General features: G+C 41.1%; 1 protein-coding gene across 1 annotated transcript; it reads left to right on the top strand.

Annotated features, from left to right (window-relative positions):
• Window positions 1-30,116: 30,116 nt before the first annotated feature.
• On the top strand, window positions 30,117-199,064 carry LOC126260243 (chymotrypsin-2-like). The gene is made up of 7 exons (XM_049957556.1): window positions 30,117-30,223; window positions 74,472-74,545; window positions 83,182-83,270; window positions 98,147-98,288; window positions 133,676-133,789; window positions 181,071-181,223; window positions 198,745-199,064. Exons 1-7 carry the CDS (start codon window positions 30,169-30,171, stop codon window positions 198,916-198,918), a joined length of 801 nt encoding a protein of 266 aa, XP_049813513.1. The 5' UTR covers window positions 30,117-30,168; the 3' UTR covers window positions 198,919-199,064.
• Window positions 199,065-258,389: the final 59,325 nt, after the last annotated feature.

Below are 258,389 nucleotides of genomic sequence, written 5' to 3' on the forward strand. Positions count from 1 at the left end.
CGAGACGGCTAGAGCACACACACGAGAGAGAGCCTGTACAATGCGATTACAGACGAAACAGCTTGGAAGGGATAGACAGTGTGCCAGACTCGATCTCAAAGCTCGTGCACATTAAAGAATGGCCTCATATAAGACCCAGGACACGATAAACGATCAATATGACAGACACCTCAGAAGAAGATGGCGAAACTGACTCAAGCAACAGTACAGACGGTACAACTGCGTTAAGTTCTCGCGGCCAGAGTGAGTTGAGATAAGGGTTTTCCGAGTATCTCGCCGTATCCTAATGTAAAAAATTACACTGGAGAAGCCAATGTTTCGGCCACAGTTACAGTGTCCTTATGGGTCTATTACACTGAGATGAAGGCCACTCTAACAGAGGCCGAAACATTGGTTTCTCCAGAATAGTTCTTTACATTATGATGAGAAATCTTTTATGTCAGTACAGGTGATTATGATAAGTTCCTTGACAAAATCACCTACTATGGGTTACTACTGTGCGTAGAGTCAGTAACACGTTCATAGTAGAGGAAGGATATAGTAACTGCGTTAATCAGCGGCAGGAACGTGACTCAATGTCTTCCCAATGTATCTCTACCGTCTACCCACTGGACTTTGGTCGTAGTACTCTACGACTCATATCTAAACTTCCCTATAATCTTTAAACTTCCTCCAATTCCAATAAATTACTAACATTTATATTTAATACCCTCAGATTACGTTCATTAGTTTGGTATGTCTGTCGTAATTTATTATTATTACTTCGATTTTTTATCATTAAAAGCAAAATTTGGTTGTTATAAGGAACAATTTATGTACCCACATGAAAAATTGTAGAATTTGCGATCTGTTTTTAAAATACTAGACTACAGAGCTCTAAATATGCAGTAAATGAAATGAAAATAAAAAAAACAATGAAGATCATAAAAAGAAAAGCCCAGGGAGATTACCAGAGGCAAGCGAAAAAGAAGTGTTCAGGTACCAGTATCTGGCATTTTTCATCCATTCTTGAAAGTCGCAACAAATATCACTACCTCAAAATACCAATCAATAAATTTTAGCATCATTTTTGTGTTCTGTAACCACTAAACCTAATAAGTCACGTTCTGTTCACCATAACAGTCAACTTTCGAATTTACTGAATGACATTACGATACTTACGCGAGCAATGATGACTCACACACACACACACACACACACACACACACAAACACACACACACACACACAGGGTGAACGATAATAAAACTGACAAACTGCAGGGACTGATTCCTGGATTCCTCACTGGAAGTGGAGGAAAAATGGTCCTGCACTTTTTACTTTTTCAAAGTCCTATGTCATATGGACTTATTCTCTGTGGAAATTCAAGCCATGTTCAAACCATATTACTTCTGCAGAAGAAAGTAATCAGAATCATTACATGTTCTCAGCATAAAGCGCATTGTAAGCCCTTGTTCTCTGAATGTAAAATAATGACTGTTATAAATCTGTATACATACCCAGTGTTAACCTATACAAAAAAAGAATGTACATGAAGTGAAACGTACAAATAATATTCATCGTCACAAAACAAAAAATAATAATTCCATACATATGTCATACCAGCATCAAAGCCAATCAATAGCTATGAGCTAGTGGGCCACAAACTATTTAATAAGCCTCTGCAGAGGGTACAAGACCTTCCAGAGTGTGAATTTAAGAAAACATTAAATAAATGGCTTGCTGCCAACCCTTTCTATGAATTAAAAGAATTTTTTCACTGAAACATGGAATTTTATGTTAACAACTGACTTGGCCAAAGAGTTCTATTTGCTAATGTAATGATTGTGTTATATGTATAAAAAATTGTCTACTTCTGTAAAGGCCTAATGACAATAAAATTATCTTATGATATATTTTAGTTTTCTTTGGACAGGTTAGCTGATTCTACGAAATGGACATATAATATGACTGTCTGGCTTCAAATATCATGAACGTTTCTGTACTTCAACATGTATGTGCTCTGACAAATGCTAACTAGCTCTCTGAAACGACCATAGCACATTGTTTTATCAGTAATCCATGTTACATGCTGAATGTTGCATAGCTTCAGACAGTTATGGTGGGGAGTAAGTAATTCAAAGTTGATAAATTTGTATATGTACACAGAAGTGCATACTTCATTACACATAATTTTATTGTTTCTAAATTCGTTTTTTCTTTTATTCACTCATTTTCGAATAATGTTAAGTTTTCAGTATAAGGTGCAATTTCTTACCTCAGGAAAGCTGCTCAAACAAACTCTCACTAACACAGTGTCAAAAATTAAATTTAAGGGTCAGATCTCAGAGCCGTTTACAATCAGAACGAGTATAAGACAAAGAGATGGACTATCCCCACTCCTTTTCAACTGTGTCTTGGAAAAGGTCTTTTGAGAGTGGAGAAAGTTGTTATCCCAAGAAGAAACAAATGAAGAGCAGTTCAGACTTGGTCCTAAGAACAGCCCGCATCTCGTGGTCGTGCGGTAGCGTTCTCGCTTCCCACGCCCGGGTTCCCGGGTTCGATTCCCGGCGGGGTCAGGGATTTTCTCTGCCTCGTGATGGCTGGGTGTTGTGTGCTGTCCTTAGGTTAGTTAGGTTTAAGTAGTTCTAAGTTCTAGGGGACTTATGACCACAGCAGTTGAGTCCCATAGTGCTCAGAGCCATTTGAACCATCCTAAGAACAAAGGGGTGTACACTGACTGCTTGGCCTTTGCGAATGACCTGGCCATTTTTGCTAACAACATAGAGTCAGCAGTCAACAAGGCTGTCAGAAATTGCTGTAAAAGTTGGACTCCAGATCTCTATTCAAAAGAAAAAAATATATGATGAACATCTGTAATGGACCTCAATGGATGATCAACAATCTGGGAAAAATCGGACAAGTTAAGAATTTCAAGTATCTTGCTGAAGTCATCCAGGAGAATGGATTAGAAGAAGAAGCAATTAATGTCAGGATGAAAAGTTAGACCAGGCATAGCAACTGACAAAGAATACTTATAACAAAAAGTCTATGAGTATATGGACCAAGTTCCGACATTATAATACAGTTGGGAAACTTGAGGGCTTATATGCGTCCGAAACTTTGAGCAGGAATAGAATCAAGCTGAGTGGCTGGAAAAGCGAGAGCTAGGTAGTAGATAGGTGGATGGACAATGGCGAATGAGAGCAAATGAGGACTTGTACAGCAAGACAGAACGAAATTCCAAACTTTCTCCTCGGAATGCGGAAATATTTTGTTGACACCGACCTACAGAGGGAGGAACGATCACCACGATAAAATAAGGGAAATCAGAGCTCGTACGGAACGATATACGTGTTCATTCTTTCCATGCGCTATACGAGATTGGAATAATAGAGAATTGTGCAGGTGGTTCGATGAACCCTCTGCCAGGCACTTGAATGTGATTTGCAGAGTATCGATGTAGATGTAGAACCTATCACAGCAGCCATTAAAAAGAGACAATTGTTATTTTATGGTCATCTCATGAGGATGGACAGTGACCGACTAACAAAAAGAATATGGAGTTTCATCCAATCTAAGAAAACAAGGCCAAGATGGTTCGAAGAATGTGGAAAAGATCTTAGTCGGAATTGATATCTCAGAGAGAGAAATTCCTAACAGGAACAAATTTAGAAGGTTGGTGAACAGCTACCAAGGTTTTAAAATGGCATCAACGTCCAAAAGACAGAGAGGACCATTATCCGAAGAGCATAAACAGGCACTTCTTGGTGGGCTCAGAATATACTGGGAGGAAGTCAAGGCTGGAACAAGAACAAGACCTAGACACTTAACAAATGTTCCTTCATCAGGGAGGAGAGAGGGGAAAGAAAGGGAAGAAGGGAAAGTGGATTCAGTTACTCATAACCCAGGTCATGAAGCAACAGGGAAAGGAAAACAGGGAGGGTAGCAAGGATGGAGGCATGGTTGCTTCCCTCTGACAACCATGCCTCCATCCTTGCTACCCTCCCTGTTTTCCTTTCCCTGTTGCTTCATGACCTGGGTTATGAGTAACTGAATCCACTTTCCCTTCTTCCCTTTCTTTCCCCTCTCTCCTCCCTGATGAAGGAACATTTGTTCCGAAAGCTAGGAACGTAAATTTTCGGTTCTGTTTTTTGTGTATCTATCGGCTGTACTGAGCTGAGGTAAGTACTGGCCAGCCCCTCTATCTCTTTGTTAGTATTTGTTTCACATCTTTATATGAGATTTTCCATTAATCATATATATATATATATATATATATATATATATATATATATATATATATATATATATATATAGTTATCTTTCTTTTGCACACAACTGCACTGATAAAACCATGTAATAATTGTAAAACTTTCTTCCAGGAAGAGTAATATGTTCTATAAATCTAATCCTGGTAATACGATTTTGTCTGTTTCACGCATAATATATTGCTGACCAATTGCTCGGAAGATGGCCCACAATCTCGCTACCCACGAATCAGCTGACATGACTTGATGCTTTCTGTTTACGATCGATGATTTCGTCTGATTCCTCCCTCTGCAAGCAAATGCAACAATAATGAAGAAATAGCTAGGGTGCAGATCAGTGTGGCCTGTCAAAATTTTTGCTGGTTCCCTGAGGAACACAGGACGTGACAGGACGTGAGCCAACGTAGCACAAATACCAATTAGGCAACAAATCTGATGCATATGACATGAGAATATTTGAAATTAATTTCCAAGTAGCGTAATCAAAAATCAAAGAATTGTAAAGACAAAATCTGACACTCTTCTCTGAATGATGTAATGGTACCTCACCATACACTTAACAGAAATGAATAAGATTCTTGTGTCAAAGCACAATATTAATCAACTGTAATTATTATACTCGTATGTTTGTGTATGTTGCAAATATGTTTACCCACTTAACAGCTGTACATATTAGCACACTACCTCTGGGATTTAGGCAGGTTTTCTGGTACTCGATAGAATCTGCTCGGCAGATTAACGATGAGGGCTAGTGAGTTGGCTAGCCTGGAAGTGGTTTTTAGGCACTTTTACACATACAGCTAGGTGAAGACAAGGTGAGCACCCAAGTCCCACCTCAGTTAAACAATTCCCAAACATATGGAAAACATTCGCACACCTTCACATGGGTAACACTACACGTACATAGTTGGGATACACATATTGCCTCCTAGAGGAGTAATGAGGTGATGGCAGGCGGGACATCCTGCCGCACTACTATGCCAAATCCGTTCCTAATCATGCTGACCCTACATAGTTCCAGGACGCAGGCAAAAGAAAAGAAAAAAGAAGTACATTGCAAGCAAGTTATGTTAGTGTGAATGTGAATGAATATACACTCATTTAGTAGCTCAGGTACACTCTAAGTACACAAACTTGCCACATCATCGTGTAGAGCCATAGATTCGTCTGTAGGACAAATGATGTAAAATCAACAGGAATATTGAGTGTGAATGTGATTAGCTTTTAGTTAGTTATATTTTAATCCTCTTTAGAAATACTTTGACATCTGAAAAACAGTAAAGAACTCATAAACATTGTCCATAATTCTTGTCAACGTTGCCACTACAGTACTTTGTATGATTCATGCCATCATTAGGGACAGTGTAGTATCACTTACTATTTTTTAATATAGGTGTATCTAATTTTTGCTCAGTAAGTATTGCTGTCGATCCAAAACAAATACTGTAAATACTATCACTGATTCAATTCCATCGCCTACCATTTGTCTTTTATCAGTTTCTGGTCTGAATCTTCATATGAACAGGACGAAAAACTTGGCTGTTCCCCTAACAGGAACTGTAAGTTGCAAATAGAAATCTTTTGTGCTGACGTATTGACTCAGGAATGAGTCTTTCATGTATCATCGTGACTCTTGGGAATATTAATTAAACAAGGTAAATTATCAATGCATAGCACATTGGTATTAATACTTTGCTATACATCATTGAGTTGCTGAAGGTCAAACTACAAACCAGAATTACTACCTTGAAGTTCTTTCTCAACTCCGTGAGAAAATAAAAAGATAAGGCTCAAATTATGGCAGAACATGGTTTCTCCACTTGCGGCGGTAAACGGTCGTACGGCTCCTTCAACGTGCGTAACACTTGAGCGACCATTTCGAAATTTTCCAGTCCATTCGTAGACACTCCGTTGTGGCAAAACACTGTTCCCGTACTGTATGGAGTCTTCGATGAATTTCGGCCCCTGATACGCCTTCCGACCACAAAAAATGGATCACTGAACTATGCTCTTCTTTGGTGCAAATAGACGGCGGAGCCACCATGATTAGTAGCACGGCAGCGATAACGAAATTAACCTAGTAGCTTGAAAATTGGAAAGATATAACAACAAATAAAGCATGCGTCATCAACGTAAAACGACAGTACTACCAAAATAAACTAAAATATAACTACACTCCTGGAAATTGAAATAAGAACACCGTGAATTCATTGTCCCAGGAAGGGGAAACTTTATTGACACATTCCTGGGGTCAGATACATCACATGATCACACTGACAGAACCACAGGCACATAGACACAGGCAACAGAGCACGCACAATATCGGCACTAGTACAGTGTATATCCACCTTTCGCAGCAATGGAGGCTGCTATTCTCCCATGGAGACGATCGTAGAGATGCTGGATGTAGTCCTGTGGAACGGCTTGCCATGCCATTTCCACCTGGCGCCTCAGTTGCACCAGCGTTCGTGCTGGACGTGCAGACCGCGTGAGACGACGCTTCATCCAGTCCCAAACATGCTCAATGGGGGACAGATCCGGAGATCTTGCTGGCCAGGGTAGTTGACTTACACCTTCTAGAGCACGTTGGGTGGCACGGGATACATGCGGACGTGCATTGTCCTGTTGGAACAGCAAGTTCCCTTGCCGGTCTAGGAATGGTAGAACGATGGGTTCGATGACGGTTTGGATGTACCGTGCACTATTCAGTGTCCCCTCGACGATCACCAGTGGTGTACGGCCAGTGTAGGACATCGCTCCCCACACCACGATGCCGGGTGTTGGCCCTGTGTGCCTCGGTCGTATGCAGTCCTGATTGTGGCGCTCACCTGCACGGCGCGAAACACGCATACGACCATCATTGGCACCAAGGCAGAAGCGACTCTCATCGCTGAAGACGACACGTCTCCATTCGTCCCTCCATTCACGCCTGTCGCGACACCACTGGAGGTGGGCTGCACGATGTTGGGGCGTGAGCGGAAGACGGCCTAACGGTGTGCGGGACCGTAGCCCAGCTTCATGGAGACGGTTGCGAATGGTCCTCGCCGATACCCCAGGAGCAACCGTGTCCCTAATTTGCTGGGAAGTGGCGGTGCGGTCCCCTACGGCACTGCGTAGGATCCTACGGTCTTGGCGTGCATCCGTGCGTCGCTGCGGTCCGGTCCCAGGTCGACGGGCACGTGCACCTTCCGCCGACCACTGGCGACAACATCGATGTACTGTGGAGACCTCACGCCCGACGTGTTGAGCAATTCGGCGGTACGTCCACCCGGCCTCCCGCATGCCCACTATACGCCCTCGCTCAAAGTCCGTCAACTGCACATACGGTTCACGTCCACGCTGTCGCGGCATGGTACCAGTGTTAAAGACTGCGATGGAGCTCCGTATGCCACGGCAAACTGGCTGACACTGACGGCGGCGGTGCACAAATGCTGCGCAGCTAGCGCCATTCGACGGCCAACACCGCGGTTCCTGGTGTGTCCGCTGTGCCGTGCGTGTGATCATTGCTTGCACAGCCCTCTCGCAGTGTCCGGAGCAAGTATGGTGGATCTGACACACCGGTGTCAATGTGTTCTTTTTTCCATTTCCAGGAGTGTAGTTTGCGGATGATAATTGACTTACCCTCGTATTTACATACATATGCAAAATTAAGGAACTGGGATGACGAATGGTTGTTAAATATGACTCTACTGAAATTAGCAGGTGATGCTGGGACTTACGTGATGCGTCATGAAAAGTTGTAAATGCTGGCCTCGCAGGAAAAACTGATGGAGCATTATAGAAGGAAGAACGTATTAAGTTACTATCGGGAACAAATTAACTGAATCACTCAAAGACAGGGAGAATCAGTGTAAACGTTTGTGTACCATATTAGGAAGATACACTGTCCAGTCACATTAATGTGACCACCTGTCAAAGGCCAGAATAACTACCTTCTGCTGCATTTGCAGAGTCGGAGCCACACCGATTCCACTGCCATCAGCAGCTGCACTACGTTTCTCTGTTGAGGATTCGTGGCATGAACAACCCTATCGAGGTGGTCCCAAAGTTTTCGATTTGTTGAAAATCTGGTGTGTTTGGTGGCCAGTGGCCAATTAGGTAAACTCATCCTGGTGCTCTTTGAACCAGATACATTCACTGCGAGCTGTGTTACATGTCGCATTGTCATGCTGGTAGATGTTATTGCACTGAGGAAAAAAAACTGCATTTAGGGGTGAACATGTTCAGCAAGGATAGATGCATGTTTGCGTTGATTTAATGTGCCTCTCAGAATGGCTAGCTCATCCAGGGAACGCAAAAAAAAAAAAAAAAAAAAAAAAAAAAATCAGGGCCATAAAGCTCCCTACTCCAGCTGGACCCTCCCAACGATTATTGTACACTGTTTGCTTTCAGACGTTTCGAGCCGTACACGTCAACGCCCATCTGTCCGATGAAGCATCTGAAAAGTCCATCTGTCACCACTAAACGAATGTCCAGTTTCAGTACTGGTGTCCAAATTTCGGCCTTCGTCGCCCACGAACAGCAGTCAGCATTGGTAAATGAAACTGGCGCCTGCTGCGGAGGTCCATACGCAGCAACATTCGCTGGACAGTCGTTATGGAGACACTGTCGGTAGCCCCTTGGTTTAACTGGGTGGTCAGTTGCTGAGCAATTTCACGTCTATTAACCCAAACACATGTCAACAGTCATCGTTCACTCGTGTCACCTATGGAGTATGATGTACCACAATTGCCTTGGTGTCGGTTTTGGATGGCGTCATTTTGCCATGCATGAAATACTTTAACCATGGGGCACACGACCAATTTACAAACTTACCTGTTTCGGAAGTGCTTCCAAAACTGGCCGAAAAGCCACTGATCGTAGCCCTTTTGGTCGTCAGATAAATCGCTCCATTTATGCATTACTACAATTACTACAGGCGTTGACAGATGTGAAAATTACCGAATAATCAGTTTAATTAGTCACGGGTGCAAAATACTAACGCGAATTCTTTACAGACGAATGGAAAAACTGGTAGAAACAGACCTCTGGGAAGATCAGTTTGGATTCCGTAGAAATATGGGAACAAGTGAGGCAATACTGACCCTACGACTTATTTTAGAAGCTACATTAAGAAAAGGCAAACCTACGTTTCTAGCGTTTGTAGACGTAGAGAAATCTTTTGACAATGTTGACTGGAATACTCTCTTTCAAATTATGAAGGTGGCAGGGGTAAAATACAGGGAGCGAAAGGCTATTTACAATTTCTACAGAAACCAGATGGCAGTTATAAGAGTCGAGGGACATGAAAGGGAAGCAGTGGTTGGGAAGGGGGTGAGACAGGGTTGTAGCCTCTCCCCGATGTTGTTCAATCTGTATATTGAGCAAGCAGTAAAGGAAACAAAAGAAAAATTCGGAGTTGGTATTAAAATTCATGGAGAAGAAATAAAAACTTTAAGGTTCGCCGATGACATTGTAATTCTGTCAGAGACAGCAAAGGACTTGGAAGAGCAGTTGAACGGAATGGACAGTGTCTTGAAAGGAGGATATAAGATGAACATCACAAAAGCAAAACGAGGATAATGGAATGTAGTCAAATTAAGTCGGGTGATGCTGAGAGAATTAGATTGGGAAATGAGATACTTAAAGTAGTAAAGGAGTTTTGCTATTTGGGGAGCAAAATAACTGATGATGGTCGAAGTACAGAGGATATAAAATGTAGACTGGCAATGGCAAGGAAAGCGTTTCTGAAGAAGAAAAATTTGTTAACATCGAGTATAGATTTAAGTGTCAGGAAGTCGTTTCTGAAAGTATTTGTATGGAGTGTAGCCATGTATGGAAGTGAAACATGGACGATAACTAGTTTGGACAATAAGAGAATAGAAACTTTCGAAATGTGGTGCTACAGAAGAATGCTGAAGATTAGATGGATAGATCACATAACTAATGAGGAGGTACTGAATAGAATTGGGGAGAAGAGGAGTTTGTGGCACAAGTTGACTAGAAGAAGGGAGCGGTTGGTAGGACATGTTCTGAGGCATCAGGGGATCACCAATTTAATATTGGACGGCACAGTGGAGGGTAAAAATCGTAGAGGGAGACCAAGAGATGAATACACTAAGCAGATTCAGAAGGATGTAGGCTGCAGTACGTACTGGGAGATGAAGAAGCGTACAGGATAGAGTAGCATGGAGAGCTGCATCAAACCAGTCTCGGGACTGAAGACCACAACAACAACAACAATGACAATACTGTTTTCCACGTCCGTCCAACACGCTTTATGTGCTCTCCACTGCTAGTGCTGCCAGCCTTAGTTTGCGAGTTGTTATTGCACGTTGATCTCTAGCATAGGTGGTGGTCTCATTATTGTGACTGGATCGTGTATACCGTATATTAATACACATGAATCATTGTATGACGACAGCACCATTAGAGCCATTTTGAAGGGGCAGAAAAACTGTGTTATATGCGTTTCTGCGGTGTTTGCCTGTTGAAATGTTGCGTGAAGTGCATGTGGACTTCCCTGAAATTTTATGCGAGGCAGTAGCAAGCATAACAGCTTTGGCTGAGTTTGATGAAGTGACCATGGTTTCTGAGTGTTGGAGGAGAGTGGAGACTTCTGGGTTTATATGAAAGTACTCCCTCAGACTGGTGTTAACTACATCACACTTGGATTAGATTTCCTGATTAAATACAATAAGAAAGTCGATGTGGAACGACTTGTACTGGCTATGGATGGGACATCATCGAATCTCGATTTTACCGCTGAAAGAACCAGACTATCGCAGGGCATGCTCCAGACAACGGGAAAGCCAACTAAACTGCGTACAGGGCCCTTAGACTCGGCTCACAAGATATGAGACCGAACGATAAAGGGAAGCTAATATGGATTGATGTAGGAATTGACCTGCCAGTTACTACTTTATGTGTGATTTAGCTCGTGACAGAAAACAAAGAAGTGATAACATATAGCGTTTTATACGCTGCAGTTCATCGTATGGACGAGTGGTTCACAGAAGCTGGATAGTACTTGTCAGTGTGGACAGTTTCTGTCCAGTAGAAGTGGAACAATCATAAGACGAACTGATAGCTTAATTTGAAGTAGTAGAAAAAGAACAACTGGACAGGAATTTCATGAAAGAATAGTCGTAGCTGAGACCATTTGTCGATCTAGCCGCAGTCTGGGGGAAAGAGTCGCATGTGGAAGGACGTGATATGGAGGAGAGGGAAAGAACAATACATAGAAATGGTTATCCATCCTGGCCACTGCTAGGGGGGGGGGGGGGGGGGACGGGACATGATTCTATCTCGTTTTTACTGCTATCGCAGAGCATGCCTATGGCACAGTGGAAGTCAACTAAACTGTGTACAAGGCCCTTAAACTAGATTTGTGGAACGTAATACCAAAAGGAAATTGGAAGTACTGGATTTAGATAGGGATTTCACGGAAGAATGTTCGAAGCCGGGACAGTATCTAAATTTAGCCGCGATGTGGTGGAAGGAATCGCATTTGGAAGGACGTGATAAGAATAAGATGGAAAGAACACTACGAGGAATTGTTTAACTCTCCAGATCACTGCAAGCTACGCTGCTAATCTAACAAGGCTTCCATGTGGGAATGAAACAGCAGTGTATTAAATATCGACCGGATTCTGCATCTTTTCCAATTGGTAATGGAGGAATTTATTAATCACCAGCTCCATGACACGATTACAGATCAGAGTACCAGCCCTTGGGAGACACCAGTAGTCATTGTAGCAAAGAGCTCAGGAAAAAGTACTGACTAAAGATTTTGTAGAAAATATAGCTTCTTAAATCAGTTTTGTCATGGACACATCCTCAAAACCGAACATCACGTAGGTCTTGGATAACCTGGTGCAATGCCGTTATTTTACGACCATGGATTTTCGAAGTAAGTACCACTAGTTGGAGCTAGCACTGGAGATACGATACAAGACGGCGTCTGTGGTTCCATCCAGTCATTATCAGTACCATTGTGGCCTTTGGATTAAACAGTGTGCCAGTAACATTCCAAATGGGGTGCTATTATGTTTGAAACTAACATAAAGCATGGTACGCCTGGATGGCAGTATGAAAAGGAAGGAAGATTAGGGTTTAACGTCCTGTTTACATTGAGGTGACACCCCAGAGTGTTTCAGGCGTGGAGAAGGAAATCGAACGTGATCATCCAAAGCACCCAGCCCGGAATCTGCCTGGAGTGATTTAGATAAATCGTGGAAAACTAAATCTCGATAGCCACAGATTTGAGTCGTTGTCCTTTGAATATGACTCCAGTGTGCTGACCAGTATGCCACCTTGCTCGGTGGAACGACGCTGCAGTCTTTTTGAATAACAACTAAGACCATGTGGTGCAATTCCATGACAACTTTAGTCAGTTACAAGCGGCAAAAATAACACTTAGTTTCGAAATGTCACGTTGTATTAAATGAAGTTCGCTATTTATGTCTTATTATCGGCCAGGATGCTGTGTAAACCGATCCCTGGATCGTTCAAGTCATGTACAAATACCCAAATCAGCAACCAGAAACAGAAAGAGTGTATTGGCTTAAAAACTGTCTGATTGGTCCACTTGCAAGGTAAGGGATGTGGCATATGACCTCACAGAAATGAGGATGTGACTTGTAATAATATAATGACGTTATAGAAAAAGGGTTTTGCTTGTGACATCACGATTATGATGTAATGGAAAGAGGGTGTGGATTGTGACGTCATAGATAGGTTACTGACTGGTGCACATGACGTCACAAAAGTAAACAAAGTGCACTGGAGTCACTATAGCCATTCTAGTCATAGCGAACATTTTTGTGTCTTCCTTTAATATGGTAGTAGAAAGAGGAATGCCAACAATGGTGCACCCTGTGACTACAGCGGGCATTGTATTTTCAGGCGCTTCAGTCCGGAACCGCGGAACTGTTATGATCGCAGGTTCGAATCCTACCTCGGGCATAGATGTGTGTGATCTCCTTAGGTTAGTTAGGTTTAATTAGTTCTAAGTTCTAGGTGACTGATGACCTCAGATGTTAAGTCCCATAGCGCTCAGAGCCATTTGAACGATTTTTGGTATTTTCAGATGGATCTTGGTTTTGTGTACAGCCTTACCATGGACATACCCTTGTGTAGAGGCTCCAAACTGAATGAACATTTCCAGATTCCATTTGCTATCTTTGGGCCCAGTATTAGGTGTGACTTTTTTCCTTTATTGTCATTTCCATTCCCCATCAGGGGCGTGCTGGCAGCTCTTCAGCCAAGAGACAGAAATAGACAGGAAGACATTTAAAAACAATATAAAGGAGATAACATGGCTGAATATAGAAAAAAAGGCAGAACAGAAGCAAATAAGACATACGAAGCAGTGACTGTACATCGGAGATAAAAATCTAAGAAAGTATGTTACACAGAAAAAACCACACACTACATTAAAAGGCACCAGGCAAAGTACGGCCGGAGCATAAAGATCCATAGAACGAGTAAAACAGCCACATGACGGACGGCGTAGCAAGGAACTGTCATGGGCAATAAACAGGTCGAGCACACAATTAAAACCCACGTCACTAGATGACACTGTAGAATGGCTCCGAAACACAACACTAATGTAGCACACTGATACCGAATAAAAACCTGGGAGGATCTGCATGGGAGGGGGGGACAAGGGAAATGGGAAGATGGGGAAGGAGGCGAGGAGGAGGGGAGAGAAAGGGGGATGAGGTGAAAGGAGCGACAAAGGAGGGCTGGGAAGGGAAGGGACGGGAGAGGAAAACAGCCGAGGAGGGGGTGCAGGGACTCAGGTAGGGAAGGAGGAAAATGCACTCTGAGAGAAGGAGGGTTGAGAAAAATGGGGGATCTGTGTAGGGGGGGGGGGACAAGGCCAGGTTATAGTTGGAAGGAAGGGTAGATGTCACAGCGAAGTTCATCATCTGGGAGGGGCAGGCGCTGGAAATTGCCCTGATGAAGGAGATTTTGGTGAGATTGTATGGGCTGCCACTAACAATCCAACACAAACGCTCCTTGTTTGAGTAGGTGACAATTTTCAGAGCAGACACTTTTCTGACGTGTCAGGGCTAATGACTGTGTCCTACGACTCAGGTGCCCTTGACATTACCTTTCAACAAGTTAATGCAAGACCACACACTGCTCTTGCTTTCCTCACATACCTTGATACCAGGGTATTGGACTGTTGCCTTAGCTGGCATGTGTTATGGCGTACAGTCAAGTGCCGGCACACCAGTCGGGAGCAGAGGTGGCTGTGAGACGATATCAGCCAATTGCACGGTGACCGACCCCTCTCCACGACGACAACAGCAGTCACTATAGGAAGAGGACTGGTCGCGCCCCAGTCGAACAGCAGCCTCAAGACTAGCGACGTGCATAGAATAATGTATATGATTGCTTCACTTGTATTAGAATTGTTATACTGAAGAAGCTTGTTTACTTCGGATGTCGCCCTTTGCTTGCGACACAATTATGTAATTCTCAAAGTTAAGTATTGGCATTTACTTCTCGTAATAAAACTTATTAATACGATTTGCTTGAATTGTTGTCTAGCGATCCGAGAAAGCAGGTTTCCTTGTCACCCCATGTTTGACGACTAGGCAGGATTTAACAGCACGTTCTTCAGATCTCTCAACAATTGACAACATCTTGTCGCATGCTGCTGAGAGACTGTAACGTCATGACTCCCCAGCCGCTACGATTAATGAACTCTGATACTGAGTTGAAGCAGCATGGAAATACATAACCATATGTGCCATCTGAGTCGGGTATGTCTCGATGTTCAGTTGGATTAGAACCATTGTTGCTGCGAGAGATAGCAGCTCTGTGTCGTAAATTTCGTACCCCCAGATTAGGCACGAATTTAATAATGCATTCTTCCAATTATACTGCATATGCACAATATGTATAATTTCGTTATTTGGTATCATTCCTAGTGCTGCAATTTCAATGGCCAGCAGTGTTGTTCCGTATTTACGAGTATTTCCTCCTCGCCTAACGCCACCTGTGTACATCGTGTTTGCACATTGCTGGGGGTCCCAGCTTACTTTCAACATCTTTCTCGAGAACACATGCGTCGGACATTACCCAAATAGATGATATGACAAATAGGTCGTTCGGCTCACGCTTTATTTCTTTTTACGGATACACGCGAAAAATACTGTGCACGAGGCACTAGTTGAGATTGACGATGGTCTCCTGCATAGAAATTCCACGATCGGTAACGTTGTTCGACAAAGTGGGGCTGTTCCGCGGATTTGATAGATATTACACATCTGTACTGAAGCGTTTCCAGCTACTTTTGTAAATATAGGATCTGTAGTGTTGTATATTATCGTTAGCAGACCAACTGCAAATCTGTTAATTTCTCATCCATAAAATTTCGGGCGTGCAGCCGCATAAATTCGACTTATTCCTCTAATATTTCGGCTGAATACCGTCCATCCATTTTCAGTGTGAGCCGAGTTGACTGACGCTCCAGCACTAGCTCCGTCCTTAAAAACCGTGGACCGCACCTCTGCACATGCGGTCACAGATACACAAGGCGAGAGAGACGTTAATTGGCGGCAAACAGGCATGGCATGTAAAAAAACTTAAAGAGCTCAATATCCCCGCTCTCAAGTGTCTTAACTTATGCAATCGGCGAACACTTAAAACCATCTCCTGCCCGAAGAGGTACTGTTAATTTCTCATTTTCGATTATAGCTTCCGACACAGTCATTTCTGGAACAGGATTTTCTACTTCTATTAATCTTCGCCGGTTTAGCATGAGGTGAGTCACCTATGTATACGTTTCTTGGGGAACGATCGTAAATTGGCCTGTTAAGCTGAAGCCTATTTGTATTTTATAAATTTATAATCTTTGCATTGCCGTAATATTCGACTATTTGAACTGTTCCTTTTATGAATGTAATTGAACAGATCCTTCAATAGAATTCTTCCGTCGGGCATGTGACGTGGTATCTTATCTACCTCTGTACGAGCTGTGGACTATTATCTTCTGAGTCTCTGTAGGTCTGATAAGTGGGGCTCTGAAAATTAATCATACAAGTCCCTTTTTATTTAAGGCACCAAAGAATTTTTTAGGAAATGTTCGAAGTCTTTCTTACAGTGTGTACCACTTGAGATTTATTTTTTTGTATTTTAGAATTTGCCACACTTTCGAGCATTCAGGCAGCTCTTCCCCTTGTATGTTTGATATACTCTGACGACACGAACTGACACAATACGAACTGACACGGATGCCACGCAACTGAACATTAATCCAATGTGAGGCCAACGGTACAGGTGTAGACAAACTACACGACTGGCCATTAAAATTGCTACTGACGCGAAATTTGACCGACAGGGAGAAAATGCTGTGATATGCAAATGATTACCTTTTCAGAGCATTCACACAAGGTTGCCGCCGGTGGCGACACCTAAAACGTGCTAACACAAGGAAAGTTTCCAACCGATTTCTCATACACAAACAGCAGTTGACCGGCGTTGCCTGGTGAAACGTTGTTGTAATGCCTCGTGTAAGGAGACGAAATGCGTACCATCACGTTTCCGACTTTGATAAAGGTCGGGTTGTAGCCTATCGCGATTGCGGTTTATCGTATCGCAACATTGCTGCTCGCGTTGGTCGAGATCCAATGACTGTTAGCAGAATATGGAATCGGTGGGTTCAGGAGGGTAATACGGAACGCCGTGCTGGATCCCAACGGCCTCATATCACTATCAGTCGAGATGACAGGCATCTTATCCACATGGCTATAACGGATCGTGCAGCTATGTCTCGATCTCTGAGTCAACAGACGGGGACGTTTGCAAGACAACAACCATCTGCACGAACAGTTCGACGACGTTTGCAGCAGCATGGACTATCAGCTCGGAGACCATGGCTGCGGTTACCCTTGACGCTGCATCACATACAGGAGCGCCTTCGATGGTGTACTCGACGACGAACCTGGGTGCACGAATGGCAAAACGTCATTTTTTCGGATGAATCCAGGTTCTGTTTACAGCATCATGATGGTCGCATCCGTGTTTGGCGACATCACGGTGAACGCACATTGGAAGCGTGTATTCGTCATCGCCATACTGGCGTATCACCCGGCGTGATGGTATGGGGTGCCACTGGTTACACGTCTCGGTCACCTCTTGTTCGCATTGATGGCACTTTGAACAGTGGACGTTACATTTCAGATGTGTTACGATCCGTGGATCTATCCTTCATCCCTGCGAAACCCTACATTTCAACAGGATAATGCACGACCGCACGTTGCAGGTCCTGTACGGACCTTTCTGGATACAGAAAATGTTCGACTGCTGCCCTGGCGAGCACATTCTCCAGATCTCTCACCAATTGAAAACGTGTGGTCAATGGTGGCCGAGCAACTGGCTCGTCATAGTACGCCAGTGCCTACTCTTGATGAACTGTAGTATCGTGTTGAAGCTGCATGGGCAGCTGTACCTGTACACGCCATCCAAGCTCTGTTTGACTCAATGCCCAAGGGTATCAAGACCGTTATTAAGGCCATAGGTGGTTGTACTGGGTACTGATTTCTCAGGATCTATGCACCCAAATTGCGTGAAAATGTAATCACATGTCAGTTCTAGTATAATATTTTTGTGCAATGAATACCCGTTTATCATCTGCATTTCTTCTTGGTGTAGCAATTTTAATGGCCAGTAGTGTACAACTTGTTAGTATCCTACTAAGAAGTCGAAATTAATCATCCACTACTGGGGCTACGAGTTTATTCCTCTTCATATCCTCACGTATACTGCTCATCTGAGATAATTTTAGGTTACGGCTAATTTAATAAATTAATTTTTCAGCAAACGTTGGTACATTTTAACGTTTCATGATATGTATAACTGTAATTTTCACGACATAGATTTGTAGTTGTTATCTCTGGTTGATACTTGATTATGGGGTAAAACTTCCTAATAGATGACTACACCATGTGCAAAAAGTCTAAGATTGCAAGCAATTTTGCAACTAATATACAAAAATATAATAATAACAGTGAATATCGTATTACACATCCTGGACAGCGTTCAGCATTCTAACTGTCTAGAAGCAGTCACTCCAACACCTAAAGTGGCTAGGTATCTAGTACAAACGTATTTTCTGTTTTATAGGTGTGCGGGCGACTCTCATGTCTAATCACTGGGAACAGTCGAGCTCTCTGCATGAGGATTTTCTGTAAATTATGGTTACGAGTGGGACTAAGTGGCATGAAAATTCTGGACAGACCCTGACTAGACTCTGTCTGAACTTCTGACTCTGTGCCGTAGTGATTTCAAATAGTTTTTGAGTACCACTAGGAGTGAATGCTATGGAATAATATCGTTTGCACTGTTACAGCATTTGAACGGTTGCTACATTTCTTGTTTCCCTTTTGTGAAAAAATGTGAAAATAAGCCTCAGCATTTTCATTTGCAGTTTTGTTTTGTGTATTTTTCTTCCTATATTTACACTGTTAGCTACCGCAAGCATGAAACGTGCTTTGTTGGTGCTCCACTAACGCTGCAGGGGTCACCTTCGGCCTGCCATCGCAAAAGTTATCACTCATCCAGCTAAGTAAAAAAATCAGTTGAAATTACTTACTTTTGTAAGCCAGCTTGCGAATTTTCCTTTGTGTGAGCCCGTATGTGCCAAATTGTTCGATTCAAAATTCTAGATTCTGACGTTCTATAATACTGTTTGTGTCATTTTTATATAGTCATTCACAGACTGTGTCAATACTCGTTCATATCATAATACACTGAAGTGAAAGAAGCCATCGGATAGCGATATGCACATAACAATATCGCGTACAAAAGGCATAAAAGGGTAGCCATTGGTGGAGCTGTCATTTCCACTCAGGTGATTTATGTGACAAGGTTTCGACGTGATTATAGTCGCCGACGGGAATTAACAGATTTTGAACACAGAATAGTAGTTGGAGTTAGACGCATAGGTCGCTCCATTTCGGAGACTGTTAGGGAATTCAGTATTCCCAGATTCAAAGTGTCAAGAGTGTGCCGAGAACACAGAACTTCAGCCATTACTTCTCACCACGGACAACAGAGTGGCCGACGATGTCCACTTAACGGTTGAGAGCAGTGGCGTTTGTGTAGAGCTCTCGGTGCTACCAGACAAGCAACACTGCAGAAATCAATATTGGACGCACGACGAACGTATCCGTCAGGACAGTGCGGGGAAATTTGGCGTTAATGGTCTATGACAGCAGACGACCGAGACAGATGCCTTTGGTAACAGCGCGACATCGCCTGCAGTGCCTCTCCTGACTATTTCGGTTGGACCCTAGGATGACCGGCCTGGTCAAATGAGTCCCGATTTCAGTTGGTAAGAGCCGATGGTAGAGCCCGGGTGTGGCGCAAACCACACGAAGTCGTGGACCCAAGGTGTCAACAAGGCACTCTGCAAGCTGGTGGTGGCTCCATAATAGTAGGGCTGTGTTTACATGGAATGGACTGAGTCCTCTAGGCCAACTGAACAGATCATTGACTGGAAATTGTTGTGTTCGGCTTCTTGAAGATCATATGTGTCATGTCACTGGGCCACAATTGTTCGTTACTGATCTGAAGAACATTGTGGACATTTCCAACGAATGATTTGACCACCCCGGTTGCCCGATATTAAACCGATCGAACGCTGATGGGATATAATCGAGAGGTCAGTTCGTGCACAACATTCTGCACCGGCAACTTTCGCGATTATGGACGGCTGCAGAGGCAGCATGGCTCAATATTTTTGCGGGCGACATCCAGCGACTTGTTGAGCCCATGCCATGTCGAGTTGCTGCACTACGCTGGGCAAAAAGAGGTCCCACACGATATTCGGAGGTACCCCATGACTTTTGTCAGCTCGGTGTACTCCATGTGTGTTATCGAACAACTGCATACGTCGCGAAAAACTCCTACTCTTTCGCCGATTGTAAACTTAACTTCTGCATTTTAGAAATTTTTGGCTACAGTATACTCGTTCAAGACCACTCGTTTCCCAATTTCGTTAAATATTTACGTCAAAAAGTTACAGTTTCGAGAATTTTCGAACCCCTGCAGACATGTGTTTTCGAGAATTTTCGAGAGTTGTGCATAATCTATTTCATAGTAGGTCGGCGTTTACTGCATACAACTAACATGTAAAATCTTATTAAGTGGTTCAAATGGCAATGAGCACTATGGGACTTAACATCTGTGGTCATCAGTCCCCTAGAACTTAGAACTACTTAAACCTAACTAACCTAAGGACATCACACACATCCATGCCCGAGGCAGGATTCGAACCTGCGACCGTAGCGGTCGCGCGGCTCCAGACTGTAGCGCCTAGAACCGCTCGGCCACTCCGGCCGGCCAAATCTTATTAGTTTTATCTTGTAACAAGAGTATATATTGGCGTGTTTAATTTGTTAGTGACAATAGCCTGAAAAACGTTTTGGAGGATCAATAAATTTTGTACCAAGTTTTTCCGATATCGTAAGATATGACTCGTTTTGACTGTTAATCGCTGCAGTGCTAATAGGCTACTGGTAATACTAGTATCAGATCAGACCAATAATTTACAAGAAAATCAGCAAGCCTAGCTTAAAGTTATTTGATTACTGTACAGTAAAATATTGCACCACTGTATATGCTGCTGTTGGGCACAGTATGAGTTGTTTTTAAGCAGATGGAAATTGCCCTTACTATTGTTAAGCGATTGGAAGCTGCTGGGAATGGGTGTGATGGGAAAATTACCCAGAGTCATGTACTAAGGAGACGAAAACTACCTCAAAAATTACCAGAAAAGGATCGCAGAGAGAAGATTAGACCAAGTACAGCACGCCCCGACGCTTAAGCAATCACATTTCCTGCACTCTATATACGAAGGGTACGGGAAAAAGCCCTGATAAGTGGTACAAGGGGACATACCCTCTGTCACGCACTTCACAGAGGTTTGCAGAGTCTAGATGTAAATGTAATACCATCCACAGGTCACTGGGCCCCGACCTGGCAAAAATTTGACTTAAACTTACCTGTGTTTTGGGGTAGATCTTTCAATAAAGTTCTGATGCGACTTTAAGAATTACCCTCTGGTAAACAAGCATGTTTCAGTTTTCCAGTTTTGCTTTAAAGTTACTGCACAGCAGACATTGTTTCTGTGGTGGACTGTTAAGGCAGCCAGTCCACAGTGAAGTAGCCGAAAGGGCACGCGTCAACTCACGCCGTCTGGCGTCAAGTCTGGAACAGGATTCGTAATGAATGTGATAAAGAAAAGAACGTAGCTACTAGAACACTTAACTTTTATATTGTCATTTGGTATACAGCATTCTGGATGATACAAGTGAGACTCTATCTTGAGGTACATGCAATGGTACAAATGGCGCCTTGCTAGGTCGTAGCCATTAACTTAGCTGAAGGCTATTCTAACTGTCTCTCGGCAAATGAGAGAAAGGCTTCGTCAGTGTAGTCGCTAGCAACGTCGTCGTACAACTGGGGCGAGTGCTAGTACGTCTCTCGAGACCTGCCTTGTGGTGGCGCTCGGTCTGCGATCACACAGTGGCGACACGCGGGTCCGACATGTACTAATGGACCGCGGCCGATTTAAGCTACCACCTAGCAAGTGTGGTGTCTAGCGGTGACACCACAGTTTCTTAAAATATTCACCATACCGTTTGTATTCAAGGGGGATATCTGTCAGAATTAATTATTCTGCTAAATACTTCAGCGCAGTTAAGAAGCAGCTCTTGGCCGCTAGTTCTTAATTCCACTACAGCTGACGTCACATCCAGTGTCGCTATAGACCTTCTTCCCCTCCATCCCCCCTCACTCCGAATAAAACTCCACTGATTGTTCCATGATCAAGTAGCGTAGACTCGCACGACCCACAGAACGTAACCCATAATTGACACTGGCGATAGATGTGGCGCGATGGTGGACGCTGCACTAACAGCTGTGGCAAGTAAGTGGATAGATATGGAATACATTTCGATTCTGATATGGAAAGAAAAAAGAAAGGCCATCTAATGTGAAGAACAACCTCACACTAGAATAGGTTGGAGACGGAAATTGGCCATGTTATTTTAAAAGAAATAACATTGTCATTTGCCTCCAGTACTTCAGGGAAGCTATGGAGAACTTACATTTCAATGAGCAATGGGGATTTGAACCAGCACCTTCCCAAATGCGTGGCGAGCGTCCTACCATTGCGCAACCTTTATTTGTTGTGCGACAAGTGTATGTGGTGTGCATTTTCATTTGCATATGCATTTAGCGGTGTATACGATTTTGTTGTTCTCTTGAAGTATAATGGCTTGATGTGCTTCTCTTCAGGAAGAGGAGCGTAAGAAGTGTCGAACTGGATAATGATGGCATTGATGTGGGGTAGATAACACAGATCGAGAAGTAGTGACAGACGTGTATAGTACACTACTGGCCATTAAAATTGCTACACCACGAAGATGACGTGCTACAGACGCGAAATTTAACCGACAGGAAGAAGAGGCTGTGATATGCAAATGGTTAGCTTTTCAGAGCATTCACACAAGGTTGGCGCCGGTGGCGACACGTAAAACGTACTGACATGAGGAAAGTTTCCAACCGATTTCTCATACACAAACAGCTGTTGACCGGCGTTGCCTGGTGAAACGTTGTTGTGATGCCTCGTGTAAGGAGGAGAAACGCGTACCATCACATTTCCGACTTTGATAAAGGTCGGATTGTAGCCTATCGCGATTGCGGTACATCGTATAGCGACATTGCTGCCCGCGTTGGTCTAGATCCAATGACTGTTAGCAGAATATGGAATTGGAGGGTTCAGGAGGGTAATACGAAACGTCGTGCTGGATCCCAACGGCCTCGTATTGCTAGCAGTCGAGATGACAGGCATCTTATCCGCATGGCTGTAACGGATCGTGCAGCCACGTCTCGATCCCTGAGTCGACAGATGGGGATAATTGCAAGACAACAACCATCTGCACGAACAGTTCGACGACGTTTGCAGCAGCATGGTCTATCAGCTCGGAGACCATGGGTGCGGTTACCCTTGACGCTGCATCACAGACAGGAGCGCCTGCGATGGTGTACTCGAACGTGGGTGCACGAATGGCAAAACGTCATTTTTTCGGATGAATCCAGGTTCTGTTTACAGCATCATGATGGTCGCATCCGTGTTTGGCGACGTCCCGGTGAACGCACAATGGAAGCGTATATTCGTCGTCGCCATACTGGCGTATCACCCGGCGTGACGGTATGGGGTGCCATTGGCTACACGTCTCGGTCACCTCTTGTTCGCATTGACGGCACTTTGAACAGTGGACGTTACATTTCAGATGTGTTACGACCGTGGCTCTACCCTTCATTCGATCCCTGTGAAACCCTGCATTTCAGCAGGATAATGCACGACTGGAACGGTGAACGCACAATGGAAGCGTGTATTCGTCATCGCCATACTGGCGTATCACCCGGCGTGACAGTATGGGGTGCCATTGGCTACACGTCTCGGTCACATTGTTCGCATTGACGGCACTTTGAGCAGTGGACGTTACATTTCGGATGTGTTACGACTCGTGGCTCTACCCTTCATTCGATCCCTGTGAAACCCTACATTTCAGCAATAATAATGCACGACTGGATGTTGTAGGTCCCGCACGGGGGTTTCTGGATACAGAAAATGTTCGACCGCCGCCCTGGCCAGCACATTCTCCAGATCTCTCACCAATTGAAAACGTCTGGTCAATGGTGGCCGAGCAACTGGCTCGTCACAATATGCCTGTCACTACTCTTGATGAACTGTGGTATCGCGTTGAAGCTGCATGGGCAGCTGTACCTGTACATGCCACCCAAGCTCTGTTTGACTCAATGCCCAGGCGTATCAAGGCCGTTATTACGGCCAGAGGTGGCTGTTCTGGGTACTTATTTCTCAGGATCTATGCACCCAAATAGCGTGAAAATGTAATCACATGTCAGTTCTAGTATAATATATTTTTCCAATGAATACCCGTGTATCATCTGCCTTTGTTCTTGGTGTAGCAATTTTAATGGCAAGTAGTGTACTTGCAAAGTGTGGGATGTGAGGCGAAGATGGGGTGACAGTGGAGATGGCCAGAATGTACACAAATATAGTAGGGGGAAATAAAGACCCAGTAAATGATATAATACAATGTGATATGTGATCTGGACACGGACGGAGTCATTGGGACTGAACACATTGGTAATTAAGTTTAAGGGTCTGGATGAGAGCCCTAAGGTGATGGGTCAAACAGCTGATATTAACTGAGGATGGTGCGCCGTCTTCCGCCTTCCTGTCGGGAAGTGGACTGCGGGTGCGCTGGTGGCTCGAATCGTAAGGCGAACAGTGAGTAAAACATTCCTAGTAATAGTAATGCTTCATTCATGTGATTTACGCGGATGATGTCACAGACAGAGAGCAAGTGATTGGCCTCGGTGGCGGTGGAGACCTGGATCGCACGGCTTGGCGTCAGCGTTTCGCGTGCCAGGTGCAGTATCGGCCGTTAGGCGCTCGGCCGCACTTTCAAACACGCGCTCCGCCAGTTACGCCACCGCGCTTCCTGCAGACGCCACCGCAGCGCGAGGGCGCTGCCACGAACTGTTACGGCGCTGCCAGTGACACGGAAGCTTCCCTTTTCTGAAGCTTCTGCGGCGGGTGTACGTACATTCATGTGCGACCCCATTTAGTGTTTTTGCCAGTTGAATAACATTTACGAACTTTCACAGGGGCCAAGGCTCGACGTTATCTGAATAGAGATTATTTTCTGACACGTTCCACATCATTACGAAGTGTCGTATTCATGATCTATGGAGCAAGTACTAATCTATGTATCTTTTGAATCTGTACATACCGGGTGATCAAAAAGTCAGTATAAATTTGAAAACTGAATAAATCACGGAATAATGTAGATAGAGAGGTACAAATTGACACACATGCTTGGAATGACATGGGGTTTTCTTAGAACCAAAAAAATACAATGTCCGACAGATGGCGCTTCATCTGTTCAGAATAGAAATAATTAGCATAACAAAATAATTCGAAGCAAAGATGATGTTCTTTGCAGGAATTGCTCAATATGTCCACCATCATTCCTGAACAATAGCTATAGTCGAGGAATAATGTTGTGAACAGCACTGTAAAGCACGTCCGGAGTTATGGTGAGGCATTGGCGTCGGATGTTGTCTTTCAGCATCCCTAGAGATGTCGGTCGATCACGATACACTTGCGACTTCAGGTAATCCCAAAGCCAATAATCGCACGGACTGAGGTCTGGGGACCTGGGAGGCCAAGCATGACGAAAGTGGCGGCTGAGCACACGATCATCACCAAACGACGCGCGCAAGAGAACTTTCACGCGTCTAGCAATATGGGGTGGAGCGCCATCCTGCATAAACATCGTACGTTCCAGCAGGTGTTTATCAGCTAGGCTAGGGATGATGCGATTCTGTAACATATCGGCGTACCTCTCACCCGTCACGGTAGTAGTTACAAAACCAGAATCACGCATTTCCTCGAAGAAAAAAGGCTTGATAACGGCAGATGTGGTAAATCCAACCCATACCGTGACTTTCTCGTCTTGCAGTGGAGTTTCCACGACAGTTCTAGGACTTTCGGTAGCCTAAATTCTGCAGTTGTGGGCGTTGACAGACCCTCGGAGCGTGAAATGAGCTTCGTCGGTCCACAACACGTTACTCAACCAATCGTCATCTCCCGCCATCTTTTGAAACGCACACACCGCAAATGCCCTTCGCTTCAATAAATCGCCAGGTAACAGTTCATGACGGCGAAGGATTTTGTACGGATAGCATCGGAAGGTACGCCTAAGTGTATGGAATGCCGGTGTGACGTGCGACTGCACGAGCGCTGACTTTCCCGTGCATAGACGAACCCGCAACAGTCTCCATTTCTACCTGAACTGTCTCAGCAGCATTACGCTGTGTGCTCGGTCGGCAACTACGGGGTCTATCGTCTAAACAACCCGTGGCTTCGAAGTTCGAAATCATTCTCGCCACAGCTGCATTTGTCAACGGACCTTTACCCGTTCGAATCCCTTTCCTATGGCGATAGGATCGTAACGTTGAACTAGCACAATCCCCATTTTGATAATAAATCAAAAGCGCCTTTTCAGGTAACGTCAACACGCTGCGTCTGCTGGCGCATCTGATTCTCTCTCTCTCTTTTTTTTTTTTAACACGTGAATAATCAGGTAGGCTGGCAGCGGCATGCTACGCCGCTCTTCAGCCATAGTGTGGACAATAACAGTACAATAATGGAGAATTAAAATGAACATAGTGACAGGCAAAAAATAGTGGTCACAGATACACAAAACACACGGAGCCGTTCACACTCGACGATAACGACACTGAAAACACGTTGACACGGCGCACATAACACTGATGAATCCGACGGCACAAGGGAACGTAGAAGCGTGACGGCGGACACTAAAAACACAAAACGACGTCACACACACGAGATACTGATGGCGATGATCTCCGGCGCACGAAAGTCCACCGTAGCGTGTGCGAGTCCAGGGACCTGCCAAGAGGGGAAGAAAGGTGAGGGGGGGTGTGTGGAGAGGGTGGAGAGGGGAGAACAAAGATGCCAATGGCTGAGGAGATGGGAGGAGGAGTAGAGGGACAGGGGAGGGGCGGCCCAGGGGCGGAGTGGGGAGAAGGGGAGGAGGGACGGAGGGTGCCCAAAGGAACAGACACATGAAGAGGGAGGGAGGATCAAAGTTGGTAGGAGGGGTAGATGGAGGGGAGGAGGACATCATCAGGGAGGGGGAGCTGGCGGAAGGAGGGTGGAGGGATGGAGACCGGGTGGGACGTGGGAATACAGGCGCGGCAGCAGGCGGGGGTGGGAGAGGACGGGTGAGACAAGCGGATGAGGAGGATCGAGTTTGCGGGAGGTGTACAGGATCCGTATCCTTTCAAGGAAAAGGAGGAGGTGGGGGAAGGGGATGAGATCATACAGGATCCGCATGGGGGAGGGGAGACGGATGCGATAGGCGAGGCGGAGAGCATGGCGTTCAAGGATTTGTAGGAATTTATAAAAGGTAGGGGGATGCGGAGATCCAGGCCGGATGGGCATAACAAAGGATAGGGCGGATGAGGGATTTGATTCTCTCTCTCATTACAGCTCCTTTTATACACGATTGTCATGCGCAGTCACTGACGTTTTGCTGTCCAGCGCCATCTGTCGGACGTTTTGTGCTTTCTTTTGGTTCTAATAAAACCCCATGTCATTCAAAGCATGTGTGTCAATTTTTACCTCTCTATCTACATTATTTTGTGGTTTATTAAGTGTTCAAATTTATATTGACTTTTTGATCACACGGTATTTCTGCATTCAATTCTACTGTTAATCTGATATTGCAAATACAGCAACAAGGTTATGCATTATTTTTACTGTTTAATATCACATGTATAATAAATTAATATCTGAATTCTCTGTTCATGAACAGCATATGTTCCTCTCTCCTGTATCCACTAAAGAACCACATAGCGTGCAAAGGAAGACATAACACCAGGCAGGCAAAATTTGTAACAAATCCTCACCATATACCTTGTTTGGTGACGTCGGGGCAGCTGTAGAGTTCTGATGCAAGAGCCGTGCCGTTGATGAGGGGAGGTGGTGGCCAAGTGACAACACACTGGACTAGCTGGTGCTAAACTGTATACCCGGCATGTCCGAAGTCGATGGCGTACACTTGCAATTGGTGGTGATTAGCAACAAGGAGGGCTCGCAAGGAGCAATGAACAGCAACAACGAAGCCAGAGATCCCCTAGACCAGGGTCGAACACACCACCCACCGAGGAGGTGGTCACCAGCACAAGGAAGTCAACCAGCAGTGTGAACAAAAAAATGGTTCAAAGGGCTCTGAGCACTATGGGACTTATCTGCTGAGGTTATCAGTCCCCTAGAACTACTTAAACCTAACTAACCTAAGGACATCACACACATCCATGCCGGAGCAGGATTCGAACCTGCGACCGTAGCGGTCGCGCGGTTCCAGACTGTAGCGCCTAGAACCGCTCGGCCACCCCAGCCGGCGCAGTGTGAACACACCAAGTTGTCTGTATACGAACTTCACATCATGTAGACGCCTGTAGCTACTGGAGGGGAATCCATGGAATTTGGCTGCTGCTTCATCTGGTACTACGATGGTGTTCGGCATCAGTTGCACACGTGGATACTACCTGAGAATATCTGGTGGGAGGGAGGGTCTGATATGGGGAGGGGGAGGGGCGGCGTTAATGGATTTGGGGGGGGGGGTATATATGTGAGCCGGTTACTAAAGTATTTATCCAACGTTTGCACTCTCACCGCGGAATCCGCAGCAGGCTGGAGCGGAGGGACATAATCATTGGGCGATGATGACTTCGTTTGCTCTGGCTGTCTTGTTTGGTCACATGCTCCAGAGTCCTGTAACATTTACCAACTTCACCTTCCAGAGGTGCTGGTCAGCGCTTTCCATGTCCTGAAAGAGCACAACTTCTTGTGAAATAGCGTCTGAAATTCGGGCAGACGGCTGTTTCCTGCCGGGGCCAGCGAGATATACACTTGGCGAACGCTCGTCTCCGTGCAGGGCCCACGGGAAATCGACATTTATTTGGATAGGTACCCTCCAAAGGTCTTAATTTTGTCGTGTGCTATGGAGGACTTGCATGGATTTAAACACGCAGTCAATAATTATTAAACTCGTCTGAAATAGTTACTCGCTCTCCGCCGCACTCGTAAGGCCCTGTGCTATCACGTGCTGCGACGTACGCGCCACGGCCTGTCTTTCTCGTTCCTCCTGTATGACGTAGTTCTGCTGAACGTCGCAAGAACGGTACACTGCCTCTGGCGAAGCCATGGTGGATCACAAGCAATGAAACACTTGCACCATACCTCCATAGAGTGAGAAGCAAAATTTGTTAGAAATCCTCACCATATGACTTCTCTGAGACTCAAACATACATTATACTACAAAATTTGCGAATTTAGTGAACATTGTGAAAAAAAAATCATCACTGGGTTTCAAACCCGCGCACTGCGGCGATATTAGTGGTCGGGAACTGAGTAAACAGCTGCCTGCGTGCTTTTATAGGGCTTGATCAACCACTTGCTTGAATCTGATCCACTATTTTTCGACGCCTTCAGTGTCTAGATCAAATTATTCTAGCTCTCGTCTGAGCAACTGACGCGAGTTACTCCTTATCAATATATTATCTTTTACCCTTCCTACTAAGTGGTAGCTCTTTGCACCTTGGTAACCGTACTTGATACAACTACCTCATCATCACTTATTCCAATCTCTTTGTGGGCACCATCGATTACTCCCTTGTATACGTTTAGCTCTTGAAGAAATCACTAGTGCCACATCTTATACGGCCCATCGCTGTTCAATAAATCTACATCTACATGGATACCCTGCAAATCACATTTAAGTGCCTGGCAGAGGATGTGTACGAGATATTCTGGAAAAATAGCGGGGAAAGGGTTACAAAATATATACCGACTAACTCTGAAAGAAAGAGCAGTTACCCAGAAAAAAAAGGTCTTGTGAATTTTCGGAACAACGTTTCCAGTAATTATTCTATAACGAAATAAAGCTACCGTAGGGACCGGGAAACTGAAACAGTTTGTTGTACTTAATTCCATTCTCTCCGCGCGCTTTCGCTTGCACGGCGCGGCAAGAAAGTTAGACAGCGCGGTAAGCAGGTAAGTTGCGTGCAGTAGATGAGGCTGATCATTATGACACTTCGACCATGTCCTTTGTTTACGGAAAGAACTCATCGCGTTCGCAGAAAAAATGCGCGTCGCCAGCTTTAAGAACGTGCATTACGGACGAGCCGATAAACTACTTATCGTACCGAAGATAAAAGAGCTTTTACTGTCCTACGGCTAGAACATATAAAAGCAAATACTCAGAATACGAGCTCAGTCAGACGGCGCAATGACATGTTTAGTAGCAACGTTGTTGTGTGTGCTTTTCGCCGGTATTTGCTGCGGTAAGTACCACAAAGTAAATATCTTACTTGCTTCACGCTGTATTTACACGACAGTAATTAAGGGAAAGTAGTAGTATACTTCGCCCTGCACGAGTTTGCGATTTATAATAATTACGTCTTTAAAAATTCTCATATGGTTATTGTTGTCCCTTTAAAAAGAAAAAGACCGGAAAATGCAGAATCTTTAAGACAGCAATTTTAATGTGTGGGTGAAAATTATTAAAGTATTTCAGCCAAGAAATCTGCAAAAAGGGTAGCAGAAGTTATTCACAAAAACTAGCGTCGAACATTCTTGAGATATAAGTGTTGCAGAATCTTAGAACATATTCTGACTTCAAATATAACGACGTACATCGAACAGAGTAACATCCTCCAGGGCAACCAACATGGATTTCGAAAACATCAAAACATCGATCATATGAAACCAAACTCGCGCTTTCCTCACTTGACATCCTGAAAGTCATGGACCAAAGCAGTTAGAGAATGCCGAAGAGCATTTGACTTAGTACCACAGTCAGACTTATCATCGAAAGTACGATCGCATGGTGCATCGAGCAAAATTTCTGACTAGATGGAGGACTAGTTTGTAAGGGTACGCTGCATGTTACCTCTGATGCAGAGTGATCATCAGATGTAGGAGTAACAAGTTTGCTTGCGGGCCATCGTCTGCTGCAAGTACAGAAATATTTGTTTTGTAAATAAAACCGCCTTTTCTTGCTGCTCGCATGGCTCTGAGCACTATGGGACTTAACTTCTGAGGTCATCAGTCCCCTAGAACTTAGAACTACTTAAACCTAACTAACCTAAGGACATCACACACATCAATGCCCGAGGCAGGATTCGAGCCTGCGACCGTAGCGGTCGCGTGGTTCTAAACTGTAGCGCCTAGAACCGCACGGTCACACCGGCCGGCTTTCTTGCTGCACTGTAATTTATTTCTCCCAGATACATTACGCCTTTTTTTTTTTAACAATAAGGTATCTTCAGTGAGTCCTAGAACGATACAGTTTTGTTTTGATATGTGTTTTTTTTAGATTGTGAAACAGTTCCTGTCGTGTTTTTTTATGGAAATAAGCAATTCCTTATAGTTTGTGTTGGCACCTGTGTTTCCTTTCATCTGGTCTGAAGGTCGCACTACTACTTCATCTCCGAAACATGAGCACATTTTTATATTACGAACTTTTTTCCTTCGCACTGTTCACCATGATTGTCCTCATTTTTGTGGTGCACTATTGCTGTTTTGCCACTAGTCCATGAACTACGCCACAGAGCCTTTAAACCAAAACTCGAATCAGCTGATCACCAAACCTTTCAACTACTCTCTAATAGCTATTACATTCATATTCAGCTCCCTAAAACTCAAACCATTACCCCCCCCCACCCCACACACACACACATGAAGCAAAAACATATACACACTCTTCAGCTCTCTCTCTCTCTCTCTCTCTCACACACACACACACATTATATCATGCAGAGACTTTAGTTTTCAATATATACTTCGTTAGGTTGCCAACATGTAGGTAAACAAACCAAACCGGAGGAAACACGCAATGAACTCAAAATATTTTCGTTTTTTCAAGCACAGTTTTCGAACAAACGGATATAAATAGTGGCAAAAATAAGGATAAACATGGTGAACAGAGTGGAAGATAAAGTTCGACATATAAAAATGTGCTCATATTTCGGAAATGAAGTGGTAGTGCGACGTCCAGACCAGATGAGAGGAAACTCAGATGCCAACAAACTGAAAGTAATTACTTATTTGCATAGAAAGCGATGTGAACTGTTTTATAATCTAAAAGTAACACATATCAAAAGAAAACTGTATTGTTCTAGATCCCACTGAAGACGCCTTACAGAAAAAAGGCGAAACGCGCTTGGGAGGAATAAATTACAGTGCAGCAAGGAAAAGGTGGTTTCTATTTACAAAACAAAGATGCGGACGTTCCTTTAGGTGTGCCCCCCTGCTGTTCATGTTGTATATTAATGACCCCAGAAATTTCATTCATGGTGCTCTTATCTACAACGAAGTACTATCTGAAAAAAGCTGAACAAACAGTCTTTTGATAAGATTCCGAAGTGGTGCAAAGACTGGCGACTTGCTTTAAATGTTCAGAAATGTAAAACTGTGCACTTCACCAAACGAAAAAAAAGTATCAGTTGCTGCAAAATAAATGAATCACAGTTGTAATAGGTTCTCCCATAAAAGCACTTGGGTATAATAATTTGTAGGGATATGAAACAGAACGGTTACATAAGATGAGTCTAGGTAACGGAAGTGGTACACTTCGGTTCAGTAGTAGAATTCTAGGAAAGTGTGATCAGTCTTCAAAAGCGTCTATGTACAAAACACTCGTATGACCTATTGCAGAATATTGCTCAAGTGTGTGGGACTCGTACGAAGTAAGGCTGTCAAGAGATATTGAATGTATACAAAGAAACGGCAGTATGAATGGTCACAAGTTTGTTTGACCGATGGAACAGCGTCACAGAGATGTGGAAAGAAATGAACTGGAAGACTCTTTGAAGATTATGACCACTGCCCACCGAGAGGTTGAATGCTACCTGGTGACGCCACCGGCACGTGACCCGGATCGGGAAGTACACTATGTGACCACAAGTATCCGGACACCTGGCTGAAAATGACTTACAAGTTCGTGGTGCCCTCCATCGGTAATGCTGGAATCCAGTATGGGGTTGGCCCACCCTTAGCCTTGATGACCCTTCCTCTCTCGCAGACATACGTTCAATCATGTGCTGGAAGGTTTCTTAGAGAATGGCAGCCAATTCTTCACGGAGTGCTGCACTGAGAAGAGGTATCGTTGTCGGTCAGTGAGGCCTGGTACGAAAACGGTATTCCAAAACATCCCAAAGATGTTCTATAGGATTCAGGTCAGAACTGTGTGCAGGCCAGTCCATTACAAGGATGTTTTTGTCGTGTAACCACTCCGCCACAGGCCGTGCATTACGAAAAGGTGCTCGATCATGTTAAAAGATGCAATCACCATCCCTGAATTGCTCTTCAACAGTGGGAAGCAAGAAGGTGCTTAAAAATCAGTGTAGGCCTGTGCTGTGTTACTACCACGAAAACAACAAAGGGTGCAAGCCCCCTCCATGAAAAACACGACCACACCATAACACCACGACCTCCGAATTTTACTGTTGGTACTACACAAACTGGCTCGCCATACTCATACCCTGCCATCGGATCGCCACATTTCGTACCGTGATTCGTCACCCCACACAATTTTCCACTGTTCAATCACACCAAGCGAGGCGTCGTTTGGCATTTAGCGGCGTGATGTGTGGCTTATGAGCAGCCGCTCGACCACGAAATCCAAGTTTTCTTACCTCCCGCCTAACTGTCATAGTACTTGCAGTGGATCCTGATGCAGTTTGGAATTCCTGTGTGACAGTCTTGATATATGTCTGCCTGTTACACATTACGACCCTCTTCAACTGTCGGCAGTCTCTGCCAGTCAACAGACGAGGTCGGTCTGTACGCTTTTGTGCAGTACGTGTCCCTTCACGATTCCACTTCACTATCACATCGGAAACAGTGGACCTAGGGATGTTTATGAGTGTGGCGTATGACACAAGTGACACCAAATCACCTGACCACGTGTGAAGTCCGTGAGTTCTGCGGAGCATCCCATTCTGCTTTCTCATGATATCTAATGACTACTGAGATCGCCGATATGAAGTAACTGACAGTAGGTGGTAACACAATACACCTAATATGAAAAACGTGTTTTGGGAGTGTCCGGATACTTTTGATCACATAGTGTATATGCGGAGCAGAGGCTAATGGGGAATCATTCCAGTGATAATGCGGGCTTGAAACGGAGGAATCCACTAGCATAAGCTACTCCGACGACAGACAAATTGTTATCGCCCCGCGTCTGGAAACCAGCATCTCGGACACGGCGAACCTGGTCGGCTGTATCGTGCTGCTTTCGCGAATATCTCTGCCAAGTGGCTGATGGACTGCAAAACTGCGAGTGGACGACAAGGTAATGGACATCCGAGCCCCATCACAGAATGTGGAGACCAGAGGATTGCCCACTCTGTAAAACGGGACAGGACAGACTCCCATATGGACGAGATAGCCCGCCCAGCTAGCCGCGCGGTCTGACGCGCTGCTTCCCGAACGGGAAGGCGTGCCGGTCCCCGGCACGAATCCGCCCGGCGGATTAGTGTTGAGGTCCGGTGTGCCGGCCGGCCAGCCTGTCGATGGTTATTAAGGTGGCTTTCCATCTGCCTCGACGAATGCGGGCTGGTTCCACTGATTCCGCCTCAGTTACACTATGTCGGCGATTGTTGAGCACTGTCTCCACGTACGCGTAATCAATACTTACTCTACCACGCAAACATTTGGGGTTACCTTCGTCTGGTATGAGACGTTCCCAGAGAGGGGGGGGGGGGGGTGTCCACGGAAGAGCCGAACCGCACAAATAACACTGGGTTCGGTGAGGGGCAGCCTGTTGTGCGGTTGTGAACCACTGAGGTTATGGCGGGAACGAAGCCTCTCCGTCGTTTCTATGCCCCCGGTTCAATACACACATACACACACAATGGACGACATAGTAATAACAATCCCTGGCTTAGAGAAACAACTAAAAGATTTGAAAGTAAATAAATCACCAGGTACAGATGGAATGCCAGTTCCATTTTACAAAGAGTACTCCTACGGTTCAAATGGTTCAAATGGCTCTGAGCACTATGGGACTCAACTGCTGAGGTCATTAGTCCCCTAGAACTTAGAACTAGTTAAACCTAACTAACCTAAGGACATCACAAACATCCATGCCCGAGGCAGGATTCGAACCTGCGACCGTAGCAGTCTTGCGGTTCCAGACTGCAGTGCCTTTAACCGCACGGCCACTTCGGCCGGCTAGTACTCCTACGGCATTGGCCCCTCACCTAGCTTGCGTTTATTGTGAATCTCTCGCCCAGCACAAAGTCCCAAGCGACTGAAACAAGGCGCAGATGACTTCAGTATACACTCCTGGAAATGGAAAAAAGAACACATTGACACCGGTGTGTCAGACCCACCATACTTGCTCCGGACACTGCGAGAGGGCTGTACAGGCAATGATCACACGCACGGCACAGCGGACACACCAGGAACCGCGGTGTTGGCCGTCGAATGGCGCTAGCTGCGCAGCATTTGCGCACCGCCGCCGTCAGTGTCAGCCAGTTTGCCGTGGCATACGGAGCTCCATCGCAGTCTTTAACACTGGTAGCATGCTGCGACAGCGTGGACGTGAACCGTATGTGCAGTTGACGGACTTTGAGCGAGGGCGTATAGTGGGCATGCGGGAGGCCGGGTGGACGTACCGCCGAATTGCTCAACACGTGGGGCGTGAGGCCTCCACAGTACATCGATGTTGTCGCAAGTGGTCGGCGGAAGGTGCACGTGCCCGTCGACCTGGGACCGGACCGCAGCGACGCACGGATGCACGCCAAGACCGTAGGATCCTACGCAGTGCCGTAGGGGACCGCACCGCCACTTCCCAGCAAATTAGGGACACTGTTGCTCCTGGGGTATCGGCGAGGACCATTCGCAACCGTCTCCATGAAGCTGGGCTACGGTCCCGCACACCGTTAGGCCGTCTTCCGCTCACGCCCCAACATCGTGCACCCCGCCTCCAGTGGTGTCACGACAGGCGTGAATGGAGGGACGAATGGAGACGTGTCGTCTTCAGCGATGAGAGTCGCTTCTGCCTTGGTGCCAATGATGGTCGTATGCGTGTTTGGCGTCGTGCAGGTGAGCGCCACAATCAGGACTGCATACGACCGAGGCACACAGGGCCAACACCCGGCATCATGGTGTGGGGAGCGATCTCCTACACTGGCCGTACACCACTGGTGATCGTCGAGGGGACACTGAATAGTGCACGGTACATCCAAACCGTCATCGAACCCATCGTTCTACCATTCCTAGACCGGCAAGGGAACTTGCTGTTCCAACAGGACAATGCACGTCCGCATCCTGCACAGTGCCGTAGGGGACCGCACCGCCACTTCCCAGCAAATTAGGGACACTGTTGCTCCTGGAGTATCGGCGAGGACCATTCGCAACCGTCTCCATGAAGCTGGGTTACGGTCCCGCACACCGTTAGGCCGTCTTCCGCTCACGCCCCAACATCGTGCACCCCGCCTCCAGTGGTGTCACGACAGGCGTGAATGGAGGGACGAATGGAGACGTGTCGTCTTCAGCGATGAGAGTCGCTTCTGCCTTGGTGCCAATGATGGTCGTATGCGTGTTTGGCGCCGTGCAGGTGAGCGCCACAATCAGGACTGCATACGACCGAGGCACACAGGGCCAACACCCGGCATCATGGTGTGGGGAGCGATCTCCTACACTGGCCGTACACCACTGGTGATCGTCGAGGGGACACTGAATAGTGCACGGTACATCCAAACCGTCATCGAACCCATCGTTCTACCATTCCCAGACCGGCAAGGGAACTTGCTGTTCCAACAGGACAATGCACGTCCGCATCCTACGCAGTGCCGTAGGGGACTGCACCGCCACTTCCCAGCAAATTAGGGACACTGTTGCTCCTGGGGTATCGGCGAGGACCATTCGCAACCGTCTCCATGAAGCTGGGCTACGGTCCCGCACACCGTTAGGCCGTCTTCCGCTCACGCCCCAACATCGTGCACCCCGCCTCCAGTGGTGTCACGACAGGCGTGAATGGGGGGACGAATGGAGACGTGTCGTCTTCAGCGATGAGAGTCGCTTCTGCCTTGGTGCCAATGATGGTCGTATGCGTGTTTGGCGCCGTGCAGGTGAGCGCCACAATCAGGACTGCATACGACCGAGGCACACAGGGCCAACACCCGGCATCATGGTGTGGGGAGCGATCTCCTACACTGGCCGTACACCACTGGTGATCGTCGAGGGGACACTGAATAGTGCACGGTACATCCAAACCGTCATCGAACCCATCGTTCTACCATTCCTAGACCGGCAAGGGAACTTGCTGTTCCAACAGGACAATGCACGTCCGCATGTATCCCGTGCCACCCAACGTGCTCTAGAAGGTGTACGTCAACTACCCTGGCCAGCAAGATCTCCGGATCTGTCCCCCATTGAGCATGTTTGGGACTGGATGAAGCGTCGTCTCACGCGGTCTGCACGTCCAGCACGAACGCTGGTCCAACTGAGGCGCCAGGTGGAAATGGCATGGCAAGCCGTACCACAGGACTACATCCAGCATCTCTACGATCGTCTCCATGGGAGAATAGCAGCCTGCATTGCTGCGAAAGGTGGATATACACTGTACTAGTGCCGACATTGTGCATGCTCTGTTGCCTGTGTCTATGTGCCTGTGGTTCTGTCAGTGTGATCATGTGATGTATCTGACCCCAGGAATGTGTCAATAAATTTTCCCCTTCCTGGGACAATGAATTCACGGTGTTCTTATTTCAATTTCCAGGAGTGTATAAGAAGGGTAAAAGAACGAATCCGCAAAATTACAAGCCAAAGACGCACGGACGGTTTACGACGATAGAGGAGAGAGCTATGTGGTTAGATGTTCAACACCATAGGCGACACCATTTTAGAGTTTTTTATATTTTGACGACTATGTGGAGATGCACCTTGGAAGACACGGCTGCAACAAGGGAAGTAGCCACGACGTTTTAATTTTATTATCAATTTTATTGTGCCTGGTGCATATTCCATTTTAGCGAGTTTTAACAGGTTCTTTTACTTTTTATTATTCTGATGATGGAAGGTTGCTTGCCGGCCGGAGTGGCCGCGCGGTTCTAGGCGCTACAGTCTGGAACCGCGAGACCGCTACGGTCGCCGGTTCGAATCCTGCCTCGGGCATGGATGTGTGTGTTGTCCTTAGGTTAGTTAAGTAGTTTTAAGTTCTAGGGGACTGATGACCTCAGAAGTTGAGTCCCATAGTGCTCAGAGCTATTTGAACCATTTTTTTTGAGGTTGACTTCCGAAACGCGTCAATCTTAGTGTTTTACACTATAAATAAGTGGTTGAGCCTATATATTTTTTAACACTGACAGACCGATGTCCCTAACTGCTGTTTGCTGCACAGTCCTTCGACATATTCTCAGTTCGAAAATAATAAACTTTCTTGAGACTGAGAAGTTTATGTCCACGAATGAGCATGGTTTTAGAAGACATCGCTTGTGTGAAACTCAATTTGTTCTTTTCTCACATGATACACTGAGAACTTAGGATGAAGGACAACAGGCAGATTGCGAATTTATAGATTTCCTGAAAGCATTTGACACAGTGACCCATTGTAGGCTGTTAACTAAGGTACCAGCATATGGAATAAGTTCACAGCTATGTGAGTGACTCGAGGACTTCTTAAGTAATAGAACCCAGTACGTCGTCCTCAAGGGCTAGTGTTCATCAGAGACAAGGGTATCATCGAGAGTGCCCCAGGGCAATGTGACAGGACCGCCGTTGTTCTTTATCTACATAATCTGATTTGGGGGGCAGGGTGGGCAGCAATCTGCGATTGTTTGCTGATGATGCAGTGAATTTCCAGTTGATGTGGTGGCAGCTAGCCCTAAATGTGGAAAAAAATTTAAATTAATGTGGATGAGTAGGACGATCAAACCTGTAATGTTCGGATGCAGTATTACAAGTGTCCTACTTGACACAGTCAAGTCGCTTAAATATCTGGGCGTAACGTTGTCAAGCGATACGAGATGGAAAGAGCATGTGAGAACTGTAGTAGGGAAGATGATTGGTACACTTCGCTTTACTGGGAGAAGTTCAAATGGCTCTGAGCACTATGGGACTTAACATCTATGGTCATCAGTCCCCTAGAACTTAGAACTACTTAAACCTAACTAACCTAAGGACAGCACACAACACCCAGCCATCACGAGGATTACTGGGAGAAGTTTAGGAAAGAGTGGTTCATCTGCAAAAGCAGAGCGCATATAGGACACTGGTGCGACCGACTCTTGAATACTGCCCGAGTGTTTAGGATCCTTACCAAATCGGACTGGAGAAAGACATCAAACCAATTCAGAAGCGGGCTGCTAGGTTTGTTACCGGTAGGTTCGAACAATCTGTGTTACGGAGATGCTTTGGGAACTCAAATGGGGATCCCTGCAGGGAAGGCGACGTTCTTTCCGAGAAACACTAATGAGAAAATTTGCAAAACCGGCATTTGAAGCTGACTGCCGAACGATTCTACTACCGCCAACATAAACTGCGCGTAAGTACCACGAAGATAACATACGGGAAATAAGGGCTCATATGGAGGCATATAGACAGTCGTTTTTCCCTCGCTCTGCCTGCGAGAGGAACAGCAAATGAAATTACTACTACTAGTACAGGATGCCTTCCGCCACGCACCATACGGTGGCTAGCGAAGTATCTATGTAGATGTAGATCTGTGGCAAATTTGACAACGGAGTACAATGCTGGTGTAGGCCCAAGTGTTTCTGTGCACACTGTTTAACACATATTGTTGGCCAACTGAGCATGCAGGAAACGACCTGTACGGGTTCGCATGTTGACACAATGGCATCATCCATTCCAGTTGTGGTGGATGAAGAATCACTGATATAGGGCAGTAGGATGAACCAGGTGAACAGCCATTCAAAACAAGCATCGCGCCATGGTGCACGCTGCAGTATTACGCTATGGGGAACATTCACCTGGGCTGCTGTGGAATCTGTGGTAGTAACTGATGGCACCATGACAGCTATGAAGTATGTAAACATTATTGGGAACCACCTGAATTACTGTAAGCTTGATATCTACCCCAGTAGCAATGGAATCTTCCAGCAGGATAAGTGCCCATGTCATAGGGCCAGAATCGTGCTACAGTGGTCTGAGACGCATGGTACTGAACTTGAGTCAGCAAATTCACCTGATGTGAAACCGACGGAGCATATCTGTGATGCAATCAGGCGTCATTTCTGTGCCCGCAAACCACCGGCTGGTAATTTACGGCAACAGCGTGACTTGTGACCAGACGTCTGGTGCCACGTACCTCCGGAAACGTACCAAGGACTTGTCGAATCTATGCTACTAAGAATCGCTGCTGTACTGAGTTACAAAGCTGAACCAACACGCTGTTAAACATGTGAGTGTAATGTCCTTGTATCTTCATTTGGCAGATGTCCACATGTAGTTCAAATGCTTTCCTGATACGCCTACCCTCATCTCTCGCGGCAAACACCACAGGAACCTGCTATTCGGTCGAATGTATGCATCTATCGTCCTGGAGTGCCTTGCAGGTGGCCTGTACATTCAGTATGACAATGCATGACTCCCTCACTCTACAACACAGTCAGAATCGTTCTTGGAACACTCAGCGGGTATGAGGGTGTTTATCTGGTCCTGTGGTCACTTGACCTGAACCTGGCCTCTGCGAGTTGTGGGTTGCAGTTGAGAGCACCGGGACAGGATGGCTCCACAAAACTTTCTAGCCCATGCCCCGATATGTCCTCTATGTCAGTTGCGTAAAATGTGCTGCTATCTGCTACCAGTTAGATTTCTTTAACACTGTTGCTTCTTGTAGGACGTTAGTACCCTACTCCCAAAAAGAGATAAACAGAAGAAGAAAAGACGACAAATTACAGATAATCGCCATAAACCAGAATTGTGCTTTCTGTATGTGAATGTAACACTTCCTGCTTCAAATAGGTGCACAAATGAAGGGCATTTGCACTTTCGTTGTGAACTCTTGGAGAAGGGTACAGTGTCAAGATAAAACCCTGTTTGGATCCTATTTCCCTAAAAACAGTCCCCCGATGCCTTGAATATCAGATAACATACAGATCCCACTCTTGACAGAGATGAATGTACGAATAGGGTTTTTTACAAAAATTTGGCATTCCTGCTGAGAAAAATTTACTTTTATTAATTCTTGGAAACCACAACAAGCACAGTGCCAAAGCTGTGAGCTACAGTAAGCAACCAAACAATTAACCATGATGTTGTAGTAATGTTCCACTTGAGATCCTATGATAGTACATATCGCCATCCGCCGGCCGCTGTGGCCGAGTGGTTCTAGGCGCTTCAGTCCGGAACCGCGCTGCTGCTACGGTCGCAGGCTCGAATCACGGCTCGGGCATGGATGTGTGTGATGTCCTTAGGTTAGTTAGGTTTAAGTAGTTCTAAGTCTAGGGGACTGATGACATCAGATGTTAAGTCCCTTCGTGCTTACAGCCATCTGAACCATATCGCCATCCAGTAAACCTGTCCAGCTAGTTCTCAATGTTCACTGTATGAGCGGACAGAAACAAATTACCAATAGTTTTTTGTTCTCGTATAATAGTGACTTCTCCGTCGGCTAGGCCAGTTTGACAGTACTACTTTTTGTTTATAGTTTGAGAGGTGATTAAATTTAGCGTTTTGTGGGGAGCGCTGGATCATTTGACGGTTCATATCGTCCTCCTGTTTTGGATACTTTGTTTATGTGCTCTCTGCACTTTCTACAGTGCCCTACTTGAACCTGGCTTCAGCTCTGTGAGGTACATTCATGTGTGGTTTTGACTGACTTACAAGGGGATGTCACGACGCTGGGGTCACAGATTTACTTTTTTGTGGACTGGCAAGACAGCCAATCCACTAGGACGGGAGGCCGAAGGGCACGCGTTTAAGCTCACGCAGGCTGGCATGAGGTCTGGAAAATGACAAGGAATTGAGACTAACAAAAAAGGTACGTAGCTTCTGGAATACTTAACTTTAATCCATAATTGGTGAACATCGGTCTGACGGTACATGTATCACAAGATAAATAGCAAATGATAATGGCGCCTTGCTAGGTCGTAGCAAATGACGTAGCTGAAGGCTATGCTAACTATCGTCTCGGCAAATGAGAGCGTAATTTGTCAGTGAACCATCGCTAGCAAAGTCGGCTGTACAACTGGGGCGAGTGCTAGGAAGGCTCTCTAGACCTGCCGTGTGGCGGCGCTCGGTCTGCAATCACTGATAGTGGCGACACGCGGGTCCGACGTATACTAACGGACCGCGGCCGATTTAAAGGCTACCACCTAGCAAGTGTGGTGTCTGGCGGTAACACTACATACTTCACACTTTGTACACCTTTAGTAGGTCATTATTACAACGTAATGTGCACATAGTACGGTGCACTACTCTGGCAATTCCGAGAAAATCGCAAGAGAAGTTTTACGCGTCTACCATGTTACTGATGTATCTGTGCCTAGGTGCTGGTCGTTAGAGTTCGTGGGAATCAAGTGGATTGCCGGCACAGTAGCTCACCGTGTTCGATCAGAGAGCTGCTTGCCCTCTACAATTAAAAAAAAAAAAAAAAAAAAAAACTGAGTGCTGACGTTAACGAATAACTTGAACAAATGTAAAAAAAAAGGAAAATGGTTGTTTGCGTTCGAGCTACATAAGACGAATGTGTATGAGGCGACGGTTCGACTCCTGCTCAAACTTAATTTTTAATCTATGTTTTTTCGTCACTGATTATATTATTTAATTTATATGGCATTTGAGAGGCAACATAATTAAAAAAAAAAAACATCTGTATTTGCGTCAAGTTTTAGTGAATTTCCATGCCATTTGACCACTTACTATTTTAATTAAATTTAATTATCAGAACAAACATATTTATATCTATCGAGGAGTAACTGAAGAAACGCATAGAGTTTTCCTGGAAATATTTGCCTGTTGTGATTTACGAAATCCCTTATACATGCAGTCTGATAAAGCACCCGAAACTACTTTGCACCTCAGCGCTTCGAGCTGCAAATGCCTTATACAGGTTCGTCGAACGCTAACCGCGTTCTCGAACGCTAACCGCTTGACCCCCACGAATTCTGTCAGGTATCTACGCACAGATACATCAGTTACATAATAGGCGCGTAAAACTTCCCTTACAACTTTCTCGGTATTGGCAGAGCAGTGCACCTATCTGCTTGCTCATTATGTTGTTTTAATAACGTACTAAAGGTGTACAAAATTTGAAGTAAATCCATCAACCCAACGTCGTGGCCACCCCTTGTCAGCCAATTTATTTTATGCATGAATTTTACTGGAATCTTCTTTAAGGGCATTGTAACTCTTCTTACTTTCCATACTTTTAGAGAAAATTGGAGAATATTTCCGATTTGTGCAAGACATAGTTTATTTATTTCTTTTACGCATAGATGTTTCACAATAACACATGAGATGACGGCAGAAACTTTATGTTTGCCAGAAAGTGCGTGTGTAACTCTTAAAACGACAATCGTGAACAAACTAGGTGTCTTCAAACGTCTAATCCAATGGCAAACAAAACGACAGCAGCAGAAACGATGTCAAATTGTATAAAATAAATTATATATGGCATTACTGTCACAAAATACGTGGCAGCGTTATGTGAGTCAGAATAATGGGAAAACCGCTGAAGATAGTGCATAAAGTCTGAAACATATATGGTTAAAAGAAAAATAAATGAAAGACTGCCGACTCGCCGAGCTATCCAGCGTAGTTATACGTGCCTAAGGATGCACACACAGAACGCTGGCCAGCCCCCAGGCAACATGGCAGCAGTCCCATTGCGAGTAGAATGTTGCGAGCGCTCCGTTAGCTTTGCATTCTTGCACACACGATTTTTACAGTGACTAATCGATAAACGAATTTGATTTTTGCATTACTTATAGCTCTACGTGTCAACTTCATTGCGAAATGCCCATAATTTCGTAAATGATTATAATTATTGTGATTTTTCTCATTTAAGCAAGGCACTACGCGAAATTCTAAAAGTTTCAATGACAAATAGGAGTCCTATGATTTTGCAGTCGACGCATATTACATCATGCAATGCTACGTATGATATTTAGCTAACATACTGAAATTTTCTTTAGACTTGTGAGGAGATCTCTATCTCCAGTCTTGAGAAAATCGATTTCACGAGCACACTAAGTTTCGATCAGGCACGCCGCGATAAAGCCAGAATGAAATATTTATAACATCCCTTGTACATCAGAGATATCGAAACGCAGGCCGGTGTGGCCGTGCGGTTAAAGGCGCTTCAGTCTGGAACCGCGTGACCGCTACGGTCGCAGGTTCGAATCCTGCCTCGGGCATGGAAGTGTGTGATGCCCTTAGGTTAGTTAGGTTTAATTAGTTCTAAGTTCTTGGCGACTGATGACCTCAGAAGTTAAGTCGCATAGTCCTCAGAGCCATTTGAACCATTTTGAGATATCGAAACGAGTTTTTTAATGGTCAAGATGTGGAACTGTCTCATCTACGGTAATATAGGACATGCAATAGTTCGTATTTTAGTTTTTTCAATGCAATATTGTAAATTTTTAGCATCATACTAGCATACTCATGCTTCCAGAAAAATAATAATAAATTAAAGATGATCTGCATTTTTGCAACTTCACTACTACTGTTTTTCTGTTATATCCCTCACAGCTGTGTCATTCTAGCGAGATTTTTAGTTTTCTTGTTGCTAAAACACATACACAAAGATTTTATGTTGGTCAGGAAATATGCTACATTTCATTTTGTTGTTTTTCGAATTACATATTCTGGGTCTTATTTTGTTGTCAGATGTCAGTGCGTACCGTGCTGTCCTATTTGTAGGTTTTTCATCTTGTGCGCTTCGTTTGTTCTCTGTTGTTGGTTTTTACTGGTGTGTTGTGCTGTAATACTGCTGTGTGTATTCTGTGCTAGTTCTTTTTTTAACGTTGCGTGTGCCCTGTGGCTGCCAAAAGAAATCAGCCATAGGGCTAAATCAATACAACAATTTATCTGCAAACATACGGATGTCTGAATGGAATGACCTGTGAACAACAGTAAAATTTTGTGAGGTTTTGAAGTAGAGTACTATTTAGTGTGGTTTGTTATTTATAGGTCATGCTGCGTATTTTAACACCGTTTACTAACGTTTTCTCTTGCTCATGTGAGAATTCTGGGTCTTGTTTTGTTGCTGTGGCTTAGATGCACGTTTCAGTGCACAGTTTACGTTTTTAATTTGCCGTTGTTTGTTTTGCAGTTTTGTTTTCGATCAACAGCCGCGAAAATTGAATTAGTTCTGCCGTTTTTTTTTTTTTTTTTTTTTTATTTTGGTTGTGTGTTGTGTGTGTTCGGTCTGCTAGACCGTTAATCGCCACTCAATACAGAGTCCTGCAGGACTCCATTCTCCTGGATATGCATGGAACTATGGAAGTCACCAACTCGGACACGGAAAGTACGGAGCAACAGGATAAAAATCTGGAGTGGTCCCCGGACACCCCACTCATACAACGTGGCAAGGATATGATGTCACCAAGTCGTGTCGTATGCTTTACGTAAGTCAAAAAAGATGGCAGTCAGGTGTTGCCGTCTGGAAAAGGCTGTTAGGAGGGCAGACTCGATGAACACATCAGTGGTAGAGCGACCCTGGCGGAAGCTGCTCTGACATGGAGCCAGCAAGCCACGTGACTCCAGGACCCAAACAACCGCTGACATACCATACGTTCCAGCAGCTTACAAAGAACGTTGCTGAGGCTGATGGGCCGACAGCTATCCACATCAAGCGGGTTTTTACCGGGTTTGAGCACCAGAATGGTGGTGCTCTCCCGTCACTGCGATGGAAAGACACCACCACATCAGAGCCGGTTGAAGATGATGAGAAGATGTCGCTTGTAGTCAGATGAGAGATGTTTAATCATCTGGCTGTGGATGCGATCGGGCCCAGGAGCTGTGTCGGGGCAATGTGCAAGGGCAATGGGGAGCTCCCACTCTGTAAATGGGGCGTTATACGATTCACTGCAGCGTGTAGTGAATGAGAGGACGTTCCATTCCAGCCGCCGTTTGAGTGTGCGAAAGGCTGGGGGGTAATTCTCCAACGCCGAGGCTCGAGCAAAGCGCTCGGCAATCGCGTTTGCATCGGTACATAACTCGCCGTTTATGGTAAGACCAGGCACAGCTGTTGGGGACTGGTAACTGGAAAGACGTTTGATCTTTGCCCAGACTTGGAAAGGTGACGGGTGGCACCCAATGGTGAAGACATATCTCTCCCAACAGTCCTTCTTCCGTTGTTTAATAAGGTAGCAAAGAGGGGCACGGAGCCGTTTTAAGGCTATGAGGTGCACCAGGGAAGGTGTTTATGCCGCTGTAGAGTTCGCCGACGCTCCTTAATTGCTTCAGCAACTTCCGGCGACCACCAAGGGACTGCCTTACGCCTCGGGCACCCTAAAGAGCGAGGGATCGCGTTTTCTGCCTCAGCAACAATTATGCTTGTCACCTGCTCAACCACCACATCGATGTTACCGTGTGGGGGAGATTCAGTGGTGACACCAGAGGTGAAAGTTTCCCAGTCCGCCTTGTTCAATGTCTATCTAGTCAGGCATCTATGTGTCTGACGCTGGGGCAGTGACAGGAAGATGGGGAAGTGGTCACTACCACACAGGTCGTCATGTACTCTCCAGAATGAGATTTTCACTCTGCAGCGGAGTGTGCGCTGATATGAAACTTCCTGGCACATCAAAATTGTGTGCCGGATCGAGACTCGAACTCGGGACCGAGTTCCAGTCTCGGTCCAGCGCACCGTTTTAATCTGCCAGGAAGTTTCATATCAGCGCACACTCCGCTGCAGAGTGAAAATCTCATTCTGGAAACATCGCCCAGGCTGTGGCTATATCCTTTCTTTCAGGAGTGTTAGTTCTGCAGGGTTTGCAGGAGAGCTTCTGTAAAGTTTGGAAAATAGGAGACGGGGTACTGGCAGAAGTAAAGTTGTGAGGACGGGGCGTGAGTCGTGCTTGGGTAGCTCAGTTGGTAGAACACTTGCCCGCGAAAGGCAAAGGTCCGAGTTCGAGTCTCGGTCCGGCACACAGTTTTCATCTGCCAGGAAGTTTCATGTACTCTCCAGTTATAGATGGGAGAAGTCCTGGGCTGCAAATTGATAAAACAATGGCCGCATAACTACCATGAGCCACACTCAAATGTGTGGTGGCCTCAGTATTTAAGAGGCAGAGGTCGAATTGCGTCAATAATGTTTCGACATCTCTGCCTCTGCCAGTAAGCATGGTACCACACCACAAGGGGTTATGGGCATTAAAATCTCCCAGAAGTAGGAAAGGTTTAGGGAGTTGATCAATCAGTGCAGCTAATACATTCAGGGGTACTGCACCAGCTGGAGAAAGATATACATTGTAGACAGTTATTTCCTGCGCCATCCTTATTCTGCCAGCCACAGCTTTAAGAGGGGTTTGAAGGGGCATATGCTCACTACAGACCGAGTTTAGGACATAACCGCAAACTCTACCTGACACTCGATTATAGTCGCTACGGTTCCCGTAATATGCCTTATAGCCGCGGAGGGCAGGGGTCCGCATTGCTGAGAACCAGGTTTCCTGGAGGGCAACGCACAAAGCAGGTGTAAAGCTTAGCAGTTGCCATAGCTCAGCCAGGCGGTGGAAAAGAACCACTGCAATTCCACTGGAGGATGACATCGTGAGACTCAGAGTCACCTGCTGCCACCGATTTATTGCCTGAGCAGTATATACCCATTGTGTCTGAGGGTCTGGCGAGATCTAGGTCCTCAGTGGACGCCCAAAACTCCACCCCATCCTCAGCCACAGAGCTTGTAGGTAGCGTTGGTGTGGGTGCCACCGCAATTTTCTTGGTCTTAGCGCTTTTCTTTTTGGATTTCTATCGCTGCTTCTTGGGTTTCCCTGGCTGGGAGGACTTCACTGGCTCAGTCTCTGGGACTGAGGATGAGCGTGAAGCCCTATGACCAGCTGTTTTTGGGTTCTTCATCCACTGGCTTGTGTCGTCTTTCCCACTAGAAGAAACCTGGGAAGGGAGTGATCCAAGCGACCCCTTCCTAGCGAGAGAAGCCGAAGAAGACTTACATTTCTCTGGCTTAGAAGTGTGGACAGACGTCCCCAATGGTTGGGGGGGGGGGGGAGGGTGTTGGTCCCAACTAGGTGGTGTACTAGCAACAGGGAGGTAAATGCCTCCCACCACCAAGCGGACAGGTGTAGTCTTCCTGCTCTGAGAGGTGACCTGGGTTGGCAGACCTGATGGTCCCATAACTATTGTAGCAGCAGCGTAAGATGATGTCAGGATGCAGGTGTTCAAATTTTCTCTTAGCCTCAGTGTAGGTCAGTCGGTCCAGGGTCATGTACTCCATGATTTTCCTTTCTTTCTGGAGAACCCTGCAGTCAGGCGAGCAAGGCGAATGGTGCTCTCTGCAGTTTACACAGATGGGAGGCAGGGCAAATGGAGTACTGGGATGTGATGGGCGTCCGCAATCTCAGAATGTGACGCTGGAAGTACAGCGGGAAGACATATGGCTGAACTTCCAGCACTTAAAGCACTGCATTGGGGGAGGGATATAGGGCTTTACAATGCAGCGGTAGACCATCACCTTGACCTTCTTGGGCAATGTATCACCCTCAAAGGTCAAGATGAAGGCTCCTATGGCAACCTGATTATCCTTCGGACCCCGGTGGACACGCAAATGAAACGTACACCTCGCCACTCTAAATTGGCGTGCAGCTCATCGCTGGACTGCAAAAGGAGGTCCCTGTGAAATATGATACCCTGGAACATATTTAAGTTCTTATGGGGTGTGATGGTTACAGAAACATCCCCCAGCTTGTCACAAGCGAGTAACTCCTATGACTGGGTAGAGGATGCTGTTTTGATCAAGACTGAACCCATATCTCATTTTGGACAAGCCCTCCACCTCCCTGATCTTGTCCTCTAAATGCTCAACATAAAACTGAGACTTCATCGTCATGAAAGATTCCCCATCAGCTCTCGAACATACAAGGTACTGGGGCGAATAAGATCTGCTGCCATCCTTAGCCTGACATTCCTTCCATGGTGTGGCCAGGGAAGGGAACGATTTGGGGTCGCACTTCTGTGTGTTGAATTGAGCTCATGATCGATTAGACACAGCTGATGTTTCACCACCAGCAAGAGATCATGGACTACGCTTCATCGTGTGTCATCCACCTGATGCCACCCACTCTGACCAGGGGCACTCTCCACGTACGCCACCCATCCTGCGCCATTTCCGGAAGTCCCGATGCCCCAGGGGGATGGGCATCTACCCCTTGGCATACATGGGTAGTTAACAGCGCAGGCATCAGCAGAGCGATCCCTGTGTGGTCAGGGGCTACAACCAACAGGGTACATGGTGGCCCCACCACAACGAATTGGCTATCATGCTGGATATCAGGTGCAAAGAAGTCTATGGTAATTGTCAAGGCAGAAATCGACACTGCATAGTGCATGGTGGAAAACGCGCCCAGGAAGGTGTCCTCCACCAAGAGATGGAGAATGGGCAGGACTGCAATGCAACAACAAGAAAGTGGGCTAAAGATCTCAATGCACGATGGACACAATGCACGATGCTCCTTGTAAGGTGCCCTTCCCCAATTGGCTCGCTCTTTAGGAAAATTTTGAAGAATGGAGGTCAAACCCTACAGGGGACCATCACATAAAGGCCGAAACATATGAAACTCCTTTTAATCGCCTTGCACGACAGGCAGGAATACCTCGGGCCTATTCTAACCACCAGACCCGCAGGGTGGGGTGGGGGGGGGGAGGTGGCGGCCGAGGGTGTTTGACGTAAGTGGTCAGACGTCCGCGGGCTGGTGGCGCGGCGTGAGAGAGATCGGATGATCACGTGACTCCACAGTAGTCAGTTAGGCTCTGGAGCTCGTGGTGAACACACTGTACACGGTCATCTAGAATACCGGTACTTGCATCATCACCCGTTGTCGCAGTGATACCCTCTGCTGCGCCAGATATGAACTAAGCCAGTTGCAGTCCAGACCCAGCGGCGAACACATCTGATTGAAATTGCTTAAATAATAAAGACAAGTCCTTTTTTCCCGCATTTTCTTTGCTTAGTAGAGATAAGTGTGGTGTGGCGCATTATCATGTTGGGATTTAAACTTCACGCCATTTTTCTGGGCGTCATCGCCGCCATCTTGGATAACGGTACTTTGTCCTGAAACGCAGGTTGTCCCAATACTCACGAGTTGCCTTAGGATTTTTCAACTCCCAGAAATGTCTACTGTGCTGCTAAATATTCCTTCCCTGGTGAAGGCAGCAGCCTCGTCAGCAAACACGATACACGTTCGGAACTTAGCGATGTTTTAGAGTTTGGTGCAGATAGCGCTGGCAGAATACCACGTCCTGAGGAAAGTCATCAGCTGTAAAATCTTGTACCTTCTGATGTGTGAATGACCATCTCGTGCAGGAGGTTCCACACACCAGTGTTGAAGGTGTTTAATACTTTGGGTACGGATCGTGTGCTGGAGATGTCCTTTACTGGCTGCAACACAGCCTCTTCAAAGTGAACAATTAGCTCACTGTGAAGTCTGCCAGTTTCCTGTCATTCTGTCTAAGGGATCCTGTCCCACAAAGATGGCCGTCAAGTCTTTGAAATGTGTCATGGTTTGGTAACCCTGGATATCGTTCTGCATACAGGCAGCTTGCTGCTCGACTGTTCCATCGTGCCTCCCCATAAATGGAATGCCTGTCAGCTAACTCGGTAGAGTTTAAGCAACATCAAGAAACTTTTAACGTCATTAGAAACGTTCATGTAAACACAGTATACCATATACAATAACAATGTGTTTGTCCAGGAATCTGGGCAATGCTAACAGTAACGAAAATTTAAGCAGATGGGCGATTGTGTTGCACACAAAGCGGAGTAAACAACTGTGAATGTTGGCCTGCGTCAGACCCTTCAAGAACCGTTGGGGGGGGGGGGGGGGGGGGTACTGTGCACCTACTACATCTGGGTCACATAATAAAAATATTTCTTTATGTCTCCTCTAGTAAATCCACAAATTTAAATATGTAATTTTCTTTACACCCCCTGTATATTAAACAGAATCGGAGATAATGATGATATTTGAGATAAAAAATGGTTCAAATGGCTCTAAGCACTATGGGACTTAACATCTGAGGTCATCAGTCCCCCAGAACTTAGAACTACTTAAAGCTAACTAACCTAAGGACACCACACACATCCATGCCCGAGGCAGTATTCGAACCTGCGACCGTAGCAGTCGCGCAGTTCCGGACTGAAGCGCCTAGAACCGCATGGCCACTTATTTGAGATATTCTTGCTTCAGTTTGTTTTCTTTGCTTTTATACTAGCGATGTTCTCAACAAAACTATATTTTGTAATATAGGGCTAGCAGTTTGGATATTAAGTTGTCCTACCGTAACTGGTCGTAGGATTCGTGCCAGCGTGTAAAGATCGCCGCTATAGTTAAAGTTGTTTGCTGTATTTTCTACCACTCTGGCTGCATGTGATCCTATTGAGAAACTTATTCTATATCCGAAAAGTTCCAGTCATATCACATTTCCTTCCTTCAAAAGTACCTGTATTCACTTTAAAATTATTCTTCCTGAAGGTCACGGGTCTGTAGCTGGCGACTTTTTTGAGTTCCTGTTGTTGTTGAGTGTTATCATAGTGCTGGTCTTTTTCCACTGTTCAGCAAAGTACTGTGGTTGTAAGCATTTGTTAACACTGTTCGTTAGAAGGACAACCGGTTTTCGAAGCAGTTTATTAAACTGTCGCTATGCTATGCTGTCACGCTGCTGATGTTTTTTTTCCTGTTTTTAAGCCTCCGTATCACCTCAGTAGGTGTCATTAACTGTGGACTCTGTTCACTTTATCTTTTCCAAGAATTTCCACTAGTTGTATTATTTTTATTTTTTAATTATTCCGCTATTACTGTTAGGCATAGCTTTATCAGCGATTAGAAAAATTCGGTACAATAACAGTGAGTAATATGTCATTCCTGCGGGAGTCTCGAAAGCTCTTTATCGTGTCCTCGATATTTTTAACGCCTCCAGAATTTGCCATTCGCTTTATTCTGTAATAGAAATACTGTTTCGTTAGCCTTTTCGCTAGTCCCATTTCCGTAGACCCTTTCGCAAATCCTATTTGTGTGGTGTCACAGCCAGACACCACACTTGCTAGGTGGTAACTTAAATCGGCCGCGGTCCTGTAGTACATGTCGGACCCGCGTGTCGCCACTGTGTGATCGCAAACCTAGCGCCACCACAAGGCAGGTCTCGAGAGACTGACTCGAACTCAGCCCAGTTGTACGGACGACATAGTTAGCGACTAGACGTACGAAGCATTCCTCTCTCATTAGCCGAGAGACAGAATAGCCTTCAGCTAAGTTAATGGCTACGAACTAGCAAGGCGCCATTAGCCTTACAGTGATTGTAATTAAAGTCTCCTTTGTGCGATGTACCACAATGATTGATTAAAGATAAGTATTATTCCAGCTACGTACTTTTCTTCATAGCATTAATTACGTATCCTGTTCCAGTAATTCACGCCCGTCTGCGTTAGTATAGCGTGCATTTTCAGCCACCTATATCTACAAGGTGTTGGCCCAGCTGCCGACACATCAATTTGTATAGTCCTCTTCGCAGTCTGCACACCTCCCCATAGCGCTTCGAGTGCCTGTCCTTTTTAAGTTCTAATTCTTGAAAGAAATGGTATATCTGAATCGCATTGGGGTAACATTTTAAATTTTCCCGATTTACATACTATTTGTTACTGCTGATTCCATGTTTCATGTTAGTATTAGTCTCAGCTGATCACACTTATTACTACATGCAACTAGCTGTAGGTACAGTTGCATGAACTAAGATAGTAGCTCTCGATGATGGTTTGATGCCTTGTCACTGACAATCATTCACCAGAACACAACGTAACGTCAATACAAAAATATTGTAAATTTCAATTATCAGATTGTCACAGTGTGATGACTGAAATTTGTTATAACATTTTGTGTAATGATTATACATTGTGTTCTGCTGGAAGATTATATGTATCGAGTGGGGCAAATGGGCAAAGAATGTGAAAACGTTCTTCAAGCTGGGCAGAACGTTTCTGTTTTAACTACGTTGTCTGGCGTTACAAGTCAAATGTGTTGCACGTTGGATTTAGATCCAATCCGGTGCTTGGGTGTTGCATGACCTGCCTCATTACCTGTCCATGAGGGCTCAAATACGTTGCAGCAAGTATGACTTTCTCTGTGTTTGTCTATGTGTCTATGCCCTCTTTTCTTACGTCTGTCAGTATGACACACAGGTATCCCATTTCACATTTTGGAGGAGAGTACGTCGGGAAATAAAAATTTCATATAAAACTTGTTGCTGACTTAGGTAGCCATATCAGTTTCATCCTAGCCTGTACTGCGGTCTATGAAAGATACGTCAATTTCACTTTTAAAAATAGCAACTCCCATATTTTATTGCATATTATGACTGTGTGCTAAAAAGAATCTATTGTCTGCAACTTGATGGCATTAACTTTTATGAACTACCTCTTTTTTACTGCTGGCAGTCGAAATTAGCACCATGATCAATTTGCGTGAATAGACTATGCACATCATGTGGCCGTGATAAATGCTCAATAATCTTTCATTCTGCAGCGAAGTCGTCGATATTTAGAAACTCCCTACCAGGTTAAAACTGTTTTCCATATCTGGACTCAGATCCCTATCCTTGTCTGTCTGTCAGTAACTGGCGGAAAGACATCGGGTAAAACAGGCGTGATATTTGTCGTTCCCCAAGAAAAAGTTATAGCCCTCAGCTGCTCCTAATCTACACTATGTGATCAAAAGTATCCGGACATCTGGCTGAAAATGACTTAAAAGTTCATGGCACCCTCCAACGGTAATGCTAGAATTCAGTATGGTGTTGGCTCACCCTTAGCCTTGATGACGGCTTCCACTCTCGCAAGTATACGTTCAATCAGGTGCTGGAAGGTTTCTTGGGGAATCGCAGACCATTCTTCACGGAGTGCTGCACTGAGGAGAAGTATCGATGTCAGTCGGTGAGGTCTGGCACGAAATTGGCATTCCAAAACATCTCAAAGGTGTTTGCAGGATTCAGGTCAGGACTCTGTACAGGCCAGTCCATTACAGGAGTGTTATTGTTGTGTAACCACTCCGTCACAGGCCGTGCATTTTGAACAGGTGCTTAATCATGTTGAAAGAAGCAGTCGCCATCCCCGAATTGCTATTCAACAGTGGGAAGCAAGAATGTGCTTAAAACATCAATGTAGGCCTGTGATGGGACAGTGCCACGCAAATCAACAAGTGGTGCACGCCCCATCCATTGAAAACACGACCACACCATAACACCACCAAATGGCTCTGATCACTATAAGACTTAACATCTGAGGTCATCAGTCCCCTAGAAATTAGAACTACTTAAAGCTAACTAACCTAAAGACATCACACACAGCCATGCCCGAGGCAGGATTCGAACCCGTGACCGTAGCAGTCGCCCGGTTCCGGACTGAAGCGCCTAGAACCGCTCGCCCATGCAGTGGTATTGTTACCAGACCTGGTGGAGTATATAAAGGGCACGAACAACGATAGATGTTGTGTGATCAATGTGAAGGGCACAGAGATGCCAAGTACTCATACGAGACAGTTTTATGAGCAACTTGGCAGTGTTTGAAAGGGGATTCATTGTGAGCCTGAATTTGACTGGCTTGTCGAATCGTGCAGTATCCAGATTTATGGGGCGTTCGGATGTGACAGTGGTCCGATGTTAAGATTGCATGGAAACGTGACTGCAGGCATACTTGTCAAGTTTCCGGTCCACCACCTGTGAACACCACAAAGAATCGTTGTATTCTGTAGCACGTTAGTTACATGTTCCATAGATCATTTGAACATGTACTTTATCCCAATAATGTGGAACGAGTCAGTTTACATGACATGTATACACGATTAGAGTTATCAGTAGCCGGCCGCGGTGGTCTCGCGGTTCTAGGCGCGCAGTCCGGAACCGTGCGACAGCTACGGTCGCAGGTTCGAATCCTGCCTCGGGCATGGATGTGTGTGATGTCCTTAGGTTAGTTAGGTTTAAGTAGTTCTAAGTTCTAGGGGACTAATGACCACAGCAGTTGAGTCCCATAGTGCTCAGAGCCATTTGAACCATTTAGTTATCAGTAACATTAATAAACACATTTTTCATTAATTTTCAACATTCTGGAAAGCATGACGTAAGCAACAGTATGGTTTACTAAATAATGCAAAAAACTGCGGAGAACCATCGAAGTTGCAATATTGATTTTCTTTATTACTTGATGACCTAACCTCGTTATCAAATCATACAATAAACTCTGCAATGACGTATATTAGGGCAGCCACTTGTAAGAGTCATGTGGCTGTCGTAATGTATGTTATTCCAGTGGTCGTTAAACTGCAGCCTGCTTCCAGAATTAACCACTAGTGCGACCCACAGTTCTCAGCCGTATTTTATCACAATATGCCTGCAGCAATATCCCAATTCAACAACGTCAACCGACGTTAATACCCTCTTGAAAGTGTGGCGTAGCTGGATTAGGCCGTGAGCCAAATGAAGTTGGCCGCTCACCTCAGAGGCAGACGCGTGAGCCACTGCTAGGTTCCAGGCGAAGTGAAATGTGTGACTAAGGCCTTCCGTCGGGTAGACCGGTCGCCTGGTCTTTTCAGTCGACACCGCTTTGGCGACTTGTGTGTCGATGAGGATGAGATGATGATGAAGACAACACAACAACCAGTACCTGAGCGGAGAAAATCGAACCCGGGCCCCTTTGCATGGCATTCCGTCACGCTGACCACTCAGCTATCGAGGCGGACAGGTTAGAGGTATGAGAGGGAGAATGTTGTTTGTCTGTTGGTTGGTTTGGGGAAGGGGTCCAAACTGCTAGGTCATCGGTCTCGTCGGATTAGGGAAGGATGGGGAAGGAAGTCGGCCGTGCCATTTTCAAAGGAACCATCCAGGCATTCGCCTGAAGCGATTTACCCTGAAATCACGGAAAACCTGAATCAGGATGGCCGGACGCGGGTTTGAACCGCCGTCCTCCCGAATGCGAGTCCAGTGAGCTAACCACTGCGCCATCTCGCTCGGTGTGTCTGTCAGTGTTGACAACTAAAGGGCGTGTTTTTTTTTTCTTACCGATCAGATCCAATGATACAAATTTCAAACGGAAGTAACACGGATTTATGAACGCGCATTGGACATCTTCAAACGCGGTGCATATTTGTAACAAGGAATATGAAATTAAATTAAGACTACTGTAAGGTAACGCAATTAGTGGAAGAAAAATGACATTTAAAATGTTTACTAAACATTTGTGATCGTGTTTCATATTGCATTTAAATGTAAGTACTGGACCCTTAGACATCAATTAATCGTTCACTAACACAGATAACACAACACTTCGTCAGTCAATTACTGTGTTATAACTTTGAGGTCGCTGAGGTTAGCAGCAATCTATATCTACACTCCGCAAGCCACCTTGTGGTCTGTGGCGGAGAGTACTTTCTGCACCAGTCATTCTCACCTTTGCTGTTCCAGCCGTGAATAGTTAGCGGGAAGAGCGATTGCCGGTGAGTCCCCGTGTGGACATTAATATATCTCATTTTATCTGCATGGTCTGTTCGCGAGATGTGCGTGGGAGGGCATAATATCGCGGTTAACCCTTCTTGAGACGTTCGCTCTCAGAATTTCAGCAGTAAAGAACTTTACGACGCAGAACGACTCTCTTACAGTGAAACTATAGCTGGCCGAGCATACCCATGACGCTTTCCCGGTTACTAAATGACCTAACGAAGCGTGCTGCACTGATTTAGGTGATGTCTATTTCCTGTCATATATAGTACGGATCCAGAACTGACGAGCAATATTGAAGTATTGGTCGAACGAGAGTTTTGTACGCTACTTCCTTTACTGATGCACTACATTTGTTGACGATTCTTCGAATGAATCTCAATCTGTTATCTGGTTCAAATGGCTCTGAGCACTATGGGACATCAGTCCCTTAGAACTACTTAAACCTAACTAAGCTAAGGACATCACACACATCCATGGCCGAGGCAGGATTCGAACCTGCGACCGTAGCAGTCGTGCGGTTCCGGACTGAAGCGCCTAGAATCGCTCGGCCACCGCGGCCGGCATCTGTTATCTGGGGAAATCGCTCTGTTTGCATATACTTCCAAATATTTTATAGAAGTGGCTGCTCCCAGTGATTGTTCTGCAATCGTGTAATCATACAACAACGGGCCTTTCTGTCTCAGTACAAGGAATACGTCACATCTGCTTACGTTGCGGGTCTACTGCAACTCCCCGTAGCAAATGTCGATACTCTGTGGGTCTTTCTGCAATTCGCTACAATTTTCTAGCGTTGTGACTTCTCTATATAGAAGTGCATCGTCCGCCAAAAGCCTCATTGAGCTTCCGGTGTTTTCTACTAGACCATTTATATACTTCAGGCCTACTCCTTGGAGTAGGCCTGAAGTCAGTTTTACGTCTAAAGACTTCTCTCTGCCGGCCTGTGTGGCCGAGCGGTTCTAGGCGTTTCACCGCTACGGTCGCAGGTTCGAATCCTGCCTCGGTCACGAATGTGCGTGATGTCCTTAGGTTAGTTAGGTTTAAGTAGTTCTAAGTTATAGGGGACTGATGACCTCAGATGTTAAGTCCCATAGTGCTCAGAGCCATTTTGAACTTCTCTCCGTAGAAAATAAGATGGTGTGCTCTGTTTGTTGGAAACTCGTCAATCTAATCACACAGTTGGTCCGATATTCGGTACGCTCGTATTTTGTCCATTAGGCGGCAGTTGGCAGTGTGGAACTGTATGGAATGCCTTACAGAACTCAAACAACACGGCATCTGCCTGCGCGCCGGTATCTACCTCTTCTGGGTCTCTTGGCGGAACAGACCGAGCTGGGTTTAAAAGCAATCGCTGTTCCCGGAATCCTTGGTCTCCAGAGATGTTGTAATATGTGAGCATAAAACATGTTCCATTATACAACTGACCGACGTAAGAGACTTAAGCCTGTAGTTTGTGCGTCTGTTCGATGACCCTTCTTGAAAACTTACTGTAGCTACTCTATCGGGAGCTCATAACATAGTACTTTATTTATGTTAGCAATTAATAGTAAGATTGGTACAGAATTATGCGGCGTGAGGTGTCGCCCCCAAATGGAATATTATTTTTTGTTCTACACACACAGCTACACTTAAAAACAAGTCTATTATTTTATAAATAAAACAGGCTACCAGTTTTTGAATAGAAATTCATCTATGGAATAGAAAGAGCTGTCTAAGAGAAATGATTTTAGGTTAATTTTAAAATTTGCTTTGCTACCTGTCGACCATTTAGTCTCAAACATAGTAAGCCTTTCAGCCACAACAAAGGAGGGGGAGGCAGGGGGGCGAGCCAAATCCCTGGAGTCTAACCCTCATAGGTGGGTCAAAGGTCTCTACAGTTCGGATACCATTGGGTGCTCAGCTGACAAATATCAAACTGCTTCCAGAATAAAATCTTGGCTGTGAGGGCGGGTTGTGAGTCGTGCTTGGGTTGCTCAGTTGGTGCCGGCACAGTAGCTAAGCGTGTTCGGTCAGAGGGTTAACTGCCCTCTGCAATAAAAAAAAACTGAGTCAATGGCTCATCACTGAACTTGAACGGGTATATATATATATATATATATATATATATATATATATATATATATATATTGCGGGCGACACCCGTTCAAGTTCAGTGTTGAGCCATTGACTCAGTTTTTTTCATTGCAGAGGGCAGTTATATATATTTTGAGTCTCGGTCCGGCGCACAGTTTTAATCTGACAGGAAATTTCATGAAACTGCTACTGTAAAATAATCTTTTTATCATATAACAAATAAAAGAACATTACCCCAGCATCAGCACAGATAATCTAGCTCTTGCTTTCCATTTCAATTTTTCACCTTTATGATTTTATGTGCTAACAGTATACAATTCAATTTCGTGATTAATTTGGAATGCACAATATATTGCGGTAAAACAAACCTGTGATGCGGTTGAAAATGTGCTTCCTTTGAATGTTGTTGGAAATGCTACCAAAACGTTTCACTAACAAATGTACGCAGCAACAGCAATGAAATGTAAGATAAAAGCACTTCTTATTCCAGCAAAAGGTGATTTTACACGAAAATACTTTGTATTCAAGAGCAAACACAAAATAAAATGTACGTATTTGTACGTAGTTTCGCTGAAAGAATCGTAAAAGTCATGAAGGGAATGACATAAAAGAGGCACTTTGGTCACTCTGATGTGCGGATGTTAAGGTAAAACGTTGTTTTTTGTTTGTCTGTAGATTAGCCAACTTATATGGGGACTCTCAAGTTACTTGATGTGACGCTATTTCTTGCTCAAAGAGGCTTGGACTTCAGAGGTTCAACTCAGAACATTGGAGATCTAAATAATGGAAATTTCCTCGGAATATTACAGCTCTTGAGCTACAATGAATCTGTTTCTGCAAAACACATTAGCAAGGTCAGAGACAGACAAGAAGCTGTAAAGTATTCTGTCAAATTACAAAATGAATTTATTTCTAGTTGTGCCCCTACAGATAATGTTTCCGTTTATTTAAAAGACTGCGACTGAAAAGTGGGGTACCAGCTGTCTCAGTCCACATTCCCCAACACCTTCAAAAATTTTGGATTGCGAACATATTGCGCTTTTTTTTAACATTCAACTCACCTCAAACTCCCATAATTGTAACTCACTCATATTCAGTACTCCATTGCTATGAATCGCTCATACCCATGATTCCCAGTTGCTCTTTCTCACTACCCGTTCAGCCCAACTAATTGTCACTCTCTTTTTGTCCCTCTGTCATTTTCTCTTGCGTCACAGCTACAGCCCCTTCGTTCAGTCCTACTACTACTACTGCTGCTACTGTCTCCTCTTGCTGTCATTGTCTACCTCTTGCTGTCATTGTCTACCTCTTGCTCTCTGTTGGTGCTAGTATCTCATTCCTTCCTACTGCTGCTCTCTCTTCTCACTATCACTATCCCTCTTTTCATCGTTGTCATTGTCATTATCTCTGTCTCTCATTACCACTCCCTCTCACCGCCTTTGGCACTCTGTCTCTAACCCTTTCCCGACCACTGTTAACTCTATTCCACTGCCATTGTCCCCCTTTCTTTCTCTCACAGTGTCATTTTCTCCTTCGCACTTTCTGTAACACGAACACTGTGTACTATCTTCCAGTATTTATTACTTTTCCCTCTCTTTGCCAGTGCCACTGTTTCCTCCTCTCTCAGCGTAAAAAAGGGCGAATATGTTTGCACGCCAAAAGTTTTGAAGGTGCTGGGGAAAGTAGAACGATGCAACTGGTACCTACTTGTCAGTCAGATAGGACTGGAGCATTTTTTCGCTGTTTCCATTCTTACCCCAGGGCATGCAACAACTCATATGAAAAGAAATGGTCAGTAAAATTTAGATAGTTTACTTACGTGAAATTGAAGTAACATAAAACTAATTTTAGTCCCCAGACCAAATTTTATACAGAAAAAAATTGCATTTTCTTCAGTACTACAACGTGGGGTTCACAGATAATAACGGAGACACTTTATAGCATATTTGTCCGTGCTACGTCACTTTATATGCTGCGTTTTCACCTCACACCGGATTTTACGTGTAGAAGTAGGGTAACTTTGAACTTCTGTATCTTGGAAATGAATGAAGATGTCAATAAAATTTTCAAAGTTGTTCGAGTTTGGAATCTTAGGAATATTTTGTAAACTTTTCTGCCATTTGCTGTGTACGGCCATCTTGAATCCTTGGATGTGTTTTGGGCGGCTCGTGACGGCGAAAATCTAGTAAAAAAAACAAAAAAAAAAAAAAAAAACGTTTTGAGAGGGTCTTCTGAGGAACCGCCCATGAAGTAGTCGTGTCTCTTAAGTCTCACAGCGACAGTAAGACAATCCTTCTGTTGGGTATACAAATGGTCCCTAACCCAACGGCTATCCTGAACAGTTGACCTATCTTCTCATAACCAACAAACTCTTTTTTTTTATGGGCGGCGTTTTGGAACATATTTGTAAGCATGCTGTCGCATGTATACCGATTATTGTTGATTAAAATCAAGTTGAAGAAAAAACATTATATTTGAATCAATGAGGAAATGCATAAACACGAAATAAATGTACGGTTTTTGGAATACCGGCAAATAAATAGTAATTAGAAAATAGCTACCGAAAATTTAATCGATCAGTACTTGTTACACAATACCTATTTGTGAATGCCGCGGATAAGGTTATGTGAACGGAAATAATACACTACTGGACATTAAAATTGCTACACCACGAAGATGACGTGCTACAAACGCGAAATTTAACCGACAGGAAGAAGATGCTGTGATATGCAAATGATTAGCTTTTCAGAGCATTCACAAAGGTTGGCACCGGAGGCGACAGCCACAACGTGCCGACATGAGTAAAGTTTTCAACCGATTTCTCATACACAAACAGCAGTTGACCGGCGTTGCCTGGTGAAACGATGTTGTGATGCCTCGTGTAAGGAGGAGAAATACCTACCATCACGTTTCCGACTTTGGTAAAGGTCGGATTGTAGGCTATCGCGATTGCAGTTTATCGTATCGCGACATTGCTGCTTGGTTGAGATCCAATTACTGATAGCAGAATATGGAATCGCTGGGTTCAGGAGAGTAATACGGAACGCCGTGCTGGGTCCCAACGGCCTCGTATCACTAGCAGTCGAGATGACAGGCATCTTATCCGCATGGCTGTAACGGATCGTGCAGCCTCGTCTCGATCCCTGAGTCAACAGATGGGGACTTTTGCAAGACAACAACCATCTGCACGAACAGTTCGACGATGTTTGCAGCAGTATGGACTATCAGCTCGGAGACCATGGCTGCGGTTACCCTTGACGCTGCATCACATACAGGAGCGCCTGCGATGGTGTACTCAACGACGAACCTGGGTGCACGAATGGCAAAACGTCATTTTTTCGGATGAATCAAGGTTCTGTTTACAGCAACATGATGGTCGCGTCCGTGTTTGGCGTCATCGCGGTGAACGCATTGGTAGCGTGTATTCGTCATCGCCATACTGGCGTATCACCCGGCGTGACGGTATGGGGTGCCATTGGTTACACGTCACGGTCACCTCTCGTTCGCATTGACGGCACTTAGAACAGTGGACGTTGCGTTTCAGATGTGTTACGACCCGTGTCTCTACACTTCATTCGATCCCTTCGAATACCCCACACTTCATCAGGATAATGCACGACCGCATGTTGCAGGTCCTGTACGAGCCTTTCTGGATACAGAAAATGTTCGACTGCTGCCCTGGCCAGCACATGCTCCAGATCTCTCACCAATTGAAAACGTGTGGTCAACGGTGGCCAAGCAACTGGCTCGTCACAATACGCCAGTAACTACTCTTGATGAACTGTAGTATCGTGTTGAAGCTGCATGGGCAGGTGTACCTGTACACACCATCCAAGCTCTGTTTGACTCAATGCCCAAGCGTATCAAGGTCGTTATTACGGCCAGAGGTGGTTGTTCTGGGTACTGATTTCTCAGGATCTATGCACCCAAATTGCGTGAAAATGTAATCACATGTCAGTTCTAGAATAATATCTTTGTCCAATGAATACCCGTTTATCATCTGCATTTCTTCTTGGTGTAGCAATTTTAATGGCCAGTAGTGTATGAGAGGTTCTTATAAACTAGCTCACGTATGTTCTCTTCAGTGGAATCTCTTGCAAAATTTCCTGTGTGCACTTGTCATAGCCTTATGTGGACTACATGAAGCTGACAATTGTGACGAAGCAGATACTTTTTTCGGAGTGATTCAACGTCTTTGCAGCCTGTTCATTTCCAGTCCATAACGAAGGGAAATAAACAGAGAGCTGTATGTCCTTTATATTCGCGCCTGTTACCGACCGGAGAGCACTGGTTGACGCTGTAAGGCCAATTACAGGTCTCTTGGATAAGATTGCCATGGACGTTTAATTCTCAGAGAGTAAAAAGTGTCAGCTGAAATACTTTCTGTGGTACGAGGTGTATTGGATTATGTGAGATCCTTCACAAGTTTAATGACGGGATCAATTTGTCTCAAGTTATTGGTGCCAACTGATACAGAAGCAAATTATTAAAAACTCGAAATACCACCATTGATTTTGAAGTAAAACACTTTGAGAACTTATTAAATGACTTAAAATATTTTCACGGAAATTGGGACAACCATTCTCTGAGTCTGTAATTGTTGCCCGTGCAATTAATATCGATCCTGAGTTTCCGGAGTTGTGCACTAAGAAGAGGTAAGCATTTCATTATGAAACCATTAATGAAGTGTCAGATATCGTTTTAATCAAGATAAATGCTTCTTATGTCATTACTGGCAATTCAGTGTCTACCTACAAAACCATATACGAAACAGTGAATATTTTAGATGAAATTTTCAGGTTTTAATGGCAATAAAAAGTGAGTACTTCAAACAAATTGATTTGGAACCATTAGACCTATAGAATAAGATGCACAAGCTTAAAATTTCAAGCTTATATGTGAATGTACATGTACCTACGCACATCTTTTACAATCTTCCAGTGACTACAACTGAAGTACATACATCGTTCAGCACTCTAGCTCGTGCTAAAAATTATCTCCCATATTTCTTACTACAAGCAAGTAGGGTATAATATGCCACCTGTTGCACAACTCATTGCACTTCACATGCGAGAGTACTAACCCAGGTTAGTGGCGACAGAACACTCCGTATCACAGCGTTACTGATACCAGACATTTCGCCAGTGTACAAATCATTAGAACACTTAGCCTTCCGTTTTTGATGTTCACAGGCTCTGTAAAACAGGATAACACTGCAGCTGACATGCAATCGAATTTAGTGCTGTTAATAGTGACTCGATGACACACTTGTGTATATTACTGCGGACTTTTATTCAACCTATTACCATCAGCAACTATTAGTTCACTCAAATTCCGCCGGCAACATCTATATCTATACTCTGCAAAACGCTGTGAAGTGCATGGCAGAGGATAAGGGTTTTCTGACGTTCTGTTCTCGTATGGGGCGCCGGGAGAGTAATTATTGTAATGCGACAGTAATTATTCTAATCTTATCCTAACGATATCTGTCACCGACACGAAGTGCATTGAAATATGTTCCTAAGGTCATCATTTAGAGTCGATTCTCGAAATTTATTAATCGACTTTCTCGGGGTAGTCTATCTTGAAGAGCCTTACAGTTCAGTTCATTCAATATCTATGTGACACACTCCCACGGATCAACCAAACATGTGACCACTCATGCAGATGCTGCCCTTTCCTGTACACGTTCAGTACGCCTGTTTGTCCTACTTGGTACGGGCCCCACACATATGAGGAATATTCTAGAACCAGTCGCAATCTCCTTTGTAGACTGCACTTCCTCAGCATTTTACCAATAAACTGAAGTATTTTGAAATTTTATCAACGTCTGACTGAATACTTATACAACTTCTTTCAGACAATACTTCAACAAAGATAACTGCATCATCTTAAAAAGTCTGAGTTTACTGTTAAAATTGTCTGCAAGGTCGATGATATACAACACAAACAGCAACAGTCCGAAGACACTTACGTGGGGCACTCCTGAAGCCACGTGTGTTCAAAAAGTACGATGACTTTATATTTTTGAGAAAAAATATTTATTTCTTCATCAATATTCATGTTATCCCCTTCAAAGTAGTCCCCCTCAGATAGAATACACTTGTGCCAACGCTTCTTCCAATCCCCGAAGCACTTCTCGTCAAACTTTGAGTACTTCCAGTGATGCAGTTTTCATTTCCTCAATCTACGAAAATATTCGTCCTTTCATACGTCTCTTCAGTTTTGGGAAAAGGAGAAACTTGCAGGGGGCCAAATCCGGTGAATATGGTGCCTGAGGCATGGTTGTCGTGGTTTTTTTGGCCACAAAATCTCTCACAAGAAACGATGAATGAGCAGGTGCATTGTCGTGATGCAAAAGCCATTAATTGTTTTCCACAATTCCGGACTTTTTGCGTATTGATTCTCGCAAACGGCGCATAGCGTCAAAGTAATATTCCTTAGGTCTACTGACCGTGCGAGTTGAGGTAAAAATTCATGACGCGCTACGCCACGCTAATTTTTTTAAAAAAGCGAGTAAAACTTTCACATTTAATCGAACTTGGCGTGCTTTTTTCGGTCTTGGGATGCTATTATCATTGACATCATTCAAGATCTCCTGATCAAAATTAAGTAGTTTTGGAACAAACTTCGCTGACACACGTCTCATGCAAAAAAAAAAAAAAAAAAAGCATGACACGAGCCGAGCGAAATGCCAACATCCTCAGCAACTTCTCTTACGGTACCGGTAATTCGACGATTTTCCAAAACAATTTTCTTCACAGGTATGACGTTATCATCTGCCCCTGTCAACCTTTCGAGTGTTTTAGAGCACTTTATCCCATTTTTCACACAAAATTTGATGCAGATTCTTTGTTCCGTTTTTAAAGTAATCGTAAATGGCCGAGCACCATGAAATACACTCCTGGAAATGGAAAAAAGAACACATTGACACCGGTGTGTCAGACCCACCATACTTGCTCCGGATACTGCGAGAGGGCTGTACAAGCAATGATCACACGCACGGCACAGCGGACACACCAGGAACCGCGGTGTTGGCCGTCGAATGGCGCTAGCTGCGCAGCATTTGTGCACCGCCGCCGTCAGTGTCAGCCAGTTTGCCGTGGCATACGGAGCTCCATCGCAGTCTTTAACACTGGTAGCATGCCGCGACAGCGTGGACGTGAACCGTATGTGCAGTTGACGGGCTTTGAGCGAGGGCGTGTAGTGGGCATGCGGGAGGCCGGGTGGACTTACCGCCGAATTGCTCAACACGTGGGGCGTGAGGTCTCCACAGTACATCGATGTTGTCGCCAGTGGTCGGCGGAAGGTGCACGTGCCCGTCGACCTGGGACCGGACCGCAGCGACGCACGGATGCACACCAAGACCGTAGGATCCTACGCAGTGCCGTAGGGGACCGCACCGCCACTTCCCAGCAAATTAGGGACACTGTTGCTCCTGGGGTATCGGCGAGGACCATTCGCAACCGTCTCCATGAAGCTGGGCTACGGTCACGCACACCGTTAGGCCGTCTTCCGCTCACGCCCCAACATCGTGCAGCCCGCCTCCAGTGGTGTCGCGACAGGCGTGAATGGAGGGACGAATGGAGACGTGTCGTCATCAGCGATGAGAGTCGCTTCTGCCTCGGTGCCAATGATGGTCATATGCGTGTTTGGCGCCGTGCAGGTGAGCGCCACAATCAGGACTGCATACGACCGAGGCACACAGGGCCAACACCCGGCATCATGGTGTGGGGAGCGATCTCCTACACTGGCCGTACACCACTGGTGATCGTCGAGGGGACACTGAATAGTGCACGGTACATCCAAACCGTCGTCGAACCCATCGTTCTACCATTCCTAGACTGGCAAGGGAACTTGCTGTTCCAACAGGACAATGCACGTCCGCATGTATCCCGTGCCACCCAACGTGCTCTAGATGGTGTAAGTCAACTACCCTGGCCAGCAAGATCTCCGGATCTGTCCCCCATTGAGCATGTTTGGGACTGGATGAAGCGTCGTCTCGCGCAGTCTGCACGTCCAGCACGAACGCTGGTCCAACTGAGGCGCCATGTGGAAATGGCATGGCAAGCCGTTCCACAGGACTACATCCAGCATCTCTACGATCGTCTCCATGGGAGAATAGCAGCCTGCATTGCTGCGAAAGGTGGATATACACTGTACTAGTGCCGACATTGTGCATGCTCTGTTGCCTGTGTCTATGTGCCTGTGGTTCTGTCAGTGTGATCATGTGATGTATCTGACCCCAGGAATGTGTCAATAAAGTTTCCCCTTCCTGGGACAATGAATTCACGGTGTTCTTATTTCAATTTCCAGGAGTGTACGTCTAAACTTTCGATCTGTCAAAAACATACGAAGTATGGGGATTATGCTCTACACTTGAAACCGGGAACATATGTTCGGGATATGTGTACCAACATAAAAAAACGATCGATAATACAATGTACATTGTCCGCACAATTTGAAAGGACACCTTACTTCTTGAACAGCCCTCGTACATCGGACGATGACTGCAACATGCTGTGTGCTCCCTGTCGAAAAGTTCTCAATCCAGTCACAAATTTTACTTGATACCTCATATGATAGTACTTTTGACAGTAAGCATAGGTGTGGTAGAAAAGTGCGAGTTGGGTTTCAAATGATCGATGTGGGAATCCATGGTGGTTGGCACTGAGGAAGTCATTATCTTCGAATTCGGAGTAGGTTCTAAGATTCTGCAAAAACTCGATGTCAAGGACATTGGATGTGGACCACTTCTACAATCCTTCTTGTAGACGGGTGTGATATGTGCTTTTTACCAAGAACTGGGCAGGTTTTTTGTTCAGGGATCTACGATTGATTACAGTTACACGAGCGGCTAGCTCAGCCGCGAAGTCAGTATAGAATGTGATAGGGACTCCACCAGGCCATGAAGCTTTGTTCATTATCATCCACTTCAGCTGTTTCTCAACATTGTTGACACTAATACTTAATTCCTTAAATATTAAATTGTAGCATTTCTACTGGCCTTTCGTAAATGAACATTTGAAAATGGAGTTAAGCATTTCAGCTTTTGGTCTGCTACCTTCATTTTGTGTCTCATTCACTAGGGACTGGACACAAACTTCGGTGCCACTAACAACCTTTATATCTGACAAGAATTTCTCTGGGTTTTGTGAAAGATCATTTGACAATATTCTGCTATGGTAGTCATTGAAGGCGTCACACATTCCTTTCCACAGCCAAACACATTTCATTCAATATCTTTATATCTATAGCTCTACACATTGTTTTGCACCTATTATGCATTAATCTGTTTCTTTAGAAGTTCCTTTACCATACATTGACTGTATACCATGGAGTGTCCCTCCCCTTAGAAACTGTCCTAACGGGTACAAATACAGGAGAAAAAGTAACATGTATTTGTTCAGAATGTCTGAATATGACCTAGAAATCTGTGATAAAACTGTCGTTTATGAGGCGTTTAAGCTAATACAACAGAGAGTGATTAAAATTCCAGTGTGGTGTGCTGAATGTTATGTAAACTGGACGGGTATTTGTTGCATTAGTAGTTTCAGAAGAGACCAGTGATTACCAGCAAATAACAAAAGTTAAAGTTCTACTCTGATCTTTCCTTCTTGTACAACTTGTGATCCCTCCCAGTTTTGTGTCTAAAACCAATGGGCAATGCACGGCAGACTTACTGACACTAGACACACGAATGGCTGTTGCAAATAAAGTTAAAAGTTCTTAAACATTCAGAAATAGTGAGGCGTGGCAATAATGTGTGAAATAAATGTTATACAAAACAAAGGTATACAGCAAACCTGGCAGAGATCCTTAGGCAGTAATTAGCATGTGTGGTACATGTCTACTAGTGGCACAAAAAATACTGGTTCGTGCTATGAGGCCCTTGGATGGCAATGCAAGATGCACAACAGTTTCCATTCTACAAACACACCCTCTAGAAGTTCGCAATTCTCTGTAAGTCCAGAGACACTTGCTCGTATAAACAAATTAAGTCTGGACGTATGATATCATCACGTTTCAGGAACTCGTCTACCAATAACTGTGTGACATCCAACATTTCATCCCTCGGACAGTGCACAGAATGAGACACCTCATTTGCCAAGTTACACAACGCCTTTATGCGAAGAGAATGTATCTGAGGGCAGCCAATCATATAGAACTGTCATGGAGATGACAACATGCAGTCCAGTGGAAGGTGCGTGACCTAAACTCATTCACCATGTAAGTTAGCTAATTCATCATATAAAAACCAGGTCAAACAACACAATGCCTTTGTATGATGGGAATATATGTGATGGACAGTCAAGCATACAGAACCGTATCTTGCAGCTGACTATACAGTTCAGTGGAAGGTGTCACGTAGACTCTTTTGGGAGGTCTCCAGCAGAGTCATGTAAGGAATACAACCATCCTGACACAATGTTCCAGCACACTATTTACCTGGAATAATCTCTATTTTTGTGAAAAGACACTAGAGACTCTGGGATGATAGGTGCTTCCATTGTGACGACTGGAACTTTATTTCTGGGTTGCACGTATAAACACAGGACTTATCACCCGTGATCATTGTGTTAAGAAAGTTGTGATTACTGTTCATAACATCCAGCATGTCACATGCAAAAATAAATAAATAAATAAATAAAAAAAGTACAGGTCCACAGCTATATGAAAGTCATGCTGACCATCTTTTTTTTACTGCAATAGCATGGGCTATCATGGGTATGCCCCAGAAGATACTAATGCCAATAAGGAGCATTACTGAGAGGTTCTGCGTCACTTCTATGAAGCAGTGAGACATAAACAGGAGGATTTACAAGCAGCAGGCAGTTGGCACCTTCATTTAGATAATGCACCTGCTCATCATTCTCAATTAGTTCAGAGTTTTCTGACAAAACACAACACAGCTATGGTTTTTCAGCCTCCATATTCCCCTGACCTTGCACCGAGAGACTTCTGCCTTTTCCCTAAACTGAAAAAGGCTCTGAAAGGAACCAGATTTCAGACTAGGGAAGACATTGCGCAGAATTCGACAGAGCAGCTGCAGGCTATACCAAAAGAGGTTTTCCAGTGTGCTTCCTCCTGCAGTGGCAGCAGCATTGGCAGAGAAGTGTAGAAGCTGCAGGGGACTGCTCCGAGGGTGACTAGTGTCAAACAAATAAGCATTGATTTTATAAATAAAAGTCAGATACTCTTTGAACAGCCTTCGTGTAACTTGATTCGTTTCACACCTGCTGAGCACTCTATTTTATGACTGGAGTCATGGAGCACAGTGTGTGGATGAGTGAATCTTTACAATTATTGAGTACAACTTTCTCCCTGTTTGTAAAATCATTTACTGGTTTTATGGTTTAGAGCCGGTTATTTTGTTTTCATTCTGAATGTAGCTTGTCTGTGTTCCATTTAACTAAGCATCATATCTAATGATCACACTGTTGCATACCCTAATACAAACAACTGACTAGCTCTGTGAAAACAGACACAAGAAGTTAAAAACAAAGGATGAAAAATGACACAAAACAAAAAACTAAACATCTGTAGGGATAAAGATTTCAAGAAAAAGTGGTAAGACTAGATAGATTTGGAGGTATAAACAAGAGTGAAATGTTCTAAAAAAAGAAAGAAATAGGAGAAATAAATACGTTGAAACAATATGTGAATTATAAACCAACAAGTGAGAAGAAACTGAAATTAGAGCGCAGCTCCAAAGAAATTGGTTAGCTTGGGATATAAAGGGGTAAAACTACAGAGTCATCAGTCCATTATTCTCAAGCAAACAACTCTCAAGGTAAAAGAAATTACCAAAAGGAGTTCGGTAAAGTAAAAGAGTGTAAAACTAACAGGGAACCGCACCAAAAGAGAGAATGAAAGAAGCGAACTAACAGGGAAAACTTCCAATAAAAGGAAAAGTAGAAGAAGCTATTAAAATACAGCAGACGGCCTGGACTGGCTGATCACAAGAATAAAAAAAGGATGAGTCAGCCACTCTGCAACACACTAAAATCACAAGCCTAAAAGACAAAGTGAGATGAACACACATGCGGAAAAAAAAAACACCAAGGCAAACAAAATGCAAAGAAAGAGTGACAAAGAAGTAAAGTGGAGGGAGGGTTGAGGCCTGGGACAGAAGGCCAGACACCCAACCTTAAGTTGTATGGTAAAACCCTCCTTCATGAATAAAACGTGAAACTAGATCAGCTGTTGAGGCATTGTTACCTAACACAGTAGCTAGGGTGCTGGGCAGGCTAAAATTCCACTGCAGAGCTGCTAAAATTGGGCAGTCCAACAAGACGAGGACAACAGTCACGTGGCAGCCACAGCGACACCAAGGTGGTCCTTGTGACAGAGGATGTGACCATGTATTAGCCAAGTATGGCCGATGCAGAGCCAGTGAAGGACAACAGATTCCCTGTGAGTGGCTCATGTGGATGACCACCACACATTTGTTGTCTCCTGAATAACACAGAGTTTATGTGGTGTACTGAGGGTGCACCATTCAGTATCTCTGATTGCAAAAACTGAGATCAGTCACTGGCAGGCCGATCTCCAGAGTTGGTTTGCTGGTAGACTGTTTGGCCAGGCTCTCAGCAAGTTCATTGCTCAGTATCCTGACATGTCTTGGGGTCCAAATGAAAGTCACTGAATGTCCACTGTTGCCGAAGGTATAGACAGACTCCTAGATAGTCAATACCAGACGATGTTGAGGAAAGCACTGGTCGAGAGCTTGTAGGCTGCTTAATGAGTCGCTACAGATGGAGGACTCACCGGCACAGGAGTGGATATGCTGAACAGTGCGATAGATGCCTACCACCTCTGCAATGAAAACACTGCAGCCATCTGACAAGGAGCATTGTTCAGTATGTCCAACATGAACGTAAGCATGAACAAAGCCATCAAGCATTGATCCATGGTGTAGACTATTTCTGAGCCCTGTAACTCACTTAGAAGAAACAAAAATTGGCAGTGGGCGTCCTCAGGTGGAACTGAGCCTTCTGGACCTCACAATAGGTTCAGCTGAAGCTGTGGCCGAGGTATGGGCCATGGAGGTGTATGTAAGTGGAACTGCAGGAAAAGTGGTAGTGGGAAAGTGGCGAATTCACTAAGAAGCACCCGGCCATGGACAGTGAGGGGATTCCTAGTTCTGGCCTGCTGCTGCAGGAGATGGATCGCCATGTTAGGGTGATTTGTATGGTGAGGCGAACTATGAATGTGGGCGGTATAATTTGCAAGCAGTAGTTGCCACTGGAGCTGCAATGGAGGAACGCCAGCTTCCACGAGGAGGCTGTTCACTGGGCTCATTTGGAAAGCTCTCGTTGCAAGCTGAACTCCATAGTCATGGACAGGGTCCAGCAGACGCAGTGCAGAAGGCGATGCTGAACCATACACGAGGAGCCCATAGTCAACACGGAACTGCAGCAGCTGCAGCAGTGTAGAACAATCAGCACCTCAGTCGGTGTGGCTCAGACATCAAATAATATTAAGATGCTGCCAGCACTTTTCCTTAAGCTGACGACAATGGGGAAGCAAAGTTAAGTGGGCATCCAAGACCTGTCCCATAAAGCAGTAAGTCTCCATTACATGTAGTAGTTGGTCATCAAGGTAAAGACAGGTGGATAGACAGTAGGATGATCATGACGACAGAAGGGCATGTCGCAAGACTTGACGATCGAAAATTTAAAGCCGTGAGTAAGGGCCCATGACTGCGCCTTCTGTATAGCTCCCTGCAGCTGGTGTCCAGCCACAACAATAGAAGAGGAGCAGAAGGAAATACAAAAACCATAAGCATAGAGGAGGGGAGATACTGACGACCCTACTGCCAGTGCGATACCATTGACAGCAATTAAAAAGAGAGGGACACTCAGGGCTGAGCCCCGCGGGACCCCATTCTCTTGTATATATGGCGTACTGTGAGAAGCACAGACGTGAACTCTGGAAGTGTGCAGTGACAAATAGTTCTGTATAAAAAATCAGGAGTGGGTCCCGGAGACCCCACTCATGCAGAGTATTGTGAACATGGTGTCACTAAGCGGTATTGTAGGCCTTCGCCAGGTAAAAAAGACTGTAATAAGGTGGTGTCATTGGGAAAAGACCGATCGAATGGCAGACTCGAAATGGGCCAAGTTGTTGATAGTGGAGTGCCCTTGGTGAAAACCCCTGGGACAGAGCCAGAAGGCCCCAAGGTTCAAGGAGCCAACACAATCATCGGCTCATCATACATTCAAGCAGCTTGCACAGAACACTGGTGAGGCTGATAGGACGATAGCTATCAACAAACAAAAAATATTTTGGAGATACCTATCAGCTAACATACACTGTATATTTATATTTTCCACAATTTGTTAAATGAATACTGTCAGAGTGTACGAAACAGTTAGCGCCCGCCTCCATCCCCAATACATGATGCAATAACAAAGAATGATAGTAGGTAAAGCAATTGATAAGCTTACCAATGCCAAAATGAGGATGATTATGGAATTAGTAACTGTATCATAAGGAGTACAGCAGACAAAATTAAAATGCCACTAGTTTATCTAGTCAACAGCGATGCGGCAAAAGTTATTTTTCCTAATGCTCTTAAAATCAGCCACACTTTTAATGTTTAATAACGCAGAATGACACCACCTAATAACTAAACACCAACCTCAATCATTCCAACTGTTTCAAAAATAATAGAAAACTATATACACAAACAAATAAAAGGTATTTTGAAAATAACTGATTACTGCACCCAATACAGTCTGGCTTCAGACCAGATGTATCAATAGTAAAAGCAACAAGAAGTCTATCAGATATCTGAAAAGGTACAAACTACTCTGAGCTATATTTACAGACATGAGCAAACCATTCGACACTGTGATGCACGGGACTACGATTATAAATGGCATTTGAAATATTACATCAAGTCTCATTAGAACCTATGTATCAGACAGGCCACAGGAAGTATATGAAAATAATCAAATGACGCAACTGTTGAAAATAAAATTTAGAGTTCTACAGGGACAGTTCTTCATTGTTTGTGTAAATGATTTCTCAAGTCTTATACCATGTGACAATGTACTCTATGCCCATTATAAATGTGAAAATTTAGAAAGTGCTCAAAATTAATGCTAAGAAATGTTTTATATGGCTAATTATTTGTGTCCAGCCAACCAACTGTTGATTAACAAAACAAAAACTGAAAAAAATTTATTTCACTTTCAGAGCAATGGTGAAATTACTTGGACTTAGGATTGATAAAAGATTGTAAAGAACTAAGTAAGCAGTAAACTAGCAAGAGCACTAGATTTGCTACAGAAATGAAAGCAAAATAACAAAATTACTCATCTAAAAACAAAAGAAGAAAAGGAAAACAGGAGAATATTACACAGTGTAAAATGTCAATAAACTTCAATGTATAATCAATATACTTAATACATTTCATATTATGTCCAGTGGATTACTATTAAACTCTGTACAGAAATTTTGGATACAACACTTGTAACTTCTGTTCAACAGCATATGTGCAAGAGAGAAAAGAAAATGTTTAGATAACATTTTTGATCTACCTACAAATGTATTTATTATCTGTCAGTATTTTATTTCCAACCAGTGAAAGATAGTTGCATCTTACACGAAAGAAAAAAAAAGTAAAAGACGAAATGCTAAGATTTAGCCTGTCTATAAAAATATTACTGTAATAGTAATATACAATCAGAGATAGGTAGTAGAATAATTCTAAATGCTAGAGAAAAAAATTGGGATGGTAATTGAAGTTAATGATAAGAACTGCAAACTTTTAATATTTGTGCAAAAATAATAAAAAAATATTTACATTTTTCATTTCAGATGCAGCACCACAAAAAGTAGAATCAAGAATTGTGAATGGAACAGAAGTTATGGAGGGACAGTATCCCTTTGTGGTAAATATTAATTTCAGTCTCTCTTAAGAATTTACTGACCTTTCCTTGGGTATGATTAACAACTTATGTTTAAAGTAATTAGATAAATCAGTAGGAATCTTGTGACCTTTGGTTAGATGGTAATGCAAACAAGCAGGTGTTATTTTTAACAATTTGTAATTGTTATCAAAATTTAAATTATCAGGTTAAATATATTTTTAGGCTTCTTGGAAAACATCATGTGTTTCATGCCTGAACATCATCTTTTGAGATGTCATCATGAGAGCAGAAACACCTATGGTAAAATTTTTTGGAATATTGTTCCAGGAAACGATGACTTAATGACATTATAATTATTTAGTAAACACAGTCGTGGTTGTGTATAAGTTGTTAATTTTTATTTGTGGATGACTGGTTTCAAACTAGGTAATACAGAGATCATCATCAGATCTATATTCTGTGAAGATAAATAAAACATATCACTTTAGTTACAATCACAGTGTACATTAATATCATTAATATAACAAAAAGATGCAGAATAATATACCACTGGTGGCAGTAGGAATCCCTGACATGGAGCAGGCCCATCTTAGATGGTGTTGAGAACACTGATGAATATGGCTCAGCTACTGGCAGCCGAGCCATATTCAGCAGAGTTCTCAATGCCAACTAGGATGGGCCTGCTCCATGTCATGGATTCCTACTGCCACCAAGGGCATATCATGCTGAAGCTTTTTGCTACATTATTTATATTAATGTTCATTTTGATTGTAACTAAAGTGATATGCTTTATTCTCCTTCACAGAATATAGATCTGATGATTGCTGTAGTAGACCAAACCAGCCCATAAATAAAATGTAACAACTTATAAATAACCAAGACTGTGTTCAATAAATATATATGGTAAAATATAGTATTCTGTGTACTTTTGTCAACAGAGAACTCCACATAAAAAACTTTGCCAGTGTTTGAATGGATGGTTGGAGTGCCAGGTACTGGCACTGTCATGATAAACTTACCTGTTACAAAAAGTAATTTTACGATGTTGCCATCTGCATGTTGAGGGTCCTCAAGACAGACAGAAGTTTATTTTATTACCATATTGACAAACACAAGTAACAGAACATTGTCTTATTCTAGCTGTCAGAACTATTAGTGGTTTCCTTGGGGAAGAAAGGAGGATAGAGCTCCCTTCATGTTGTTTTGGAACTGACACGGTTCCTCAGAGCGACAGTAAGTTCTGCTGTGACTCATGCAGCTGTCATTCTCTTATTTTTCGTCACAATCCTCTTCAATGATACTCTGTCACTATCATTCAACACAGTTCCACATTGTGAATTGGTGGATGATGTTTTTCATTTGTTCAGTATGTAGGATAAATCTTCAATACAGTGTCTCTTGAAACACCAAACACTTCAGCTTCCTTTGTTCAAGAAGCACCCACCATTCAAACACCAATGATTTCTTCATGTTTAAATTCATTTACTTCTGACATAATGCACTCTCAAATACACAAAAGTCTTGACATACACTTGCAATGTATTGAGGACATTGCAAAGGTGCAATTTGTGGTCAAATACAACAATGCAATCTGCAACTTCCATTTATGTTCAAAACCCATAACCAATCTATTTTACACTGGCTATGGGACAAAGGTTTGCCAGAACTTAGTGTTAACAGTATGGATTTTTTTGCTGGAATGAAATTTACTATTAAACGTGAATACGGATCTAATTTTTCTCAGTTGATCCCACAGAAATTTCAAATTATATGGGTGTTTAACTGTCTCAGAAACAAGGCTGAATTGTCCCTTACTCTGTTATACATAAACATTCAACACAATTATTTCCCATTTAATATATGTACTGTTCTCCAACGTACCAATAGCATTTCATTTTATTTAGATGTACTTTCTGGCTATGAGTGGCTCAAAATTATTGCCATTCTTTCTTACATGTTAATACTAAACACATGCTGTCAAATTCTTCACTGACCACTGTTCATCTATGTTGATCACCCATTTTACTGTCCATCTAGGTTCCATTCATTTTTAAAATTGTGACCAGTTTAGAGTCCACATGTTCCATATTCAGATCTGAATCTATCAATTACAAAACTAACTTTTCCAGTTCATCAACAAATTTATATGTTACATTACAGAACAATACATATATTACACTGTTCTGTGATATAGCATGTACATTTTCCAATAAATTCGACATGTTACTCTTGTAACTGATATACTCAGACTTGAAAATAATTCATGTGAAACCAAAACAAGTCACAATTTTTAAAATGAATTTGATCTAGATGGGTGATAAAATTAGGTGTATACCAATTATTTGTGGGTTTTCTTTGAAAAATACAATATATCATTTGTTACTAACATTGCAATGTCTCATTCCTGACAGCTGCATATTATGAGACAGTTTCAGGTTCTAAAATATTACAAAAGTTGTATGTGCTCGACTATAATTTTCTGAAAGCATAACCATAATGATATTTTAATGAAGTCTAAATACTCATATGTAAGCAAAAGTAATGACGATGACCTTGTAAGACAAAAGCCAGGAAATAGAAATAAACTAGCACTGTAGAAAATACACAATATCATCCTTTTAATTTAATAATTGGATACTTAATTGTAGAAAGGTGCTAAGTGCCAAAATCATGAGAAATGTGGTAAGAGGTTTGAAAGATACAAGGTACCGAGGAGGATTACATATGTAAAAGTGCTATGTCCACCGAGAATTCCAAGTGGTTACATTTGCCACAACTAAATGGCAATGATGCTAATTTGCCAGCTGATTTCATAAGAATGGTGCAATGTGAGATTCAGTTGTGTTTGTTTCACTTTGCTGCATTATCGATTGATATGCAGCAAGTTATGTTTGTGTCCACACTGATGCACTCCGAGATGTTTTATCGCTGCCAGTTATCTTGTTACAACATGGCAGTATCTGTAGGTGACACCCTTCAGTCTTCCATGTGTATGTAGGATGGGCGTATAGCTGGCAGGGGTGGAAATGAAATCATGTCATGCATTCTGAAAGTGTTATACACTGGGATAACAATGAAGAAAAACCTTATTGTTTGGAGTGACAACTGTGCTGCACAAAACAAGAATTGAATGATGGTATTTCTTTTTCATTTTCTGGTGGAAAATGGGTTGTTCACACTAAGAGAACAACAGTTTCTTGTTAGTGGATACAGCTTCCTATCCTGTTACTCTTGAGTTTGCCTTGACAGAGAGAAGGAAGTTGGTGACGAAGGCATTCTACCCAGTGACCTATGCAAAATTATCAAGGAAGCAAAAGTTGATAGACAAGATACTCTCTATAAAAAAAACTGAACATTTCAAAAGCTGTCAGCATCACATATGATTCAACAGATGTAACACATGTAGCAATAAGAGAATGTTACACCGACATGGAAAGGATCCGTAAGGTGAATGTGCTCAAAAGAATGAAACATGCAAGAAACATTCAATGTGCTACCTTTGAATCTATTTCCTCAACCCATTCAATTACAGATGAAAAGAAGAAAGCTTTAAAGGCTATGATACCTTACCTGGAAAAGAATGAGCATATAAAATATTATATGCAGATCTGTGGAGAGTGACTAAGAACATAACACCTAGAATAATTTGATGGTGCTTAACAACTTTCATAAATGTTTCTGTTTGAATTGCCTTCAGCATCAAACAATTTCAACTGTGGCACAAAACCCCCACTAATAAATGATAAGATACTCCCATTTGTAACATGGAAAAGTTTGAGTAAATAATTAAAACACTGCAGTACAGACAGTTAGTTTGTAATTTCTTCAGTTCATGAATTTGGTACTTTGCACCTTTCTACAATTAAGTATCCAATTATGAAGTTGTATCAAGAAGCAACAGAAGAATCCATTATTATAATTATAATTAATCTATAATCCTTTCCACCAGCCAGTACTCCTTATTTTTTGCATACATTTAAGTACAAGCGCTACACTCTTAAATTATTATCATTTAATTATTACATTTCTGAAGTGACCTTAGTGGTAAAGCTGCATGTAATAGCTGAGTAATAGGTGATGATTCCCTGATTGCAATTAAGTACACTTTTATTTAAAGTACAGAGTTCATAATAAAGAAGGGTTCTAGATAACAACAGAAAAATTGTACATGATCACCTAACAAAAACTGAAACAAAGTCTGCAGTGGTAGTACCAGTCCCATTGTGAAGTCTCATCCCAGGTGGCTATTGGAGCCACATCCGTGATGCAGTGTGGTGTGTTGCAAAGCAGTGAACTGTGGTGCACTGCATTACAATGTCATGGCACAGAGACTGCAGTGATGTAGATGTGAGCGTCATCCAGTATGGTCTTGGCAAAGCTCCAAATGAGCACCTGCTATGTGCGGCCAGCACCTGGCCTGGAGCTGAGCAAGTGAATGAATGCTGCCTGCTGAAGGTAAAGACACAAAATAAATATCCAGCAGGTGGAAGGGTATCTGCAGGAGTCTGACATGCACTTGAACTGCAGATGGGAACTGGTCCCTTGATAAGCAAGCTCCATTGCTGGATAGTGTCCACAACATGTGATGCCCTTGTGATATTTGTAAATAGTCTCCGGAGGAGAAATTCCTGTGAGTCAAGTATAGGCAAACCCACAGGTTGAAGATGTGGTGGAAGCGTAATGTAGTCAGCATACGACCAACACACAGTATCCCTTCCAACTTAAGGAGGAGAGGTTGAAGCCATCTCAATGAAGGTCGCAGATCCTGCATTTTTTTTCCTGTGAGGGGAGAAGGAAAAGCTGGCGAGGAACAGCAGTGCCGATGACTGTCAACAGGAACAATGCTTTACTGGGTGACGAGAGGTCCAAGAAAACGGTGAGCTTCAGATAGCTGCAATCCAATCCCAGGAACGTGGGACTTAGGGTTGTGAAATGGCGGCTGCCAAGAGTGTGGATGAACCAGGAAGTGCTGTGGAGAGAAAATGCAGGAGAGATAGCCATGGCACAGAATGCAAACTGGAACAGCACCCACCAAGGTAGACCCACCAGGTGGTGCTATGCTGCAAAGTGTGAAGACACCAGCTGCTGAAGGGGTGGCAGCAATGGAGGGTTACTGGGAGGCTGGGCTAGACCAATCCGGGTGCTGGAAGAGCGATGGAACCGATGACAGACATGGTGTCTGTGGGTGCTGATGAAACTTTGAGGCAGCAGTCACCAGCTGTGAGAGTATAGGGGAAATGTGGGCATGTTATGAGTGTGGTAGGGTGTGTTAGGAGCATGACAGGACACACTGGTGTGCAGTAGGATACATTGGTCTGTGGTAGGAGCGTGTTGTAGGATGAGGCCCAGTGGGCAGAGAGGCACCATGAAAAGGAAAGGAAAAGAGGTACAAGAAGAGCAGAGATCAAAGTTGTGAAAATTGCTGAATGTGAGGCTTAAGGAGCATAGGAGAAGCTAGCTGCATGGAGAAGAGAGGTGGCAAGAGAGTTGTTGCAGCAATGTGCTTGGGAGCACAGGATATGCTGCCTGTAAGGAGGCCGGGGTCAGCAGGAAAGTCATCGTTACAATGTGTGTTGGAGCAGGGAAGATTTATACCACAGAAGGGTAAGACAAGGATGTGTGTTACCTAGAAGAAGAGGTATGTGGTTCTGCACTGTCTTTGAGAGGAAGAGGGTGAACACAGCTTGAAGCAATGGTGTGAAGCCATGTGAAGTGTCAGGCTTGCTTGTGGGAGGGTAGTGTCAGGTGTGGTTGCAGTGTCACCAGAGGATGACACTGGGACTGCAGACTGCACACTCATCAATGCTTGCACCATGCTGGAAAGTTAGACTGGCCATAGTTGCACCACGGCAGAGGTGAAGGCAAGTAGCATGAAGTGCAGCTAGGAAAGGGCAGTGGCTGAGCAGCAGTGAAGCCATTGTGTTGTGTGGACTTGAGCCTTGTAACTAACTGATGTCTGGGTGACATCAACCTCAGGAGAAGGGCCGATAATGACTGCAATGTGTGCAGCAGTGTCCGATGCGATTGATGGCCGGCGGTGAACCAGATAAGACACAGCACGTACAAACAGTAGCACCATTGTTGCCAGCTTGGAACCAGGCAGTACCACCCTTGAGAGGAGTGCTGGCCATGGTTACAGGAGTGTCGGGGACAGCCGGAGGTGGGCGGTAGCCAGGTGGCAAATGAGAGCAGGAGCTGGTGCTGAAGTCATCAGAATGTTAATTCACAATGACATCTGTGAAGCAATGTCCATAGTGTTGTGTGCCACACTGCGAAGTGAGCGTCTCAGTTGGTCTTGTCGAAGCTCTGAATGATGGGCATCAGGATGCAGGGTGCTCCAGGCCAACAACTGAGTGAGGGATGGAATGCTGCTTGCTGCAGGCTGAGCCATAATTTAAAGATCCAGCAGGTGGAAGGATATGTGTGGGATTTTTATGGGCACGTGACCTACGGACGAAAACTAGTCCCTTGATACCGGCACCACTGTTGCAGATGAGCACACTACTCATGAGCGTGACTTATGCCCTGGTAGCTGCTATTGTGACTGGTTTGTCAACAGATTGATTGTAATCAGTTTAGTGTCCACAACACATGATGCCCTGTGATATTTGTAGATATTCTCTGGAGGAGACTCACCTGCAGGTCAAGAGTAGGTAAATCCACAGGAAAAACACGTGCTGGACATGTAAGATAGTCGGCATATAGGCAATAAACAGCAATTTCATGTTTACATAAAGTCTCATACAACCCAACTGGTAGAGAATAAAAGATTGATGGGGGAAAAATTGATTTTACTTTTCAAACTGCTTTCACCTGTGAAAATCAAAGTGTGTTAGATTTGTCCCACATTCATTCTTACACAAAGGTAACTTTATAGGTGGCTATTATTAAAACAAACACGTCATGCCTAGAATTTTGTCATTCAAGTAAAATGGTCCTATGTAAGAATTTTCTCACAGCGAACATGAAATGACCACATTTCTTATGTTTAGTATTCGGAAACATGTTTCATGGAACACCAACATGTGGGTAAAGTCTTCCTATCTTACAGGTACAGGATCTCTGCAGTAGGGGTGTACATAAACAAATCCTTATCATGAAAGAATTCAGCTTTCTATGTTGCTGGGGTAAATATGCAATCAATATAGACACACTCCAAGATGTGAGCCTGACCATTTCCTGAACAGAACTGAGTCACATTGCAGATGTGCACATGTGAGAGGGCACACCTATCTCAAAATGTTGATTAGCTATGCAATTCTACAGATGCCTCCCCACAAGATTTTACAGCAGGATGGTGCCCCACCCCACTGTCATGGGGATGTTACCATATTTCTTCACAAGACATATCCTGAGCAAAGGACCAGAAGGGGCATTTCTGGGCCCCTTGGTCTCTCAATCTGACTCAGCTGGATTTCAGTGCATGGGGATTTATCAAGGACACTGTAAACAAAAGTTTGAGATCTGGTAGGTTGAGACAACAGATCTATGCCACTGTAGAGGCCATAACACCTGTCATGCCTATAAACATATAGTAAAAAGTTTAGCACTGTTTCAGTATCTATTGAGGTACAAACAGTGCCTCCATGCAGTCTGAAATCCTGTGTACAGTGTTGGGAAAATAAAAGTTATAAACTGTAATAGGTACTGAATAAAAGTTATAAACTGTAATAGGTACTGAAATTTTATACCTCTGGCCTGGACATCCTTTACAACGAATCATATCAAACACTTACGCACATCAATAATACACTGTTGGATACTGTAACTGCAAGATGATAAGACTCCATGTAACAAACATTATATTTGCATGGAGCATACCATTTGCTTTTTTATGCAACTTATTACCATTACACTGCAATTGCACCAAGTTGCTAGGAGTAATGCATCTATATTTTTTATATAAGGAAAGAAATCACATCTGAATGTTGTCTATTTGTGAGGTGATCATCATATGCCCAATTTAAGAAGTAGAAATGTCTACCAGCAAGAGCTGGGATTGATGGCTCCAGGATTAAGGTCAACTTAGATTGTGCTTTATTGTTCTGTGATATTAGTGCTAGTGTTCATCTGGATTCCATTAGTGTCATGTGAAACTGGAATCAATGGCTTTAGGAAAGCCATACTCAACAGCACGCAGGATCCCAATGGCCTCATGTGACCAGTATGAGACATACAACATCATTTTCCAGCACTTTCCTTTTCTTCATAACCCAAACAATTATGTGTAAATCATCTGTTTTTACATCTACAATATTTTTTTCAGTATTACATATCTATTTTTTCTCTACCTTTTAAACTGTACAAACATAAAGAAGCATGCCTATACTTCATTAATATGATTTAAGTCACACTGTAGTATTTAGTGTTCTTACACAGAAATCTGGGTCATCATTCCTGTAACCCAAGAAACAAAAGTTGCTACAGATCTTATGACACAGTACAAAATTGTGCATGTACATGGAAAAAATTTAAGTCAGCATTTTGTGATAGCGGACAACCACACCAAATTTTGATCTAAATTTTCCAGTCAAGGAGTATCATTTGCTGAGTGATTAGTACAAACAAGAAAATGTGCTGGAGATAGCTTTAAGGAAATTGGTTGTTCTTTATTTAATAGTATTTACCAATTTTTTAAAAATTTGTATTACTTGCAGATCTCCCTAAGATATGATGGAAACCATTCCTGTGGTGGTACTGTTCTTAATAAGGAATGGGTCCTTACTGCAGCACACTGCGTGTATCGGTAAGTTGCCAGCTGCTACTATCTACGGAGATATTTACTAAAATATTACATGAATAAAAATCGGACAAGTGCGGGTAAGACTGCACTCTGAGCATCTTGTTAAACTTAATTATGTATATAGATAGTTACTCTATAATTTTGATGAGTGAGTTTGTGAGTGTCAAAATATGCTACATAAATGGCTGTATCTTCTACACAAGGGGATGCAGACCTTAGTATTTGACATAAATTTCAACTTGACACTTCTATTGGTGCCTGAGAAAAAGGGGTCTTAACAGGTACACAGACAGTGATCCTGTAAGGGTTCCATTTTTACCAACTAAGGTACGGAACTCTAAAAACAAAGTGCTCATTCACAATACTTAATTACTCTGATGTTAGATTGTTACTGTTCTAATCCAATATCACATTATGAAATTTATGTAAGTGTCCTTTTTCTGTGGTTGTAAACAGAAATAGATTTTGATAACCAGGAGAAGCATACTGGAAAAACATACATCATCATCTCAAGATACTCACCACAACAATTGCTACTTACCATTTTGTAGAATCAACATTTGTATTCCTCTCTTGCAGAAGTCTGCCATCTGAGCTTAGAACCAGTGAGTGACAGACTCAGATCCAGGGTTCACTTCTGGTCATGGTGGTAAGAGGGGGGGGGGGGCAGTTGGTATTACAGTTTGTTTCTGTATTGTCTTCCCCAAATATAGCTTACCTACAATTTTGACAAAAATAGCAATAAAATCTACATATGTTTTAATATAATAATACCTGCCTCCATAGCTTCTAACACAGCAAACTGGAAGCTCCCCAACTGTTATGCTGCACTCTTGTTAATATTTGAATTTTTTCTTTCCACTTATTATTCATGTTTCATACAATTACCTATCTAATACTCGTATACATGTAATGTATGCATAAATATTTAATGTTAGTAATTGGCTGAGTTACACAATTAATTATCCAGATTATTATTTTGAATGTGCTCATTACTTTAATAAATGTAGTTTTTATGAGAACTCCGATAATTAAAAGCTATGACAGGCTAAAAATAATACTACAGTTTGTCATATGCATAATCTTCTGAACTAACTGACATATCTGGAGAAAGGCAGGCATAGGAAAAATATGTGTCTGTATATGTGTGGATGGATATGTGTGTGTGTGCGAGTGTATACCCGACCTTTTTTCCCCCTAAGGTAAGTCTTTCCGCTCCCGGGATTGGAATGACTCCTTACCCTCTCCCTTAAAACCCACATCCTTTCGTCTTTCCCTCTCCTTCCCTCTTTCCTGATGAGGCAACAGTTTGTTGCGAAAGCTTGAATTTTTTGTGTATGTTTGTGTTTGTTTGTGTGTCTGTCGACCTGCCAGCACTTTCATTTGGTAGGTCACATCATCTTTATTTTTATATATATATATATATATATATATATATACGAGGGCGGTTCAGAAAGTAACCTCCGATTGGTCACAGTGCGGGTTGTGGGGGGAGTAGCGACGCCATCTGTGCGTTCACGCACTCAACAGGTCAGTCGGCATCAAGCCGTGGTCGAGTGAATGTCGTACCTGCGCTAGTTTAGTTTTTGTGGCAGTTTGAAATGTGTGCTGCAATAGAAAACCCCGCCAAATGTGAAGTGCGTGCTGTCATAAGGTTTTTTACAGCCAAAGGATATTCTGCAGCAGCTATTCATCGTGAGCTTTGTGCCGTGTACGGAATAAGAGTTATGAGTGAAGGAGTTGTCCGTGAATGGGTACGTTTATTTAAAAGTGGACGGGAAAACGTTCATGATGAAGAGAGGAGTGGTAGACCATCATTGGTGATTGACGAACTCGTTCAGACAGTTGATGCAAAAGTTCGTGAAAATCGACGTTTCTCAATGTCGGAGTTGTCTACTGGTTTTCCACAGATTTCTAAGACTCTCTTGTACGAGATAGTGACAGCAAGATTGGGTTACCGTAAGTTCTGTGCACGATGGGCGCCCAAAATTCTTACCGACCACCACAAAACTCAAAGAATGGCCTCTGCATTAGACTTTCTGTCATGTTATGAGGACGAAGGAAAACCATTGTTAAACAGAATCGTGACCGGTGACGAAACCTGGATTAAGTACGTGAACCCTGAGACAAAAGAACAATCAAAGATGTGGGCACATTCAAATTCGCCTACCAAACCAAGAAAAGCCTCGCAAGATTTTTCTGCCAGAAAACTGATGGCAACGGTGTTTTGGGATGCCAATGGGGTGTTGTTGGTTGAATTCATGGAACGTGGTACGACCATTAATCAAAACGTGTACTGTGAAACAATAAAAAAGTTATGACGGGCTATACAGAACAAACGCCGTGGTATGCTGACTTCCGGTATCGTTTTTTTGCACGATAACGCCCGTCCTCACTCTGCTCGCAGAACAACGGCCCTTCTTGAGTACTTCAAGTGGGACGTTATCAACCATCCACCTTACAGCCCAGACCTGGCGCCAAGTGATTATCACCTCTTCATGCATTGAAGAAATGGCTCGGGTCACAGCGGTTTGATGACGACGAAGAGCTCAAAGATGCGGTCACAGGCTGGCTCCAGGCACAAGCGGGTGATTTTTATGCAGAAGGAATTTCAAAGCTTGTGAAGAGATACGATAAGTGCCTCAATCGCTATGGAGACTATGTAGAAAAATAGTGCAAAGATGTAGTTGTAAGATGTATATATTAAAATATTTTTATTTAACTTGGTGTATTTTTTTAAATCAACCGGAGGTTACTTTCTGAACGGCCCTCGTATATATATATATATATATATATATATATATATATTCCACTTATTATTCATGTTTCATACAATTACCTACCTAATACTCGTATACATGTAATGTATGCATTATGATGAGGGAAACTTTGAATTTGGTGTGTATGTTTGTGTTCGTTTGTGTGTCTGTCGACCTGCCAGCACTTTCATTTGGTAAGTCACATCATCTTTGTTTTTAGATATATTTTTCCTACGTGGAATGTTTCCCTGTATTATATATATATATATATATATATATATATATATATATATATATATATATATATATATACACACACTCCTGGAAATTGAAATAAGAACACCGTGAATTCATTGTCCCAGGAAGGGGAAACTTTATTGACACATTCCTGGGGTCAGATACATCACATGATCACACTGACAGAACCACAGGCACATAGACACAGGCAACAGAGCATGCACAATGTCGGCACTAGTACAGTGTATATCCACCTTTCGCAGCAATGCAGGCTGCTATTCTCCCATGGAGACGATCGTAGAGATGCTGGATGTAGTCCTGTGGAACGGCTTGCCATGCCATTTCCACCTGGCGCCTCAGTTGGACCAGCGTTCGTGCTGGACGTGCAGACCGCGTGAGACGACGCTTCATCCAGTCCAAAACATGCTCAATGGGGGACAGATCCGGAGATCTTGCTGGCCAGGGTAGTTGACTTACACCATCTAGAGCACGTTGGGTGGCACAGGATACATGCGGACGTGCATTGTCCTGTTGGAACAGCAAGTTCCCTTGCCGGTCTAGGAATGGTAGAACGATGGGTTCGATGACGGTTTGGATGTACTGTGCACTATTCAGTGTCCCCTCGACGATCACCAGTGGTGTACGGCCAGTGTAGGAGATCGCTCCCCACACCATGATGCCGGGTGTTGGCCCTGTGTGCCTCGGTCGTATGCAGTCCTGATTGTGGCGCTCACCTGCACGGCGCCAAACACGCATACGACCATCATTGGCACCAAGGCAGAAGCGACTCTCATCACTGAAGACGACACGTCTCCATTCGTCCCTCCATTCACGCCTGTCGCGACACCACTGGAGGCGGGCTGCAAGATGTTGGGGCGTGAGCGCAAGACGGCCTAACGGTGTGCGGGACCGTAGCCCAGCTACCCCAGGAGCAACAGTGTCCCTAATTTGCTGGGAAGTGGCGGTGCGGTCCCCTACGGCACTGGGTAGGATCCTACGGTCTTGGTGTGCATCCGTGCGTCGCTGTGGTCCGGTCCCAGGTCGACGGGCACGTGCACCTTCCGCCGACCACTGGCGACAACATCGATGTACTGTGGAGACCTCACGCCCCACGTGTTGAGCAATTCGGCGGTACGTCCACCCGGCCTCCCGCATGCCCACTATACGCCCTCGCTCAAAGTCCGTCAACTGCACATACGGTTCACGTCCACGCTGTCGCGGCATGCTACCAGTGTTAAAGACTGCGATGGAGCTCCGTATGCCACGGCAAACTGGCTGACACTGACGGTGGCGGTGCACAAATGCTGCGCAGCTAGCGCCATTCGATGGCCAACACCGCGGTTCCTGGTGTGTCCGCTGTGCCGTGCGTGTGATCATTGCTTGTACAGCCCTCTCGCAGTGTCCGGAGCAAGTATGGTGGGTCTGACACACCGGTGTCAATGTGTTCTTTTTTCCATTTCCAGGAGTGTATATATATAAAAAAAAAAGATGATGTGACTTACCAAATGAAAGTGCTGGCAGGTCGACAGACACACAAACAAACACAAACATACACACAAAATTCAAGCTTTCGCAACAAACTGTTGCCTCATCAGGAAAGAGGGAAGGAGAGGGAAAGACGAAAGGGTGTGGGTTTTAAGGGAGAGGGTAAGGAGTCATTCCAATCCCGGGAGCGGAAAGACTTACCTTAGGGGGAAAAAAGGACGGGTATACACTCGCGCACACACACACATATACAGACACAAGCAGACATATTTAAAGACCTTTACGTTCTGTGGGGGCTTGGTAACCAGCTACAATGGGGCGGCCGGGATGATTCGGTTTTTGAATTTTAGGAAGAAGGTAGAAGGTAGGGGTGCGGGGTGTCGGTGGGGTCAGGAGGTTGATGGAGTCAGGTGAAAGGTTTTGTAGGGGGCCTAAGGTTCTGAGGATTCCTTGAAGCTCCGCCTGGACATCAGGAATGGGATTACCTTGGCAAACTTTGTATGTGGTGTTGTCTGAAAGCTGACGCAGTCCCTCAGCCACATACTCCCGACGATCAAGTACCACGGTCGTGGAACCCTTGTCCGCCGGAAGAATGACGATGGACCGGTCAGCCTTCAGATCACGGATAGCCTGGGCTTCAGCAGTGGTGATATGTATATCACCAGTCTTTGTAAGACTTGCCCCACCCCAAAATCGCCAATTGAGGCTCAGCAATAGCAATGGTAACATCAACATAATTTATTCCTGAAAATATTCTGTGAAGCCGTAGTCAGAATGCCCAACTCCTTAAACATATGTCTACAAGATGTTCATGAATGAGCACCATATATTATTTTTGCTGCATGTTTTTGGGCAGTGAAGATTTACATTTTGAGATTATACAAGTGACTCTAGAAAAAATTTACTTACCAAGCAGCGGCAGGAGAAAACACACATAAAAGTTATGGAAAGCCAGTGGGTCCTCCTCCTGGGAAAAGTGCTGAAAGGAAAGGTATATGACATTTACAAAAATTAATTATTTTCATTGATTTTTTAAAAGATGAGTTCCATATGACACTGAATGAAAATACGCAAAATGTGTCAACATACTGATTTGTCTCTCCCCATGATTTTCAGTAATTCCAAGTGCAAATGTGGATGCATTAAATTGTTTTAGGAGTTCCAAAATGTGCTTTTTCGTTTATATTCTCATCAATATGGGCACTCACACTATTCATTACTTTCTCACCATGTATTACACTTATCACTGACATAATACTCCTAGAACTTAATAAGTTCTGTCATTTTAAAATTGAAGGTGATACCATTGTGGAAAACTAGTCAATCATACTTTTAAGAACTTTGTTTGCCATTACTTTCTTACTGCATGTATGCCTGGACTGATTACAATACTAGTGTCATCTGCAAAAAGAATTAATTGTTCTTCTTGTATACTGTAAAATATAATGTACTTCTTGCAAATAAAGTTCATATTTGTATAGCAAACATGAAAAAACTAAGTGTAATTTTATATGAAACTTAAGCAGTGTATATTTTAATAATGTTGTTCATTTTTTTGTGCCAAGAACATGTGCACTGAGCTTGTTAAGAAATATTACCACTGTATCAAGTCTGCACTTTTTATCAAGTACTGCATTATTTCACTGATATGGTGTTATCACAGTTATGTTGGAAATGAGTGGAGATGTGTATACGATTTGTAAATTTGATAACAGACCTGGTCATTACATAATTTATAGTGCTGATAAACAAGGAGAGAGCTACTTAACTGTAATAACTATGTTGTGTACATCTTTTACAAGATCCTAGAAAACACTTTCCAGTTATAACATCAAGATATCAAACAACAAGACTGGAGGAAATGAAACTGCAAGGAAAAAACAGGCAGTCGATCAGCCCAAGCTGAGGTCATTATTGCAGATGCATGACTTGGAAGTATGCTGGTTTGACTCCTGATGGAAAATTTTCACCACCAGTATTTGGCCAGCAAGGAGAGGAGATGTGGTGGTGTAAAGCTCCTGATAACCAGCCTTTCAACCAACATACTAGATTAAATTTCAAACCTTTCCACAGTACCTCAAGAAGCGATGACATGTAACACCATTTATGGTGATCAGTCTGTTTGATGCGAACATTAACCTTCCTATTGTGAATGGGTCATTTACTAAAATTAACATAAAACCACCTTGGAGAAGATGATAAGAGTAGCAAATATCTTGACTAGGGGAATGATTTTTCATAAATCAGTGCAGATACTGGCATGTGCAGACACCATCAACATAGTAGCAAGAACTCTGGCGGCAATGGAAGAGACATTCACTGTGCTTCAACAGGCCGGTAGGAATATAGGACTAAATATCGATGAGAAAAAAACAAAATACCTAGCTGCTAGGAAAGCACGCAGGGGGAACATGCCAGCTGAAATAATGATGGGTAGTTATACCTTCTAAAAGTTTGATCATTGCAAGTCCTGGGTTCAATTGTAACTAGCCTAAATGATACCTCATAGGGAATAAAACAGAGACTAATTGCAGCCAATAAAGCTTATTTTTCCTTAACAAAGCTTCTATCTTCAAGGCTCCTGATTAGGACCACAAAACTAACCCATTTATAAAACACTGGTAAGACCAGGACTTACATATGCCTCTGAAGCCTGGGCTCAGACAGCAAAGGATGCTGAATCACTGGATGCATTCGAGAGGAGGTTACTCAGGAGAATTGTTGGCCCAATTTGTGAAAAGGGAAAGATGGAGGGGGAGATACAGCCATGAATTGTATGCCATGTACCAGCCCGTTAGAAGAAGTGTGAAGTCATCTAGGCTGAGGGGGACTGGATACGTGGTGCACGTGAATGATACAGAAATACCAAAAAAGATTTTACAAGGGAAGCCAGGTGGACAGAGAGAACATGGCCAACCAAAAACTAGATGGGAGATCAGAGTCATAGAAGACTTTCTCAAGATGGGCAACAGGAGCTGGAAAATGCTAGTAACAGGGCCAAGATAAATGGAACAAGACAGTTGAAGAAGCCAAAACTCATCATGAGTTGTAGAGCCGCAGAAGAAGAAGAAGAAAAAGGAGAAAAATATTTACACTCTAGCAGGACCTTAGGTAATTCTCAAATAGGTAATATTTATGTTGTCCTCAATTTTCATTTCAAAATGTAAAATAATTTGGGAAATGCCCAGCTTTGACACACTTATTGTGTATGGTTTATTTACACCAAGTCAGAAATTTTCATTTGAATCCTAACAAAATTTTACCTGAAATAAATGTGATTGTTGTTGTATGGTCAACAACACTTCAGAGGTATTTCACATTCTTGTTGAACAGGTACAAGTGTAACGACAACATCATTAGTCTGTGTGTGTGTGTGTGTGTGTGTGTGTGTGTGTGTGTGTGTCACATAATGGTACAAAGTTGTCTACAGTTCCTCCAGCAGTCACAAGCAATGTGAGCATAACAATTATATTATATGTAACTGTATTTTATGGGTATACTATTATTATTATTATTGCGCCATGTCATAGTCTAGTGACAAGTGTGGTGGGCTGTCACTATTGTGGTGGTGGGGAGTGCAGTGCTGGGACAGACTTTCACAGAACCCTTTACCTCATCATTGTGCCAATTTTCTACAGAAAAAACCTCTATCATCCGTCACTCCTTCGGGCTTGTATGCAGTATATCTTTACTTTTTACTTATTATCAGTTTTAGGTTTTATTGTATTTCTTTGTAATTTAATTTACTGCCTTGTATTTAATTCTAGTTTAGTTCAGTTTTCTTTATTCTACAGTTTTATTTTAGGACTACAAACATACTCCATCCTGCTCCAGAACGTACGCGGTTTGCTCTTCAACAGATTGACTAAATGAAAGTATCATCATTTTCACTGTTCATAATTGAAGGGATGTTGATAGTGATTTGGAATGAAACCAACAGAGAACTGACATGTGTATCACAAGTCAAAGATGTTCTATTACAAGTCAGAAACTGAAATTTATTTGGGACTTCTCATATTAGCTGGTGTGTACAGATCTGCTGAAGAGTCTCAGAAGAGCTATGGGACAACACAAATGATTGGCCAGTTTTTCATGCAATGACGTCACTTCAGCATTTCCATATGATCTGCAGATTTCCCAGATTTGACAACAAAGAAGATCAACCAGCTAGGCAATGTCACGATAAACTGGCTGCTATCAGGGTTCTCTTTGAAATGTTTCTGGAATAGTTGCCTAAAACATTTGTTCCTTATGAATATCTCACAGTTGATGAGCAACTGGTTCCATTCAAAGGAAGGTGGCTCTTCTGGTGGTATATACCTGCACAACCCAAATTGGCAAGACGGAATAAAATTACGGTTGTTGTCTGACATAAAAACAGCATATGTTCATGCAGCAGAAGAGTATACAGGAAAACTGGAACAATGACCATGAGAAATAAATCAAAGCATGAATGTTATCTGCGGCTTGAAAGTATTGAGAAAACTAGATGGAACATTACAACCGATAATTTCTTTATGGACTACACCCTGGCCAAAGAACTTCTCAAGAAAATTCTAACATTAGTAGGAACTCTCGGAAAGAACAAAGCTGAAATTCCAAAGGCAATGCAGCCAAACAATAGCAGACCAGTACTTACAACTGCCTTTGTGTTCCAGAGGGACATAACATGTTGGTTTTGGAAGTGGGGGTGGGGGCAGTTATATTACTCTATAATGCTCCGTGACTGTAGCTTGTTTTCAGAAGAGCATAAAAAGCCTGAAGTAATAGAAGGTGGGCAGAATGGACTCCCTAGTTTCATACAATCACTGAAGAGCACGCAGATGCAGTAGCCAAGTGGGAGTAAGGGCATTAGGTGGGGGAAACAATACTATTTTCAGTAGTCACCATGCCGAGGTCTGGTAAGCATCAAGGCTTTGTCATAGAAACGTCGTTTAAAAACAATGATAGTGTGGTGGTGACATAGAGGGCTTTTCATAGCAATTTGGTTTGAACTGTCATTACAGGATTCCTGATGCTAAAACCATTAGGAAATGGATTACTAGAATTACGGTGACAGGATGCACTACCTAGAAAACAATTTGGCCAACCTAAAAGTATGAGGACACTTGAAAACATTGTGACTGTGAGAGCGTCCATTGAACAGTCTCCATTACACTCTGTGCAGGAACATGCTGCTGCTCTTGGAATAACGTCTAGAATGGTAAGGCGTATTTTACACTCTGACCTCCTCCAAGTTGATGGCTGTTCAAGAAGTTAGTCCAGAAGACTGGTTAAAATGTACAGATGCTTGCAATGCAATCTTAGCCTCTGTGAGCCTGACACTATTCTGTGGTCTAGTGATGAAGTGCATTTTCATCTATATGGTTCCAAAAATAAGCAAAATTTTCGTTACTGGGTGACTGAAAACCCCCGTGAAACTCACCAAAGACCACTGCACAGCCCCAAAATGACAGTTTGGTGTGTTGTGTCCTTCGTAGGCATTGTTGGCCCTTACTTTTTTGAATCTTGAGGTGCAGCTGTTACTGTGAACTCTGTGTGCAATTGTGAAGTGGTGGAGAAATTTTTTACACCCCAAACTTGAGGAGTATGATGAGGAATACGACACAGAAACCCTTTGGTTTCAACAGGATGGTGCCACAGCTCATACTGCCCATTGTTCATGCCAAATTCTGCAATAACAGTTCCCAGCCACCTGATCTTTCAAGAGGATGTTCCATGGACCCCCTCATTCCCTAGATTTGAGTCCCTGTGGTGTATTTCTCCCCCCCCCCCCTCCCCCCCCTTCTTCTTTGGGGATACCTCAAAATCAGAGGTTTTGAAAGTTCAATCAAGAGCCTTGGAAGCTCTTAAGAGGGAAATTGCAGATGTCATTGCTGGAATAACACAAGATGTGCTGAGAAGAGTTTTCGAAAACTTTTTTGAATAATTCAATATGTGCATCATTCACTAAGGTTGTAAGGTTGGCATGTGGATGATGTAATTTTCAAAACCCAATGAAAATAAAATGGCATTGAATGTAGTTTTCAGAAATAAAAACATTTTTTAAGTATCCTTGTTGGTTTTTTTACAATTCACCCGTCAAATCACAGAGCCCATTCTGCCCCACTTTGTACTACATTACAACAAAATAAAAAGGAGTTGACACAACAGATAAACTCACCAACACTTATTCCTGCAAAAAGGTGTGTCAAATGATGGCCTGTTTGTTCTACAATGTGCTGGATACTGCAGTAATAAAAGCCTGAGTGTTGTATGTACACATAAATCCAGAGTACAATCAAAATAACTTGTACAGAAGGAGGCTATTTCTAAGAGAACTTGGATATGAGCTAACACAACCAAGGCAAGAGGATAGAATTACCAAAAATCTTTCTGAGACGATCAAATTTAGTCTACAGAATACTGCAGGAAGGAGTTCAGGAGCAAAAGAACAGAAGAGAGCTAGTGCAAAGAGTTAGGACTGAAGAAAGACCGAAAGACAAACAAAAAGTGTAATAGATGTCAATCATTCCTCTGCGAAGAGTATACAAACATTAACTTCAAGAATTGCGTAAGTTAATTTGATAAGAATACAAACTAAGTTCAGTATAGTCCCACAAAGTCCAATTTTGTAATTTAATTTAAATCTTTTAATAATTGTCTGAAATAAATGCTGAAATTGAAGCTCTAATGTGTTTTCTCCTGCAAAAAAAGTATTTTGAAGTATTTTGCAAGAATAATTAATTTTTCTACTAAAATTCTGTAAATAATTTTTTATTTTGTAATAATTATTTTCAGTATATGTTAGTAAGTTCCAATGTCTGTATTTCTACATAAAAAATCATATACAAAACATATTTTGAAGTACCACCTAAGAATAAAACTTGTTTTAATAGTAGTTCTAACTGATCCATTCACAATATGTGGTTTCTGTTTGAAACACAATAGGAAAGTTTGGTTCAACAGCCCCGTTGTGCTATTTGAGAGTAGGAGGCTATATGCCAGGACTGGAGTTGACTGTCTTCCCTTCCTTTATCCATAACAATATAAACCCAACACTACATTATACAAGCACGTACCATAGTCGTCCACATGACAGAGATATGCACTTGACACTTCATAACATGTCAGAGAAAGGCAATGGCAAACCACCTCTACTAGGACCTAGAGCAGTGATGCATGGTTCCCGCACCTGTTCCCATACTCTCTCCTCAGTATGGGACTATTTTGATGATGACATTGATAAAAATGATAACAATAACAATACTCATTATTTGCTTACATCAGTATAAATTACTTGAGCATAAACTCAAGAAATTTTACTTCGAGAAATATAGCGTTTGAAAGGCATGCATTCAAAAACTTGAGAAGTGATGCAATAAGTTTAAGAAGTGCAATAGTAGAGAAATCTCACAACTTTTGACATCATCATAATTTACACGATATGAAATCAAATTCTGTGCTAACCATTATTGGTATTTCATTAAGTATTACTAATGTGAACAAAAGTCTGCAACATATGGCTATGCATGTGTGTAAATACAGGGAATACCATTTCTTTCAATTGTTATGTTAGGGAAATCAATGTTACTGTTATCTTGTTTTTCTTATTGGACGGTCTTTCTCTTTCTGTCTTCCCTTACCAGCTTCCTGTGGTTTGCTAGTTCTACCTGTAAACTCATTATTCATGACATTAGTTGTTAATACAAAATACGGTTACCCTGTCTAGTTGGTATGTTCTCTGAAGATGGCCAGGCTGATAGCTAATCCAAGTGCACAGCCCCTCACAGAAGTTATTGAAATGTATCCTACATTAAATGAAGATAGCTTGTAATTTCTAGAATTCCTTGCTATTTTCAAGATGCCTAGTACTCACACTACTTCATTTCCCTTAAATTAGTCGTTAAATTTGGAAAGTGATACATGTATTTATTTTTTAGGAGTGCCATGACCTATTACTTCCAAGCCCCCTGATCAATACCTATTTGCACATCATCCTCACTGTGAAAATATTAAACAGAAAGAAATGTTTTCAACTGAAAGGAAAGATGAAAACTCCTGGGAACTAGTGTTGCAGAATGGATTGCACTGCACCTTACAACAAAACTTCCAAAGAAAATGTGTTGGGTACTGAGATGTGTGTGGGTAGTGAGTAATGTTGTCTTCGATCAGCACAATATGTACAATGAGTACCCCATGCCTCTTACTCAGAGCAGCCTGTTGCAATTTCCTGCATTGGAATACTTGCAGGCTATGATTGGTGGCTTCTGAGTTTTGTAATTGTAAAATAGCAGCACTCCTGGTTTGCTATTATAAATCATTTACAGTATCATCACGAATAAGCACTGGCTATCTGCTGTGGTCTTCATCATGGACAATGTAATGACTTCAGAAATTTGCTAGCATCAAGTATACATAGGCCTACATCTGATCGTTAAACTAGACAAAGCTGATGAATTTTGGTTGCTGCTTATGTTTATGGGTTCAAAAACATTGTTACCTACTGTTACAGCTGACAGAAGAAAGAATAACACCTGACATTTAGAGCCCTTACAATAGGGATATTATGTGCTGTTGAGCGATATTGTGCCAAATTCTGTCCAATTAGAACATTATACCATCAAAATACTGAGCTGGTTGTGACCCTGCCTATAATGCTCCAAATGTCCTCAATTGGGGAGAGCCCTGGTAATCTTTCTGGCCAAGGTAAGGCAATGTGCATGCAGGCATTATTTTGCTGAACTGTAAGCCCAGGATGGGTTGCGACAAAGAACAACAAAACAGGGTGTAGAATATCATCAACATACAGCTGTGCTGTATGTATGCCACAGATAACAAGCATAGGGGTCCTGCTATGAAAAGAAATCTCTAGTCACTGCGGCTCAGTTTGAAGCAGGACTCATCACTGAAGACAATTCTACTTCAGTCAATGAATAAATCATCCAATTTTTTCTGAAATTTTAATCACTTGTTTGACTGCACATGTAGATTTTTGCCTTAGATGTGTATGCATTTAAATTTTGCAGTGCATGACCTACCATACTCTGAAAACTATCACTCTGAACAATTTTTATGCTTGCACATTTCCACACTTCACACAAGTATTTGACATAAGTATTTGTATGTAAACAGGAATGGTCCAATAAAGGTCCTGTAGGAGAAATATGTAGCTCCTAAGTTGTTTATCATTTTGTCTTAATTTCTGCAGACTCCTTTACACAACAGAGGCAAGTACAAGAAACTAGAGGATGATTTTATTGGAAAAATCAGTGTCGGTTCATTGCTGCCAGACAATTGAATTAAACTTCAAACTGTGAAACTCTCCGTGGAAACGGTGCCAAAAGTATGTCAAATACATGCTTAACAAGGCGATTCACAAGGTTTTTTTGTGTTGTTTACATTAATACAACACATATAAAAGAGCCAAAGTACTTCTGTAGTGAACTGTCGCACATGTTGTCAAAAGAGATGAAATGGCATTTCTGCAGAGACTGGGTGAGGGGGGTAAAAGAGAGAGAGAGATAGGGAGGGGGATGGACCAATGAGAAAACAGCATTGTGTGGTGGGAGTTTTAGACTGAAAATGTTCGATACATCATAACTCTACATATATAGAATTTTATGGAATTTAATCAATACTCACTTCCTGGGCCACACTGATACTTGCTTTGGGCTGCATGCAACCTGTAGGCTGTACATCTGTACAGTAAAGAATATGTTTATGTTTGAAGTTCTATATGGTTTGACCATGAGATCTACTACTTTGTCCTCAGATATAGGATAAAGCTTATTGTTGACACAGATTAACACCCTTCAGTCCATGGTAATAATATTTATGAATTATTCACTATCAACTAATGTAGATGTTAATTTTGCAAATCATAAACACCTGCATTTATTGACACAAATATACTTGCAACATATCAAGTATCTCCAAAGAGATGTCATGCACTTTTTCTCTGTTATATCTGAAAATATTTTCAACTTCATTTTGTGACATTTGATGGAATAATATTTATGGAGCATGATTGTAAAACATGTACAGTAATAATAATTTTCAGCAATGACTGAGAATAGCAGTGCCATATTGCACAGTTCTCACAATTTTGTCAGACAGGAGGCATCTTAAGCATTGCTGCAAATTTTGATTTTCTAAATGATTTGTTGTCACCCTCAACACAGACAGATTAATTTGTGGATACTCTAATGACTGAATACATAAAATTAAGCTGTAAACCAAGCAGATGATTTCCACTGACACCAGTGTCACATGGACCACACTTAACAGTATTTGTTTAAGACTGGTCCACCTAACACTCCCCTCCAGATATGCATGAGAAAATGTACCTGACACCTCTTAGGGGACACATAACAAAACCTATTTCTTACATTTCAAAATCATTCAATTTATTTTCAGCATAGACCAAACAAGGCTGAGTGTATTTGCTGGGTCCATTCGACTGGATGATGATACGGTATCCCTTATACCAGTCTCCGAAGTTATTGTTCATGAAGATTACAACAAAACTCTCTCAGTTAATGACATTGCAGTCTTAAAGGTAAAATAAATAATTTTCACTCCATTCTCTTGCACTTTAAACTGAAACCAAGTTATAGGATTATGAAATGCACAGTGGCTTATGCACTGTCCTAATAACACAGAGGAAAAGTGAACAAAGGATAGCAGCAATTTTGTCTGAAACGTTTGGTTACGGAAGAATGTTACAAAATATGGTATGAAGGAAGAGATACAAGACAGAAAAGGCAATTATGATATTACTGAAACATGTGGGAATCTGGAAGCAATTTATTTAGGTGCACTTTTAGTATACTGAACAGTTTACCAGAAAATGAAGACAACAATATGTAAACAAACAGATGAGGCTGCCGTTAGTTAGATGTGCTGAGATAATGCTACTAGTACTAGCACAAGATGTATTAAAAGGATACACTTCAAGGATGTGGAACAAATAACATTTATTATATATCCACCGGCACAAGCAAACACTCTTGTCTCCTGCTGCAAAGTACGTAAACAAGAAATTATGGCCTATAATTTAAGCACACTGGTAATTATGGTGTTTACTTCCAGATTACTTTATATACATCTATAAATGAGAAACAGAAGTACTTTAAAATAAGCCACTGCATCTTTTCTTGTACCAGTCAGGTGCTGTTTTTATCTAATACTACAAATAAAGCACTTGTGTAGCTTTGCACAGAACACTATCAGCAATTTATATATGGGAAACGTCGTCATAAATCTAATAAAAATATTAAGAGTTATGTAAAATTTATATCATGGAGTACATATATTCTGATAAAATTGTTAGAGTGGCTAATGAGATATGATCTTACAATGGAAACTCAAAATTGGAAAATCAACAATATTAGGGAAAGAATAGATTGCAACTCACTGTAAAGATGACCTGTCAAGCTGCAGACAGATGCAACAAAAATACTGTTACACATTACAGCTTTGGTCAAATCTTTCTTCACCAAAGAAAACACTCACACAAATTCACACAAGCAAGCAGACCTCACGCACACATGACTGCTACCACCAACATCTCCAATCGAAATGTGTCTGTTGCGTGAATAGCAATATGGACTAGGATGGTGAAGGGGGAGGCATAGCAGGGTATGGATGGATAAAAGTGTTACTCTTATATATCATTCTTTCTCTTCCTTCATGTGTGTTTTCATCAACTTTCAAACCACACACATTCTGACTTCCACTGTATCAATGATCTCATCTGTGCACAATGCACAGCTACATGACTGTGTGGAACATCCCACACCCCAAATTCTTACCGCTGATAATTATAATTATTTGTATTGATCCTATTTCCTCCTGCATTATCATGAATTTTCCATGTTTTTACACTGCAAAAGGGGTTTCTGCAAAAAATTGTATACTGCTATAGAAGAAGCTGCTGGAAGAAATTCCTTAAATACCATACATAAATTGATGTATTAAAAAAGAAATCGGCACACTACAAGAACCTGAACATAGGGTGGTGAAGAGAAACGAAGATATAATAAGTGACTATTCAGTGTCAACTGGATGTTGTTAGTGTGGTGATATTGTATTTAAAGGTATTCAGCTATGTTCAGCATCATACAGATGGTATCAGATATACTGTTTCACTCAACTGGAACTACAAAACTTTTCATGTGATTGTGAAAAATACTGCACCAGGTACAAGACAGCAGTGCAAAAATGTGGGAATGGTTTTGAAGTCAACGTGATAGATGTGCTGCAACAGGACCTTGCTGGCATTACAGAATTTGCTGAAATGTTCATTTACATGGTACAGCATTTATCAGAAACTTGTGGAGAAATAGAATCTAATGTATGTAAACAGTGCAGTACTGGTAACACAAAAAAACTATGAAAAAAAAGTTCATGAAACGACAGTGCTTTAACATGCAAAAACAAAGTCATTTGTCTAACCAACTATAGTGACAATTCTAGTATAACAAATTTTAATACAGTTACTGATATAAAACCTAATTTCCCCAGTCATGATCATATGAAAGGACGTGTGATGTAATCAAAAACTTAACATGTGAAAAGATATGAAAAGTATGCTCACAATGAAAACAATCATCTCAAGTGACCAACTGCTCCAGAAACTCATGTTAATGGAGATAAATTAGGATGAGACATCATAGATAATAAAACAATGGATATTGTCTTATATTCAGATAGTAACAAGAGGCTTAGCCAAAATGCTACGATATTAAGGAGAACTCAAAGCCACAGGTGTTCTCAAACAAAGCACCTTTCGGATTGAAATTTTAAAAACCGTAGGTATAGCTTTTCCCGAGGGCATGCAGCTTTACTGTATGATTAAATGATGATGGCGTCCTCTTGGGTAAAATATTCCGGAGGTAAAATAGTCCCCCATTCGGATCTCCGGGCGGGGACTACTCAAGAGGACGTCGTTATCAGGAGAAAGAAAACTGGCGCTCTACGGATCGGAGCGTGGAATGTCAGATCCCTTAATCGGGCAGGTAGGTTAGAAAATTTAAAAAGGGAAATGGATAGGTTAAAGTTAGATATAGTGGGAATTAGTGAAGTTCGGTGGCAGGAGGAACAAGACTTTTGGTCAGGCGAATACAGGGTTATAAATACAAAATCAAATAGGGGTAATGCAGGAGTAGGTTTAATAATGAATAGGAAAATAGGAATGCGGGTAAGCTACTACAAACAGCATAGTGAACGCATTATTGTGGCCAAGATAGATACGAAGCCCACACCTACTACAGTAGTACAAGTTTATATGCCAACTAGCTCTGCAGATGACGAAGAAATTGAAGAAATGTACGATGAAATAAAAGAAATTATTCAGATAGTGAAGGGAGACGAAAATTTAATAGTCATGGGTGACTGGAATTCGAGTGTAGGAAAAGGGAGAGAAGGAAACGTAGTAGGTGAATATGGATTGGGGCTAAGAAATGAAAGAGGAAGCCGCCTGGTAGAATTTTGCGCAGAGCACAACTTAATCATAGCTAACACTTGGTTTAAGAATCATGATAGAAGGTTGTATACATGGAAGAACCCTGGAGATACTAAAAGGTATCAGATAGATTATATAATGGTAAGACAGAGATTTAGGAACCAGGTTTTAAATTGTAAGACATTTCCAGGGGCAGATGTGGACTCTGACCACAATCTATTGGTTATGACCTGTAGATTAAAACTGAAGAAACTGCAAAAAGGTGGGAATTTAAGGAGATGGGACATGGATAAACTGAAAGAACCAGAGGTTGTAGAGAGTTTCAGGGAGAGCATAAGGGAACAATTGACAGGAATGGGGGCAAGAAATACAGTAGAAGAGGAATGGGTAGCTTTGAGGGATGAAGTAGTGAAAGCAGCAGAGGATCAAATAGGTAAAAAGACGAGGGCTAGAAGAAATCCTTGGGTAACAGAAGAAATATTGAATTTAATTGATGAAAGGAGAAAATATAAAAATGCAGTAAATGAAGCAGGCAAAAAGGAATACAAACGTCTCAAAAATGAGATCGACAGGAAGTGCAAAATCGCTAAGCAGGGATGGCTAGAGGACAAATGTAAGGATGTAGAGGCTTGTCTCGCTAGGGGTAAGATAGATACTGCCTACAGGAAAATTAAAGAGACCTTTGGAGAGAAGAGAACCACTTGTATGAATATCAAGAGCTCAGATGGCAACCCAGTTCTAAGCAAAGAAGGGAAGGCAGAAAGGTGGAAGGAGTATATAAAGGGTCTATACAAGGGCGATGTACTTGAGGACAATATTATGGAAATGGAAGAGGATGTAGATGAAGATGAAATGGGAGATACGATACTGCGTGAAGAGTTCGACAGAGCACTGAAAGACCTGAGTCGAAACAAGGCCCCCGGAGCAGACAACATTCCATTGGAACTACTGACGGCCTTGGGAGAGCCAGTCCTGACAAAACTCTACCATCTGGTGAGCAAGATGTATGAAACAGGTGAAATACCCTCAGACTTCAAGAAGAATATAATAATTCCAATCCCAAAGAAAGCAGGTGTTGACAGATGTGAAAATTACTGGACAATCAGTTTAATAAGCCACAGCTGCAAAATACTAACACGAATTCTTTACAGACGAATGGAAAAACTAGTAGAAGCCGGCCTCGGGGAAGATCAGTTTGGATTCCGTAGAAATACTGGAACACGTGAGGCAATACTGACCTTACGACTTATCTTAGAAGAAAGATTAAGGAAAGGCAAACCTACGTTTCTAGCATTTGTAGACTTAGAGAAAGCTTTTGACAATGTTGACTGGAATACTCTCTTTCAAATTCTAAAGGTGGCAGGGGTAAAATACAGGGAGCGAAACGCTATTTACAATTTGTACAGAAACCAGATGGCAGTTATAAGAGTTGAGGGACATGAAAGGGAAGCAGCGGTTGGGAAGGGAGTAAGACAGGGTTGTAGCCTCTCCCCGATGTTATTCAATCTGTATATTGAGCAAGCAGTAAAGGAAACAAAAGAAAAATTCGGAGAAGGTATTAAAATCCATGGAGAAGAAATAAAAACTTTGAGGTTCGCCGATGACATTGTAATTCTGTCAGAGACAGCAAAGGACTTGGAAGAGCAGTTGAACGGAATGGATGGTGTCTTGAAGGGAGGATATAAGATGAACATCAACAAAAGCAAAACGAGGATAATAGAATGTAGTCGAATTAAGTCGGGTGATGTTGAGGGTATTAGATTAGGAAATGAGACACTTAAAGTAGTAAAGGAGTTTTGCTATTTGGGGAGCAAAATTACTGATGATGGTCGAAGTAGAGAGGATATAAAATGTAGACTGGCAATGGCAAGGAAAGCGTTTCTGAAGAAGAGAAATTTGTTAACATCGAGTATAGATTTAAGTGTCAGGAAGTCATTTCTGAAAGTATTTGTATGGAGTGTAGCCATGTATGGAAGTGAAACATGGACGGTAAATAGTTTGGACAAGAAGAGAATAGAAGCTTTTGAAATGTGGTGCTACAGAAGAATGCTCAAGATTAGATGGGTAGATCACGTAACTAATGAGGAGGTACTGAATAGGATTGGGGAGAAGAGGAGTTTGTGGCACAACTTGACCAGAAGAAGGGATCGGTTGGTAGGACACGTTCTGAGGCATCAAGGGATCACCAATTTAGTATTGGAGGGCAGCGTGGAGGGTAAAAATCGTAGGGGGAGACCAAGAGATGAATACACTAAGCAGATTCAGAAGGATGTAGGTTGCAGTAGGTACTGGGAGATGAAGAAGCTTGCACAGGATAGAGTAGCATGGAGAGCTGCATCAAACCAGTCTCAGGACTGAAGACCACAACAACAACAGGTATAGCAATAAGGCACTGCAAAATCAGTGTATAGTAATATTCTGTGGTGCAATGGACATACATAAAAATGAACTTATTGAAGCTTCTCAAAGACTGAAGATAGTCCTAGACATACTAAAAGATCAAAAAGTCATTGTAATAGGTTTTATTCCCAGGCATGATCTAATGGAATGGTTTTCTGTACACAAGGAAATCCAAAAAGCCAACAGGGCTCACCAAAAAATCTGCAGACTGCTGCGTACAACTAGTCTGGAAAGAATGTGCTTCACAAAACATGGAATGCACTTACACAAGAAAGGTAAATCCTATTTATGTAAAAAATGTGGCAAGTTAATGAAAAATATTTACATAAACAGTGAAATGTATGACCAATTCCACTGGAGACAACAAAATACTCAGACAGAAGAGGCTCCACTCAAGAATGTAACCACCAAGTGGATATTGAAGACAAGCCTGCCCTTATACATGCAGATGTCACAGAAGCAAGAATTGCAAATGAAAAACTTAAATCACTTTTGTAGAAGAGGAATCAGGGTCAGCATTAACAGCTACAACAGCAGCAGTAACAATGAATGTAAAATCAGTAGCAACAGAAGATTCAGGATACTGCAAAGTGGACAAAAGGAGAAGAACAACGGTGATGGGAAGGAGAATCATTACAACAAGTAGGACAGGAATTAACAGCAGCCATTGTAGCAACTGTAGAAGAGTAAAAGGAGGGCAGTGCCTCCTTCCTATCTACAGGATTATTTAACAGAAGGAAGAAAGAAGAAGTGCCATGGTAAGTCACTTTAATTATTTAACAGTATTTCACCAATGTTCAGTCAACAAGAAACAAAGTGCAACAATTAGAAATTGAGCTGGAAGCCATAGACAGCTTGGTTGATTTCATTACTGAACACTAGGGTAAAAGAATTTAAATTAAATACATAGTGTTACATTCTTATTAATTAGCTTGAAACTATGGAGTAACATTAAATGTATTTATGTCAAAAGAGCACTCCAATTCATAGTTGGAAGTGATATGATTTCTTTGAAGAAAAACATTTTGAACTCCCAGTAACAAAGTTAAGAGAACTAAATACACTTAAAAATTGGTTTATACTCTGCTTATATAGGTCACCTAATGGTAATGTCTAAACCTTTTTCACTAAATTAATGTGAGTGCTGGACAAGATATGTAAATCTACAGGGCATCTTATTATTTGTGAAGATTTAAATATCAAAATGATGGAAGTGGGTGAAGTCAGCAACCGATTCTTAAATATCTTGAACAGTTATGAGATACTATAACATGTAACAAATGCCACAAGAATAACCTATCACTTATCCCCAATTACTGAACATGTTCTTGCAGATATCATCCGTAAATATTGTTAAGGTAGCTGTCAAAAACCATGGGGTATCACACTGAAACCATGGGGTATCACACCATTTTGGTCAACTTGCAGAATTCAAAATACCTACAGAGAAACAAACAAAAGTGCTTAGCTACAGATGGGTGTTCTCAAAATAAATTAAAATAAAAAATAAAAATTTGCAATGCAGATGACCTGCCAGACATGGTCGTAAGAGCTATTTTCACGAACACACAAAAATGAAAAATTTAACTAACTCAGATCAAAATTTGAGGAAGCAGTTCCAAAGATAGTATATTCTGTTGGGGAAGCTACTAAAAAGAACTTGGTAACAAATGGTATCAGAAAATCCTCTGAAACACTGAAACACAGCAGTTCTATTAAAGAAAATAAGAGTTACCCAGCCTTCTTACAGTTCTCTCTCTGACACGAAAGGACGTATAGAAACCTGCTGCAGGAAGCAAAAAGAATTCAAAATCATAAGACTAAACACAACTAAAACAATAAAAACACAGTCATAGTATAGTACAACAAGATATTGAGAACACAAAGCCAAATCAGATTAACATAAAAATTAGAAATAAAGATAGTTTAATAGACACCCCTAAGGACTGGGCAAACTTTGTAAGCCACAACTTTAGTAATATAGCAGACAAACTGCTAATAATAATAATAATAATAATAATAATAATAATAATAATAATAATAATAATAACCCAAATAACCATGTACCTTACAGAACGCTCCTGCTGCTACTCATCACTGGGGAGGAAATCAGTAGGAATGTCCATACATTTAAGAGTTAAATGTCAACAGGTCTAGATGAAGTTCCAATGTGTCTACAAAGAGACTACATTATCAGCATAAAAATACCCCTAACAGATAACATAAATGATTCATTTCATTAGGTTGCTTCCCTGATAACCTAAAGTGGGCAAAACTACTTCTCATACATAAAAATGGTGGTACAGAAAATATAGAGAATTACAGACTAGTTCCATTACTGTCTTCCTTTTCAAAAGTAATAGAAACTATAATGAAAAAGAGATGTTAGGATTCTTTAAATAAATACAGACTTCTGTACAAAGAAAAATTCTGACTTCCGGTCTGGAAAGGGAACAGAAGCTGCTATGGTAAAATTTACAGAAAGAAGGTTCAGAAGCCCTAGATAAAGTAGAACAGGTAACAGGCATTTTCCTAGACCTCTGTACAGTTGATCATGAAACACTTTTTGGTAAACTTGAAGCACTAGGAATAAGGGGGGTGGAAAATAAATTGTGTATGTCTTACCAGCAGACTGGGTGCACAGGGTAGAGAGATTCCAAATTTCAGGTAGGTCTAACTATATGGTGAAACATCTTTCAAACCAAACATATCTGAACATTGGAGACCCTCAAGACAGTATGTTATGTCCAATATTGTCTCTTGTTTACGTTTATGACTTTCCACTGTGGGTCATACTAAGAGAAACTGTGTTGTTTGTTGATGACAGGAATATAATAATTACAGACAGGACACCAGAAAGTTTAGAAATAAAATCTGAAAAGACACTTATGGCAGTCCACAACTGGTTAAATAACAATAAAGTGACTCACAATGCAAAAAAGACTAATAACATGAACTTCTACATAAATGAGAAACGTAATACAGTAGCACTTAAAACACATAATGAAACTATGGTGTGTGTAGCTGGCGAGAAAGGTTTAGGCACATATGTTGATCAAACAATTAAAATAATATGAACATATTAGGGTATTTGGAAAAGAATTAGAACAGCACGCTGTGCTTTATGAATACTAACCACAGTGTGTAATAGCTCATGCGGGCAATTCCATGTCAAATCAACAAGTGCTACAACCTGACCCTCTCAGATTTTTCTGAAATTAAGTATGCATATATTACTCATAAATCATGACACAAATTAATTATTTCACATTTTTCTGACGAAAAGTTACCGAGTAATGGACCTTCAAAAATTGAAAAGATGACAAATTTTTGACTCGCAGAACAATGTTGTTTTCTTTATAACTCGTGTTCTAATTAAGCTAGAACAATAAAATTTACTTCATCGGAAAGCTCTTTTAAAGAGATTTTATATGACACCAAACATCATTAGTTTAATATATATACACAAATTGTTGAAAAAAACAACATTGTTGAATTTAATGAATTTTGAAAAACTGTATTTTTAAAATTCTCAAAAAAATATATGTGAAAGATACACTTAACATTTACATATTCTGAAAGTTTCAATTTGGGATGAGCTTGGGATCACTATCAAAAGCAATTTTACATTAAGGGTGGTGCTTTAAAAGTTCATAAAAACTAATTTATTTTAGATATTAGGCCTACTTCTCACCAGCTGTATGTTGTTGTAAAATGTGGAAATTAAAAATAACTTATAGTTGACAAAAGAACATATGTTTTATGCTTCTGTAATTAATAAATACAAAATGAAAACTCAAAAAAAAAAAAAAAATTAAATAAATAAACACAGAAAGATGAATACCTGAGATCAGACATAAATTCAATTAGTAATTACTATTATTTACAAATAGTCGTCCTATTAGTGCACTTCTTCATACTTCGAACTTATCAGTCTGTTGCACTGGATAACTTATATGTTCGCCCTGTAGCAGTTTGAGGGTTCACGATTGCCAATACTTCCCTACTGCTTATGGAAAGAATGTCTGGATGACTCAGAAATGTAAAAGATGGTGACGGTCCATGTGGATGTAAGAAACTAGCTGTGATTTCATCCTTCTCCTCATTTTTTTCAAGTACACAGGTTAACCACCAGTGTCCATTATAATCACAAGCAACATATCCTTTTATGTCTTTGAACAGTATGTATCACTATCAGAAACTGTCACCAGTTCAATTTTACTATCATCAGAGTTCGAATACACTTTTTTTATTTTACCCTTGCTAAAAGGAATAAAATTGTGAAGCTTTTGTGTCCCTACAATTTTGCAGCATTACTCAATTCTCTCCATAAGTTTCATTTATTCATTTTTGTGATCTTCTTTAGTAGCATACTTGAAGTTCATTCCTTCTATGTTATCCTTGGCAAACATATAAAGTTGTTTTGGTGTCATTATTTGATCACTGTATGGCTGTTGCAGACTTGCTCGAGCTGCAAGTCGTTTAACTGTTCCATCAACACCATCACTAGCTCCCTTCCCATGCGACGTGGCTGAAAAATGCCATTCAGCTTCAGTTTGGAAATCTTTTTCATGATGGCACAGGTTGATAAAGTTCTTCCTATTTTTATAATGTGATGCTGTTCCATCAGAGAAATAATTTTTTTTCTTGGTTTTCTACCGAATTTAACAGCCAGGAAGTCCAAGTACGATTGGAACAAATGCACAGCAACAGTGTCATATGTTAGGCGTTCTGATATGATTACAAGACTTGTGTGCTCGAGTTTGTTCCCATCCTTGTAATATGCAACAATGGGATAAATCATTGCTTGCATGTTTGCCCAGTGATAGCCTTGAACTTCGTCCTGGATGACAAAGGAGTAATTCTCAGAAAAGTCACAGATCGCTAAGACCTCGCCTTCTTTGAAGTTCATTTCTCAGTCTCTTTTGGAAGGTTGATTGTTGACTAGCAACAAATGAATGTTGTGTAAGCGATTTTAATTTATCAAAAAACCAATCAATAAAGTTGTCAGATGATTTTATGATTGTTTCTAGAGATGGGTGATCAACGGAAACCCATTGCTGATAAGTTATATTATCAATATCATTAGTATTCAACAAATCTTGTAAATATGTCTTAAATGTTTCTGGGCCAGGGCAGAACTTACATTCACCAAAATGACAAGCAGGTAATGACAGATTACATACAACTCTTGCAACGCAGTCTTTGTAAGTTTTTATTGGATTATCTTCATCCTTTGTCAGCTGAGGAATGTTACATCCAGTCAGCATGAGTTTGAAGTTTTGATGGATAGTACACACACAGACACTATGTGTACCACTACTTACAGCTAAAACACAATTTTTGGGACGTAGGTCTGTAAACTTCGAAAATCCAATGTGGAGCTCTGGATGGTTGTCTTTAAAGTTCACGTAAATTTCTTTCAAATTACTTAAAACTAGCCATTTTTGTACTTGCAGTTTTTCTCCGTTATCTCTCACAAGCACAAAATCTTTTTTCCCAGGCGTTGCCCTGCTTATCTCATCAGAACAATAAAAGTTTCTAACAAAATCAGCAGTTGTTTGATCAAGAGTCTTGCCAGGTTTTGGGTTTGGTGAAGACAAAATTCCCTTGGCCTTCACCAAATCTTTTACTCTTCGAGCCATGTAATTTGTTACATTAAGTTCATCTTGAAGCTTCTCAATACTCCAGCTTTTAGGTAAAATGGTAAGAATTTCCATCTGTTTACTTTGAGATGTACATGTACAAAATTTATCTTTTAGCTGACTGATCATCTCAGATTCTGCATGATCATGTACCTCTTCTTCTTTTTCGGAAGGAAGCAATAATACCTTTTTCTAATAATTTCCGGGTATGCAGCCGGGAAAATTTCAGAAGTCACAATAATACCTTTGTTTAAATTGTTGAAGTTAATTTAATTAGTTTTTCCTTAGGTTATTTTGCTTCACACAGTCGTTTCTTCTTAATTGGCGACTCACCAATGGACTGCAAAGAAGCATTCAACCTTTCTAAGGCCTCACTTTCTGCAATGTCTTGTACGTCACTATCACATAAAGCCTTTTCACTTTCTGGTTTCACCACAGAATACAGTAGATCATCATCATTTTCTGTACTAGACGTATCACAAAAGAAAGGTTTTCTTGCAATCATCCATTGTGAAACAGTCCGTAATTTCTTCTTGTGGTTATTGTGGCCCTTTTCATTAAATAGATTACAGCACAAAGCTGAAATTTTAGGCATTTTATATTTCTCAAGTGAACAAACTAATTAAAAAAAATGTTTTTGAAGTTGAATGCCCCAGCTTTCTATATTCAATACTACACAATATTACTTCTCTATTCTTTCACTTCCTGTAAAAAAAATTTCATTATGATAATAGTATGCAAACATTAACTGGTTGTAGGCATACAACTTGTGAGGTTTGTACAAAAGTACCTTTAAGCTAGATTCAAAACACATTTCAGAGTTAATCACATGATTCCACTACAGCTGCCTCACAACAAAAGAATGTGTGGGTCACTTTCAACAATAGGTGAAAATTACTGCCAATATTAACCAGAGATAAAATACTGAATAGATTGCAGATAGTAACACCAAAGAATCATTTTATATATAATCTTTAAAATGAGAGATAGCTTCCTGCTTTTGTTTTTTTCCCATGGTTTTACAGCTATTAATAAATAGTTAGCACTTAAGTGTAACAAGCAGTTATTCGTTTCAAAAGTACAATTTGTGGAACATGTAACAAAATCTAACACTGTAATATTTTCATGTGTACCAAAATAATAGAAATTCACCTATCTGACTGTGATTTTAGAGAATTGTGGTAAACATGAAATTGCTTTTGATAGTGATCCCATGCTCGTCCCAAGTTGAAACTTTCAGAATATGTAGATGTAAAGTGTATCTTTCACATATATTTTTTGAGAATTTTAAAAATACAGTTTTTCAAAATTCGATAAATTCAACAATGTTGTTTTTATAAACAATGTGTGTGTGTGTGTGTGTGTGTGTGTGTGTGTGTGTGTGTGTGTGTGTATATATATATATAAACAAAGATGAGGTGACTTACCGAACGAAAGCGCTGGCAGGTCGATAGACACACAAACAAACACAAACATACACACAAAATTCTAGCTTTCGCAACCAACGGTTGCCTCATCAGGAAAGAGGGAAGGAGAGGGAAAGATGAAAGGATGTGGGTTTTAAGGGAGAGGGTAAGGAGTCATTCCAATCCCGGGAGCGGAAAGACTTACCTTAGGGGGAAAAAAGGACAGGTATACACTCGCACACACACACATATCCATCCACACATACAGACACAAGCAGACATATTTAAAGACCATGTCTGCTTGTGTCTGTATCTGTGGATGGATATGTGTGTGTGTGCGAGTGTATACCTGTCCTTTTTTCCCCCTAAGGTAAGTCTTTCCGCTCCCGGGATTGGAATGACTCCTTACCCTCTCCCTTAAAACCCACATCCTTTCATCTTTCCCTCTCCTTCCCTCTTTCCTGATGAGGCAACCGTTGGTTGCGAAAGCTAGAATTTTGTGTGTATGTTGACCTGCCAGCGCTTTCGTTCGGTAAGTCACCTCATCTTTGTTTTTATATATAATTTTTCTCACGTGGAATGTTTCCCTTATATATATATATATATATATATATATATATATATATATATATATATATATATATATATATATAATAGAGGGAAACATTCCACGTAGGAAATATATATCTAAAAACAAAGATGATGTGACTTACCAAATGAAAGTGCTGGCAGGTCGACAGACACACAAACAAACACAAACATACACACAAAATTCAAGCTTTCGCAACAAACTGTTGCCTCATCAGGAAAGAGGGAAGGAGAGGGAAAGACGAAAGGATGTGGGTTTTAAGGGTAAGGAGTCATATTCCAATCCCGGGAGCGGAAAGACTTACCTTAGGGGGAAAAAAGGACGGTTTAGATATATTTTTCCTACGTGGAATGTTTCCCTCTATTATAACCACACACACACACACACACACACACACACACACACACACACACACACACACACACACACACACACATATATATATATATATATATATATATATATATATATATATATATATATAATGATGTTTGATATCATATAAAAGCTCTTCTATCTTCAGTTAAGGCATAATTTCCTGGAGTGCGAATGCTAGAACATGGAAGTGTCTTCAAACTGCAAAAACAAGCTATCAGAATAATGAGAAAGAGTCACAAAAGTGCACACTGAATCGAACTATTCAAAAAATGGGATATTGTGACAGTCACAAGTTAACACATATTCCAAACTGCAGTTTATATATAAAAACCACATTGAGTGATACACAGCAAACAGCTCTGTACAAGATCATCAAACCAGATACAGTAATTGCTTGTATCTGGACAGAATCGATAGAGCAAAGACCAAAACCACTACGTTTTACCAAGGAGTCAAGACATATAATAATAAACTGCCAAAACAGATCAAGAACATATAAGGAACTCTATAAATTTAAAAAAATCTTAAAGAATATTTATGAACAGATAGCTTTCACTTGGTTAAAGAGTTCATGCAATATAAAATTACTGCAAATAAATAAGCAGGTTGCCCAATTACAAATAAGACAAAGGGGATGGAGTATGCTTGTATTCAATACAATACACTGTAGTATGTAATTTCCTCCATGCAATACAAAAGAAATGTGTATTATCGGATAAGCACTACGGTTCTTTTCTCTTGTTGAAGCAGGCTCTTCTGCCTTATGTAATGCATTGATAAAATTTGTATATGTACATTCATATTACGAATTTAACAATGGAAAATCCTAGATGGACAGGATGTAACATAACAATATTATGAAAATGAAAGTTGCTACTCACCATATAGTGGAGATGCTGAGTCACAGATAGGTACAACGAAAAGACTGTCACAAGTAAGCTTTCAGCCAACGAGGCCTAATTAGAAGTTAGGTGCTTATCTCCACATTTAGAGATTGGTGTTACTACGGCATACATCAGTCTTTCAGGAAATAATTGGCGACTGACTAGATAGTATGGTAATGCGATTGTAGTGGTTTGGTTGAAACTAGGGCTGTTGATAAAATATCGATATATCAATGCTTTTTCCAAAAGATTTCGGTATACACTATGTGATCAAAAGTATCTGGACACCCCCAAAAACATACGTTTTTCATATTAGGTGCATTGTGCTGCCACCTACTGCCAGGTACTTCATATCAGCAACCGCAGAAATCGTTAGACATCATGAAAGAGCAGAATGGGGTGCTCCACAGAATCATGGACATCGAACATGGTCATGTGATTGGGTGTCGCTTGCATCATGTGTCTGTAGGTGAGATTTCCACACTCCTAAACATCCCTAGGTCACTGTTTCTGATGAGATAGTGAAGTGGAAACATGAAGGGATATGTACAACACAAAACTGACAGAGACTGCCGACAGTTGAAGAGGGTCGTAATGTGTAACAGGCAAACATCTATCCAGACCATCACTTAGGAATTCCAAACTGTATCAAGATCCACTGCAAGTACTATGACAGTTAGGCAGGAGGTGAGAAAACTTGGGTTTCATAGTTGAGCGGCTGCTAGTAAGCCACACATCACACTGGTAAATACCAAACAATGCCTCACTTACTGTAAGGAGCATGAACATTGGACAACTGAACCGTGGAAAAACATTGTGTGGAGTGACGAATCATGGTACACAACATGGCGATTCGATGGCAGGGTGTGGGTATGGCAAATGCCCAGTGAATGTCATCTGACAGCATGTGTAGTGCCAACAGCAAAATTTGGAAGTGGTGGTGTTATGGTGTGGTCATGTTTTTCATGGAGGGGGTTTGCACCCCTTGTTTTGCATGGCACTATCACAGTGCAGGCCTACACTGAACTTTTAAGAACCTTCTTGCTTCCCCCTGTTGAAGAGCAATTCGAAGATGGCAACTGCATCTTTCAACACGATAAGCACCTGTTCAAAATGCACGGCCTGTGGCGGAGTGGTTACACGAAAATAACATCCCTGTAATGGACTGGCCTGGACAGGGACCTGACCTGAATTCCACAGAGCATCTTTGGGATGTTTCAGAATGCTGACTTCATGCTAGGCCTCACCGACCGACATTGATACCTCTCCTCAGTGCAGCACTCTGTGAAGAAAAGGCTGTCATTCCCCAAGAAACCTTCCAGAACCTGATTGAACGTATGCCTGCAAATGTGGAAGCCATCATCAAGGCTAAAGGTTGGCCAACACCATATTGAATTCCAGCATTACCGGTGGAGGGCGCCACGATCTTGTAAGTCATTTTCAGCCAGGTGTCCAGATACTTCTGATCACATAGTGTATATTGGTGACATTTTTTCACTGGTATATTGATATCAAAATGGCAATATCAAGTGCTGATATTTTTATTTTATATTACATTTTTTTCGAAATTTTCAGTAAATATTTGAAACTTTTCTTTTGAAACTGTTTTACATTCACTGTGTGAAGGAGTCTTACTACTTTTTGAGCTTTCATCTCATCCAGTCTCTTTGACTGTGTGAAGCAAGTAGACGTGGTGCAAAGAAGAACTTCGACTGCACTGGGGTGTGGTGGTGTGAATGGAATAACAAGATTTCTCATGTGAAGAAATAGCACACTAGCTGCATTAAAAAATAAATAAATAAATTTAGTGCAACTAGTGTGCTATTTTCTTCACATCAGCATCCTTCAAAAAAAAAAAAAAAAAAAAAAAACCTGCTGAAAATCATGAACAAAAATCTAAATGACACGACTGGTCTCTGCAGTGGGTGGAGACATGTGAGGGGAAATGCTGACATGATCGGCATTCGGCGCTACCAACAGAAACTGCAACGTTTAACTTCACCACACAATTTTGACACTGCAACCACTAGGTCACCGGCGTTTGCAGAAATGAAAAAACAGATAAGTCAACATGAAGTGTTACAGATAAATCCAATATGAGACGAAACCAAACGACGGACCCATTGGACACATTTTATTGTGCCACTTACATGTGTTTCCCATTGTTAGCAAAGTGATTAATTATCATCAAGCATGAATGTGCTTCATTTTCCTTTCAATTAATGCTCTAAAGGGGATAAGCAGGCTGCTAATTTGTTGATATACAGAATATCTAATATATCCATATCAATCCAGCCAGGCTAGGAAAAAATCTTACCTTCATAGTCTTGGATGTTACTGAATTTTGCATATGTTAAAATAAAGGACTAAGTAAGGAACAAATATTTTTTTGTTTTCTCCAAAAAAGTTTCTGCTCCGAGATACAGCCCTCCAAAGACGACACTGCGCATACCATTTTGAAGAAGAAAATTTTGGAAAAAAATTTAAAATTTTTTCTGGAACAGTTCTAGATATTTTGTTGTTTTTTTTTATTTTAAAGATAATTGCTTTATGATTACAAAGAAATCCTGTCAAAGTTCTTTTACTACATCATTCTGAACTTTTTTATAAATTTATTTATTTAGTTATTTATTTTCAAAAATGTCAACCTATAAAATTTTGATTTTTTTCTGTTGATTAGTGCCATATAGTTCTACATTTCCTGAAAAGGACAGCTTCCACTTTAAGGTTGAACAGGTTTTATAAACAACAGAAATTTTTGCCATACATAAAACCTGTGTTATTACCACATTAACACATAACAGGCTCATAAAAATCAAAACCTAGCCTTACTTAACATAATTTTAATTTTGAAAGATGAGTAAGAGACTCATTTTTCAAGCATTTTAAATGGTTCCAAAATGTATGTGAAAGGCCCAAAGACCTAAAGGTTTCAATTTATACAACTTCTGTGTTCTCTGTTTTGTACTGAAATTAGCCAGTCAATGAACTAAAAATGTGGTCCACTGCTTCAGTATCTTCCTTTGACATAGAGTAATGCCTTCCTGTTGAACCAATATGAACTGCAGCACTTACAATCTTCAAAACATTGCTATCAGGAAGTGAGCACTGATGTTGTTGCTGCCCTTCAGCTGGAAACCTATATCCAGCAGCTGGTCCATGTGGTAGCGTAAAGTTCAATATAATTTCGTTTAACTCTTAACTGGTGTCTATAATCTCTGCAATCGCAATCCACCAGTCTCTCTCTCTCTCTCTCTCTCTCTCTCTCTCTCTCTCTCACACACACACACACACACACACACCTTCTCAGGTTGCAAATCTGAATATTATCCTGCTGTTTCTGAGGTGTTGGCCGAACAAATGTAATGTCATCTTTCTTGCTCTTTAAAATGCATGCAATATGAGTTTGCCCATCACTTTGAGTCCAGAACTGTGTCTTCTGAATTCCTTTCACAAGAGTAGATTGTTTGGACCATTCTTCTTTTTTCTGATCACAGAATTCTTCGATTGCCTCTTTGGACAAAAGCATGAGGGCTGTGGATGTGTAAGATTTCACGACTCTCATAAAATCCTCAGCATTCTGAATCACAGCTGTATTGGTCTGGAGAGATTATGTTTTGTAGCATGGTGCTTCAGCAGGCCTCTACACCATCACAAGGCCCCTTCCCATGACCAGTAGCACTGTATATCCAGTCAGTTGGCACAAGCGACTTACTCAATTCAAACAGCTGGTAACTATTATTAAAATGATTAGGAGCACCATTAGAAATAATGATGATCTACTCTGCCCCTGTTTGCAATTGAAGAATTTTGTGCATTGGTAGCAAAGCATGTGCTGAATCATGTCCTGTGTCATCACTTATAATTTTCCTCCCATGTCGCGTATGTAATTTCTGCAGAGTTATCTGATACAGCTTCCAGGCCAAGTGTCTGTAAAAACAGTCCTCCCTTTCCAGGGCAGTCACCACATTCTTGAAACAAACAAGTCTCTCACTTTACATCACACACTACTAATGACTTCACACACAAACAAGGTGTCATGTGTCACTTGCTCCAGTAAGTTCTTCAAAGTTACCACACAAAAGTTCAAAATTTGTGCAGTACACACATAAATAGATGTCACTAGCTGGGTTGTAGTGCATAAAATTGTGATCTTCCAATATAAGAAGTTGTATAGTTGCTCTTACAAATTCGGAAAGTTTCTTCAATACTTCGAGTCGTGTACCTCTTCACTTTCACAGCTTTTTGACATCCAACTGTTACAGTTACAGTGTCTTTTTTGTTGGCACTCTGGCGAGAACAGTCCCATTTATCATCCAGATAAAATGACTGCACTATTTGAACTTGAGCTGCTTCTACAGGATGGCCATAATAGGGATCTGGTCTTCCAAACACTCCTTTTACAGACCTCACATTTCTTGATTAGTCTACCATGTACTGATGGAATGTGGTTCAATATTTTTTTTAATGCCTCTGGAATAATAGTTAAAACTTGCACCTTCTCACTGTAGGATGCACAATATTCAGCAGCTGAATTGATATTTGTGAAAAAATTCCTGGCAAGAGGTGCAACAGTGCTTTGGTTCATTTTCTTCTGAAGACGGAATTTCCACTTTGAAGAGTGTGGTCAGCTTTGCTGTAGTGTATTCATCCATAGATTTAGTAATTTCTCTGAGCTTCCTTGATACATAGAGCTTATGACTCGACTTCACTGACCACAATTTCTTAACAGGACTAAGTCAGTAGTTGACTGATTCAGGGTATTTAATTCTTCCTCTATTGATGCAAAATCTGTATCATTTGCACCATGGGAGGCTTCACCTTGTTCAGATACTATCATTGTTGTTATTCTGTCAAAACATTTAGAACACAAAAAGTTGTCACTAGAAACATCTCCAGTTTGAAACAGAGTCTTCAAATGAGAACACTTATTTCCAACCTAAACAAAGTCTGTTTTTGTTTGTTTGTCTTATATATCACTCTTTTATGGATATGCAAATAATCAGTACACTTTACTCTCCTGTGGCCCCAGTCAGAAGACATTTCAAACAGTTCTTTTCACAAAACACACTGCAACTGTGTCAACTGGCAAATTCCTCACAAAAACACAGAACTCACTGGATGGACTCAGATTTCTTAGAAGCCTCTTCAGTAAACAAATTAGCACTGAACAACTACAATACAAAAACCTGCAATGAACAACCATGACAAAGGAGCCGGCCACGGTTATCTCGCGGTTCTAGGCGCTCAGTCCGGAGCCGTGCGACCGCTACGGTCGCAGGTTCGAATCCTGCCTCGGGCATGGATGTGTGTGATGTTCTTAGGTTAGTTAGGTTTAAGTAGTTCTAAGTTCTAGGGGACTGATGACCAAAGATGTTAAGTCCCATAGTGCTCAGAGCCATGACAAAGGAACAGACAGGAAACTACAGTGAAGTGTAAGAAATACCTGCAACAATGAAAGTGAAAAGAAATAACTGAACAAAAAAAGTGATAAGAAATAACTGCAACAAAGACAATAGAAATAAACTCTGTAACAGAGAAATTAGTAAGAAACAACTTCAGTGAAGACATACATTACCCTTGAAAGTTAAAAAAATGATTTTTTTAAATAAAATCTGTCCAACTTAAAAGTGGAAGCTCTCCTTTGCAGAGAATATAGCACTACATGGTACTAATCGACAGAAAAAATCTAACTTTTCTGCATTGGTATTTCTGAAGGGAAAAAAATCTGTGAATTATTTAAAAAACTCAAAAGGGGACAGTAAAAGAACTTTAACTGATATGTCCAAAGGGAGAATACCATTGTAATCGTAAAGCAATTACCTTTCAAATAAAAAATCTCTAACAAAATATCTAGAACTGTTGCAGAGATACAATATTTTAAAAAATTTTCTAAATTTTGCATCTTCGAACTGTGTCATCTTTGGAGGTCTGTATCTTGGGACAGGAATTTTTGGAGAAAACAAAAAATATGTGTGTTCTTAGTTACTCCTGATTTTAACGTATGCTAAATTCAATAACATCTGAGACTATGAAAGTAACCACCAATAATAAATCAGTACTTAAATATACAGCTTTAAACCCTGCAGTACATTTCCAATGTGCTGTGGTAATATGGCAAGGAATTTCAATGTATACAATATCATATGTGAATACCTCCTGATCAAGCTTACTTGCCATAAGGGTATTGTATTGTATTGTATTTTTATTGTTCCAGGCAATCATAGTATTGTACAGCTGTACATATGATATTGGATAGGTCAAGAGAGCTATTTACAGTAATTTTTACAAATTGATGTTTACATTATTTTGTAGCAAGGAAATTATCTATCTTCAACAAAACAGTTAATACAAATCAAAGAGATGTAAGATTTTACATACGATATTGGATAGGTCAAGGGAACATATTTGCAGGTAATATTTAATAAATTGATTTTACATCATTTTGCAATGAGGAAGTTAGCTATCTTTAACAAAACAGTAAATGCAAATGTTGTATGGTAAAATACAAACAGCCAATACAAATGTAATAGTAAAGTAGTCCAGTGTATTTCATAGACATGCACAGTATATAGTTTTCAGACCTAATTGAACATTTATCATATTTTTTACATTTTTAACCTCTTTCAAAAAAATGATCAACTGCATAAAAGCAATGGTCCAAGAGATATTTTTTTAACTTATGTGTGAAGGCTCTTGGGTTCTTTGTTGCTTTGATTTCATTGGGTAAATTATTATACATTTTTATCCCAACATTTAAAACACTTTTTTGGTAGCAGGTAGTTCTGGACTGAATCATATGTAGGTCAGATTGCTGCCTTGTTGCATAGTTATGAATATCTCCATTGAATTTTAGTGTGCAGTCATTGTTTAACAGGTATGACTTGACAAATGAGACGATATTATAAATGTAAGCAGAGGGCAGTGTCATAATGCCATTTGTTTTGAAATGTTGTCTGCATGATTCGTTATGTCTTAGATTACATATTATGCGTATTGCCATTTTTTGCATTTTGAAAATATATCTACCTCCAGGTGAGTTCCCCCAAAATATGATTCCATACTGTAATGTAGAATGGAAGTAAGCATAATATACATGTATGAGAACAGATTTTGTGACTGATTTTTGAGTATCCTTAAAATGTAACACACAGTTGAGAGCTTTTTTGAGATATAATTTGTGTGTGTCTCCCACTTAAGATTTTCTGCAAGCCATAAGCCAAGAAACTTGACGGAGTCCACACACATAAGCTCTTGGTTATTTAGAATCACATCAGGCATTTCTTGTTTTTGGGATGAGAGTCTGAAGTTGATGTAGGTTGTTTTCTGTATGTTTATAATCAGTTTGTTCTCGTTGAACCATTTGCTGAGTGACGACATAAGCGGTTTAATTTTTTGGTTGTGGTCCTCTGTATCAGTACCCGTTATTAGAATACTTGTGTCATCGGCAAATAGTGTGGTATGTCCTGTAGCAAGCTTTGTGCTTATATCATCAATGTATAGCAGAAACAGTATGGGTCCCAGGATTGAGCCTTGTGGCACACCATATCTAATAGGCATTGTGTCAGAGGAGTGGACAGTAGATTGATGGGTGGTTGTATTCTTTTTTTCAAAATTAATTTCAACTTTTTGAAATCTGTTTGACAGGTAAGATTCTAACTATTTGTTTGCAATTCCTCTTATACCTTTATTTGCTAACTTCTTAAGGAGTATGGTATGGTCAATTACATCAAACGCTTTGGATAAATCTAAAAAGATACCAGTATTGATTTCCTTATTATCAAGTGCTTTTAATGTTTCGTTGAGATACTCATAAATAGCTGTGGTGGTTGTCTTTTGCTTTCTAAAACCATGCTGGTGTTTTGTCAATAAGGATAGTTTATTAGTAAAGTCTTCCAATCTGGTGTAAAATAATTTTTCAAATATTTTTGAGAATGAGCTGAGCTGTGCTATGGGCCGGTAATTGGCTACATTTTTAGAGCCCTTTTTGTGAAGTGGGGTAATTTTAGAAGTCTTTAGTAGGTCAGGGAAAACTCCATTTGTAAAGGATGCATTTATTATGTGGGTTAGGGGTTCTACAATGGATTCTCCACATTTCTTTACAATTATATCAGGAATATTGTCACTACCACTGGAGTACTTATTCTTTAGTCCTTTTATAACTGTAAGTACTTCAGGATTGGAGACTTTGTGAAGAAACATTGATGCCTGTACCGGTGCGGTTTCTATTAGTGTTTGGTGTTGAGCATTTGGTCTGTGGCAGTTGTTCTTTATCAGGTTTTCTGCTATTTTGCTAAAATAGTCATTAAAACCATTTACTATTTTTTGGGGATCTGATGTTACTTCATCATTTAGGTTTAGTTTTAATGTTTTGTTTATAACATGCTGCTTACTGTTTGTTTCATTTTTTACAACTGTCCACAAGCCTTTCATTTTATTGTTAGATTCCTTTATAAATTTATCATTGTATAATTTTTTTGCTTGTTGGATAACTTTCCTATAGATTGCAAAATAGGTCTTACAATATGACCTAAACTGATCATCGACGTCATGGTGTTTCATGTGATTTTTCAAGTCACGCTTTTTTTGGCTGGAAATCCTTATCCCTTTTGCTATCCATGAGTTTGTGTGTTTGTTGACTTAAGGTTCAAGTAATGCATTAACCTCAAATTACTAGTGAAATTAGAAAACACCATTCAAATTTTGAAGGACATGTTTTCAGTGCTAATGCTATTTCATATGCTCGAGATTTTCAATGGCAAATTTTTTTTAAGTTCATGAAGAGACTCAATAAGATGAATGTCTGGGTTGGTCTTTGCTTGCAAGAAATGAAGGAGATATTTAGAAACTTAATGAAATTGTGAAGAAAGACCAATGCCTGAACATCTGGATGGTAAATATGAACAATGATACATGAGGACAAATTTTGCATGATGAATTAAAAGACAGCAAAAGTTTGTGCAGTAATAGTCTCAAAAAGTTCACTCAGGAATAAATAAAAAAAGTGATCAGAGGAAAATCTGCTCTGTCATCTTAGAACAATTCACCCAATATCTGGGCTTGCTCGTGAATGTCATCCCAGGTGCATAAATATGAATTTCTCCTCACGATCTGGGAACAAAGTGTCAACTGTTACACTGCAAGACCCAAGATCATCATGAATGCAAAAAAGAGAGAATGAGCAAGTCAAAAATGAAGGTAATGCTGATCTCCATCCATATTATGAGTTTTACAATGACTGAATGGATTGGATGAGGACAAACTGTTAATCGTAGCCTCTAATCAAGTTGGATGAAATTGTACTTTCACGGAAGATAAGATCAGATTTGTGCAAGCAAAACTCAAGGGCTCTGGATCAGGACAATGTGCCAACTCATATTGCCATATCTGTCAAACAGCTTTTAGCAGACAAGCACATTCAGCTTGTTCCATGTGATCTTTGCCTACACTACCAAAAGCGACAAATGAATTGCATTTTCAGTGTATGGAACACTAAAAGAAAAAGAAATGGCAGGGCTGTTGAACACAATGAGCTACAGCATTGGTTTGAACAATTTAAGGCATATACAAACTGACACATAGATGGAGAAGGAAAATATTCTGAAGAGGATAAAAGTTACTTGTATCTTTGTTTGCAATAAATAACATTTTCTCACACCATCTTCATTATTTACTTGCCAAGTCTTGTCTATACATAGATGACCAGCTTATTGGACCAGCAATAGGGTCTTTTACTTATGTGGACAGTCTAGTACACTTCTGCCCCAGTAACACCTTTTGAAAAGACTAAAAATTAACTCTACTCTCAACAATATTGATAGAAATTACAAGTCAAACCAATTATGACAAAAACAGCCAACAATTAGGCATGCACACCTTATCTCTGAAACAGAGAGGCAAACCACATTCCAGGAATCAATGTGAATGGAATAAAATTATAACCATATAACAATCCTGGCTACCTGGGAGTTACCCTTAATGCAGAACCCCATTTTAAATAACATTGTCAGAATAAAAGGTGAAAGATCTTAGTATGTAATGACCTCCTAGAAAAGCTACTTAGCATAACATATGACAAACACCTTCCTTGACCTGCATGGCCGTTCTGTCATTGTATTATTAGGTGGCAGAATTGAAAGCCTTGTGTGGATTCACTCTACACATTGCAAACTAGTAGACATAGCATTTACCTCTGCCTGCATCACCATGGCAGGCTATATATGACTAACTCCCATTCACAGCTTACACATACTGGCTAGAATAGTGCCACTAGATGTCCATAGAAAAGCCACGGAAAATATGACACAGCTCAAACAATTTGTTCTACAGAAAAACCACAAAGGGAATGACTTAAATCTAGAAAGAGACTTCTACGTGGCACCACTGAAACCAGCAACATGCCTAAAATAGTAAGGGAGCAAAAAATGGACCACACAGTACATATCTGGATGATTCCTATGGATGGTCTGTATTTTATAAACTTGTTTTAGTATTATTTGAAGAAACACAGCAACTGGTCACTTTTATGTAGTTTCATTTACACCAAGAAGCATTTCCAGCCTTCACCCATCTTCAATTGATGGAATACATTTGTATCTTTCCCAGCATAACATATTTATTGACTACATTATTATTTAAATAATGTTTGTTGTCCATGTGTTTTACATTGTTTCATATTTTATTTGTCAAACTACATTACAATAGATACTATATTTTTGTGTATTCCTTGGTTAGTCCATGACAAAATGAAACAAATAAATTGATATTAAATAGTTATCTGTTTCTGTCACTCGTAAATATTCATCCACAAACACTTATCATCTCAGTAATGTGCAACTTTGCTTTTATATGTCACAAGAAGTGGGTGTTTTCATTGTTATAAAAATATTCGCAAGAATACATTTAACTTCTCATAAATTGTAGTAATTTGACATACCTCTGATCACTCTTATTACTCCTCTTTATCAATTTTCTGACAGAGATCTTATTAATAAGTACATCTTACAGTGAAGGAAGAGTTGTTGGCACTTTTAGCTGGAAGATGCAGATGGGTAGTTTCAAGTGTTTGATAGGAAAGGGTTCTCTTCCTCTACTTCCCCTTGCTAAAGTAGTGAGAGGGGGAAAAACCCAGTGCTGCTCCTCTCAAACCGAAAAAAGGGAACTGCTGAAATTGGTGCCCCATTTGCCTAAAAGATCATCACCAATGTCACACATCCTGCTCCATGAGATACTGCAGTAACATCTGAAATTTAGTCCAGCACACTGACACAAGGTTCAGTAATAATGAACTTTAAGTCCCTGCCTCTCCGTCCCTTATCAGCTAAATGCTGGTAGTCAAAAGTTTCTTCCATCACCAGGATACAAATCAGTTACCAATGCACATGCATGTACAGGGTGTACATAAAGTCTGGGTACACTTTCAGTTATTTATTGCACAAGAACTAACATTATATAGATGTCATACATACTGCATTTCGAAGATAAACTCTGAAAGCTTTTTTTTTTTTACATACATTTGATATGTGAACCATGAGTGACCTGGCAGATGTCAATATGGTAATCGAATTCTTTCAATACCCTTCCCAGTATGGCATCATTGACTGTGGCAGTCGCTTCCCGAATTCTCTCCCAGAACTCTGCTAAATCACATGGTAGAGGTGGTACACACACCAGATCTTTAATGTGTCAACACAGAAAAACGGCACATGCAGTGAGATATGGTGATCGGGGAGGCCATTTCATGAAACAGCTGTCCACTTGTGTAGCACGGCTGATCCATCGACTGGCAGCTCTTTGTTCAGCTACCCAAGAACTTCCCCATGAAAATGGGGTGGAGCCCCATCCTGCTGAAAGATGAACAGAGAGTCTGATTGCATTTGAGGAATCAGCCATTGCTGCAACATGTCCAATCTGTAGCACACTTGTTTTTGTTGAACTCCGACACACAGAAAGCTCGCTCTGCACCTGAACTCGCCGTGTTTGCGACTAGCGCTGACTATCGGTGGTATACATGGGCGGGGGGATGACTTTCAGGGTTTCTCTTCAAAATGACATATGTATGATATCAGTATAATGGTTGGTTCTTGTGTAATAAATAATTAAAAGTGTTCCTGGGCTTTATGTACACCCCATATTAGTGGCCTTGACTACAAAGGTGCGTTACATTGAAGTAATTTTCATTTACTACTTAAACTGTACCCCAGATGCTGCAGAACAAAGTTTATCATTTCTACAAAAATGTGTGATAAAGCAAATAGATGCTAATAATGAGGCTCTCAACTTATATTATGCATAAAACTTTGATGGCTAATACCTTCACTTATACACACTTTTGAGCCAAAACATTATGAACACTGCCAACTGCAAGACAGAAGCCCACCTTGTGGCTCTGTGGGCACGTGATACAGCACAGAATGTGTATAAGCAAAACAGAGGTGAATAAAGAATCATTCCAGTGATGGTACGGATCAAAAATGGAGAAATACACTGACATATGAGACGGTGACACATGGTAGACTGTTATGGCCTGGCATTTTGGAATGAGCATCTTAGAAACCATGAAGCTGGTAGGCTGTTTGCATGCTACTGTCATAAGCGTCTATGTAAACTGGTTGACAGGCAGTGAAACTATGAGCATGCGGGAAGTTGTTCGACGTTCATGCTTGATTGCAGAATGTGGTCTGAGGCTTGCCTGCTGTGTAAAGCAGGATTTCATGCCATATGTGGCAGATATGATGACAGATTATGGAAAAGTGTCACCTTCTTGGATGAATTATACTTCTTGTTCTTGGTTGTCCAGATACACTGGCATACAAGCAAACATCTGCTGTAAATGTGAACTCTCTCACAGATGCAACATGGTGGGGGCATTATTATGCTATGAGGGACATTCACTTGGGCTTCCATGGGGCACCACAACAGCTACGTGAACATTCCTGTGGATCATTTGCATCCCTTTGTGGTTATGTCTTCCCCGACTGTGATGACATCTTCCGGCAGGATAACTGTCCACATCACAAAGGCAGAATCATACTACAGTAGTTAAGGAGTATGAAACTGAACTGATGTTGTCATCTGGGCTACCAAATTCAACTGCCCTGAACCCAATGGAACACATATGGGGCTGTCTTGGGTGCCACCTCTGTGGTCACAAACCACCACCCTGTAACTTATGAAATATATTTCGTTGGTTGTGGGCTGGGTTTTCAGCCAATGACGGGGCATGTGGACAGCAGCAGCAGGACAGGCATGAGAAGAAACACAAAGAATTCTTAATTATTCCATCCTGCTAGTACAGTCAGTCAAGTGCAATTTCTTCTTCACATATGAGAGTGGTTTGAAAAAAGTTCTCAGAATGAAACAGAAAAAAAGTACTCACATCACTGAAACTTTTTTTATTTATCAATGTAGTCTCCTTTCCAGTGTATTGATCCCATCTTGAAAATGAGTTTCTTCCAGGACTGCAAAATAGTTGTCAACTCTAGTTATCAATTCTTCGTTTGAAGTGAATCTTGGTCCACCAAGAAAAATTTTCAGTTTTGGGAAGAGATGGAAGTCTGATGGAGCTTTATCAAGTGAATGAGGTGGGTGTGGCAATAATTCATACCTTAGATCATGTAATCTTGCCATGGCAATGGCACAATGCAGGTGCACATTGTATTGATGGACGTTTACTTTCTTCCTTGCTAAACTGACCTTTTTTCAAATATATTTTGTTGCAATTTATCCAGGAGGTTAGCATAGTATTCTCCACTAATTGTTTCCCAGTGGGGAGATAATCTACAAGCAGAATCCCCTTCGAATAACAGAACAATGATGCCACAACCTTTCCCGCTGAAGGAATTGGCTTTGCTTTCTTTGGTGGCAAAGAATCAGCATTTTTCCACTGCTTTGACTGTTGTTTTGTCTCTGGGATATAGTAGTCCACTCAAGTTTCATCTGTGGTCATGAACAGTTTGATCCAGCATCAAAGCATCTTGCAGATATTTGTTTAATTTCTAATTCTTCAGTTAAAATGTGATATACTCTTTCAGGTGACATCTGGAAAGCATGAGCAATTTCACACACTTCCAATCGGTGATCCTCCGTGACCATTTTGGGCACTTTTGCAATGATTTCTGGAGTAGTGACACATTTTGGCCAACCATTGCACAGATCACCATCTAAGCTCTTCTGACCAAATTTAAATTCATTTGTGCACTTGGAAACAGTTGAATATGAAGGAACAAAGTCCCCCAGTGTATTCTGGAAATTGGCATGAATGTCCTTTGCTTTCATACCTTTCTTTATGAAGTACTTAATCACAGCTCGAATCTCGATTTTTTTTTTTTTTTTTCGATCTTCACAAATCACTATGCGGGAATAACAACAGAGCTACATCACTGCCACAGCTCTCTTCCAAGAGCACTGACATGGCACGTGTTCACCGGCAACAGCTATCGCTGACCTCTCGTGGTGAATCTGAGAACTTTCAAAACACCCTCGTAATATTCAGCATTGTAGTGGCCAATGAGATAACAAGCACAGGTTCAGACAGACAAGCTGCTTACACAGTGGAGCACTGACATAGTGCGCTGACTCAGCGATGCTGTGGAGACAACATGTGGCTCAGCTGTAGAGTGGAGCAGTGGGTGACATTGGTTGGCATAGCAGTAGCTCATGGTGCCATCCAAAACCTGACTTTGAACTGCTGGTTGGACTCTGGCAATGGTGAGCAGTCCCGATGAGGTGGCAGCTAATATGGTGTTGGCTGCCTGGGCTGGGCAGACAACCAGAGGTCTCTCCTTTGCGACTGGGTGGCGGCAGAGTTGTGGCAATAGTGCAGACAGACAGAGACTGGATGTCACTTACTGCTCAGTGGCTAAACACACTGATGGGCTGGTAAAACCATGGTTAAATACAGCTTCTATGTGTTTTATAGTTGTGGATTGCATGACATATTGATGTCAAAAAAGGAATGTTCAAATGTGTGTGAAATCTTAAGGAACTTAACTGCTAAGGTCATCAGCCCCTAAGCTTACACACTACTTAACCTAAATTATCCTTAGAACAAACACACACACCCATGCCCGAGAGAGGACTCGAAACTCTGCCGGGACCAGCCGCACAGTCCATGACTGCAGGGCCCTAGACCGCTTGGCTAATCCCGCGTGGCTATTGATGTCACTCGGAACCATCTGGTACAGGGTAATGGTCGGGGTATGGCATAACTGGCAGACCGTGTTGATGAGGCAGAAGTCAGTCAAGCTCCAGTGGCTTCTCAAAGACTCATCCCGTGGCACTGATACCGAGGACGGTTTGACAGAACTCTTGCTGCTGCTGAGGAATGCTGATCAATCATGGGTAGCCGTGGCCAATGTCCATGGACTGATTTCAGCGCTCATGGACTGATGACACAGGAGCTGATCATGCAGTCCAGTGACCAGCACATGGTGTCTGGCTGTGCCTTTGCTGCAGTTCTGGGCTAAAGCTTCTGTTCCAAGTTCTATAGTTTTACTCACTGCAATCTCCTTCTGTCTTGGAAGAAACTTCACCCACTAATTTTGGTTGAAACAGTCACCAGTTTAATAACAATTATATACACTTCATATTTACATTCCCAGTGTCAGTTTATCATCATTTACACTTCTTTTCCTTATTGATCATTCTAGCACTTGGCTTTCACCTAAGTGCATTTGCAGCTATATTACACATCATGAGAAAGGAATGGGGTTCAGGAAAGGTATACTACCTGCATAAACTTCCAGCCTTTCCACTTAATGTGAACATGCTAAAACTCTCATTTCCCACCTCATTTGCAAAGCACGTATTGAGTAACTGTCAAGGAAAAACCCACAAATATTCCTGAATATTGTGTTAAGGTACATCCTACATTTTACCTGCTTGCTGGCACTAACCCCAGAAAAACCAGGCATGCCTTGACCTGTATAATTCTTTTATGTAAACTATATGTGTACTGTACTGTTGTCTTGTCATGAACTAATCAACAATGAAAAATGTTACATTAGAAAGGAGTCAGTAGTAGCATTTCCATAGTTGCATTCTTAATCATATCGACCAGGCAGAAGTCTATGACAGACTACTTCATCTTACCCATGATTCTAACTTCTCATCTTCACAATAAATTCCCAATTCTTCATGGAAAAACCTTAATATCTCCACAAACAGGTACTTCTTCCTCCATGAGAAAACAAATAATCCAGCAGCCCCACTTCATCGAGCCTTCTGCTACCATCCTATTTCCTGGGTCACAGCTGCTTTACAGCTACCCTCCTGCGCCTATTCTACATTTCACCTCTCAGTATGAGAGAGTACTTCCTGCCCAAGATCCACTTTTCAAAAGCTTCATAAAACCTTCTGGTCATGTTCTTCTGTATTAACAAATTTCTACAGATATTTGTGGTGGATTTATTGCTATTATGTGCAAACCTGAGCAGTTTAGTTGATATCTTTAATGATAACCTCTCATCCATGTGATGTCTCAGCATATTGCCATTTTGGGTCACTTGGGTATGATGTAAAGACAGAAAATCTGAACTATTCAATTCTGTTCTGACACTTAAGCCACGCTGTACTTGGCCAGTGCTGAGCTACCACTGGTTACATCTATGTCGTTAATATACATGCTATATTCCAAATATGCACATCTTCCACATATCTAAGTCTAATCTAAAAGCTTCTCTAACCCATTACCTAAACTATTACAGTTCTTATTTTATCCTTCAAAAATGAAACTTATGATTACTTTGGCCACTTTTAAGTCCACTCAGTACCCACTGTTTCCCATGTCTAAACTAGGCAACCTCCTGGCACTGGCTTGCTTAATGACCTTGTTTATGATAAACCCGACAAATTGTATCGTGTGACTCAGTGCATGGAGATGGATGACCTTGAAAATGACATTGTGTACAAGTTACTGGCACTAGAGGTTTGGCCCTCAGGCCATTCTTAAATACAGCATTTGTGTCTACACCCGACATATTGACCAACAAGGACACAAGTATACAAAGCTATAGAATGTACAGATTCCATGAATGAAAAAACTCTGTGCACCTACTCACATCTGTTAGTGTCTCTGTTAATGTTCAGCACTGTCTTCCATCCATACACTCCCTGCCCTCTTCCGGAAAAAAAAAAAAACTGGTTGCTCCTGGTACTGGGTTGAGTTCTCTGGGATGGTGGATATGGCCGACAACAGAGGCAGCTCCGTGTGAGGATACAATTTTTCTTTACAAATTTATACAGCTTGGATTCCACCATGAAACTGGCCAGAAGTGACTTGATGGACATCAGAAAGTCTTTAATTATTCCATCCTGCAAGTACAGTCAGTCAAGCACATTTTCCTCTTCATGGGATATTCAGTGCTATAACGGCTCGTGAGCTGTTTACACAGTGGAGCCCTGACATGGTGCACTGACTCGGTAATGGTGTGGAGACCACATGTGGCTCGGCTACAGCACAGAGCATGCAGAGGGTGATTTCAGTCAGCATGATGGAAGGACTAAAATATGACTGAACTGCTGGTTGGGCTCTGGCGATGGTGATGGCAAGCAATCCTATGGAGGTGGTGGCTAAAGTGGCGTTGGCTGCCTAACCTGGGCAGACAGGAAGACGTCACTCCTTCATGGCCTGATGGTGGCAGAGTTATGGTGATGTGGAGATGCACAGAGACTGTCCATTACTTATTGCTCAGCTGGCCCAACACACTGGTGGCCTTGTACTGCTGTGGTCAAATAGTGCTTCCATGTGTTGACAGTTGTGGAAGGTTTGACATTTTGGTGTCATTTGGAACCATCTGGAACAAGGCAATGGCTGGGGTCTGGTGTAATTGGCAGGGCACATTGACAGTAGGTCGAGAAGTCAAGCCTGAGTCGCTTCTTGAAGACTGGTGCCAGGGCACTGACACCCAGAACAGTGTCACAGAAATTGTGCTGCTGCTGAGGCATGCTGATAAAGCATGGACAATTGCCAACTGCAAGACTTTTGACTTGTGGTCTGATTTTGTCACTCATGCCCTGGTGACACATGAGCTGATTAGTCATTTCAAAGACCAGCACCTGATGTCTGGCTGTGCCTTCATTGCAGTCCTGGGCTACAACTTCTGCTCCTAGTTCTTCTATAGTTTCATCCATTACATGGGAATTATGTGACCTGAGCGTAGACATCTGATACCATATAATTCAAGAACCAACCAAGATCTTACAGAATCCATGCCATGCAGAATTACTGCTGAGCTGCATATCAAAGGTTAACCAACATGCTGTTAAGCAGGTGATAATAATGCTTCAGCTTATAGTAGGATCATTTATTATATGCAAAAAAATATATTGACTGGAAATCATCTTGCAGTTACTGAGAGTAAATATTTTTCAATATACAATTCTAAACAGACACGAACAGTTCAATAGTAATCTCATTCAAGACTGATGATAAATATCTACTTCCCAATTCCTGACACAGAAAAAATGGGGGCAAAACTGTTGTGTATACAATGCAATATCAGTAAAATAGTCTGTTGCTGCTATACAGTATTAAATTGCTGGAGAGTGGGGTCACTAAGTTCCTTCCTGTTATTTCAAACTATACTTCTCACAAGCAGGACCAAAGGGGCTCGTTACTGTCTATAATGTAGCAGAAGAACATACTTCATGCATTTGTAAGCATATTTGTAGTTGTGGAAGAAGTTTAAACATTATTCCATTTATGAATGAATGTGGATTTTATTACATACACTGGAGATGGAGCATTAATGTAATACTCCATGAGGCATTAAATGTGCTAGGCTAACATACTGCTGCTTTGGCTTTGTAGTTGTGCTGGGCAGGAAGAATTGTTCACAAAATTTTTCCTCTCAGTGCATAAGAAAGGGTGCTCATTACAGTCATCCACAATTAAAATATATGCACTTGGTAAATTATATAGATGAAAGAAGAGGATTATATCTAAGTACATTTCATGACCACTCACAACAACGATGCACATTTAAAAAAATTGCAGGTGTACAATACAGGGTGATTCAAGAGCAACGTCACATGTGAGGGTATACTATATGTGAAAATACAGCAAAGAAGTCCTATTAACATGCGTCTGGTTTTTGATCATTATGGAACTGCTGCAGGTTGAAGACTACACACATCCATAACGGGTATGAAGACAAGTGTGAATATTACAAATATTACTTAACGAAATGCTGTGTAGGCACTGTGGTGGACAAAATAAAGATGGAACACATGACTGATTCATCCTACAAGAGGTGTGAGAGTTCTCCAACAGATGAGATTGAAGTGGTTGGGTCATGTGAAGGGAATGCACCTAACTCAAACTCCACACCAGTATTTGGAGATGGAGGTATCAGGAGAAAGACCAACTGGGTGACCTAGAAAGAAATGGACAGACCAGGTTAAGGAAAAGCTCAAGAGGAGAGGAGAAACATGGGATGTAGTGGAGAGGGAAAAGCTATACCAGGATAGAAACCAATGGAGGCATATTGTTCACCATGTTACTACCCGGCTCGCTGGAAGGAAATCATGATGATGATGATGATGATGATGGCAGCACTGTGACATCGCACCAAGGCAACAGCTGCAAGTGTGGATCAGAGAGCAGTCGTGTGTGTGTGTGTGTGTGTGTGTGTGTGTGTGTGTGTGTGTGTGGTGTTTATTTGAGCAAGTCCATTGGGTCTGTGAATACCAACATGCTGTATACATTCACCCATTCAGAATGCACAGACATATTGTTTGTGCATGGGTACTGTAATGGTATAGCCCATCCAGCTGTTACAGAAATACCAGAGACATTTCCCTAATTAAAATACTCCCTGTGCCAAGGTATTCCCCAGGACTTTTCAAACATTATGCGAATCTGGAACACTACCCAGCATACACATAACATCAGAATGTGAGGCCGTCCAGTCAGCTGAGGAAAGGGAAGATGATATTACAATGGTATAATGGCATCCCATCACCAGTACACAGTGCATTTTCCGCCAGCTTGATATTCCACAAACATGAGTGTGGTGTACATTACATTCCGAGGGCTTTTACAATTCCACGTGCTGCCTGTGCAATATCTGCATCCAGGTGACTCAGTATGCAACCAACAATTTTGTGAATGGTTGGCTGTACACGGATAAGTTGTGCAATACATTATTTACAGATAAAGCTAAATTTACATGCAATGGTAACACGAATGCCCGCAATTCTTATACATGGGTGATGGAGAATCTACATGACAGTAGGGAAATAAGATTCCATGCTAGGTTCTCAGTTAATGTCTGGTATGGTATGACTGATGACCTGGCAATAGGGCCTGTGTTCCAGCCAAATTGCTCGACAGCCACAGCAAATCCACATTTCCTGACAGAAGACCCACCATCACTTTTAAAGGAAGAGACATTAGGGCAACAATGGGAAATGTGCCTGCAACATGATGGATCACCAATTCACCATACTGGACAAGTATTCCAGTATCTGAATAACACATTTCCTCAACTGTGAACTGGCTGTGGTAGACCCCATTAAATGGAATGCAGGATCATCCAACATAACACCATTAGACCTCTGTTTATGGGGCTGGTTAAAGATGGCTGTGTGTACAATGAAGGTGGATACACATGAAGAACTTGTCACTTGCATCACTAATGTTGTTGCCCACAATAAAGCCTGTTGACATTAAGTTCAATGTGCAACACAACACACTCCCCAATGAGTTGACAAGTACAGTGAGAAGGATTGGGGTTTTTCTGAACATCTCATGTAGGATGGATCAGTCATCTGTCCCACCATTATTCAGTCCACCACAGCACCTAAACAGCATTCTGGTAAGTAATATTCACACTTGCCATCATAATCATTCATGGATATGTGTAGTCTGCAACACACTCCAGTTCCACAGCAGTAGAAAATCTGACACATTTTCACAGAACTTTTTTGGTTTTGGTTTATTTCCACACGTAAAATCACCTCACAAATTATGTGTCATTGTTCATTGTTCCTGAATCACATTGTATATGCAAATGTCAGAACTGTTCCCTGTTATCTACATAGTACTTAAAAAAATTGAGAATGACACCAATCCCGGTGCTCATCTCATATTTGAAGAGTGTAGACTTGAAAAAATAAATGGAGCGAACTGTGTTGTGTGTTTATAAATTTTAATGTTCATTTCCTTTACTTGCAGTTGTCTGAGCCACTTTCTCTTGGCCCAAGAGTACGCCCAACAGAGCTTCCACTGGATTACCAGAGTACATTCGTGGGCACACCAGCCACAGTTATTGGATGGGGGCTACCTTATGTAAGTAAACTACATGTAAATCTGTACATTTCACACCACTGTTAAGTACAGCAGATGATACTTCTTATTGTATCACATGTTGGGGTTCCTTCCTGTTCCATACACATATGGAAAATGTAAACTACATGTAAATCTGTACATTTCACACCACTGTTAAGTACAGCAGATGATACTTCTTATTGTATCACATGTTGGGGTTCCTTCCTGTTCCATACACATATGGAGCGGGTGACAAATTATAGTTTAAAAGCCTCTGTGCACACTGTAATTAGTCTAATCTTTTCTGTGTAGTCCATTCCATAGAGATACATGTAGTGTGTTCCTATATTGCTCACTTAATACAGGTTCATGAAATTTCCAGGTAGGTTTTTGCAGGATAACAGGCATCTATCTTCAAATGTCTGCCAATTTAGGTTTTCAGCATTTCTAATGTCCTCTGTTACTGCTATCTGGTGTGGATTCCACACACAAGTGTTTTTTGTAAGCAGTCTACCTTGTAAACTAAGAATATTTTCCCAGCATCTGGCCAGGGTAAGAATGAGTCTGTGTGATCATTCCATTTAATATCCTTAGTTTGATTGTATTTTTGGAGGGATATGTTATTGTCCATCTATTTGTTGTTGTGTGTATGTAGTGACATCATAGGCTCCATATTGGAGATGCTCAGAATAGCCATTTCCACCATATTGATGACGGGTCAGCGCAGATGGGTGGAATCGGACACTTCCGTAATGCCGCTGGCAGTTATAAAGTTGAAGGGCATGAAAGGAAAGCAGTGGTTGAGAAGTTCATGAAACAGGACTGTAGCTTAACCCTGATGTTATTCATTTTCTGAAATGAGCAAGCAGTAAAGGAAGCCAAAGGATAATTTGGAGAATGGATTCAAATTCAGAGCAGGGTGTATAAGCGGACAAGGAAAAAAATTCCTGGATTTTTCCAGATTTCCGGTTAAAAATTCACTTCCTCCTGGATGAAAACACACTTTTCCCATGTTATTAAGTGACAGGATATTTTCCCTCGGAACTGTAAAACTTATCAATCCTATGAATGGTTACGTTTTTAAACATGGGCGTAGAATTTCCTGGCACTTTAGAAAACGAAACTCGGGGAAGAAAACCCCTTTTGGAAATATTTTTGATGTGCAGGAACATGTACGCTGCATATTTTCATATTACCAACATATAAATTTGAATTCCACCAAACACCGCATGTTACTTACCGAACCATTGAAATCGAGATTGCGATGCGCTTTTGTGAGCCAGTTATAGCTCATGTCACGTGACCCTGCCAGACGATGACAGCAGATATTCAGACCACAGGAAATGTGATGTAGTCAGGTAATAGCAACATTACTGTTAAGTAGCACGGAATAACAAACAGGAAAAGTTAATGTTTTAAATTAACATACATAGTGTTGCTACATGAAAAGCAAAGCTTTCACATATAATATTGGTCTCCAAGGTTAATAAGCTGCAAGAGAAGCTGAGCTTTCACCATGGTTTACACATATCATGTTGATCTTTTTTGCACATTTTACATGTTAAGATATATCACAAAATGAGCCAGTAAAATTTTTAGCCGATTCCAGAGACTTGTCCTCAAAGTTTTCCACAAATAAATTAGCTACCACAGAGGAGAGAGAGCTTCCCGTAGCACTAAATTAATTTGCTCATAATAACGACATGAATGTCTGATCTTATGGGATCGAAATTCTTCAAAATGGCTCGTCATCAAATGCTCTGTGGTTTAAGAAATTCACCGTACATTCTAGCACATAGTTCAAATTGCTTAAAAAGAAATTTGCTTTGAAAGTAACACTTTTCAAACCACCATTTGCAATATTTTCCCACGCCATGTTAGAAATAGGTTCGTTTCAGTAGCTGTCAGAGAGCGCCAGATAACAGGCGCCACTGCGCTTTGGCAAGCTACTATGATGCAGGAAGCCTGTATCTTCATATGTGTGAAACATTAAAAGATCTTGCATTATATCATAAAAGAAAAAAATACATCAGAATTTCGTGAACCATTCTCACATGGCATATTTAAAGTGCATACTTAAAGAGCATATTCATATGTCCAGGTTCCCAATGAAGTAGGCCTCAACCTGATATTAAGCTTTTCAGTGTGGGTTTTGGGATGTAAATTTTCTTGGAGTACCAGTGCTGCATTAACTCATTTTTGATTCTTCATTATGGCATTATGCCATACGTGCTAAAAGATGAAAATGTGCACTTGAAATGCAGCGAACAGTTTAAATTAGCCAATAGTGTGGAACTAAACACTTCTTTTCAAATACATTGACTGCCTCAGCGTAAAAGGTTAATAAAAACCAAATTTCTTTAGGAAACTGACAAAAATATCTTGATTGTTCTACAAGGCGATTAATACATGGCTGTCAGAAAAGTGGAAATAAAATCTGAAACTAGTAACATATATTAGCCTTCCGTAATTATGTGAATGTATTTTAATTAACTTGATAGCTCCTGGCCACATAAATCCGTTTTGTTTTCATTTGACGTGAGAGCAGTGAATGAAGAGGAAATAACAAAGTCACTAAATGTAAACACGGGTGATGTGGAGACTACACACTTTCCCACTATAACTCAGACTGCTCTGTGCATCAGCCCCGTATCTACAATATTTCCAAACCACCGGGACAATACTAGATAGTGGCTCCCCCCTCCCTCGAGTGTTTGAGGTAGGACGCCAAAAATAAAAAATAATCGACTTTTCAAAAATATGTTCTTTTTGTAGTGCACATCCTTCTGAAGAGTCTGATATATAAAACATAATTATATGTTCGATGAAATGTAACACATGCTATTTGATCTCAAGTATGCCATAGTCCAGTGCCACGCCTCTTCACACAGCATTCTTCTATCACACATCACTCTATTTTGCTCCGTGGAATTGCAACGTATATATTTTATACTAGATGCCATCAAACTATATTCAGGATAGTGGAAATTAAAAGTCTTATGGTGCCTCTCCTGCTCCTAAAAACCTTGCATTTAATACTGGATGGGATTATTTGTAATCGGGAGAACTAGAACTCTTCAGAAAATTTGCACTCTTTATTGCCTGTTAGATAATAACTTTCTGTTTTGGGTATAAATTAAGTATTGGATACATAAAACCAGTAAAGATAAGAGAAAAGCAATACAGTATACATTTCTTCAATCCTTAGCTACCAGCATTGTTCTCTCTACCCTTGCTACTGCTTTCATGGCATGCTTTCCTTTCTGCGAAAGAATCTATTACCTTGAAGTTCATCAAACGTTTTGCTACACGAAAAATCAAAATATCGTTGTCTAATACTGCATAAGCTGTTAGTACAAATAGTACCCAAGACTGGTGTGGTTTCTTGATCTGATTACTTCTATTTTGTCACTGTCTGCTAGATAAAACAAAATAGGCCTTCCTGACATTGCAGCAATCGTAACACGCACTGAATAAACGAGGCTGTTTTGGCACAAATGGTCATTTTTATAACACAACAGAATATAATTCACGAAGACCAACATAGAAGGCCTATTAGGCCTACTACAAGCAAAAAGCTTTATGTTAGAAAATAGTTTCACATTTCATTCATACGCTCCAGTTTCTCGAGGATGAGATCAAAAAGTAGTAGTACGAGATTTTTATATAAATTGGAATCATATTCTTTCCATAATTTGTGTGATGTCCCCGTTTCTTCTCCTTCCTCATTCTAACAAACAATCTTGTCATGACTAATTCTGGAACTATTCCGGCCTTTGTCAAAACTTATTTGCTGGTTAGCTTCACTAAACCTGGCAGAATCACCGGTATAGTTATCCCTGATTATTGTCCAGTTAGGCACTGTTATGTTCATACAAACCCTTTTCCATGCTACATCCAGAATAGAACTTAAGCGGCTGCTACATGGGGACTGTACAACTGGCCCTTACTAGTGTAGAGATCTACCCAAAAAGTTTCTGACAAAATTTCATTTTCTTGGGTACACGTGAAGATAATAAGTAATTTTTCTTACCTGTTATTCCTGTTAGTCGTTTATTTCCACTCTGGTAGTCTCAATCTATGGATTTTGCTATTAATTATAACAATGCTGATCATTCGCAAACCCAATCAACCACATAATTAGACTGCGATAGGCGTCCACTTATTCGGCTTCACTCCGCTCAGTTCGTATAGCCCGATCCCCTTTTGCCTCCAAGAAAGTTTATTTCTAGATGTGACGATGATTCCCTTGATAGAGACATCACGTACACTGTGCACACATTAAAAAATCAACTTATGATTCATTCAAAAATCAACTTACAGAGTGTGTTCAAAAGCCAACAGGGATGTGTTTCAAAATAATATGAGTAAACTGTAGACCAACATGCGCTGGATGCTAGGTGCTTTGTGAAACAAGGTTTTTTCTCCTCAAGAATATGAATTTACCTGCCACCCCCCCCCCCCCCCCACGCCCCGCCCCAATTGTCAACCAGGTCTGATACCCCATGTCTGCTTGTGTCTGTATATGTGCGGATGGATATGTGTGTGTGCGAGTGTATACCTGTCCCTTTTTCCCCCTAAGGTAAATCTTTCTGCTCCCGGGATTGGAATGACTCCTTACCCTCTCCCTTAAAACCCACATCCTTTCGTCTTTTCCTCTCCTTCCCTCTTTCCTGATGAAGCAACTGTGGGTTGCGAAAGCTTGAAATTTGTGTGTGTGTTTGTGTGTTTTTTATTGTCTCCTATCAACATACCAACGCTTTCGTTTGGCCTTGTTCATGTTTTATTGTTGCAGCAATATTCTTCAGTACGGGTTACAGTAATATCCTTTGTTAGAGTATCGATTCTTACCAGTTAAAATTTTAAAAATTTAACTGAAAACTAGAACAATGAAAAATTCCCGCAATTCTAAAAAATTCCCGGGTTTTACCGGTTTTCTCCCGGATGAAAAAATTCCCCGGTTTTTCCTGGATCTCCCGGTTGTCCTGGTTCGTACACACCCTGTCTGAGAGAAGAAAGAAAAATTTTGAAGTGTAATTCTGTCAGAGACAGCAAAAGGACTTTGAAGTGTACTTGAATGGAGTGGAGAGTGTCTTGAAACGAGGATATAAGATGAACATTAAGGAAAGAAAAACAAGGATAGTGGTATGTAGTCTAATTAAATCGGGTGATGCTGAGGGAATTAAGATTAAGAAATGAGACACTAAAAGTAGTGAATGACTTTTGCTATTCAGGCAGTAAAATAAATGATGGCCAAAGTAGACAGAATATAAATATGTACACTGGCAATGGTAAGAAAAGCTTTTCTGAAAGAGAGATTTTGTTAACATCCAATGTATATTTCAATGTTGACAAATCTTTTCTGAACGTATTTTTCTGGAGTGTAGCCTTGAATGGAAGTGAAATGTGTATGATGAGCTGTACAGACAAGAAGAGAATAGAAGCTTTTGAATGCTGAAGATTAGATGGCTAGACCGCATAACTGATGAGAAGGTACAGAACAGAACTTGGGGAAGAAAGAAATTTGTGGCAGAACTTGTTTAAAAGAAGGGATAAGTCGATAGGACACATTCTGAGTCATCAAAGACTTGTCAATTTAGTATTGGAGGGAAGTGTGGGACTAAAAATTGCTGATGGAGACCAAGAGATGAGCACAGTAAGGTGGTTCAAAAGATGAGGGTTGTAGTAGTTATCCAGAGATAAAGAGGCTTGGACAGATGTACCAGCACGGAGAGCTACATTGAACCAGTCTCCGGAATGCAGAAGACGAGAACGAGAATAACAACAACATGCAAATCGGAGTCTTCACAGGGTCACATAAACTATCAATAGGCACTTAAAAGAAATTTATAATCACACAAGATTTCTTCTTCTTCTGCCAGAATGGTAGAAGGGTGACTTTTCTTCTCATATGACATAAATTTGTCGAAAAGCCTTTACAAAATCCAAGTTGAACAATTGTTGGCTATTATCAAGAAAGGTGGTTCAAAATTCTGTTATTAACTACCTAGTCAAAATTTTTTGAGAGCATAGGAATTGTGGAAATGAACCTATAACTAAGGGGTCAAACAGTTATCTCTACTTTTGTGATTGAGTACTACCACTGCATATTTCAATGGCTCAAAAAATCACTGATCACAAAATGGGTTCGTAGTGTAGTGGGAATATGTGTATAAAATAAATTTCTCATCTACTTTGTGAGCTTGGTTGTCAATCTAGTACATTCTCTTTGAATAGTTGAGTAGTGTGACTATGTCTGCCTCCATGGCCAACAGGATTCAATTCCTGGTACTTCCAGGGATTTTTCCCTTGTGGAAGGACTGGTACAGGATGCACTCAACCTCATCAGGCCACACAAGGAATTACTCAACTGATTAGAAGTGATTCCAAGGTTAAGACACCCGACAGCAATAGGGGGAGTGGTGTGCTGACCATGTGTCCCTCTGTACCACATCCGATGATGCCATTGTCAGAGCATGACAAGCCAGTCGTTTGGGTCTGACTGGACCACCAAATGGATCTTTACCTGATGGGGACATTTCATCATTGCTATCAGACAAATCATTTATTAGGGGACTTACAAGTATCTCAAGATAAATTGCCAATTGCTTATGCTCATGTCCTACTTTTATTGTTAGGAGTTTTACTATGAGACATTACAAACAAATGTCCTCAATCAGTACAATTCAGGATGAAACCCATACAAAAATCTCCACATCCATGGCTCCAAATTACTTCTACTAAATCTTATTAGTACAGTTTCTAACTCCTTAATAAATTTTAAAACATTTCCTGTTGGGTATTTGTGCAGCATCTGTTTGTTACCTGTCTGGGTTAAACATATAATAATTTAAACGTAATAACTTGAGATGTTAAGGGATATGTATTGGCAGTTTGTGTATAAAAGCATGGTAACTCAAAATATTTTCTGTGTTCCCTTATGGCAATTGGATTGTTGAAGAATAGGGTTATAGGCCCATTCTTCTTCGCAGAGCCTACAGTTAATGCAGCAATGTACACAGACAAGGTGGAACTTTATACTGTGCCACAACTTCCTCATCAGGTGCCTTTTTTTTTTTTTTTTTTTTTTTTTTTTTTTTTTAATCAAGATGAGGCACCATGCCATCTTGCGAACATTTGAGGGATTTTTTTGTATCATGAGCTCCCAGGTTGCTGGACTGGGAGAGGTTGCCCACCTCCCAGAAGCATATACATTATGCTACTTGATTTTTTCCTATGGGAGTTTATCAAGAATCTAAAGTACCAGACACCAGTTCATGATCTACCAGACCTCCACCATCGCATTCGTGCAGCTATCACAAATATGTTACACTTGTAATGCTGCAAAACACTTGGAGAGAAGTGGAATACAGATTAGATGTCTGTAATGCAACTAATGTTTCATGTATCGGGATGTATTGGGTGTTTGAAAAAGCATTTTGAGTTACCAAGCTTACAGAAACATACTGTTAATAAATATTGCAATTACTTCTCAAGTTATTATGAGAGCTATCCAAAAAGTAAGGAACAATTGGTTGCAAAATGGAAACCACAGTGAAAATGTGATGAAGGTTTGCACCACTGTGTTGGGCAGTGTCTCTAGTATGCCCGTAGATGGCGTCATGTTGCTCTTCTCAGTTCTGAGTGAGAGTGAACACTTGAAGATGCCTAGAAAGTAGTGATTCCTGCCACATATGGATGCCTACCATGAGATTTTGCCTGATTTCATTGTTTGTTTTGTTTTGCTTTAGGGCGCAAACAACAGCTGGAGTCATATGTGTCCAAGTCAAAACTACAGTACACGAACACAGAGTGGAGTGTCACTCCTAATGGACAGAATAGGAGACAGCTTAAAACAGGCACATGGAAACAGGGCTAAAAAAACACAATATAGTAATGGAGGTCCAAAACTAAAAATTAAATGCCCATCGCCATATTGCTGTGGCGAATAAAAAGTAAAACACGATCGACAACCCACGCATCACTCACTAAAATGGCTGATAAATCAGGTGTCAAACCCAAGCTGGAATGTAAATGGTTAAAATAGGTCATTCCAGCAGGAAGTGGTGGACAAGTAAAATTTGTGCACAATGTGGACAAAGTGGTGGGGTAAGGCCACGGGGCAAATGACAATGTCTAAAAAGACAGTGCCCAATACACAGCTGAGTTAAAATAACCTCCCGCTGGTGGGAGGGTTGAGGGGAGGTCGTCCAAAGCACTGGAGAGCTTAATAAGCCGAAGCTTATTCCCGTGGAGGGAGGACCATTGGCGATGCCAAAGGAACACCACCTCCTGACAGACGGTAACGCCAAGATCATCGGAGGGAGCATAGGTACTTGTAAGCTGAGGTACGAGGACTGCAGCCTCATTTCTAAGCAGTCCGACATGACCTGGGACCCACAGGAACATGGCACTGGCTCCACCAACACTGAGCAAGTGAAAGGTTTCCCGGACCCACTGCACTAAGGGATGGGCGGTGTACAGTGCACATAGACTTTGAAGGGCACTGAGTGAGTCAGAGCAGAGGACACAATTGGAAAGGCTGTGTCACTGGATGTACTCTGTGGCCTGATACAAGGCGAAGAGCTCAGCTGTAAATGGTGAGGAGTGTGCCTGAAGCCGATACTGAAAGACAAGAGTGCAAATGATGAAGGCACACCTCACCCAATGGGCAGTCCGAGCGCTATCAGTGTATACAAAGGTACTATCGCAAAGTTCCATACGAAGATCATGAAATTGGAGGCGAGAGGCCGAGGCTGGAGTAGTGCCTTTAGGAACGAATTAAGGCCAAGCTTAATATAGGTCGCTTCATGAAGCCAAGGTGCTGAAGGATTCAAACCCACTGGGAAAGTTGCAGGTAGTGTGAAGTTAAGCCGCCATAGCAAGTGGCGAAAGTGGACTCCAGGAGGTAACAGAGAAGAGGGACTAGCAGCATACTGACGACCAAAGGAATCATCAAAAAAGGAGGCATACGATGGGTGGCCACACATGGCAGACAAACGGCATGCACACCTGCTGAGGAGAAAGTCACGGTGGTAGGACAGTGGTAGTTCAGCAGCTTCAGCATACAGACTCTCAACCAGGCTGGTGTAAAAGGCACCTGTGGCCAAATGGATGCCATGATGGTGCAGGGTGTATATGTGGACAAGGGAAAAAAATTCCCAGATTTTTCCCAGATCTCCCGGTTAAAAATACATTTTCTCCCGAGTGAAAATACACTTTTTCCGTGTTAAGTGACAGTACACTTTCCGTCGAAACAGTAAAACTTATCAATCCTTTGAATGGATATGGTTTTATACTGCGGTGAAGAGTTTAGAAAACGAAACTCAGGGAGGAAAAAACGCGTTTTGGAAAGATCTCTGACGTGCAGCAACATGTACGCTGCATATTTTCGTATTACAAAAGTATACATTCTAATTCCACCAACAGGAAAAGTTAATGGTTTAAGTTAATATATATAGTGTTGCTACAAGAAAAGCAAAGCTTTTGCATATAATATTTGTCTCGAAGATTAATAAGCTACAAGAGAAGCTAAGCTTTCATATATAATGTTGATCTGTTTGGCGCTTGTTACACATCACACAAATACGCCAGTAACATTTTTAATACCGACGTAAATATCTGATCTTCTGGGCCCAAAATACTTCTAAATGGCTCATCATCAAACAGTTTTTATTTATTTTTTATTTTTTTTATTTTTTAAATGCGTATTCCATAGATCCGTACATGCGAGTGATTCGCCTGGATGTGGAACGTGTCAATACAATTGTACAAATACAATTAATGCTACAGAATAGTAATACAATACAATGATATAGATATTAATAAGTATCACTTTTTTTCATTTACAAGCTGTCTTTTAACTAGTATAGCAATTCACAATATAACATTATAACTATAACATTAACACTATAACATTAACATAATATTGTATCGTCCATCTAATAACTAAGAGATTAAATACATCTATTATTAAGGGAGGGCATTACTTCTGGAAAAGAATTCATCTAACGAGTACAGTGGATGGTCAATCAGGTATTAAATGAAAGCAAACGCTTTGTGGTTTAAGAAATTCATCGTACATTCTCGCACATAGTTCATCTTAAGTTAAAGGAAATTTACTTTGAAAATAACGCTTTTCGAACCACAATTCGCAATATTTTCCCGCAACCTGTTTAGATTCATTCCAGCAGTTGCCAGAGAGCGCCAGATAAGAGGCGTGACCGCGCTTGCGCAGCTACGGTGACGTGGGAAGCCCGTATTCGTACGTGTAAAACATTAGAAGATCTTTCTTACATTATGTCCTAAAAGAAACAAGACATTAGAAGATACTCCAAGAGCGTCACAATTTCATGAACCATACTAAAATGCATAGTTCGCCTTAAAGTGCATATTTGTATGTCCAGATTACCAATGACGTAGGCCTCTATCTGATATTACACTTTTCAGAGTGGTTTTCGGCACGTAAATTTTCTTGGAGTACCAGTACTGTATAATGTTATGTTTGGTTCTTTATTATGTCATAATGCCATACGTGCTAGAAGATGAAAATGTGTATTTGAAATGCAGCAAACATTTGAAACTAGCCAACAGTGTGGAATTAAACACTTCGTTTCAACTAAATTTACTACCTCAGCAGGAAAGCTTAATAAAAGCGAAATTTCTTTAACAAACTGAAAAAATAACTTCCCCTGCAAAGCGATTAATGCTTGACTGACAGAAAGATGGAAATAAAATAAAATCTGAAACTAGTAACATATTTTAGCCTTCCATTATTATGGGAATGTATTTTAATTCACTTGATAGCTCCCAGCCATAGAAATCTGTCTTGTTTTCATTTGACGTGAGACCAGTAAACGAAGAGAAAACAGAAAAATCACTAAATGTAAGCGCAGGTCACGTGGAGACTACGCCAACTGCAGAACACCACGCACAAAATCCACACTGTGCAGTCGCTAGTAAATGGCGAGACTTGAGCCACCACACCAGCTGGGCATGAATCATACATTCCATCACCTTGCAAACACAGCTGGTAAGAGAGATGGGCCAGTAGCTAGAAGGAAGGTTTTTGTCCTTACCAGGCTTAGGTGTGGGTATGACGGTGGCTTCATGCCAGCGTCCAGGAAATGTGCCCTCCGCCCAGAAGCGGTTGTATGTGTTAAGTAGAAAGTGCTTGCCCACAGGAGAAAGGTGCTCCAACATCTGAATGTGGATGGAGTCTGGCCCTGAGTTGGAGGATTGGGATGAACTGATACAGCACCATCGAACTCCGTCATAGTAAATAAGGTACTGTAACACTCATGATGTGGAGAAGAGAAGGGTATTGCCCGAATCTCCTCCACTCTTTTCTGATGGAGGAGGGCAGGGTGATAGTGGGAAGAGCTCGAAACTTCAGCAAAATGGCGGCCCAAGGTGTTGGACATAGCAAGAGGGTCCACGATGACATCGTCAGCAACTGTCACGCCGGAAATAGGGGAATGGCCCACATGACAGAGGAAGGTGTGGAACTGTTAAAAGAACTAGTGAATGAAAGCAAGTTAGCTCTTTTGCTATCTCGAAGAACACAACGACACTTCGCAAGCATCTGTTTATAATGAATGCAGTTCGCCAGCGAAGGGTGGCGGTTAAAAATGCAGAAAGCTCATTGACGTGCACAAATTGAATTGCGGCATTCCTCAGTCCACCAAGGGACTGGGACACGATGTGGTAAAGGGGAAGTGTGAGGAATGGAACATTCTGCAGCACTAAGGATAATGTTAGTGAGATAGTCCACCTGGTCATCACAACTGGGGAAATCTTGTTCTTCGGAGGTCGCCAGGGAGGAGTAAAGCTGCCATTTGGGCATGCACAATAGTGGGGTAGGAGTCAACAAACAGATAGCACACAGGAAATGGTTTTTCCAGTAGGTGTCAGAAAGAATGGACCACTCAAGATGATGGGCAAGCTGGGCAGTGCAAAAGGATAGGTCCAAATGGGAATAGGTGTGCGAGGAGTCGGAAAAGAAAGTGGGTGATCCAGTGTTTAGGCAGAAGGGGTTAAGTTGGTTAAAAAGATCAGCCAAGAGGGCACCTCTCCGACAGGTCCTGGGGGAACCCCAAAGGGGATTATGCACATTAGTCACCAAGTAGCAAAAATGGGGAAGGTAGCTGCCCAATAAGCTGAAGGAAATCTGCCCTGGTAACATCAAATGACGGAGATACATAAATGGTACAGAGGGACAGGGTCAGGTGGGAAGGGAAGAGGTGAACTGCAACAGCTTGAAGACAGGTAGTCAGGGAAATAAGCTGACAATGCAGGTCATCCCATATGAGCAGCATGACGCACCCATGAGATGGAATGTCAACCTCAGGGGGAAGGTCAAAATGAATCAGTAAGTAATGTGAAAGCTCAAAGCGGTCGTGAGGGCTCAATTTCATTTCCTGACGGCAGAGTACAAGGGGATGCTGCGATGCTAAAAGCAGTCATAAATCCTCTTTGTGGGACCGAAGGACGTGAACGTTCCATTGGAGGACAGTCATGAGGAGGAAGAGATGTAGGGGTGTCAACTCTGTGGCTGCTGAGTGACAGCCAGTGTGGAGTCACTACTGCAGGGCACAGGGGCAGGAGGATCTTGCTCCATGGGGTCCACAGAAGCATCAGCTTGCTTGTGCAGTCAGTCCGTGGAGTCCAAACACTGAAAAACAGTTGGTGGTGCGCACCGGCAAGACAGAGCCCGGCCGGGCTAAGGTACCACGCGTCGAACAGGATGTTCAAGTTGGTGGAGGAAAAGACCGTTTGTCTTTAGTGGACTTCTTCAAGCCTTTTTGGTTACAGGAAGAGTCAGGTGGTGTTTGGTTGGATGGACGGTTGAAGTCTTCACGGGAGTACTCCTTCTGCCCTTTCCTGCCTACTGGTTGTGTAGTTGGTGGCTTCAACCTTTGAGATGAGAGTTTGACAGTTTGTTGCACAGCGGGATGGGGGATGATGGCGCTACCTCGACACCGGGCGACTTCACAGCCTCAGAGCCAAATTTCAGGTTGCGTGTCTATGTGGTCATGTCCTTCACAGAATGAGGGGTAACAAGAACAGAACTATAGGTGCCAGATGGGAGAACACAGGGTTTACGACTAGCCAGTAGCTTATAAGCTAGGCACCTTTTCCTTTATTCGAATCTAGGTACATAGGACAGTCCCGAGAGGAGGCAGTGCAGGGAAAAGGAGGTGGACAATCACCCTCATTTGCACAGATTACACATTTGGCTGGGTGTCGACAAGATGTTCTAGTATGATTGAACTGATGACACAGGTAGCAGTGCATCGGGTTCAGAATGTACGGCCTGACTGCGATAATTTCATAGCCTATTTTGATCTTTGATGGCAGCACCACTCTATCAAAGGTGAGGAAAAGAGTGCGGGTGGGAACTAAAGAAGACACTACCTTTTTCATTACATGATGGATGGCAATGACACCCTGGTTGGAGGGGTAAGACCGTATTTCAGCCTCTGTTAGACTGTTGAGCTGCCTGGTGTAAATTACACCACGGGAAGAATTCAGAGTGTGATGGGCCTCAACACGAATAGTGTAGCCATGGAGAAGTGACGCAGTAGGCAGTTGTTGAGTTTGGGAATCAGAAGCTGTCTCCAAAAGCAAAGTGCCATTCCATAAACGAGTAGGATTTCACAGGGCCAGCAATAGCATCCACACCTTTCTGAATAATAAACGGATTGACCGTGGTGAAGGACTGACTGTCTTCAGTACGTGAGACCACAAGGAACCATGGTGCAATGGGAAGGGTTTTTGAATCAGTAGCCTCATTATGTTTAGGTTTGGTAGATCTTGAATGGGGAGATGATTGACTCAATGCGAGAAAATCCCCATGACTGCCAGCATCTCCGATGGCGAGCACCTTTCAACTGGGGCCTCCCTTCACAAGGAGGCACACCTGCCTTAGGTGATTGTTCACACCTCAGGTCACACCTCCTGAACATCTGACAGAGGGATCATTCGGCAATTTGGGAAGGTTGCAGCTCAATCACCCCTCCCTGGGCCTGGCCTGTACCAGGGGGTAAGTGCGAACCAAGGAGGCACACTCTATTAGAAGCAGCAGACAAGAAGAAATCATAAATGATATTTGTAATGTTATTCGGTCAGCCAAAGGTTTGTTTACATGCTCCAGAATTGTTATCAACGGAATTCTACAAAGAAGATCGGTGAGTAACGCGTATACAAACAAAATAAACACTGGCATTAGGGAACAGTGCGACGAACTTGGTGTTGTATTTGTTGACCCAAATAAATTCCTCGACAACAAATGTCTGGGTAGGGATGGCCTGCACCTAAACAGACTAGGTGCAATGACTTTCAGTAAAATGCTCCTGGATTTATGTAAAATTATAAAAAATAAGGGAAACTAATACGGTCTGCAGGGGGTGACTATCCAAGAATACCATATGCAAACAAAAAACGTGAGTGTAATCATAATAAGGAAGCAGTTGAACCAAAACAGAACGACATTAAAACGAAAAAAAGTTGGAATGCAAATAGTACTGGAAAAAATTACTTAACAGTTGTTCACCAAAATATATGTTCCCTAGCAAATAAGACCCAACAGCTAGAAGTGGAGCTGGAGTCTACAGAGTGCTCAGTTGTTTGTCTCACTGAGCATTGGTGCAATGGGGCTGAAATTAATCAGTTAGTCTTGCAGTCTTATAATTTAGCGTGTGCATACTGTAGGACTTCTATGAAGTGTGGAGGGTGTTGTATTTATGTAAAACAAAATTATCAGTATAACACCAGAAGCGATTTATGTGTAATCAGTGAAGAGCAACATTTTGAACTGGCAGCAGTTGAAATCAGGGACCAATACAGGTGTAGGAATTTGATTATCTTATGTATATACAGATCTCCTAGTGGAGACTTCAATATCTTTTTCTCCAAACTTAATCATGTTCTTAACAAGATATCCACTCCAAAGAACCACATTCTCATATGTGGAGACCTAAATGTTGATAAACTGAATCCTGATTCTACATGGGACTCATTACAAAGTCTTGCTCAAAGTTTCAATTTAGTTCCAATGGTTAACAGTGCAACCAGAATAACAAAATACTCAAAGACAGCTGTTGATCAGGTATTAACAGATTTAGGCAAAGATAACTGTGAGGTGGTGGTAGCAGTGCTAGGATTGTCTGATCACTCAGCTCAAATCATTAATATAAAAGTGGCTCCAGAAGAAACAAAGAAAATGCATATTTACAGACGATTTTTTTCTAAAAAAAAAAATAGACATGAGTTTGCCAAACAGATAGCAGGACAAACATGGGACTCTGTATACTCAGAAGTAGGTGCAAATGAAAAATTCAAAAATTTCATGACATTGTTTAAATTAAATTTTGAAGAAACATTTCCTAAAGTATTATGTCCATTATCAACAGCAGGAAAAAGCAAGTGGGTCACAAAAGGAATCAAAAAATCATCTGAAACACTAAAGTACCTGAGCTCCATTAAACACAGCCAAACTAATCCTGCTTTCTCACTCTTTTATAAAAGGTATAGGAAAACATATAGGAAAATATTGCTTGCAGCAAAGAGAGCTCATAACTCCAAAATAGTGCACTCTGCTGAAAACAAAAATAAGGCAGTATGGAAGATTGTGAAGCAGGAAACTGGTACCAGGAAAATGAATCTGTCAAACTTGAAAATCAAAGAGGAAGGGACTCTAATAAAAGACCCAATATATTTGGCAAACTATATAAATGATTATTTTAGTAGCATAGGAATAAAATTACAGGAAAATTTTCTAACAGCCCCTCAGGTCAAAAAGCCAAATAATGGTGTATCACACTCAATGGTGTTATTCCCTACAACACAGGAAGAAGTCTATAAAGCAGTCAGCAAACTGAGAAACAAAAACTCAGCTGGTCTGGATAAAGTCCCCATTTTTATAATTAAGGATTGTATCAAGAGCCTACTTCCACCTTTAGTTGATATTATAAATCAATCTTTCAATCAGGGCTACTTTCCAGACTATTTAAAATATGCGAAATTACTACCTCTCTTCAAAAAAGGTGATGCAGGAATAATTGAAAATTATAGGCCAATTTCTCTACTATCATGCTTTGCAAAAATATTAGAAACTATTATGAAAGATAGGCTAATGAATTATTTAAATAAATACAACTTACTGTCTGTTGACCAGTTTGGATTTCGATCAGGGAAAATCACAGAATCAGCAACGGCACACCTCACAAAACACATTCTAGAAGCATTAGATAAAGGGAACTACACAACAGGTATATTTCTTGATCTAACTAAAGCGTTTGATACAGTAGACCACAACATATTGTTAAATAAGTTAGATGAACTTGGAATAAGGGGACTTGTGAACAAATGGTTCCAGTCATATCTCAAAAATAGAAGACAGGTAACTGAAATCTCTCACATATTTCAAGTTGCTCAAACTATATTGTAAAGTATACTTCAGACCCAAATTATGTAAATATAGGTGTCCCACAGGGTAGTGTCCTTGGCCCAGTACTATTCCTCATTTACATAAATGACTTCCCACAGAGCATCAAGCATGGACAAACAATACTGTTTGCAGATGACTCAAATGTTCTAATCAGTGACAAATCACCAGATGCACTAAAAGAAAAAGCCAAACAAACACTAAACAGTGTACGTGAGTGGGCATCCAATAATAAACTAACACTAAATCTTAAAAAAACAAATGCTGTTAACTTCTATGTCTGCAAAAAACCACACTATAACAACTTTAAGTTAAACAATGAAACTATAGAATGTGTAGACTACACAAAATTTCTTGGTATGCATGTTGACAGTCAGTTAAAATGGGAAGAACATATTAAAATACTTAGTAACAGAATCGCTACAGCATGCTATGCTCTGAGAATTCTGACTGCAGTTTGTGATACTACATGTGTCAGATCTGTATATTTTTCTTATATCCACTCTGTTATTACCTATGGAATAATATTTTGGGGAGTCAACAGTAAAAATATTCAAATAGTTTTCAAATTACAGAAAAGAGCAATTCGTATAATAACCAAGAGTGGCAGTAGGGCTCACTGCCTTGAACATTTCCAAAAGCTGGAAATCCTAACTGTCCCCTGTGAATACATTTTTCATAGTGTTATGTATGTAAAAAAAAAATATTGACTGCTATATGAAAAATTCTTTAGTACACAGCTATGAAACTAGAAACCAATACAATCTGCATCTAGAGAGGAAAAATAAAGTTAAAACTCAGCAGAGCTTGTTGTACAATGCTGTTAAATTATATAATAAATTACCCCAAAAAATAAAAGATATTGACACAATCGGACAGTTCAAAACAAAACTAAAATTTTTTTTATTAAATAAAAGTTATTACGCAGTAATGGACTATCTGAATTAAAACATGTAGTGTAATTAAAGTAGCCTGCATTGTAATACATGAGGAAATCAAAAATTGTACAGTACTATAAGAAAATTACAAATTACACAAGGATATAAAACTAATTTAAGATATCTCAAAATGTGTGTAAATACAAATTTTATGTGTATAATTGTAGGTATATTGTATTGTATATGATTTTTGCTGACGAAATCCACACAATGTAAATTGTTACATGGATTAATAAAGAAATCAATCAATCAATCAAACCTGCCTTAGGTGACTGTTCACACCTCAGGTCACACCTCCTGAACATCTGACAGAGGGATCATTCGGAAATTTGGGAAGGTTGCAGTTCAATCACCCCTCCCTGGGCCTGGCCTGTACCAGGGGGTAAGTGTGAACCCTACCTGTCGACCAAGGGCTGGGAATTACACGCTACCCAGTCGCATGTTATGCATCTGACATGTGGGCCGACCTTCAGGATGGCACAGGGAGGAAGAAAAGAGAGGATCCTCAAACGCCGAAGCAGAGGAATGAGAGGAAAAGGGAAACAAAGAAAGGAAATAATACTTCTTTTTTCCTCAGTTCAATTCAGTACATCCTCTGATTAACTTCTTGTAGCAGGGATTAACAGTCCTACAAAATTTTATAAATGAAATGAAGGGCACTGCTTTTACAGTAAAATTATTTGTTTAAACAACCCACATGGCCACTGTCAAGTAATGCCCAACAGACAAATATGATGACAACATGCATAAATGTAGAAGAATTTTATTAGGTGTAAACATAGAAAGGAAAATTCTTACAGAATGTAAGTAATTTAGGAGTAAAGGACCCCACTCACCAATTATCAGAACTAGAGTACACATGTGCATGCGCGTGTGATGTCTTGTTCTGCTTTGATAGAGTTTAGTATTGGCTCCCACACCATATTCAGTTGGAAGCCCATGTATCTACTGATTAAATTATTGTGACATGGATTGCAATCATTTCTTTGAAAATGAAGTCCCAAAAGTTTTCAGTTGTAGCCAGGAATTTCATTTGCTGGTGATTCATTTTGTCTCCATTTTCAATGCAGTGTTCTGCTTTTGCTGACTTGTTGTACTGCTGTAAGTGGATGTGGCACTCATGTTCTGTCAAACTTCAATTGTGTGGATTGTTTGTCCAGTGTAAGTTTTTCTGTGTTCACATAAAACTTGGTACAAACATGCTTTTTTGAGACCCAGATCATCATTCACAGACCCTAATTTTGGCCAGCATATGGAAAACTTATGTTATGGGGCATTTCCACAGTAGTCTGCCAATGTTTGATGATAGATTGTCAGCAAATGGTATGAAAGCGGTCTTCTTTATCGTCTTCTGTGTTTTCAAACTTCATTTCTCTTGTGTAAATGTGAACTCGAAACAAAAGTTCTGGCTGTGTATGGAAGACGAGTTAGGACTAGACTTGAATAACAAAGACTGTATTTACGATATAATCAATGTGCTCATTGATGAGGTTAAAGAATTAAAAAGTAGACCTGACGAGCTCCCACGACAGAAGTTACAAAATGATGGTGAAATACTCAGAGACACAAAAAAAGGTTCCAAATCATGCGAAAACAAAAACTCTATAAACGAAATTGCTGCAAAAACCAATTAGTATATTACGCCTAAAACAACATCTAAAGCTATGAAAAAAATTGCGAATGATTCCTCGTTATACATTACGACAAGGAACAGATTTGATGTGCTACAAAAAAATGAAAATTGTGAACAACAAAGCACTGAGGTAAATAAAAACTTCATAGTTCAAGAAAACAGCATATGTAGCAAGAAACAGTCATACAACAGACACAGCAGTAACATAAAAAGCTCACCTAAACACAACAGTGTTTGCAGACAGCCATGGGCGATCAGTTGCAGCTAACTTAATGCATAAAAGTCATAATAATTTCGTAATCCAAGGAAATGTTATACCAGGTGCACCATTAACTTCAATACTTGTAAGCTGTAACAACTTTCAGAATCTCACAATGAATGACACAGTTATAATCTGGGGTGGCACAAATGATGTAGCCAGAAACGAAGCAGACAAGGCATTAAATGCTATAACATCTGCATTAATTAAGCTTCAGCACACAAATGTAATCATAGTAGGGATGCCCCATAGATATGATCTTGAAAACTGGTCTTGTGTGAACGATGAAACCAGGCGAACAAATAGGAAAATAGCCAAAATAGTGAAATCTTTCCAAAACACTCAGTTTGTAACAGTCCCTGAGAACAGAGGCTGGTACACTTCTCACCGACTACACCTAAATGCTAATGGCAAGGAAGAAGTGGCCAGAACTTTACTTGCAGTCATCTCTCCAAAAAATAAACTAAAGCCTGCAATATCATTTGAGTGGAAGGATCCAGATGGAACTGAGCAAAAAATACCACAGCAAGAAAAAATTACAGTACCAGAAATCAACCACAATGTTGTCAAGAGGACAGTTACGAACAATGGAGTAGGAAGATCAGTTTGCAGCAACAGGATATTCAAAAGTCCAGAAACACATTGTGCTCCTAGAAGATCCTCAAGACCAATAAAACCCAGAGTTCATAGTGACATGTTTTTGTGGGAAAGTAAAGCAACTAACAAATTCCCAGGACTGGGTAAAAACAACTTGCCAAGCCAGCTAGTCAAAACAACAGAAGCTGTGGCATCAACTGCAGACTCCTCAGCATAACTTACTCAATCAAATGTGGTGGAGTATACAACTCCAGATACTGCAACACCAGGCAGTTCGGCAACTCCTCGGACTGTACGGAGCAAGAAGGCACCTCAACAGCTACCTTGACAACTAGACAGATAGAAGCCAGGTTCGGTAGTAGATCAAGAAATGCAAGATCGCCAAAGAACAGGAACACTTTTAATGCCTGGATCCAGAACTTATATAAGTGAACCAACTCAGTGCATTTTAAAGGAGGATAATCAGAGTGACCAGTTAAAAATACCACTAAGGCTCATGCACCTAAACATACAGTACCTTAGAAATAAGCTTAATATATTACAGGTTTTTGTAAATGAACAGTCATCTCATATAGTAGTGCTAACTGAGCATGGATTAAAATCTGATGAAATTATTTACCGTAAACTAGAGGGCTACTCCTTAGCAAATAGTTATTGTAGACAGCAACATAAGGGTGGTGGTGTGGCAGTTTACATTAGCGAGAATCTTGAGTACAAGAAATTAAACTATCTAGACCAGTACAACAAAGAAGGCTTGATTGAAGTGACAGGTATCGAAGTCCACACCAAAGAGTGTAGAGAGGTTATGAGAAAACAAAGTTATTGGGATTTATCATCCACCAAAGGCTGATGTAGTTAGCTTCATAGACATATTTAGTAGAGTAGTTGGATGTTGTGGTCTCAGTGACATAACTATACTTGGTGATCTGAATATTGAGGCAAAATCATCCAGTTTGTGTAATATGAAGTTAATAGATACTCTTAACCCATATAATCTCATAAATGTAGTAAATAGTGATACCAGCGTAACAAAGTCCACATCTAGCAGACTTGATTACGTTATACTGTGTAAACATATTAAAGACAGTGTTAGGTGCTGGAATATGGATTTTCACTACTCTGACCACACTTGTAGAGTATGTAAACACAAGCATCCCAAAAATGACAAAAGTTACCGAAAATAAAAGAATCCTAAAAGAGGGTAACATCCTTGCCCTAAGAAATAAATTAGCTATAGAGGACTGGGATCTGGTTTACCAGACTGAAGGATCTGAAAACAAATGGGCCAAATTCTATGATACTATGCTAAGACACTTTGACAGATGCTGCCCTGTCAAAAAAATACAAAGAGTGTGCACCCATAACCAAAGTGCAAAAACCAACAGACTGATACTTCCAGCAAATATGATAAAACTCAGGCAAAACATCCAGGACCTGGATGTGTTACACAAGTCAACAAACCTGCAGGTTTTTAAGGCCAAGTACAATGAAGCCAAGAAAATCTTTAAGAAAGAGCTTTCAAATCTAAGAAAACAGATATACAGCAGTGAAATAGCTCAGTCAGACAATGTAGCCAAGACCTCATGGAGAATTGTAAATCAATTTCGCAAAGCCACACCGAAGCCAGAAACTGAAATTGTAAATATAAGACATGAAGGAAACACAATTAAAGATCCTAATAAAGTCTGCAATGTTTTCAATAAATACTTTGTATCTGTAGCTGTTAGACCAGTTAATAACACAATTGTGAGTAGTGAGGTAAAGCTCTGCCCCTTTGAAGAGCCACCTTTTGAATTCATACAAGTAAGTGAAAAAGAAATAGGCAGGATAATAAATAACCTAAAGAATAAGTACTCATCGGGATGGGATGGTTTGAGTAGTATCGTGATTAAAAAATGTAATAAGGAATTAGTTAAAATAATCACCCACCTGGTAAACTGCAGTATTAGAGAACATACATTTCTAAATGTATTGAAATGGAGCACAGTTAAACCAGTGCATAAAAAAGGATCCAAGGAAGAGGTTTCAAATTTCAGGCCCATATAATTAATACCTGTCTTCAGCAAAGTATTTGAAGTTGTGCTGCTGACACAACTTAGTGACTATTTCTTGAAAAATAAGTTCCTAACAGACACACAACATGGATTCCGAAAAGATCATAGTACTATCACAGCAATTACGGAATTTCTTCACAAAACGTATGGTGCCCTTGATCAAGGAATGCAAACAGCTGGCATATTTCTAGACCTCACTAAAGCCTTTGACTCGGTAAACCATGAGTTACTTTTAAGTAAACTTGAGTCATACAATGTAAATGCTGCATCCATGCAATTGCTGACTACATATTTATTTAACCGCAAGCAGTGTACAAAGCTGACTTACAAAATCAATAATCAGATCATTAATTTCCAGTCGAAATATGAGACAGTCACACAAGGTGTACCCCAGGGCTCAATTTTGGGCCCTTTCCTTTTCCTAGTGTACATAAATGATAAAGAGCAACCTTTCAACTCCCAATTGGTAACCTATGCAGATGATACCTCACTGTTATTTCTTGGTAAACAAAATGATGAGTTAACATTGGTAGCAACTGAGGGCCTACGTCAAATAACTACTTATTTCCAAGATCAAGGTTTGAAAGTTAATATCAGTAAATCTCAGTTATTGCCATTTAAACTTACAAACTCACACCAAACCTCTATCAGTAACATAGGTGGAATTAAAGTAGTGGACACAGAAGGCTGCAGATTTCTAGGTATTCACCTAGATGAAAATCTAAGATGTGTAAACCATATCAAATTTTTATGCAATAAAATCAGCAGTTCATTACATCTAATCAGCCAGTTATCAAAAGTAGTCCCACATCAGAAATTAAAAACAATTTATTATGGAACCATTTTTGCACAGATTAATTACGGGATAGAGATATGGGGTTGTGCTGCCGACATACATATGAACAGAATATTAACCCTACAGAAAAGAGCAATCAGAATTATCCATGGATTAGGGTATAGAGATTCATGCAGGGAAATCTTTGTTCATCATAAATACCTCACAGTCTACTCACTGTATCTTTACAAATTAATTATATTTTTTGTGACACATCAAAATAAAGCAACAAAGTGCTCTGATATGCATGCCTATAATACAAGAAATAAAGACTGCTACTACAGACAAAGAACAAAATTAAAAACAACAGACCATAGTCCATGCATTAGTGGTCAAATATGGTACAACAGATTACCGAGCTCTATAAGGTGCCACAAAGGGAACTTATTCAAAGTGAAACTGAAATATTTCTTGATTGACAAGTGTTTATATTCTTTAAGTGAATATTAATATTAAACTAAAATAAATTATTATTACATATATAGTTGTGTAAAATCTGAATATTTGTAATAGGTACGATGTAACACCCAATATTGTGCCTTATTAGGTACAATGGTACATTTGTATCATGTATATGTAATCACATATGTATATATGACTGTACTAAACTTGTAAAAAAATGCTATGACGTTTGCAAAAGACACCAGTTGGTGTCTCCATGCAAAAAAATTCAATAAATAAAAATAAATAAATAAATTGTGTCATTCTTCGGGCTCTTGCATCACAGGGTCATCTCAGCCTGTCAGTTTCTGTATCCATTCTTGTGGATGCAAGTTGCTGCAGCTCTGCCATCAGACTTTGTTAATCTGAATTGGAGTGTGCCCTGCATACTAGAGTGTTCTTCTGTGAGAAATGGTGGCAGCTGGAGGTATGGAGATATACAGGGTTATTACAAATGATTGAAGCGATTTCACAGCTCTACAATAACTTTATTATTTGAGATATTTTCACAATGCTTTGCACACACATACAAAAACTCAAAAAGTTTTTTTAGGCATTCACAAATGTTCGATATGTGCCCCTTTAGTGATTCGGCAGGCATCAAGCCGATAATCAAGTTCCTCCCACACTCAGCGCAGCATGTCCCCATCAATGAGTTCGAAAGCATCGTTGATGCGAGCTCGCAGTTCTGGCACATTTCTTGGTAGAGGAGGTTTAAACACTGAATCTTTCACATAACCCCACAGAAAGAAATCGCATGGGGTTAAGTCGGGAGAGCGTGGAGGCCATGACAAGAATTGCTGATCATGATCTCCACCACGACCGATCCATCGGTTTTCCAATCTCCTGTTTAAGAAATACTGAACATCATGATGGAAGTGCGGTGGAGCACCATCCTATTGAAAGATGAAGTCGGCGCTGTCGGTCTCCAGTTGTGGCATGAGCCAATTTTCCAGCATGTCCAGATACACGTGTCCTGTAACGTTTTTTTCGCAGAAGAAAAAGCGGTCGTAAACTTTAAACCGTGAGATTGCACAAAACACTTTATCTCTTGGTGAATTGCGAATTTGCTGCACGAATGCGTGAGGATTCTCTACCGCCCAGATTCGCACATTGTGTCTGTTCACTTCACCATTAAGAAAAAATGTTGCTTCATCACTGAAAACAAGTTTCGCACTGAACGCATCCTCTTCTATGAGCTGTTGCAACCGCGCCGAAAATTCAAAGCGTTTGACTTTGTCATCAGGTGTCAGGGCTTGTAGCAACTGTAAACGGTAAGGCTTCTGCTTTAGCCTTTTCCGTAAGATTTTCCAAAGCGTCGGCTGTGGTACGCTTAGCTCCGTGCTTGCTTTATTCGTCGACTTCCGCGGGCTACGTGTGAAACTTGCCCACACGCGTTCAACCGTTTCTTCGCTCACTGCAGGCCGACCCGTTGATTTCCCCTTACAGAGGCATCCAGAAGCTTTAAACTGCGCATACCATCGCCGAATGGAGTTAGCAGTTGGTGGATCTTTGTTGAACTTCGTCCTGAAGTGTCGTTGCACTGTTATGACTGACTGATGTGAGTGCATTTCAAGCACGACATACGCTTTCTCGGCTCCTGTCACCATTTTGTCTCATTGCGCTCTCGAGCGCTCTGGCGGCAGAAACCTGAAGTGCGGCTTCAACCGAACAAAACTTTATGAGTTTTTCTATGTATCTGTAGTGTGTCGTGACCATATGTCAATGAATGGAGCTACATTGAATTTATGAAATCGCTTCAATCATTTGTAATATCCCTGTACATCTGGCTTATGGTATACAATGTTTGCAAGTTAACTGTCAGGCCTAAACTCAACTAGCTTGGTGATACAGGAAATTTGCCATCTTTTCTTATTTCCATGGTAAACTAGAAGTTTTCATGCTTGGAATTCCGATGCTCTAAGAATTTTTGTAGCATTTTAGGTCCATGTGGCTAGATGACAAAAGTGTCTTTGGCATACAGAAAGAAACTAACAGACTCAGTTTGACAGTTTCCTTTAAGTACTCCACAATCAAATTTGCTACAACTGGCAAGAGGGCACTGCCTATGGCTACACCATCAGTTTGCTCATAGCATTGTTCATTGAAAGTAAAATAAGTAGGTGTCAGACTGTGTCAGCTACAGCTGAACTTCTCTCTGATTTGCTGTATGGATTCTTCCAAGGGGACTTCAATGAACAGTGAGACTGCATTGAAGGTGATCATAATGTGTGATACCTGCAGCCTTAGCTCCTTCAGATGACTGATAAAATCATCTGAGTGTCAGATGTGATGTATAAACTTGCTGATGGTAGGGCTCATCAGATAAGCCAGATGCTTCGCCCGGGGATATGCTGGCACCCCATTGCTGCTCACTATTACCTGAAAGTTTTGGTCATTTGCAAGCCATACAATCTAGATGGTACAGCAGTGCATTGGTGAAGAGATTAGGAGATGTTGTCATCGAGTGCCCCATTCTTCAATAGAGTGGAGGTACTTTCTTGGTTGGATCTGCTGCTATTTTCTGGCATACTGGGTTGCCCAGAAGCTCTGGCATTTTTGGCTTGTAGTCCTTATGTTGGAGGAAATCCATGCTGTTGCCCTTATTGGCTGGAAGGACAACGATTTTTTTGTCTTCTCTAAGGGTACGAAGTGCTGTCCTTTCTCTGTGCGGCTGATCCCGGCGGAGGTTCGAGTCCTCCGTTGGGCATGGGTGTGTGTGTTTGACCTTAGGATAATTTAGTTTAACTAGTGTGTAAGCTTAAGGACTGATGACCTTAGCAGTTAAGTCCCATTAGATTTCACACACATTTGAACATTTTGCTGTCCTTTCTACTTTGGAAACATTGCTTCATGGTGAAGTCAAGTTGGAGAGAACTTGGCAGATTTCCATATGAATTTCCCTGCTGGCACCACTTGGTACTCATCAGACAGCCTGCTCCGCAGCTCTTACACTCACAGCTGTTTAATAGATGTAGGTGTCAGCACATAGTTCAGCCCTTCTCCAGTACTGCTGTCGCTGTGTTGTTAAACAATTTCCCTGTAACATTGATCATGGCATGTCTGTTGGTTGCAGCTTCTTGCAATTGCATAACTGGAACTCTAAAACTTGCCAATTTGTCACTTGGTTGATTTTTTTGTACATCCAGTTAGGCTGGGCCCAAATTATTCCATCAACCCATTCCCATGAATATGTATAGATGACATATGCAGATGAAATGTTAAGAGCTGTCTGGCACTAGCGCTGAGCTGCTGCCAAGTGAAACAGATCCTTTCCCTGGCAGCACTCATCTTTGTTTGGTTTGGTTAGCTGCAGGGGTGCAGATGTGATCCACCACATTGGCAAAAAGTAGACATAGCACCACCATCCCAACACCTTAGTAAAACAATGAGGCAGCTTAGCAGATGTCATTCCTGCTTTTGGAGCTTTTCCAGTTTTTCCTCAAGTTGATACATATCCTTCGCAAAGAGGTGAGTAGTATGTGATCTGATCTTCCCTAAGGTTGGCTGCTAGTAGTTTTACCAGTCTTCTATAAATAATTTGTATCAATATTTTTCAACTATATCTTATTAAACTAATAGTTTATAATATTTACAAATGCCTTTTTTGAAACTGGAATTATCAAATTCATCTTCAAGGATACATCATCAGTCTCACATATGAGGGGGGATTCAAATATAACCAGAATTTTAATGCTGTGCATTGTGTACTTGTACCAGGTTGTGCCACCAGAGGGCTGTCGTAGAATCTCTCCTGAGTCATTGTACCACGCGAAATCACGCAACAGTGACTAGTGTGGTTTCTCTGACAGCTCAGTGAGTGTGACATGACTACTTCTTGTAAGCAATGTGTGGTTGTGAAATTTTGTTTGTTGCTCAGCAAGAATCCAGTGGAAATTGTTGTGATGGTGCAAACAGCTTACAAAGAAAATGCTCTGATTAAAACTCAAGTGTAAAAAGGGCTTTCTCATTTTAAAAAGAAGGAATGGTTATTGAAGATGAGACCTGTTCAGGTCACCCTTCAACTGCGTGAAGGGAGGATACTGGCAAAATCCGTGTTCTGGTCAACAAAGATCAATGCAGGACATTCAACTAATTCAGGGACTTATTCAGGTTGTCCTAGAGCTCAATTCAGCATACTTTGACTGTTGATTTGCTCATACGATGAGGGCAGCAAAGTTCCTGCCGAGACTTCTCACCAGAAATCAAAGGAATTGTCATGAAATGGAGAACACTTTCAAAGACAGTACAAATTTTTTCAACAAAATCATCACAGGCGATGAGTCTTGGTGTTACACGTACAATCCAGAAAGTAAACAACAGTCAACTCAATGGAATCACCACGCCCAAAAAAGCTTGGCAGACAAAATCAAATGTGAAGACTATGTTGATCTCACATATCATAACTAATCCATCCCTCAAAATCAGACAGTAAGCCAACAATTCTATTTGGAGATTATGAAAAGGCTTGTACAAGTTCTGGGGGAAACGTCCAGCTTTGTGGAAATAACACCAGTGGTTCTTGCCATCACAACAATTTTCCTGCACGCACAGCTCTCGGTGTTTCTCAGATTTTGCCTCAATGAAGATGCCTAGCTTGGCCCACGCACCCTATTCAACAGATTTAGCATCCTTGGACTACTTCCTGTTCCCGGGCATGAAGAGAGACCTCAAATGGAAGCACTTTGCTGATATAAAAGAAGTAAAACGTAATGTCATGAAGGTGCTAGCAGGCATCAAAGAGGATAAATGTAAAAGGTGATTCCTTTATTGGAATAAACATTTGAACAAGTACATTACTGCTGATGGAGAGTAATCTGAAGGAGATTATGGTTGTATTTGAGAAACAATAAAAGTACCTGCTTTCTACAAAGGAATTCCAGCTATTTTTGGGTCCCCCCTCATATCCAGCACACCAGCTGACATGGTTGTCATGACTGGTTTTCTCAAGGATCTCTATAACTTTCAGGAAATGTCTTGTTTCAACTCAGCACTTTCAGTGCTTCAGTGAAATTCTTTTCACAATATTGTATCTCCTATATCATCTTCATATACTACTACTTTTTTCCTATAATTATGGCTGTTAAGATTGATTTCCTTGTATTACCTTTATGTGTATTTCTTCAACTTTTCAGTCCTCCTTCCTTCGCTTAGCACTGGCTTGCCATATGAGCTCTTGATATTCATACTGCTGTTTCTCTTTACTCCGAAGGTTCCTTTAATTTTCATATAGAAGTCAACTAACTTCCTTTAGTCATGCATGTTTCTACAGTCTTGCTTTTGTCTTCTAAGCATTTTTGCACCTTCCTCACTCTCATTTTTCAGACGATTGAACTAATTTTTGCCTGTATCACTTTTACATTTTCTCCTTTCAGTTATAAAATTCAATATCTTTGAAGTTATAAAAGGTCTCCTGGAACTTGTCTTTGATCCTCTACTGTCGTCATATTTCCTCTCTCAAAGCTACCCATTTGTATTCTATTGCATTCCTTTTCCTGTTTCTGTTAGTTGCTGTCTAATATGCTCACCCAATTTCTTTTTTTTTTCTTTTTAACTCCAAGATTTCCAGTTTCTTTTAATGATGTGCTAATCTGTCTTCTTTGCTCAGGATGCATTCATTATTTTATTAGCATTGTGTCACACATCTTCTTTATTGTCACTGACTGAACATTTCTTTACTTTGTATTTCTTATGTTCCATGTACCTTACCTTATAATAACACATAAGCTTATTTCTTGTTATGAAGATGGTAGTATGAAACTTTAAGAGAGGTGAAAGTACTGTGAAGAGAGGGGTGTTTCTTTGTGCCTATGGCATGAATTCCTGCTACAGTGTTGATAGCATTGGGGATGGGTGGGGCGACACTGAACTGGGGATGTGTTTATAAAGCAAGTTCATGGGTTAATACCTACCTGTGAAGGCCTTAGAGGACAGCATGGCAGTAAATAAAGTTTTAAGAAGAAAATCATACTGATTTGTTGCTGTGAATAATGAATTGAATACTCAAAAAATCTTTTTTTTTCTTATTTTTATTTCTTTAAATATTTCATGGGGCTGTTCTCACTTATAAACAGAGTCTGTTGATCTGAACACATGACAGTTTTGTAACACACACAACAAGCCCAATGGGAGAACAATTTTACTGAGTTACATAATACTCTTAGAAGATCATGGGCAAAATGAAACACTGTAAACTGCTATGAAATTCATAAAAATATAAAGTTGTCATCAATTATAATGCTGATTTGAACACAACAGTCCTTTACTAGGCATGATCCTGTTAGAGGTGCCTTTCTCCAGTCTGTGAATTGACTTACCCAGTCACTTATAGAGGAACCTACAGTTTAACACTTGAACAGTGGCAGACTTCAAAATGACCCTTGTTGTACTTTTTTCTTCAGTTCCATATCCACTTTTTTTACTTCCTTCAAGAAATAATTTGGCTTTTCCCACTTTTTTACCCTCTTGAAGATTATGTGTTACGATTTACAAAATATTTAGATTTTCTTGGATGTTTCATTAGATATACAAGAATGGTAAAAGGGGTCAATATGACACCACTATAATTTCTCTTGATTATCTGAAGATAATTCAACAATGAGGGCAGCAACATTCAGCAATTGTGAAGAGTCGATGATGCTCACTGTTGTGTTTCAGTATGTGCACACTCCAATATTTTCATTCAGGTAATATTATTTGGCCATGAAAGACTTTTTTGGGCATGTCTCACCAGCAGGGCCTTTTTGTTTAAAAATTTTACTTTTCTTAGGGCATTCCAACATGAAATTGGAACTGACTTCATTAATGAAGATGACAACTTTGCACCAGAGACAAGTGAATTCAAAGCTGTAGACAAAATGAACGAGGAGAGATTATTGGAGGAGATATTGATCTCTGTCAATCCTCACCTCATCCATCACAGCAGGCCCAGGTGAATGCCTGTGTAAAGATGGTCACTTTGGATGGAACAAACTGGGAGATTGCCAAATTTTCATCTTCTGGAATGAGGTTGGCTGTGAATATTCTAATGGAGAGGGGGGGGGGGTCCCCATTACTTACACTTGCCAATGGGTACAACACCCTGCCATCAGTTATTTCTGTCTTATTTTTGATAAAGCAATGCCACATCTGATGAAAAAATACGCAGAGTTAAATTATTGAAAAGCACTAAAAATAAATAACAACCATTGGACCATGACACTTGAGGAACTGAAAAAAAAGAAAAAAAAAAGAAAAAAAAGAAAAATGTATTGCCGTCATACATGCTCACGATGTTATTTGTACAAGAGGTGTTTCTGTGGATGATAGCTGGTCACATTCATGGGGACCTATTTCCATCAAAGATGTAATGCCAAGTGACATTTCATGACCTTCTCAGATTTTCCCATTTAGATAAAAAAAAGTCCAAGCTGAATGTCTGAAAGCCAACAAATTCACTTTAGTATCGTAAATTTTGGGAAAGTTCATGGAAAACCGTATTCGTTCTTATTGCCCTTGAGAAAATATTGCATGGATGAGCAACTCTTACCACACAAACCATGATGCAGGTCCACTCAACTCATGCCCAATGAACCTGACAAATATGGTCTCAAATTCTGGACAGCTGCTTATGTAGTGACAAAACTCATATGTAGTGTTTTCCTGTGCCTCAGAAAAGAGGACACACGTAGATGGAAGTATCATTGTTCTGCATGTCATGAAGCCATTTAGAAACCAAAGGGAAAAAAAAAAAGCATGATGACAGATGATATCTTCATGTTTCTTCAACTTTCCAAGAATGTAAAAGAAAAGAAAAAGAAAACTTCATTTGGTGGTACTATGAACAAAATCCGTCATGAAATCCCTGATGAGGTAAATGAGCCAAATGCTAAAATGCACACCACCACCATCCTGCACCAGACTCACAACACAGGCTGCACTGTAACTGCATACCAAGGAAAGTAGAATAAAATTGTCATTCTTGTAAGTATACTGCATGCTAAGGTGGCAATAACCATGGAAAGAAGAAACCTGAAACCATAACATTCTACAATGCAACAAACTAGGGGGTGGATGTAGGTCATCAAATAACCACCAAATATACAACGGTTGCATGTAGGAGATGGTTGTCTTCTACATCATCTCAGACATGGTGGCAGTAAATGTGTGGGTCATCTATAAAATAGTAACGAACAAGAAAATGGAAAGGAAGAAGTTCATACTTCAGTTGGCTAATGAACTGAAGGGAATGAAAGAGCAGAAAGAAGAACAGACAAAAGAAGAGGATACAGGACCAAAAGCATCTAGAAAGTGGAGGAAGTGACGAATCAGAATCTGCTAAGGCAACAAATCAACAACAACTGCATAAAGTGGCACAAACCTGCATGCTGAAACTACATCGTGAAAAATAAATCACCTATTGAAAGTGCATTAGCAGAGTCCAATGACGAGTAAAAAGTACAGCAAAGTCATGTGGAGACTACATGTGAGAACAATATGGACTATATGTACCAAATGTGTTTAGAAGTTAGTATAAAAAAGTCTACAGTTTAGGAAACTTCTTAGCATGAGTGATAGTAAATTGGTAAGATTTGAGGGTGGTTTGGAAAGTTCTCGGAACGGAATAGAAAAACAGTAATTACATCTCTGGAACTTTTTTATTTTGTCAATGTAGTCTCCTTGTAGATTAATGCACTTTGTCCAACAATGTTCCAATACCTTGATCCCATCTCGAAAAGGTGTTTCCTCCAGGACTGCAAAATAGTTGTCAACTCCGGCCATCAATTCTCCATTTGAAGTGAATCTTCACCCACCAAGAAAAATTTTCAGTTTTGGGAAGAGGTGGAAGTCTGAAGGAGCCATATCACGTGAATAAGGCAGGTGTGGCAACAATTCATACCTTAATTCATGTAATATACCCTTTCAGCTAACATCTGGCAAGCGTGAAGAATTTCACACACTTTCAATTGGTGATCCTCCATCATCATTTTGTGCACTTTTGCAATGATTTCTGGAGTAGTGACACAGTTTGGCTGACCACTGCGCAGATCATCATCTAAGTTCTCCTGACCAAATTTAAATTCATTTGTTCACTTGGCAACAGTTGAATATGAAGGAGCAGAGTCCCCCAGTGTATTCTGGAAATTGGCATGAATGTCCTTTGCTTTCATACCTTTCTTCACGAAGTACTTAATCACTGCTCGGGTCTCGATTTTTTTTATCTTCGCAAATCACTATGTGGGAACAACAACAGAGCCACGTCACTGCCACTGCTCTCTTCCAAGAGCACTGATGTGGCATGTGTTTACAGCAGTAGTCCAGTGAATATCACTGTAACAACTCATTGCGCTAGCACTGACCTCTCGTTGTGATTCTGTGAACGTTTCAAGCCACCCTTGTATTTTGTTGTTGAAATAAGTAAGTAATGTATTAATAATTATGATCAATAACTATTGCTACAGGGATATTCCATGTAAAGAAGGATACAGTTATGATTTTTGAAAGTTTAAAATTTGGTACTTTTTGTATATCATTTGAAAAAGCTGGACATTTTACTGTATGGCAACAATGTTTGTTGCCCATTATTGCTTTCCCTCCATTATCTGTAGCCATTTTTATAAGGTCATATGTTTTTTGTGTGATGCCAGTGTGAATTATTGGAGATTTTGGAAACTGATTTCAGCTAATTGGCAGGTAAGACTTAGTATATCATTATTTATATTACAGTTACATATCCTAATGTATTGGATAAACAGTAAAAAACTGAATTAGGTAAATTACAGGATATGATAAATAACATAATACAACAGCACGAACTTCCATGTAACATGAATCACTTGATTAAGAGGAATGTATTAACTAACTTCACCTTGTTCAGTGTAATTTACTTCTTTGTGTGAATGTGTAACTAATATCACTATTAAAAATTTCCCAATTTCCAATATTGTGTAAAAACAGAAAATTAAATGTGTAACATATGTCACATAATCTGAGTCACAGTTATATTTTTTTAATGTTAAAAGAACAGGATGCCCTTAACAATAGCAGAAAAACAGAAAAGGAGGTAGGAAACTTTAAAGAGTGAATAAAAATATGAAGAATTTAAGAAGAAGCATCTGGAAGAAGCTATAAAAGTCAACAGAAGCAGAAACAGAATGTCCTGCATTTGAGACCACATAAACAATGACTTATTAGAACAAAGAGGAGCTAAAGAGAGTTAGAAAACATAACACAACTTAAGATACAAGGTCAGCAACCTACTAAAGCTGGATTGTCACTGTATAAGTCAATAAAGCTCTAGGTAAAGCCACGGCTCGAACTGATCATTTCTTGCCATCGTCATCACGACAAAGTCGCAGTTTTTGTGAGCTGTTCAGTGACTTGTGTGGAAATTCAACAGGTGTAGAGTCTGAAAGACCCAGTCATGGCAGGAGTCCACAAAATAGAGGCCTTAGTTCTGAAACTAGAGACTAGGTAACTGGTTTCCATTGTTATGGCATCAGTTGCCAGTCACCAAGCATGATGGACACAATAGCGATTAGAAAAAATAATGCGAAAAAGACAGTTCACACTCATCACTTAGTCATGTCCATCAAGGAAACATATGAGGTACTCAAACAGGAACACCCTGAAGTTCAAATTGGGAAATCTAAATTTGCAAAAGTACAGTCACCACATTTTCAATTAAGCAGCAAACTACCTCGTAACCTACATTTGTGTAAATGTCACGAAAATTTTGTAAGTGCTATCAGCAGCCTTCATAGGAAATATTCCAGCTTACAGCAACAAATTTGTATCACCCATCATATACCAGCCACCCAGAGAGGTTCGTTGGCAGAATGAATGTCAATTGTTAAAATGGTTTCAAAGAAGCCTATAAAACTGACGAGCTGGAAATTGTGAATTTATCATGATACATTTGGAAGATGGAAGAATAAAACTCTAAAATTGTTAAAGTCAAAGAAGAAGGCTCTACAGTTGATATAGTGAAATACAAAACTTACAATTCCTCAGTTTCTCGTTCATTGCTATACAAAGATATCTCAGTCTACTTCTTATTATCAGCAAAAGGAAATGGTTCTGAGCAAATATTTTAAGGTGTTTGCATTGCTGCATATTGATTTTGCTGAAGATTACATTTTTGTTTCTCAAGATGAGGTGCAAAGGGCATATTGAGCCCAAGATTAAGTTGGTACTTTAACTGTGTCATTCAGGTTCTTATCACACACTTGTTGTTTCAGACAGTATAACTCATTCCAAGTATTCTGTGATTGCTAACACTGGCAAGGTGCTGTCAACTATAACAGAAAATTTGAAGGTAGTTTCAATCTGGTCAGATATATTAATGCTGCTGTATCTCAACTTCAATCATTCAACAATGTGTAAATCTAATTGAACTTTTTTGCTATAACCCATGGTACAGGAGCCATAGATGGAACTGGTGCAGCTGCAAAATGGCAAGTGTGGAATGCAGTAAAAGCAGTGAAAATTCAAAGTAGGTGATGTACTAACTTTTGCTCAGGCAGCTGTACGTACCACAACTACGCAGGTTTTTCACATGTTCACTGATGAAATTCAAGGAATCGGTGTGAAACTTAATCTGGCTCAAATATTTTCTTCAGAATCATCAGTACCAAACATAAAAATCATTCACTGCTTTCACTACAAGAAAGGAGTACTACCAACATATCTACAAGAAACAAGTACTACAAACATATTTGCTGTCTTCAAAGAATTTCCCTGATGTAGATCATCATACTGAAGAAACTATAGAAAATGTGAAAACTGGAGACTCGTACAAAGTAGAATATGATGGTTAATTCTATGCTAGAGAAGTACATGCAATTTTTGGAAATTCTTGCCTAATCAGTGTGATGGAGTGTGCTGGTCACTATTAGAAATGGCCTGCAAAATGTGATTAAATCCTGTTCACACAGGACAAAATTATGAAGAATAATTATCCACAGGATGTTGTCAATGCAAGACAATATTTTCAGTTCTCTGACTTCTCACCAAGTTTATAATTTATTTACAGTTTATTTTCCCAAATGTCATGCTCTTGCAATTTTTCACAGTGTTTAAAAATTGAAATGTTAGTGTTAAGTTTATCTTATTTGGTGAACATTATATTTTCATTTTTCTGCTCACAGGAAAAATTTTTTCTAACAAGTAGCAAGTAATGTGGGTCACATAATATTGAGTCATACATTTTTTTTCAATATATTACATGTTTCCAGAGGTGAAAGAAGTGAAGTGACAAATAAAATTCCTAGGACTGATTGGGATTCATAGCCAAAGGCTTTGGATACGTAATCTGGAAATTTACCACTGAGCCATGACACCATAGAAATGTGCTATGAGGGTAAAAGGTATCAGTATACAATGGCCGCCTTAGAGAAATGGCAACAAAGGGCTTGTTTAATGCATAAAACATTCTACCTGTAGTACATTCATAAATACTTCTCTTAGAAGATAGGTTAAGGAAAGGTAAGCCCAAGTTTATAGCATTTGTAGACTTTGAGAAAGCTTTGGACAGTGCTGAATGGAATACCCACTGAAATACAGGGAACAAAAGGCTATTTCCAAGTTGTACAGAAACTAGACAACAGTTACAAGAGTCAGGGGGCATGAACAAGGAACAGTGATTGAGAATGAAGTGAGACAGGGTTGTAGCCTACCCCCAATGTTATTCAATCTGTGCACTGAACATGCAGTAAAGGAAACGAAAGAAAAATTTGGAGTAGGAACTTAAGTCCAGTGAGATGAAATAAAAACTTATAGGTTTGCTGATGAGATTCTAATTGTGCAGAGACAGCAAAGGACTTGCAAGAGCAGCATCTTGAGGATATACGACGAACATCAACATAAGCAAAACAAGGATACTTGGGTGAAGGCAAATTAAATAAAGTCATCATGAGGGAATTAGCTTAGGGAACAAGACAATGAAAGTAGCAGATAAGATTTTTAATTTGGGCAGCAAAATAAATGATGATGGCTGAAGTAGAGAGGATAAAATGTAGACTGGCACTGGCAAGAAAAGTAGTTTTGAAAAAGAGAAATTTGTTGATACTTGACTATACATCTGAGTGTAAGGAAGTCTTTTCCGAATGTACTTGTCTGGAGTGTAGCCATGTACGGAAGTGAAATATGGATGATACAACAGTTTAGACAAGAAAAGAATAGAGGCTTCTGAAATGTAATGCTAAAGAAGAATGCTGAAGACTAGATGGGTAAGGAGTAACTGAATAAAAATGGGGAGACAAGAAATTTGTGGCACAGCTTGACTAAATGAAGGAATCAGTTGATAGGACACATTCTGAGACATCAAGGAATCACCAATTTAGTATGAAGGAGGTGGGGGGGTACAAATTGTAGCTGGAGACCAAGAAGAATACATTATGTAGATTCAAAAAAAGTTGAGTTGGTTGCAGTAGTTATTAAGAGATGATGAGACCTGTAAAGGATACAGCAGCATGGAGAGCTGCATCAAACCCATTTTTGACTACAACAATAACACTGTCAAAAGATATTTAACTGTAATATTAAGAAAAAAATTCACCTACACTACCTGATCAAATTTCAGGGTGTATACATAGACAAGGAAAAAACATTCCCAGATTTTTCCCATTTAAAAATACACTTTCTCCCAGGTGAAAATACACTTTTTCCATATTAAGTGAGTAGATTTTCCCTTGGAACTGTAAAACTTATCAATCCTTTGAATGGTTATGGTTCTAAACATGGGTGTAGAATTTCCCGGCACTAGATAAAACTAAACTCAGGGGAAAAACACGTTTTGGAAAGATCTTTGATGTGCAGCAACATATACGCTGCATACTTTCATATTACAAAAGTATACATTCGAATCCCACCAAACACTACATGCTACATTCTGAAGCATTGAAAATCAGATTGCGATGTGCTTTTCTAAGCTAATCATAGCTCATGTCATGTGATCTTGCCAGCCGATGACAGTGGATGTTCAGAGCATAGGAAATGTGATGTAGTCAGCCAGTAACAACCTCACTGTTAAGTAGTGTAAACACACAAACAGAAAAAGTTAATGGTTTAAATTAATATATGTAGTGTTGCAACAAGAAAAGCAAAGCTTGCACATATAATATTAGTCTCTAAGGTTAATAAGCTGTAAGAGAAGCTATGCTTTCACATATAATGTTGATCTTTTTTGCGCGTGTTACAGTTTAAGATGTATCATACAAATGTGTTGTCAGTAAAACTTTTAATAATGACATAAATGTCTGATCTTCTTGGGTTGAAATTCTTCTAAATGGCTCACCATCAAAGAGTTGATATTTAAATGAGAGTCAAACACTATGCAATTTAAGAAACTCGTCAAACATTCTCACATGTAATTCAACTTGCATAAAAGGAAATTTACTTTGAAAATAACGCTTTTCAAACCACCATGTGCATTATTTGTCCACTCACAAGACAGATTATAACACTTCAAATATCACACATGCCAGATGTCACAAAGAAAAACAAACCATTGGAAAGCCTAACATGGGGCATTTCACACACTTAACAATCCTCCATCAAAACATGCAATCAATAAAACATAAAATACACCTACTAGAAGTTGAGCTGCAATCTTTGAACTGCTCAGTAGTTTGTGTTACTGAGCATTGGTGTAGAGACACAGAAATCCAACATGTAGTATTATCATTGTATGAAAGGGCAAACTGTTACTGCAGAACTGCTTCAAGGGGGTGGAGGATAATGCATTTATATCAGAAAAGGAACACAGTTCAAATCAGGACATGATCTCAGTGTAGCAAGTGAAGACAAAAACTTTGACATATCAGCTATTGAATTAACAGGGCTTGATATCACTAAGAAATTGATCATTTTGTGTGCGTATAGATATCTCCCATTGGTAATGTGGACCCTTTTTTCAATAAACTAACAGAAGTTCTAGATAAAGTCTCAAGTACAAAGGTCAGCATAACCATGTGTGGGGACATTAACATCAAAAAATGGCTCTGAGCACTATGGGACTTAACATCTATGGTCATCAGTCTAACATCAACACTAATATCATAAATGAATCCAGCAGCACCCTCATAAACATCCTTCAAAGGTTTGGCATGTCCCTATTGGCCAATAGTGCAACAAGGGTTACTGCAATGACTTCAGCAGAAATTGACCATGTGGCCACAAATATGGAGAGGGAAAAATATGATGTAGCTGTAGAAGATCTCAGTCTATCAGACCATCTCTGACAAATAACAACAGTAAAATCAAGCATTGAATCATTCCCTAAACTACAAGCCTACAAGTGACATCCATCAGAAATCAAAAGTAAAAGATTTACAAAACAACTAGCAAAACAAAGCTGGGATGAAATGTATAAGGAAACCACTGTGAATAAGAAATTCTCTAAATTCTCCACATTATTTAAATTGAACTTTGAAAAGGCATTTCCAAAAGAATGCATGTTTGTATCAACATCACACAAAAACAGCAGGTCCTCCCAAACACTTAAATACCTCAGTTCCATGTAAAAGTCGCAGTGATACATAATTCTTAAATTTCTATTGTAGATACAAAAAGATCTAAAGGAAGTTGCTGATTGCTGCAAAAAAGGTATTCAATGACAAAATAATATATAATGCAGAGAATAAAAAGCAAAGCAGTCTGGGATGTTATAAAAAAGGAAACGGGGAGGGGCAAACAAACACAGAATAACATACTGCTAAGGGAGGGGGATAAAGAAATAAATGATCCACAACACTTAGCAAACTATGTAAATGAGCATTTTTCAAGTATTGCAGAGAAGTTGCAGCAAAAATTCCCCAAAACAAATATAAAACCTGTAAATAATGTTGCACTAAATACAATGTTACTTCCAACCACAGAGAATGAAGTCAATAAAACTGTTCAAAAACTAAAAAATAAAAAGTCAGTAGGCTTAGATGAAGTACCAATGTGTGTACTAAAACAATGCATAGGGATTATACAAGGCCCCTTAACAAATATAATTAATGAATTCTTTACATCAGGAACATTTCCAGAGCAATTAAAACAGGCAAGAGTTGTACCTTTGCTTAAGAAAGGTAATGCAGAAGACATAGAAAATTACTGGGCCATTTTCCTGCTGCCATCATTCTCAAAAATAATACAAGCAATTATGAAAGACAGATTAATGAATTACCTGAATAAATACAATCTTTTAAGCAAATTACAGTCTGGTTTCTGAAGTGGAAAAAATACGGAGTCAGCCATAGTAGAATTCACAGAAGTTGTACTTGATGCTCTTGATAAAGATGAGTGTGTCACAGGCATATTTTTGGATCTTTCTAAGGCCTTTGATACAGTCAACCATGAGTCTATTAAATAAATTAGAAGCATTAGGAATAAGAGGGGTAGCTATTGACTGGTTTCGATCATACCTAGCAGACAGGGTACAAAGAGTAGAGATAACACATACTTTAAATAGATCTAAACATTTAGTAAAACACTTATCAAATAAAGTGACATTGAACATAAATAAAAGTAATGTCATAAATTTCAGTTTGAAGAGGGAATATGATAACTTAAATATAGATGACACCTCTATAGACTGTAACAAATGCAAAATTTCTAGGAATGAATATTGATTCTCAGTTGAAATGGTGTGAACACACAAAGATACTTGCAAACAGAATGTCATCAACATGTTATGTCCTTAGAATCCTATCATCAGAGTGTAACATGCAGTGTCTTTTAGTTACATACTATTCATATGTACACTCAATTCTTAGCTATGGCATTCTGTTTTGGGGAACAAATGCACAAAATACGAACACAATTTTCAAACTCCAGAAAAGAGCCATAAGAGTAACAACCAAAAGTAGTAGTTGAGCTCATTGTAAAAATCTGTTCAGAACACTGGGGGTTTCAACTGCACCATATGAAATACCAGTCAGTTGTACATATCAAAAATAAAATTGGTAATTACTGCACAAACAACTCTGTCCATGACCATGGAACAAGAGCTAGACTCAACTTACATTTACGAAGAAAAAATAAACATAAAACTCAAAACAGGATTTTCTACCAAGGAATAAAACTGTACAACAAATTACCAAAAGAGATTAAAGAAATTGCAAAAACACACTTATTTAAAAAGGCAGCTAAAAACTACCTGTTATGCAATACATTTTATATGTTGAAGGATTACTTAGATAAAACAGAGTAGGGGTCTGGCAAGAAAAAGTTATACAAATAAATAATAATAACGATTATAAAACATCCAACATTCCACATAACACCTTCACACTATGTTTTTTCCTTCTTCTTTCCTTTCCTAGAAATACTTACCACCAAGCTGCACATAGCACAACACTAACACCTTTTCCTCTTTCTGAGCTCAACATCTCACTCATTATAGAGGGATGATGCTGACTCAGTTTTTCAGGATAGCAAATGAGAAGTTGTGGTACAGAAAATGGCCCAGAGATCAGCAAAGTGAGTGTGTGTGTGTGTGTGGTGAGTAAAGTGTTACGAAACAATGTGTGTATTATGTGTGCAGTGACTGATAGTGAGATGTGAGTGAACAGTGTGGCATTACATTATTTAATAAGTTATTTGTAAAAAAAAAGTATTATATAGCAGGAGTAAATCTCGTGATTGTCTCTAACTAGAAATCCGTAAATGTATGTGTATACGAATTAGCTTATTTTAAATTGGTCTAAACTTGTAAATACTTTTGACATGTCCTATATCCTTGTAAGAAGAGATCTATGGATGACTAAAGCTACTACTGCTACTACTACTAGTATTACTACTACTACTACTACTACTACTACTACTATTTTCTCTCCACCTGTTAGAAATAGGTTTGTTTCAGCAATTGTCATAGAGCGCCAGTTAACAGGTGCCACCACACTTTGGCAAGCTACTATGACACAGGAAGCCCATATGTTTGTATGTGTAAAACATTAAAAGATCTTACAATATGACATAAAAGAAAAAAGACATCAGAGGACACTCCAAGAGCATTGGAATTTCATGAACAATTCTAAAATGGCACATTTAAAGTGCATACTTAAAGAGCACATTCGTATGTCCAGATTCCCAATGAAGTAGGCCTCAGCATGATATTAAGCTTTTCAGTGTGGGTTTTGTTTCGGGGTGTAAATTTTCTTGGGAGTACCAGTACTGTATTATCTCATATTTGATTCTTTATTATGGCATTATGCCCTACATACTAGAAGATGAAAACGTGCACTTGAAATGCAGCGAGCAGTTGAAATTAGCCAATAGTGTGGAACTAAACACTTCGTTTCAAATACATTGACTGCCTCAGCGTAAAAGATTAATAAAAACCAAATTTCTTTAGGAAAACAACAAAAATAACTTGATTGTTCTACAAGGCGATTAATGCATGGCTATATGAAAAGTGGAAATAAAATAAAATCTGAAACTAGTAACATATATTAGCCTTTTGTAATTATGTGAATGTATTTTAATTCACTTGATAGCTCCTGGCCACAGAAATAAAAAACAAAAAAATAAAATAAAATAAAAAAGTCGACTTTTCAAAAATATGTTCCTTTTGTAGTGCACATCTTTCTTAAGAGTCTGATACATAATACATACATGTTCGAGAAAATGTAACACATGTTATTTGGTCTTAAGTGTGCCAAAATGCAGTGCTACACCTCTTCACACAGCATTCTTCTATCGCACGTCTGTATTTTGCTCCGTGGAATTGCAACGTATATATTTTGCACTAGATGCCATCAAACGATATTCAGGACAGTGGAAATTAAAATGTCCTATGGTGCCTCTCCTGCTCCCAGTTGCCCGGTTTGACATCCTACCCCTCTTTTATTTTTTATTTTATTCTATTTTATTTTTTAAAAATACTCACGAGTAATACTGGATGGGATTATTTGTAATTGGGAGAACAAGAACTTTTAAGAAAATTTGCACTCTTTATTGCCTGTTAGCTAATAACTTTCTGTTTTGGGTGACATAAAATGAAGTAAAGGATACATAAAACCAGTAAAGACAAGAGACAAGCAAGACAGTACACATTTCTTCAATCCTTAGCTGCTAGAATTGTTTTCTCTCTAATCTTGCTACTGTTTTCATGGCATGCTTTCCTTTCTGCGAAAGAATCTGTTACCTCACATAAAGTTCGTCAAATGTTTTGCTACATGAAAAATCAAAATATATCATTGTCTAATACTGCATAAGCTGCTAATACAAATAGTTCCCAAGACTGGTGTGATTTCTCGATCTGATTATGTCTATTTTGTCACTGTCTGCTAGATAAAACAAAATAGGCCTTTCTGGCATTGCAGCAATTGTAACACACACCAAATAAATGAGACTGTTTTGGCACAAATGGTCATTTTTATAACACAACAGAATATAATTCACGAAGACCAACATAAAATGGCTATTAGACCTACTACAAGCAGAAAGCTTTATGTTATAGGATAGTTTCACATTGCATTCTTTTGCTCCAATTTCTCTAGCATGAGATGGAAAAGTAATAGTACGAACTTTTTAAATAAATTTGGAATCGTCATAATTTGTGTGATGTCCCCATTTCTTCTCCTTCCTCGTTCTAACAAACAATCTTGCCATCACTAATTCTATGACTATTCCTGCCATTGTCAAAATTTATTCACCGGTGAACTTCACTAACCCAGCCAGAATCACTGGTTTAGTTATCCTGCAATTATTCTCCAGTTAGGCATTGTTACATGTTCGTACAACACGTTTTCCGAACTGCTCCCAGAATAGAACTTACGTGGCTGCTAGCCAGGGACTGTACAACTGGCTCTTACTAGTGCAGCGATCTGCCCAAAAATTTTCTGTCAAAATTTCATTTTCTTGAATACACCAAGAACTTGTTGTTATGAAGCATTTCATGGTCTTCCTAAGGCCTTTGACACATTTTGCCATTGGCAAATGCTTGTATGAGCACTGTGCTTTGTTGTTGCATATGGCGCATTTCCTTTGCAATTGAAGTTTTATTTTAATTTTCTTCTCTCATTCGTGTTTTATTGCTGCAGTATTATTCTATAATCTTTCTTACCCATTATTCTTGTTAGTCATTTATTTACACTCTGTTAGTCTGAATCTATGGATTTTGATACTAATTATAATATTGCTGATCATTCACAAACCCCATCAACCACATATATCAGACAGTAATTGGCATTCATCAGTTCGGCTTTACCCCATTCGGCTCATATAGCCCCATCCCCTTTTGTCTGCAGGAAAGTTTATTTCAAGATACGGTGAGGATTCCCCTGACAGAAACCATCACATACACCATTCATGCATTCAAAAATCAATGTATGTTTCATTCAGAATTCAACTTAGAATTTGTTCAAAAACCAACAAGGATGCATTTCAAATTAATACAAATAATCGATAGAAAACAGGTTTTTTTTTCCCCTCAAAAACATGAATTTGGCGACCCCTCACCCTTCTGAAATTGCCACCCGGGTCAGATACCTTGGTCTGACCCCTCCCCCCCCCACCCCCTCTCTCCCTCCTTGACCCGGGCCTGCTGTGCATAAGTGAATCGGGCAGCTTGGGTGCACCAGTAAAATTTTCCCCGGTAGCATCTAACTGCTTGCTGCTACTGCTTACACTGCCAACAGCCACATTTCTGTAGCCACAGGAGGGAGACGGTAACTACCCATTCGCAACTCAACTGCGCATGCGCATGACCCCCCTTGCAACTGCTAAAGAATCCAATGTAAACAGTTGTGATGTCACGCTCATCAGAGGCAATTTGTTGTTATGAAGCATTTCATAGTCTTACTAAGGCCTTTGACACATTTTGCCATTGGCAGATGCTTGTATGAGCACTGTGCTTTGTTGTTGCATATGGCGCATTTCCTTTGCAATTGAAGTTTTATTTTCATTTTCTTCTCTCATTCGTGTTTTATTGCTGCAGTATTATTCTGCAGTAGCAGGATACAGTAATATCCTTTGTTAGAATATCGGTTCTTACCAGTCAAAACTACAAAAATTTAACTGAAAACTGAAACGATGAAAAATTCCTGTAATTCTAAAAATTTCCAGGATTTTTCCCAGATCTCCCAGTTGCCCAGGGTCGTATACACCCTGAAATTATGCAGACCCCTAAGGGTGGACATTAATATGGAGTGCATCCATACTTTGCCTTTATGATGATTGAACTCTACTGGGGACACGCTTGATGACGTGTCAATGTCTGCGGAAGTAAGACAGCCCATTCTTCCTCAAGAGTCAAAACCAGAGAAGGTTCTTACACTGGAGTCTGGAGCAAAGTCAACATTCTGGCTCACCTCAAATGTGCTACATTGGGTTCAGGTCAGGACTCTGAACAGGCCATCACATTTCACAAATTTTACTGTCCACAAACCATTGCCTCACAGATGCTGCTTTGTGACAGGACTCATTATTATGCTGATGCAGTCATTGTCTCCAAATGCTGTAACATATGTTAATATCCTTCTACACTTCATCTTTCTTAAGCATGATGAGGGGACCACAACCAAACCAAGAAAAAAAAAAAAACATACCTTAAAACCACCCCCATACCTTACTCCACTGTTGGCACTACACATAATGGTAGGTAATGTTCCTAGGCAAGTGCCAAACACAGTCAGATCCTTCCATCAGATTGACACATGGTACAGAGTGATTCATCACTCAGACTTACTTATTTCCAGTCATTCACTGTACAGTGACATTGCTGTTTACACCACCTCAAGCATCACTTAGTACTGACTGCAAAATTTTTGGGGCTTTTGAGGAGCTGCTTTTACCCCATTTGTTTTAACTCCCTATACACAGTCATTGTTCTGGTCAAACTGCTGGTAGCATTTTGGAAGTCACCACTTCACAATTACATCACCAACAAATGGGCAGCTGTCATCAAAGGGTTGAAATGATCCGGATGTATTTGTTTCTCAGGTGACATCTAATGACTAGTCCATGCTGGAAGTCAGTGAGCTCTCCTGACCAACCCATCTGATGTTATTGCTGCTCTACTGACAACACAATCCTCCCACCACCTTTTATACTGGTGGTGGGGACCTGGGGGGGGGGGGGGGGGGGCGCTGTGCCTGTTGTGCCATCTGGCGATCAATTTTATATTATGTAGGGTAACTGCATGGCAAAGAGAATGTGTGTCCAGATTTTGTATTCACTTTGCATCATTTTCCCTGTTCGTGTTCACAATAAGTGTGTGTGTGTGTGTGTGTGTGTGTGTGTGTGTGATAGAGAGAGAGAGAGAGAGAGAGAGAGAGAAATAAGTGAAACAGTATTATCCTTGTAATGAAGAGTAATCTATAACTATGCCAACCAGATTGGTTGGTTGGTTGATTCAGGGAAGGAGACCAAACAGTGAGGTCATCAGTCCTATCAGATTAGGTAAGGATAGCAAAGGAAGTCAGCCATGCCGTTTCAAAGGAACCATGCTGGCACTTGCCTCAAGTGATTTAGGGAAATCACAGAAAACTTAAATCAGGATGGCCTGACACAAGTTTGAACTGTCATCCTCCCAAATGCGAGTCTAGTGTGCTAACCACTGTGCCACCTCACTCGGTGCCAACCAGGTGCTTTTTGTATGTGTGTGATTGGGAAGTGAAACTAAAGTAACATTGTAGTAAATAATAAATATGTGAAATAATGTTTTGTATATTCTCATTGCATCACCACATGTCATCAGTCATCACATCATACTATAGAATATGAAAAAGCAATGTCTGTGGCATGAAAGCCTGTGAACAGGCTGCTGGCCTGAAGTTGGTACAGCACAGTCTTTTATCGCTGTGGCATTAGAAGAGCGCAAGTCGTGGGCCCAGTCACCTTTTCTTTTTTGGAAAGATCCCCAGTGCTCATTTGATATCCCCACTACATCTGCTAGCAGGCTGAGTGGATCTGGCTCCATCCTGGAGGGACTCTAACAAGGAAAAATCCTCACCCCTATACGGGATCAAGCCTGGGACCTCCAGGGCCAGAGAATAGTGCTCTACATACATGATCACCATCATTGTACAGCATCATACTGTGTGTTTAGGTGTAGCCAAGTATATGTCTTGTATAAGACTGCTTTAGAGGAAAAATGGTCTCAGTGGCCAGAGATGGCGATATACGTATGTGTGAGCTGTATTTGTGTGAATGTGTGTTTATGTTGTCTACTTCACATAAAGGCCTTTTGGCCAAAAGCTTACTTATTTAGTAGTCCTTTTGTTGTGCCTGTCTGAACTCAATATCTCTGCTACTTGGCAAGTAGCAGTCTATCCTTTTGCAATACTAAAATTATTCCATCCTGGACTTTCAATTGTAAAATAAATAAATGATATTCTAGACAATATTTGCCCAACCATGATGGTTCTTACATGACTTTATAATTTAAAAACATTTAATTCATTGCAATAAATCTGTAGATTGCACTCTCAAGCCCTACAAAGGGTTCATACAACAGAGAATATTTCAATAGTGTCCCTCTCCTTTTTAAGATAATTTATTCCAAGTTTATCAGACAGTTGTTGGTTCCTGCTTCATATTCATCGATTACCCCCCCCCCCCCCCTCCTCTTCACACTACAGGTGGGTCCCTATCATCCAGCAGTCTGAGTGACCTGCAATACTTTCCCCAACCTATCCTCCTCCATTAGTTCTGAAAGCCAGGATAACACCATGCACTTTTGTATGTGTCTATTAATATGTTTGTCTATCAATATTTTGCTTCCTGAAGGTAAGTACCAGCCAGTCATTTTGGCCCTTAATTCAATGGTTTTCTTGATTCAATTTTTATTTTTATACAGTTAACTCATACCAAGTCGCTCACAGTTACATAAACTATACGTCAGTTTACAGATATATGGGGCTCAACCTCACACCACACTTCTCCAGTGTTAAGCCTACAAGATTACCCATCCTATTAGAAGTTTAATTGAAAGTAAATCCTACTAACTAAAAGTAAAATAATTGTTGTTATAGATTTATTTACATTTCATTTCACATTAAAATATATCACTCTGCTAACTTTAAAATGGCAATAAAATATTGATGCTTCTTATAAATTTAGAAAGGCAAGTAGATTGTCAGATTTTTCATGAGTAACATATTTCTAAATAATTCTTATTTTTGCAGACTGGAGGTGAAGTTGTGAATGTATTACAAGCAGTGGACATCATTGTGTGGTCAAACAGAAAATGTAGAGAAGCCTATTCTGATGCTCCAAAGCTAGTTCTGCCTTCAAACATCTGTGCTGGGGTCCCTGAAGGAGGAAAAGGGCAGTGCAGTGTGAGTAGAAATTTGGTATCTCTCAGCACAGTCCATAGGTATAGTACAGTATTCATCATGCCGAATTTTTAAATCTTGAGGCCAAATAATTTTCATACACTAATGTCTGAAAGCTAAATAATGTCAAGCAACAAGATTAGAATACTGGAAGAGTTTACCAACAGAAAATAAGAGTCCATAACAAGTAATTAGGAAACTTTTTATAACTGAAAACTTTCTTCAATAACAAAACAAATTTCTAGCTGATGTACAAGCTCTACAGCATTGTGGCACACTCTTCATGAGGTGGTTTAAGAACTCTATTGACTTTAATCTCATCCCTGTCAAAGAAGTTTGAAAAATTTCCTGACAATTGAAAGGCTGCATTTCACCTCTTCAATGCAAGCCAGGCATGGTGTATAGAATTCAGATCTATAAATATTGCTGACCAACCCAAGTGGTGAACATCCTCAACCTTTAAGAAATTTATTTACCCATGTAGCTCCACATGCATGCTCTTTACTGTTCATGAAGAGGAAGCCTGGATCCACTGGATTTCTTAAAAATTGATCACATGATCACAATATATCAGCTCTGTACCTAGGGGCAGTAACAGTATGCCTCTGATCACCAACAAAGATTTGAAGCTCCTTACATTCATCCAAAATGTGGTGACGGATGATGAAAGTAATTCTGCAAACTAGAGGGCATCTTTTTTGTATGCTTTATTGTACATTTCATCTAAATACTGGATTCTGTAACAATAAATTAATGTGATCAAAAGTAATAGCTGCCAGTTTTTATAAAGGGGCAAGCTGACACAGTAACTGATATGCCTTAGGTGGAATCCATGTGAGGAAGAAAGCTTGGCACAAATCAGAGTCTGTCGTACTGAAAGCCAAAAAATGCTGTCCAAGTCTTTTTTGTAAGTGTCCCAATCCTCAATTGAATCATCATATGGAGGGAATTTTGGTGGATGGAATAATGTCTGTCAATGGAAGCGAACAAAGTTGTCTCAGCCTAAGTAAGCCATTCAGTCAGGGCTGGTAGCATGGCATCCATAATGAATAAGGTGATGAAACTGCACTTAAAGATTGCACACACAGAAACTGTTCCAAACTCATCAGCAATTGTATAGTAATCCAGTAATACACAAGAACAGATCAAAGTAACCCAAACAGGTTTTATTTGTGAGCACTTGGCTACAATGGTACACAGATTCCAATGGATCCCCACGTAACAAGACACAATATGTGGATGTGAAGGGCACACTGGAAAGCTCCATGCTCATATAAGTGTGAGTTGCAGGCAGATGGTATGGTGGAGATCTCACCACATGCATGCCTTCCACAGGCTGCCTCCAGCCACCAGCCTGCACTAATAGCACTGGCTGCTGATTCAAACATGCACGCACCGTAACACCTAACTTGGCACACCCACTGTCACACACACTAGTCGCAGAGTACAGTGAGGACTGACCTGTGCTGCCTTCTTCTACATCTATAAGGTTTTTGCATGCTTCAGTGTTTGCCATTTGTTGCTATGGTGTATCACCGTGCCTCAAAGAGAGAAAGTAATATGTTTAACTGAGTAGACTGAATTTGTGAAGCTGAGAAAAATCTCTGTAAACCTTTTACAAGAACCCGTACCTCATGACAAGCAGTATGTTGATGAGGTGAATGGTTGCTGATGCAAAACATTCCTTAGTGAGCCACATCTGGGGGAACATGAAATGTGTTAGGCCTGCTCAAACATTGGGGCCAGGCTTCAGTCAACTATCTTCCCCTATAACTTCTTCCAGGATCAAAATGGGACATTATTTGAAATCCAAAACTTATTAGTGACATCTGGGGTCACTGGCAAGTAATGAAACCCATCCAATAACAAAAGCTAGAATAAAAGTCTACCTGAGAGGAGCAATAAGTTCATCTCCCCCAAATGGTCACAAACCACATAAGTCAGTAAAGAGAAAAGGCAGCAAACATCAACAAACGTCAATTACAAAATATCTGGGATATTACAATTTGTCTATTTACAATTAAAAGGATATGTTTGTATTGTATCCCAACATAACACTTAATATATGAAGGAATTAAAACAAAACTTAGAACACACAATTCAAAACAAGCTGTTGGGGGCGGGGGCGCGAGGGGTGCAGGAGCCTATAAGACACCCCAGCATCCTTAGGACTGGAGTTGGGTTATAAAGATGTATAAAAGTCAGCAGCGTGACTTTAGGATGACTGGAGTGATTTACGCCAAAGTCGGTATGCATCTATAAGGTATCTGCTGCTTGGGAGAGTATTTCTAGCACTCCTATGTGCGGATATGCAATAAAAAATGACCAATTTTAGCACAAATTTCTTAGTTTTCAGGTTTTATAGCCCAATTTGGAACAATTTTGATGATATTTAAACCCAGGGTTAGTCAAACAGAAGAACATAGATTGTGTAAAATTTTGATTATCCGTTTAAAGGATTCCTCTATTGCATGTATGTATTATCATTCTATTGGGCCAGAAAATTCAAATTGATTTCTGAGAATATCCTGCAAAAATGTGAGTGTACATCTACAAACCAAAAATACCAGACAAACGTTTAACTTAAACAAAAGAAAACTTGACAATGGCCCAACGTTGTAGTAAAGAAGATGCTGGACAATGTAACTGAAGTGATCAACATATCAACATGTCACATGCTCTGTCTGTTAAGTTTGTGGGATGGATCTGACATCTTCATTTTTTCACAATCAAAACTTTACATTGTTTGCTCAGGGTTAGGTTCATTCACGAATTTGTCTGTTCTTGCTATTAGTGGTAGGGAACTGAAAATGCTGATTACAGTTAAACTATGTGATAAATTAATATTATAGAAAATCAGTAAGAGATTATATTTCATAATTTTTATATTATAATTGTAACTTGCAAAACATGTAAATAAAATTACAATGAGCTTACACCATGGATATAATCAAATTCTTTTCCCATCTAACTGAAGATTTGGATAAATATGTAATGATATAACAATGGGTAAGCAGCTTGTGAAACACAAAAGCATTCAGGAAATATGTGGAGAAGGCAAAAACTTGGCATAGGGAAAGACCTCATGTCTCTGTGTCCAAGATATTCATATTACTGTGCTGAGGGGTCATAACTACCATGGTGGAGTAGTCACTTTTATAAGTGATATGAACAGTCCTCATTACCATGTTGCAAGTATTTTATGTTATATCTCTTGTCAAACAAGGTAACAGTATTTTTCCTTTACCTGCCATCACATGAAGTCTTAGATAATGAGGCTCCCATCAATGTTATCATGCAGCTCCCTCATCCATTTATTGAGTTTATGATGAACATAATTTATAAGATTTTGTTGCCAACTGCCCTAGGAGTCTAACTACTGGCATTCTTATCTTCAGAACCATGATACTACTGAGAATACATCAGGAAACGCAACTCAACACCATTAAAGATTTTTTTCAAGCCACTGATCTCTCTATACCCTCTCCCACTTCACAGTGGACAATTATTATACATTTGCACTCAATGGATCAATAACCAATCTAGATACACTTTACAAGCTGGGACACACTTTCTACATGTACATCTACATACATACTCTGCAATCCACCATACGGTGCGTGGCAGAGGGTACCTCATACCACAACTAGCATCTTCTCTCCCTGTTCCATTCCCAAACAGAACGAGGGAAGAATGATTGCCTGTATGCCTCTGTATGAGCCCTAATCTCTCTTATCTTATTTTTGTAGTCTTTCCGCAAAATATAAGTTGGTGGCAGTAAAATTGAACTGCATGCAGCCTCAAATGCTGGTACTCTAAATTTCCTCAGTAGTTATTCATGAAAAGAACGCCTCCTTTCCTCCAGAGACTCTCACTCGAGTTCCTGAAGCATTTCCGTAACACTCGCGTGATGATCAAACCTACCAGTAACAAATCTAGCAGCCTGCCTCTGAATTGCTTCTATGTCCTCCCTCAATCCAACCTGATACGGATCCCAAACACTTGAGCAGTACTCAAGAATAGGTCGTAGTAGTGTTTTATAAATGGTCTCCTTTACAGATGAACCACATCTTCCCAAAATTCTACCAATGAACCGAAGATGACTATCCGCCTTCCCCACAACTGCCATTACATGTTTGTCCCGCTTCATATCGCTCTGCAATGTTACGCCCAAATATTTAATCGACGTGACTGTGTCAAGCGCTACACTACTAATGGAGTATTCAAACATTACGGGATTCTTTTTCCTATTCATCTGCATTAATTTACATTTATCTATATTTAGAGTTAGCTGCCATTCTTTACACCAATCATAAATCCTGTCCAAGACGCTTGTATCCTCCTACAGTCACTCAACGATGACACCTTCCCATACACTAGAGCATCATCAGCAAACAGCCACACATTGCTATCCACCCTATCCAAAAGATCATTTATGTAGATAGAAAATAACAGCGGACCTACCACTTCCCCGGGGCACTCCAGATGATACCCTCACCTCTGATGAACACTCACTATCGAGGACAACGTACTGGGTTCAATTACATAAGAAGTCTTTAAGCCACTCACATATTTGGGAACCAATCCCATATGCTCGTACCTTAGTTAGGAGTCTTACCTTAGTGAGTTAGGAGTCTTACCTTAGTGAGGAGCCTTAGATAAGTTCGTACCGACTAAGGTCCAAAGCGAGGGGAAAGATCCACCGTGGTATAACAATCATGTACGAAAGGTACTACGGAAACAAAGAAAGCTTCATCATAGGTTTAAGAGTAGTCGAATCATAGCTGATAAGGAAAAGCTGAACGAAGCGAAAAAGAGTGTAAAGAGAGCAATGAGAGAAGCATTCAACGAATTCGAACATAAAACATTGGCAAACAATCTAAACAAGAACCCTAAAAAGTTTTGGTCATATGTAAAATCGGTAAGCGGATCTAAATCCCCTATTCAGTCACTCGTTGACCACGATGGCACCGAAACAGAGGACGACCGAAGAAAGGCAGAAATACTGAATTCAGTGTTCCGAAACTGTTTCACTGCGGAAAATCGTAACACGGTCCCTGACTTCAGCCGTCGCACGGACGCCAAAATGGAAAATATTGAAATAAACGATATCGGAATTGAAAAACAACTGCTATCACTTAGTAGCGGAAAAGCATCCGGACCAGACGAGATACCCGTAAGATTCTACAGTGATTATGCTAAAGAACTTGCCCCCTTTCTATCAGCAATTTATCGTAGATCTCTGGAAGAACGTAAAGTACCTAGCGACTGGAAGAAAGCGCAGGTCGTTCCCATTTTCAAGAAGGGTCATAAATCAGATGCGAATAATTATAGGCCTATTTCGCTTACGTCAATCTGTTGTAGAATAATGGAACATGTTTTATGTTCTCGTATTATGACGTTCTTAGATAATACAAATCTCCTTCATCATAACCAACATGGATTCCGCAAACAGAGATCATGTGAAACTCAGCTCGCCCTATTTGTCCAAGAAATTCACAGTGCCATAGACACTGGCGAGCAGATTGATGCCGTATTCCTGGACTTCAGGAAGGCATTTGATACGGTTCCGCACTTACGTTTAGTGAAAAAAATACGAGCTTATGGAATATCGGACCAGGTTTGTGATTGGATTCAGGATTTCCTAGAAGAAAGAACACAACATGTCATTCTTAACGGTTCAAAATCTGCAGATGTAGATCTAATTTCGGGAGTACTGCAAGGAAGCGTGATAGGACCTTTATTGTTTACAATATACATAAATGACTTAGTTGACAACATCGGTAGCTCCGTGAGGCTATTTGCAGATGACACGGTTGTCTACAAGAAAGTAGCAACATCAGAAGACTCGTACGTACTCCAGGAAGACCTGCAGAGGATTAATGAATGGTGCGACAGCTGGCAGCTTTCCCTAAACGTAGATAAATGTAATATAATGCGCATACATAGGGGCAGAAATCCATTCCAGTACGATTATGCCATAGGTGGTAAATCATTGGAAGCGGTAACGACCGTAAAATACTTAGGAGTTACTATCCGGAGCGATCTGAAGTGGAATGATCACATAAAACAAATAGTGGGAAAAGCAGGCGCCAGGTTGAGATTCATAGGAAGAATTCTAAGAAAATGTGACTCATCGACGAAAGAAGTAGCTTACAAAACGCTTGTTTGTCCGATTCTTGAGTATTGCTCATCAGTATGGGACCCTTACCAGGTTGGATTAATAGAAGAGATAGACATGATCCAGCGAAAAGCAGCGCGATTCGTCATGGGGACATTTAGTCAGCGCGAGAGCGTTACGGAGATGCTGAACAAGCTCCAGTGGCGGACACTTCAAGAAAGGCGTTACGCAATATGGAGAGGTTTATTATCGAAATTACGAGAGAGCACATTCCGGGAAGAGATGGGCAACATATTACTACCGCCCACATATATCTCGCGTAATGATCACAACGAAAAGATCCGAGAAATTAGAGCAAATACGGAGACTTACAAGCAGTCGTTCTTCCCACGCACAATTCGTGAATGGAACAGGGAAGGGGGGATCAGATAGTGGTACAATAAGTACCCTCCGCCACACACCGTAAGGTGGCTCGCAGAGTATAGATGTAGATGTAGACGTAGATGGGGCACTGAGTCCAATGCTTTCCGGAAGTCAAGGAATATGGCATCCGTCTGATACCCTTCATCCATGGTTCACAAGATATCATGTGAAAAAAGGGCGAGTTGCATTTCGCAGGAGCGATGCTTTCTAAAGCTGTGCTGATGCATGGACAGCAACTTCTCTGTCTCAAGGAAATTCATTATATTCGAACTGAGAATATGTTCAAGAATCCTGCAACAAACCGATGTTAAGGATATTGTTCTGTAATTTTGAGGATCCATCCTTCTTCCCTTCTTACATACAGGCGTCACCTGCACTTTTTTCCAGTTGCTTGGGACTTTACGTTGGGCAAGAGATTCGTGATAAATGCAAGCTAAGTAAGGAGCCAATGCAGTAGAGTACTCTCTGTACACCGAATTGGAATCCTGTCAGGAGCTGGCGATTTATTTATTTTCAACCCATTCAGCTGCTTCACAACCCCAGGGATGTCTATCACTATGTCCCCCATACGGGAATCTGTACGACACTCAAACGGTGGTATGTTTGTACAAACTCATGTGCACTGAGAAAGAAACCACCACAATGTACTACCACTGCTGTACAGTTAGTTGGCTATTTTTCAGCATCACAACAGCGTTCAGGACTGGGTGGATCACATTACAAACTTCATCTGTCATGCTGTTGATGCAAAGGGAAGGAGGAGAGAAGCAGAAATGATTATGCAGGTGTGATACAGCAATGGTCACCTACATAGCACCTTCCTATGTTATCCTATTCATGGGCCATCTTGAGGAATCCTTCCTAACCACCCATAATCTTAAACCTCTCACATGGTTCAGATTCAATGAGACATCCATAATCTGGACTGAGGGTGAGGATACCCTATCCCCAACAATACATCTACTGAGACAGTTGCCACTCATTTCACACTAAGAAGTCTCTTCCATACAGCCTAATCATCTGTGGTCATCATATCTTTAGTGACAATCAGTACCTCTCCAAATATGTCAGAGGTTTCACTGAGGCCTTCAAAGATTGAGATTCAATGCTTTGTCTCCCCAGTCACATACTATCCACCATATACTCCTCAGTATCACCCAGTAGTAGAGCAACTGATCAGAATTCTTCATTCAGATTTTGAATACCTTTCATTGTGTCCTGAAATGAATATCTGTCCCACTCGTCCCACAGTGATGTTGTGCTGCCCACCCAACCTATGTAATATCCTTGTCTGTTTCTATTCCACCCCTACTTCCAACTCCTTGCCCCATGGCTCACATTCCTGAAATGGAGATAGATGCAAAACCTGTACCACACATTCTCCCTGACACACGCATCTCCTACCCCATCAAGGAAGGGCCACCTGTGAAAGTAGCCATGTGGCTTCCCAGCTTAGCTGCTACCACTGTGCCACTTTCTTGTGAGAATGACAAGATTCTGGCTGCAAGAATAACTGCCACAAAATTGTAGCCAAGAGACCATCCAGTTACTGAGCATGTTATCCAATACGAATTGCTTGACATCAATAACTGCATCACAGCCTGTGCCATCAGGATTTTTCCCACCGACACCAGATTCACTGAACTGCACAAGTGGAAATTCTCCCTGCAATATATCCTACATATTCCCATTACCCCCTGGTCTCAACCTGTGCTAGTCCTTGTCCTCTACCTGCCTATCACCTCCCCCACTCTCACTCCAGTCCTACACATGCCTTCTATCCTGCCGACAACTGCAGAGTCCTTTCCTCTTCTCTCCTCCTCCCTATGCCCCCCTTTCTCCCAGCAGTCTCCTATGGTGCACCTAGCATACCATTATTCTCTCTCCCCCCCCCCCCCCCCATGTCCCTGCAAGCTCTAGCATCTACCCACATCATTGTCCTCCTATCCATCTCCCCCCCCCCCAAAAAAAAAATCCCTCTTTGGCACCACCACTACCTACCCAGGAAAGACCACTGCTCACCTACGACACAGTTGCAGTTGAGTCTTAACAACCAAGACATGACAGTGACCATGTGTGTGTACTAGTTGTGATTGTGTGAATGAGAGCTAGTTTTGTTTTTTCTACATCTGACAAAGAGCTTAATTCAACAGCTGAATAATATCTGGCAGTGTATCCAAGGTTCTCGGGTGTCCAGCTGGATCCGATCGTCAAAGTTCCATAATATTTTGGTGAATAACCATTCCTCCATCATCAGGTGGTGCTGATGGAATGATCTGTCTGCGCTGTGTCCATGGTATTTATGTCTGTGGGGTCCAGAGTCGTACCCCGGTGCAGGCGGCCGGCGGGAGCCCGTGTGGTGGGAGGGGTGGGGGTAGCTGCAGCCACACCCGGTGGTAGGAGCAGTTCATCTCCGTCCGCCGTGGCAGAAGGATCTCGCATCCGCTCGCGCTGTTGCTCTTTGATGGTGTTTAATAATGGTTTCCAGGCCTTGCTAAGTTGAAACCCGGTGTTCCTGTTGATGATATTATCTGTTACCCGAATTTCTATGGCCTCCTTGTAGATACTGTCCCAGAAGACACTTGGGGCCATCAGGATTTTTGTCTCTCTGAATTTCGCTGTGTGTCCAGTTTCAATGCAGTGTTCTGCTAGGGCCAAATGACTGGGTTGGCGTAAGCAGGTGTGACGTTCGTGTTCCTTGCATTGGTCCTCGACCGTGTGGACTGTTCGGCCGATGTAGGATTTGCCACAGCCGCACGGGATTTGTATACGCCCGCTTTCTTAAGGCCTACGTCATCTTTTGCCGTTGCTAGTAGGTCATGAATCTTTACTGGTGGTCTGAAGACTGTGTCAATCTTGTGTCGCCTTAACAGTCTCCCTATTTTTGAAGACACGTTGCCAGCAAACGGCAGAAAGGCCAGAGCTTGCGTCTCTTCTTCGGGTTGTTCTTCATCTCGGTTCTTGCTGCACTTCTGTTGTCAGAAGGCTCTTTGGATTTGGCGGTTGCCATACACATTATTGTGGAACACGGTCTCCAGGTGTTTGAGTTCCATTGGCAAGTTCTGTTCATCAGAGACCGAGTGTGCTCTATGTACCAAAGTGTTGAGCATTCCATTAAGCTGTGCCGGATGGTGGCAGCTGGAGGAATGTAGGTACAGGTCAGTGTGTGTAGGCTTGCGGTACACACTGTGACTCAGTGAGCCATCAGACCCATGTTCCACTAGGACATCAAGAAAGGGTAGTTTTCCATTTTTCTCAGTCTCCATGGTGAACTGAATGTTACTGTGGATCGAATATAGATGTTGTAGAAAAATCTGTAGCTGTGCCTGTCCACGTGGCCAGATGACATATGTGTCATCCACGTAGCAAAAGAAGCATACAGGTTTCAGTTCGGCAACTTTCAGTGCTTCCTCTTCGAAACTCTCCATGAACAGGTTAGCCACCACTGGGGATAGTGGGCTCCCCATGGCTACTCCGTCGGTCTGCTCGTAGTATTGACCATTGAAGACAAAGTACGTAGATGTTAACACATGCCTGAAGAGTTGTGTCAGTTCAGGGCCGAATTCCTCACTGATTAAGTGGAGAGAATCTTCCAGCGGGACAAGTGTGAATAATGAGATGACATCGAAGCTGACCTTGATGTCGGATACATGTACTGTCATCTCCTTCAGGCGGCCAATGAAGTCCCTTGTGTTCCAGATATGGTGTGCACATTTCCCCACATAAGGTCTTAGCATGCCTGCTAAGTGCTGTACCAAAAGATATGTCGGTGCCCCTATGTTGCTGACTATGGGTCGCATCCCTTCTTTGTGCATTTTTGGGAGACCAGATATCCTCGGAGCTACCGCCAAACGTTGCCGAAGTCTTTTGATGTCCTTGTCCATTTTTCAGCAAGGTGGCGATGCTTTGTTGTATCTTCTTGGTCAGGTCTGTGTTGATTTTCCGATATGCTGGATCGTCTAGCAATTGCAGCATCTTCTGTTCATAGTCGCGTCTCTCAAGGATGACTGTGGCATTTCCTTTGTCGGCAGTCAATGAGGAAGGAAGACAATTTTCCCTCAGTATTAAGTCAACAATTTCAGCCGCAACTACCGTATTTACTCAAATCTAAGCCGCACTCGAATCTAAGCTGCACCTAAAAAATGAGACTCAAAATCAAAGAAAAAAAATTTTCCCGAATCTAAGCCGCACCTGAAATTTGAGACTCGTTAGTCCATTGTAACATGAGACACAATTTAGGTCGAATGGATGAAGATACAGCTACAGTAGTTTGGTTCGAATCATAAGCTTAGCAGTTAAGCTTTACCAGGTAGCCATTGCTATGAGTCAGGCACCCCGTCCATATTTATACGAGTACCCTTCCTTTTTCATGTGCTTCGTCTGGTTTGAATCGATTGCTTATTTTGCTTTGATCTGATAAGTGCCGTTCTCTTTGTTATAGGTGTTTGCATCACTCTAAGCTGAAAATGCATTATTGACTGCGTCATGCATTGTTTGTCGTATTCTAATAATCAGTGTTTACAATCTGTCGCAGCTCGTGGCATGGCTTGCTTTTGTGCGCGCTATTTCCACTTACAATAAAAAAAGTGGAATTGTCTCATTAGTGATACAATGGCAAGAGACTGCTATTTGTTGTTGCTGCAGTGGTTACTTACAATGCAATGCAGGGGTCGAAACTCAGGGCGGAGAAAAAAGCTCGTCTTCTACCTTTTTTTTTCAAGTTTATTTACTGACACAGAGGTTTTGGTGCCAGTATTTATCTTTGTGCCTGCAAAGCATGCCTGTGTAGCGCTACATATATATGATGGCAGAAGTTAGTTGTGGCGGCACATATCAACATTTTTCAGAACTTCCGCTTACTTAGCACTCGATTGTAGGCCGCAGGTGGTATGTTGGATTACAAATACTGGAAAAAAAGTGCAACTTAGATTCAAGTAAATATGGCATACAGCATTGGTAACACACTGATTTCACAAACTACTCCAAAAGCAAAGCATATAGCTAACATTGTAAATCTATCAGAATATTTACTTCCGTTCCCAACAAATGGAACTGAAGTTGCAAAAATAATAAGTAAACGGGGTTAAATGGCATATCAGCAAGAGTCATTAAACAAGCACACTAAACAAAAAATTAGCCTCCCCCAGCAGGACACTCAGATACATATTCTGATCAAAAGTATCCAGACACCTGTTAATGGACATTGATGTGAGGCGTGTTCACCCTTCGCCTTTATGACAAATTGAACTCTGGTGGGGACACTTTCACCGACTTGTCTGCACACCTTTGGAGGAATAGCAGTCTGTTCTTCCTCAAGAGCTGAAACATAAGAAGGTAGTGATGTTGGACATTGGGGCCTGGGGCAAAGTTGAAATTGTAACTTACACTGAAGATTTTCCACTGGGTTCAGATCAGGACTTTGGGCAGGTCAGTACATTTTATGAATATTACTGTCCACAAACCTTTGCTTCACAGATTATACTTTACAACAGGGTGAAATGTCATGCTGATACAATCAATTATTGTTTTCAAATGTCCCTTTAATGTATGCAGCACACAATGCTTGAGTTCAATAAGGTGAACATACTATAACCATGAAGATACCCCCATGCTGAAACACCACCTCCTTCATACTTCAGTGTTGGAACTGCACATGATAACAAGTAGTGTTCCCAAGACTTTCACCAAACTCAAACCCTTCCGTCAGACTGCCACAGGTTATAGTAACATTCATCACTCCAAATCATTCATTTTGTCATCCACCATCTAGTGGCATTGCTGTTTACACCACTTCAAGCTTTTCTTGGCACTGACCACATATGAGGAGCTGCTTGATACATGTATCCTGATCTTTTTAGCTCACTATGCACAGTTGTTGTGCTAGCCAGACTGCTGGTAGCACTTTGGGACTCAGGGGTGATTCCTTCTGCTGACTTCACGTGGTTTTTTCAACCAGCCTCCGCAATGCTTGATGACCCCTGGCCTTTGTTTAACTATGGTTCCTTCACATTTCCATTCCATTATCACATAACAGATGATTGGCTGTTAGATTCAGTATGGATGAGATTTCCCTGGATGGATTTGTTATTCAGGTGACATCCAGTGATTATGACTACTCCACACTGGAAGTTACTGAGCTGTCTGGACTCACCTTCTTGCTTTTACTCCCAGCTTCCTTTTATACCAATCGGTCCACCTCTTCTCACATCTAGTAGTCAATTCTACATTACATAGAGTGTCCGGATACTGTCAATCAGATACTGTGTAACACTGACTCCGTGAGGTGAGGGAGGGAGTCCACAAGTTTCTTCAGGTATGTCATTTTCAGCTAATGCCACTCACTGATGATTACATTCTGCAGAGCCACCAAGTTGTGACAATGTACCTTGCTATGTTTTGTCCACTGTTCCAAATAATCCCACACATTTTCTATGGAATTAAGCTAAGGTGGACCTGCAACCCAGTTGATGTGTGACAGGGAGCCAAGTATTTGTCAAACCAGGAATATCTGCATGTAACATGTGAACACGGCTGTTCTTGCCTTGGAAGATTAGTGTTCACTGCATGCTTTTCATGAAGATGAGGAAGAAAAGGCAACACTTTGTCAACAGAAAATGTTGAAGTAAAGATCACTATTCACTTTCATGGTCACCTGAAGAATGCATCCAATTCATAGTGTGAAAAACACTCCCAAAACATTAATACAACCATCTCCACCCTAAAATACACTGCAAACACACTGTTGGTTAAGTGCCAGGTTTGGCCAAAGATGCACTCTATGCCTTGCAACATTTGAAAAGTGGCTTGTCAGATGCTTCCAAATAACTACTGTCCTTCTTCTGCTTTGCTTGGCCCATTAAAAACATGCAACTTAATATGCCACTATGAGCCGTTTGAGACTCCTAATGTCCACTGCACAGATTTCTCTTCACAGTGTTAACTCAGAAATCTGCATTCACTGACAGCAACATTTTCTGTTGTATCTGAAACTGACTGACATTGACAACATATGATGCATGTCTACTGATTCTTGTCAGTTAGGATATTTTATGACCAACATTCTTGTGTCAAGCTATGTGGCTGTGAGAGGTACATTACACCTTGTAGATACACTGGACAGTCCACATTGATCAACAAACAAATAGGGCAATTTTAGGGAGAAGACAGATTGCTGCTTATCCTAAAGATGACATGTTTAATTGCAGACAGGCACAATTAAGAGACACTTACACATTTAAGCTTTCGGCCACAGACTTCATCAGAAAAAGAGGAATGTTCATCATTCATTCACACAACCAAGCACACATCACACACACGACTGCCAATTCTGGGCACTCGTGCCAGAATGTGGCATTCTGGCCCAACCTGCTGGAGCTGGCAGTCATGTATGCATGAGGTGTGCTTGGTTGTGTGAATGAATTGTATGTATCTCTCTTTTTCTGATTAAGTCTGTGGCCAAAAGCTTATGTATAAGTGTCTCTTAATTGCACCTGTCTACAATTTAACATGTCATCTTTATGATAAGTAGCAATCTACCTATTTTCTACTTTGATATTCCTACCTGGAGTTTCCATTGTTTAACAAATAAGGCAATTTCATTTGCAGTGTGTCATCACATCAAAACATGATAGCTCCTTTCTGTCATCCTGTTACATCAATCCATCTTACTGTGCTGTTTCCATGCAACCAACTGGCACGTACACACCACCTCACTGTCACGGAGATGGAGGGTCATGTGACTGACTGGTACCAGTTCTACTCCACCTACAGTGCTACAGAGTGTCCAGTGTGCTCTTTTAGTAGGGTGACATATTTTGTCTGGTGCACTTGCTGTTCTCAGTATTTATTAGGGCTTCAGGCAATTTTGATAAAGTGGTCAATGGAAGGAGTAAAATTTCCTAAAGGCTGAAAAAGGGTAAAATAATTTCTTTTATGTAAGCATGAGAAGGTGTCAGGTCCAATTAATTACAGTCCGGTCACCATGACCTTTGTTTTCTAGAAAATACTGGAAAAGATGTCATAAAAGTCAAATGAGTACAGTTTCATAGATTTATATAAAAGAGAACTATATCATATGAGAATTATGTTATATAACCAAACACCTCCTTATTTAAAACGAGTATCACTATCAAATACATTTAAAATACAGCTGGAATAGTTCTTGCATGACCATTGCTTCTACTCTGTGTCTGAATTATTAGAACATTATAAGTAAACTTGATTTACCAAACATTTTCAATTATAGTGTTGTGTATTATGTCACTTTATATTCTCATTTACCTTGAGTGTGTAGCCTCAATTGTTAACTAGTTCTGTAATTATTAATGTATTGTGTTAACCCTTACTTGTCTTACATTATATGCAGAATCAATACAGGTACTAAAATGATTTACTGGACCAAATAACAAATTAAGCTAAGGAAAGTTTGTAGGTTGTTCCTAGTTCTCTCAAAAGCTTCTGTTTATGTACATCATTACACCCTGCTGCAGAAACTCCACTGCTATGGCATGAGAAGAAAGACAGCAGATAGTGATAAGAGTGTTTGTGAACTACAGTCAACAGTGGGTGTGTATAAAACACAAAGCTGAAACCAAAGTTAACAAATACCTCCTTATAGTTTTCAGGAAGTAAGATATGGGGGTGCCTCAAGGGTGTACTTGTGCTATACTCTTCATTCTGCACATAAATGACTTGACTGTCATAAAAAATGGAAACATTATTGGTACACAATTGAGATTCTTTTATAGCTTACAGCAATGCAACAGAAGAACATGAGAAGAACCTAACTCTAGAGGATAAAAAATGCCAACCATTATTTAAGTTTCAATAATCTGTTTAAAAAAAGCAAACCAAAAATCATGTTGACGAATTCTAGCAGAAAAGTTGAAGAATAAAATTTTCAGGCTCTTATTTGAGAACTCAGAAGAAGAAAACCGATATGGATTTCTGGAGGTGGTGTTCAACAGTTCTGAGAGACAAATACCACTGAAGAGCCAAAAAAACTGCTGCACCTGCCCAGTATCATGTAGGGCCCCAGTGAGCACGCAAAAGTGCTGCAATACAACATGGCATGGACTCGACTAATGTCTGAAGTAGTGCTGGAGGGAATTAACACCATGAATCCTGTAGGGCTGTGCGTAAATCCATAACAGTACGAGGGGGTGGAGATTTCTTTTATACTGCGTGTTGCAAAGCATCTCAGATATGCTATGTTCATGTTTGGGGAGTTTGGTGGCCAGTGAAAGTGTTTAAACTCAGAAGAGTGTTCCAGGAGCCACTAAGTAGTATTTCTGGTTGTGTGGGATGTTGCATTGTCCTGCTGGAATTGCCCAAGTCCATCGGAATATGCAATGGACATGACTGGATGCAGGTGATCAGACAGGACACTTGCATAATGTCACCTCTCAAGAGTCATACCTAGATGAATCAGGGGTCCAATATCACTTCAACTACACATTCCCCACACCATTACAGAGCCTCCATCAGCTTGAACAGCCCCTGCTGACATGCAGGGGCCATGGATTCCTGAAGTTTTCTCCATACCCATACACGTCCACCCGCTCAATACAATTTGGTATGAGACTTGTCCAACCAGGCAACATGTTTCCAGTCATCAACAGTCCAATGTCAGTGTTGACAGACCAAGACAAGTGCAATGGGAGATGAGTGGGTCTTCAGCTCTGAAAGCCCATATTGATGATATTTCATTGAATGGCTCACACACTGACACTTGTTGATGGTCAATCATTGAAATCTGCAGCAATCTGCAGAAGGGTTGCATTTCTGTCATGTTGAATGATTCTCTTCAGTTGTCATTGGTCCCGTTCTTGCAGAATCTTTTTCCAGTGGCACCAGTGTCACAGATTTGATGTTTTACTGGATTCCTGATATTCACAGTACATTTGTGAAATGGTCATACGGGAAAATCCTCACTTCATCGCTACCTCGGAGATGCTGTGTCCCATGACTTGTGTGCTGACTATAACACCACACTCAAACTCACTTAAATCTTGATAACCTTCCATTGTAGCAGCAGTAACCAATCTAACAATTGCGGCAGACACTTGTCATCTTATATAGGCATTGCTGACTGCAGTGCTGTGTTCTGCCTGTTTACGTATCTCCTTATTTGAATACACATGCCCATACTAGTTTCTTTGGCACTTCAGTGTATAATATTTATTCAAAAATACATTCAAACATATTCTTAATTGAGATGTCAGCTACAGTAAATAAGGACACATGATTAAAAAATGTGCTGTGGACTCACACATGCCCTCTCAGTATGCTTTAGAAGAAAACCATTTCATTTTTGCAAAAACATCTTCAAGACACTCCTGCTGGGAGAAATTCAGGAAGCCCATGATGTTAACTGTCCCAACATTTGACACATTTGAAATCTGTCTGTTTTAGAAAGTACGTTCCACTTCCTTCTTAAACACACAATTTCATGAGAATAAATCATGAAACACGAACGATTACCCAATACAAAGCAAACAACTAGAATTAATGGTTAAGGGCATTATGGCTGCTGGATGAATTTTATAATGTTCTTCAGCACAATATAAAGTGTAAAACAGTATTTTCAGATTTAATAAATTAACTAAAACATTATCTGACCGTCTTATGAAGAATACATTGCTGCCAATGAAGACAGGTAAGTATTAACTGCAGCCTAAATGATTTTGATAGCCATCACATCAAACTATTCTGACACACATGAAATCACACGTGTGCATGTGTGTGTGTGTGTGTGTGTGTGTGTGTGTGTGTGTGTGTGTGTGTGTGTTTGAGAGAGAGAGAGAGAGAGAGAGAGAGAGAGAGAGAGAGAGAGAGAGAGAGAGAGAAAGCATCCCGTCCTGTTATTCTATTTTCATATTGTTACTAATACTTTTATTAATTTCATTGATTATTTCAAGAGCTTTGCTTACCAAAACTGAAAAAAAGAGATGTCTGTCTAATGTATATAACATGTTTCAGGGAGATTCTGGTGGTCCACTTATAGCAAATGGTTACCAGGTTGGAATTGTTTCATGGTCAAGAAAACCTTGCACTATTAAAGGATCTCCTGGTGTTTTTACACGAGTAGCCTACTATGTTGACTGGATTAGAGAAAAAACAGGAACAGGCTGGATCCCTATTTTTATATATTAATTGTTGTATTCTCTTAGTTTCTGGGATTATTATTTAGTAAAATATAAGGAAGTAAGAAAAGAAACTTGTGATTTATATAAAGGAATTTTGTTGTGTGTTATAATTAAAGCTAACTATTAAACATCAGTTGTACAAACATAATCAAAGCTTGTTATGTCATCGAAATCTGTGTCTGCCTTTACATGTTGTCACTCTTGTCTGTCTGAAGTGCAGTGAACTGAGATACAAGACATAAGGTACTTACTGTTCCGCCAAGGCCGTCGGGTATTCCTACCAACTCTAAGATGGAGGATACAAAGAGTAATAACTTATGTGCCTGTAAATGATCTAATGTGAAATAATCTCATACTCACAGTAGTTATGTAAACATCAAGTGCTTGACTGCAAAAGATTCATTCACCTGTTTTAAAAATGTTCATTAAAATTTTGAAACTATTTCATCAGTTGAGAATAATTTAATGTAAACAAAAACCTTCTTAGCTGAGCTGTAGCCCCCATATATTTCACCAATGATTGATGAACTACTTGCTTTATCAAGAAGTAACCTGGCAGTATGACATCATTCAAATCAGTATTGCCTTACAATGCCATATGTAACTGCTTACAGTTTTGAAATTAATTTTGTGATCAGTCATGCCACATCGGATGGGAAAAATGTTTCTAACTGTCCTGAGGTGAAAAACCACATAAAATGCAAAATGTGCTGAGATATACTGTACCACAAGCCAACATTTACACACTTGAGCAACACATGCTTTATTCAAAAGCACACCACACAAAGACATATGACCAAAAGGCAAAAGATTGTACACTTGTACAGCCAGCTGCTGAATACAAAGATAAGGAGTTCAGTTACTAAACAATCCAAAATGAAGAAAATAAATCAATGCTCTCCCTTATTTAATAACTTGCAGACTCCAATATTACTACACAAAATTGAAATCTAATGAAAACAGTGGTTCCGTTAATATATCAGCAAGTCGTCATTCAGTGTCTGTAATTCCACCAGCACTAATTAACTCATGAACAAAGTAGTGGCTTATATGAATATGCTTTGTTCATGGATGAAATTTAGGATTCTGGGCAAGCTGGATAGTAGCTTCATTGTCAATCTGTAAATTTGCTTCAACTTTCAACTGACTAAATTTTGTGAAAAGCTTCTGCATCCAGACTCTGTCTTGAGCAGCTTCACTAGCAGGTGCAATTTTAGCTTTAGTTGCGGATATGGCAATAGAATCTTTGACAAACTGCCTATTGGCTTCTGTCTCGGGTTCTTCGGCCGACGTTCATCTAATGATTTTTCTGACGTTTCACCAGCACGAGTGGCTGGCATTGTCAAAGCTTCACCCGGCAATGGAGGGTGAAGCTTTGACAATGCCAGCCACTCGTGCTGGCGAAACGTCAGAAAAATCATTAGATGAACATCGGCCGAAGAACCCGAGACAGAAGCCAATAGGCAGTTTGTCAACAAGTGGCCACGAAAGCCTCAACAATTTTGTAATAGAATCTTTGACTAATCCAGAAGACAGGTGCCCAAGTATGTAGAAAAAGAACACCCGATGCTGAGTGTCCTGTGCCAATGCCACCACCATGATCAGCATCACTATAGCATTCTAAAATCTCCCTTTTTGAGCTGTTTTTAAAAACAAGCCCACAATTTGTTGAACCTCTCAGGTATCATAGAATCCTCTTCACTCTCACAACACCACAATCTGTTGGTTTTTCCAGATTTCTAGACACCACACTGATAGCATATGCAATATCATGACATGTCCCACACATCAGAAACATTAGTGCTCCAGTAGTTTGTCCGTATGGAAATTCAGAGTTGTGAGGACTGGTCAACTGTTCTTTATAACCGGAGTAGATACACCCTTGCAGTTACTCATGCTGAAGCACTCTAATATCTTCTATGTATAATGAGATTGGCTTACATGAACAGATCCATCTTCTTGTTTATTAGTTTCCAGACCTAAGAAAAATGATGCAGATGTTGAAGTAATTTTGAACTCTTCTCTTAAATCACTGAAATTCTTGAAGTTCCTGTTCACTGTGAGGAGTAATCAAACCATCATTAACGTAAAGCACAAGGAATATTTTCTTAGAGCCTTTCTGTCTCATGAAAGGACAAGGATCAACTTTGCTCCTCTGGAAGCCAAGTTTAGTGAGATGATTACTGAACTATTCATTCCAGCAACGAGGAGCCTGCTTCAGTCTAAACAGACTTTCCTTCAAGTGACATACTCTCCCAAACCCATCATCTGTCCTTCAGGATGCTGCACATACATGGTTTCTTTCAAGTCACCAAAAAGAAAAGTTGTTGAAACATCAATTTGTGCAAGTTTTGTGCTCTCACTTGCTGAAACACTAAGCAGTGCTCAAATGGCAGAGATTCTACCTACAGGACTAAAAGTTTGATCATAGTCAAATCCTCTCCATTGTCAGTAACCCTTGAACACCAACTTTGCCTTCCATTTATTGACTGGTCCATCAGCATTTGTTTTCACTTTGTACACCCATCTGTTTGGAATGGCCCTCTTTCCTAGTGGTAGTTCAACAAGGCCCCATGTTTTATTTTACTGAAGAGCTTTTAGTTCACAATCCATGGTTTACTTCCAGAAATACTTCTTAACAGACTTCATCACAATTTATAAACTTTTGTGGAGCTCCAAGAGTTGATTGATAATGCAGACGAGGTATTGCTTCTTCATTTATGTTTTTTTGATCTTTGTCTTGAGAGTCTTCATTTATATTCAGCGATCTGTCATCCTCATCACTCTCAACATCAATGACAGACTGGTCACCAGTCTGAGGTGTTGAATCCTGATGATTAAAAGTAGTCACTGGAGAAGTAAAAGTTTCTCTGATTTCAGTGTGCTCTCTTTAAATATTACATCTCATGACCAAAGCAGTTTGCACTCCTCTTCACAATAAATTCTGTAACCTTCCACTGTGATCATATCCAATCAGAATTTCTTTCACTGCTTTATAATCCATCTTCCTTCTCTGATATTTTGGAATATGAGCATAGCAAATGGAGCCTATCATCCACAAATGTTTCAGTCTTGACTTCTCGCTACACCACAGCTCACATGGAGATGTTCCTGGAATACTGGAAGGCCCTGTTCAGTTCAAGAGTAGGTTGCAGTATTCAACATCTCTGCCCATCTCTTCTTGTGAGACAGTGAATTATATGTTCTTTCTGAAGAATTACTCCAACTTCTTTACTGTCAAATTCTGTTCCACTGTCACACAACAGTGTCTTGATGGTATGTCCAGCAGTTTTTGCTTCAGCTATGAACTGATTTAACTTAGGGGACTGATGACCTCAGATGTTCAGTCCCATAGTGCTCAGAGCAATTTGAACCATTTTTTGATTTTACTTATCTGCAACTCCAGATTTTCGTTTGATGAAAAACACTGCACTACATTTTGTTTAATCATCTTTAAAAAGTACAAAATACCAATATCCTGTCACTGAATTTTGAAATGGACCACACAGGTCTGTGGGAATAAGCTCAGCCAATTCCAAAGTCCTCTTCCTGAAGCCAAATGGTAAATGATGAGCCATGCCACAAATACAGCTTTCACACAGCTCACTGTCCATTTCCACATTGATATTTAGCTCACTGTGAAGTATGGAGTTCACATGGCACTTGCTTTGGTGTCCAAATCTTTTCATTATAAAGATGCAAAAGGGTGTCTTTGCTAGTGACATTGACTTCACTGAGAGAGCTGGATTTCACGTTTCACACAGCCAGTTTAAAAAGTCCTCCAAAGTGAACACAGATGCCTACCAATCTAGTGACATGATGAACACTGAATTAACAAATTTCCGCAGTTGATGCAAATTTACTTTTGGATGTTTATCCTATGCTGCAAGGAGAGAGAATAGATTCTTGTGAATCTGAAGTACATACCACACATCTGACAGTAATTCTGTGCCTGTTTCCTCTGCTTCGTCCATGCCAATTGCTTCAATTGTGTCACCATTAGCTGTAGTGACTGAGTGTTTTGTTGGAAATGGCTCAAACGTCTTGAAACAACTTTTACCATTTGAAGTGTGACTTGTTGCACCATTGACTATGTACCAGCAATCGTTTCTGCATACAGAGAACATCACAGAGGATGTAACAGCAAAAAGTATCACGTTTGTATCTGTGTTAGATGGTTTTGGAGGTTTGCCATCATCTGCCCACTTTAATTCTATGGTTGGGTTTCTTGCAGTAATTACATATTAATTTCTCTTTCTTGTTTTTCTCCACTGGATTTATATTTTTCTGAGATGACTTCCTTGATAGATCTGTAGTGAGAGTTTTTGTTTACTAAAATCATTCTCCTTTGTCCTCAAAACTTTCTCACACACACACACACACACACACACACACACACACACACACACACACACACAATTGATTTGTAAGATTGTCAATTGTTCTCTTATCTCTAGACATTAACCCCCAATTAGATTTGAATGAAAAATAGTCATCTGGTAGTGTACCTAATATTTTGCAAATCAAAAACAAATCAGGCATTTCTGGTCTATTTACTATATCTTTAGCCACTTACTGTTTCAGTTCACTTCATAGGTTTTTCAGTTTTGAAATATGTGTTGCAATATCATCTTCAGGAGCCTTTTTGTAACTACAGAACTACAAAAAAGGTTGTAAATTTTTTCTTCAGGAACACTATTGAATATTTTGTGGACTTCTGACCATACTTCATAAAAATCTCAGCAAAATGACATTGGTTTTTAATGGTCATAGAGCCAAAAACCACATAAAAATGAAAATCTACATCTACATGGGTACTCCGCAAATCACACTTAAGTGCTTGGCTGAGGGTTTATCGAACCACCCACACAGTCATTCTCTATTATTCCAATATCAAAAAGTGAACGGAAAAAAACAAACGTCCATATCTTTCTGTGCAAGCTCTGCTTTCCTTTTATTTTATTATAATGATTGTTTCTCTCTATGTAGGTTGGTATCAACAAAATATTTTTGCATTTGGAGGAGAAAATTGGTGATTGAAATTTTGTGAGAAGATTACGTCACAATGAAGAAACAACTTTGTTTTAAGTATGTTCGTCTCAAATCCTGCATCATGTCAGTGACTCTTTATCCCCTATTTCGCAATAATACAAAATGTGCTGCTCTTCTTTGAACTTTCCTGATGTACTTCATTAATCCTACCTCGCAAGGATCCCAGATTGCACAGCAGTACTCCAAAAGAGGATGGACAAGCATAGTATAGGCGGTCTCTTTAGAGATCTGTCACATTTTCTAAGTGTTCTGCCAATAAAATGCCGTCTTTGGTTTGACTTCCCCACAATATTTTCTATGTGTTATTTCCAATCTAAGTTTTACATTATTGTAATTCCTAGGTATTTAGTTGAATTTACAGCCTTTAGATCTGACTGATTTATCATGTAACCTAAGTTTAATGGATTCACTTTAGCCCTCATATACATGACCTCACAATTTTCAATATTTAGGTTTCGATTGCCAATTTTTGCACCGTACAGATACATATTCTAAATCATTTTGCAATTTGTTTTCATCTTCTGATAACTTTATCAGATGATAAATGACAGCATCCTCTGCAAACAATGTAAGATGGCTGCTCAGCAAACTATGACCTCTATGGCAGGAAATCTTGAATCTAGTCACATACCTGGGATGATATTCTATAAGCATGCAATTTCACTAAAAGCTTCTTGTGTGGTACGGTGTCAAAAGCCCTCCTGGAAATCTATAAATATGGGATCAAATTTAAATCCCCTGTCAACAGCACTAAACACTTCATGCACGTAAAGAGCTAGTCGTGTTTCACAAGGATGATTGTTTCTAAATCCATATTGACTGTGTGTCAATAGACCATTCTCTTCAAGGTAATTCATAATGTTTGAAAACAATATATGTTCCAAACTCATGCTGAAATCCTGTTGCATATCAGTGTTAATGATATGGACCTGTAATTTAGTGGATTACTCCTACCACCTTCCTTGAATACTGGTGTGACCTGTGCAACATTAAGAGACTTTGGATCTGGATCTTTTGTCAAGTGAGTGGCTGTATATGATTTTTGAGTATGGAGCTATTGTATCAGCATACTCTGAAAGGAACGTAAATGGTCTACAGTCTGGACCAGAAGACTTGCTTTTGTTAAGTGATTTAAGTTGCTTCAATACTCCAAGGATACCTACTTCTAAGTTACTCACGTTGGTATCTGTTCTTGATTCGAATTCTGGAATATTTACTTCATTTTCTTTGGTGAAGGAATTTTGGAAGGCAGTGTTTAATAAAATGACATTGGTTTCTAATTATCGTGAAATTTGTGCAAGACATATTCAGTAGGCACTCCACTGTTTGCTGCCACAAGTTGAAATCAAGGAACAGCATGTTCCACAACAGACCAGAGACACTTGGGGGTCATATTTAGAACGTGTTGAGCAATGTGTGCTTTATTTCAGTTATGTTAATAACTGGAGCCCTGAACACATCTTTCAGATAACCCCACAGCCATAAGTCACAAAGATTAGATCAGGTGATCTGGATGGCCAGGCTATACAGAAACGATGGCTGGTAATTCTAGCATTTATGAAATACCACTGCAGCAGCTACTTTACTGGCTGTGCCATGTGTGGAGGAGTGCCATCTTGCCTAACAATGATCCTATCCACACATCCAGGATGTTGAGGGGTTTGAGTGACACAGGTGCCCAAAAGACATTTATAGCATTTACCAGTGACAGTGCAGGTAACAGGACCCACAGATTCATCTCCTGAATAAAGGATGTCGCCAACCTGCACCAGAGCATCATCTTTGTAGAATGAAGTACCAGTTGATGTAAGCACGGATTTTCCATAGCCAATATTCTGTGTATTGACATGTCCTTGAAGATAAAAATGGGATATGTTTGTCCACAGAATGTTCCATGATCATTCAATGTCCACTTCCACATCAGCAAGAAATTCCAGAGGGAATTTTTGTCTTACTGGCATGTCAGCAAGAAGAAACTACTGAAAATGGTTAATTTTATAATAATAGCAATGCAGGATGTTTTGTATGATTTTATTCATCATGCTCGCAGGCATGTCGAATGTTCAGGCAATTCCCTGTGCACTGCAGATCTGCACACCATCCCTTGACCTGACACCTCTTGTATGCTGTGGCCATATCTTGTACAGACGTCATATCAACTGCTTTGCTCTCTCTGCAAAACTGCACTTCAAAATAACTTGCCCTATCAAACTCTTAGCAGACATCGGACCAATGCTTTTTTCATACCCTTGAGTGTCTGCAGGGCTACTGGCACTCAGCCACCGTTCTCAACAGACCTTTACCAGCAGTGTACAATTCCTCATGAGACAGTCATGTTGAGCATCTGTGACGCAAACTGAGGTTGTTTGTCGGTGTGCATATTCTGATGCTTACAGCACCAAATATTGGTCAAAATTTCATTACACTTTTGTTTTTGTTCCATGACATTTCCCCCTGCATTAATAAATATTTGTTCAAATTAGACATTCTCTTTCTACAGCATTTTGTGGACATGGACATGTTTGTATGAGTGCATGACAGCAAGATCTTTAGAAAACAGATTGAGACAAGTGCTAGTACAACACACAAAACAGGAAGATAAAACAGCACATAAAACACAGTGCTGTTGGAACACTGTGTGCGTACCTGCACAGAACCGTGGAATGAAATATTGCGTCAGTAGTAAAACATCAACAACACAGTAAGAAAGTGTTATGAGGAGCTAAAACAATCTAGTAGATGGACATGGTTGGCTGACCACAAGAATAAAAAAAGAAGGGGAAGCCAGCCACTCTGCAACACTAAAACAACCCACCTAAAAGTTTAGGCCAGAGTCCAGACACATTACAAAACTTTAAAATCTTAGTCATACTCATCTCAACATCAGATAAAATAGAGGACAGATCCCCACCAATATTTGCTTCTGCCCTTGATCATGATAGAAAATGCACTCCGTTAAAATATGATGTGCAAAAAGCATCACAAAATGGGGGATGCTTCCATCATAGTAAAAAGCTATGTATGAGAGAGCAGTGCCCAATTTTAAGATGCAGGAGGATCACTTCATCCAGCCTAAGTGACTAGCAGGAGGAATGGCATGGCAGGGTTGTTGATATCAGCAACTGCAGCTTATGGCCGTCACCGCCAACCATTCCTCATCCCACAACTGCATGCCCTTCCTGTGTAGTGCAGAAATGATGGTGTGCAAGGGAATAGGACAATGTGCCACAGTCTGTCCTCTGCAGGCCTGCTTGGCAGCCTGATCAGCCTGTTGATTTTCCCCATATCCCTGCATGACATGGCACCCAGCATAATGACACCTGCTTACCCTCCCAGTGCAGCAAGTACTGTTGGTCATATATCAGCCGGACCAACTTGGGTACAGGTTCTGTAACGATTGTAAGGCACTAAGGGAATTGGAGCAAATGAGAAACCATTTGCCCTGAATACAATGCATCTGCTCCAGAGCTTTCAGGATAGCATGAAGCTCTGCTGAGAAAATGGTATATTCATCAGGAAGGCAAATCCTGAAGACACAGTTGAGGAACTGGACAGAGTAGCCAAAGGAATTCCATTGCTTGGAGCCATCAGTGTACACTATTGTGAAACCGCAATGCATATCTAAAATGTTAAAAAATATAGATCGAAATGTAAAATATGATGTACGATATTTCTTAAAATTCGCCAAGTCTACAATAAGTATGGTCCTCCGGAGAAGCAAAGGTGGAAATCTGCCCCCACTGCGATGTGAAACGTAACGACCAGCCAGACCCATCTCTAGGATACAATCCTATGCATGAATCCCATAGGGCCTTTTTGCCTGTTGCCAGTTACGAAAAAGCTTTTCCAGCGGAGGCTGAGCAATCATATGGTATGTGGGTGGGTGTGTACAGTGTGGACAGTGTGTTATATGCCTGGTGCACTGTAAGTAGCCATTGCCTGATGTGAAGTGGCGGTTCACCAGCCTATGCACAGGGACTTGGTATGAGGCTTGTTCTGAATGCCCCAGTGGCCAATTGAATCCCTTCACGGTGCACCACGTCAAACATTTTTAAATAGGTGGGCCTCGAAGACCCATACACAGAGCACCCATTATTGAACCGATATCACACAAATGTCCTGTAAAACAGAAGTAGACAAGTCCTGTCTGCTCCCTATGTACTGTGGCGAAGACATTTTAAAATACTTAAAGCCTTGTAGCTCAAGGGTGTATGATTGATGGAAATGAGTCTCCTGGAGAGACAGGCACAGTGGTCTACGCTAAGATAAGAGAAGGAGTTCCTCCACATGCATCCTGAACCCCAGCAAGTTCCACTGTAGGATGGGAGCCATTTCATCGATGTGGTTTTAATTTACCCCTACCTCTGCTCTGCAGAGGTGAAGCACTTTTAGAGCAAGGGGGAATTGAGGGCTGCCTGGATCCAAGGCATCCAACTCCACGATGTCCTCATCAATCAGATGTGAAAGAATTATGTCTGATGGCGCTCAGGACAGCTTTCGACCTGAATTTCGTGAACCTTTCCCTGCACCCTGTGCCTTTGAGTATGAGAGAGAAAGTGGGCATTGAGAGGCACTCTGCTTGTAGTGTGCCTTCTTGACACACACTATGGAACTGCTGCTGGTCTTTTCTGTGGCAGCTGCTTAGGTTGCTTTATCCTTGCTCGTTTTATCTTGGAATGTACACATGCAAGAACACATGCTGGTGGTGGATGGTTGTACACTGGACAATGTCTGTGTTGACCTTAGGAACATAAGAAGCAGTAAAGACAGGTTTTGTCGCCTCATATTCCTTTTTGGCTTTGACATAGAGGATCCACTTGGGTCTTTTAGTTCCTGAATTTTTCATTCCTCTGCAAAACAAACAGGGCAGTCTCGGCTCCAGACTGAGTGGCTCCAGAGCAGTTAACGTAGACTGCTGGAGATGGGACACTCCATACCAGCTTCATGAGCTGCCTTTCCACATTTCCTACAGGTCACTTCATCCCCGCAACACAGCATTGCGTGACCAAAATGCTGGCATTTGTAGCACCGCATAGGATTAGGTAACATAAGGCCTAACCCTACGCTGGAGGAAACCTCTCGTGGTGTGGTCCAGCAACATTGGAGAATTAAAGGTCACAATAAAGGTGGCGGTCTTCTCAGTTTCTCCATTATTCTTACAAATCCTTTGCTCTATGTCCACTATCCCCTGCAATGCCCATTCCTGTTTAAGTTTGGCTATGTCGATATCCATAATGTCACGGCATGTGACCACACCCTTGATAGATTTAAGGGAATTATGCAGTTCAACAGTTACATCATATTCATTCAATTTTTTGGTCTTCATAAGTAGTTCCACCTGCTTTGCCCTGTTAGTCTTGACCAGTAGGGAACCATTCTGCAGCCGCTTGATAGACTTGACACTTCCAGCAAGTCCTTCCCAGCCTTTACAGATATGGAAGGGGGACACTTTTTCAAACGTCCCCTCCATCCTCTTAATGAACAAAAACACATTTTGATTTATGACTCCTTGAGCTCTGTTACTACAATTCAACTGAAGCAGGTTACCAGGAGGGCTAGCCTCCTTCATTTGTTTGGAGGATTGGGAGTGAGTACTCCCAGATGGTGCACTCTTCCCACTGGGAGGCGTAGAGGAAGAAAAAGAAAAGGAAGAAGAAGAAGAAGATTTCAAGGGTTCCATCTCAGTCCCACGAGCAGCTAGGGAAACGAGGGTCCATTCAGACAGAGCCCTGTGTGCCTGAGCAAGCCTTATACAACTGAGGTGTGGCAGGTTGCCCAGAGGTGGCCTGCTAACGACTGTTCCACCTCAACAGCCACGCATGTCGTCAGCACACAGCACACCTTCAGATAGAGGTTTTCTTAATAGAGGTTTTTACCATCCTCATGATCTAGATGGTCAAGCCAAGATCCCCATTCCCTGCGACACATAACGCTCCACTGCTGCGCCATACAGTGGACGTTGAAGCATGCCCAGAGCTTACGGTAACAGGAAACTGGCAGTGCTTACCAGCCCCCAGCTCAAGAACCCCAGGGTTGCCAAGCCTGTACTCAGAAAATGAATGCTGAGCTCTTGAGGGCTCCAGCATTTTGAAATTGGAACATTAATTATAGACACCTGATACTAAGGGACATAAATCTTGATTGATTTAATTATTCATTGTTTGAGGTAAACATGTAACTATTGTTTAATAAATACAACAGGCCTATTCCTCTCTGGTTATGAAGAAAATCTTCATGTCCATTTCTCTGCTCAGGTTTTAAAAGACTTTCAAATGCACAAAACACTGTGCCCTCACTAGAGAAATTTAATGTGTCTTAAAGAACAAAAGCTATCTTACTGTCACAGTGAAAATAGTGGTAAGGGCCACAAGGAAATTGTAAAATGTTAATAGGGAAACTCCTAAAATATGACAATGGAGTTTCCATTCAAGTCCACCAGAGACACTATTCAGCAGACTGGGGCAATCACATGTTGATGTGAATGATGTGTTGCCACTCCTACGCGACATATCATACACGGCATGGTTTACATCTGAATATTTGTGATGGTTAGTTTTCAGAAACACTCAGTGTAACCAGGGCCCTGTCTCTCCCATTAAAAGTGTTTCCAAAAGCCAAGGCTGCTGGATAACAGCACAGTTGCAGCTATCAAAGGAGAAATGGAAAATAACTTCTCTGAGACCATGAAAGTTAAAAAACTTAACACAATTGAACATCTAAACATAAAAAACTTGTTAACAAGACAGTTTCACTTCTAATATCATTACAGGAAATTGCTGCACCTGAAGGTATTTCTGAAGATGTGTCATCCTTAACATAAAGTTATTTACAAATGTCTGCCTGTGTCTGTGTATATGCAGATGGATATGTGTGTGTGTGTGCGAGTGTATACCTGTCCTTTTTTCCCCCTAAGGTAAGTCTTTCCGCTCCCAGGATTGGAATGACTCCTTACCCTCTCCCTTAAAACCCACATCCTTTCTTCTTTCCCTCTCCTTCCCTCTTTCCCGATGAAGCAACCGTTGGTTGCGAAAACTTGAATTTTGTGTGTATGTTTGTGTTTGTTTGTGTGTCTATCAACATGCCAGCGCTTTCGTTTGGTAAGTCACATCATCTTTGTTTTTAGATAAATTAACATAAAGTTATTTAGAGATAACAGAAATTGAACAGATTCATTTCAATGGATGCAAGTCAATACTACCTGGAGGTGTAATTTGAGGAATGGTAGAGTGGCAACATATACAAAAATTGGAATAAAGTTCTGGCTTGTAGAATGAAATGAGAAATACCTTGGACAGCTATCTGCGTGTTGCTCTTCAGTACTAGACTGGCAAGCAAGGCTGTAATGTGCCAGGACTGTATCCTTGTATTAGTGCCTCTTAAAGTTCACGTCACAATCGGATGTACCGGTATTGAAACATTTCCTCACCCAGTAGATAGTGTGCAGTGTTCCTGACCTACCTTGCTTTGCTTACTCAATATTGTCTTCCCAGTAGCTGCGTCCGTCTCACCTAAATCACACTGCAATTAAGAAGCCAGGATCCTAGATTAAGTTTTCCAAAATCAAAAGTCAAGACCGTATTCATTGTTGAACATTTATGTCAACCACAGTGAGATTTATTCATTATCACTCACACGCACAATATTCACGTGACCAGGCCTCTTACACTCAATCGTCACATTAGGTAGGTCAAAAACTTCCAGTCTTTAACAATGTTCACAATTACAATTACCAAAAAATTAACCAACTAGCCGTGCTTTTGCTCCACGAGAATCTGACCGAGAACTACTTGAGAACTGCCTTGAGAACTGCACCAGCTCGGACCTTATATAGACGAGTGCTTGAATATTTGACTATTTCTGTTAATATATTATAGTTTATAATTTCCCAGGGTTAAAATGATCCTTTCTAATTGGTTTTGAAGTTAACTATCGTTTTTTATTACTTAAATAACATGAGTGAGCTGTATCAATTTAAATACGCGGAACTAACTTATGCATCCGCAGTGGGAATTCCAGACTTATAACGGCAGCCCTCTTGAACAATAATTTTTACTTATTCAAATTTACTTAATTCTTAATTAATGCACTTACAAAGTTGAGACTGGAGCCATTTTATGTAGAAAAATAAAGGTAGCAAAAGTATCGAAACAGATTTTGGAATTATTTAGTAGGTTGTTCACAATTGGCACTGAAAGTCATACAGTCTACAGATTTCAAGTCTTAATATCTATTTAACTAATAGACTTTAAGTTAATTTAAACACTTTGCTAGAATCAGTAAAATTTAGGCTTCTTTTGGATGCAGTCTTATAGCTGAATTCGATCTATTAGCTCACTTGAATTTTGCTTAATATGTATGGCACAATATAGGTCATTGTTCATAACTTTTAATAGGATGCATTTCCAATAAAACTATTAGCTCATTACTTTCAGAATAGACATTAGAATGTACTGAAATATTAGATTTTACTAGGAGAATCTTATTTAAACTATTTCTGAATTCTGTGAGGCTGAAGGCCACAGAATCTGTAGCCGTAATCTGAGTAGTGGAAAAAAAAAAAAAAAAAAAACACGTAAAATAAAATAAAATAAACTTCCTTGCTTAACTAAGTTACTGAAGGAGTGTAAAACCAAAACAGGATAGCAGTGGGATACCCTGCTTTGTTACAAGGCTCTGATAATGTACATGATACCAACAAAAAGTGTTTTAAACTTCACTGAGTAATAGAGGGGGGTACTAGTAAAACTTAGTAAGTAGCATGTAACCATTTCAAAATTGAAAAGCACCAGTTTGCTTTTGTTCTACAATATTATTGTAGGACAAAAGCAAACTGGCGCTTTTCATTTATTATTATAATGTTGTTCTAGCAAGAACCGACGGATGATTCTGTTAATACGATTTCAAAATTGGTTTCATCGATTTCAGAACTGATTTCATCACGGGTAATTCTGACCAACTTTAGTGTTATTGACATTCAGTTTTGGTCCCATAGCAACATTCCCAACAGGAACAGAACACAATGCAATAGCAATTCATAATTTATTTCTAAATCCAACTGCATTTCAGGGAGTACATGTATGTGGACTCCTTAATACAAGTTTTATCTGTCCTTGATGCTTGAATGACAGCAAAGCATCTCCATCAACCAGGATTAACCAAGAAGTGGAAAGTACTGTTTTGCAGAATAAGTTCATAAACGCTGACTCATTTATATTACTCAGAGAGAATTTATGGAATGAACAATTGGAAAAAGAGTAGATGAAAAATTTAATTATTCTCTAAAAATATTTCACAACACTATCAATCCAGTATTCCTTTACAGTCTGTCAGACAAAATTACAGTGCAAGGTAAGGGAAAGGTGGCTTATCACTGGGATAAAAGTATAATGTGCAAGGAAAAGAGGGCTTTATTTAATGCAGGGGATTCGTTCTAATCATAACTTAACAGGGTAGAACTACTAGTCCAATTTTTTTAAAAAAATACCATTTTTACTGTTTTTATTGATAGAGTGCAAGGCCAGACCAAAAAAATATTAGTTTCTAAACTGAACTGACCCTTAAAACCCTTAAAATTGTCATCTGAACCTTCTTCTTCTTACTCTTCTTCTTCTTCACCATCCTCTTCATATACAGGGTGTTACAAAAAGGTACGGCCAAACTTTCAGGAAACATTCCTCACACACAAAGAAAGAAAATATGTTATGTGGACATGTGTCCGGAAACGCTTACTTTCTATGTTAGAGCTCATTTTATTACTTCTCTTCAAATCACGTTAATCATGGAATGGAAACACACAGCAACAGAACGTACCAGCGTGACTTCAAACACTTTGTCACAGGAAATGTTCAAAATGTCCTCCGTTAGAGAGGATAGATGCATCCACCCTCCGTCACATGGACTCCCTGATGCGCTGATGCAGCCCTGGAGAATGGCGTATTGTATCACAGCCGTCCACAATACGAGCACGAAGAGTCTCTACATTTGGTAATAGGGTTGCGTAGACAAGAGCTTTCAAATGCCCCCATAAATGAAAGTCAAGAGAGTTGAGGTCAGGAGAGCGTGGAGGCCATGGAATTGGCCAACCTCTACCAATCCATCGGTCACTGAATCTGTTGTTGAGAAGCGTACGAACACTTCGACTGAAATGTGCAAGAGCTCCATCATGCATGAACCACATGTTGTGTCGTACTTGTAAAGGCACATGTTCTAGCAGCACAGGTAGAGTAGAGTATGAAATCATGATAACGTGCTCCATTGAGCGTAGGTGGAAGAAACTAAAATGAGCTCTAACATGGAAATTAAGCGTTTCTGGACACATTTCCACATAACATCTTTTCTTTATTTGTGTGTGAGGAATGTTTCCTGAAAGTTTGGCCGTACCTTTTTGTAACACCCTGTATATGATGGTCTTCACTGCCATTGAGAAAGTTAGATATGCCGCACTTCTTGAAAGATTTAACAATAAGGTCTTCTCCCACTCTAGACCACGACTGTTTTATCCCACTGACACACTTATTTGATTTTAAGTCATTTTAAAACTCCATTCACTGTGAATTCGTGTTGGGTTTCATCCATCATCCATTTGCTACATTCCTTTCTCATATATACTTTAAAAGCTTTATTTATTGAGGCACCAAGAGGTGCCAATTGTGAAGTAAGTCTTCTGGGAATAACAGCAAGCTCTGTATTTCCCTGTCTCAATTTATCGTTCACAAATTTTTCAAATGGCTACTAAACTGATCTAGCACAAGAAGAAAACTCTTTTTCAATCAAGAATCTTCCTTCTCTCCCACACACTGTCTATCCACAATTTCATATTAGCCTCATCCATCCAAACTTTATCATGTAAGTGAACAGCTCCTGGCAGTATTTCAGAAGTTTTTGACACTGTTATGCACTTGATGATCATTGGATTAAGTTTAGTATCATCAGTACAACATGAAAGGTACCTGTGAAATTCTCCCACAGATCAAACTAAATTGTGACCATCCATGCTGCCCTTCTCTGTATACATTCAATATCTCCTGTTAGTCCTATTTGGTGCAGGTGTATTTGTTCATATCCACTTGTTTTTATCGTTGCAATTTTAGCACATTTCATGGCAACAGTTCTGTTACTCAGCACATCAAACACCAGAGGAGTTTCATGCATATTTGTTAATTCCACATTGGTTTTCTTTTGATATTGAATAATAAAGTGATGGACAGATAATATTTTATCTTCATACTCTTGTGGCACTCCCTAAGATATTTTGGTTTTGGTTCATATGTTGTCTGACCCAGAACATGTGAATATAGGCGTCCAACAGGGAAGTGTATTAGGCCCAATATTTTCTTATATACATTAACGACTTCCCACAAAGTATCAGACATGGAGAAAAAATGCTTTTTGCTGATGACAGCAACATAATAATAGCAGGTGAAAATCCAACATAACTGTCAGAAAGATCAAACGAGACTCTCAATGATGTCCACAACTGGTCATTAAAAAATAAAGTAACCCTAAATGTAAAGAAAACTAACTATATTAACTTCCAATTGAACAAAAAACACAATGCCACTAGAATAAAAGTTAATAATAATGATAACAATGAATTAGAATGTGTAACAAGTACCAAATTCTTAGGGATTAACACAGACAGCCAACTGAAATGGACAAACCATGTCAACATTTTGGCAAAGAAATTATCCACAGCATGCTATGCTCTTAGAATCCTTGCACCGGTATGCAATAATACCTGCCTTGTTGTGTTGTGTGGTCTTCAGTCCTGAGACTGGTTTGATGCAGCTCTCCATGCTACTCTATCCTGTGCAAGCTTCTTCATCTCCCAGTACCTACTGCAACCTACATCCTTCTGAATCTGCTTAGTGTATTCATCTCTTGGTCTCCCCCTACGATTTTTACCCTCCACACTGCCCTCCAATACTAAATTGGTGATCCCTTGATGCCTCAAAACATGTCCTACCAACCGATCCCTTCTTCTGGTCAAGTTGTGCCACAAACTCCTCTTCTCCCCAATCCTATTCAGTACCTCCTCATTAGTTATGTGATCTACCCATCTAATCTTCAGCATTCATCTGTAGCACCACATTTTGAAAGCTTCTATTCTCTTCTTGTCCAAACTACACTCCTGGAAATGGAAAAAAGAACACATTGACACCGGTGTGTCAGACCCACCATACTTGCTCCAGACACTGCGAGAGGGCTGTACAAGCAATGATCACACGCACGGCACAGCGGACACACCAGGAACTGCGGTGTTGGCCGTCGAATGGCGCTAGCTGCGCAGCATTTGTGCACCGCCGCCGTCAATGTCAGCCAGTTTGCCGTGGCATACGGAGCTCCATCACAGTCTTTAACACTGGTAGAATGCCGCGACAGCGTGGACGTGAACCGTATGTGCAGTTGACGGACTTTGAGTGAGGGCGTATAGTGGGCATGCGGGAGGCCGGGTGGACGTACCGCCGAATTGCTCAAGACGTGGGGCGTGAGGTCTCCACAGTACATCGATGTTGTCGCCAGTGGTTGGCGGAAGGTGCACGTGCCCGTCGACCTGGGACCGGACCGCAGCGACGCACGGATGCACGCCAAGACCGTAGGATCCTACGCAGTGCCGTAGGGAACCGCACCGCCACTTCCCAGCAAATTAGGGACACTGTTGCTCCTGGGGTATCGGCGAGGACCATTCGCAACCGTCTCCATGAGGCTGGGCTACGGTCCCGCACACTGTTAGGCCGTCTTCCGCTCACGCCCCAACATCGTGCAGCCCGCCTCCAGTGGTGTCGCGACAGGCGTGAATGGAGGGACGAATGGAGACGTGTCGTCTTCAGCGATGAGAGTCGCTTCTGCCTTGGTGCCATTGATGGTCGTATGCGTGTTTGGCGCCGTGCAGGTGAGTGCCACAATCAGGACTGCATACGACCGGGGCACACAGGGCCAACACCCGGCATCATGGTGTGGGGAGCGATCTCCTACACTGGCCGTACACCACTGGTGATCGTCAAGGGGACACTGAATAGTGCACGGTACATCGAAACCGTCATCGAACCCATCGTTCTACCATTCCTAGACCAGCAAGGGAACTTGCTGTTCCAACAGGACAATGCACGTCCGCATGTATCCCATGCCACCCAATGTGCTCTAGAAGGTGTAAGTCAACTACCCGGGCCAGCAAGATCTCCGGATCTGTCCCCCATTGAGCATGTTTGGGACTGGATGAAGCGTCGTCTCACGCGGTCTGCACGTCCAGCACGAACGCTGGTCCAACTGAGGCGCCAGGTGGAAATGGCATGGCAAGCCGTTCCACAGGACTACATCCAGCATCTCTACGATCGTCTCCATGGGAGAATAGCAGCCTGCATTGCTGCGAAAGGTGGATATACACTGTACTAGTGCCGACACTGTGCATGCTCTGTTGCCTGTGTCTATGTGCCTGTGGTTCTGTCAGTGTGATCATGTGATGTATCTGACCCCAGGAATGTGTCAATAAAGTTTCCCCTTCCTGGGACAATGAATTCACGGTGTTCTTATTTCAATTTCCAGGAGTGTATTTACCGTCCATGTTTCACTTCCATACATGGCAACACTCCATACAAATACTTTCAGAAACGACTTCCTGACACTTAAATCTATACTCGATGTTAACAAATTTCTTCTTCAGAAACGCCTTCCTTGCCATTGCCAGTCTACATTTTATATCCTCTCTACTTCGACCATCATCAGTTATTTTGCTCCCCAAATAGCAAAACTCCTTTATTACTTTAACTGTCTCATTTCCTAATCTGATTCCCTCGGCATCACCCAACTTAATTCGACTACATTCCATTATCCTCGTTTTGCTTTTGTTGATGTTCATCTTATATCCTCCCTTCAAGACACCATCCATTCCGTTCAACTGCTCTTCCAAGTCCTTTGATGTCTCTGACAGAATTACAATGTCATCGGCGAACCTCAAAGTTTTTATTTCTTCTCCATGGATTTTAATACCTACTCCGAATTTTTCTTTTGTTTCCTTTACTGCTTGCTCAATATACAGATTGAATAACATCAGGGAGAGGCTACAACCCTGTCTTACTCCCTTCCCAACCACTGCTTCCCTTTCATGACCCTCGACTCTTATAACTGCCATCTGGTTTCTGTACAAATTGTAAATAGCCTTTTGCTCCCTGTATTTTACCCCTGCCACCTTTAGAATTTGAAAGAGAGTATTCCAGTCAACATTGTCAAAAGCTTTCTCTAAGTCTACAAATGCTAGAAACGTAGGTTTGCCTTTCCTTAATCTTTCTTCTAAGATAAGTCGTAAGGTCAGTATTGCCTCACGTGTTCCAGTATTTCTACGGAATCCAAACTGATCTTCCCCGAGGTCGGCTTCTACTAGTTTTTCCATCCGTCTGTAAAGAATTCGTGTTAGTATTTTGCAGCTGTGGCTTATTGAACTGTCTGTCTGTCTGTGTACACGGATATCTACACTCTGCCCTCAGCTATGGGATCATGTTTTGGGGAACAAGTGCCAGTAACATACAAACTGTGTTCTAAGTACAAAAAAGAGCCATAAGGATACTAAACAGCAACAAGAGGGACCACTGTCTAGAATTATTTAGAAAGCTAGGCATTCTAATTGTTTCTTGTGAGTATATCTTTCAGAACATAATGTTCATTAAGAAAAATCTCAACATGTATAACACAAACAGGCTAACACATGACCATGAAACAAGATCTTGTCACCACCTCCATATAGATAAAAAGAACAAGACAAAGACGCAAAAAAAGTATATTTTATAATGGGATAAAACTGTATAACAAATTACCATAGGAAATTAAAGAAATAAATGAGCCCCTCACTTTCAGACCTTCTTAGTAAGTAGAAGTAGTTATACTGTTAAAAAATATTTAACATAGATGTAGATTATTAGCAACACATGACATTATCACCAAAATATGATATAATTATAAATGTGTGTATGACTAGTTATAAAAACAAAATATGAGAAATCTGTTTCACTGTATATGTAAATGTGTGCTCATGTATTATAAGCTGATGACATCCATACAATATATATTGTTCCATGGATGAATAAATAAATAAATAAATAAAATAAATAAATGATGCTTCATAAACCTGTAGCACCAACTAACTGCACCCTTAAAGTCTGTTAAGTTCCACTGTAGCGCTAGCTTACGAATGTGTATTTGAACTATTTTTGTATTAATTCAAATGCCATTTTGACAGTGTCTTTGAATCTATTTCAATATGTCATCCTCTAGTTTTGGCCATTTTTCATTCAATCCTCTATTTGCACATTTAGTCTTTATTTGATTTGGTTCTTCTTGACTAGCCTACCAATGGTTTTTTTCTGTTGGAGGAGGACCAAAATGCCACTCAGCTGCTCTGTTTCCATGTTGTTCTGCATATGCTATTACTTTCAATTTATATCCCACATCATATGAATGCCTCTTTTTTCCATTATAAAACTAGCTACCAAGAAAAATATTGCACTGTTACAGATAACACAAATCACTCTGGCACTGTAGACTGCAATGATGCATCATAGGCTTGATAGTGTTCTGTGTTTGTGATGGTGGGGTAGGAGGGAGACAATGTTAGCAAGCTTGTGAATCCCCATGACACGTTTATCGCATCAGTGCAATACTGCTGCCAGTTGCATCCAATGTTGCCAGATAGAGATGTTTCCCGGAGCATCGAATAGCTGGCCATTTTTAAGCCTGGCAGGAGTTTTAAATCAAACACTGAACATTTTTACATTAACTTCAAGTATACAGTGAATCTGAATTTTGGAGGCATTTTTTCGAAGAAAAAAGTATGTCTTATAGTCCATAAAATATGGTACCCAAAACGGCAGAAATCGTGTGTACACAGGAAAAACTGAAATTCAGAGAACAATTTGGAGCACTACTAAGCAAGAAATGAATACTGAAATGTAGCAGACTAAGATACAAATATGTAACAGACAAAGATTTGCATATATCTACATCTATATTCTGCAAACCTCTGTGAGGTGCATGGCAGAGGGTACATCACATTGTACCAGTTATTAGGGTTTCTTCCAGTCCCATTCATACATGGAGCATGGGAAGAATGATTTAACTGAATGCATTATTCTGCTCTTATCCTCACAATTTTGAAACTTTTTTAATAGAATTTCACAGGATTGTTTAAGTCTGTCTTCTAGAATCTTCCAGTCCAGTCCTTCAGTATCTTTGTGACTCTCTTCCATGGATCAAACTAACATGTGACCATTCCTGCTGCCCTTCTCTGTATACATTCAATATCCACTGTTAAGTCTTATTTGGTTCAGGTACCACACACTTGAGCAATGTTCTAGAACTAATTGCACAAGTGATCTGTGAGCAATCCCCTTTGTAGACTGATTGCATTTCATCTGTATTCTACCAACAAACTGAAGTCTACCACCTACTTTACCCAAAACTGAGACTATATTATCATTCCATTTCATATATCTACACAGTGTTACATCCAGGTATTTGTATGAGATGGCCAATTGCAACAGTGACTCATTGATATTATAGTCTTAGGATATTACAATTTTCCATTTTGTAAAAGTACAAAACTTTACATTTCTGAACCTTTAAAGCAAGTTGCCAATTTTTGCACCAATACAAAATCTTATCAAGATCTGACTGAATATTTATGCAGCTTCTTTCAGACAGTACATCATAGGTAGCTGCATCATCTGCAGAAAGTCTGAGGTAACTGTTAATATTGTCTGCAAGGTCATTAATATACAACATGAACAGTGAAGGTCCCAACACGCTTCCTTGTGGCACACCTGAAGTTCTTTTACATCTGATGACTCTCCATCTCTCCTCTCCATCCTACCAAAAAGTTCTCAAACCAGTCACAAATTTCACTTGATACCCCAGATGATTGTACTTTTGCCAATAAGTATGCATGATACCAAGTCAAATGGTTTTTGGAAATCAAGGAATACTGCATCTACCTGACTGTCTTGATCCAAAGTATCAGTATGTCATGTGAGAAAAGTGCAAGTTGGGTTTCACATGATCGATGTTTTCGGAATCCATGCTGATTGACACTGTGGAAGTCATTCTGTTCAAGATATCTCATTTTCTTTGAGTGAAGAATATGTTCTAAGATCCTACAACAGATCGATGTCAAGAATATTGGGCATTAGTTTTGTGGATAACTTCTACTACCCTTCTTGCAGATGGGTGTGACCTGTGCTTTCTTCCAAGAACTGGACTTTTTTTTTTTCAAGGGACTGATGGTAGATTATAGTTAGAAGACAGGCTAACTCAGCCCACAAATTTAGTTCATAATATGACAGGAATTCCATCAGCACCTGGAGCTTTGTTCAATTTTAATGATTTTCAGCTGTTTCTTGACACCACTAATACTTATTTCATTCGTCTTTTCAGTGGTATGAGGCTTAAATTGGGGCAATTCTTCTGAGTTTTCCTCGGCAATGGAACATTTGAAAAGAGAATTAAGCATTTAACCCTTAGCTTTGTTATCCTCAATTTCAGTTCCTGTCTCATGCGCTAGGGACAGGACACTAACCTTGGTGCGACTAACAGCCTTTACCGATGATCCGAATTTTTTTTGGTATTTTGAAATATCATTTGACAATATTCTAGTACAGTAGTCATTGAAGGGATCCTGCATTGGTCTCTTGACTGCCAAACATGTTTAATTCAGTATGTCTCTTTCCGTAGCTCTATGCTTGTTTTACACCTATTATGCAGTGAGCTTTATTTCTTAAGAAGTTTCTTTATAGTGAGTGTACACCACGGAGGTTCCCTCCCATTATGAACTGTTCTAGTGGGTATATATTTATCCAGTGCATGGTTAAGTATTGTTTTAAGTTTGAGTCATAGTTCCTCTACATGCTCCTGCCCTGTGCTGAAAGTTTCAAGTTACTTATTCAGATATGAAACTAGTTATTTTTATCTAGCTTACTGATCATAAGCTGTAAATATGTTCTAGGTAGTTTTCAGAGAAGGCATTTAGTAATGTTTCACAGGATGTCTTATCATGCTCACAAAACAGTACTTTACAGTTAACAAAACTTTCATTTTCCCAATTAACTGCTGGATGAATAAAGTCTTCACCAATGTTACAATATGACTGGGGAACATGCATACAAGTAAACTTAGGTTTTCTCTAATGTTATCAGTTACATCAGAAGATGAGTCTGGTGGATGATAGAAGGATTAAATCATCATTTTATGCCCGACCCAAATACAGAGTCTTGCCCAAACAATCTCACATGCAGCTTCAATTCCTATCTCAGCAGATTAGAGGTTGTCTACTGTGACAAATACACCACCACCATTTCCCATTTGGCTATCCATTTGATATACACTTAAATTTTCCCCCAAAACCTCATTGCCATCAGTTTTACACTTCAACCAGTTTTCTGTACCTAGTATTATGTGAGCTTCACTCAGGGTAAATATGCAAACAAGGAAAAAAAATTCCCCAATATTTTCCAGATTTCCCAGTTAAAAATACACTTTCTCCCAGTTTTTCCATGTTAAGTGACAGTATACTTTTCCCCGGAACTGTAAAACTTATTAATCCTTTGGATGTTTTGGAAAGATGTTTGATGTGCAGCAACCTGTATACTGCATATTTTCATATACGAAGGTATAAAATTCGAATTCCACCGAACACTGCAGGTTACTTTCCAAAGCATTGAAATCAACATTGGGATGTGCTTTTGTAAGCCAGTCATAGCTCATGTCATGCAATCTTGCCAGCCGGATGACAGCAGATATTTAGAGCATAGGTCATGTAATGTAGTCAGCCAATAGCAACATTACTGTTCAGTAGCGTAAACACACAAAATGGAAATGTTTATGGCTTATCTTAATATACATAGTGTTGGTAAAAGAAAAGCTTTCACATATAATATTGGTCTCTAAGATTAATAAGCTGCAAGAGAAGCTAAGCTTTCACGTATAAAGCTGATATTTTTGGACTTTTTAAGATACATCGCACAAAAGTGCCAGTAAATTTTTTAACAGTGCCATAAATGTCTGATCTTCTGGGCTCAAAATTCTTCTAAATGGTTGTCCTCAAAAAGTTGATTTTTAAATGAGAGTCAAAAGCTCTTTGATTTAAGAAATTCATCATACCTTCTCGCACATGGTCCATCTTGGATAAAAGGAAATTTACTTTTAAAGTAATGCTTTTCCAACAACCACCGCAATATTTTCCCATGACTGTTAGAAATAGGTTAATTTTAGCACTTGTCAGAAAACACCAGATAACAGCCGTCACCGCACTTGTGCAGCTACGATGATGCAGGAAGCCCGTATGTTCATACATGTAAAACATTAAAAGATCTTACAGTATGTCATGAAAGAAACAAGACAGAGGACACTCTAAGAGCATCGGAATTTCGAGAACTACTAAAATGCATGATTTGGCTTAAAGTGCACATTCGTATGTCCAGATTTGGATGTATATTTTCTTGGAGTTCCAGTACTGTATTATTTCATGCTTGTTCTTTATTATGGCGTAATGTCATACATGCTAGAAGAAGAAAACATGTACTTGAAATGCAATGAACACTTGAAATTAGCTAATAGTGTGCAACTGAATACTTTGTTTTGAATAAATTGACAGCCTCAGTGGAAAACATTAATAAAAGTCAAATTTCTTTAGCAAATCAACAAAAATAACGTCATTGTCCTACAAGCCGATTAATGCTTGACTGTTAGAAAGGTGGAAATAAAATAAAATGTGAAACTAATAACACATTTTAGCCTTCCGTGATTATGTGAATCTATTTTAATTCACTTGATAGCTCGTGGTCACAGAGATCCGTTTTATTTTCAATTGATGTGTGAGCAATGAACGAAGAGGAAACAGCTAAATCACTAAACATAAACACGGGTCACATGGAAACTGCCTTCCTACCCACTACAACTCAGACTGCTGTGTGCATCAGCCTCGGATCTATGATATTCCCAAGCTGGGGCAATACTAGGTAGTGACAGAGTTGTATTTAGTAGAAATATGATTATAGTAATTAATATTTTCGTTCTTTTGGGGGAACATAAACAAGAAAAATGTTAAAATAATGCAAAAATGGAAATCTGATAATTTCATCATAAAAGAAAATGTTGATAACAATCATTATTGTAATTGTGATAGTCTAAACAGCCAAGCTAAACTGTAGAACAGATCTTGTAAGGAAATCATTTGGGTTATAAAATTGTAATTACATCATAAAAATTAACAAGACTTGACCATCATTTTCATTGTCAAAATGTTATGTAAATGATCGTGCCTGTGATCACAGGATGCACAGTTTTGATTCAGTTGTGGCTCAGTCTCTGCTACTTGTTGAATAAAGCGCAGTTCAGTGTGTTACAGTTATGAATAAATGGACATAATTAAAAATGTGGTATGACACTCCAATCTGGACTTTCCATTGTTTGTTCTGTCAATAAATTATTTCAAAAAGTCAAAACATGTGACTTACATGAGAATACGATATAACTCAAAGAAAAGCAAAGCAAAGCCTGTTACATATAAGTTTCTGCACAAAACCTTCTTCTGAACACACACATTCACACAAACAAGCACACTTCACACACACGATCACTATCTCCAGCCGCTCTTGCCAGAATGCAACATTAACACGTTGAATGGGAGCAATGATCTGGAGTGGGGCAGGAAAGAGATGGGAGTGTAGGGTTGGGAGCAGGGGAAGGGGAATCAGTGCTGCCTGGTGGGGAGTGCACGGACTAGAGGTGCCAGAACAGTGCTGTGAAGCACAGCATTGGGAAACTGTGGGGGAGGGAGGTGGGGATGGAGATGGGCAGGAGAGAAGCAGAAAAGGCAAAAAGACCGATTCGTGTGCTGGCAGAGATCAACACAACATGAGGGTGAGAGGGTGCTAATTGTGAGGATGTGACAAGGGGACCAGAAACTGTTAGGTGGAGGGTGTGGGGACAGTAGGTTACTGCAGGTTGAGGCAGGGATGGTTTCACGAGTGGAGAACATGTTGCAAGGATAACACCCATCCACGCAGTTCAGAAAAGCTGGTGGTGGAATCAGCCACTGAAATGAAGCATGTTATGTTCAACTGCATGTTGTGCTATAGGGTGGTCCACTTTGCTCTTTAGCACATTTTGGCAGTGGCTCATCCTGGTGGACAGCTGGTTGGTAGTCAAACCAACACAAAAAGCTTAGCAATCACTGCAGCAGAGCTGGTATACGGCATTCCTGATTTCACAGGTGGCCTCGTCTCTGTTGGGGAAGGGTAAGCCTATGACAGGACTGAAAAACGAAGTGCTGGGTGGGTGAATTGAGCAGTTCTTGCACCTGGATCTTCCATGAGGATATGATCTTGCAAGAATGTCTGTAAAATAATGAGAAGACCCAGTTTTTGAATCAATTTACATCTTGATTGAGAGCAGGAATGTTTCAGTACACTCAGTAAGCAATCATCTTTTAGTAACAGTAGAAGTGAGAAGAATAATATTACATTGAACTCACTGGCCCCCAAACTCAATAAATTCTTCCTAATAGTGTTTGAGGACTCATGGACCATTGACAGCAGATCCATTAAGATACACATTGCCTACCCAACCATGAGACCCATGAGACATTACTTCTTCCAAACCTTATGTTAGCTAGATTACACAATTATCAGACCACTATAAAGCAGTACATAGCTCTTCTGGCTACAACAGTACTCCATCCAAAGCACTAAAATGTTGCAGTGACATGGTAGCACCTATTTATATTACTTTTGTAACCAATCAAAACAAGATTTATTTATTGTAACACTTTCGTATGTGACGGTTAACACCCATTTATATTCATAGAAATAAGTAAGAAACCTCTACAGACCCATTCCTGTGTTCTCTTTCTGAGAATAATCTTTAAACATCAGCTCAGTTAAGCTTCTGTAAATGTTTCTCCACTGAGAAAGCAATATTTGATCTAATTAAGTCAATTTTAGGAGAAATAAACAAGAAAAAATATGCTGTTGATATTTTCTGTGATCTTGTGAAGACCTTTGAATGTGTATGTCATAAAACTCTACTAGAGAAACAAAAATGGTAAAATGTTGATGGCATTCCCATTGGATGGGTGGGCTCTTGTCTTAACAATAGAAAACAGATGGTTACATCAATATAGGGTACAACATGAATAAGGCATAACAAGTGTCTCGTATGGTTCGGAGCTTGGGTCTCTCCTGTACTTGAACCACATAAAAGATGTATTTGAGACACTGAATGATTCTTTAAAAGCGGTAACTGTTTTTTGATGCCACGTATAACAATAAAGGGCAAAAACCCATTCATACCAGACAACCAGGAGAACAACTGGTTCTCACAAAACATTTTAACCCTCAATTTTACAGACACACAATTCCAAATGAGTAAAAAATGACTTGCACTACATCTGCATGGATACTCTGCAAATCACATTTAAGTGCCTGGCAGAGGGTTCATCAAACCACCTTCACAATTCTCTGTTATTCCAATCTTGTGTAGCAAGCGGAAAGAACAAACACCTTTTCTTGCCATATGAGCCCTAATTTCCCTTATTTTATTGTGGTGGTCATTTCACTCTATATTGGTCAGTATCAGCAAAATATTTTTGCATTCAGAGGAGGAAGTTGGTGACTGGAATTTCGTGAGAGGATTCCGTTGCAACAAAAAACGCCTTTGTTTTAATGGTGTCCAGCTCAAATCCTGTATCATTTCAGTGACACTCTCTCCCAATTTTGTGATAATACAAAACATGCTGCCTTTCTTTGAACTTTTTAGATGTACTCTGTCAGTCCTATCTGATAAGGATCCCACACTGCACAGAAGTATTCTAAAAGAGGACGGATGAGTGGAGTGTAGGCAGTAGCCTTAGTAGATCTGTTACATTTTCTAAGTGGTCTACTAATAAAACGACTTACAAGTACCAGAAGTAGAAATAAATTAACATGCACATATACATGCACACACGTGTGAACTTTCTACACATTCCAGTGGCTACTAAACTAAGATGCTATGATTGTGTAGATTAATAAACTGAAAAGCTCCGTTCTGAACTGCTTTGTGCAGAATGGGGCATATAAAAGTGGCCCAGAGAACAGAATTTTGGGTACAAAGAAACATAGCAAAGAAAAGGAAATACAGTACTAACTTAATTATAGTAGAGGTAGAAAGTGACCACCATTCATCTCTTGGCACTTCTGGGCCCCGGTCAGTAAGCTGCTGAAGGTGTGGATTGAAACTGGACTTGCTGCAGTCTCATCTGAAATGTTCTGCTGCAGTTCTTGAACAATGTGGTGGTTGTTGCAGTACACCTTTGACCTGAGGGCTCCTACACAAAGTAATCGCACACTGATGGATCAGGTCACTTAGATGGCCAGCTAGGGCTGTGACCAGACTGACCCCTGCTAACAATTCTGTCAGGTGTGAAGATTGTGTAAATGTTCTCCAAGGTCAGTCAGCTGTATAGACAGTTGCTACAGCCTGTTGGAAGTAACTGCAGGTCTTTTACTCCTCCATTATAGCTGCCATAAATGCTTTCAAAATGTTGACAATGTAATGTTCCAAAGTACAAGCCACTTTTATTTGCCCCAAGAAATACTTAGAAATCTCTCTCCTGGTAATAAGTTGCAGGTAGGACTATTAGCATACTTTCATTCAATGCTGTCCTATGGTATAATGTTCTCGGGAAACCACCCAAGGTCAGAGAAGTATATATTCTACAGAAGGATGCAGTATGACTTATATATTCTACAGAAACATGGAGTAAGACCATTGCAAGAAGTTGATAGAAGGGACTAAGGAGTCATGGTCATACATATACTCTTGAAAGATACTTGTGGTTAATAGCAAGGGTTAATTCAGAATGAACTGTGCAATGCACAACCACCATATCAGATGTAAAAATAAATTTCCGTACAGACTTTGCCTTGTTATCTAGAGATCGGAACAGAGTTTCATACTCTAGTGAAAAGTCTATACAGGATTTCCCACCTAACACTCTTAAATGAAACAAAATGTGAAAAATGCATGTGGCCATGGATGCACCTATGGCTGTTTGATTTGGGGGGAGGGGACCAAACAGTGATGTCATCGGTTCCATGATCTAGGGTGGCAGAAATCAAGAGAGGCACAACACAAACAGCACAGTCCAGTAAAGGAGAAGGGGAAGGGATAATGGGCAAATGAAGAGGGAAAAGGGATGTCAGGCCAGCAGGATGAGGAGATAACAGGAGGGGGGAGGGGGGGGTGAAAAAAGGGAGAGCAGGTTGCCAAGAAATGCCATGCGCAGTGGGACAACAGAACTGCCACTGACCCGGCCCAACACCCACACCAAACCATTATCGCAATACAATGAGGTCAACACCAGGGGAAGAAGGCACAAGAAAAGAGGAAACAAAACACAACACACCAGACAAAATGTACGAAAAAAGCAGGGAGAACCTGGAAGGTATGTGGGCAGATGGTAAATTCCCGCTAGGAGAGGCAGAGAGAAGAACACCACATGGTGGAAGTCTCCTTGATTGTGGAAAGTTTGTGACGGGGGTGGCCTACCAAGAGTCCTACCACGATTGAGCAAATAGGGATCTGATGTAAAGCTACAAATCTGCTCCACCATGGAACTTACTGACGATGAACAGGGCCTGTCAAGTAGGGAACAGCAATGGATTATCTTATCACACACATCATGAATGACATCATCAATACAACCTGACAAAGAATCTGTAGACACGACCTGGGAGGCATACAGAAGTCAATTAGCATGAAAAAGTTCAGTGGGGTAACCTGGCCACCTGAAGGGGCGAAGGGAATGAGAGAATCAAGAGGAAGTGGCCACCATCACAGTGGTCATCGTGAGGTGACCAGTGTAAGGAAGGAAGAAAGAAGGGGAGGGGAAGAGTGAAAGAGAAAGTTCCACATGCAACACTAAAATGAGTAGGGGAACCATCACTAAGAAGGCACAGGTCGTTGTCTGCAAGAAACGGGTAAATGAGGAGACCCCTCTAGACGAAAAAGCAGTGTCCCATAAAGGGTAAGGGGCTTTCAAATCCCCAAGGAGAAGGAATGGAGGGTGGAGTTGCTAAAGGAGGGCAGTTAGGGAAGCAGGTGTAGGTGGCCTGTCAGGGGGGAGATAGAGACTGCAAACTGTAGCCACAGAGTATAGCCAGACAGCAATTGCTTCCAATGTGGTATGAAGTGGGATCCATGCATGCACCAACAATATACATATTGACCAACATGCAAATGCCTCAATGGGATGACCTGCTTCCAACAGTAGGAATGGAACCCACATAGGGTCAGTGAGAGAGCAAAAGCAAAATGAAACTCCTGAACGACACAAGCTGCAGAGTAAAATGCAACTCTGGTTCTTCTCCTCCTCCTCTTTCATAGGTTGAGAAGGGCAGGATGTGGTGGGAGAGCAGGCATTTGCATTTTCCTGAGCCGAAAGAGTGTGGGCAACCTTGTGGCTCATGCACTGTATGTCCCATGGTTGAGTTGTAGCAGGCCTCCAGTGTGAGAGTCACCAGAGGGAGGGAATAAGGAGGGAGTCAAAGAAGGGGACACCTCTCACAGAGGGGAATAAGCATCTGAAGTGGAGGGTGTGGAAACTGCAGGGGAGGGGGAGAGGAGAGAGGGATGGGATGGGGGTAAGGAAAAGGGAGGAAGAGGACAAGGACATAACAGAGGCGAAAGAGAAGTCATCGACACAGGGTTAAATCTGTCATATTTATAACAATCCTCAGTGTAAGACAAAAGACCAAGGGACTTATACGAGCATGAACGGATGTACTCAAGTGCACAAGATAGGGTCACCAGCTCTGCAATGAGGGAGATGAACCACAGTGATTGGCAAAATGAGATGGTAATTCAGATGCTCAGGTGAACTAAGACTGTGTGCAACGCAACTGGCGAGCAGTTGTGCACACCTAACCTTCAACGGAGGGACTCCGGCCTCCACCACTATGACCTTGTCCTAAAAGCTCCCGTCGCTAGTCGAACGCCACAGTGGTGTACAGGATCGAGTAAACGCAATGCTGAGGGCGCTGCCGAACCATAAACCAGACTCCCATAGTCAAGGTGGGATTGGACAAGGGCTCTGTAGAGCTACAGCAGCGTAGATCAATCTGCACCTCAGCTGGTGTTGCTCAGGCAGTGGAGGGCACTGAGGTGCTGCCAGCACTTCCACTTAAGCTGACACAGGTGAGAAAGCCAAGTCAATTGGGCGTCGAAAACCAGTCCTAAGAATCGATATGTCTCAACTACAGTGAGTGGATCGTCATTAAGGTCAGTTCTGGTTCTGGATGAACGATACGACTCTGACAGAAGTGCATGATACACGATATTGGGGCTGAAAAATGGAAGCCACGACTGCACCTTGTGGATGGCTCCCTACAGGCGCCGCTCAGCAACACCAGTACTGAAGCAGCAGTACGAAATGTAGAAGTCATCCGCATACAGAGAAAATGAAACATTATGGTCTAACGAGGTTTGTGTAGCGTTCAGTTAGACGAAAAATATTTGTGCAGGGTGTGTGTTGGAGATATGTGAACAAAGTATTTTTCCAGTGTGTGTAATTGTGCACAGGATACATTCTATAAAGTGCATTAGACCTCTGTGAAATGGTATTCTATGATTATTGTTTGGCAATGAGATCCTGTGCATAGCCCACATTTATAAAATGTAAGTTTTACTTTATCCCTGAAAAAAATTTTCCACATCATTTCGATGTGCTAAACTAAAGAATCCATAACACAGTATTTAAAGAAGCTATAGGTATCACAAATTATAGCGAAAGTTACATTTCTGCCTGAAAATGATCACAGTGTACCCTAATGCGTCGTACATTAACTGATTTTTGTGTGAAATTATTTTTGCATTGAAGAAAGATTAGAGCTATGTTATTACAGATGGAGTACATATGGGAAGGTTGGGGGATGAATAGCCTTTTGAAAGGCTCAGGATTAACCTTCAGCGGTTTTGTGAAATCATAGGAAACTTATATCTCAATGGCTTGCTCCGCACGGTTATCTTGAGTGGTGCACAGTATTTTCCGTGCAATTATAGCTGCTTCAAATATTAATATATCAATGAAAACGTTAAGATATTGTTTTACTAAAGTACTACCAAAAGTAAAACTGATACTGGTAATTTTATGAAGAAAGTTTTCTTTGCTATTTTACCCTTTGGCCCATGTGGGAAAAGAGCAGCAGGAGCGAAGTGCCGGCAATAATTCCGCCTACATATCAATTCCGTAGATATCGCAAATACCTTATTCTACGGTGCAGTACGTACAGAGACGTTTAGTCAATCAGCCTATGCTCCATACGTCAATGGACTGGGAAGAAACCATAATACTTCATAGCCTACAATGGAAAGTGCCCTCTGGCATGAACTGCAAAGTAGTTTGCAAGGAGGGTAAACTGAAGTGGAAGGGCCCCACTTCATATGCTTGCGCCATGACTGTAGTAACGGCCTAACAGAAGCGTGCCTAAAAATAAATTCCACGCGGAGAAATACGTACTGAAGTACATTTTAGGCCCTACCATTTAGGCCTATAATTGTATTTTAAGTGCACTTGGGCCGATTATTGCTGAGATTAACAGATTGTTTGGGGAACAGTCCGTGACTGAGGTCACAGACATATTCAAGAATTACAGTACACTCCGATATGCATACTAATTGATGTGAAAGACTTTTAGACAAAAAATAAAATAAATAAATAACCACTCTAATGCTGAAAAACATCGTACTCAAATCACACAATGCAACTAAATCCCCTCATTTCGAAAACATTGACTAGAGAGTCAAAAAGCATGCGTTCACTCTCAGCACACCCCCATGTACACATACCATACCACACATATAGCAACTGCTTAGGCCCTATTACGAAGCAGCGTGAAATAATATTTGAATAAAGAGCTTTTTATGCAATGGCAGTACTGCTAGATATTCTAGACTTTCCAATTACAATTTATATCATTTGTTAACTTCCATAACTCTTGCTACATTACTCAGCAAAAAGTAATTGATTTTAATGAACAGGAACAAAGCAATAAGATCAGACCCATGCTTTAACTGAACTTTAAACGTATTACTCAGAAAGACTGATTCGAATCGCGTGGTTCAGGTCCACAAACTACTTACGTCATACCTGAAGCAGTGGGAGCAATGCTGGAATATTACCAAAACACAAGTCGTGAGGCAGCCTATCCGCAGTCGCCACCTCCAGTCCCGTCACACGTTTAAACATATTTTCCGTGTTTCTGCATCAGTTTGAACATCTTAAAACAATGAGCAATTCCGATACAATCATAGCTGTATGCTGCGTGGGGAGCAACAATCAGAACTCAACAGCAACGACAATACTTAGCTTGCTGTTTGTTCCTAGCAAGCAGCTTAGACAACTTTAACAAATAAACTGTGAATATTTCTTACGATAATTTAATATCTAACAATTTTAACTGTTTAATTTCATAATTAAAATTAACAGTCGTAGCAAATTATCACTCTAATATTATGTATTGACTCAAGTTATAAAAACAGCTGAAGATGTCGCTACGGTTAAGGCAAAGGTCGTTAGTGACTGTATCGGTATTCCTTTGACATTATTATTTACAACGAAACAAATAGAAATATATCAGAAGTGGTCCTATGCTTGAATACGACTCTTAACTGCTCGAGCAGTTTACGTCACAGCTCGAGAAAAAACACGTTCCGCTCCAGCTCTCGATCGCTATCATCTAGCGACTTCTGTTGATACCATATCAACGATGTATTTTAGCGTTTTTAATATACCCGGTACTGTGGTTATTAATAATAAAAATAACAAAGATTGCAGCACCTCCTAGGGGGCAGGTGATGTGTTAAAGCAACAACTGGCAGGTAAATATAAGATCGCAACAAATGTTCAGTCCAATACTCGAGTTTGCGCTTGTCCCGCGACCCTTAACATCCGTTGGTGCTATTTCCACGACGGGTCTTGCCGTTGTAATTTTTTCTTTTCGATCGCTAATACTATCAGTTTAATATGATTTGTTTGATTTGGTTTGGTTTTCTATCTTGTTTCGTCGACTGTTACCGCCTCTTTTTCAAGTTGATTAAAGGCTAGCAACTTTTTACCCATTTTGCTGACGCGTGAACCGTGAAAAAATTGGTCAATTGCAACCAATGTGAGAAGCCATAAGAGTCTCCAATAATCAAAATATTATACTTGATTCAGCATCAAGTAATATTTTAAAAATGTCAACATTTTCTCCTTTGAGCGTTAGGTTTGTAGGAAATCCATTGTAGGACTCGTACTGACTGCCTTTTGTCACATACGTGAGCATCTGATATCAAAAGCGTACAAAACCCGACAGACTGAACACTAGAGGTATAAATATCACACACCTCCCCGTTCTTTTGGTCTACTATCCTAAATCCTCTATATTGATACTCTTTTTTTCGTTGCCTCTTGCTGGGTGGAAGCCTACATAGAACCACCCCCCCCTTCCCCTTCCTTCAGCCTCACCTATAGTGTCGAGCTCTGGGGAAGGTGTCACCAAGGATAGGTATTCAATTGTGCTGTGTAAACAACAGGCATTCGCTCCAAACTGAAGTGACTCGATGCGGCGGGCGCCATATTTATTTAGGCTTATTTAACTTCTTCCAGAATGCCATTTCAGGGCAATCGCACATTGAAGATTTATCACTAACACGTCACCCTTGTCATTAAATTTCAATTTATGACAAATCAACGATACAAACCTTCAAGAAACACTCTGATACCTAAGATAAAAGACCAAACTCAAATGACTGAAGTGTAGCATGGTAAGTAGTGCGATGGATTACAGTGATGGATGAAATAGGTTAGTAGATTTGTGTCCTGCAATTTCCTAATATATTTTTTTCCCTTCACCTTAGCGTTGTTAAATTCTGAGTTTTTCTTACAAATGCAATGCAAGTATGTTCTGCAATATTCGATGTTATTTATATTTCTGTCTGATTAGAAAACGAAGAATGAAGTAAATATTTGGCTGATTATTGCCGAATACGTGGCTATTTCTGAATGTGTGGTTATGTAGGAATCTAAGAGGACAGTTTAAATTCATGTGAAACGAGAAAATTCATATTCTTCACTGTCACAAGTATTTGGCTGTTTACTTCGGAATATGTGGTGGTTTCCAAGCTAGTGATTAGGCAGAAATATAAGAGTACAGATTAAATCGTTGCAAGTGAAACGAGCACAGCGGCATGTGTGTTCTTCGTTCCCACAAATGTTTAACGGTCTCGGAGAAGGGAGAGCAGTATTTGTGCATGCACATGGTGAAGTGCTCCTTACATCACTTCCGTTTGGAGCAAAAATGCAAATGGCTCTGAGCACTATGGGGCTTAACATCTGAGGTCATAGGTCCCCTAGAACTTAGAACTACTTAAAACTAACTAACCTAAGGACATCACACACATCCATGCCCGAGGCAGGATTCGAACCTGCGACTGTAGCGGTCGCGGGGTTCCAGACTGAAGCGCCTAGAACCGCTCGGTTACGACGCCCGGCGACACGGTGGTCCCTGAGTGGAAAACCACTGAGTTCTTTTCAAAAGTTTGTTTAATACCAAAGCAAACAGCACATACATTGGTACTTGAGTAATACAGGAGAAGACATACATAACTGAAACATTCCTTTTCAATTAAACAAAGCATATACATTATTAATTCCATAGAACAGTACAATGAAAGTCTTGCTTTAGAAAGTATGGTTTCAGTTAAATCTGTGCATATATCAAATTTCTTGAATTCTGGGTAATTACGCTTTTCTTAAAAGAATTTAAGTCTGCTAATTCCAGAGAGAATACCAGTTCCATCTCCATATAATGTTGCACATTATTGTGTTAGAATTCCTTATTGCAAACGGCTGTGACTGACCAGTAAAACAGTTACATTAAAAATTAAAAGGAAATATAACATAGCATTGAACAAGTGGCTGTTATTGATCGGCATTGAATAGATTGAACAATACATAGCATAACTTACTGAGGGAATGCCTGTGACCAACCAGCAGAATCAGTATATGGTAACACAAGTTTTATTAATCAAGAATAGCTGGGACTGACTAGGAAAGAAAAAAAAAAAAGAAAAAAAGACATTAAACATTGAAGAAAAATATCATAGCATTACACAAGCTTCCATAACAGACAGAAAAGAATAGACTAAAGCAAATAACACAGCGTTAAGCAAGTCACCGTTATTAACCAACAGTCAACTTACACAATACAAGGTGTCATTTTACTCAGAGAATGTCCAAAAACAATTGGACATGATTAAGCAATATGGAACCAAATCCAGAATCTAAATTTTGAGATAGAGCTGTTTTAGTACAACTTTACAAACTAAATGCAAATTTGACATTATGCCAAAAGTGACTGTCGTTTTATAAACTTTTCTAATGTTATATCAGATTAATATTATAGGTCTCAAAATTTGATTCACCGAGCGTAGGAGGCCGAAATTGGAGTTGGTTCCTTATTGCTTATGGTTTGTAGATGGAAAGAAGGAAAATGAGGCAACAATTACAGAACTGAAATAACTACACTTCAGAATTCATGCCTGAACAATATTTTTTAATTTGCAACTTCAGTGCAAGAGCAGCAGAATGAGGAAGTAAATACAAAATAGGTGAAACTCTATATCAAATTCACAATTACTTTATTGTTTTTTTGCAGAAACTAGATACTTCAGCACGTAAGATAGCGTTATTATTACTATAGTTAATCGGATAAATACTTTATGTCTGTATGATTCTTTTACACTTTGATATGCTTGAAAACTACTCCAAAGTGAAATCAAGTGTTCCATCAATGTCATCAACATCATTCACAATGTCAAGGTCTGAAGTTAAGTTTTCCTCTGGAATCAAATGCATTATCTACTGCATGCCTTGCAATTTTGGCAGTGATTCTGGTTTATCATTTGGCTCTAAAGGTACCAAGACTGCTGTTAGGTCTGGCAAGGCTTCAGACAGCCTGCACTATCTCTCTGAATATTTACTTCACGAAATTGTCATTGAAGTTCTTGTTCATGAATACTGAATAATGTTTCTCCTTGGTTATTATTATTTGACGAAGTTCCACCAAATTAAGTCTGTTGTTGTGTATGTCAGGCTTCCTATTGACTATGTTGTGATCTGATGGTGAAATGCTACAAAAGTTTTTCTTTGCCGTCTATAGATCTATGTGTGCGTTTTTTTCTGGCTTGTTGCATAACAGCGATGTAATCTTCTGGGATGTACACCCTTTGTTGCATTTTGATGCACTTTCTGTATTACCAGTGTTCCTCTCATTCGGTAAAAGTGAATGAGCCGGCCGGAGTGGCCGTGCAGTTCTAGGCACTACAGTCTGGAACCAAGCGACCGCTACGGTCGCAGGTTCGAATCCTGCATCGGGCATGGATGTGTGTGATGTCCTTAGGCTAGTTAGGTTTAATTAGTTCTAAGTTCTAGGCGACTGATGACCTCACAAGTTAAGTCGCCTAGTGCTCAGAGCCAAAAGTGAATGACCAGAAATAAATTTTTGGGTAATCGTTTAAAATTTACACGTTTCTGTAGAACACTCTCAACATTGTTACGAGGATTTGGTTCCATATTTCAAAGCACTGACACATGGATACAGCAACAGGTAGTTGGTTCAGACCTCTCTGGAGAGCAGCACGTTATGGAATGGAGGTGGTTCTACTTTGCACGACATACTACACACATTCCGTCACAATTAGCAATGGAGAACCAGGAATCTGAAAAATGTGAGTTGGTTCCCAATTGCATCACTACATCCAGTTGGCAGTATGAGTATATGAATAAGCAGATATTTCTTGTGCAAGGATGGCCGTAACTGACCAGTATACGAGGTGCATTCAAGTTCTAAGGCCTCCGAATTTTTTTCTATTTAACTACTCACCCGAAATCGATGAAACTGGCGTTACTTCTCGAAGCAATCGCCCTGCAGGCGTACGCATTTTTCACAACGCTGACGCCATGATTCCATGGCAGCGGCGAAGGCTTCTGTAGGAGTCTGTTTTGACCACTGGAAAATCGCTGAGGCAATAGCAGGACGGCTGGTGAATGTGCCGCCACGGAGAGTGTCTTTCATTGTTGGAAAAAGCCAAACGTCACTAGGAGCCAGGTCAGGTGAGTAGGGAGCATGAGGAATCACTTCAAAGTTGTTATCACGAAGAAACTGTTGCGTAACGTTAGCTCGGTGTGCAGGTGCGTTGTCTTGGTGAAACAGCACACTCGCAGCCATTCCCGGACGTTTTTGTTGCAGTGCAGGAAGTAATTTGTTCTTTAACACATTTTCGTAGAATGCACCTGTTACCGTAGTGTCCTTTGGAACGCAATGGGTAAGGATTACGCCCTCGCTGTCCCAGAACATGGACACCATCATTTTTTCAGCACTGGTAGTTACCCGAAATTTTTTTGGTGGCGGTGAATCTGTGTGCTTCCATTGAGCTGACTGGCGCTTTGTTCCTGGATTGAAAAATGGCATCCACGTCTCGTCCATTGTCACAACCGACGAAAAGAAACTCCCATTCATGCTGTCGTTGCGCGTCAACATTGCTTGGCAACATGCCACACGGGCAGCCATGTGGTCATCTGTCAGCATTCGTGGCATCTACCTGGATGACACTTTTCGCAGTTTCAGGTCGTCATGCAGGATTGTGTGCACAGAACCCACAGAAGTGCCAACTCTGGAGGCGATCTGTTCAACAGTCATTCGGCGATCCCCCAAAACAATTCTCTCCACTTTCTCGATCATGTCGTCAGACCGGCTTGTGCGAGCCCGAGGTTGTTTTGGTTTGTTGTCACACGATGTTCTGCCTTCATTAAACTGTCGCACCCACGAACGCACTTTTGACACATCCATAACTCCATCACCACATGTCTCCTTCAACTGTCGATGAATTTCAGTTGGTTTCACACCACGCAAATTCAGAAAACGAATGATTGCACGCTGTTCAAGTAAGGAAAACGTCGCCATTTTAAGTATTTAAAACAGTTCTCATTCTCGCCGCTGGCGGTAAAATTCCATCTGCCGTACGGTGCTGCCATCTCTGGGACGTATTGACAATGAACGCGGCCTCATTTTAAAACAATGTGCATGTTTCTATCTCTTTCCAGTCCGGAGAAAAAAAATCGGAGGCCTTAGAACTTGAATGCACCTCGTAAGAACACAGTTACATTACATCTAAAAACAAAATAACAGCATTAAATGAATGGGCGTTATTAGTCAACAGTTAGGCCACTTACACAATTCAAGGAATACTTTTACTGAGAGAACACTCGTGAGGAATTGGCAGTATGAATATGTGAATATGCAAATTTTCAGAAACAAGGGCGATTGTAACTCTCCAGGAAGGAAACAGTTAAAGCCAATCTTTATAAGAAATGCAAAATAGTATAAACCAAGTGGCTGTTTTTTTAACCAATAGCTAAGCAATCTAATCTTACAAGGTGAAATGGCACTGCCTGGACGATGGGAAACATTGAAGTATTTAAGGCAATTGAGGCTGGAGTATGCTTGAGCTTCAGGAAAGTACTTTAGCTACTCATGCTAGGCCCAGACTACATACATCGATCAGCCAGAACATTATAACTGTGGAATCCCGCTCACTCGTGTAATATAGGGTGCCTAGGAAGCTGTTTTCGCGTGTAGCTAGGCTACATAAAAGCAAATCATATTGATTGAGTCTATTACAGTAATTGAATTGGCAATACTTAACTTCCGTTTCTGCAAAATGACGTGTTGCAAGCAATTGGCGACATGCATATAATCAATGTCCTTCGCTATAAACAATATCCATGCAAGCAATTGAAATAATGCACAAGTCACTTTAAACAGTTAGGACGACGGCTCGTCTAGTGCGACTCTCCTAGTGCTCGTCGTCTAGTCAGTCTTCTAGTACGGCCGCGGCTACGCGGAGCGGCGCTTTTGTTCTCTTCGTGTAGATGCCGCTACTGTCGTGGTGTAGTCCTAGTCAGCGTACCATTGGTTGACGTCGTCTACATCTACATCTACGTGATTACTCTGCTATTCACAATAAAGTGCCTGGCAGAGGGTTCAATGAACCACCTTCATGCTGTCTTTCTACCGTTCCACTTTCGAACGGCACGCGGGAAAAACGAGCACTTAAATTTTTCCGTGCGAGCCCTGATTTCTCTTATTTTATCGTGATGATCATTTCTCCCTATGTAGGTGGGTGCCAACAGAATGTTTTCGCAATCGGAGGAGAAAACTGATGATTGAAATTTCGTGAGAAGATCCCGTCGCAACGAAAAACGTCTTTGTTTTAATGATTGCCACTCCAATTCACGTATCACGTCTGTGACACTATCTCCCCTATTTCGCGCAAATACAAAACGAGCTGCCCTTCTTTGTACTTTTTCGATGTCATCCGTCAGTCCCACCTGATGTGGATCCCATACCGCACAGCAGTACTCCAGAATAGGGGGGACAAGCGTAGTGTAAGCAGTCTCTTTGGTAGACCTGTTGCACCTTGTAAGTGTTCTGCCAATGAATCGCAGTCTTTGGTTTGCCCTACCCACAATATTATCTATGTGATCGTTCCAATTTGTAATTGTAATCCCTAAGTATTTAGTTGAATTTACTGCCCTCAGATTTGTGTGACTTATTACGTAATCGAAATTTAGCTGATTTCTTTCAGTACTCATGTGAATAACTTCGCACTTTTCTTTATTCAGCGTCAATTGCCACTTTTCGCACCATAGAGATATCTTATCTAAATCATTTTGCAAGTAATCATCTGATGACTTTACAAGACGGTAAATGACAGCATCATGTGCAAACAATCTAAGACAGCTACTCAGATTGCCTCGTATGTCGTTAATATAGATCAGGAACAACAGAGGGCCTATAACACTTCCTTGGGGAACGCCGGATATTACTTCTGTTTTACTCGATGACTTTCCGTCTATTACTACGAACTGTGACATTTCTGACAGGAAATCACGAATCCAGTCGCACAACTGAGGCGATACTCCGTAGGCACGCAGTTTGAGTAGAAGACACTTGTGAGGAACGGTGTCGAGAGCCTTCTGGAAATCTAAAAATATGGAATCAGTTTGACATCCCCTGTCGATAGCACTTATTACTTCATGCGTATAAAGAGCTATTTGTGTTTCACAAGAACGATATTTTCTGAATCCGTGCTGGCTATATGTCAATAAATCGTTTTCTTCGAGGTACTTCATAATGTTCGAATAGAGTATCTGTTCTAAAAACCTACTGCAAATCGAAGTTAATCTCGCAGCCCCCTCTGCTGTAACGTTGCAGGCCGAGGTGCCGGCGCTTGATGCTACTCCGGAACATTCCTCCTCCCCCTCCTCCTCCTCCTTCTCCTCCTTCTCCCCCTCCCCCTCCCCCTCCCCCCAAAACGACAGACCGTCTTCGTGTAGGGAGTGCAACAACACCGGTGGAGGCCGTAGGGTGGACGCTGCGCTGGACCGGATGCTGTGGCTGCAGGGGACGTCAAGCTTTCGGCCGTACCAAGCCATCCGGCCTTCGCTCTGGCGGAGACATCTCCAGAAAAACGACCTCAAAGGTACTCGTCCGCGTCCGCAGGTTAATAACCAGATGCGGAAGATGTCGGCTGCTGCGGTGTGAGCGGGTTCAGCTCCATCGGTAGGACGAGAGCAGGCGGAGGATACGAAGGCTCCGTCCCCATGGGGTCGTCCCGCACCTTCTGGTGCCTGCTGTGGCCGCGCTGTCCTCTGGATCCGTGTATCTGGGGGAAGAAACATAGAAGGATCACCGTGCACATAGAGTGGCGAAGTTGCAAGACCTTAACTTTTCCCGGCGAATTGAATGTTCAAATAACTTACGGGTTTTCTGCCGGGTGATGTCGTCGACCAATATATGACATGCCACAACTGCAAGGAATACGATAGACCCCAGCCTTACGGAAACCAAGATCATCTTTTACGGACGCCAACAGGGCCTTAATCTTAGAAGGTGGTCGAAAAACACATTTCACATCATATTTCCGCAAAAGACGGCCAATCCTGTTGGAAATGCTTCCTGCGTAAGGCAAAAATGCCGTAGACTTAGGTGCCACTTCATTGCTATCGTCACTCACCCGTTGCACAGAAGGCTGATAGCGCAACGCACGTTTGATCTTCCTCTCACTATAACCATTCTGACGAAAGGTGACTTCGAAATGTGATAGCTCAGCTGTCAAACTTTCAGGGTCTGAGATAACGTGGGCCCTGTGAACCAAGGTACGAAGTACTCCTTCACGCTGAGCTGGATGGTGACAACTATTAGCTCGCAGATATAAGTCAGTGTGAGTCAGAATGTCCCAACGTACCATCAGTCTTCCTTTTGACCAACGAAGTTGATGTTGATGTCGGCGCTGCAAACCATCCGGACCTGAGATAAGATACAGGCAAGCGCCAGGCAGACGGACAATCTCGCCTCAGGCCTGCCGTCTACTGCCGCTAAAAACCCTGTAAAAGACAATATCATGCGGCGCGAAGCGATACTTGCCGCCTTCCTTCGGCGCCGGATGCTGAGGAGGGTGGAGCAAAGTCCGATGGCGGCGGCCGTGGAGCAATTCCGCAGGCGATGGTCCATCGCGTGGGTGCGAGGCGAGAAACAGTTACAATGTTTGATCGCTGGTGTGTGCGGCCGTCTGCTGCTTGAAGGTTCTGACAAAACGTTCCTCTTCGCTGTTTCACTGTGGATGGAACGGTGCACTAGCGAAATGCTATATGCCATTGTGTTCACGGTACGTTTCAAGTTCACGTGACGTGAACTGAGGGCCGTTGTCTGACACTATTTCAGGTAAAACTTCGAGGTAAAAAATAGAAGACAACACCTGAATTGTGCTACGTGACGTTGTCGAGTTCATTGGCACAGCAAAGGGAAACTTGCTGTATGAGCCAACAACAATCAACCAACTAGTGTTCCAAAAAGGTCCTGCAAAGTCTGTGTACATACGTTACGACGGTGAGTGCGAATTAGGCCAAGTGGAGAACTTTTTTGGCGGAGCGGAGTGATTTTTCGTACATGTGTGACACTATGACGTCATCTGTTCTATTTGGGCGTCCATACCCTGCCAATTACAGTGTCGACGCGCTAACAGTTTCGTACGAACAATCTCCCAGTGTCCTTGGTGAAGTAACCACAACACTTCTTTCTGCAAAGCTTTAGGGATCAACTCACGTGACTGTCGACTGTCATTTTGAACAAGAATCACACCTTTTGTACAGTGAGGCTTTGCCGAAATGTAAAGTATCGGCGCACTACAGAGTTCTTTATGATATGCAAGGAGCGAGGACAAGATGTGCGAATGTACACTTGACAGCAAAAAAAGTGGGTCACTGCCGAATACAACCAACATAACGTAGCTGTGTTGCAGGTTCTCTAAACACCAAAACACTGTGGGGTACAGTCGTTTGACTACACACAATGGGTACCGCCAGAGAATACTAGAGACCAAAGGTCTTCATAGCAGTCAGTCTAAGCGTCAACTAATATCTTCATACAAAATGTATTAGAAAACACGTTATTAGCGGTGAGACATCCCATGACACTGTAGGGAAGCAGCCTACTCACGCTGTAGTAAATTCACACCAGTCTTTCTATTATGTGCCAGCCAGTCTGCTGTAACTAGCAATATTTTAAAAATCAAGCAAATAACCTAAAACTTTTCTAGCGTGTCAGAAGTAATACAAAATTAATGTGTGTAGAATATCAGTTCGATAACTTTAGCCATTTTCGAAATTTGGACGTTTTTTCTGTAAAAATCATTGGCGCAACAGAAAAGAGCTAGAGACTTCAAAATTTATATTTAGATTCATCTTTCATAATAATTTAATAAAAACAGTACTTTGGATTTCACAAATTAAAATTTTAGTGGAAATTCATGATTCTCTGGTTTTCGTCTCAAAACTTAAGGAAGCAAGATAGATTAAGTAGGCTAATAAATAAGGCTAGGATGTTTAGACTGAAATAGGTTGGAGATCCGCTATAGCTATGAAGATGTGAAAAGTTCCGTTTGAATACCTATAAAATTATAGCGATAGCGTATCTCAAAAGGGCCAGTTCAGAGCTCATCTACTGCGTGCAGTGTAATTAAATTAATTCTCTCGCCCAAAATAATTAACTTAGCCACGTCAAAATTTTATTATCAATACTAACCTGCGTGCTGAATGCACATTTATATTGAGAGCTTCATCGGCCATCAGCAAGAGAAGCTATGATTTATTATGTAATTTAAAGTGGTGCATTACTAGCCCAGCGGCTAGTCGGGAGAGCCGATTTGATCAGGAGTTCCCTTAGCCGTCCGCACCGCGGCTTTATATATAAGAGCGCTGCGCGAGGAAGAAAGGCCCCAGTTCTCTCCAGACGCTGAATAACACGCCATCTGTGTCGGGAGTCGCGTCGCGTCGGTATCACTGCTACAAACAGCCTCGGATGCCGTATTCAGTTACTCGAGATGCGCGTAACCAGGAAATCATTTTCAAGTGAAGTGTTAATTCTGGGATGATTTTCATTATCTAGCTTCAGTTTGCGTTTGTCGTATTTTCACGTGCCGTCGCGGGACAAACATTCTACCATTATTTAGCGTGGCGTTTGATGAAACTAATCATCAAATTATGGCGAGCATTCAATTTAACATTTAACTCGGACATCTATAGTTGCATCAGCGCATTAGACTCTGAACTGCTCTGTTAGTTAGGTTTTATGGATACTTGTGTTTTTCATCTGTGACTTTCAGAATATACTCAACTATTTTAGAAAATCGTATTAGATTATAAATCCCGGACAATCTCCTAATTCCTCAGAGCTATAAGCTGCAGCTATAATTGTATTCTCAGATGAAGTGGGCACTAGGAATTCTAATTACAGGCTTCACGTTTTGCTAAATCACTTTCTGGTTGATAAAGTGTAATTAGAGAGCCAGTGTTGAGAACGGCGAAAGACAGCATAAATAACATTCTAAATATTAGGAACTGATTTTATATACAAACAAACTTTTATACAGCAATCATATTTTCCCAACACCACGCCGCCCCACAACACTCATAAACTAACCTTAATTACAACATGTGACATTCCAAAAGTTCTGAGAAACGGATTATTTTACATACACTCCTGGAAATGGAAAAAAGAACACATTGACACCGGTGTGTCAGACCCACCATACTTGCTCCAGACACTGCGAGAGGGCTGTACAAGCAATGATCACACGCACGGCACAGCGGACACACCAGGAACCGCGGTGTTGGCCGTCGAATGGCGCTAGCTGCGCAGCATTTGTGCACCGCCGCCGTCAGTGCCAGCCAGTTTGCCGTGGCATACGGAGCTCCATCGCAGTCTTTAACACTGGTAGCATGCCGCGACAGCGTGGACGTGAACCGTATGTGCAGTTGACGGACTTTGAGCGAGGGCGTATAGTGGGCATGCGGGAGGCCGGGTGGACGTACCGCCGAATTGCTCAACACGTGGGGCGTGAGGTCTCCACAGTACATCGATGTTGTCGCCAGTGGTCGGCGGAAGGTGCACGTGCCCGTCGACCTGGGACCGGACCGCAGCGACGCACGGATGCACGCCAAGACCGTAGGATCCTACGCAGTGCCGTAGGGGACCGCTCCGCCACTTCCCAGCAAATTAGGGACACTGTTGCTCCTGGGGTATCGGCGAGGACCATTCGCAACCGTCTCCATGAAGCTGGGCTACGGTCCCGCACACCGTTAGGCCGTCTTCCGCTCACGCCCCAACATCGTGCAGCCCGCCTCCAGTGGTGTCGCGACAGGCGTGAATGGAGGGACGAATGGAGACGTGTCGTCTTCAGCGATGAGAGTCGCTTCTGCCTTGGTGCCAATGATGGTCGTATGCGTGTTTGGCGCCGTGCAGGTGAGCGCCACAATCAGGACTGCATACGACCGAGGCACACAGGGCCAACACCCGGCATCATGGTGTGGGGAGCGATCTCCTACACTGGCCGTACACCACTGGTGATCGTCGAGGGGACACTGAATAGTGCACGGTACATCCAAACCGTCATCGAACCCATCGTTCTACCATTCCTAGACCGGCAAGGGAACATGCTGTTCCAACAGGACAATGCACGTCCGCATGTATCCCGTGCCACCCAACGTGCTCTAGAAGGTGTAAGTCAACTACCCTGGCCAGCAAGATCTCCGGATCTGTCCCCCATTGAGCATTTTGGGACTGGATGAAGCGTCGTCTCACGCGGTCTGCACGTCCAGCACGAACGCTGGTCCAACTGAGGCGCCAGGTGGAAATGGCATGGCAAGCCGTTCCACAGGACTACATCCAGCATCTCTACGATCGTCTCCATGGGAGAATAGCAGCCTGCATTGCTGCGAAAGGTGGATATACACTGTACTAGTGCCGACATTGTGCATGCTCTGTTGCCTGTGTCTATGTGCCTGTGGTTCTGTCAGTGTGATCATGTGATGTATCTGACCCCAGGAATGTGTCAATAAAGTTTCCCCTTCCTGGGACAATGAATTCACGGTGTTCTTATTTCAATTTCCAGGAGTGTGTATCGTACAGTAATCTTTAGTCAAAATTAAATACTTGAGACAATATATGGAGTTACAAAGCTGTACGGCAACTGGAAAAAGTTCGCTTTCGAAAAGGTTTTCCATCCATGTGCTGAACGTCGGTCAACGACGAGTGGCTCTGGAAACTGGATATTGGACGAACCAGTAAAAAAAACGCGATTAATGGCAACAAGCACTCTACGGAAATCTCAACATTAACAGCGAATCACCAGTAATATCATTGCTCTCATAACACATCAACAGCTACGTGTACACAAATTTGAACTTTAAATGACATGGCCAACGTCGTCGCTCTGGACCTGGATTCAAACCCAGCACCTATAGACATTGCTAACTAAGCTAAGCTTTGTTTGTGCCTTATTGAGACCCGATCACTGGGCATAAAGAGACGTGAAGTACAGGCGTTTGCACCAGTATCAGTTGTCAATTCAGATCCTGAAAATAAATGACGAAAATGTTTGTACTGAACTAGGAACGACCCCAAACGACGTTTAATATGGTGTCATTCACAAGGAACAAGGTACGCTCATGTTTAAAAGTGAAATGCCATCATTAAAGCTTGTGACAGGCATGCGAACCCAGCACCTAATCGGATTGTTAAAGAAGTCCGTGAAATCAGAAGTTAAATATCAAATGTTTTCACCAACAGCGAGATGTTGGAACCTTAAATGACGATAGAATTGTTTTTGCCTGACTGGGATTCGAACCCAGTATCAAGCGCCGTCGTTTTCTAGCCAGGAACAGACAATAAATAGCTATTGTTGGTTCACCAGTAGCGAGAAGTGCTCATGTTTAGCTAGACATCAGGCGACGAAAAGCTCTGTGCTGAATGGAATTCAAACCCCGCACACGTGGTCATGAACACACTTAAACTATCAAATTCTTTTCCAATGATAGCTAGGAGTGGCATGCTTGTATTTTCAATGATGTGATGGAAAATACTCTGCTGGCTAGAAGTTGAATCCACAACATATCGTCGTTGGTGATCACAACGAACACAACGTCATACCCAAATCCGTTTTCACCAGTAGGATGTAGAGGAACGTTTGAACTTGAAATGATGTAAGGAAACGTTTGATCTTGTAATGTTGTGACAAAAAGCTCATCATGTGGCTGTGAGTTGAAACGAACATGTTACAGCTGACAACGCACGAAGAGAGGTTGAAAATGCAACTATTTTTCACAAGTAGTTCGGAGTGCACATGCTAGGGCTTGAAATAAATTAATGAATATTTTGTTGCTGATCAGGATTCGAAACCAGATAGGTGGCTTTCGAGGAGGCCTAGAAGAGTTTACAATCTTGGGGAACACAGTGAAATCGAATTCGAATCTCAGTCCAGCACCACAATTTTCAACGTCTCAGTTTCAAATAATGTAAGAGCCTTGTGCACTTACATGGCCATTAGTTGATTAAATGAAATACGTTTTCTAGTTTACGACGGCTTGCAGGTGACTGAGTCTCTGCCTTCTGGGGTTTCTCCATCTGTCACAGTTCAAACGAATGCATCTCTGCCCCAGTCGGCAGCGGAAGGATGTTATCTTTACTGCGGATATTGAACTACGGAGCTTACTGGCGCTCTGCACTTGGCGTTACTAGGGGTGAAGGAGAGTTACTTGTGTGTGTTAAAAATCTACGCCTGACGTGAGATGTGATCCTACACGTTCTACACATCAATACAAGATTAATCCCCCAGACCACAGAACCCCCTGCCAAGCACATAATTATGAATTGCAGAGTACTCATTTAGATGTAGATGCAGATGTCAAGGGACGGGTAACAGGAAGGAGGGCGGGATCTGGGAATGGATAGAAGTGCAGAAGTGCAAAATATAAGCGTGAAATGCTTGCAAAGTATTGCTTACTTAGATGTGTGCCACAGTTAGTTTTATCTTAGGACCGAGAGATAAGGAAGGACTGTTTTCAGAACGAAGAATGGGTTATAGGGAAGGGGAGATCAAAGAATACGGTTTCATAGGTGTTGAGAGGAATGGTAGAGAGTAAAGACAGCACCAATTAAAAGAGAAAATGTAGCGTTAATGGAAACCGATCGATTTGTTTATAAAGTTTTAGGGGAATGGAATAGAAGGACACTTGCAGCGATAGTGTCAGAGAGAGAGTGTGTGTGCTTGAGAATAGAGGAGATATTAACAACGAGTAAACATAATATGAAATCGTTTGCGTATTGTGTGGAGGACGGAGGGTGTATTCATGGATGGAGGGGAAGAGAGAGATGTACTTGAAATAACAAAAACTACTGTGACAGAGTCCATCTACGCTGATTAGTTTGTAAGTATCTAGACAGGGTATAAATGAAATCAAAATAGAATATTTAACAAACTGTGTATTCAAAAGAAACCCACTTGAATTAGAAAGGCAGCTCAAAGGAAAACTAACGCATATTGTATCTTTCCTGTTATCACGCGATCTTCCACTAGCTCCCAATGAGGAAAAATGACGAAAAGGAAGACATAACAAAACATTTTAAAGACTCTAACATTTTATTCAGAATCCTTCATTATTTTGTACTTTTATCATGGGTCTTGGCATAGAATGTATAAGCCGTCGGACGTAACAGCCTGAAGAAGCAACTTCCTCCCAGGCTTCCAGGACGCAGTCTCAAGGAGCGTCCGCGGTAGTTGGTTGGTTTCGTGGCCAGTTCTCTGTTAATGTTCTGGCGACCTCAGCCCACATGTTTTCTATGGGGTTCATATCAGCCGCCCGTGGCGGCCAGTCCATGACGTTGACGCCAATCGTGGAGAGCCGCTGCTGAACGAATGCAGACTTGTGAATGGGAGAATGGTCCTCTTGCAATGTGACGTCCCCTTCTGCGTACAGCATTCGCACTGACGGAAGCATCACATTTTCTGATATGTGGGCATACTGCACGCTGTCCAGAGTTCCTTCTATTCTGTGAAGAATTCCCGCCCCTCTCGCAGAAACCCAACCCCAGCAGGTAACAGATAGCCGGCTACTTCATCTCGTCGTGGTTACATACTCGCGACGTTGGCGAGTCCCTTGCGGCCTGTAAACGATTCGTGGACCGTCGTTACTGGTGGAAAACACGTTCTCATCAGTGAAAATGACGTTGTCCCACCACGCCCTCAGATGGAGCTCCACAAATGCTAGCTTGTATAAAACGTTGTCTTAGCTGAGCTCTTGTTTCACGGCGGATCGTCGTGCATGCAGTCCAGGGTCACTCAGCCTTCGGCGAATCGTGTCACTGGAACCGGGGAAGTTGGTCTCCCGCCACAACTGCTTCGCGTTCAGAAAGGGATCTTCTCTGCTCCTAGACGCTATGTCCCTGTCTTCCTGCTGTGAGCTCACTCTCTTCTTGCCTGAGCCAGCCGCCCTGTTGGTGGCGCCTCTTTCAAGGCAGATCCTCCACCATCTCGATGCAGTGGTATGTGGTACGCCATACCGTCTGCCAGCTTCTCTGATGGAACATCCTCCTTCTTCAATGAGAGCGATGATCTCGAATAGATCTCTACCAGTGAGACATTACGGCAGACAGCCTGATGTGTATTTCTGCTTGCCGCTCTTACACTGATGCCAGGAGAGGAGGTAAACATACACTCCTGGAAATGGAAAAAAGAACACATTGACACCGGTGTGTCAGACCCACCATACTTGCTCCGGACACTGCGAGAGGGCTGTACAAGCAATGATCACACACACGGCACAGCGGACACACCAGGAACCGCGGTGTTGGCCGCCGAATGGCGCTAGCTGCGCAGCATTTGTGCACCGCCGCCGTCAATGTCAGCCAGTTTGCCGTGGCATACGGAGCTCCATCGCAGTCTTTAACACTGGTAGCATGCCGCGACAGCGTGGACGTGAACCGTATGTGCAGTTGACGGACTTTGAGCGAGGGCGTATAGTGGGCATGCGGGAGGCCGGGTGGACGTACCGCCGAATTGCTCAACACGTGGGGCGTGAGGTCTCCACAGTACATCGATGTTGTCGCCAGTGGTCGGCGGAAGGTGCACGTGCCCGTCGACCTGGGACCGGACCGCAGCGACGCACGGATGCACGCCAAGACCGTAGGATCCTACGCAGTGCCGTAGGGGACCGCTCCGCCACTTCCCAGCAAATTAGGGACACTGTTGCTCCTGGGGTATCGGCGAGGACCATTCGTAACCGTCTCCATGAAGCTGGGCTACGGTCCCGCACACCGTTGGGCCGTCTTCCGCTCACGCCCCAACATCGTGCAGCCCGCCTCCAGTGGTGTCGCGACAGGCGTGAATGGAGGGACGAATGGAGACGTGTCGTCTTCAGCGATGAGAGTCACTTCTGCCTTTGTGCCAATGATGGTCGTATGCGTGTTTGGCGCCGTGCAGGTGAGCGCCACAATCAGGACTGCATACGACCGAGGCACACAGGGCCAACACCCGGCATCATGGTGTGGGGAGCGATCTCCTACACTGGCCGTACACCACTGGTGATCGTCGAGGGGACACTGAATAGTGCACGGTACATCCAAACCGTCATCGAACCCATCGTTCTACCATTCCTAGACCGGCAAGGGAACATGCTGTTCCAACAGGACAATGCACGTCCGCATGTATCCCGTGCCACCCAACGTGCTCTAGAAGGTGTAAGTCAACTACCCTGGCCAGCAAGATCTCCGGATCTGTCCCCCATTGAGCATGTTTGGGACTGGATGAAGCGTCGTCTCACGTGGTCTGCACGTCCAGCACGAATGCTGGTCCAACTGAGGCGCCAGGTGGAAATGGCATGGCAAGCCGTTCCACAGGACTACATCCAGCATCTCTACGATCGTCTCCATGGGAGAATAGCAGCCTGCATTGCTGCGAAAGGTGGATATACACTGTACTAGTGCCGACATTGTGCATGCTCTGTTGCCTGTGTCTATGTGCCTGTGGTTCTGTCAGTGTGATCATGTGATGTATCTGACCCCAGGAATGTGTCAATAAAGTTTCCCCTTCCTGGGACAATGAATTCACGGTGTTCTTATTTCAATTTCCAGGAGTGTATTTACGTCAAACGGAGCGGCAGAGGCAGAGGCATGCGGCGCAGCCGTGCTGGCTCGTCCCCGGCTGTTGGCCCACCAACGCCACCGCTAGCTCGCTCACTTCCGTCTCGCCTTGGCCAGCCTGGCTGGCCCGTAGCTCGCGAGCCGCGGCTAGCACAGACCCAGGCCGCAAGGCCACGATCACCCCTTGAAGGATCAAAAGTTACACCTAACCTACCCAAGTCTGTAGTATAAACTAACGCAGCTGCGGCTATTATGCTATAACGTGTGCAGGCACACCTACAGTTGACGTTTCATTCAAATATTTGCCGAATAATACGTTCAAAAATACATTCATTTTAAGCATAGCTACCACAAAATATTTCACCTAGCTAACAATAGCATGACGCAGGAAACTATACTTTCTTGTAAGCGCTCTGCATTAGATGTAGCCTTAAGAAAACGTGTATTCAACCACGACATCTAAGCGGAATGTAAAAGTAAACAGGTTTGGCGGCAGCTTCTCCAAATAATAGTATATACTGAAACGTCCCATTTGAACAATTATACATGACTGTGCTTAAACTGACACACAATATTTTTAGCGCAACGCAATCTGACTTTCAAAAATCCGTGCAAAAGAATGGCCCTGACTAACATTAACCTATACGTTTCACAAATCACTTACCTCACAAAAATCTTCGTTACTCGAACTACTGCAATACAGCGAGAGCCACTACTGCCAGCTAAATAAAAGATTCAAATTACTGAAGGCACTAACTACTGATAGGCACAGTTAGGAAAAGAAAGATTTTGATAGAGGACAAACAATGTATTTACCTTAATATTGTTCAAAAGTCATATTATATATATATATATATATATATATATATATATATATATATATATATATATATATCAGTTCATGACATCCAGTCTTACAAATGTACTGTCTCTGATGGACACACGTCCAGATCATCCGCCCTCAAAAATACGCCATCTCACTTCCCCACATCCACCACTGCTGGCGGCTCACCTCCAACTGCGCAACGCTATGCGCTGTTAACAGCCAACTGCCCAACACTACAATAGCAGACAACAATCAAAACTAGCCACAGAATGCACACAGCACAGTCAGTGATTTTCATACGGAGCACTACGTGGCGTTACCAATAAGAAAACCTAAACAGCCTACTTACATAGCCCCCATGCTCCCCACCAAAAATTTTACAAATTGTTTTGGGCAGTGGCCAATACAGATTTGAAATTTTTTTTTATAATTACAATAACAAAGAAATCAAATGAACACACTTATTGATACAATGTTGGTCAAAAGCTAAAATTTTCTCACAGCTCATAAAGACAGTCCTGATCATTCATCACAGTAAAATTGCAGTGTTTTTTCTTTCTCAACGTCTGAGCAGTAAAAGAGAATGCACACGGAAGTAGTGGATTTCCATGCAGTCTTGAAGTAGTGTTGTCCTTCCAATAGAAAGACAGTGCTGACTCTTGACATGCAGACAGGTAATGGGCCACAACAGAGCAAACCCACAGCAGAGTCAGTCGAAGGTTTGAAGAATATTGCTAGGTAGGTCATCACAGAGCAGACCCACTGTAGTCCTGGTAGAGAGTATGGTATTGGTGGGCCACCATAGGTGCAGACCCACTGCAGTCCTTGTAGAAATAATGGTATTGGTGGGCCATCAAAGATGCAGACCCACTGTAGTCCTTGTAGAGACGGCCAGCAACCATCTGTTGCGACTGTGCAGGTGCACAATCACCATCGAAGAGTCTTGCGGACAATATAGCAAGTCCATAAATCACCACTTGTGCACTCACAAAAATTTTTTTTGAAATGTCCTTAGAACCAGCAATGCTGTTATCCAGTCCCTTGCTGAATTATCAACACATGTGCAAGCACTAACAGTCCCAACTTCTCACATACTGTGTATATATTATGACCAACAGAAACGTGTGCAGTGAAGTGATACTTAATTTGAAGAACTGGTGTCTATACAATTACAAAGGTACAAAATACATCATTAAAGAACGTAATAGTACAGAAAACATTTGTAATAATAGGAGTATTACAAAAGAATAGAAATAAACATATACATCAGTGTTACAGGAATTATGACATAAGTACATACATAAAAGATCAGAATAACTTTCGAAACATCAACTTCACACATGAGCATTAAAACAGAACAGAATAAATAATGTCTAAACATCTTTACAAAGAAAATAACATATTATTAGAAAGATTCACAACATAACTCATATCAGCTAAACACATAAAGACAGGAAAAACACAAATATACAAGAGTACACAAACGATAGCAGAATAACACAGGAGGAAAGGACAGGGTTTGTTTTCAGTGTAACATTTGGTACTGCAGTCCAATCCAAAACTTCGTTCCATAGATCTTTCGTCTTATTTCAACATTTGTTTCCACCAAAAAAATCCTATCCAAGCACGCTTTCTGTATTTATATGTTCACATATGTCTTACCTCATTATTTATTTTCCATTATCTTACCTCATCATTTATTTCCAAGAAAATCCTACATATACCTGCTTTCTGTACTTTTTTCGTATAACTTCTCAATGCATTTCTTCCAATTCATCGCAACTTATTCTCTTATATAGTCTACCCCCTCTTAAGCTAACTTAAATCTACTGAGCTCAGATGCTAAACTAAGGGATGAGGCAATGCAGCAGCACAAAACAATTAATACAAACAGGAATGAAAAAAATACAAATTGGCAAAGCTAGAAGCATTATAGAAATTATCAAAGGAAATACAACTAATATGAGGCAACAAGAAAAATAAATCAGTAGTAAAACTGGCTTAACAGAGTAATGCAAAGTGAAATTCAGTAGCACTATGCCTGGCAAACAGCAGCAGCAAATGCAATAACTTATATCTAAACATGACAAAGCTCAAGCAGAAAAAATATTACAGTGAAAATGACCATGTTTAATACCTATATCACATCTTAACACTAGAGTGATACATCATGATAACTTACTCTACCAAAAAAATTACCAAGTAGTTGAAAAGAAAATTATGTATGCAGTTACTGTTATTAATCCCTTCTTATTGTTCTTTCCATTCCAAGTGCTCCTTTTTCGAAGAATATGGACCATAAAATTATTATTTAATAGCTCTGTTGGCAGAAAGTGTTCACATTAGCAAATGCACTTAATTTTATTTTATAAAACCAATGCTGCAACACAGCTGGAAACCAGATATTAAACAAAATGAGCAATCTCTCAACTAGAAAGACAATAGATGTAAAATGTTTCTGATCATTTCATTAGGCATTTTAGTAAATATCATAAATTAAGAGCTCCACAGTGTAATCATATGTTTTCAAGTTTGGGCGTGTCGTATTTGTGATGCTTTCTACAAAGAAATGTCAATAGCGAGGATAATGGCCTCTTTTTTTCTCCACCTGTGCCTATGAAAGGCACACACTAATGGCTTTTTTCCAGGCAACTGTCGCGCAGCTGGGTGCTTACAGTGACCTACCTTCCTTACCGAAATATTTACATCAGTTTCTGCTACAGTGACAGATTGATACAAATAAAATTTCACAGGTCGAAATATTTGCGTAACAAATCTGTAGAAACAAAATCTTATAAATATAATAGTGTCCAAAAAATTTTCGCTGGCATTGTGATACATTCACGTATTTACACACATTTCATAGCTCCTAAAGTACGATTCTTGGTTTCCAACATCCTTTTTCACAAGTCAGTGTCCCTAACCACTACTCATTATTCCTTACCTAATTACACATATACATATTCGTCGACATTTCTTCAATATTTCATCATAATAAATACATAGCATAATCAAATTCCTCATATAGCATCAGCTTATTGGTCATAAACATATCTCAACAGCATAATACACATCGTCATTGTAATATCATAAAAACTCAGCCAAATCTCAAAATAGTTGTAGCTTTCTGCAATAATTTCAAAACCTAAAAAAATTCTCTGTTCATTTCAATAATGTCATCTACCTAAATCGTGCTTCAAAAATCGTGATCCTATACCAAATATATCATTCAAAGCTCTCATAGTATCACAATGGCTCCGAAAAAAATATGAACAGTTCACAAAGTACAGACAAAATACAATTTCATAAGTGTGAAGTTATCCAACTGTGTATTTGCGTAAACATGTGTCACTGACGTAGCAAAAAAATTTTTTGTTTCTCTGTTAAATAATCAGATAGCTGTGTAATTCTGTTAGAGAAATATGGTACCGATGTGTAAAGTTGTATAAGCAAACACCATATTAGCTAGGGCTCCTTGTGCTTGCCAGACACATGGTACACAAAATAAGCGTGTACCCCTCTGAGGATTAATGTAATTATACCCTCAGGTGTTACAGATTACAGCAATGGAATGAAATGTATCACGGAAAACCTTTGTATCATTGTAATTAAAAAATCTTTAAAAATAAATGTTTTAAGTACAAAATTAATCACTCAAATACATGTACTGTAGCGCTAAACTGTGCATCTTGTTGTAAGATAATCTCCGTGGAAGTGTCGTAATTATCGTCCTCTGAAAGCTAAGTTCTGCAGAAGTCAATGTACGTACCTCATGATAAACAAAAGTGAAATGCTTTGCGCATAGATATCTTACTTATTACACTTATTGCCGTGATGAAGAAAGTACTGTGCTGTAACATATTGTTGTGCTACGGAAAAGACTGTCTCATTGTAGCTATACCACAAAAGTTACTACTAAAACTTGTTTTCATTTCCAGGAGAATTCAGAAAAACAGTGCATATATAAAACAGAAACACCGCAAAAGCAACATTGTAAATTGTCACTCATTAGTAGCGTTGTGATGTAATCGTGTAGCTGTCACATAAACTAACCACTGTGCCATCTGGTATCTCGCAGAAAGTACTTTAAATCCAGAATGTATTTTCAAGTAAACCAAAATTTTGCATTAAAATCTCATTAGCAGTACCAGTATATGTTCTAAGTATGTAAGCCTGATAGTCGTTATGTAATCGTGCAACAAGCAAGAATGTACAAATAACAACACTTTGTCGTCTGTTCACTGTAACAATGCATTCGTAATTTCTGTTTAAAAATGTTCCCTAGGCTCTAGACTGGTAGTTAACTTCAAAACATTGTTGCACGTTAACAGTTTCTCAGTGTGACAAATTGTACTAGTAGCGTGAAGTGAAAAGTTTTATGGCAAAGACTAAGTTAAAAAGGAGATTATCATTCAAGAAACGGTTTTATATGTGAAATGTGGTGTAAACCTTTACTCTTCCTAGTATGAAGAGTTTCAACTTCAAAGCAATTATCATGCGATATACGTCGGTAAAGAATACTGGAATTTTTCTCAAGGTTAGCGTCTATGTTATTTTTCGCTGAGCCAGGCGGCGCGCGTGGCTGCCTGCGGTGCGAGTCATTGTCTGCTGTCTCTTTGTTGACGTGCGTCGTTATTGGGATTTGGGGATCTAACTTCTACAAATTCACCTTGACGAGAAGGACCTGCCCTGTTTGAATCCCGCCAGTTCTGATGCAATTCAGGTCTGTCATTACGATCATATCGTCTGTCGTCATGACGGTAGATTCCATAGTTTCTTTCTTGTCGGTCACGTGGTGGAGAATTTCTTCCTGAATTGTAACTGCGCGCTGGACCATGGCGTCTATTCTGTCTCCCTTGATAATAATTATTTTGGTTCCCATATTGTCTGTTTCTCTGATTGTCTCTGTGATAGTCACTACCACGGAGAGGTGATCTTTCCATATAATTATTACTACTCTGCCAACGATTGACATACGGGTGGTGTCTGTTTTGGTCACGATTTATGTTGTGAGAATAGCCTTGTCGTGTCCAGTTATTATTTCTTTCATCGCGGAATTGCGACAGATGTGACCTGTAATTGTTGTGTTCTTGTTTTCGCATTCTGCGATTGTCAGTGTCAATTTCTAATTCTTGTAAGAGTCCCTGAAAAGCTTCAATGTCGGCTTTGCAACGTCCTGCCAAAATAATATGTCGTAAATGTTCAGGTAATTTGATTAAGCAAATGCGGATGAGTTCTGAGGGGCTGTATGGGTTTGACAGGTACTGATTCTTGTGCAACATGGCTTCAAAATATTTCACAAGACTGGAAAATTAGATTGTTCGAAATGTTTCATCATTATGATGCTATGTTTTACTCGGTCTTCTGTAGCTTGAGACCAATATGCTGAGAGGAAGGCATGATAAAATTCTCCTTCATTGTGACAATCGTGAATGACCGATCGCATTCTTACAGCTGGTTCATTCTCTAAGTAGCCACACATAAATTCTAATCTGTGCTCTAATGACGGGAGGAAAACAATTAAAGAATTGAAGGAGCCACGCTTGTGGATGAATGTCGTTGCCAGAATTCTTAAATGTTTTGAATTTATGTGTAGTAATGAACAGCTTATAGTCAAAATCATCGTGTCGGCGAGTAGCATATCGGTCATTGTTACGTCGTGTCGGTGGTTCCATCTCAAAATTCGGTGCACCTTGCCAATTTCTTTCATAATTTCCGAAATGCCCTGTGTTATTATTTTGTGGCTTTTCCGTATTTCTAAGTCCCTCTTCCCGTGTTGGAGCGCGAGTGTCCTGTGAAATATGTAATTCTTGTATTACTTGTGCCAACTGATCTTGTACTTCCCGCATTTCTCTTTTGTGTTGCGTATTAATTTGATTCTGATTTTGTTTGAATTTCTTAATTTGTTCATACTCTTCTGTGTCAGTGATGGCTACAGGTCTTGTGTCATTCAGATCATCATCTACTTTTGCAGATAAGTTAGTGAACTGATCCGAAAGTTTGGCTACTTTCTCCGATAGTGTACTTATTTCCTGAGTGTGTTTTTCTGAACCAAGTTTCAGAATGTCCATTTGTGTTGAAATCGTATCTACTGTGTCCTTTAAGTTTTCCTGAGTTTTTGCAAGTTGCGTAACCGAATCGGTAGATGCAACTGAGTCAATTTTAGCTTGCAAGGTCTCATGATTTTCATGAACAATAGTTTGCAGTTCTTTTATGGCTGATTCGTGATTGTGTAATGTATTTTCATGCCGCGAAAAAATAGGTTGGAAATGCTCACAAATTTGTGTTTTTACGTCATTACAGACTTTTTGACATTTCGATTCGATTTTATGTAACTCAGTAGTTAAATCTTCACGTGTTTGTTCAAGTGTATGTTCCACTGAGTCTAACTTTTGAAGCTTTTGTTCCATTGCGTCTAAGAGTTGCTGTGTTTGTCTCTGGTGTTGTTCCATTGTGTCTAACTTTTGAAGATTTTGTTCCATTGTGACTAACTTTTGAAGATTTTGTCCCATTTGTTTCTGATTTTGTTCAAGCGTTGTATCTAACTTTTGTAGCCTTTGTCCCATTTGTTGCATTAACTGTAATAACAATGCACTGGTGTCTGAAACATGTTCCTGAGTGCTTTTCGGCAGTGAAGTTGCACCAGCAACATTCACATTTTGACAAGCAGAAAATGTGTCTTGACTTATTTGAGAAAACGGTGAGGACCCAAAACCTGAATCTGCAGTATTTGCAAGATTGTGTCCTGTCATTCCCGATTCCTGAGGCGGGCTGTTGCCGACTGATCGATCGATAATGCTTCCCTGTTCACTAATTGTTTCACTGTCCACACCATTGTTTGCCGCCCGCTCCATTTCCCTATGCACAATTACCAAATTACTATGTTGAACATTAGTTAATTCATTACACGGTGGCGCTAACACAATGCTTTTGTCTTCACTGTCATTTCTCAGTTTACTTTGGAGCCTAGTATTACGTTTTTCACACGCCATAATTGTCACA

The sequence above is a fragment of the Schistocerca nitens genome, chromosome 5 (assembly GCF_023898315.1).
Source record: "Schistocerca nitens isolate TAMUIC-IGC-003100 chromosome 5, iqSchNite1.1, whole genome shotgun sequence".
Lineage (NCBI taxonomy): Eukaryota > Metazoa > Arthropoda > Insecta > Orthoptera > Acrididae > Schistocerca > Schistocerca nitens.

Coding starts and splice junctions, on each gene's coding strand:
- LOC126260243 (XM_049957556.1), top strand. CDS start 30,169: ATGACATGTTTAGTAGCAACGTTGTTGTGTGTGCTTTTCGCCGGTATT. Junction 74,546..83,181: donor AGGGACAGTATCCCTTTGTG/GTAAATATTAAT, acceptor TATTACTTGCAG/ATCTCCCTAAGATATGATGG. Junction 181,224..198,744: donor GAGGAAAAGGGCAGTGCAGT/GTGAGTAGAAAT, acceptor AACATGTTTCAG/GGAGATTCTGGTGGTCCACT.